Here is a 288,358-nt window from a genome sequence, read left to right as displayed (position 1 = left end):
CTCCTCATCCTCCCCAGGTGATGCAGTTGTGCCCACTACTTCTAATCAGCCAGGTGATTATGAGACATTTCAAGAACTTCAGCTCTGAATGACAGTTACTATTGAAATCCCTGTAAAGGTAGTGCAGAAAAAAATCTCACAAGCTGCTTGACACTTTGCACATGTCAATGCATGGAAGATTGGCCCTGCCATTTAATGAGGGGCTGTTAGAGCCAGAAAAACATCTTTGGCAGACCCTACCATCTGTGGTGCCGACCTCCAAAAAGGCAGACCAGCACTTTAGGGTACCTTCAGCTGGGTTTGAATACTTCCGGTGTATTCATCACAAAATCACATCAGTAACTCTGCCCCTGCCAGGCTTTCACAATATCCAAGCAAACCAGTGAAGCGGGCAATTCACTAGCAACCATGAATGGGTTGCGAAGGGCTCTATCCTACAGCATATCTTCTACAAGTAGGCATGCCAGACAATAGGTCTGTTTACCATAGATAAAAACAAAAAGTGCCAGACTCCTGTCCTGGGGTAGGGGAGAAGATAGTGATCTGAGCCCAGGGGAATCTGTTAGATAGCTAGGTTCTTGAAGGGCCTCATTCATGTATTCTCCCCAGGCTGGGATCTTAATATAGTTTGATCTGGGTTAGTGGCTCTTTCCTTTGAGGCCCTGGAAGCATTCTGTAAAGAGACTCTGAACACCCACCGTCTATGAGGTCTCTGCTTCTGAATCACCAGATGGGGAATACATATTGACAATCACTTGAAAAAGAGAAAAATGTTATGTACCGCATGGTAACTGGTTATTTGAAATGTGTTATCCACATGAATTTCATGACCCCCTTCCTTCTGACTACTACAGAGTCATATACCCCTAGATTCTGTATTGGGAGAGGAACTGAGGGACAATTGGCCTGCTTTGCCCTTTATGCCCTCAGAAGGGGGCGGGGAGGTAAGGCATGAGAGCATCTAGGGCGCTGCAAAGTGCTGTCCCAGTAGACACTGCTGGTCAAAAGAATTTGATCTTGTGCATGGAGCGCATGTGCAACAGAAGTGGAATCTGTGTGCACAACACTTCTCAAAAACAAAAACCCACAGTGACAATGGGGTTAGAAACTTTGTATGAGCAATTCTAGTATCTAAAGTGATGTCAAATTGAAGTTCGGGACTAGAGATGTAGTTGCCTCGATTATTAATGTAATTGTTTGACCAACTCAAAACTGCTTTCCAAATTTACATGGGAAGATTTTTTGTAACTGTATATTTCTATTACAAAATATATTCTGACTGCAGTTATCCAAAATAAAGACATTTGCAAGAGGCTGAGCTATCTAGTCCTAGTCCTGCAAAGCATGTAAGCATTATTCTTAACATTAAGCATGCTGAGTAGTCCCAATTTCTGGATTCTATATGATAGGAGAAAAGCACATGCTAATAATTATTAGCCTTATACTGTTTTGGTCTTTTAATATTTCTGCTAGAAATATTACAAACTACAGATATTACTAACATATTTTACTGATCTGGTAAATGTCTGATATTGCCATAAATACTGTAGAAAAGCACTTTCTTAATTTAAAGAATTAATTTAATTTCCATTGCCACCTGGAATTCCAGAAGCAACTAGCAGAGCACTCCAAAATCGTAAAACTCTTGAAGAAAAGGTGGGCAAACTATTACTCATCAAACCCTCAACGTCCTTTCTTCATCCATCATTTCCATCTTGTTTGAATTAGGTTTTAGCCAGCTGTCTCTCATCCAAAGGATGACATTCACCCTCATAAAGGATATCCATCCAGGTCAAGACTGAGGCACACACATGGAAGGAAGCTTTCTCTGTTCAGTCTGTTTTATTGACAAAAAGCTTGATCTACTGACCATTTAGGTCTACGGAAGGACTCTCATTGACTTCAACTGTTGTTGGATCAGGCTCAAATAAAAGATGTTTGTTGCTAGGGCTAACACCTGTCTCTTTAAATTAGCACTAACTTTACTTTAATAAGAAGCAGAAGAAGATCAAAGTTGAACTAAATTCCTTTGGTGACAAATCTATGCCATTAGCTGCATCTAAAATGGTGGTATGTGATGGTAATCCTTAGTAATGCTTCCTTTTTCAATTTAAAATTAAACTCTGAGAAATCAAATGCTATAAAGCCTTGCAAATACTTGCCTATACAAGATTTCTATGAGACATATTTCCACTCAGGAGAATATCTAAATAGAGTACAGTATGTGTTGAACACATTTCTGCCAGAAATGTTTGATATTCAAAGAGTAGGTGTAACAAGCTGTGGGAACCAAGAAATTAAAAAAATATTGCAATGCTGTCAAGAGTAAGTGTAGACATTTTATACCCACTAAACTAAAAAGAAAAGCCTTACATTTAGAATAATTTGCTGACGCAACACTCAAGCAAAGCAGTAATTTAGATAGATAGTGATGTTTCTTCTACTACCCAACTTCTCTTCTGCTAAAAGAAAGCTAAATCTTTTAACTATTTAATTGCTGTGATGTACAACAGGTGGTGAATAAAAGGATGGTTTGAGGGGCTGATTCTTCTGAAAAAATCTTCTGCCTGTAGATCACCAAAGCCAGGATATGGATCCTGGGCCTAATTCCAGCCTCCTTCTGCTGTTTTGTGCTGCTCCATCTTCAACAGAATAAAGGAGTCAGAGGCTGGTTTTACCAACTATCTAGGTACTCCACTTGTGGCATAGGGCCAGCATAGTAGCTTTATGACACTTGACTGCAAAGGTGGCATAAAGCCCACCTCATCCCCAGTTCAGAATATCTGCCTGTATCTCCACAGCAGGTCAACCTAGTCAGAGTTAATCAAGTCTGGCCTGCAAAAACAGAAACAACTCACTCCTTCTAAAAATGCAATGTAAAAACATCAATCCGACATTTATTTAAGAGAAAAGGAATAACACTTTTGTTGGAAACCCTCTTTTGACATGTTTTATTTTTAAACTTAAACATCTTTCAGCTCAAATGAATATAAACCCTGATTTTATAGCAAAACTAGGGCCGTTGTAAATAAACACAAATTACAACCAAAGCAAATGGAGATGAAACTGAATGAAAGACTAAATTTTGAATTAAAATGTTTCTAGTATAAAATAAAATGATGTTTGAACCAGCTGGGGAAAAAATGGACTCAAGGAGAGTAAAAAATACTCACATTCATTGGGACCCAGTCACACTGTGATTATACACACACAACTTTCATTGATTTCTTCTTGGTTCCAATTCAAGTCAATGTCTGTTAAATGTGTAAGGGCTGCAGGCATGACCCCCTTTATGCTATTAATAGAATGACATTGTGAGGCCCATTAAGATGGATTTGACAAAGTGTGCTTCACAAGCATTCTAATTAGCAATGTAAAATTCTAGAAAGGCTCCCACAGAATCCCATTGGTTGTCTTTACTACAAGGGGAAAAAAAACCTCTTTCAGAGATGTTAAAAGAGTAGTTAATGGTGACTGGCCTCACTTGTCCTTGCAATGATTGACCACAGCCACACACCCACACTGTTTTTGGCAGAACCATTGTGGTGCACTCTTGAGATTTCCATCCTGTTAAACTCTGTAGTATTTCTGGAAGCGAGTGCTCCTGGGAAACTTGAATATAGGATGATTTGTTCTGGGATGATCGATTGGAAGAATTAGCTAAGTTGTGAAACACCTGGAGCAACTATTGGGTTGCAGATGCATGGTGTTGTATCTGCATTGCAAGTACCTAGTGTGATGCCAACAGACAGGATCGAACCTGGGGCCTCTGAAGCTTAAAGCATGAGCCAACTGGTTGTTAGCTAAGGCTGTAGCGCTGACTCAATCTCTTTCTCTAATTCAGGGGTGGGCAAACTTTTTGGCCCGAGAGCCACATCGGGGTTGTGAAACTGTATGGAGGGCCGGGTAGGGAAGGCTGTGCCTCCCCAAACAGCTTGGCCCCAGCCCCCATCCGCCCCCTCCCACTTCCTGCCCCCTGACTGCCCCCCCTCAGAACCTCCGACCCATCCAACCTTCCCTGCTCCTTGTCCCCTGATCTCCCCCTCGGCTCCTGGGACCCCCGCCCCTAACTGCCCCCCGGGATTTCACCTCCTATCCAAACCCCCCTGCTCCCCGTCCTTGACTGCCCCGCCCCCTGTCCACACCCCCGTCCCCTGACAGCCCCCCTGGGACTCCCACGCCTATCCAACCCCCTCCTACTCCCCATCCCCTGACTGCCCCGTCCCCTATCCATACCCCCACCCCCTAACCACCCCCCCCAGTACTCCCATGCCTATCCAATCCCTCCCCGTTTCCCATCCCCTGACCGTTCCCCCCCAGAACCTCCACCCCATCCAACCGCCCCCTGCTCCCTGTCCCCTGACTGCCCCTCAGGATCCCTTGCCCCTTACCCAACCCCCCCTCCCCATCCCCTTACCATGCTGCTCAGAGCGGCAGGAGCTCACAGCCCTGCTGGAGCCAGCCATGCCGCCCGTGCTGCCCAGCAGGCCAGAGCGCTAGCAGCGTGTCGTCGTCACTGCGGGGGGAAGGGCCGGGGGCTAGCTTCCCCGGCCGGGAGCTCAAGGGTCAGGCACGACAGTCCTGCGGGCAGGATGTGGCCCGCAGGCCGTAGTTTGCCCACTTCTGCTCTAATTGGTCTTGGTGCCACTAGATGGGACAGAACACCACACCCAGGAGGAGGCGTGTGGGTTACATACGTCCCCTAGCTAAGGAAGCGCGTCCCGAACTTCAGAGACTTCCCAGTTGAAATCCCAGACGAGCCCCCACTTGTAATGCCAAGAGACCCTGGTCGTCGGCAGGCAGGATCAAAGCTGGGGCCTCTGTGGCTTAAAGTATGAGCCTCTACTGGCTATTAGCTACAGCTGTAGAGCAGATTCAATCTAATTGGTCTCGGTGCCACTAGATGGGACAGAACACCACACCCAGGAGGTGTGTGGGTTACACTGGCACAATGGGGTCATGGCCTCTAGGTGCTACCAAAAGACAAATAAGTAATAATTAGCATGTTCTATTCACTGGAATCATGTTACGGGTTATGCAGTATCATAACATATTCTGTCTATGTTTGGATTGGGACTAAGAACTGCTAGCCTTGTGCATCAATTTTCAAAGCAATTCTTAGAAGTCATTCATACTTATGGAAATGTCCCCCAAAATATTCTGCCAAGTCTGTGGTTTAGTATTAAAATATGTAGGGGATGTAAGTTTAGTAAATGGATCTTTTTTGCCTAGGCCAGTAGAGCCCTGACACGTTACGGTAAAGATGATTTTAAATTTTGGGAAGAGGTGGCCTCTCACATTGGATGAAATTCAGTCCAGCATAAGGCCCTCTGCACTACATAAACTCCGCAGTTGGGCTGTATAAATGGGCTGTGCTGTGGCCTAACATACGGCCTTCTGCATCCTGAGTGGGTTTCTCCAATGAATTCAAATATTCCAGCACTGAGGCTAGTTCCAAATGGTTCAGCACAAATGGGATTTTGGGGGCTCGAGCCATGCCACCTATGGCTATATAATCTAGGGTGTCAACTCCCCACCCCCAGAATGTGCAGTCACTATTCTAGTCCATACACTGGGACACTGGGATATCAGCAATGGAGGAGCTATGTTGTAGCCTGCAGCCCATTGCATGTTGGGGACTGAATACCGTACTTTCTGCTCCCACTTAGTTCCCCAAACAGTTACACAGACTTCTTGTGGGGAGGTGTGAATTCCATCCCATATGGGCTCTTCATGCCAGTTGATTCAGAGTTGTGTTACCTGCTGTGCAGAAAGCAAGCAGTGTACCTTTCTGCTTAGACTGTAAATGCCATGGGACAATTTTTACTCTCAAACGCATGTGTAACCCTGATGAAGCAATGGAGTTTTAGATTCTCTAAATCTCGTAATACTTTATATTAACATATTGTTCCATCCATTAGAGTTCTGGATTTATCCCACTCCAGCCAACAGCATTCAGTTGTGTCACAAATGCTAACTTATATTTTCTGAAGAAATGTGGTTTCATGAGAGTAAATGGGAATTATTATCTAAGGAAAGGCTTAAAGGGAAAAACCAAGGTCTAACAAATGAGAGAAAGAGGTAGTACTTAGAAGTCCAACTAAACAAGCTTTTGAGCAAGATTAGAGTTGGTAAAGGAAACCCGCCTCTGCAAAACCACAGAAGACAGAGATGGTTTCCATTCTTATTATGTTAAATGTGATGAATAATTACATGTATAATTTTTCACAATACACATAACTAGCAGAACTAACACAATTACTGAAGTATCATCACATTAATATTGCATAATTAAAAAGAAAATTGACACCCCAAAAATACGGTTAAAAATTGACGTATTACCTCAATTTGAACTCTGACTACATATGGCCCTCCTATAGTTAAAAGCTCAGGAACAGTTGTCTGTTTAAAGAATATTAATCTGAAAGAACTGGTATTGACCTATTTTAGAAAAAAATAAGATAATGAATCGTAAAGAAAATAAGTGTCAAGAAAATTAATCTCTTGAAACAGGTCATTATTCAACTTTGATTGATTTTCCTGGTTAGACATTATGAAAATAATAAATGTTTCAATAATATTATCCAAGTATTCAAAATAATGCATTTTAATGATGCATGATTATATTCTTGATGAATATACTCGCTAAAAATCTGAAAATGCAGAACTTTATTGCAAACACCACAAATATTAACTGTAGTAAGGTATAAATTTTGTTGTCATTTATACATTGTTGTAATTGATAAATGATGCAAAATATTGGCATCCTTTCAATTTCTATTACCTCCACCCCTTCACATAACTTTATTAGCATTTCATTCTAAGACTAGGTGTCCAAGGATTTGTACTTCACCTACAAAAATTCATTCTGAAGTGAAGCTTCAGATTCACTGTTGTTGTTCAGAAGAGACTGACCCCTTAACAACCACTGGATTCCGCACTCACCATTTTTCAAGAGATGCCTAGAACAGATAACTTAAAACACAAAAAAACAAGAAGAATTTGTATTATTTTAATTTTTCTGACACTCTTGTAGCAGAATCCAGGCACACATTCAGAAAGGACCTTAGGACATGTAGACCAACATTGAGAAACAAAAAGATCTTTAACTTTTTCTTGTAGCCCCAAATCATGTTCACACTGTTCCATCACAGCTTTTTATAAAACCTTGTTATTTATGAGCCATAACTATGCATGTAGCTCCTCCAAAGGAATAAAAGCCAAAGTCCTTACTTTGATGAGTTTATGCACCACGGACCCAATCCTGCTCGCACTGCAGTCACTGTTAAAACTCCCATTAACTTCAGTAAAAAGAAAAGGAGGACTTGTGGCACCTTAGAGACTAACTAATTTATTTGAGCATAAGCTTTCGTGAGCTACAGCTCACTTCATCGGATGCATGCAGCGGAAAACACAGGGGAGAGATTTTATTAACTTCAGTGGGAGCAAGAGCCAGTGTAATTTTGCAAACTGCCACCGTCACAGACTGCAGTTACGGACATCGGTGGGTGTGCTGTTGTGCTGCCTCTGCCGTTCACCAGGCTCCCGTCCAGAGGGGGAGCAAATTGTGACAGATGGGTGGGGGGGACACTTCCAAGTTTCCTTTAGCAGCGCCATACCTCAGCCCAGATGGGGAAGCGCTGCTGTGTCGCGGCACTGGGAGGCACCACGCCTCTAAGAACACAGCCCTGGGAAGCGGGAGCTGAGCGGCACCGGCCTGCCGGGAGGGTGGGGAAAGCCCCGTTGCCCCCATCCCCTATTTTTGCAGCCCCTGGAGACAGCTCACCCTGCCCTGGCCGCGTAACTGTCACCCGAGTCCCTAGCCCTCGCCAGGGCAGCGGCGTCTCTGGATATTACTGCGCATGCTCAGTTCCAGCCATGCCGCACGTTCTGACGGGTGTGATGGCAACAGACTCGGGCCTGCGGCGGGTACCACCGAACGCGGCTCGGGGGGCGGGCTAAGACGGGAAGTCGCCGTGGGGGCGGGGCCCGCTGAAGCGCTGCGCGTGGGGGCGGGGCTGGGGCCGAGTTCTCCCTTTGGGGGCGGGGCCGCGGCTGCCGTTGGGCCGGACGGGAGGCTGGGAGCGGGAGTTTTGAACACTGGTGCGGGCGGCTAGAGATGCAGCGCTGCCGGGGACCCTGGGCCACCAGCCCGGAGCAGGAGGAGCCGGTGAGCAGCTCCCCGCCACCCCCGCGCGTTGTTCCACGAGGCTGCCCGGTGCTTGGAGCCTGTCGAGCCGGGTCCCGGCCCGCTTCCCTCCGGCAAGTGTGTGAGGAGCGGGCCGGCAGCCACGGGCCAGGACCCGGCGGGGGAGTGAGGCAGGGCCGGAGCTGTAACTGACCGTGCGCTTACGAACGGAGCATGCTCAGTAACGTCCGCTGAAGCTGCCGCCCTGAAGCTGCCCTCCCTGGGGACTGCAGGCTGCTCCCTGCTGTTTACAGCGGTACAGCCTGTGCGGGGGCGGACTGGCTGCGAGGGAGGGGGCGTGAGGGGCTCAGTCAGGGCCGGGGGTAGGGGCGCTGCCAGATAGAGTCCGAGGGGAGCTCCCGCCGGGCTAGGGAGGGTCCGAGGGGGAGTTATCCAGCCGGGATGAGCCTTCTGTAGGGGCTGCAAAAAATAAGGGGTGGGGGCAGCGGGGCTTCGCCCCCCCGCAGGACGGTGCCGCTCAGCTCCCGCTTCCCAGGGCTGTGTTCTTAGAGGCGTGGTGCCTCCCAGTGCCTCGACCCAGCAGCGCTTCCCCATCTGGTATGATGCATTGAGCTGCTAAAGCAGATTTGATCCAGTGAAATATTTCACATGCACCCCCCCCCCCCGCCTTCCAAAGTTATAATTGTTTTACTTATTTTAAAGTTTTAAAATAATTCCTTATTCATTTATATGTCTGCATAAAGCCTCATAGCCGTTTACAAATTTGTCTCAGCTGCTCTTTTCACTGCCAGAATTGGACTGCCTTTTTCTTGTAATCCACTGTAAATGTAGTTTTGCTCCTTTAAATTATTTACTTTTAAAAATGCTATTTTGCTTACTCTTAGCACTTAAAATGATAGACCCCCATCTGTAACAAATTATAACCCCAGGCCGGATCAAGGTATAAACCAACTAAGCTACAGTGTAGGCCCTCGCAGTATGAGTGGCCTCTAAAAAAGGAAAAACTGACTTAGAATCATAGAATATCAGGGTTGGAAGGGACCTCAGGAGGTCATCTAGTCCAACCCCCTGCTCAAATCAAGACCAATCCCCAATTTTTGTCCCAGATCTCTAAATGGCCCCCTCAAGGATTGAACTCACAAGCCTGAGTTTAGCAGGTCAATGCTCAAACCACTGAGCTATGTTATCAAAATCGGTTGATAAATAAAGGAGATGGGGGGAAAAAGAAGATTCTCTCTAAATATAGACATTTTCATTAAAATATGACAAAAATATACACATCTGGCTACACAAATACTCTTACCCTGCCCTTACCCTTCACTAATTGTTCATTATTGACAGGCAGGAGGCCAGAGCTGAGAAAAAACGATAATTGCACTTGTAATATTAGTATTTCTTTGAGTACGTCTGCTTCAGTCTCCTAAGGCAGCATTTTTTTGGACAGCTGCTACTGGTAAAATTCTGACCATGCCTTCATAACTTATTTAAATAAATAATCTCACTGCCGATAGAATCCGGGAAGAATGTGAGGTTGGAGACGGCAGTGTCGTGAAGCAATCCTGCCAAGCTCATACTTGTATGAGACTCATCCTAGGAGTGACATTATGTATAGTGTCTCCCTTGGCTGGTAATAGCCGGAAGGCCGCCATCTTTTGTTTACGATCCAGCACGCTCAGTTGTATAGGACCTTTGTGCCTGGTTTTTCTTCGTTTTCTTAAGTGTTAGTGTGTTCTTTCTTCTTTTGATCTGTACATACGTACTATTGTGAATTTTAGTGCGCACACCGCTTTCTGCTTCGTGCTCTATCCATACTTCACATGATTGAGTTTGCAGGTGATCGTCTTATGGACTTGGGTCGAATGGCTCTTGGGGAGGATAAATTTGTGTTGGCTTCCCTCCATCAGTTTTGGGAAGCTCCACAGTAAATATCAGAGAGTGCTGACAAAAGGATACATGGAGGGTTTTGAGAGAAATGAAGGAAGATATGCATATATATATCAAAATATTCTGAGTACTTGGTGAGCAAGTTATTTCAAACTATGTGCATGTATGATTTGTAGGCTATTAAAACCTATAATATTCATTATATTTGCTTGAATATAGGCCAGTTTTTCTCACTTTCTCAATGCCATTTCTAGAGATTACCAGTCTTTTTTCTGATGATTTCTTTTTCTCTTTCGCGCATATAGCTTGTTGTTACCTCTGTGTCCGAGGTGTTTATTTGAGATTAATTAGAGGTCCTGGGAGAGACTGATGATAGAAAAGTGAACGTGAAGAGAGATGTCTGCTTAGAAATGCTGAAAAAAAAGCTATGTGCCCTAAACATTCTGTGTGGGTTGCCACTGCGGGTGGGTTTTGATAAGGGTTGAGAATGTGGAGATGGAGAGGAGTTTTAATTTTATTTTTGTAAATTATGGCAGGGTGTGTGTACAAAGTGTTGGATAGGTGTCCCTTATTTTTGAATATAAATCTAAATATAGTAAAGATCAATTTGCTGTTGGAGCTAAACACGAGTACTTTTATGAGTTGCAGACAGGCAGGAATCCCATTTTTCTAATACTATGTACTTCAAGAATTCTCTCAGATGGGGTGGCAGTCTGATCTAATGGTTAGATTACAGGAGTTGACATCAAGAGGCTTGGGTTTTATTGTCAGTTGTGCCCTTGATTTGATTTGCACTTACTCTCTCTCATTTTCCCTATCTGTAAAATGGGGCCCATACTTTTACTCACTTCTAAAGTGCCTTGTGAGATACAGATGAAAAACACTATGTAGGTGCAAGGTACGATTATTGGACCACTAAGATTCTGTGCATGGAGGAAGCAAAAGGGTAATCAGAACATGGTAATCATGTCTCTTTTTAAGAGCCATGATGTTGCATTTTGTCATGATAGAAACATTTAGAACATCAGTACAAAAGCTTCACAGCAAGAAACTAGTTGTCGGAAAGAAATTATTGTAGTGCTATCATCTAGAATAAACGTTTTATTATTTTATTGCAAAATTCTGTAGAAGAGATATGCTGAAGTGCATGAAAAGCCATTGCAATGAACTGCATGCATTTTTGAAAATTATTTGCTTCTAAATTGTGGAACATATGAATTTTTAATAAATGATTTACTGATGTAAACAGCACTTGTACTCTGGCTTAGACCAAAAGTTGAAATACCGAGAACCCATTTATTTACAGTATAGGATATATAGTAGCTATTGTGGAATAGATGCTTTTTTTGTCCGCTAAAAGCTTACTAAATTAATTTCTCCATTTTAACTGATTTCTATGGCTTTTTTTCCAGGAATGATTATAAATGTAACGTTTAAAAGTCTTTCTCACAATGAAGGAAAAAAAGCCCAACGCTTTAGCCCTGAAATGCTCCAAGAATGTTGTGATAGCAGTTCTGTAGCTAAGAGTGATTTGGACATTCTTTATAAATATAGTCAATTTATATTTTATACTCCATAGCTGCTTTTGCTTTGGTGAGACTCCCTGGCCCCATCAACACCGGGAAACTTTCTAGAATTTTGCACCAAAAGTAGGAATGCAAGAAACCACTAATGGGGATAAGACTCTGGGAACTTGTGGCATCTTAAGTGTAACCTGCAAAGGAAAACCTGCTTTGAGACGAGTTAGGTCTTGTCTACAGGGAGAAGCTATTGTGAAATAAGCAAGGGTGTGAATTTAAAGTGCAGTAGTTATGCTATAATAGCTTCCCACATGGATATTTCTGCATTAAATGCATGTGTACAGTTTAGTTTAATTCACTTGTAAAGTGGATTAAGCTAAACCTCACACAAGCACTCTTAGTGTGAAATAAGTGTCCACAGGGAAGCTATTGCAGACTACCCATTGTGGGCTATTCCCCCTATAGACAATCCTTTAGAATAGCATGCTTAAAATGGCAGTGACTGTCTGGAGCCCTGTCCATGCTATTGCTACCAGTGATATAACTGAATTGGTGAAATTAACAATTGGGGAAACCTGTTGGTATAAAAAGACTAATGTACTGGTAAACTCAGCCTTTGATAAAATGATGGTCTGCCAGTCTTCTCAATGGCATGCTATCACTTTCAGAGGGAAGCTCTGTAAGGTTTAGAAAAAATCAAGTAATCCTTTGCTGATACGAGGAACCCAAGTTAAGCCATTAAATCACTCCTCTAATCAATTAGTTGCCTCTCTTTAGTCATCCTGTCATCTACGGCTACTCTGAAAGCACGGTAAGTGCTTGCACTTTGCCTGTTCCACAGTTACACTGAAGGTGGCAATGATAGGAAGTTCTTGGCCAAAATTTTTACACAGTAGCATGGGGATAGATGTAAGTAATGTATGGCTATTCCACTCATGGGGAAGATCCCAAGTTCAACTGAACATGAGGAGCACTTCCAACCAGCACACTTGCTTTCAAAACTAGATATTGTGAGAGGGGCCAAGAGTCTTTTGTGAACATTAGAATGAAGCTGAAGAACTGCATAGCATAAGCAATTACCACAACTGTTCTGAGTCCTTAGTACCCTATCACAAAGATTTTTTTCAACAGAATTTGCCTCAAAATATCTTATCAATTTCTGTCTTTCCTTCTGCCCATCTTCACTGACTTGCCCAAGCAGACACAAGTTCAGGGCATTCTACAGCAGGGCTTGGAAAACCCATGCTCTGAGAGAAGGAGAAATTTTGCCTGAGCAAGTGGACTGACTGGTTAGGAAGCTACTGACTCTTTAGAATGGGATGGGAAAAGAGTATAGTGGTCTGTGTACCACTGCTCTGTTATCAGGATTGGAGACAGAGGAAAGGAGTAATGAGAGCTGCTCCCTTTTTTAAAGCTGGGAGGTGGGAGATAGAGACTCTGAGCTGCTGATCCCTTTAAAAATAGGGAAAGTGGGTCTTCTGGAGTGTAGAGGTATGAGAGGAGGCCAGCTGGAAGATTGAGAGCCTTCTGTACAGCAGAAGAAAAGCTGGGCCAGACGCAACAAAAGAGCTCTGCAAAAAAAAGGTGGGGCATGGTAGTGGTTGCCAAGCAAGTTTACCCTAAACTGCATGTTTGCTTCCTGAATTAGGAGATATCTGGGAGGAGGCCCTTCTTCCCCATTTCAGCTGATGTTCTTGGCTAGAAGTAAGGGTTCTGGGGCTCACCCTCCTCTCTCCTTGCCATTTTTACTCCGCCTAGCTGGAGGGCAGTAGGCTCTGGGGCTCCCTACTTCTCTTTCTCTCCCATGTGTGTGAGAGAGAGCAGAACAGGGAGATCACGAGTGGGAGGAGGCGATGATGATGAATGTGGGATATGGAATGAATCGGGGAGGGAGGATAGTGAATGATGGAGGGGATGGGAGAAACCTGCTTTTTTTTTTTCTGCATCAAAGGTGGGCTGTTGTCTAACTTACTGAAAAAGGAAATTTCTCCAAACTCCCAATCTCTGCAGGGTTGCGAGAAGCAGCTGGTGCACCCTTTAATTCTACCCTTTTTGAGGGGAATCCATTGCTTGCTGCCAGGAGCAGGCATCTGAAGGTTTTCAGTCTTTTAAACAAGACAAGTTAATTGTACCACAAAACCTCAATTATTTGCTAACATACTTTGTTTATTCCACAGGGCACCAGGCAGTTGCTTCTAGTACAAACACACCCATTCAATACAAACCTGCCCCATTGCTTCATAGTCTAGAAGTAATTATGCCCCCACCATTGATTGAGCTCAAGACACACTGCTCTAATCCAGTGATACTCTGACCTCAGTGGTTCAGGAGCCAAATTAGCAATCAACATTACCCAAAAGAGCCACAGTAATGTGCAATTGATTGTTTGTTTTATTTACTATTATATATTTATTTATTTTATTTATTTTCCTCACAGCAAAATGGCTGACCAAGTATTATTTTATCAAAGACAATTGGTTAATAACATAGTAAAAACATCCTGATTGGATAATAATTAAATCAGAGTTTCAATATCATGTGCTACAAATAGCTGCAGGAGACACATTAAAGAGCTTCTTACAGCTTGCTAGCCTCAATCTGAGTGTCACTGCTCTAACCTGAAGCATGATACAACCTCCTTCACTGCGATAGCAAATTGATAGCCAATACAACCAGTAACCGAAAGAAAAAGGAACTGTGATGGTCTGTAGCAGTTGGAGGGAAGAAAGAGACCCGATTCTGATCAGTGCTGCCTTTTACAAACAGCCATCTTCTGACCAGTGCTAATGCTTAGGAGCACTGGCATTATACCTGCCTCTGGAAATTTCCACTACATGTATCCGACAAAGTGGGTATTCACCCACGAAAGCTTATGCTCCAATACATCTGTTAGTCTATAAGGTGCCACAGGACTCTTTGCCGCTTTGGCATTATCTAGTGGTAGCCCATTTAATGAGAGGACTGGCTGATGGGGGGCGAACTGCAAATGGCAATCTGCTGTGTGTTACACACCATCCTGTTTCCTTGCTCCCCAACATGGTGCTAGCTGTGAGACCTGGCTTCCTTTAAAATAAATTCTCGTCTGTATTAATATGAATTGTTGACAGATTTTAATTTGCAAACCAAGATGATGATATCGTGCAAGTAACCTTTGCAGATTTTCAGTTTTTTGGAATGTAATATGGAAAGTTAACTAAAATTCATATTTCCCACAAGATCTTAAGTATAATGCACAGATAATATTTCCCCACCTCCCCAAGTAGCAAGGTAATATATTTCATGTTGTATTTCAGTGGTGAGATAATATTTTATAATATATATGTAGCTTCCTTCTGGAAGAAAAGTGCTTTATAAATATTAATTCCTCTGTCAGAGAGAATGCACTCTTTGTAGGTTAATCTTTAAACTATTACAAGCTCGTTGAAGTCTGATTTTTAGTTCACTTTAATAAGCATTAAATTCATATCCTATTTGAACAAAGGACAGTAGCATCCTGCAGTCTACCTTTTTACATATTCAGGTGTATCTGAATTCTTTAACTACATTTACCAAAAAGTGCACATCGCTATTGATTATATCCCCTTCAAGATGACCAAAGAAGGATATCTAAAATATATATTTTTTTTTATTTGAAATCTTTCCCTCTCTTTTAGTTGTACTGTGTTCCCCTTAATACACAGATGCTCCACTTAAATAAATGTTTTTCAGTGGAATGTTGAAAAGCTTTATACTCTGTAAGCATTGTTTAATTAGGCCTCACAACATCTATATGATGTAGAGAAATATCATTATTTTAGAAGTGGGATGACTGAAGCATGTATGTTAAGTGACTTTCAGGTCATACAGTGAGTCAATGTCAGTATCTGAATTAGAGCTCACCCTAATCTTCTGGTTGAATGCACAATCCAGTATGCACCAGTTCATTCCAGTATTCTCTTTTATGTAGGAAAAAAGGATACTCATTTCAAATACTGAAGTAGTCTTACTGACTGTGTAGTGATTAAAGACCTAGGGTACCACATGCTTTCGATGATAGGTAAATACTTAGTTCTTCTAAAAAAAAAAAAATACTTAATACGATTTCTGTACTGTTATTAATTTGGATTTTATTATATTTCTACAACGTTTGCTCTCTTGACAATCTTGTATGTATCTTGATATCTAGGAATGCAGCATTCAAGAAAAGATTGACTTTGAAATCCGCATGCGAGAGGGAATCTGTAAACTGCTTGCAGTGAGCACCCAAAAAGACCAAGTGCTGCATGCAGTTAAAAACCTGATGGTTTGCAATGCTCGCATACTTGCCTACAAGACAGAACTACAGAAACAAAAAGAGGAGCCAGTCTCATACAGAACAGGAGGATGGTCAGTAATAATCTCGAGTGTTTTGTTACAAATTGAGAATTCAATGGCAAGCTCTAGGTTGTGATTTTAAAAAAATAAAATAAAAACTGTTTAGGTAATCGTTAGTGTTGTATCAGGAGGCTTACCCAGAACATTGGATCTAGTAATGGCTTGCCGCGCCCCACCCCATCGAACTCCCCCGCCTCCCCCCCAAAACAAAAACCTACAGAGACTTGATCTTTTCATTGTACTGGAGCATTAAATCTGCATTTCATAACCTCCTTTCAAGCTACTGGGTTTGGTATTTCAGAAAATGTAAATTGAGGTAATTTGTTCTCTACTAAAACATATTATGGGCATTATCCATTCGTGTTCAAGATGTAAGTGTGGGATACCCTGATGAGCATGTTTTGTACAATAAAAATTTACATTGAACATGTGCAGAGATATCAGGTTATGTGTGTGAAGGAACAAAGCGTGGAAAACCTTATGGGTAAGGCTGTACTTGAATTGCAGGATGATTGTCAAAAAATTGCAGCTGAGTTGCAGACAAGCCATGGAAAATTGCAGAAAAGTAATAAAGTCCATTATTACTTTTTCGCAATTTTCCGCTGTTGACCACCTGGGAATAAGAGCGGCGGCTCCCGCTGTCGGCCACCTGGGGCTGAGAGTGGGGGCCCGGGGCTGACAGCGGGAATACGGGGCTAAAGACAGGGGCTTCCGCTCTCTGTCCCCGGGGTAGCTGAGGCTCCCACTGTCAGCTCCACACAGAGAAGGGCTCCTCCTGTCAAAATTGCAGTGGAAGACTAATATTGTGGAATCCTCAATATTGCAAGCTAAGTATGGCCTTATTTATGGGAATATCTCCAAACTAGCATACCTTTATTTCTAGTTTTCAATCTTTTACTCTTTCTAAATGTACTTTAATGATCGACTGTACACAGTGGTTAATTGGTACCCTCTGCTGGCCATTTTAGTTAACTACATCATAGTAATCAAAATACACAGTTCTTCACAAACATGAAGACAAATGCTTTGTTGAAAATATGCCCTAATTATAACTCCTGAGTGAGTTAAAGTATGACCAGTTTACTTGTATAATGTTGCTCTGCAGAAGGGACTAGAACTTGTATGCAATATTGAAGAGTGATATAGAGCTACCATTTCTTTCAGATTATCATTTTAATGAAGTATTATGTAGCAATTCAGTGCAGAAACTCTTCAAGCAACTATGTGCTTAGTCCCAATGAACTGTATCCATAGCAACAAACTTCTAACATTTTGCATCTAGAAATGTTGCCTTTTGGGGGTAAATCTAGCGAATTTTATTTTGTGGCCAGATTAACCCTGATGATTAAAGCTAATTTTTTAAATTATTGCGAATGCACAAAACCACAGTACATTTTATGGACTCATCAAACTTTATCAGTTATATTGCTTTTTCACAATAAGTTAAAGACTTATATGGCATTATCTTTTCTTTCTCCATCACCAAAAGGAGAAAGACCAAATATTTATGCTGATTCTTAGATCTGTAGGCTTTTGATACCATTGACCACAAAGTAGTGGTTAGGGTGGATAAATACCTATGATTTAAAAAAATTAAATAAAAAAATCTAGTTTTTTTTATTTAAATCAGATGTTTGATATTTAAATTTTTTTTTTTAAGAAACCTGTTTAAAATGAAATTTGAATTTAATACAAAATATCGTAAGGTCTAAACTTATTACAGTTTCTTAAAATATGCTGACTCCATGAGCCTCTATCAAAAACTTTGAGTTAAAGGCTGCTTTTCTATATAAAGAAAGATATTTCCCCTCCTAATTCTAGATTTTGAGGTCAAGCTTTATAAATATGGCCCAGTAGGTCAGTCTAACTTAAGAGATTGTCTGTCTTATTGTCAAGAGACTTAGGCTAGTAGGAACTTAAGCTTCGATCACTTTCATTTAGGAATATTTAAAAATGTTCCCCAACTGACCTGAAATAATCAGTTAAATTCGCTGACTACAGTTAATCCTACTTTTTAATAAATCATTTAGTTGTAAATGTGAAACCTGGTTTGATAAGAGAAGTTTATGTATCCAAAACATTTAAGATTGTGTTGTTTAATAAAAATACATTTTATATGCTGTTTTGTATGTTTAATTAAATTCAAGTTACTATCCTAACGCAGCTTGACACAAATCTTGAGCAAAACATTAATTTAGTAAATAAGCAATATCATTCACTATTTTCTGACATACTGAAATGTACAAGTAATGAGAATCTGAAAACATTAAACTATGTAATTGCTTAAATAAATGTATATAGCTATAGTGTATCCTCTTAGGTAACAAAAAGATGTACCAAATCTAGTGTAAAGGCTCTATGTACTTGTAAATCAACATGTCATAATGGCTATATCAACCAATGAGAATGCACCATTCTTTAGAAAATAACTGACGTACAAATGCCAAAGTTGATTAAAATCCATTATTTAACTTGATACTTTCCATTAGGTGATTTAAACCAATCCACTTTGGTAGCGGTGATACAGTTGCAGATCAAAGCATAGATTCTTGGAGATACATTTGTGTGTCTGCTGGTTTTTTGTTTTTTTTTTCTCAGCGATTTAGAGAACAGCACTGGATGGCTGCTTGTCCACCCAAAAAGCTCTCTTTGACAGGGACTTTACAGAGTTCTGTCTCATCCCCTTTCAGAGGGCACCTGAAACCATTAGCTTTGTGTTACAGTGCCATCAGCATTCTGACAACATTTGGGGCAGGTCTACGCTTACAAGCTGCAATAGCGCAGCTGCACCGATGCAGCTCTCGTGCTTTAGTGAAGACGCTACTGCGCCAACAGGAGAGCATCTGCCAACAGTGTAGTTAATCCACCTTTCACAAGAGTCGGTAGAAGCTCTCCCATCGACATAATGCTGTCGATACAGGGGGTTAGGTTGGCATAACTACATCACTCAAGGGAGTGGATTTTTCACACCCGAGTGATATAAGTATACCAATGTAGTATAGACCAGGCCTTGGATTTTGTCTCTGCTTTGTTGAATGGTCATAATGCAGTCGATCATCTGTACCAGTGTCTGGCATTTGGTTGAGATTCAATCCAGGTAAGACTGGTGGTGCCTGAGGGCTATGGCAGGCAATTGGTTTTAATTGTGGAAGTGACTTCCGCCCTCTCAAATGAGTGATGTGCTGACCTCTTCTTACTTAGATTTACAGTCTAGGTGTCCTAGCTGCTTCTGGATGCCCAGATATCAGTAGTGACTAGGAACTGTTAACTTAACTTGGCCAGGAGATAAGAAAGGTTGTAAATGGATGTGGTGCTCACTACTGTTCATTCCTTTGTTACCTCCAAATTGGTCCATTCCATTATGATTTACATGGGACTACCTTTGAAGACACCTTGGAAACTTTAGTTAGTACAGAATATGGCTGGCCCCATACTTAGTGGTGGTTCTCTCAGGGAACACTTCACATGCTTCAGAGATTGTATTGGCTCCTGATTTGTTTCTAGGTTCATTTCAAGGTGTATTAATTAGAGTTTTTCCCTTATCAAAACCTCAGGTAATCTGCATATTAATTATCAACCAGAAAACACAGCACTTGGAAATAAGAACGTCTGTTAGTTGAGGAGGAAATGTTTATCTCTGCAACTTTTAATATGCTCAAATGGAGAAAGTAAATTATAGTCTCTTCACGTGTGTGTGTGTAGGAAAGGGAGAAGCAATAGACATAACTAGATTCTCTTGGAGTTGGAAAATGCAGGGAAGACAGATCTGCTCACTTACCCTTTAGTGTCCAGTTTACATGGTTTAAGGATCCAATCCTCTGTGAAATTAGGGAAGTTTACAATATCTTCCTTCAAGAATACACCAAACCGAACAACTTAAGCATGGGCGCCTCTACATCCAAAGGTAGCCAAATTCTTCTTTAAAGAAAAGCATCTGGACTGAACACGTGTGAAACTTTCATCTTAAACCTATTCAATTGTGGAAGTTTTAAAAACTGCTAATGTTGTTCAAAAGCTTGCTTTTAGCGGTAAAAGTACATTATTCCAAGTCTTCTGTTTCTTTTGGCAGGTGTTCAGATGTTCGGACTAAAGAGCGTGCAGCATGTAGAGGAAAGGTTGCCATATCAGGTACGCAACTGGGTGATCGTTGCATTTTGTTGTAAATCTAGAAAAATCGAATAAAGTATATATATTAGCAGTTCTCAATCATTACACAGTATATATGATTGGACAGTGTTTTTCATTTGGCCAAATATACAAACAAGGTGGGATTTTAAAAAATGCCTAGATGGTTTAGGACAGGTGTCGACAACCTATGGCACGCGTGCCAAAGATGGCATGCGAGCTGATTTTTAATGGCACGCTGCTGCCTGCCAGGTCCCAGCCGCTGGCCCCACTCAGCCTGCTGCTGAACCCAGGCTGGCAGCGGGCTGAGTGGGGCCGGGGCCAGGACCCCGGAAGGCAGCAGCGTGCTGTTAAAAATCCTGCCCACCCCAGCCCGCTCTTCTCCGCCCCCCTGCGGGGGCAGGGTGAAGAAGCTTGGTCCGCGGCTGCTGCTGCAGGGCAGGCAAGCTCCTCCCTCCTCTGCCTCTTCCCCCAGCGTGCTGGGTTCCTGTCCCTCCTCCTCTCCCTCCCTGCTGCCGATGAGCTGATGGCCCTTGCGAGGGAGGGGGAGAAGCAGAGCCGCAGCGCACTCGCTGCTCCGGGAAGAGAAGAGGTGGGGACTGGGCCTTGGGGAAGGGGTGCATATCCCCTCCAGCCCCCTGCCATGGGCCGCTCTGGGCAGGGGGCTGGGAGCATCTCCATGACCCTAGCCCACACCCCCAGCCCTCTTCCCTGACTCCTACACCCCAGACACACTCCCAGCCCCCTGCACCCCCCCACGACCCCATTCCTGACTCCTGCACCCCCCACACATACCCAGCCCCCTCCCCCCCCCACACACACACCTCATGCCCCACATTCCTACCCCCACCCTGACCACTAAACGGGAGCTCCTGGACACACCCCCCCTCATTCCCACTTGCACCCCTTGCACCAAATGGGAGCTGCCCAGGTAAGCACTCCACACCCAAACCTCCTGCCCCAACCCTGAGCCCTCTCCCTCATTCTAGCTCTTGGCCAGGCCCTACACTCCAACCCCCAGCCTCCTCCTTCACCCCCAGCCCTGTGCTCAGTGCACTGCCACCCTCAGCTCAGTGCAGAGAGAGAGAGAGAGAGGAAGAGAATGGGCTCTAACCAGGGAGAAGGTAGGTACCTGCTCTATGTGGGCAGGGCCAGGATCCCAGACCGGCAGCGGGCTGAGTGGCAGCTGGCTGAGCCGCTCAGCCCACTGCTGGTCTGGGGTCCCAGCTGCTGGCCCCGCTCAGCCCGCTACTGGTCTGGGGTTCTGGCTGTCGGCCCCTTGCCAGCTGGGGTCCCGGCCACAGGCTCCGCTCAGCCTGCTGCTGGCCTAGGTGAACGGAGCCCCAGGCTGGTAGCGGGCTGAGGGGGCCGGCAGCATAAGATCAGCGTTTTAATTTAATTTTAAATGAAGCTTCTTAGACATTTTGAAAATCTTGTTTACTTTACATACAACAATAGTTTAGTTATATAATATATAGACTTATAGCGAGAGACCTTCTAAAAAACATTAAAATGTATTACTGGCACGCGAAATCTTAAATTAAAGTGAATAAATGAAGACTCGGCACACCAATTCTGAAAGGTTGCCGACCCCTGATTTAGGAGCATAAGCCGTTGCCTTTCAGTGGAACCCGTGCTCTTTAGTAATTTGGGGGGCTTTTGAAAACCCCACCCAAGATCTTCCTACTACTTTGAAGGACTTTCATATTATGGAATGCTTTTGTATCTGCCTAAACACTTAAACACATTTGAAAGGTAAATATATTCATTTACTTAAAAATACATGTGTTCAAGTCTGGGGATAAAAATTTCAAAAGTGCCCGAATCCCTTTGAAAGTGAATAGGATTTGTTAGGAGCTTTTAAAAATGTTTTCCGTGATCCCTCATAGCCCAACTTCTACATGATCCTATCATGAAATCTGTAGGATCTTATAATACAATACAGTAGACACTTGTTTGCAGCAACACCTTGTAAGAGCAACCACTGCTTAGGAGCAACATTTCCCCTGGGAACACTTTCCCTACTGTGAATTGTCAACAATCCCCATAACAGCAACAGCCACTTAGGAGCAACGTAACAAAAGGGCACCAATATGTTGCTACTGATGAGCATCTACTGTAATAATACTTAACTTTTATTTAACACTTCATCAGTACATCTCAAAGTGCTTCACAATCCTTTATTTATTCTCAAAACACTCCTGCGGAGTAGTGAGGTAGTATTATCCTCAATTTTCGGATGCACCACTGATTTTTGACATGATTTGACACAAGATAAGTACAGGGAAACTGAAATGTTAGATTCCAAATGTATCTTTCAAAATTTTATGATAGGAATTGAGGTTCTTCCGACTTGATGAATCAAGTGTTCAGTTACTGAACGCATTTTTAAAAAGGTTATACTGTAGGTTCTGTACCTAAATAAGCACGTGTACATGTTGGGCCAGCTTTAGCCTTAGTGTAAACATGTGCTACTCTGTTGACCTTATGCCATGACTAAGGCTATGATTTTGGCATGGGTATTGTTATTAAGTCACGGACAGGACATGGGCAATGAACAATAAATCATGGATTTATTGAAGCCAGCGCCACGTGGCTGAAGCTGGAGCCCCGAAGCTGGAGCCCCAGTGTCGCAGGGCTGAATTATTGAAATTTTCAGGAAGTCACAGAGATCTCATAAAATCACGGAATCCATGACTGACTTGTATCCTTAACCATGACTGAGGTTGGTTCATAGTGTGGTTGCTTCTGGTGCCCGCAAAAATCTGGTAGACATTGACAATGCTTTTTCTAAATCACTGTTTAAATGAGCAATAAACACCAAAAAAACACAAGTTAAAATGACTCTATTTTTTATTACAGTAGAGACAGTTTAAAAGTAAGTTAAATTTGTCTTTTCTTTTTTGGGGTGTGTGAAATATGCTGTTCTGTCACCAAGGCTTAATGGAATCTTCTAATCATTTTGTTGGATGCTAGGGCACATAGAATAGACTCAGAAGGGTAGCAGCTTTATCTCAGCATGGAGTGGGGAATACATTCGTTATCCATAATTTTTCTTGCTCTTATATTGTTTTCATGCATTTAAATCCCCCTTGCATGAATAAACTATATAATTTATCTGTTTTACCAATTACTTTGTCAGCAGACAATAAATTAAATGTTGATCAAAAAGCATAACTGTAATTTAAAGGTCTGTTTTTATAATGATCTATAAATAAAATGTCAAAAGAAATCCTTGGATTTAAAACTGATTAATTGTACTACATGAATGTATCTCATTTAAATCCATATGGATTTACAGCTAATTGTAACTGAAATTAAAATGTGTGAAAATTGATCTGAATTTTTGATAAATGGTTTACAAGTATCATTTTAAACTTGTTCAAGTAATTGAGTGTCTATATCCTGATGACTTTTTCTGATTAAGGCGTAAATTTTTCATCTTTCATGATGTCGAAGGAGGCGTACAAAAGTACTCTTAATTGTTAGCCAACGTAGCAGTCATTCATGACTTTCTATGTTAAAGTTTCAAAAACTTTTCTACTGTAACTCCATTGTCATATATTTTATAACTTTTAGACCTTTTGTCTTTTAAGGCTGAAATTTTCCATGCTCAGGTTTTTTTTAAAATTTGAGAGATTCCTGTAGCTTTTTGAATTAATAAAAGGAAAATGGACAAAAACACTTTTCTTATTTTAAAAACTTTACTTTTAGACAGCTAGAATGACTCTGAAATTGCCTTTCAGTTTCAGAATTTCAAAGTGTCTTGGCTTAGTTTGAGGTATTTGGCATTGATTTTTAAAAGTTAGGATCATCTAAAATTGTATACTCACCATCCACTGTATCAGAGGGGTAGCCGTGTTAATCTGTATCCACAACAACCATGGGGATTCCGGTGGCACCTTAAAGACTGAAAGAAAATTCATCAGGTCTCCTGTACACACTTAAAAATAGATAAGCCTGTAAAGCTCCGCCATTGTGACACTTAATATTGTGAATCACACCTTAATCTTGCCTAAATGTAAACATTTGTATTTAATGTAACTCCTGAAACTCTTTCTACAGTTATTCTGGTTCATCTTGTGTCCCTTTACCACAACCATCGATTTTTCCAGTGTTGGGCACATGATATGGCCTGATCTGTAGTCCTGGTGAGATCTTTCTGGTGCACAGTTCCTCCAGGAGCCAGAAGACCCACAGATGTTCTGTGGTTTGCAGTTCACCTCAGTCATGTGTGTCTAGGTAGTTGGAATAGCTCCCCTTCTGCATATTTTGACCTGTCAGCTCTTGATCGGAGTCATTTTAAACATCTCCAGGTTAACCAATCTTTTTCCGCACCTGCGGGAAGGTGTTTGGCAATGTAGATGGGCATTTGGCATCTTCATTGAGTATGTTGAGCCATTTGAGCCACATTTCCACTTGTTTAGCTGTCAGCGATTTTTTTAAGTGATTCTGTTGCAGTTAGGAAGCTTTTCCGAGATTTCAGGCAACTAACTGCTGTGACCATGAAGCAGATGTCTGCTCTCCTAATAGCCACAGAAGCAGTTCCAGCAAGCACAAAAAGACAGCTCACTGTTTGTTTTAGGCATCATATGATGTAGCTGTAGCTGTTAATTCAGCACATGGTCCAGGTTCTTTGTGTGAGCTGACCTTTCTCACATTGGACCTGCGTATTCAGCTGTCAAATAGCAAAGTGCAAGTGCCGTGGCTGTTAGTGTTGCTGGGTTGGTTCCCCATTTTGAATTTGCAAGCTTCCTGAGTATGTTGTTCCAGGCACTAACTTTGCCTTTTGTCTTCTTCATGTGTGCCTTGAAGGAGAGAGTGCCATATAGCGTCACTCCAAGGTAGACAGGATTTCAGTGTTGAGCAAGCGATACCCCATTCCAGATGATGTTGAGCTGTATATTGGCCTCAGATGCTGAGGATGGAAGAGACTCACTTGTGTTTTGGCTGTGTTGGCATGCAACTAGTTCCTAGTGTAATAGACTGAGCGCCCAGATGGTGCCGATATTAATGTAGCTTACATCAGGGTGAGATCCTTGGCTGGGGCAGCAACATATAGATCATCGGCATAGATAAACTTCTTGTGTTGAGCTGGAACAGTTGATCATTTGTGTAGATGTTGAAGAGTACTGGCAAGAGCATGCTTGCTTGTGGTAGGCCATTTTCTTTTGCTGCCATAACCTCTGCTTCCTGCGTAGTTCAATGTAAGAACATCAGTGCTCTAATAGAGATTGAATCAGTTATACAAAGTGGTGATCTTTCAGCATGTTGTATTTTTAGAGAGGAGCCTTCAGTAATTCATTATGTCATATCCTGCTGATAGGACAACAAACACAGTGCCTGTTACCATATCCTTTTCAAGGCCATCTTTGATGTATTGGCTGATGTTTAGCACTTTTCCCGTGCATGATTTTCCTGGGTAGACTCCACCTTACTCTGGGATTAGGTGCTTTTCAGCAACTGGTGGTAGATGATTTAAGATGTGATGCTTGTACAGTTTGCAGAGGTGATAATAGTGATATAGGCCTGAATTTCTTCAGAAATACCAGCTCCATTGCATCCTTCTGTAGCTTCAGGAGTGTCACAACACATGCTCATTGCTTTGTGTGTGACTGAGCACATGTTAAACAACTTAAGCAGCCAGGTCTTTGTTGCTGGTCCGAAGTGTTTGATTTGGTCAGTGCAAATGTCAGCTAGTCTGGTGGCTAGATTCTCTAAATCTGTAAATCATGCTGAACACCTATGATTACAATCTAACCAAAGTATTTCTATGAGTGCAGACCAACTCAGTCATCAACATAACGGACTGACTGTACCAGAACATCAAACCAGTTGTCAATGTCATTCAAAATGGTCCTCATCAAGGCCAGCACTGACAATAATATCAGCAAATGTCAAAGGGCTCTGGTGTGCAAAACACAACCTGGTAGCCAAAATGTGCACGGATGACAATTGAGAAGAACTGGTCTCTGCACTAATGGAGGAAAAACAGAAGTCATGGCAGAATCTTATTGAGAGTACGGATACGACCCATAGCAGCAAGAAAGCATGGATTACCAGCTGGAAGCTTAACAATGACCCAAGAAAGGCAGAGCAATGCTACAATGTTCTTGCAGACCAGGTTGTACACCAACTCCTAGAAAATAACAGGGCACCAAACAGACAACCCAAGATCCGGCTTGAGTAGCAAGAAGAGCAGGAAACTTACAATTTTGAGGCACAATGTAAAATGACCAAATTAACCTCCAGAATAACACCCCGAAGAATGGCAAAGCTGCTGGTCTAGATAAATTCGTACTGAACAAATCAAACACTTTATAACAACCTTACTGCTGGTCCAATTAAAACAACAAGAAACCTTGGATGAAAAGTCCTCTGGGAATAACTGACTAATGGGACTTGCTGCAGAAGTATCTGTGTATTTTTTCTGTGTACTTTCTGTACAGACCAATTCCACAGCTAATAAAGTTCCTATATAAAAAGAAGATGTTAAAGATTTTTAATGAAAGCCAGCATATTTGCACTAATGCCGTTCACTGATGCCATCCCAAGGCACCTAAATATTGCATGCTCTTTATAAAGTTGCCGTATTGTACTTCTGGAGCCAACTTTGTTTTATAGAGTTCACTTCACGTGACATGTATTTGAGGAATAAATCTATAAATAACAATAGGCACTGCTGTCTGCCAGTGTCAGATAAAATGGAACTTATCAGGGCAGATGAACTAAGAAGTTTGTTTAAAGAAATACCAGCTCCATTGTTAATTACCAAAAGCAACTGACTTAGAAGAATTAAGCTGCTCTGCCTTTAGCCCTTTAATATGGTTATAAAGTAAAAGGTAACCTTTTCTTTTAACTAAAAAGGGCTGTCAAGTGATTAAAAAAAGTAATCACGATTAATCACACTGTTAACCAATAACAGAACACCATTTATTATTTTTGGATGTTTTCTACATTTTCAAATATACTGAGTTCAATTACAGCACAGAATACAAAGTGTATAGTGCTCACTTAATATTTATTTTTCATTACAAGTATTTGTACTGTAAAAAAAGAAACAGTATTTTTCAGTTCACCTAATACAAGTACTGTAGTGCAATCTCTTTATCATGAAAGTTGAACTTACAAATGTAGAATTATGTACAAAAACCCCTGCATTCAAAAATAAAACAATGTAAAATTTTAGAGCCTGCAAGTCCACTCAGTCCTACTTCTTGTACAGCCAATTGCTCAGACAAACAAGGAGATAATGCTACCCGCTTCCTGTTTACAATGTCACCTGCAAGTGAGAACAGGTGTTCTCATGGTACTATTGTAAACTGCGTCGCAAGATATTTACGTGTCAGTTGCGCTAAAGATTCACATGTCCCTTCATGCTTCAGTCACCACTCCAGAAGACATGTGTCCATGCTGATGGCGGGTTCTGCTCGATAACAATCCAAGGCAGTGCGGACCAATGCATGTCTGGAACACATGACTTATGAGGAGAGGCTGAGGGAACTGGGATTGTTTAGTCTGCAGAAGAGAAGAATGAGGGGGGATTTGATAGCTGCTTTCAACTACCTGAGAGGTGGTTCCAGAGAGGATGGTTCTAGACTATTCTCAGTGGTAGAAGAGGACAGGACAAGGAGTAATGGTCTCAAGTTGCAGTGGGGGAGGTTTAGGTTGGATATTAGGAAAAACATTTTCACTAGGAGGGTGGTGAAACACTGGAATGCGTTACCTAGGGAGGTGGTAGAATCTCCTTCCTTGGAAGTTTTTAAGGTCAGGCTTGACAAAGCCTTGGCTGGGATGATTTGATTGGGGATTGGTCCTGCTTTGAGCAGGGGGTTGGACTAGATGACCTCCTGAGGTCCCTTCCAACCCTGATATTCTATGATTCTATGTTCTGTTTCATTATCTGAGTCAGATGCCACCAACAGAAGGTTGATTTTCCTTCTTGGTGGTTCGGGTTCTGTAGTTTCCACATCAGAGTGTTGCTCTTTTAAGACTTCTGAAAGCATGTTTCACACCTCATCCTTCTCAGATTTTGGAAGGCACTTCAGATTCTTAAACCTTGGGTCAAGTGCTGTAGCTATCTTTAGAAATGTCACATTGGTACCTTCTTTGTGTTTTGTGTAATCTGCAGTGAAGTGTTCTTAAAATGAACAACATGTGCTGAGTCATCATCCAAGACTGCTATAACAGGAAATATATGGCAGAATGCGGGTAAAACAGAGCAGGGGACCTGCAATTCTCCCCAAGGCGTTCAGTCAGAAATTTAATACATTATTATTTTTTAATGAGCGTCATTAGCATGGAAGCATGTCCCCTAGAATGGTGGCCGAAGCATGAAGGGGCATATGAATGTTTAGCATATCTGGCACATAATTACCTTGCAATGCCAGCTACAAAAGTGCCATGCAAATGCCTGTTCTCACTTTCTGGTGACACTGTAAATAAGAAGGGGGCAGCAATATCTCCCTTAAATGTAAACAAACTTATTTGTCTTAGCGATTGGCTGAACAAGAAGTAGGACTGAGTGGACCTGTAGGCTCTGAAGTTTTACATTGTTTTGGTTTTTGAGTGCAGTCATGTAACAAACAAAAAAAATCTACATTTGTAAGTTGCACTTTCACGACAAAGAGATTGCACTACAGTACTTGTATGAGGTGAACTGAAAAATACTATTGTATCATTTTTACAGTGCAAATATTTGTAAACAAAAATAATATACACTTTGATTTCAGTTACAACACAGAATACAATATATATGAAAATGTAGAAAAACATCCAAAATATTTAATAAATTTCAATTGGTATTCTATTATTTAACAGCACAATTAAAACTGCAATCAATGTTTTAAATTGCGATTAATTTTTTTGAGTTATCGAATCAGTTAACTGCGATTAATCAACAGTCCTACTAAAAAGCTTTTTTTAATTTTTGTGTCAGCTAAGGTGATCCAAACTTGGTATGTAATTGCAAGTGGTATTTGCTCAAAGACTGGCAAGGCAAGAATAAGCACTTGCCACACAAACTTCTCCCAGTTAGCTTTAAATATAGAGGGGTTGTCTTTCTTGTAGCAAAATGAGTGGTTACCAGCACAAACATAGCAAGAGTATTTCACGTAACATGTCTTCACTGTAAAATGGACTTAAATATCATGCAGAGCCACATTCCAGCAGCCACCCGGAGATGTTATTTCAGATATTCTTAAATAAGATTATGAACTATGCTGGGATAAAGACCATTTCTAAAGGAGAATGACACTTCATATTGAGCTAGTTAAGTTATGAAGTTTCTTTTGGCATTAGTGGTCGTGATTGAATTAGTTATGCTATTTGTTGGATCGAAAGAGTAGGCCATACTATGGCTAGAAATAGAACGGTAGAAAAACAGACCAGAAATATTCTGTGTTTTATTTGGACCGCAGGTCTACGCTTTTGCTTATAACTTAATTTTTCCTTTTCTTCTTTAGATATTCGCATACCATTAATGTGGAAAGGCTCTGATCACTTCAACAATAAAGAAAGTATGTTAGATTTTATTGAACTGTTATATAAACAGGTAATGTTTATCAAAGTTTAAATTGGACATGGAGTGGAGACCCTCCTTTTCACTATCTTTTTGAGAGAATTTTGTAGAACTATGTACTATCTGCACTACTGCACAGTAACTCTTACCCTGAAGGCAGTGGTGGTAGCCATTTAAAATACATTAGAATTATGCAGTTTCTATTCATTTAAATTGCTACTACTGAGAAAGTGGTGCTGTGGAGAAGCCTGGGTGTATCTGAGCTGAATGAAATTCTAATACTGTAGTTTAGGTGGATGTTGGAGATGCTTTCGAGAGAGGAAGATTGAAACTTCAGAGGAAGAAATAGAAAAGTGGCACCACTAAGTTGACTAATAGCTGAAAAAATTCTGAATAAACTTGTTGTATCTTTTTTCCTGAATTTGAAAGCGTATTTGGTGGGAGATGCCTTTACCAGAGAAGGATTTAAATGAAAGTTCTCTCTGTTGGCGTTGAGTGGATTATTTGGTAGTCTTCACAAATGCATGCACTTTGCTATGTAATGGAGATTAACCCTAAATCTGTTCCAGCTGTCACCTGGCATTGATTTCACTTTGTTTTCAATAGGGTCAGAGGGGCTTAGTATGGCAAAATACTCTAATTCATTAGTGCATTCATAATATGGTATACGCTCTGGTGTTCAGCTGTTTTAGTTTGGTTTTAATCGATCCTATTGAGCACAAATACTTTTTACTGAAGTATTTGAAATTATTAGCAAATATTATAGATACCTGTAGAAAGGAATGCTTGAGTAGAGGTTGAAATTAACTTTTCTTTCTAGAAATGTTGCTCAGCAGATGCAGCAGCTTTGATGGTTCAACTACAAAATGCATAACACTCTAGGATGTATAATTTATGATTACAAGAATTCTTTGATAACGCATCATAGATTCAAGTTAAATTTCATTTGAAACTCATTTCAATGTCTTCATTTACAGGAAAACTTTAACATTGTGTTACATAACGTCTCTGCTAAAACATTTCTTTGGTTCTTCCCCAGGATCACAGCGCTATGCAATTTTTTGCTTATTCAAAATGGGAGCTGAGGTTTTTGATACAGACATGGTTATTGTGGATAAGGCAATAACTGATATCTGTTTTGAAAATGTAACCATATTGTGAGTATCAAGTTTTGTTGAACAAAGTAAACATGTTAACTTTTGTCTTTTTCTTATGAAACAAGACATGATGTGATATGTACATACGTCTTGATCCAATAGCTACTGAAATAAATGGAAGTTCTTCTGATGACTTGGATGGGTGGTGAATCCTTCTCTTTACCCAAGGAATTTGGGCTCCTATAGTGATGCTATATTTAGCTAGATCACTTGAACTATATGCCTTTTCCATTGTGTCATATTCAGAAATGTTTTACTGTGATTTAAATGAGTGGGGCTGCTCTGTGTGTGTGTGTGTGTGTGTGTGTGTGTGTAATTAAATTAATGCATTAAAACTGAAAGTATTTTACAGAACTTCATGTAAACGAGAAACATTAATACTTAAAATGTTGGATGCAATCACCACATAAGGCTGCTATCATATTTTTTTTTAGGGATCCCATAGTTCACCTCCTTATTGCCACTAGGTATTGAAAAACAAACAAACTCTCTGCTTGATCTTCCACTGCACCTTCATGAGCCTGTGCCACAGCCACCATCCTTCTCGTTGTGAAAACTGGACAGGAAGTTATTCACCACCCATTAAAGGTGGAGGAGGAATTGGGCTTGTATTCCTTTGTGTGTTTTTAACTTATAAAGAAAGGTTGTGAGGCACTTAGGGTTTTTTTTCCCTCGTTTTTAATTAAAAATTTGAGTCATATCTACCCTGGAAGCTCTCTGGTAACTCAAGAACAAGTTAAAACAAAAGCTGATAGACTGAAAACTGAGAAGTTGAGAAGGAAAGGGATTTCTAAACAGACTTTAAGAATGTTTTTTGTTAACACCTGTTCAAATGAATATGTAAGGCAAAGATTTAACTCCACCCATTAAAGGGTAGGAGAGCTAACAACAGACCTGTAGTAAGTCTTGCAGCAAACCACAGAAGACTGTTTTGATATTCCAGATGTTTCAAAGGTTAAAGAATTTTTATAAAATCTTTATCTTTATGAAGCATAAAAAAGTAGGGCAAAAAACTACTTAAAAAATATTTGTAGATCATCATAAGTCAACTCCTTAATTGCCCAGGTTTCTGTCTAACAACTCGAGAGAACTTTCCAATTCATTCAGCTGTTGTTGATACATATAGCAAAGCCACATTAGAGAATGCAGGGCCTTTGGAGAAACTAATCCAAAGGCATAGTTTAAACCAAACAATCTGTGTGTTAAGAATAATTAATTTATTTTATTATACACTTTTTTACTATTCACGTAGTTTCATTTACAAATCTAGACTTTGGTAACCATCACTTAGAAATGCTGTATTTTTAAAAAATTGAAATTTGATAATGAATAGAAATGTCACTTTTTAGCATACAGAATATTTATCCATTTTTTGCCTTGTGAATCTAATCTAAAGCTTCAGCATTGGGAGTTTAAAATTAAATTGTATGAAAAGCCCAAGCATTTTGTAATCCTTCACAAAAAACTTAACTGTTTTAGATTGCCCAAGTGTCCTTGCTATTAATGCAATGACTAAAAATCAGGTAGGCCAGTATTAATATTCACAGCAACTTACATGCCATTGCAGCCAAACATGGTAATATCCAAACTCTTTTATGCACTGCAACAAAATCTTTATTAATTTCACACACAACTTTCTGTGATGCACATATTTAATTCCTTACAGTCATACTCTCAAACAAACTTGAACTTCAGCTTCAAGTAGATTGAGATATATTTGTTACTGAGGTGTATGTACTGGTACAGCGTATCATGTTGCTTGTTCGTTTGGATGCCTTATCTGCATTTCCATAATACATTTGGCTTTCTCACGTTTTAGTCTAAACTTTGAATTTCCTGTGTTTATCCCATAAACAAACATTATAAAATTATAACATCACTATAATTTCTATTCTTAAATTGCTGATACATACTCTTGTCCTTAATTCCATTTTAACACACAATTTGTTCTGGCAATCTAATGGAATTCTTTGCCTTGATGAACAGTATACATTATTGTACTTTCATTCTGTACTCAGTTAATTCACAAATTATCCAAAAAAATTGTTTTCAGTGATGAAGCGGGGCCAGACTTCCAAGTAAAGTTTGAAGTGTATAGTTGCTGTACAGACCAATCTTCAACTATAACAAACACTCCTAAGAAGCTAGCCAAGAAATTTAAGACATCCATTGGTAAAGCTACTGGAAAGAAAATCAACTCTTTGCAAGAAGAAGACAACCCTGAATCCCTTTCATTCACTGACCCAATCATACTGTAAGCTATTTTTTCTTAATTGTGTTTCTTGTAGGCTAAAAAATCTTGTAGAACTTCAGAAAATTGCTAAGATATGAGTTGTTCAATATATGTCCATGTGGAACATAACTTTCATTTCAAGTGAAAATCAGAATGCAGGAGTGAATTCACATCATGTACATCAGCCTTGGGTCCTGATTCTGACCTTAACTACATGAACAGGTATTACTTCATCACCACACTGCTGCAAAAATCAACTATTGTTTACAAGCTACATAATCGATTTCTTTTTTAAACAGACATGAGAAAACGTACATGGTGGTAATCAGCAGGTGGAACACCACAACTGTACACCGTGTAGTGTGGAATAGTTGACAAATATTCTGACTGAGGTTTTCAAATGCTTAAAGTTAGGCCCCATAATTTATATAAATAGATGTGGCCTAACTTTCAAAGGTACACAGTACCTTCTGTTCTCTTTGACTTCAGTGGGATTTGTGGGTGCTAAGCACACTTGATATATTTTAATACTGCTGTTGGAAATCTTAATTCTTTAATATTAAATGAAAAAAACTATTAATGTAATGATTAGAGGTTTTAAGGTGGGAAAAATCTAGTAGACCTCTAGTCCACCTTTTGTGCAGTACTCAGTACTGTCCCTACTGAATATCCGAGTGCCTTACCTAACATATTGTGAATAGTTATTTTGAATAACTTGTGCAATTAACTAAAAAAAAATTAATTGAGATTAATTGCAATTTTAATCATACTGTTAAACAATAGAATACCAATTGAAATGTATTAAATATTTTTGGATGTTTTTCTACATTTTCAAGTGTATTTATTTTGATTTCAACACAGAATACAAAGAGTACAGTGCTCACTTTATATTATTATTTTTGATTACCTATATTTGCATTGTAAAAATCATAAACAGAAGAAATAGTATTTTTCAATTCACCTCATACAAGTACTGTAGTGCAATCTCTTTATTGTGAAATGCAACTTACAAATGTAGTTCTTTTTGTTACATAACTGTATTAAAAAACAAAACAATGTAAAACTTTAGAGCCTACGAGTCCACTCAGTCCTACTTCTTGTTCAGCCAATCGCTAAGACAAATAAGTTTGTTTACATTTACGAGAGATTGTTTTTACAATGTCACGTGAAAGTGAGAACAGGCATTCGCATGGCACTTTTGTAGCTGGCGTTGCAAGGTATTTATGTGCCAGATATGCTAAACATTTGTATGCCTCTTCATGCTTTGGCCACCGTTCCAAAGGACATGCTGACGATGCTTGTTAAAAAAAAAAAAAAAGCATTAATTAAATTTATGACTGAACTCCTTGGGGGAGAATTGTATGTCTCCAGCTCTGTTTTACCCGCATTCTGCCATATATTTCATGTTCTAGCTGTCTCAGATGATGACCTAGCACATGTTCATTTTAAGAACACTTTCACTGCAGATTTGACAAAATGCAAAAAGGTACCAATGTGAGATTTCTAAAGATAGCTACAGCACTTGACCCAAGGTTTAAGAATCTGAAGTGCCTTCCAAAATCTGAAAAGGATGAGGTGTGAAACATGCTTTCAGAAGTCTTAAAAGAGCAACACTCTGATGTGGAAACTACAGAACCCGAACCACCAAGAAGGAAAATCAACCTTCTGTTGGTGGCATCTGACTCAGATGATGAAAATGAACATGCATTGGTCCGCACTGCCTTGGATTGTTATCGAGCAGAACCCGCCATCAGCATGGACACATGTCTTCTGGAATGGTGATTGAAGCATGAAGGGACATGTGAATCTTTAGCATATCTGGAATGTAAATGTCTTGCGACAGCAGCTATAACAGTGCCAGATGAACACCCATTCTCACTTTCAGATGACACTGTAAACAAGAAGTGGGCAGTATTATCTCCTGCTAATGTAAACAAACTTGTTTGTCTGAGCAATTGGCTGTACAAGAAGTAGGACTGAGTGGACTTTCTAGGCTCTAAAGTTTTACATTGTTTGGTTTTATTTTTGAATGCAGTTATTTTTTGTACATAATTCTACATTTGCAAGTTCAACTTTCATGATAATGAGATTGCATTACAGTTGTATTAGGTGAATTGAAAAATACTATTTCTTTTGTTTTTTACCATGCAAATATTTGTAATAAAAATAAATATAAAGTGAGCACTCTGCACTTCATATTCTGTGTTGTAATTGAATCAAAATATTTGAAAATAGTTTTCTATTATTAACAGCACGATTAATTGCAATTAATTTTTTAAATCACTTGACAGCCCTAATTGTGAATAGTGTGTTTAGTGATGGAGCTGCTGCATCTTACCTTGGTTCCTGTTCCATATTTGAACCACTGTTACCAATAGAAATACCTTTATACTTTTTAAAACACCTTTTTTTCTGGTACTCCTAATTATCCTTCTCTGTATCACAGTTCTTGTTCTTTCAGATGTGTAAACTCTAATTACCTAAGCTCCTTTTCCCTCAAGCCATACACTTGCAGCTCTGTTGTTTGCTTATACACAACTCCTCAAGCTTTCTATCATCTTGATAGCTGTATTCTGAACATTTCATATCTTCAATATTTTATACTGAGGCAGCCAGCACTGTACATAACTTACTATCATATATGTTCATGCTACAGTGACTTAGAAAAAGGGTATATTACCTCTCTGTTCTCCCAACATTCTGTTCTACTCTGTTGTATGTTGGAAGAAACAAAGTAAAATGTACTAGATTTTTCCATTTAAAAGATTGCTGTTTTATCCTGTTAAACAGTTGTTTTGCTGTTAAATCTAGCACAGTGATTTCCCTCCACTCTGCATTCATGAACCAGTGTGCAGAGTCTTTCATTTATTGTTGTTTCCATAGTATATGCTTATAGTAGCTTTTCTGCCCACTTGCTGTAAAGCACAGGTGTGTGCAATATCTAAGGCATTAAATGCTTACTAGCCACTTGGCAGGAGCTTACCTAATTGAATTTGGCACAGAACAGTGTTTTCTTCAAGCGATGGTCCCTATTACATTCCACTGAGGGTTATGCGCATGTGCCTGGAGCCAGAACTTTTGAAAGTAGTGTTGTTTGGCATGTGCCCTTCTATTGTCTCGTGGTTTCACCCGAGGCGATAAAGGGCGGGGCGGACCGCCAGAGTCTCCGGTTCCTCCTCACGGCTGCATGGTCCAAGTCGGAGCTTTTGTTGCTTTCTTGTCCTTAGTGAGGCATTTTCAACAAATTTTAGAAAAATTGATTTTATCCTCATTCATAGTTACTGTTTTATTGTTTGTTTGTTTTTTTAAAATAATTTCTAGTTTCATAGTAGCTGATAGGATTAAGGACTTGGAATGCTGCTTCAGCAGTTTTCCTGCCAAACAATCCCTCCTCCCCACCCGTCCGTGCCTGGATACTGGATTATGCCAAATATGCCAGGATTCAAAACATGGTTTGTGCCCTCGCTCGTTTTCCATCAGTGATGTGCACCAGTGCTGTTTGGGGGAATCCCACATCGTATCCATATGTAGTATCTGCCTCTCCTTCCTTGCCCATATGTGGGAAAGCCAAGTTCTTCAACTCAACCTCATGGAGGCTGCCATGAGGCCAAAATTGGATCCTAGCCGGGGAACCCCCCTGTATATCGGCCTGAGCACCCTAAAAACCCTCCCTGTACCGCAGAACCTCCGTTCAGCTCTGCTGGTATCAGTGCTACAGACCCCGTGCTAAGGCCTAGTCATGAGTCCCAGAAGCACATGCATAAGCATAGCAGTAAGTCTTCCTCCAAGTCCAAGAAGGACATTGCACCGTCCATGACTTCCAGCCACAGAAGAATGATGCATTTCAAGGTTCACAAGAGTAACTAAAGGCTGCACCAGTCACTGAATCCATTTGTACTGATTCCAGACTCTTTTACTCTGTCTACTTCAGCTCCGCCAGTTTCCCTTGAACCGTCGGTTCTGAGACAGATGCCCTTACCAGTTCTGATCCCATCAATAGTCCGGATACCACTGATGCCTGGTAGACTCGGAAGTGTTCCTGGCCCCCATGAGCTATTCGCCTTGGAGGGACTGAGGTCTCCCTGTGCTCTGATGCGCTTACTTGCTCAGAGGGCTCCATCATCCCCCACTACTTCTGCCACGTGCTACCCATGCTACTCTGACACACCTCGTTCTAATGGCTCTGTTGGCATTGCCATTTGTGGAGGTCTCCAATTCTGAGGATGTGAACATTAGACACAGCCCGCCGCTCCCATTCTCGAAGCACGACTACCAAAGGGTTCCGACGGCACTGTGGCGGTTCCCCACTTTGCCTTATCCCTGGCGCTGGTACCCTGTTCCATGGGCACAGGCTCAACAGCAGCAAGCTCAACCAGGTTGGCTATATTGGAGTTCATGGCCTCAGTATTCGCCTTCAGAGCTGTCCTGTTTGCCTCGAGGACTCCCCCATCTCGTCCCCACAAACTTTGTCCAGCAGAGATTCAGAAATGGGGTTAGATGACTCACTGATTTGCCTAGTTCTGACAATACCGGTGGATATGGAGAGACTACGTGTTTTGTCTCCAGATGCTGCCGTGTCATCGACAACTTCCTCCCCACCAGACGACTGCTGACAGTTTCAAGAGCTGGTACAGAGGATAGCCAGTGCTCTTGAGATCCCACGAGGAGAGCTGTAGAACAGTCAACATCAGTTACTAGACATTCTGCATGCATTGGTACCAGCAAGGGTGGCTCAACCAATCAATGAGGCCATTCTTCAACCAGCGCGAACCGTGTGGCATATTCTGGTCCCGTGCACGCCACCAAGGCAGCTGAGAAAAGATACTACATCCCCACTAATGTGTCAGAATTTCTATTTTCACATCCGCCTCCAAACTCCTTGGTGATACAAGCTGTGTGGGAGCAGACCAAACAATAACACCCACGCTCCATCCCGGCAGACAGGGAAGGTAAGACCTTATGGGTTGAAAGGTCTTCTCCTCAGATGGACTACAGCTATGGCTGCAAAGGGTCTACTCTCCTATACACCAATCCATGGACACTATACTCACCATCCCACTGGAAGTCATCTCCTTACCACTGGCCTCTAATGAGGAATGATGACTTCATTCTCTTGATGTGTGTAGAGCCCTGGCCTTTTGCATCCAAAGGACAAAGCCATTCCAGAAGTCTCCAAGGCTATTTGTCACCATAGCAGAGAGAATTAAAGGGCAGGTCATTTCCACTCAGAGAATCTCTAAATGGGTCTCCGGGTGTGTTACGCGCTGCTATCAATTGTTGGGATGCTCCCCACCAAGGCCCATTCAACGAGAGCACAAATATCAACCTCCATGTCATGCCCCTTGCAGATATATGTAAGGTAGCCACGTGGAGTTTGGTACACATCTTTTCCTTCCACTACGCTCTAGTACGTGATTCCACGACAGTCGCCTCATTCGGCACAGTGAGCCTCCATTTTACAGTTCCATCATCTTCCTCGCATCCTTCTCCTATCTAGACACTGCTTGTCAATCACCCTCAGTGGAATACCATAGAGACCATCATGCGAAGAACGAGGAGAGGTTACTTGCCTGTATGTGGAGGTTATTTGAGGTGTGTGGTCCTTGTCTGTATTCCAATCCCACCCTCCTTCCCCTCTGCTGCAAATCTAATAAATCTGCCGTGGAGAAGGAACTGGAGATGCAGGCAGTCTGTCCCAACCTTTATTGCCTTGGGTGAAACCACAAGGCAATACAGGGGCACATGTGCGGACCGCTGAACAATACTACTTTAAAAGCTCTGGGTGCATGGCACTTGCACGTAACCCTCAGTGGAATACAGATAGGGACCACACATCTCAAAGAACCTCCAGTTACGGGTAAGTAACCTCCCCTTTTTGATTCCATGTTTTTCCACATTCACATAATCTGTAAGTGCTGTTCCCATAATAAATAGTCATTTTAAAAATAATCTTTAAATTTTTGTAGTTTGCCCAGTAACATTTCCCAACACTTTTAGTTTGCTTGTGATTTAAACAAAGTACCTCAATGGTGGTAATTAGGAATTTTTAAAAAACTATTCAATGGCTGTTGTTTCTGTGGATGAAAAGGTAAGACAGAATAGTGGTACTCTTTAGTGTCATATATTCTAGGTCAGAGTGAAGCCAGAGTCATGGTTCATAAATCTGTTCTACTGTTTTTTAAACATTAAAGGGAAACATTAAAAAAACCTCCAGTTTTCTTTGTTTCAAACTAGCAAGACTGTTTATTGGCTTTAGTTTAAAAACAGGACTGTTCCAAGAAATCTTACCCAGCAGGACAAAACAAAATCTTGGAAAGCTCATTCCAGCATGCTCCAACTCAGTACAATGTATACGATTTGGTCCATGTATCAATAAGCAATAGTCTTAAAAGTATCTGAATTTTAAAGAGTGGTACTGGGCACCAGTGAGGCCTTACCTAGTCTCTAGTCTCCCACATTTTTCATATGCATTGGCTAGCCTCTTAAAGTGTTGTTAGAAGTCTGAAGAGGCATCATCGATCGCAAATACAAAAATCTGGTTGGTAACCATTTTAATAACATTAGTTCTAGCCTTTCTTCTGTTCCAGGTCCTGAACTTTTGTTCTCAGAAATGAGACACAAGTTTATTTAAATTATTACTTGAGTATCTGAAACCCCTAACACTAACCATTTGTTTTAAACACCAACACTTGTTTTAAAAAGAACATTAGTGGCTAAGACAGTGAGCGGATTTAGGCATGTTCATTTAGCTGCTTCAACTTTATTGTCGTCAGTGGTTTTGAGTAGGCCTGGGTTGGATTAATAGGTTAATTTAGAAAGAAGTATGTTGCAGAAGGTCTGGTGATTAGCTCAGCTAGATGCATTTGCCATGTATCCAAGTTAAGCAGAGACATCCCTTCACTGGCTTTGTTTTGTTTTTAGGTGTAGCAAATAAATTAGTTGCTAGCCATATTTACCTGCATATGGTTTACAGCTTTCAAAGAGAGAAGCAACAGCAAACCATCTAAAAATAGCCCTCTTCTCTCCTGAGCTCTCTGTCTTGACTCCTGGTGACTAAGAGCCTCCTGAGATAGATTCTCCTATCTTTCTTTTGAGAGGAGAGATGACCTTCAATGTGTTAATGGAAGGGGGAGGGGGCAGGAGAGGAGTAAATGGAACATTAATGTTAAAAATGTAAATATTCAAATAATGAAATGAGAAAGTTACTTAATAAGAAACACTGACATCATACATATATACTATTGATTACTGTTTCCACTATTAACTTTTTTCTTATGCTATAAATGAGGAGATGTGACCAAATAAGTGTTAGTATAGCTCAGTCAGTACTAGCAAAACTGAATTTGAAGTGTTGCATGCTATTAACAGTAACATTTGGGGACTGACAAATCACAGCCACTCATCCCAAAAAAAAAACAATTTTAATTTCAGTTGCGCACACTATCTCTCAAATATTCTTAGTAAAAAGCTTCTTTACATAATGGTAATTTATCAAATTTTGCTTCCCATCTTTCCTTGAGAGATGCCACTTCCAACCTATATCATCTAGTAGTGACTCTTGCATCTTTAACAGGGTTGATTGAAAATATCTATTGACGGCTTTTCTAGGTGATTACCTGTGACATTCTGGGGAACAACTGTGTTATAGCAGCTGGTTGTGGATAACTTTTAGAGAATCTTTGCTTGATATTTATTTATTTATTTAGAGTTTGATATTTTAGCATTTTGTGCTTGTTTGTTTCTGTTTAGGTGGTTTGAAAGGATTTTAAAATAATCCAGATGAAATCCAGTAGCTAACTCAAAATTAAACCACAACCCTCTCCTACCCAAAAGGGAAAACTTTCCTTATCAGAAACTCCTGTACACCTGAACCTCCTCAAAAGCCTACATAAGGTGGTTTCTGGATGCAAGGCATATTTATTATAGACTTCTAATTTCTATATTTAGTCAGTATGTTCTCAGACTTGTAACTCCTTTAAGATGCCTAATGACTAAATGTTTTAATAGCAAGCTTGGATTTGTTAATTTCAATTTTGGCTGCTTCAGTATCTCTTTCATTCTAGCCATTTTTGGGTTTTTACCCTGCTGTGATTGGAAATCAATTTTCTCCTCAGTGTGGCCTCTACTGAATTCAAGAGCAAATAAGGCCTCTTTTTGGAGAAGTCATTCAGGTTCCATGTTCACCAAGGGCTTTGTGGACATATTTCTTGTTCTTATATATGGACTAACATACAGTTCCTGCCCACTTGGTATCAGCTTCCACTTGTCTTCCTGTGCTTGGGAGGAGGCATAGCTACAGTGTTCTATTTTTGATTTGGAGGATCCTCCCGTTTTTTAATCCTGTCATTCTGCTCCTGAAAGGATAATCTTACTTGTTTGTGGAATTTTTGCATTAACTGTTTTTTTTTTGTTTTTTTTTTTTAAAGTCTGGTATGTCTTCATCTTCTCTCATTTTGGGTTGGATTGAAAGAATCCCCCTATGGGTTCATCTTCAGGATAAACATCTGGCATGTTAGACTTCCTTGAATTAGTTTTGACTTCCTAATACTTTACCCAGACTCAGATCAGCGCACTATATGTGAGTTTCTAATATAGGTTTTAATCTTCAGAAACAGGTGGGTGGCATCTGAAATGAACAAATGTTCATGGATAGGAAAGCTGGTCATGTGGTTAAGGAACAGGACAAAGAGTCAGAGCATCTGGGCACTAACCTCTGTGCCTCTATTCCCTTATCAGTGTGTAGGTATGTTCCTCCACCTCACAAATGTTGTGAATAATGTTTGATAAAGCACTTTGAGGTTGTTAGATGGAAGGTTGCTATAGAACTGCAAAATACTATTCCATAAGTGACATTTGACCAAGAATGGTTAGATGTGACCACAAAGAAACTGCAGTATAAGACAGTCAGCTAATTCTCTCAAATGTGTAGACAAAACACTGTCAGCAATGCTAATTAGCCCATTATCAGTACTTATTTTTTAAATTAAAACTTTGGAAATGATATTGAAGTTGGCTGAAAGGAATGCCTGTTACATTTTAGAAAATATTACTGTAAAACATATTTTAAAAATGAAGTAGTTGTTTTCTTTGGCAAAGTTGCTGCTATAATTAGTCATGCTTGAAGTAACTTGAAAATCAGTACAAAAATTTATGAGATGAAACTAAACTGTGTACAGTTTAAATAGCGTAGTCACAGATGATTGATTTATACATTATATTTGGTACCTAGTTATGGAGAATCTTTTGCTTGGAGACAGTTTATCACGGTGCATACACAAATGCTGACACTTTTGTGTTAAGGCATGTAAGGATTTCCCCCATCCCCCACCCCTTAATAGATTATACAACAATAATACTTGACACACACAATGCCAGTATCACATTTAATTCTCTCAACACTGCCATGAGGTAGTTGAGTATTCAAATGGAGGCACTACCTCCTTGCCACCTATGTTTCATTTTTTGGCTTCCTCTCCTACAGATAGGGATAGGGCAGGGCAGCTCATGCTTCCTCTTTGGAGCCTGTTTCCACAATGCCATTAGGAAAAACATTAAAAGCATATTCATATACTTCAGTAAGAGTAGAAGGTGATGGGAGAGCAAAACTTTAAGTATCTCTTAATCTAATTTTGCTTTGTGTCCTTTTCCTCTATTACCCAATAGTCTTTCTTTATACTGAAGATATTTTAAGGGTATTATGCTAAAGCTATTAGTGTGAATAGTGAGTGGTATTGAGCAGTTTTCTTGTGAACTTCACTTAGTTTAAACTCATTAGCCAAGGGGAATAAGTATTACATTGCTGGGCTATAAATCTGTTAATCTGTCTGAAGTGTATTTGAAAAAAGATTAAACATGAACAAAGTTTGTACTAGGTCATTTCAAGAGCAGCATTCCACATGCACTATGCTGAATTCTAATTATGATTTTTTTCCACACTAGATAAAAGCCAGAACAAAAACTCAAATGTTCTGAGATTTGTAAGCGCAATTTGTCAAATGATCCATCTACGCTATAAAACTTACTGTCAATGTTCTGCGTTACCACATAGCCTGGTCTTTCTGTATAGAAAGAATCAAACTGTTATACCAATATTACAAAACCATATTACAGCCCTGCTAGAACGTGTGGTTTGGTCCCCACTATAAAGGCAAACCGAAGCGTAGAACGCAGAGCTCTATACAGCTTTTTTTAAAAAAGAGAGATGCCTTTAGAATAACATAAGAAAACTGAGCAGGCTAAGCACTAAATATGTTATGAAACATAATGGCATAAGGGTCACAGAAGTGAACAAAATAGTTTTTCAAACAAGATGTTTGTTCCAAGGAATAAATGCGAAATAAAAATAAAAGAGAATACCCAAGTTAGTTTTAGTGTAAATATAATGAGGAGTCCTTGTCGCACCTTAGAGACTAACAAATTTATTTGGGCATAAGCTTTAATGGGTTAGTATTCACTTCATCAGATGCATGGAGTGAAAATACAGGAGCAGGTATAAATACATGAAAGGATGGGGGTTGCTTTTAGTGCGTGTAGTGTAAATGGAGATCAGAACATGGCAGTCACAAAACCCCTGCCTCTCCCACAAAATAATCCTTTAATGGCAACTGGTGCTACAATTAAAATCCTTCAATCAGTGATTCAGAGTGGCTATTCCCAAGCAATGTGAATACATGATAAACTGGAATATTTTCAAAAAGGTACAAACTATTTTGTGGGGACAATACCACAAAGAGTTAAAACAGGCATATGCAGACTCTTGGTGATTAGCTGAACTTTGTGGTCATTAACAGGTGCTGCCTGGCAGTTAACCATTCCACAGTATCTAAATATGTTATCTCTAGGACTGTCTAGACTCCTTTTAATAACTGTCTGAGAAAAGTCATGTAGAAATATTGAAACCTTGCCTTGTTTTTCACAATCAGTGGTGCAAAATACAGTTTGCTGGCACATACTACACTGGGGTTGGAGAGTGCTGAGGACAATTTCAGGACCCACAACCTTACCGTTACAGGAAATGGTAAGTACATAGGGTCCTGATTTAAGGAAGTAAAAAAAATAAAATTAAAAAAAGCTAGTAAAATCATGTATCTCTGTTTTTAGTAAACTAAAAGGCTTATAAAACTTTATTTTTAAACAGTTGAAAACATTTTATTTAAACATCTATGTATAACTGATTAAATTGAAAAAAGACTTGTAAAACTTCTCTTTTAAAGTTCAGATCCAAATTTAATCACATGTACGGGTAATGTTTTTACCCACATTAATATCTTCTGATCACTTATAAGGGATACTTATAATACTTGTCGGGATTTTGTGGTCTGAATACTATACTCTTTATTCTGTAGCTGTGGAAATGCTTTTAGTGTCATAAATGGTAGGTAGGAACATGTATTGCTGTGAATAAAGCAGTTGTGGAAAGGTTGCAAGAGAGAAATGGTCTGTATATACAGGCAGACTGTTGCAAGAGTGTTTCCCCTAAATAGATATAAGTAATTCCCATGTTAGGGGTATGAGGAAGCCTGGGTATATGGGAAAATGTCTGGCTATTGGATAAAATGCTTATTGCAAAACCAGTGATGTGCTTCAGAACTATATTCAAACTCAAAAGAGAAGTAATTGGGGATGGTTAAACAGTATCCAGAGAAGGGAGATGAACTACGCTAGAGATGGGCATCCCCTACCTCTCCACCTTGGCCTTCAGTGTGTATACATACATGCTACTCATGTCTACTTCATTCCAATATTTTAACATTCAATTCTTTAAAAAATTAACTTGTTATAATTCTGGTTCCTATTTCCTATCCTTCATTTCACTTTTTATCTTGTTATATTTTCTTTTTGCCTATTTTCATGTGTTGTTTTGAGCTCTTCTAAACCTGATTATTCCTTTCTTTTTAAACCCACTCTATGCTTTGTTTTCTTCGTTCTTTTTCCCTTCAATCTCACTAGCTTTAGTTTGATTTCCCTTGTCGTCCCAGGTCTCCAGAGCCTTGTCAATATCTCTATATCTCTCCACCCCAAAATCCACTTAACTGACTGTCCAGTCACTCAGCCCCAAGTTCATTTGTTCCATCCACAATACTACCTCACTGCAATGACTCCTGCATCATCTCCCCCAGTATGCAGTCTTGCAGTGTCTGGGAATAGAGTGTCCAGGAGCTGTGAAGGTATTATATCTCCCTCTCTCCTCACAAAGGTCTCCCAGAGCCCCTGAGAGTTTTCGCTGCCATTCTCATTCCAGTCTTGAGGGGAATAGCTGTATAGAAATTCTTTCCTTTCCTCACAAGAAAGGAATGGTGTCATAGGAAAGAGAGCTGTTTGTTCCTCCTGTGTTGGCAGAAGGAGAGGAAGTAAACAGCAGAGGCTCAAACTCTATTAGGTCTTTTAGGCCCTAATTCAACACAGCATTTAAGCACATGCGTAAGTGCTTTATTGTATTGGTGGTCCTAACTAAAAGTTCTTTTCAGCAGGAGTTCTTGCCCCTAGGTAGATCCCAGCATTGAGACAGCACAAGTAACTACCAGCAGCCTCAGATCTAGAGTGCTAACCTGGGGCTGCTGAAAACATGGCAGCAGGTAATATAATAAGCAGAAAGAAAATAGTTCCATTCTATCATCTACTCAAAGTGCATCAAACCCTAGACATTATTTTGTTTTAGCTCATAGTATCTTTATCTGATACAAGTTTACAGTTTTCCCTCAAAGAAAACTTCATTCTTTTAGCGTTTTTTATTGAAAAGAGGTAAGATGATATCTTGTATTTCCAGGCTTATTATATTTAATAATTCATAATTTTCTCTAGATATATATCATATCCTCTGAGAGTCTTTCCACACTTGCATCCTACTGTTGCATCCCAGCAAAGGTCAATATTTTTGACTCTTTTTTCCTTAGATTCCATTTTATGTTGGCCATAACTTAGTATCACAACCTAGCTTGGTCCTAGCTTGACATAATAGGGATTTCTTTGATTTATAATAAGCATTTCTGAAATGTTGCTGAATGGTTAGTCAATGGAACACTAGAATACCTGGGTCTAAACTAAATCAGAAAGGACCGATTATGTTGCAGAGATGAGGGGAATACTACTATACCTGAAAAAATTCCTTAGAATATCAGATGAAATTTCTGATTATAGAAGACTATATACAGTGACATGGCTGGGGCAAGGAAAGCGGAGCAGGCTGGGGCCGCGTCGCTCCGCTTCCCGCCGCTGGTGAGTGTGGGGAGTGTCCTTTCCCCAACCTCCCTGCATTCACCGGCGGTGGGAAGCAGAGCAGCCCGGCCCCAGCCCGGTACACTCCGCCAGCTCCCAGCCACGGTGCTCCATTTCCTGCCACAGGTGAGTACGGGCGGCGTCCTTTCCCCAACCTCCCCGCACTCACCGGTGGCGGGAAGCGGAGCGCCGCTGCTGGGAGGTGGCGGAGTGGAGCGGGCTGGGGCCGCGTCGCTCCACTTCCCGCCGCTGCCGGTCAGTGCCTGTCAGGGGGTGGGGATAGGGGGCGGGGCAGTCAGGGGACAGGGAGCAGGGGGGTTGGGTAGGGGGTGGGGTCCTGGGGGTGATTAGGGACAGGGGGGTCTTTGGAGGGGGTGTTCAGGGAACAAGGAACTGGGGGGGGCCAAAGCAAGTTCGATATAACGCGGTCTCACGTATAACATGGTGAGATTTTTTGTCTCCCGAGGACCGCGTTATATCGGGGTAGATGTGTACTTACTAATTCTAATGGAGTTGGATTGCTTGCTTCCTTGATCTGTGTCCGGCAAGCACACAGAACAGACAGACCAAAACCTTCCCCCCACCCCGCCCGCCCGCCCAGATTTGAAAGTATCTTGTCCCCTTATTGGTCCTTTTGGTCAGGTGCCAGCCAGATTACCTGAGCTTCTTAACCCTTTAAAGGTAAAAGGATTTTGTGCCTCTGGCCAGGAGGGATTTTATAGTACTGTGTACGGGAAGGTTGTTACCCTTCCCTTTATATTTGACAGCCCCTAAAGAATAATGACCACAATTTAATGAAGCTCAACATTCTTCTAAGAGGGGCTGTACCAATAGCTAGCCCTATTATACTATATTTTAGGAATTTGCATTTTTAAAAAAGGTTAGTTAAATGTGAGGAAATGAAGTAGTCTACATGATGAATCTAAGAGTTTTAAACATACTGTAATAGTCATAGATGGCATGTGTATTACTTAAAAAATGAATCAGAAAGGTAAGAAAAACTATTATAATTAAATTGTAATGTTCAAAAGATTAATCAAGTCATATGCATCTTCTTCAAAAAATGGAAATCCAACCCAAGTGAAGCCTATAGAAAGGAGCTTGCACATGTCAGATAAAAGGTGAGGTGAATATTAAAAAGATTAAGAGAATTTAAAGATGAAATAGCCAAAAGATACACCCTGAAGAAATTTTCAGTATATCAGAAGGAGGGAGTCTGTGTCTGGCTGCATGTGGCTACCAAGGAGTGAGAACAGGGAGATGATTTTTATATCACACTTCATCCCAGAGGCTATTGGGGAGATAGTTCTCCTGAATAGTACAGGTCAGCCATTAAGGTGTTAGGAAGAGGTGCTGGAACAAATCATTAAACAGCAACAAGTCACCAGGACCAGACAGCATTCATCCAAGAGTTCTGATAGTAATTAAGGACAAAGTGGCTAAATTGCTAGAAAAAATATGCAATCTCTTGTTAAAATCAGCTGCTATATTGAATGAGTGGAGGCTAGCAAACGTATTTATCTTCAAAGAAGGTGCTAGTGGTGATTCTGAAAATTAGAGCAGTGAGCCTAACTTAAATATTGGCTAAATTGTTTGAAAGGATAATTAAAGATACCTATAAAGTACTTACGAACATAAGAACAAACCAGCATGACTACTGTCAAGAATGGTGCCTCTCCAATCTACTGCTGTTTGTAGAACTGTCAGTCATAGCAAAGAGAGATGAAAAGTTAAGAAATAGGACAAACTCCTATTTTCAATCTTTGCTTATATGAAAAGATTTACTTCTTTAATATATTCTTAAGTTAAAATGTATGCAGATCCCTAATCTGTGAGTTTATGGGCAATAGTCATAACTTTATAACTTTTCTTTTAGAGGAATCATTCTGGCTTCCCTTATATGGAAACATGTGTTGTCGTTTAGTTGCTCAGCCATTCTGCATGGCCAAGGATGTGATGTCAGGATTTCTTAATCAGCAGGTAAAAAGAGCTTACTTGATTTATATCCTCTAATATCCAAAGTTCCCTCTAAATTTTCTGCAAACTCCACTGAGCAGTACATATTTGTCGTTGGACAAGTTTACACTTTTGCTTACAGTGAACTAATGAATCACTGTGTTGCTACAGCTATATATGTGCCATGTTTTCAGTTGCCCTTTCTTTTGGCTGATTCCAAATGCAGCTACCTCCCTCCACCCCCTGGGTCCTGCTCCCCTGACTGACAGCATACCCAGCCTGTTTATTTGGCTGACACTGGCCCAAACTCACTGGTGCTATTAATAGCTCCAACAGGATCAGGATCACCCCTCTTGGAAATCAGGAATTTTTGGCATCTCATGAGGCTGACTACAGGGAGAGGCCTAAGTGCCTGTGGGGGACACCGGGGGATGCAAAACCCGCTGGGGCAGGGGTAGGACGGGTGAGCTCACAGGTGGAAATGGCGAGTCCTTCCTGTTCAGCCCCATGGAGTGAGAGGGCTCCTGGAGGCAGCATCAATTCCACCACCAGGGCTGTAATAACTCCCTTATTTCCAGGAGTTTCTTGGTGGGGGAAGGAGGGAGTGGAACGCCTTGGGATATTTGTGAGGGGAGATCAGGGGAGAGTCAATTTGGTAAGTCGGCGGGGAGGGTGTTCCTTGGGGTTGGGGAAGGTGAGGGGATACCCAGAGGAGATGTGACCGGAGGGGTCAGAGGTAAAATTCCTGGGGCCCTCGTCCTTCTTGGAGTAGTATGATGGGAGTAGGTTACAGGAGGCAGGGTTCCCAGGGAGAATAACAGGGGATACACCCTCCCATGCTCCCAGAGGAGTGGGGGGCTCTGGGGCCTGGAGGGAGGTGACCAATTCTAGGGGTTTGTGGGGAGGGGAGGTAGGAGGAACTCATCACCTACCTGCAGGGAGGAGGAAGGAGCTAGTGACATGCTGCCTTTCACGGGTGCATCCTCCAAAACTGCAGCCACTGCAAGTGTGAGCAAAATCTTACATGAGCCTCTTACCTTGCCACAGCCCAGCAGTCACCTGGTCTGTAGCTGGTTCATCTGCCATCACATTTGCAGTGGGCAGCGTAGCCAGGTGCCTATCACCTGACCTGAAGCTGAGTGGCTCAGTTTGTATACATGTATTGCATATTCAAGATAGTTGTGCTGCCATTCCTGCGTGCAATTTACAGGGAATGCTGCTCATATTAACAATTGACTTTCAGTGGTATTAAAAAGTGAGCAGTTTCGTCTGGTAGTATCTTGAGGACTAGTATCTTTTACTCTAAATATGTGGGAAGCTGTTATCTTGTGGTGGCTGCTGATAAACACTGACCTTTTAATGGCAACCACTGTGTGGCTAAGAGTAAGATAATCAAATGTTTCCTCAGTGGGATTATCAGTAAAACAGCCTAGATTGCTGCATAAAGACCAATTAATTGTAAGTGTCTAGCTGGTATGAAAATTGGAATGTATAGCCGCATGTCTAATTTTTAAAGTCAGAATTTTTTAAATGAGAGAACGTTACTTTGCTCTCTTCCTGTAACCAGCTAAGTTAGTGTAGCCATTAAAGTAGATTCCATTAGAAATAAAATTACTCTTTTTTCCTTATCAGCCAGCCAACACATTCCATGTTCCAAGAGCACCATGAGACACTATTGGTGGCAAAAACTGTAAAACACTGAAGGATGTTCAGCTAAACAAACTTCTGGCTTGGCTGAATGTTACTAATAATTAAGTCCTTGAGTCAAATAGTAAAATATTCTGCAGGAACCATTCCTTTATGACAATGTGTTGTGCACAGCTCTGATCTTACAGTCTGATGTCTGAATAGTTCACAAGATGGACTCAATTAGATGTAACACATGGAAATTCAATAGAACGTTGAGTAATCCATAAATTAGGTGGTTAAGGTAATGTATGACTAGTAACTTATTGAATATTTCTCCCTTTTAGCAAATGGTAAGAAGCCTGACTAACTGGAGGAGGCTGTACTGTGTACTGAGAGGTGGTAAACTCTTTTGTTATTATACATCTGAAGAAATTGAAGCTAAAGTGGAGCCAGCTTTGACAGTTACCATCAACAAGGTAAATTTAACAGTTTTTCACATAGTCTAATTTGGGTCCCAAGCTCCAAACTGACAAGCTGTAAAGTACTCTGCAAGAACTATGTGTGAGGGATATGCCTTGTTTCACTATTAAGGGCACTACAAAATTAAGTCAACCTAAGTTATGTCAATGTACAGCATTGCAGTAATTAAATCATTTTTGCATGTCCACACTACGCTCCTTGTGTTGGCAGTGTGCATCCTCACTAACAGTGTTTGCATCGATGCAGAGAACAGTGCACTGTGGGTAGCTATCCCACCGTGCAACTTGCCACCATATAGCGCAGGGTGTTTTGGGCAGAGTTTCAATGCCTTATGGGGCCAAATGCGTTGTGCAGGGGTGACTGGGAACATGGTTTCAATGTCCTGTGATGGAGTTTTCTCCATTCCATAATTCTATCTGCATCCCATAATGTTTCACACCTCTTTTCAAAAGCCCCCCAAACCTGTGTGTCCGACATCTATGTGAGAAGCATGGATCCTGCACAGCTCTGCACTGTTGTGACGAATGTTAACGAGCACAACTCGCCTGATCCTGCAGTATTTGCAGAGCCTCCAGAGGGGCCGCAGGGAACATGAGAATTCCTTAGAGGTTAGCTTGCTGTGGGACATAGAAACAATTCAAAGTTATTGTTGGCATTCACAGAGTAGCTGCAGACCATGGAGAACTGGTTCTGGGCCCGAGAACCAAGCACTGACGGTGGGATCGCATCGTTATGCAGGTATGGGATGATGAGCAGTGGCTGCAGAACTTTCAGATACACAAGGCAACATTCTTGGAATTGTGTGCAGAGCTCATCCTGGCTCTCCGGCCCAGCAACACCAAAATGAGAGCTGCACTGATAGTGGAGAAGTGAATGGCAATTGCTGTGTGGAAGTTTGCAATGCCAGATTGCTACTGATCAGCTGGGAATCAGTTTGGAGTTGGGAAATCCACTGTAGGGGTTGCTGTGATGCAAGTGTGCGGGGCTGTTAATCACATCTTGTTACAAAGTACTGTGACTCTGGGCAATGTGCAGGACACAGTGGATGGTTTTGCAGCAATGGGGTGTCCTTACTGCGGTGGGGTAGGATAGATGGCATGCATATCCCTATTTTGCCACAGAGTACATCAACAAAAAGGGCTACTTTTCTATAGTATTGCAATCACTGGTGGATGACCAGGGACTTTTTACCAACATCAACACCGGATGGTCGGGAAGGTGCATGACGTGCACGTCTTTAAGAACACAAGCCTGTTCAGAATGCTGCAAGCAGGGATTTTCTTTCCAGACCAGAGGTTTACCCCTGGGGATGTTGAAATGCCAATAGTGATGTTGGGAGACCCAACCTACCCCTTACTCCTGTGGCTTATGAAGCTGTACACCGGTCACCTCGACAGCAGCAAGCAGCACTTCAACTACAGGTTCAGCAGGTGCAGAATGACAGTTGAATATGTCTTTGGCAATTTGAAAGGCCACTGGCGCTGTCTACTCACCAGATTAGACCTCAGTGGAACAAGACGTCCTAATGGTTATAGCTGCCTGCTGTGTGCTTCACAATATCTGTGAAGCAAAGGGGGAAAAGTTTCTGCTGGGATGGAGGTGAAATGGCTGTCTGTTGATTTTGAGCAGCCAGATCCCAGGGCTATAAGAAGAGCTCAACGGGGAGCCATACGACTTAGGGAGGCTTTGAAAGACATTTTTAATAGTGAGCCACAGTAATGTGTCTTGCTGTAGTGTGCTCTGCCTGGCATTGGGTTTTTGCACCCTAATATGAACCTTGTGATGAGTGCTGTGTGTGTAGTATTAGAACATTGCAAATGCACCTATTGCTATTATCTGAATGATGTCAGCCCCACCCAGCATATGTTGTGAACTAATAAAGAGGAAGTCAGTTTCTATAAATACTTTTTTTTATTCTAAACTCGTGGACATATTTATAACTGAATGAAATTTTATAAATACAGGGAAGAGAACTTTTGAAGGGGGGAAAACAGTCATTTTCATTTCACAAACAAATACACCAACCGTGTCTCTCACAGGTCAGTGCATGTGCAGCTGTTATTGTCTGTACTCTCCCCCAGGGTGGAGTGGGAGGGGTAGTGCAACAGCCCCGGATGCCATGTGAAATGTGGGGGCAGAGGGTGTAGGTAGGTCCCAGAATGCAGTTCTCTATAGGCTGCAAAGGGAGGCGAGCTTGGTTCTGTTGAACCTGAAGGTTAACAAGAGTCTCCAGCATATCTGTCTGCCACTTAAGAAGCGCTAGCATCATCTGCTGCACTTCTCTCCCTTTTTCTGTGCGTTTTCTCCTCTCTGCACTATCCCTGTCCGTTCTGTCCACGAGCACTGGGTTTGGAGGATCTCTTGGAACATGTCATCATGCATGTTCTTCCTTAGCCTTATCTGGCTGAGCTGCTCCACTAGTGTGAATGGAGAGACCCTCAAGGCCACATTTCTAGCTGCAAAAGACACTGCACAGAAGTGCTATTGTGAGTGTATTCACAAGATAAATGGAAACTTGGTATACTGAACTCACTCCCCTTGATCCATGCAAGTTACAAGCACTACATTCTCATTTTTCCTTGGGATTCATAGAGCACAGCAGTAGTCTCAGCCATGGTGAGTATGGCCTGTGAGGAAGGGGGTGAGTTGGGACAATAAGGTGGGGGGCGGGTGGCTCACGGGCATGAATATACGCAGATAGGGCAATTGAACTGAATATTGGCACAGTTTTCCACAGGTGGAAGTGATTTTAGCTAATATCTCACTCCTGAAAGTAACAGAAACTGAAAGAGAATAGCTCCTGCAGACCAGGTTTGTATGCTGCTAGTCTGTGTGCTGCAATGGTACCTGCTGAAGTAATTACTGAGTGGTGTGGGAAAGTGTCTTACTGTGGCAGAAGAAATAAGGCAGCCCTCCCCAGAAACCTTCAGAAGAGGATTGCAAACCATCCCCAGGAAAGTTTCCTCGAGATCTCTATGAAGGATTCATGGAACATCCCAGTGCACATAAACTATTCTTCAGGGCCCCTTCTGCCTAACTTCACAGGGGAATGAGAAGCAGATAGTGACTCTACGTCTATTGGTTATTTCTTCTAGCTTGATTAAAAAAGAGTAAATGAACAGATGTGTCCCTGAAATATCAAAGCAAACTGCATACTTCCCCTCCATCAGGCTCACCCATGCTGGACTGTAGGGACTGGCTGGACTGCTCTGGAGTCGAAAACACATCCTGCCTTGCACCACTAGATCCCCCGATTGCCTGTCCCCCATACTCTGCCTCCCATCCTTCTTCCTCATGCAACACCACCTCCCCACTGTTCAGGCTGGGGCCTGTGACTCCAGCTCCCTGAAGTATCGCGGTGGTAGGGTTTCCACCGAGGTTGGCATTCAGCTCTTTGTAAAAGTAGCATGTGTTCAACTGTACACCAGAGCAACTGTTAGCTTCCCTTGCCTTCTGGTACATCTGCTGCAGCTCCTTGGCTTTCATGTGGCAGAGTTGTGGGTCCCTCTTATAGCCCTTCTCCCTCACGCCTCGAGCGATCTGCTCGTACATATTGACGTTTCTCCTGCTGGATCAGAGCTGTGCCTGCGCAGCCTCTTCTCCACACAGACCCAGGAGATCCAACATCTCCTGTGTACTCCATGCAGAAGCGCCTCTAGCGTGGAGCTGGCATGATCAGCTGGGCAGTTGCTAGGTGAGCTTTCCATCCCGAGCAAACAGAAAACGGAATTTCAAAAATTTGTGGGGCTTTAAAAGGAGAAGGGCATGTATCTGGCCACTGGGCAGTGGAATTCAACATCGTGACCAGAGTGATCACGGTGGGGCATTGTGGGATAGCTCCTGGATGCCACTAAAGATGTTAATAACTCAATGTCTACACTGACACTCCATTGACCTAAGTGCTATGCTTCTTGCGGAGGTGGACATAAGTCAGCGTAGTGGTCGAGTTACATTGATGGGAGCAAAATTTTAGTGTAGACACTTAAGAGTTAAGTTGATGTACGCTGCCTTGCATCAACCTAGCTTAGTAGTGTAGTCCAGGTCTAAACAACCCCTTGTATCTGATCCAGGAGTGGCATGTAAGTTCTTAGCAATGGACATAGGCTCCTTCTGCTGGTTTGAGACGGGTCAAACCATCGCAAATCCTCAAGGAGAAAAAAAAAAAGCAAGTTATGGAAACTGTTTTCCTTTAGAAAAACTGATACTTTATGACACAGTTTTTAAGTTACACATGAGGTGCCATGCAAATCTGCAGGGTATGTAGGCAATGTTCTCTTAGACTTTGTCCCCAAATCTGTGGAATTTCTGCAATTTTATTTTAATTGTTCATTATGTTATTTGGCCTTACTCTTAATCATAATGAGGGTTATTTCAGAAATATTTTAGCTTTTTAAAATAAACTCCTGTTGCTAATAATCCAAAATTTTATATAAAACCTATCTTAACTTACAAACTATACAAAAGGACTTCAGTACTTTAAAGATGGCACTACCATTTCTACCACTAAATACCATTTCTACCATCATTTAAAGATATCATATTTAAAATTAACAAGTATCTCTATCCGAATAATCAAAGACATAGTATGTTTGTAGTGTTATTTCCACAGAAGGCCTTTCCAATGAATACTAAGTGTTGAAAGACTGTAGTTAACACCTCATGGAGATGGATAGAGCGAGTTAACATTTTTTGCTGTTGCAGATTCTGAGCATGTCTAAAATAAGCAAATTGAATGTGTTGGGAGATAGTTAGTGTTACAACGCAATTTGGTCTTGACTCTGAAGCCTTGTGCAGTCTAGCTTAAAACATGTTTTAAAAATGTTAACTTTAACCAGCAGCAACACATTACAACTTGTCCTGGCTACAGTAAGGTTTTATTTTAACTTGTTGAGGTGAAGCCTTAACAGAAAGGGCACCCTTTCTAATAGTGTTGAATCTTTAACAAAGCTGTTCCAAGCATTTGAGTTAAATAGGTGTTTTAAAAAAAACAAATATCGTACAGATTTAAACAATCTGACTAAAAGTCACTTATTCTTTCAATCAGGTATAATTGCATGGCTTCTCTAATGTCATAGTTCTACCATCCTCTAGTTGTTCATAGTGCCATTCAGGGGAAAATTATACTAATAGAATTTCTAACATTAAAAAAGCAGCAAAAAATTTTAGAATCTTTCAGGCCACCCTTATTGCTTTTCTTTATAGATCACCATTTTAGTCTATAGCCTAGTTTTGTATTTCTTGGAAGTCAGAGATTTTTTTGTCTTCTAAAACTACAGCATTCTAATAAAGTGATTGTTCTTCATGAAGTTATAAATGCATTTTACAACCTAAAATCCATTTTCATGAAGTTTTGCCAGGAATTGGTCCACATGTTTGATCCAGATTCTCTTCAAAGATAATATGTATGCGATACATAAATCCATGGCCTTTTTTATGAAAATGTCAGACACTTATGGTTGCTGTATATAAGCTGCTAGAGAGATTCCTTTTCTTCATTCTATCTTCAGTTAAATTAAAACCAAATAAATTCACAGTTCAAAACACATATGAGTGTCTTTCTACTTAAACTGTCTACTGAAAATATTCTTTTAATGCCGATAGATGTTTCCTGAGTTTTGTCTAGAAATGTCTTGGATATCAGATTCTTAAACGCGCAAAAATCAAGCTAACAATACTCATTTTTACCTCCCCTCCCTGTTGTATGGAAATAGCAATTTAAAAAATAAGATTTAGAGAAAACTTCTGAAGTTGACATTCAAGCTAAAATCTCCTCTAGTTGCTAAGATACATAGCATTTTTTATTCTTAGTGCTGGATGTGATCTCTTAAACCATCTTTGAAAGGATAAGGGTATCTTTAAAATGAATGAACTTGACATAGCCTTGCAAGAAACTAGCCATAGAAATATTCACATCAACAGAACTATTCCCTTCCCCCTCTGAATCCAAACTTGAAGTAGCCCTTAACTTGAAAGTCATCACATCAACTTCAAATGACTTCAGTGCAAACATTGTTGAGCAGGAATGTCTCAACACTTTCAAAACAGGCGTCATAGAACCTATTATGTTGCCAAATAAATGCCACTGAAGCACTTTATGTTGCATAAGCAACTAGAGTGAGAAGCAATCTTTCCTTGTAACCAAGGAAGTTTGCCTTAGTCAAATCTGAGCAAGGACTTTTGCATTTACCCTTTAAAAATATTACTTGAAAATATGATAGTGTCCCCTTTTGACTTGACATGATAATTAACATATATCCTTGGGGCCTGGCTTTTCAATTGTGCTAATTTGAAAAACTCGTCATGAGTTGCTCATGCTCAGAGGTGCCCACATTTTCATACTGTGTCCGGTACCAGGTCTGCTGGGGAGTTCTACCCAGGACTGTAGTCACAAAGGAAAATCTCTGGAAAATTAATTTTGTTGGAGCCTAATTCCCAGGAACTATAGGCATAGGAGCACCTTCCAGTAAAATAGCTCTGCAGCTTCACAGGAGCATCTCTGTCCCTCCAGCCAGTTGGCAGGCCTTTTCTCGATTAGGTCTTACTAGTAATCTGATCCATTCTCTTCTCTGTGGCTTTCCCCCCACTTTCAATTCAACATGCACATGAGGGGACCCTACCACTGGCCTGGTGAAAGCAGATTTGCCCAGTTCACTCCCTCACCAGCTCTGCTCCTTCCTTTCGCACTAATGATGGTTCAGGCTCTGCCTGCTGGATGGCCAGGCAGGCCCAGCTCAACCAAGACTTCTAAAATGTAAAAGCTGGACCGATGGCATCAACTAACCCTGTTCTTCCTGCTGGACCCTGTTCCGCAGTGCATCCTATGACTGCTCTCCTGCTGGTTCCCCCTACCTGTCTTCACATTTTTAGTGACATGCCTCCAGCCTATCGGCACAGCCTTGAACACATTCCTATTCTTCTCTTATCTAAGGGTATTTCCTATGACCTGGGGTTGTCACGTATCTCAGTGATGCTTTTAGGCCAAGGCCATCGCTTTGTACCACCTAAGTCTGTCTCCTGCATCATGGCTAGTCCTGGTGGGGACCCTTCTTTTTTGTCTACCTGTTATTCCTCCTGTCTGTTTCCCCTTCATTTACTCTGAACTAGTCCTCACAGAGAAAGCAAGAGGGGGAAATACATCGTGTGCTTCCTAAAGTTCCTATTCTGCATAGGCATTTACTGTAGTTGTCACATGGATATTATGTAATTACAAATGGGAGGGAGGTGGTTCAGGATGATGAAAGGGAGGGGAGATATCCATGAGCTAGTCTGTAAAATGTGATCTTCACTACTAACAAGTTTGAGAGCATTGTTCTAAGTCTAATCATAATTATCTGCCAACCTGAAACAAAACTAGGGGAAATTGTAGATTATTTTTGACATGACAGACAAAAACAGCGCACAAATACTCTTTTGATTTTAAAGCTATCTTTATCTGTTTCTGGATTAAAACTTGAATAAAAATGAACTGTGTGTCAGAAATGATAAATTGTGTTTAATCTTAGAGTATACAAAGTTTCTAGACTATTTAACATTTGTCTTGACTTCAGAAAGTTAATTAGTTTCTGGGTTTTGAAATGAACCTTTTTAGCTAACCTTTATTGTCCTTCAGTTTTTTCATGATTGACTTTGGAGAGGAGTGGCACTGCTCCTTTAATGGAAGGTCCTCCCTTGTATAACAACCCTTCACATATAGAAGTTTCCTGGGAGAGGGGTGCTGCTGGGCGAAGGAACGTTGGTTTTGAGGAAGTGAGAAAGGGAAGTTCTAAGCTTTATCATACAATGCCATGGAATTTCAATTTCTCTTCCTTACATTCTTGAAGGGGTGGAGAAATGTATCCTGTATACTTAGAGCACAACACTGTCCCCAACAGGAGCAATACCAGCTCCTCAGGATTGCCTACACTAGAAACACTGAACTCAACCAGTATGATGGTCCTGGCCTTTACAAGGGTGTAGCATAATTTGTTCAATAATTTTAACACTATGAAAGGTAGGAACACTATTGTATTATAACATGGTGCCTTATGGTACATTTTTGTATTTGTTTTTGGTGACGATGTGCATGTAGTGTAATGCATCACTGGTAGGTAAACTGATCAGCTCATTACTCTAATGGCATCTTGTATCACTACTTAAATGCTCAAGTGGGAGGTACAGATTGTTGCCTGAGAATTTATCTCCTTAAAATAACAACATATTTGTGGAATAAACCTTGCAGCAAACATCATTAAATAAACTTGTATATGGTATGCTTGAAGTTCTTACCTGTCAAATGTTAATTTGTTTTGTTTAATTTTTTGCCAGTATCTATGGTTACCTGAGTTAATGGGATGTTCAGCACTTATGGATGAATTACTTCACCTCCTATTTTTAGACAGAAGAATTTAAATGAGCAAATCCATCAGATATGCTACAAACAGCTGTGTTAGTATTTCAAATGGTTACCTCAGTAATGCATTTAAAAATCTGGGGAATGTTCTACAGAACAATCTTTGTTTTTCAGACTATCAGTACTGGGATTATTCCCATAGGACAAAATATATAACTTAATTTCTATAGTTCTACATTTGAAATCTGTAACGGGTGTTTAACATTCATTTGAAATGGGTTGCAGGGAGGGGAGTTCAATCAGTTTGAAGTGAAAGAAGTTTAAAGGATAAAGCAATGTCTCATTTTAGTGTAATCTAGATTTTTGCTTGTAAATGAAGTATGGTTAATGGCTATATTTTGTTTCATGGAAAGCAGCATTATTGTCAAAGTGTGTGTTAGAATATTTTACTCTGCACCTTACAAGATTTTTAGTCTCTTAAAATACTTTGGTATCTTACATTAGAAAAAATACTTATGATGACCAACCTCTATTTTTAATCGGATTGCAACAAGTGCTATTTTGCACTGTAGTAACATTATATCAGGGAACCCACATATGTTTAAAATACCATTAGGTCCAGTCTAGATTTTGAAACTGTTTTAACCATGTCCTTGAACAGTGCAAAACCTTGGGCTGAGTAGTGCTGCAGCATAGTTCAAGAACACTATTAAAACAGCAAAGTCCTTTCCATGCTGTTGGTTAGAACTTTGTTTTAGTTGATGCTATGGGACAATAGTATTTTAATTGGACCTAGCCAGAACTAACCAAATAAAGCTGTTACATACCCAAATATTTCTTTTGAAGGAACAAATGGATTTTTGGCATGAGGGCAAAGTGTAAGACTTATAATACTCTGAAGTTTGAATTTTGGAATATTGGAAATTTGTTCCATTAGATCTGTGTGGGTAGCTTTCTATGAATATCCCTTTCAGCTTGGACTGGATCATTTCCTTTTCCAAATTCCTGTTACTATAGTATTTGACAATGCCTTGATTTGCTGAAACTAAACTAAAGTAGTTCCAGTTGAGAATGCACAACTGCAGCCAAAAGAAACATCTTCCATTGTTATCCTACGAAAACTAAATACCATCTATAGAAATATGGTTGACCAGAATAAGAATTGAGAAACAGAATAACTTACTGTCTCTAATAACTTACTGTCTCTGAACTGTACTGAGGAAAGGTGAACCGCAGCAGGATGAACTGTTTAAGGAAAAAATAACTTATAATATGTATCCTTGGTGTATCTCTTAACATACACTGCATCAACTCAGCTTTATTGTCTTATCTTTTATATCTGTTACCTTTTCTTTTAATAATTATGTAATAAATTAATTTGTATTGTCAGTTATTCTGTTTACCTTTTCATAAGTCCTGTCCCTCCCCTCTCCTCCGCCCCCCCTCCCCCCAAAAAAACCCCTAAACCTACACGGGATAAATACCCTAATTTGTATCTGCCTGTGATATTAATGTTGAAATGAAGATTTATGATTGGGTGGAGCAATAACTGATTACCAGAGTCTCAATCTATTTTATTGTCATTCGTAGGAAACCAGAATCCGTGCTGTGGATAAGGGCACCAAGAAAAGAATTAATAATTTTTCTGTTATCAACCCTGTGGATGGAGAGGCTGTCACCCAACTTTTTGCAGCTGACAGCAGGGAAGAACTTCATAGGTGGATGGAAGCTTTCTGGCAGCATTTCTACGATCTTAGTAAGTATGCAGTTTTGGCAGCATGTCCTTTTAGAGGCGTAACTATGTAACATCAAAAGAAATGTTGAACAATCTGAACTGAAATTATATAATAATCTGTCACCTGTAATGAAGAGAACAAAAATGTTCTCCATGTACACAGTAGGTAGTGTGTTCTCTGCCACTGAAAAATAGAGGTATTTTACTGAACCATAGTCACCTCCTCAGGGCTCTGATTTTTAACGCATCCTATAAATTCCAATAAGTCCAGAAACATCCAGTCTGAATTTTCTCAGGAAATCAAAATAGACATAGACTTCTTGTGTTTTCTTTGTGTATGGTTTCAGAAGAGATTGGTCTGTTAAGCAGTTTAATGAGGTTATCTTTCAAAGGCCTGCTGGAGTCTCACCATTCTTCCCTCATCTGTAGTAGTAAAATATAGTTACTTATTTTGTAGAATCCTGATATCATTTGAGAAAAATGGAAACCTTTTGGGTATGCAGCATTAGAAGGAACCTGAGGATGCTGAGCTGATGGTTGGCCTTTGAAGTTTATTGAAAATTTGGTTTGGATCAAAATTGGATTAACTATTGCAGATAGAAAAGGTCACAATGACTGAGGCCCGACTATGTAGGATTATGGCACCCATGATTCAGTTTTTGCTTAGATAGCACTCTGGGTGAATGAGTTGTCAGTTTTATAGAACTAAGCAGTCAGGGATGATTTGACTCCAGTGGTACCTCCTCTATTTTGGTATCCCTTCTGACCATAAGGTTTTATACCTGGCATTTCCCGCCCCCCATCTCACACATGACTGTTGGTTAGGGCTAATAAAAATAGTAGGTGGGGCTTTACTGCTCAAGAGATACATGAGATAATTGGTGCCTTGTTCCCTAGTCTTGTTTTCCCAGTGGTGAAATGTTTCAGTGTGTTCACTTTTAGATTTCTAGAGGAAGCTCACTTACTGACATTGGCTAAACTGTGTGACTTCACTGCTCTTACTCTAGATAAAAGATATGCTCTCTAGGTGTAGGACAGTTAAATCTCACTTGCCTTTTTAGTCTCTTTAAGTAGTATATTGCGTTGCTTGTTTAAACTTAACTCCAAATATTACAGGATGAAGTGTGCAGAGGGATTGGTTAGTCTTAGGGCAGGTCTACGCTTAACTTGCTCCTCCCCGAGTGATGCAAGTTACAGCAACCTAAGCGCTTCACACAGGTGCTATGTCGGTGGGAGACAATCTCCTGCCGACATAGCTTCCACCTCTCGTGGAGGTGGAATACTTATGCTGATGGGAGAGCATTCGCCCATCAGCACTGAGCATCTTCACCAGATGTGCTACAGTGGCGCAGCTGCACCAGTGCCGTAGTGCTTCTAGTGTAGAACTGCCCATAGTCGTCCCACTACTGCACCTTTAAATGTAGTATATTAAATGCATAAGTAGATAAAGAATAGAGATACCATTTGATGGACTAAGTTTAAAAAAAAAATTAGCTGGAGTCTGAAAAATCATATTCTTCATCAGATCATGGGGAAACAGAGCCAGGTAGATAGAGAGTATCAGTATTGAATTGGGAACCACACCAATAAAATCGAAAAACTGGGGTTTTGGAAATTGGGTATTCTGTAGTTTTGTTTTTCTTCTTTTATAACTCTGTCTTTATTACAATTAATTAGAAAAACCACAATGTAAAAACTAGTATATCCTCCTTCTATTAGATGGGGAAGGGTGAACAGACTACTTTTTCCGCCCCCATTATAGATAACATTAGAATACCAGTGGATTTTGTGAGACTGTTTCTTGTGGTACGGGAAAAACTAGGTCACTTGGCATTCAAATGCCTGTTGTTCCTTGGTGGTTCTAAAATTCTCTTAAAACTAATGTGGTCAGAAAAGAAATGGGAGTGAGAGATTAGTTTGTAAAAAGCAATTTTACTGGCAGGGCCTATTTTCCTTAAAGTCAAAATCTATTAATAGAAACAGGTTTCCTTGGCTTTGGTTAACTGCTAAGAGGCTTTTCGTGCTCTGATAGCCAAGAAAATTATTAAAGTCAAAACTTCCAAGTATAACTATGGTATAATATTAGGTTTGCTGTATACTGGATTCTTATACTTCCAGATGAATAACTTGCATGAAGCTTCCTTGCTTTAAACTGTTATGTTTTATCTGATATTTGAAGACGTAAACACTTACAGGCTAGTATTTGAGGATTTTTGTGTGAATTATGGGGTTTTAGCCTTGCTGTCTGATAGTACTGCTGGGTTGATTAAATTGGAGCTCTTAGTTTAATATCTGCTTATAATCTTTGTGTTAAGGGTTAGGATGAAATTTCAGTTGAACATACAGTATCTAGTGAGGACTGTTGCAACATTATAGATACTATCCAGATTTGCTTGTTATAGGTAGTTCACAAATGCAACTTAATGACTTAAAACTCTTTAAAAGGTGGAGTGTTTACATTCTAATCATTGTTCTCTATTCCCTCTCAGGCCAGTGGAAACATTGTTGTGAAAAATTTATGAAAATTGAGATTATGTCACCACGGAAACCACCTTTGTTCTTGACAAAAGAGGCAACCTCAGTCTACCATGATATGAGTAAGTGGGATTTGTCTTTTCAAGCTGCAGGGTAACAGAAACAATGTTGTCTCTATTCAAATAGCTTCTGCTCTTGGTGTTAAAATGCTGAATTTTTCAAAGGCAAGGTCAGATAATATAATGGAGCACCATAATAAACACACCAAGGAGTTCATATTAAATATTTTTCTTAATAATAGGACAAAAATAATGAACACATTTTCATACCTTGAACAAAAAAAAATTCAATATGAGCTGTAATTAAGGATCCCTAAAAACATTTAGACAAAAGAGCTGTTGCTAGAAATAAACGTTCACCATAGAAATAGTTCAAAATCCAGAGGATTAAAATGTAATGGTTTTAAATAGTCCAGACTACAGACCAATAATGCCTTTAACTAGTTGCATTCAATTACCTGTTTTTTCCAAGCTATATAAGATCTGCTTAGAAGTTGTTTGGTTGCTGGCAACAAGCTTCAAAAATAGACTTGTAAAAAAATCTCTCTAAAATGGATTTGAGCTGTACCAATGTTTTGACATCAATTTTTGCATAGCGAAATACAATGCAGAGGGATTATTTTAATAAAATATGTTACAGAAATAGTTTTTATAGACTAGAAGTAGGTCATTCTATTTTAATGGATCTGATGTGGTATTGGCTGAAAAACATTTTATACGGATAAGTTTAAATGTCTGCCTGCCTGGTGCTTGATCTCCTGTCTGAATTGCAAAAATGCTCAAATTGACATGTGGGTCATTGAGTTATAATGCATCAGTGCATTAATTTAACAGTCTAAAAAGTTATATTTGAGCTATGAATACAAAGCAGAAAAACACTAAATCACATAAGACATGAAGGTATACATTAAGTTTTGTAGCATGTTGCTGCAGATATTTAGAGATATCACTGAGGAATTTTAAGTGTTTCCTGACCAATTATGACATTCATAAATAAATACAAATCCACAATCTAAATTTTAAGAATTTATTAAAGTTGTTTATGTAGGATCTGTGTGTGACGGGTTGTCACCCTGGAGTGCAGTCTGGGAGCCGTGAGAAACTGTTGCGCCCCTCTGACCACTCAGTTGTACTGGCCCTGCCCACACTGCTTCCTGGGTTGGGGACACAGCCAGCCTCACCCAGGCCCTGTTATCACCCAACACAACAGCAGGTGGTGCTACACTCCCAAACTGAGCTACCTGAGAGTGCTTTACCTAAGCCACCCAACTACAAACAGCCAGACCCCAGCCAGCGCGCCTCCCCCCACCCCGGGAGTATAAACCCAAAATTATATAGTCTTGCACTGCACGGGGATCTGTACAGTGTAAACTCATTAATATGTCTGCCCCTGCCTCAATGTGGAGAGGAATATGCACACTTGTGTTAACCAAGCTGAGATTTTTCCCCAGACACTTCACTTAAAGGCACACTAGTTTAGATTAAAATAGAAACGAGTTTATTAACTTCAAAAAGATTTTATGTGATTATAATAGCAAACAGATCAAAGCAGATTACCTAGTAAATAAACAAAACTGCAAACTAAGCCTAAGATACTAGAAAGAAAGGATATGAATTAGCAAATTCTCACCCTGGCTGATGATACAAGCAGGCTTGCAGATTCTTAAGGAACAAGCTGCATTTGCTTTGCAGCTTGGGATCCCTGACCCCATTCCAAGTCCTTTTCTTTCTGGGCTTCTCTCAGATGTTGAGTTGTGTGGGAGTGAAGAACAACAGATGATGTTGCTCCCTGACTTATATAGCTTTAGCTATGGCTGGAACCCTTTGGTTCAAAAACAATTCCTAGCCCAGTTTGTGGGAAAAATACAGGCCCCCAAAATGGAGTCCAGAGTCATGTGAGCTGGTCACATGCCCTTGCAGAGTCATAGCAGCCATTACTTTCATATTGGCCGAAACGTTCACAGGAAGGCTCACCGGGAGAGGGATAAGCTTCTCCTAAGGCCTATTGTTCTTCCTAATGGCCCATTACCCTCAATAGGCTCTTCACAACCAGCTATTTCGACTGGAAACATTTTGCCTAGTGAGTGTCACCCAGGCGTGACATGTGAAAATACAGATACATAATCAATATTCATTATTTCAGATACAAAAATGATACATGTATACAAATAGGATAATCATATTCAGCAAATCATAACTTTTCCAATGATGCCTTACATGCCCCATCTTGTACAAAATGCATCATAATTATGCCATAATCATGTTATAATAATATCACTATGAAGAATATGGGGTGCAGTGTCACACTGTGATATCTTTATGCTCTTATTGATGTTTTAGAGACAGGTAGCACAAGGGATGCTGACATACAAACAGGGAAATCAACAAACTATGCATATATTCTGGCTGATGCACTGTAAATTATGTTACGGGGGGGGAAGAGGAATTGGACTGGGCTATCTTCAAGAACTTACTGAAGAAAAAACCTTGAGTGTAAAAGTGTACTTTGGGGGCGAGTGGGGATGTAGCACAAGAATGTTTAATAGTTTTGACTTTTTCACACTTAACTATGTGAGATTTAGGATTTTCGCACTGATCTTTGGGCATAGATTCCGTACACCTTTGCTGAAATGAAATGTTTCAAGTAGTGTACAAGAACATTATTATAGCTAGGTCTGTTTCTAGTAGCGCATTGCATTTTTTATTTTTTCACAAAAATAAATAAAAATTAAACCATGACCACAGCCTATTAAGTGCATGAGGCCTAGAAACCGTGGAAAGCTTCTAGACCTCTGTCTGTAATCATGATAATCTTTTCCATTTCTAGACTGTTGTAGGTCTTAATGCTAGTCTAAGAATTGGGGGACATACTTTGCACAGTTTTGTATTCAGACAATTAATAACCACACTCAGGGTGAGTAAAATATTTAGGAACCATTTTAATCAGTTCATCTAATTTCTTCTAAAATTATAGGTATTGATTCTCCAGTGAAACATGAAGGTTTAATAGATATCATACAAAGGAAAATTGAGGAGACTGATGGAGAGTTCCTGATTGGCCAGCAGAAGGAGTCTGCACCTTCTGTATGGGCCCCATTATTTGATGGTTCTCACCAAATGCTTGTCCAGAAAAATATTGTGTTTCCAGATGCAAATAGTGAGATAGTAAGTCCTAATGATGGCAAAGGAAAGAAAAGAAGAGCTCCGCTTCCACCATCTGATAAGCTACCAAACAGCTCAAAAACACAGATGAGCACAGATCAGCTGGACAAGGAAAACTTGTGGAAGAAGCCTGCCATTGCACATAGGACCTCTTCTTCTTTTGATGCCAAGTTATCTTCCATGATGCATCAGTTGCAGAGGCCCATTGCTGCTCCTCGCAAACTGGTTCCTTGCAGGAAAAGCAGCTCAATTGACAGTGAAAATCCTCTCACTTCAGTTACTGAGACAGAGTCTGAAACCAAACCACTGCCAGCTCCTAGACAGAAATCCATCAAAGAAATACTAGACCCTAGATCATGGTTGCAGTCACAGGTGTAACATTAAGTTTATAAAAGTGACCAACATATAAAGTTTACCAGCATTTGACATTTATCAGTGACCTGAGTCTTTGACAAGAACTTGGCCATTAGAAATATTTTTAATCTAAGCCCATACTTCGTATTGCAATCTCAGCCCTGCTTGTCACTGTCAAGATCTAAAGAATTTCTCTAGCAAAGTATAAAGGGTACTGTGTGTGTGTGTTTTGTAGAAGGGAACATCTCCAAGATATTTAAACCTTGAAATTTCTGCGCTACCCTTAAAGCACGGTCATGCTCTAAAAAGTAATTCCAAGGTTTGTTTCAGTGACTCCATATCAGATGTGCTCAATTTATTAATTAAGGAGTTTTTGAACAACTCTGCCAGCTCAGTCTGAGATCTACGAGATTTTTTCTGGCTCATGTACTGTCAGAATTGACCAATGCAGGTTATCCATTAATTCTGATAGCACTCAAGACAGAATAGAATCATCTCCTTCTAACTGTTGGTTTTGAAAGGCTAATGGAACTTTTTTTAAATCTTATTACCTAAAAATTGATATATATGACTGATTACACACAGAAAGCACACAAGATGTCATTTTTACAGTTACTTTTCTGACCATTATAAGGAACGAGGCACTCCATATCAGAAGACTGTAATACTGCCATTCCGCCAGTTGGTGGTAGACAAACTTAAATGCAGAGTCTTATTACTAGTATAATTTGTTTTTCTTTTCCCCCTCACTTTTTTCTTTGACTTTGAGACCTCACGTGTTGGTGAAATCATTTTAGGTCAAACAACCCGTTGGGTTTGTTCACCACTTTCATGGGAGACTACAGTGAGCAGGAGACTTGCTTGGGCTACTGCACGTGATCCTCAATGTATGGAGAGGCCTCGTGTTACCATCTTTCTGGGTGTCAGAGTACAGGCCACTACATTTCCTCCATGGAAACAACTGCATCACACAAGATGCAGACTCCTTTACACTAGAGCCTTATCCACAAGCAAAGGACTGCTTGCTCGTCAGCCATCAAAAACACTGGAATTCAGATCCGTGTTCTGAAAATCTTATCAGTAATTTTACATACAATTATTTGTATAGCAGCAAAGCCTTCAAAATAAACCATTGGCTTTGAAGCTCAAAGGCAAGGGATAGTATTATTATAGTAACACAAATCTAATATTCCACTGAGCCTGATGCATTCTGAATTGCTAGTGTGTGTTTAAAAAGAAATAGTTTTAATCCTAGGAAGAATTTTGGAATAATATTAAACTCAATTATTTAGAGATTTTTTAATTTCCAGACACGTTCTTTACTGTTTCAGATGTTGCCTTCTTAGTTCATACAAAGATGAAAGTATTTTTAACTAACAAATGTTTAGTGCTAGATGCCTCATGGAGTTATAAATTAGCCTGGTTTATAACAGTTGCTAAATCTCTATGTTGGATGCCTTAGTCAGGTTTTTTTAATCAGGTTTTTTAAAATCTTGGTTTAGTTCTAAAGGGTAGTTTGTGGATCAGAAGTTTTTAAATTTCTCAGGCATGAGTTCTGTTTTTGTCCTTGTGCATGAAGTGGAAGCTCTCTGGTTGTAATCTTGTAAAAGGATTTACAAATGGAATTCTTACTAACCTATTAGTTTGTGAGAGTCCATGTATTCTGCATGAGAGTAAGGTTCCCACTTGCAAATCCTTTTGCAGGATTGGGGCGTTAAGTTTTTAAGAGTGCCCCTGCTCAATCTTCATTTCATCATGATCCTCTTTTCTGACATTGACATCTGTAATCATTCTTGCAGCAACAAATCATCATGTTACAAAGGTGGGAAAATAAGTAGCAGAAGCAGACAAACTAAAGAAAAAATACACGATTATGTGAAATTGGACACCCTCAACTAATTGGACTGCAGAACAGAAATACAGAGAATAAAACAAACAGAACTATTTTTAAATGGAATGTTTTCCGTGATGTATTTGCTGCTCTTTCAGCTTCAATCTAACAATGCTGTTGGAAGGAAGGATATGTTGTTTTTCCCTTTTTTGACCAAACTACCAAAACTAAATAAATAGTTATAGTTCAGAGATTTTTAAGGACAGAAGGGCCATAATGATTTGTTCTGATCTCCTGCATAACAAGCCATTGAATTTCATCCAGAAGTTCTTCCATTGAGTTCAGTACCTGTATTTTGAACTACAGCATATCTTTTAGGAAAACATCTAGTGTTTATTTAAAGACTTCAAGTGATGGATAATTCACCAATTGGCAAGCTATTCCAGTGGTTAATTATTACTGTTAAAATGTGCGCTTTATTTCCTGTTTGAATTTTTCTAGTTTCAACTTTCAGCCATTGGATCTTATTGTGCTTTAGTCTACTAGTTTAGAGCCCTCTACTATCAAATCTTCTCCTTCTGTGTAGCTAGTTATAGACCACTATCAAGTGAATATCTTAATCTTATTTCAAGGAATGTTTCCTGATTTCTGATCATTCTTCTCTGAGCTTCTCAAATATTTCAACATTCCTTTTGAAGTGTGGACTCAATATTTCGGTAGCGATTCTACAAATACTATGTACAGAATGTAGCAGGGTGGTTACCCGCTCCAGCCCTGACAGGGCTAAGACCAGCCCTGGGAGAGGGCTGCGACTGTGGGGAAAAGCCCAGGCTGATTAAGGGAGCAGCTGCAGTTGTGGCCAGCTCTATCTATAAGAGGCGGTGAGCCAGGAGCCCTGTCAGTCTCCCTCTGCCTGTAGAGGGAGAAGAGCCTGGCTGCAAGGTGCTGAGCAGGACACCTAGATTGGAGCAGGGCTGGGGAAGGGCCAGAGGAGCTGGGAGCTCCGGCCTGGAAAGCCTCAGTCTGCAGGCCTGACTATAGGCCAAATAGGTGCAGGGTTGCAGAGGGACAGCCCATGGGTAGGTGGAGGCAGCAGGTCCAAAACCCTCTTGCCTGTGATGAGTGGCGTACACTGCAGTCTGCCCCCAATACAAGGGGCTAAGTGGGGACTGTCAGTAGCCCAGACTGAGGAGAGGTGGGGTTAGAAGGTGGGGCCTCCCCTGGGTGGGGAGACCCAGAACCTGAGTGTGTGGGGGTACTGCCAGGGGGGCAGCACCCCCAGAGAAAGGGGCACCGGCTCCTGGGGGGGACATGGGAGCTGGCGGTAAGGTGGATCACCGGCCTGCAGAGGGCGCTCCGGGGGCTGGACAAGCTAATTCCTGATGATTACCGGCAGGAGGCGCCGCAGGGGTGAGTCTGAACCTTTACGCAGAGTAATATTACCTCCCTACTTCTACTTGATATTCCCAAAGGATCACGTTACCTTTTGGCCACAGCATTTCACTGAGAGCTGACAATGACCAAAGTTGTCTTCAGAGTCACTCTTTCAAGAATACAATCCATCATCCTCCAATTATGACCTACATTATTTGTTCGTAGACCTTGCATTTGGCTATACCAAAACACTCTTAAGTCCAATTGAAAAAACAGTCTAGTTTACTCTGTAAAAGTGACCTGGCCTCATTCTTTACTACTTCACCAATCTTTGTGTCCTCTGCAAACTTTATCATTAGTGATTTTACATTTTCTGCCACATCATAAATTAAAAATATTGAATAGTGTTGTGCCAAGAACTGATCCTCTTGAGATCTTACTAAAAACATCCACTCGCATTGATTCCCTATTAGTATTACATTTTGAGATCTTTCCGCTTGTTTTTAATCTATTTTAGAGGCCATATTGATTTTATATAGCACTAGTATTTTAATCAGAATTGTGCACAACTAATTCATCTACCTTACAAAATTCTTAAGTATGTTATATCAGTGCATTAATCTTTATCAGCTAAACTTTACATATCAAAGTAGGTATAAAGCTCATTTGACAATAACTGTTTTCCATGTAACCATGTTGACTGGCATTAATTACATTTCCATCTTTAAATGAATCTCGTATCAGCTGTTCCTTTATTTTGCCTGGGATTGGTACAGCATTGTTTTTTTTCCAGACCTCTGGAACTTCCCTACTGTTCCAAGATGTATTAAATATTAAATTAATTGGTCCAGAGAGCTCCTCAGACACTTCTTGTAAAATTCATGGGTACAAGTTATCTGGATTACCCGTTTCAAAAGTATTCAACTTTTGCAGATGATTAACGTCGTCTTTAGCTACTGTTGGAATAGAAAGGGTTTCAACATTGATTATGAATTGATATCACATAATATCCTTTCCAAACACAGTACAAAAATAATGTTTTTGCATCATTGGTAATTTTATCATCTCTATTAATGGATTTTTGTCATTGTTAGAATCTTTTTCTGATTTCTTTAAAAAAAAATTATTTTCATTGCCCTTAAGTCTGTTGCCATAGATTTTTTTTATTCATACTTTTAGCTTGTCTTGTCAATTGCCGACAGTTTAACTTGTATTTATAGCCATCAACTTCTATTTCCTTCCTATTATATATTGACTTTTTTATTGCTGCTTTCACATCCCCTTTAAATCACGGTTTTTTAATTAAGTAAACTGTGTATGTGTGAGAGACAGACAGACAGGAATTGTAGCAATTTGGGCATCTAATAAAGCAGTGGTTCCCAAACTTGTTCCGCCACTTGTGCAGGGAAAGCCCCTGGTGGGCCACACTGGTTTGTTTACCTGCCGCATCCGCAGGTTCGGCCAATCACGGTTCTCAGTGGCCGCAGTTCGATGCTCCAGGCCAATGGAAGCGGTGACCAGTACGTCCCTTGGCCTGCGCTGCTTCCAGCACCCCCTATTGGCCTGGAGCAGCGAACCGCGGCCACTGGGAGCCTTGATCGGCCGAACCTGCAGACGCGGCAGGTAAACAAACCGGCATGGCCCGCCAGGGGCTTTCCCCGCACAAGCGGCTGAACAAGTTTGGAAACCACTGTAGTAAAGTGTTCAGTATTTTTTCAGACTACTTTTGACCTTCTTCTCAATCAATTTTGTTCACTTGCACTTACGCAAACACTGCTTTTTATTTCAGTGATCAATTCATCTTTATCTGTCAGAATAAGGTCCAATATTTTTTAAAGAAATTAGCATATAATTGGTAAACTCCAAGGTCACTTTAGTACTGGCAGCATGAGTCCTCCAGCATTTATTCCCCCAGGTTGTAATCCCCCATGGTAAGGTCATTTTTTTTTCTTCAGGTTGTAAATGCTTACATCCTGTTTTCTAGTCTGATTTGATGGCCTATAGCTTCCCTCATGAGTAATCTTGTGCTTTATGAATGAAAACATTGATGTATAAGCATTCAAGAGCCTTTGCTTCCATGTTGGCAATTCCAAAACAGGAAATGTTATCTTTGGTGTAGAGCACCAACCCTCACCATCTTTCCAATATAGATTTAGCCAATAACTAAGGGTATGTCTACGCTTACAGTGGATCGACGCTGCGGTGATCGATCCACCAGGGGTCGATTTTAGCGGGTCTAGTGTAGACAGTGCAATAAGTCGACCTAAGCTACATCGACTGTAGCTACATTATTCACGTAGCTGGAGTCGTGAAACTTAGGGCAGGTCGACATTACAGGGTTAAGTTGAGCTAGCATTCCAATCTGTGAATCCTCCCATCAGGTTGCAGTAATAACAACTATGCAATCTCATTACTCCTATTCAGACTATTTTTACCAAACCGATTTTTCTTCATTCTTACGGAGGCAGACTCTTCTTGTTATCAATGACTCACTGGTGGGTCAGAATGACCTGCTTATCACAAAAGTGGTGTGGAAAAAGGAAGAAAGATGGAGAAGTTCTTAAAAAAATGCATAGGTATTTATTTCACCAGCAGCTAACTTTAGTCACATTTTCCTCATAAGTTTTCAGTGCTCTGACTGTACACCACGCATGCCCAAAGTTGTTTCTCCCTCTCCCCCATATGAGGAATCCATAGTCTCTTTAAGGAGTCAAGTCCTGCCATGTGTGCCCAATGTCCCAAATCCAGTCTCTTCTTTGCAGGTGCTTTTTTCTTCATTTTGATGGTACACTTTGACCTTAGAAATAAAGCCATTGCTAGGGAATAAAGTGTAAACAAAACTTTTGGTGCAGAGAACAGCGATGAGGGGAGGGAAAATAACTTTAAACAATGTTTTGGGGAGCTTAGTTATTAAGTTTTGTCCATAAAAGAGAACAAACATTTCAGTAATACACCTGAAACAAAGTTTTTGCAACTTTCCTATAGTTAAAAATCTAGATATGTAGAGGAAATGTTTGTTTATTCTTCTACATTATGGATGGTTACATACTTGGTTACCAATACCGAAAAAGCTGCAAATTTCTCTTTATCATACACTTGCTAGAAATCTGACCTTCCTCTTTCTTCCCCCTTGCTTTTTCTGAGTTTCACTTTAAATGTCTTGATTGGTTAGAATTGTAACATGAATGTTTGTTTACTTTTATTGCTTTTTGTTTTTAATATGTTGTCCACCTCAAATGCTCCAATGGTCCTTTAAAAATGCAATTATATTGTATGTTTAATTTCAGCATTTTACTGAAGTTTGGTAAGGTACTGTTTCAGATTTCTCATCAGTTTATTTCCCAAGCTGTGAATATATGATACAAAATACATGCTGAAGTTTTTATAACAGTAGTATTCTGGGCTGGAACAATTGTAATCTGCTTTCTTGTTTACCTCTATCTTCCAAGTTGTTTGTTGAGGAGTAAAGCATGTAGCAGAGGGATAGTGTTACTTAAGTTGTCTGATATCTGAATGAATATAGTGGAATTCTCTTAATTGGCATTTCCTGGTACTCTGAGGACTATGCCAGTTAATTTATCTTGTCAGTTATGAGACTCCTGATATTTGCTTTTATTTCATTCCTTGAACTAAAGGTAAGCAGTGTAGGAAGCATTAAAAAAATGCAAGTCTTATTTGATTAGCATCCATAACTGAACAGTAAAGCAACATGAAATAAATAAAGCCCCACAAAAGGGGTGACTAGGTTTACTAGACAGCACCAGGCATGCAGCTTATCCACAGTCGTTGAAATTCATTACCTTTATTTATTTTGGGGCTGTTGAGCGGGGTGCCATCTATCAGGTTACCTATTAAGTGGATTCTACTACCTAGAAAACAATACAACTCATTTGAAAATACTTGAACCTTTGTGTTTTAATATATTGCTAAAACATTTTGAACGTAGCACAATGAAAAGAGCAATGGGTGAGTTTATGCATCTCATTTGTCACTTAATCATATTTGTATTGTCTCAGCTCTAAGTATTTTTTTTTTTCAGGAACTTTAACTTCATGCTTAGGCTATGTCTACGCGATGAGTGCTACAGTGGCACAGCTGCAGTACGATAGCACAGACACTTCCTATATCAACAGAAGGGGTTTTTCCATCATTGTAGGTAATCCACTTCTCCTGGAGGCAGTACCCTAGGTCAACAGAAGAATTCATCCATCCATCTAGCCATGTCTACACCAGGGGGTTAGGTCAACCTAATTATGGTGCTCAGGACTTAAGATTTTTCATAGCCCTGAGTGACATAGCAAGGTGTAGACCAGGCCTTAAAAATTAATCAATTCATCCCAATCTAGGGTTAAAGAACAACCTGATACAATTTTATGTTAATGCAATTTTTAAAAATTGTGTGATTGAGACCTTGAGGACACGGGTGCTAGAAATAGTACACAAGTCCTATATACTGTGAACTACAATTTAGATGTCAATGATGGCACAACCTTTCATTTTGTAGAAATTTAGTAAAAGTGTTTCTTTACTGTGATGCTTGAACCACTGGCTATGAGAAGATTAATATGGTAGTAATCTCTTGTACTGTACAGAATGTCCTAACTATTCTATGTGGTTTTTGTATGTAGGTGGAGCTAATTTTTGCAATTGTATCTTAGATGTTAGCTTAACATGTTTACTTGTATTGTGATTTAATTTCATCTACGCTAATTGTTTTAATACTGAATAGGTATTTTATTTTGATTGAACATATTTGGAATTACTGCTTTAGTATTCATTTGATTTATAATCTAATGTAAGATGCTTTTATAGAAAAATACAGATTTGAAAATTAATGTATTGTGAAATGTTGGAGAAGGATCTGAATTGTTTGCTGCTAAAATGTGGATTGTTTGCAACTAGAACGGTACATCCAAGATAAAAACATGTCTGCAATAAAAGGATTCTGTGTTCTAATTTTCTTTAAACTGGACTATATTATTTAGTTTTAGGATTATAAAGAATGTGGCTCATGGCTTTTGTAAAATCGAAGAACTAACTTATGTTTAACTACCTCTTAGCAGACAGAACAGAATGTGTAGTCTGAGTGCATCTGTCTAGGCTAGCACTAACAATAGTAAGCATCTTGACCTCAATCTAGTAATCAGAAGAGATGATAAAAATATCCACTTGACTAGCTAATATTAATTGCTAATACCCTGGTATATACATTATGTAGATATTTATAAACTGTATTTGGACATTATAACCTGACATTCATCTTGTTTGTACAGGCATGTGCTAGTGCTATATTTCCCATTATGTCGTACTGCTTTCTTTATTCTGAGGGTATCCTGTAAATAACACTGAGCAAACAAAGATTTAGAATAAGTATGCTTCTGAACCTGGCCTCCGAGACTTGTTTGGTGGCTTTATTAGTGAATCACTGTCTTTATTAAAACTGTTAAATTGTTTTCTTGGATGGAAAGTAAAAAATTAGAGTTCTGTTCACTAAATGAAACCCTGCTTGGAGCTCTGCTAATTTAAAGCAAAGGGCACTATGCAAATAGGGTGTACTTTTTGTCCAATTATAAAAGAAATGTAAAACTGTTACAAGGAGGTAAATATTTTAAAATTAAAATGTCTGAGTGATTTGAATTAATGGAGAAAAAAGCCCATCATTCTCATTCTCTCTCTCTCTCTCTCTCTCATATATGAAGAACCGGTGTTTTCCAGAAATTGCCATATTTTTTTCCAAAATGACTTCATTTCCAGAATCGCCGATCAGAGGGTGGGTGGGGCATACAGGGTCATACCCCCAAGATTTCCTTCTGGAGACACCTGACTCCTCCCCAGGGCAAAGGGCAGAGGTGGTGCGTGGGTGGGACCAACCCCCAGATTTCTGCCTGGAGACACCTGACTCCTCCCTAGGGTGCAGGGCAGAGGCTGCAGGCTGGCTGCTGTTGAGACTCGCCACCAAATTCTCCCCTCCTCACACAGATCTGGGCTCAGAAAAACCACCACCAAGCTTCCTGAGGGCAGATAGGGCACTTGGCAGCGGGGCACCAGGCTCCCTCGCCATGCTGCAGAGCAGACAACACTCACGCCTGTTCTCGGCAGCATCCATAGCACCTCTCCACCGCTCACCTCCCCTACACACAGCTGCCTCCTGCCCCCTCCCTCCAGCACACAGCTGGCTCTAGGCTCTCAGTGCCCAGCATCTGTCCCCCACCTGCCCTGCACAGCTGGCTCCTTCCCGCTCCCCTCAGCACACAGCTGTCCCAGCTCTAGCCCTCAGGGCCTAGCATCTGTCTTCTATCCCCTGCACACAGCTGGCTCTAAAACTGACAATTCCATTGTAAAAAGAAAATTTTAAGTGTCTGTAAACATTGTAATGTAGGCTACTGCATTTTCGTGCTGTAAAGGATTCGTATTGCTCATGTTTGTCAATACATTATTTTTTGTATTAATGTAATACATATCTGAAATTTCGAAAATATACAGCTTTGAAAATCCAAAATTACTCTTTCTGTTGCTGGAAAATACTGGCCCTTATTCATATGGCATCTGCAGAGCAATAGTCTATGGATGCGGCTGTAGGGCCATAAGCCATTTCAAGGCCTCCTCTGTGACGTGGATATCATCCAGGTCAGTTGGGGCACTGCATTTTGATGGTTTGGATGTTCTTATCACAGTTGCACAAAGGGGAGTCTTTGATTTTCCATTAATGCAGCAAGTAGCCGCATCTTCCATGGCTTGTTCAGATTTAGTTCAATGTGGTCCAAAGTCTGAGTGGCAGGTTAAAATTGGATGAATGGCTTGTTGGGTCAGTAACAATGTGCTTATTTGGAATGGTAGACGAGGTCCAGGCACTTTTCCGTTCCCTGGCCTGATCTAGACACATGACGAGGTCACACATGGTCCATGGTGGTTTTTGTGATTTCACATGGTATTGGGGTATGTTATCCATAACCTGCTGAGAAGCTCTGGGTAGTCTTCAGCACGTTTAAGTTCATGCTGTGGCTATATCTCGAAGGGTAGCTGGAGGTTTGATATTTGCCAATCCAGAAAGCCACGGCAAAGGTATTGATTTTAAAGTTCCCATGATGCTTTATATGGTCCGATGCAGCTGCCTATCCACAGTTGGGTACGGCAGCTTCTTGTCCACACTGGTGCACAGTACCGAATACATCAGGGCCAAGGCTGATGTTCATAGCACTAAAGCAGTTGATCCCTAGCTTGTTCCTGCTCACTTTTGAATAATGTTGTTCTCCTGGGGGAATTCTGCACCAAAAAATTAAAAATTCTGCATACAATATTTTCAAATTCTGCAAAATTCTGCATATTTTATTTGTCAAAATAACACAATATAATCACACCAGTTTCAATTATTATTGGTCATTTATTTCACAATACCTGTCAGCAAATATGTCTGTAACAATACAGACAACAAAAGATTCAGGAATTTTTTTTTGACAAATAGATCCCTTACTAGGCATATTAGTACAGAACTCTGAGTAATAATTCATTTAAACTACACTAAAGAGCTGTATTTCCCACACCCCTCAGAAGTAGTGCAAAGGCTTGGAAGAGTCAGGGGTAATGAGGAGCTGAGGGAGAGGGAAGTAATTGCTGGGAAGAAGCCTGGGTGTGAACAGTATGGAACATGTTTTTGGGGGCACAGGGAGGGATTGTTAGGGAGCTTCCCCCATGCAGACCCCTAGCCTCTCTCATTCAGTCAGGCACATCTGCCCCCACACCATGCGTCCTTGCACCCCCTGTCCACCTGTGTCCCTCTACCCCCACTCAGATAACCACTCCCCCATCCCCATATGGCCCTGCATCCCCTCCCACTGTCCCCATGGGTCTCTGTGCCCCCACTCTTGCCCATCCTGTTCCTGTGTAGCCCTGCATCCCCTACCCCATCCCCAGGTGGCCCTGCTCCTCCCTCCCCCCTGTGACCCTGTGCTTCCACTCCCATTCAGACCATGGTCCAGTCTGTCCTCCTGCACTAGCCCTTATGAGCCCCTGTCTGTGACCCCCCCCCCCCCCCAGCAGTCCCATGCTGTCTGTCTCCACATAACCCCTGTCTCCTGACCTGGCCCAACAGGTACTCTGAAGAAGGCACTGCAGGCTCTTTCTCTTCCCTAGCTGGCCAGGAGCTGGTGCTCTGTTCTATTGCCACAATGCCTTCTGGTGGGCAAAAGGTGGAACTGCAGCAACTTTTCTGGCAGAAGCTTTTTCTGTGCAAAAAATTTAAAATATGCATGGTTCATTAATTATGTGTGCACGCAGTGGCCTAGAATTCCCCCAGGAGTAATACTGACTTGAGTCTTCGCTTTAGAGCAGTGTTGGGCAACTTGCGGGCTGCATGCGGCCTATCAGGGTAACCTGATTGCGGCCACGAGACATTTTGCTGACATTGACTGTCCACAGGCACTGCCCCCCACAGCTCCCAGTGGCCGCAGTTTGCAGTACCAGGCCAATGGGAGATGCGGGAAGAAGCAGCCAGCACATCCCTGCGGCCCATCGCTTCCTGCAGCTCCCATTGGCTGGGAACAGTGAACCGCGGCCACTGGGAGCTGCGGGGGGGAGGGGTGTGCCTGCGGACGGTCAATGTCAGCAAAATATCTTGCGGCCCGCAATCAGATTACTCTGATGGGCCACATGCTGCCCATGGGCCACAGGTTGCCCACCACTGCTTTAGAGGTGGTCATGAAAGATTACTGTGCCTTCAAGAATGACACCGAGATATGTTGTCTTTGAGTCATTATGCACAGGCAGAAAGTAAAGACTACCGATTTGCTCAGATTTGGTCTCAGCTACCACTTTTGGAAGTATTCCATGATCTTAAGATCAGATGCAAGGGTCACTTCAAGTTCTTTAAAGCTATGGGCCTGAGTTGCGAGTGCCAAATCATCCACACATGCAAACTTCTGCTCTAGAATATCATTAATAATTGCAAAGTAAGCCAATACAGTTGAGTGATTTAATGAATCATGTTGTAACTAAAGTTGCTGCAGTTTGCTTTAAGGGAACATATCAAAATAAGATGATCTCTTAATATAACCATTACCAAAATGGTTATATTGAGTTTTTCCATCTGTGTATAATATATTCACATAATCTGTCTGCAAGACATCAAAATAAATTGCTTCTCAAGGGGAAAACCTCTTTCAACATTTTTATATATAGATAGTTTTCTACATGTTCTTTATGTACATCCCCAAGACAAAACCATAGTGACTTGTGAAACGTCTTTTATACTGTAAATGCAATGTAGTTGTAGCTATGTTGATATTAGAGAGACCAGGTGGGTGAGAAAATATCTTTTATTGGACCAACTTCTGTTGGTGAGAGAGAGAAGCTTTCGAGCCAAGAAGAGCTCTGTGCGACTCAAAAGCTTCTTTCTCTCACCAACAGAAGTTGGTCCAATAAAATATACTATCTCACCCACCTTGTTTCTCTTTTATACTGTAAAGGCTGTTTTCTTACAGGTCTCCATAAACTTCCAAAGTAACAAATCAACACAAGAATTGCCATTATGCGTCAGAATAGAATTCTCTTTCTGACAGTGGCCAGTGCCAGCTGCCTTAGAGGAAAGTGCAAAGAAATTCCTGCAGAAGGAAGTTATAGAATACCTTTATCAACAGATAGCTTATTCCTCATCCCCATTAGTTAGAGGTTGGTTTATACACAAAAGCATGAGTCTTAATATTCTTCCAAAATGCTTGGTTATTTTTCAGTTCTTACTATTGTAACTTTAAATATTTGTATAAGTTTCCAGTCCTCTGAAACAAGTTCTTGGCTGCAATGGTATCTTGGGACAATGGATTTCACAATCTAGTGTGCACTGAGTTTTAAATTCCTTTATCATTTTTGAATTTGCCACTATCTCACTGAATGTTTTCTTGGTTTTGTATTGAGGGGGTGAATAACTTCCCTGTCTACATTTTTTTGTGTACCATTCATTATTTTGTGCCTCTTTATTGTGTCCTCTCTTGTCTCATCAAAGACAAACAATCTTTTCACACTCTTCAAATGTTTATTCTTGCCGCCATATCACTTTTTGTCCATTTCTGAAATCTCTCTCTTGAGTTGAGGTGATCAGAACTGAACACGCAATTTCAGCTGGGAGGGTGCTATTGATTAAGAACATATTTTCAGTAGTAGTCTCCCTCATTTCTTATGTAGCATAACATTTTCTTTGCTCAATGAGCAATTTAGTCAAAAAAGGAGAGGTCTTCATTGAGCTATTTGTAAAGATGGTGTGCTCTCTCTCAAGATAAACTCACTTTAGAAAATAAAGTCTGGGTGTAATTATGGATAGTTCAACATCTGACTTATGAATATTCCACCAGAGGCAAACATGCTGAGGTATGCTGAGCATAAGAGACTTGTGTCTACATTACCATTTGGAAAACAAATTTTAGTAGTTGCTGCTCTTCCTGTGTTCTGAGTGATCACTTCTCCTGTTCACTGCTGCAATTGATGCAGCAGGTGCCGATTTAGCGGGTCTAGTGAAGACCTGCTAAATCGATGGAAGAGCGCTCTCCGATTGACTCCGGTACTCCAGCTTCCCATCGACGCAGCACAGTGAAGATGACATCATAAGTTGTAAGAATGGCCATGAGCAAGCACTGGAAGAAGAAAAAACAGTTACTAACCTTTTGTAACTTGTTCTTTGACATGCGTTGCTCATATCCATTCCATGACTCACCCTCCTTCCCCTCTGTAGGAGTTAGCTGGCAAGAAGGAACTGACAGGGTGTGGAGCTAGCAGTGCCCCTTATACTGGCACATAAGCACACAGCACCAGAGGGCGCTAGAGCAGCCGTACAGATACCAGTGAGGGAAAAGTCTTGGGCAATGGATCATGCAGCACGTGCACACCTAATGCAGAATGGACATGAGCAATACATCCTGAAAAACAATAGTTATGGAAAGATTAGTAACCATTTGTTTTTTCCCCTTATTTGTGGAGGTCTGGTATCTTCTTTTCCTTTGCTTGTTCATTCTGTTTATTTGGAGATGCTAAACACTGCCTTTGTAGGAATTACCTTGCAATTTAAAAAGGAATTGGTTCTATGCAAACTTTTTTGTGTGTGTGCTGCTTCAGAGGGTTAAATTGTTGCTGACTGCTAGCTTGAAGATATTGCTACAAGGAATTATGTCCCTGGTGAGCATGGGAAATTGTTTTCCTGGCCTTACTTGAGGTTTCCATTAAGTATGATTCATTGGCATGGAATGTCTTGGAGCTGTGGAGAAGAACCAGTAAGATGAGGAAATCAGTACTCTTAGCTTTGAACTAGCCTTAGTAGGCTCTGTATACAACTGGTTGCTTTATGACTATCAAAACACAGTAGCCAGCTGGAGTTATAGGTCATCTGTTCCTCTGTGCAGTTCATCTGGGGCATGAGTGAGGAGCCAGCTTCTCATGATCAAGCAAAAGCAATACAGTAGAACCTCAGAGTTACAAACACCAGAGTTACGAACTGACCGGTCAACTACACACCTGATTTGGAACTGGAAGTATGCAATCTGGCAGCAGAGACCAAAAACAAACAAACAAATGCAGTGCAGTACAGTACTGCATTAAATGTAAACTACTAAAAAATATACAGGGAAAGTTTTAAAAAAAAAAAAAATTGACAAGGTAAGGAAACTGTTTCTGTACTTGTTTTATTTAGCTGAAGATGTTTAAAAGCAGCATTTTTCTTCTGCATAATAAAAGTTTCAAAGCTGTATTAAGTCAATGTTCAGTTGTAAACTTCTGAAAGAACACCTATAACTTTTTGTTCAGAGTTCCGAATAACCTCCATTCCCGAGGTGTTTGTAACTCTGAGGTTCTACTGTACACAATATTCATAAAGGACTTCTGGACTCTTGTAACAGGACCAGACTCTTTGTTTAGGGGGAAAAATAAAGTATTAACCTGTAGCTCATCAAGGATTATTTTTATAGGGGGGACCATCATTATGGTACATACTGTACAAATGCATAGCAAAAGACAGTCCCTGTCTTGAAGAACTTACCATATTGAATCTGCTTTCAGTCTTGAAACTAGCTCATTGCCCATCTTGCTATATTGGACTCATTGTTGTGGCACTTTACCTTTGCATTGCTTCATGCAATTGAAGACCCCCGGTTCTGGACCCTGACAACAGGAGTCAGGCCTCAAATTAATTTAAGGTAGGACTGGAGTACAGGCTTAAAACAGGAGTTCCTGCTGGCTGCAAAATTTGCCTGTGCACCAGTAACAACAGTTCTGTGCATCCACCACAAGTAGGTCCTAAACACTATTCAAATCTAGTTTGTGGCATAAGGATTAATTAGAATGGGAATAAAGAGGTGTGAAAATACTAGCAGCTGCGTACTTTGATCAATCTGCTATAATGAACTACATTAGGAAGGGATTTAAAATACAGCAACTCCTCACTTAAAGTTGTCCTGGTTAACGTTGTTATGTTGCTGATCAATTAGGGAACATGCTCGTTTAAAATTGTGCGATGCTCCCTTATAACGTTGTTTGGCAGCCACCTACTTTGTCCACTGCTTGCAGGAAGAGCAGCCCGTTGCAGCGAGCTGGTGGGGGCTTGGAACCAGGATGGACCAGCAGCTCCCCGCTCCCCTAAGTTCCTCAAGCAAGCTTCACAATCATCACTGCTGTGTACGGTATTAAATTGTTTGTCTAAAACTCACACTGTGTGTATATAATATAGTCTTTTGTCTGGTGAAGAAAATTTCCCTGGAACCTAACCCTCCCCCCCCCTTCCCCCCCTTTACAATAATTCTTATGGGGAAATTGGATTCGCTTAACATCGTTTCACTTAAAGTCACATTTTTCAGGAACATAACTACAATGTTAAGCTGTAAGATTCTAACTCCATAACAGAAGATGTACAGAAAGCATAGAGTTAACAACAATAGATAACACTGTCTGTATTTTAAAACACAGTATTAATTGTCTATAGTTACTGTATATGCACACTATTCCCTTATCTCTCATAAAACGTAAAGTGGCTTAGCCATTAGATCAGGTATTGCTCCTTCATCAGCATAATGAAGGCAATATCAATGTCCCATAACAAGAGGTTTCCAAACTCTGATCCTTGGTGTTGTGATGTCTGCAGAGAGCTAGTTAGTCATAGGGTATTTGCTCCTTACTTCCAGCTGCTAAAGTGCTTTAAAAGACAACTAAAAATGCTGTAAATATATTGGTATTACTTTTCCATGCTAACTGGTTTAGTTGCCACAGGGATGTTAGGTGATGGTGAGCAGGAAAGAAGATGGTCCACAGAATCACAATTGAGAGGGGAGGAAGCCTAAGAAAAGCTCTGCAGTAAAAGTGGTGCAAATTATGATTATTAAAGAACACCTAACAAACATAAGGTCAGTGGTTCTCAAACTTTCACATAGCAAGCCTCTGAGTGCGACCCCCCCACAATCCCATAAATTAAAAACACTTTTTAATATATTTAACACCATTATAAATGCTGGAGGCAAAGCGGGGTTTGGGGTGGAGGCTGACAGTTCTCAACCTCTCATGTAATAACCTCCCGACTTCCAGTCTGAGAACCCTTGCATAAAGGTCTTCCAAAATCTAAGCACCAAGAACTGAGTGACAGCATGTCTGATCTGGTTATGGACAGCTGAAAAAGTTGCCAAATTAACTCTAAGGTGGTAGTCTAAAGTAGACAGATATTTAGAAAATTATCAAGTACATTTTGTACAGATCATGTGAAAAGTTTAATGCAGCTGGTGTCATTGTTCTATTTTCTTTTTTATATTATCCCTCTTTGCTAGACTCCATTCTAGTAGGTGGGAGGCCTTGAAATAACTTATTTCAAGCTGCTTTTCCTGTAGGACACAGTAAGTGGAGGTAAAAGTCTGGAGACATCTGTCAATCAACCTCACCACCCTCTTCTGTGATAAGCACATAGATCCTTGATCCATTCCCTTTACGCTTTGACCATTATTATTAAGTCTAACTTGGCCCACTGTGGCTGACAGTGCTAGTCATCTGTCTCTGAAAGGCCATGCAATTTGTCTGACACAAACATTTACCTTTAAGAGAAACATGACTAAGTGCACGTCATGCTGGAGCAGGAGTGAGCAAACAAAGGCCCATGGGCCACATCCGGCCTGCCAGCTGTTTTAATCCAGCCCTCGAGCTCCCGCTGGGGAGCGGGGCCTGGGGCTTGCCCCACTCCGGTGCTCCAACTAGGGAGCAGGGTCAGGGGATGCTCCACGCTGCTCCCAGAAGCAGCAGCATGGCCCCCCTCCAGCTCCTACACATAGGGGCAGCCAGGGGGCTCTGCTCTGCATGCTGCCCTCACCCCAAGTGCCGCCCCCGGAGTTCCCATTGGCTGGTAACTGCAGCCAATGGGAGCTGCAGGGGCAGTGCCTGTGGACAGGGTAGCATGCAGAGTCGCCTAGCCTCACCTCCATGTAGGAGCCGGAGCAGGCACATGCCACTGCTTCCAGGAGCCGTTTGAGCTAAACGCCACCTGGAGCCTGCAACCCTGAGCCTCTCCCTGCGCCCCTGCCCCAGCCCTGATCCCCCTCCTGCCCTCCGAACCCCTCATCTCCAGCCCCATGCCAGAGCCCGCACCCCCAGCCGGAGCCCTCGCCCCCTCCTGCACCCTGAACTCCTCAGTTCTGGCCCTGCCCTCGAGACTGCACCCCAGCCAGAGCTCTCACCCTCTCCCAAACCCCAACCCCAATTTTGTGAGCATTCATGGCCCGCCATACAATTTCTATACCCAGATGTGGCCCTCCGGCCAAAAAAAGTTTGCCCACCCCTGTGCTGGAGGCTAATGGATAATAGTGGTATGGACCCTGATTCTCAGAACGGCCTCATTGTCCCCTTTTTACAGGTCTAATTTTGCTCTCACAATTAATTGTGGTCACAAGTGATACCACAGACCCCTAGCATTTCGATTTTTAAGCACTGGCAGTTGCATGTACTATTAACGGTGGGTGCAAAATTGTATCTTTGGAAGTAGAGACTGCTTTTAAAAATCAGGGCCCAGTTAAGTCCTATTGTTTGGGTTTGCTCAAACTGGGAGTGATTAGACAATGCTATCTATCTGAATACTTATTTTCAGCTGAAGTATCCCAAATGTATTGCATTTAAGGTTTTCTAAATAGGTCAATATGTTTAAAAGATGCATCCAGTTGTGAAAATATGTTTTGGTTGTAGCTTGTTCCTCTTACAAAAGAATGAAGTTAGATTTTGATAGAGCCTTTCATCCTGAAGAAATTCAAAGTGCTATGTGGTCATTCACCCACCACTAAAATGTACTCTTCTGTAGGGGAAACATAGCACACCACCTAGGACACAAAACTCCTCCAAAAATTCTGGACAAAATGTTCAAATATCATCCAGTTAAAGCTGCAAGTGGAATTTAATTAGGCAAAATCATCCACAGAGGAATGTGACAGATCCAGGAGATAAAACAACTCATATAAAATACCTATGAAAAGTGACCACAGCTTTGGGGTTTTGCCACTTGTGGTCAGGGCCCCCTATTTTACATGCGTCACAATGTTGACAACTTGATCAGGACAGTGGTTTCTGGCACCATGCTAGACTACTGGCTCAATGTTGACTTCAAAGACAGCATTCCTGTTGAATCACCAACCTTGCAACTAGGTTTTTCTTGTGTGGCTCCGGTCCACATAGTGGCTTGAGCAGGTGCTGGTGAGATTGTGATATGAGACTGGACCACAGCACAAAGGCTCATATTACAAGCATGCGGCCACACATGCACACTCACTGTATTATTGGAGCTGGCCGGGAGTGAAGAAATTATGGGCCTATGGCTGGTCTGCTGATGTAGCCTTTATATGATATGGTTCTACTTTCTCTACTTCAGTTTGACTTTTTGACCAACACATGATTTAAATAAATTATGGCATTAATTCATTAATCATGTTGCTGTCCAGTTCATGAGATGCACCACCTCTTGGTGATGCAGATAAATTGTCTTGAAGTTTATCCTGCACAAACACAAGTGTAGTGCCTACATTACAGTATTACTGCTGTAGCTCCTTTCAACAGAGGATCTTAAAAGTGCCTCCACAATACTTTTGTGGGTTAATTATTAGTACAGATGGAAAGGCTAAGTTAGAGAGGTTATACAGATGCAACTTCCTTATTTCATCCCATAGCCTTGCAGGGTTTTAATAGGTGTATGCCACTCCCCTTGTGGTTATAAAAGTTTTTGTCTTCATAGCAATGGAATAGTCCTATAATGAAATTGTGTTTTCTGTTTTAATAAATTAAAACTTTCAAAAACGCTTGTACACTTCTGACAATCCACCATTTTGGTCATTTTGGGGAGAGATAGCTCAGTGGTTTGCGCATTGGCCTGCTAAAGCCAGGGTTGTGAGTTCAATCCTTGAGGGGACCATTTAGGGATCTGGGGCAAAACTTGTGGATTGGTCCCCCTTTGAGCAGGGGGTTGGACTAGATGACCTCCTGAGGTCCCTTCCAACCCTGATATTCTATGATTCTATGATTCAATAGTACTCTCCAATTACTGATACTCATTTATGTCTTTTTGGAACAAGCTGTCTTACAGAACTGGATTCCCCTTTTGGCATTTTCATTCATGCATTCTGTCAAATCAATTTTTTTTTATATTTCATCAAGACTTTCTTGACTGAGATCTTCAAAGCAGTTAATTCAATGTTCCGTGATTGCTGCAGTGGAGTAATTGAAATATCAACTTAGAATGTCATCAGTTTGTTACAATATTTTTTGTCCATGCAAGAGATGTAAAATAGTAGTTCTACTCAATAAACAAGTTGTCAAATGTGATTAGTTAATGGACCTGTAATCATGTAATCGTATAAAGGTAAGGTATTGGTAAATACTAAGTGAAAATACATATTTAAATTAAGGCCATAGGGAAGGGAGGAATTGAAATGTCACTTTAAAAATTCCCATGGCAGGAGAGAGCTCGCTATTGATGCTGAAATGGGCTATTTACAATTCATATGATTAGCTGTAGGTCATAAATTTAAAGAAAACAAGATTAATAATCATGCTTTTTAAATTAAAGATGCATTGATTATTAATATGGTACACTTAGATCCGTCTAGGGATCAGGTTAACACACGGTTCCTTAACCATAAGTAGGGCTTCCCATGTAAACTGATATTTAGTGGTAAAAGCCTGTCAAAATTAAGGTCAAGATTTACTGGCAAGTATTAAGCTCCAAAAGCCTGAAATTTTATCTCCATATTTCTAGCCATCAGCTTTGTAATTCTCCCTATCATTCTTAGTCAATTTCATATTAAGAAACAGGACAGGGCTGATAGACAGAAATAGGGCTCTTCAGTTAAATATTTATTTGCCAAAAGCCTAATTTTTTTGGCCAGTAAATACTAACAAGGCTTAAATGTAATTAGTGTGAATGTTTATTGTAGTTCAAAGAGTTAATTAGCTTGTTTCTTTCATCAAATAATAAACATATCTTCCTCATAGTACAATCAGGCCTTGGGGTTTCTGAGAAACCTCAAGCAATCCTGCAGTGGCATCTGCTGAAAGTTGAAATCCCTGCAGAGAGAAGTCTTATAAGATGTTGCAGGGAAACTTACATCAGAATGTATCGTTTCTGGCAAGGAATAATTTCTCAAGAAATCCCACACTTTTTAGCTGCCCCAGCTATAGAAGTTTAATTCTCCAATGGGGAGTTACAGGGGAAGAAAAACTTTAAAAAGGGTTATTGGCTGCTACACAGTCATAAAGAATTACCATGCCTTAAACACATTTTCGTTTATGTAAATCCAGGACATTACTGTGCTGCATCTGGAAGTAGTCTAAGCTGCTTCATTCTTCTTTCTGCATAGCCTCGTTTAGTTAGCATTAGGCTCCAAAGTAAGATGAGATTAAAAAGTAAAGTTTAACAGGAAATAGGGCCTAAATTTTTAAAGATATTTAGGTATCATTCTGCTGGGTGTTGCAAGGCCTAGGTGATGCAGGCGCTTAAGTCACTTTTGAAAATAAAACTTAGGCTTTGCAACACTGAGCAGAGCAACACCTAAATACCTGAAAAATGTCAGCCCAAGATACTATGGTGACTGGCATCATGGAACGCCTTACACACATAAAGCATAGAGATTTAGGTTCAGAATCTATTCAGCCACTTCCACTCATAGAATCAAACCTTGCAGTCTCTAGGCAAAACTCTTATAGATATCTTTGAAGATCATCTCCCCAAGACCCTATGGAGGAGTCCTCTTCACTTTCCCCAAGGTGCATGCATGCAGTGCTTCAGAGCATGTGATAGAATATGGACTCAAAATTATTTGACCTCCTTACATCTCGACTAACCCAGTTGTAAAAGAAACTAAAAGCCGGCTCTAAACGAAAAACAGATGCCGTTTTGGAGTAGAACTGTCAATAAATAGAAAACAAAACAAAACCTCAAGCTGAAGCCACTAGAAAGTAGGACCAATAGTTCAGTTTTATCTGAATAACTTCTGTCTCCTACAGTGAACAGAAGCTGAAATTTCAGAGGAAAATGCAAGAATTGCCAGTCCAGTGACTTCGAGACTCGTTTTATGGTGGTGCACATGGGGGCCATAGGGTGCAGGTAAATGCTAGGAACGCTATATAGAACTTGAACTGCTTTTGCATGTGTGGGTGCAGCAAAATGAAAGTGATCATCACTCCATCTCACTCCATCATTTTTAGTTCCAAAAACAAAGCCCACTGCTGAGAAACATTTAATGTCCTTTTACTGAGTAGGTCTGTACAGCACCCTCATCCCACATGCCTACCTTAGAGGCCCATTCCTTTACCACTGAAATGGATGGGACTTTGGACTTTTAGACAGCCACACGTGGAGGGGGGGTGGTGGTGGCAGTTTTAGACTAGCTTTGCAGATCAGATCTGATCTGATTTTGTCCACAAGTTAAATGGATTTGGCTGATCTCAGTGTGTTTGCTAAAGAAAAAACTTCTCACAATTTATAATTGGTAAAACTTATTTTGGGGAAACCCAGCTGTGAGATAGCAGTTGACTGAATCGCTATGCCAGACTGTACGGGAAAACGTAATCCTTTCTATCCATTGCTCTATCTAATATTGTTGATTTCTTGCTTTCATAAAAAGTAAATTGAAGCAAATTGGCTGATCTGCTTTCACTAATTCTTTCCTCCCCACTTATTATTCAACTGAGAGCATATTTTTGTAGTCAAGTTATAAAATCCTTCAATGAAGGATTTATAATGGAAAACCAGACAGACCCTTAGCTATAGTAGAACTCAACAGTGCCTGCTCTTTAAGTTTGGCTATTGTGTGATGCTTTCTTGAAAGAATTAAAATATGAAGTGTTTTAGAAAACACTTCATGAAATATTTTTCCAAAGGCTTTTTGTTTGTTCAAGGAAGGACGATGTACACAATGCCATCTTGTGGTCAAATGGTTCAATGTGTCTGCTGTTCAGAAAGGGAACAAAAACATTTCAGGCTGTTCCCATGGAAGTGGACTATGTATAAATACTTTAACACTGCACAGTGTGAGTGCATGCCAGATAAGATTAGAAACAAATGTTTATAGTCCTTATATTTGAAGCGCTGTACACGAGATGACATATTTCATGTTCATCATTATGCAAAAATTAGACCTATCCAGAACCTTTTATCAAAGGCCTCACCATCAGCATGCCTCATCTTTGGCTATTTGGAACTGTAGATCCCAGGCACAAACCTCCCCAGCTATTGACTTTAAACCCAAAACCAGAATGAGTCCTTCCCCCCTCTCTGAAAATCAAAAGCCCTGCCATTTCTGTAGCTTTATCTATCCTCCAGATTAACTTCCCAGAGTTTAAACTCATGTGAGTTTAGTGCTAGGTTAAGGGGGAAATACAAAAGCAAACGATGATCACTTGCCTCATTTTTGTGATGTCCAATGTTAAGGTATCTTAAAGCAGCCTGATTTTCAGAAGTTGCTGAGTACCCACCCTTGCAAAAACAGAACCCTCTCAGCTGTCTGAGATTGGCCTCCCAAAAACAGAGGCATCCAAAATCATGAACCACTTTTGAAAATGTATACCTCCAATCTACAAATGAGACCTCAAAAGGCCCATGGAGATCAGCTAGAACAAAACCCCTAAATCCAGTTCAGGTCTTGATACCAACTTAATTCTAAGCAATCATCTTTGTAGTGCTCTAAACAAAAATCCTGCATCTGGCTATTCCTGGATTTTGGAGAAGTTGAGATGCACACCTGAAACTTTTGGCTATGTTCATTTTACTGTGCAGATAATGAACAGAACTGTTCGTGTCCACCATCAGCTGAGCTGAGACATATGGTCATAGCTCTTCACTTGAATTTTGGGGATGTTAATATGCCTTTTTTAAAAAATAATTGCTGAAAGAGTGACATGCTTTACATTGGAGAACAACCAGATGCTTGGCAAGTCATATAAACATTTGAGAAGGGTTAGAAAACACATCACTCCATTTCTACTTCCATCTCTAGTGGCTAAACACTTCGGTACAGATGAACATGCACTAATGACATCTCAGTCTGTGAAAAGTAACACTGCTGTGGAACAGATGCTTATAGAAGAGAAAAAAAATACAGTTTTAGATCTGGAATCTTGGGGAAATACTATTCTGCATTTAAAACCAAAATACACTTTGCTTCCCAAGAAATCTGTGCAGCACATTTAAAAAACCTGTTGATGTCTTTCACACTCAGGACCTTCTGTGCAGGGTGATGAGCACCAGCACAAGGTGCTGACCTCCTCTAGCACCCATTGAAGTCAGTGGCATTGGATTCACAGAAGCTTCACAGAAGAACAGGAGATTCTTGCATATTACAGTACGGCTTTTAAAATGTTGTGTTTTTTAAATGTGTGTGTTAAGTCATACAGGCCTGCTGCAGATCTACAGCATGAGTGTCACTGACTGACAAAGGTGTGATCCCCAGTCTTCAACTTTCAACTCTGGCAGATCTTTTTGGATTACTTTCACTTGTTCCATCCCATGCTAAGATGGGTGTGTGCTATGTCGTCTTCTTCAAATTACTCTGCAACTATGGGTGGAGAGCACTAACTACCTCATCGCAGGCCTGATCCAAAGTCTATCACAGTCAGTGGAGAGACTCCCATTGTTTTCAACGGGCTCTGGATCGGAGTCTGTTACCTTCCTGGCTATTGCTGGGGATGAAAACTAAGCAGGAGATAGTAGAGTGCAGCCAGCTAAGGATTCATGGCTGACTCGCCAAAGCTTTTCCAATGCATTTGCTGCTGGAAGCTGAAATGGTTGAAGCTCTCTATATGGCGATCTCCACTGATCTGAGGGAGGGAGCAGGAATGGGCATAGAGGTCGCCCTCTTGCTGGGCAGAAGAAGGACTAGAACATGGGGACATATATAGTTGTTCTCACTGCTCTAAGGATTAAAATGACTCACAATCTGCCATGTTGTATAGTATTGTTCTCACTTCCTTGCTTGTAATGTATCCCTAAAGGTAGTTGTGCAACTACTGGCTATATATAGTCTTGGAAACGTACCATAGGCACCATTTAAAAATATCAACATTTGCCACTCAGTAGTGATTGTTTTTTACATTAGAAATTCAAATCTTGTCTAGGCTGCTTTTCCTCCAAGACTGTAGATGTCTGGAAAATAAGTAAGATGATGACATCAACAAGGGAATAAAACCTGAGCAATTGAGAAGAGAAACAATATTTATGCAGGATAATTGCAAATCTTGTTTTGTTTTTGTTTACTGGTTTACCTCAAACACCTAACAAACTGTTGAGAGAAAAACATTTCTAGTGAAAGATTCAACTCACCACCCTCTTAGCTGAGGACTGACAACTTCCGCTCCGCTCTTCTAAGGAAAGACCTTCTAAAGTCTGCAGCAAAAACAGAGAAGACATGACTTGATACTTGCAATTAAAGTAAAAATCAAGCAGCATCTCCAGTTGTTCTCCATATATATATTTTTGGGGGGTGGGGAGAAGGGATGAAAGGAAGAGAAGATTTAACTATATACATCAGATGGAATGAAAAAATGGCACACAGAATTTTTCCCACTTTGCAGGTAATCTTTAACAAAAAATGTTAATAGCTGTTTTTATCTATGTATCTGAACTCTTCTACTGTAGCTCTATAATTTGGTGTCTATCAGCCTTCTTTAATGTATAATTTAATGCTTATATAACTATTCTGTTTTGGTACAACACTCAAAATTACAACTAGAAAAATTTGTATGCTAGTTTAACTACTTTTTATGGAAAGTATTACTTTCATCTTACTTTAAAGTCTTGGAGCCTGGGGAAGAATGTTATGGACCACAGAATCTTGCAGGGTAGTTAATTTCTGTCTGAGATGGTTTCTCTGCTATTTTAAAAAGTGCCATCAAGAGCATTACTATTTCCTTTGGTTAGCTGCCAGCTGAATAGTATGTGATTGAAACACATTCTTGTGCTTTCATTAACGCAACCAAAATAGCAAACATTGGAGCTAAAAGTTGAACTAACTCTACAATACATGTAAATGAGGTCACGTAATAACCCTATCTTCTTATGCATTAAGTTAGTATAATGATTTGAATGAGTGATTCAGCAATCAGTGTAAGGAAAATTTGATCTATATTTTAAAAAATGCATTGGGCTGATTTTACATCCCTATACTACTGAGCAACTCACGGCAGGGTAAAAGAAATACCGACAGCTCTCATGAACACATTCTATCACATTAACCAGCTTTGGCAAGCTTGTTGATACATCTGCCTATATCCCATCTTTTGTCTCCTAAGGTTCCTCCTTTGCTCTGCTAGTTTCACAGGCCTTCATTCTCCCTTTGTTGCCTCCCATTCATGATTGTCCCTTTTTCACTCCGCCTCCGAGGCCTAGAACAGCCCAACCTCTCATAGGGCACTTAGCCACTCATTTACCTCCTTCATGTTCCCTCTGAAAATTCACTGCATTTGGCTTAGTTTTCCACCACCCAGTTCCATTGTGGCATTCCCAGTGGCTGACCAAAACCAAGCAAAGATCCAAGAATTAAATTAAAACCTTGGCAATTTCCCCCTCACTGGGCTGCTTTTGAAAGGCCCTTGGCGACATGCGACTATTGGGGCTACAAATTGTTTCTTGTGGCCAAATCTGGGCAATTCAGACAATCCATGTCCCTTTGTTGCCACCTCGTGGCCTTTCAAATGAGCAGACACAGGCACATGCCCACCTGGACCAAATCCTCCTTTGCTGGCCAGTCGAAGTCACACAGCATACACACCCTTGGAACCAGAGCCCTCCGGCCAGGGCAAAGCGGGGCTTCCCTTGGCTATGATACGTATCCAGTAGGTCAGGGAGAAAGACAGCGGACATCTTGGTGTTGGATATAAACCCAGAAGTGACCCACGTGTGAGTGAGCAGCTGCTGCCACCATGATGCCTCCCTGGGGTGTACAGGAACAGCAGCTCCCAGTGCCTGCTGTATCCCGCCTGTACCTTTTCTCCCCTCCCCCTGGAGCTACTGCTGCCACCGCCACCAATCTGTGCCCTCCCTACCCCCACTGCATGTCTGGCTGGCAGAACCTCGCCCCGTACCCCTGGCTGCCCCATGTGATGATGACCATGGATAATTTTGGCAAGATCCAGATTGGGTTTGGTGTAGAAACCAAGCACAGCTATGGTGAGTGAGGGGGAAAGGCTGCAGCCCTAGCCCTGGCGGTGCCTTCTCCTCTGTGATCTGGGGGAGGCGGGCGGTGCAGAGGGCCTGGAGGGGGCTGGGCTTGGTATTTGCTGCAGTGAAGTGATGGCAGCCTAAAATCAGCATGTGCGCGCATACGCTTTCTCTCTCTCTCTCTCTCTCTGACAAACAGCTTTCCAATAATTCTTCCCTACACACATTATTTTGTCACCTCATTAATTCCCCCTTCCCCCAGACACACACATTGCCCTTATTCATTGTAATATCTCTATCAATTAAATTGTGACTTCTTCAGCGCTAGGGACCTTACCATTACATGTATTACATCAGTGGTTTTCAACCAGAGGTCCAAGGCACCCAGTGGGGCCGGGGTGGGGGGCAGCAAGCAGGTTTCAGGTGATCCTCCAGACATGGCTGGCATTAGACTCGCTACAGCCCAGGAAAGAAAGCCGAAGCGCCCCCATACAGGACTGCAGCCTGGGGCCCTGAACCCTACCACCCGGGGCTGAAGTTGAAGCCTGAGCAACTTAGCTTTGTAGGGTCCCCTGTGGTGTGGGGCCCCAGGCAATTGCCCTGCTTGCTACGCCTTAACGCCAGCCCTTGCTTTTATATGCAGAAAAACAGTTTTGGCCCAGCTGGGCCGTGGAATTTTTATAGCACGTTGTGGGGCCTCGGAAAGCAAAAGGCTGAGAACCACTGTATTACATCATAGACAGTGCATGGTTCAGGCGAGGTGAGTGCTCATAAATGCCTCTTGATGCCTTGAAAAGCACTGACTGGCTTCCTTGCTAGAAAAGGAATCTTTATACAGTGACTGTAATAACCAATCTTGCTGCACTTATATCAGCCCCAAAGGGTGGCACAGAAGTGAATAGAGTACTCGCTGGCGAGATGCCCTGGGGAAATCCACCTAGTGCAGAAAGCTGGCAGAAGGCCTAAGCGTCACTTAAATTCTCAAAATGAAGCATATCTGGGCCACAAATGGTACATAGATCTTGTGCTGGTCCACAGCACAGGGGTGAATCTCAGCCTCAAGTTGTTCCTGCTCTGAATGTCATCTTTTTATCATGGCACTGTTTATTTTAAATGATCTGTGCAGAAAAATATTTCCCTGCATTCAGGAGAAGTAAGCAGTGTGCAAATCAGCACAAATTTCTTTCACTTCTGCTCTGTAGCAACCTGCATTGAACTGGGAAGCAGGAACACAGGTGGCAAGAGGGAAGAGTTTGGAGGAGGCACAGGTGCCAGGAGGAAGTCTGTTTGCACGTGGCTTGAAAGCTAGCTGCAGTTCCAGCACCTCTGTAAATACGTCTCTTACTAAAGAACCAGTTTAGTTTTAGAAGCATGGTGTCCTCTTGGTGTTACCCAGCAAGTGGTACAAGAAACATGGTGGCACTGGTCAATCTAGTGAAAGCCACAGCAAGGAGAGGATGGTCATCAGGAAAACAAAGCATCACCTAGAAAGAGAGCAAACAGGCAGCATGGAAGGAATCACACCACTAGTAATGCCAATAGTGGATTTCCAGACACAAACAAACCTTGCACAAGCATGGTGGAGGTGGAAGCAAGCATTGATTCTGTATACAGAGCTGATCATGGGGATCAAGATGAAAAAAATGAAGGTAAAGCTTTTTTACTATCACGCTGGGGGAAAAGGATGAGTGAGAGAGACACTGTTGTCAGGAATAATGCCTGAAGCACTGGAACAGCTGACAAAGGTGTTGGAGTATGGTGACCCCCAGACAGAAAGAGACTGCAGAGAGCTGCTGTTAGTTTTCCCCAAAATGAAGAAAAAGAAGAGGGAATAGATAAATTAGAGCTGAGAATTCTGGTAACTTTGGAGACATCAAAGATTTCTAATTAGAGACCGTATAATTTGTGGGACATGTGGTTACAGGAGAGATCAAGAGCAATAGGTCTAGCCTGAGAGAAATGCCTCTAAATAGCAAGGGCAGCTGAACTGTCATGGGAAAGCTTCAGAACACTGATACCCAATGCACTTCAGTTTACCTGTGAAATTATCCTGCCTGCCTGCATAGAATTAAATCAAAAGGAGGCTGTGGGGAGGGGGGACAAACAGGAAGTGAAACTGGCAAGGATAAAGTGTAGTCCATAGGGGTCCTTGAAGAAACAACGGGGAAGCTATTGATTGGGGAATAATTCCTACTTGGCTTCAACTAGTAGAGCAAGGTTTACTCTTCCTGTCCCTGAGCCCAGGATCAAAGGAGATATTAAAACCTAAAGTGATGTTGGTCTCGGGAAGAAGTGGGTGATGGTTGAGTGAGTTGCTGGGGGCTACCCAGGGAGTGTAAATGTGCACTGGCAGGGATGGAAGGAGACCCAGAGAGCATGCTGCAGTAAAGCAGGTGCTCTCTCGCAATGCAGAGGTGGAGGTAACTCGGCTGACTAGAACTCACCAGAGCTTGCAAGGAAAGATTAAGATTTAGGTCAGGGGAAATATGCATATCGGCCTGTTGTTTTGTTCTGAGTACTATGTGCCATCAGGTGAGGAAATTAATAATACTTTGTTTTAAAGGAGCTGGTTTTGGGTCACTAATCAGCTGCCGTCACAGGCTCGTAGAGGAAAAGGGCTTATGGGTACCAAACCCTGTTGGGGCTGCCAGGTTAACCTCTTGACTTTGCAAAAAATAGCTTTGATATGATTAGCCTCATCTTTGGGCTGACCTTGTGGCTGGGCAAAGTCAGTGTTAGACTTGCACAATTCCACTGAATTAAGGGCCTGATCTACATCCTGTATATATCAGCCTAACCGCATTGACTGCAGTGCAGCTACCCCAGTGTACGCCAACTAAAGATCGGACTCTGCCTGAAATCCTGATTTTCCATATGCCTGAGTGAAAGGAAAATATCTTTAGCCACCCGTCACAAGATCCAAAGCAAGTCTGCCACATTCACCTGTGCAGGGGGCAGGCCAAGATCCCCTGTGCTGCTGAAGACCAAAAGCTGCATTGCGGGGACTGCAGGCAGAGCAGCCAAAAAGAGGTGTCTGTGGACTCATTCTGTGCAGCGGGGAGGGCCCCCATACAAGCCCCGGATAGGCCTGCTCAGAAGGCCATTATGAGGGTAAACAAGGTCTAGCCAATGCTGCCGCTAGGGTGGAGAGAACAGAGGCTGTTCTTCCATCATAGCTGCAGGGCATGCTGCACAGCAGCCCATTCAATGGCATTCATTTGGGGGAGCTGCATTTTACTTGTCCAACAGCTCTGCATTCCCTCTACTGCTGTACATAGTCCAATTACTCAGGCCTAACGCAGATGGAGTATCTATCCGCTAGGGCAGTTGATTAATCACAGTTAACTTGCGATTAATTCAAAAAAATGAATCGCACTGTTAATCAATGCAATGCCATTTGAAATGTATTAAATATTTTTGGATGTTTTCTACATTTTCAAATGTATTGGTTTCAATTACAACACAGAATACAAAGTCTACTCTGCCCACTTTATATTATTATTTTTGATTACAAATATTTGCACTGTAAAAATGACAAACAAAAGAAATAGTATTTTTCAATTCACCTCATACAAGTACTGTAGTGCAATCTCTGTATTGTGAAAGTGCAAATGTAGATTTTTTTTTGTTACATAACTGCACTCAAAAACAAAACAATGTAAAACTTTAGAGCCTGTAAGTCCACTCAGTCCTACTTCTTTTTCAGACAATCGCTCAGACAAACTAGTTTGTTTGCATTTACGGGAGATAATGCTGCCCACTTCTTATTTACAATGCCACCAGAAAGTGAGAACAGATGTTCGCATCGGACTTTTGTAGCCGGCATTGCAAGGTATTCACATGCCAGATATGCTAAACATTCATATGCCCCTTTGTGCTTTGGCCACCATTCCAGAGGACGTGCTTCCATGCTGATGATGCGCATTAAAAAAAGAATGCGTTAATTAAATTTCTGACTGAACACCTTGGAGGAGAATTGTATGTCTCTGGCTCTATTTTACCTGCATTATGCCATATATTTCATGTTGTAGCAGTCTTGGATGATGACTCAGCACATGTTGTTCATTTTAAGAACACTTTCGCTGCAGATTTGACAAAACACAAAGAAGGTACTAATGTGAAATTTCTAAAGATAGCTACAGCACTCAATCCAAGATTTAAGAATCTGAAGTGCCTTCCAAAATCTGAGATGGATGAGGTGTGGAGAAGTCTTAAAAGAAGCAACCCTCTGATGCGGAAACTACAGAACCCGAACCACCAACAAAGAAAATCAACCTTCTGCTGATGGCATCTGACTCAGATGATGAAAATGAACATGCATCGGTCTGCACTGCTTTGGACTGTTATCGAGCAGAACAGGTCATCAGCATGGATGCATGTTTTCTGGAATGGTGGTTGAAGCATGAATGGCCATATTAATCTTTAGCGCATCTGGCATGTAAATATCTTGTGACGCCAGCTACAACAGTGCCATGAGAACACCTGTTCTCACTTGCAGGTGACATTGTGAACAAGAAGCGGGCAGCATTATCTCCTGCAAATGTAAACAACCTTGTTTGTCTGAGCGATTGGCTGAACAAGAAATAGGACTGAGTGGACTTGTAGTGTCTAAAGTTTTTTATTGTTTTATTTTTGAATGCGTTTTTTTATACATAATTCTACATTTGTAGGTTCAACTTTCATGATAAAGAGATTGCACTATAATACTTGTATTAGGTGAATTGAAAAATACTATTTCTTTTGTGTTTTACAGTGCAAATATTTGTAATAAAAATAAACATAAAGTGAGAGCTGTACACTTTGTATTCCGTATTGTAGTTGAAATAATATATTTGAAAATGTAGAAAACATCCAAAAATATTTAAAGAAATGGTATTCTATTATTGTCTAACAGGGCGATTAATCACGATTAATTTTTTTAATTCTGTGATTAATCACGATTTAGTTTTTTAATCGCTTGACAGCCCTGCTATCTATCTATCTATCTATCTATCTACATTTAACTAGAACAAAGTGTTCTTCATAATGAAAAACATTTTCCTCTAAATTCAGAACTACCAGTGGAAATGGATGATTTGCACCAACAGTGTTTCTTTAGGCTACTTTCTTTGGTGGTAGGAGACTTGTTTATTTGTTTAATTTAAAACTGATCTGAAATTTGGCATATTGTCAATTGGCTTAACTAGCTTTAATTTAAGGAGTACTTGTGGCACCTTAGAGAAGTGTGCTGTAGCTCACGAAAGCTTATGCTCAAATAAATTTGTTAGTCTCTAAGGTGCCACAAGTACTCCTTTTCTTTTTGCGAATACAGACTAACACGGCTGCTACTCTGAAACCTAGCTTTAATTTGGGACCAGACCCTCAGCAGGTACAAATTGACAAAGGATCATTGATCACAAAGACCTCTGTGTATCCAGTATCATTGACCTCAAAGAGGCCATGCCAATTTAGACCATCTGAGTATCTGGGCCCTGGTGTTTGTAGAATTTTTTGTTAAATGCATTAAGCAAGAAAAGTATTGATTTTGATGATACCTGTCCCCTGTGAACTGAATTGAACATCCAACTCATTTCACATAGGCTAGGAGGTGGTAAGGACTTCCAGTCACTACTGGAAGGTACTTTGGTTTTCTAGGTAATGACTGGGTCTCAGTCACATGTGCCATTGTGAATTCAGTAGACCGTATGGGTCTTTTGTTTTGTTTGTATTAGACCGGAATACATACAGTACTATACATTTTAAAACAAGGCGTTGGCCTTGTTTGACCAGCCCTAGGCAAGCCTAAGTCATCCACTAAATATTCTGTCTCTTGTTTTGTAACCAACCATTTTGTAAATCTAAGCAGAAGATTTACAAAATCTTTTTGTGCTGTTTGTTCCTTGTCCACTTGGAATGGGAGGAAGGGGTGTATTGAAACCCTTGCCTCTTGCTTACGAGGTCAAGTGTTTTATCACAAGCAAAATATCGCCTGCTGTAGTCCTCAGCTGTGTGCGTGTGAGTGCCTGCCAACTATAATTAGAAACAAATGGCTTTATTTCTCATTTTACAGCTCTGTGGACATTTGAAAAAGCAGCTTTTTTGCAAGCCAAAGAAGCCCCCAAAACTGTAATCAGTGTGTACTGTCTGTCACCCCATACGGTTATAGGGGCCAGGCTGCTGATTTCATGTTATTACAGTGGCGCTAGTGCTGAGCACCCCCTTCCCCATGCTAGAGCTGCTGCAGGCACAGAGCAAGGAGCAGCTGAATCTTGCCCCTAGCGAAGTCAACGGCAGGACTCCTGCTTACGCCAGTGGTGTAGGGTCAGCCCTCAGAGCTGCGCTAGTCCTGCTATTAGAGTTGCAAGCAACAAATTAATTCACTTATTTATTTTCTGTCCCTGTGACCAGAAATAGCTGGGGGCAAAAAGTGTTCTTCTAACCCCTTGCCAGAGATCTCTACTGGTGGAGGGTGTTCCCTCCTACCCTCTGAGAAGAGATAGATGTGGAAGGGTGCTCGCTCCAGCCCTAGGACAGGGGGAGGAGGAAGAATCCATGTTCAGGCATGAAAGGCTGTGTAGAGCACAGTTGGGCTGGTGTACAGAGGTGAAGAACACTGTGCTCTCCTCTACGTGCAGGGAGCAGCAGCTGGGGAGGTTTATGATGGCCAAAATTCTCCATGCCCAGGGATAACTTCTTATAGTTAAATATTGCGAGAGCACCTAGAGGCCGTAATCGGGTCAGGTCCCCATTTTGCTAGGCTCTGTACAGATAAATAGCAAGTGGAAGTCCCTGCCCTGGAGCATTTAGAACTGGTGAGACAAACTAGTTGGCCAGACGGGAAGGAGTGGGATTTGGTGGGGGTTAACACAAGGTAACAAAACTGCAAGTCTGAGCTGATGGAGCACTGCGCTGCAGACAAAAGACATCTTCCCACACAATTCAGCTACTGCAGGTGGTAAGAGCCTTCCTGCCTTTAGGAGGAACAACAATCTAAGCACTAATCTGGTGTGTAACACACTGTTACCGACTCTGGCGCATCCTTGTTAATGGTGCAAAGCCTCTTGCTTTAATGAACTGCTCATTCATTGTTGGGTTGTACTCCAAAATGGCACTGTCAAGTACTTGATTGTTTTCCTTACACCACTGTGTTTGTAATAAATAATGCTTCACTCTACAAACAATGTCCATTCCCAGTTTACTCACATTGATTTCCCCCCTTCCTCATGCTTGTATTTCTAAGAATGCTTGAGGCGGTATCGTCCAGTGGAATAAGATCTATGACAAGAGACAGGAACTCCATTGTTCTCATCTCATTTCCATGTACGAGACACTGTTTGACTTTAGGAAAGTCACCTTATGCACCCGTGCCTCAGTTTCCCCATCTACAGCACAGGAACACTGCTGTAATGCTGGCTGCTGTGCCTCACAGTGTCTCATTAATGTTTCTAGAGTGCTAAACGTCACTGAAATTCATTGTGTTTGCGTGTTTACAAGAGTTCTAATCAGCTGCCAAGTTATTTCAGCTGCCAGGCCCTTTCATGCACTAACCATAACAAAGTTGACTAGTTTTCTTACCCCGATGAGGAACGATCAAAGAGGAGAAAGGTTTTGTAAGTGTTTTTCCACCAAGTATTGGGTATGGAAAGCAGAGTGGAAGGACGGTCCGGGCACGAGGCTGGGGCTCAGAAGTAATAGGTTCCATTCCAAACTCCACCACGGAGTTCCAAGTTACTTCATCCCAGACTTCTAAAGGTATTTGGGTACCTGCAAATCTGGTTGTTAGCTGCCTGAATACCTGTGATATTCTTACTCCTTGTGCCTCAGTTCTCCATTCCCAAATGGGGATAATGGTACTTATGGAGTGGAGAGACTGACCACATTCGAGACGGAGTGGTGCTCAGATGCTATGGTAAAAGGCAGCAGCAAGAGAGACCAGGTGAGGAAAAGGCACAGGAATGGGGACGGCGACAGCACTGGAAAGGTGTGACTTGGTGGGACTCGGGAGGCTTACACAGAGAAGTGGGAAGGGAAAGTGCTCGTGGTAGAGAGAGCTGGAAGGAGACACAAGGAACTCAAAGAGGAGAAGAATCTGTCTGTTGTCCACAGAAGGAGAGTGAAGATATAAAGAGGCCTAGTAAGAAGAAAGTTGATTAAGTAGGTGGCAGTGCCTGTGCCTAATATCAGTCCTGTGAAGGGTTAATGTAGCTTTGTGGTTTTCTTTCTGAGTGGTGTATCAGTATGGGCTCCAAACAGGCCTTCTCTCTTTGCATCAGAGTCTGAAATACACAATTGATATGCGTTCTCAGCCAAAAGAAATGTTTAAGCTAAATTGTTCCTTCAACAAAGCTTACTTTCCTTACACAGCCAAGAAGGTTTGGTATAGTTTTAGGGCAAGATCCTCAGATGATGTAAAGGCGATGCAGCTCTGTTGGAGCTATGCTGACTTTGATTTCTTTTAATTCTCCTTTTTTCATATTCATGTAGGAAAATAAAAACAAGATTTCACTTCCTTCCACCTGTGGCCTCTTCTCCCAGTTGCAAACTTTAATGGTTTCCCTTCTTGTGTTATTTACGGAGCTCAACTCATCCTCACTCGGTTCAATTTACATTCTTACTGATGCACTAGCAACATTAGTGTCCATGCTTCTCTGGGAATAGTTTGTTAATCGCTCTTCGTTATTGCTGTGGCAGCAGAGCACTAAACACTGGAGGCCCTAAATAAATAGGTGGTATTGTTTGCTTTTCCATCTCACGGGGATAGAGTAATAAAAAATATTTCGAATTCCCAACCTCGCTATTTTAAGACAGAGTAAATTTGGCACTGAAATTACCGAACATCATCCCTTTTATTGACTTGATACCAGACATCAGGTTTCACTGTATAAATATCAGTACAAAAAGCATTTGATGGGTGGGATTAGTTTCAGACCATCACTGCCAAGTGACTTAGTTTAGTCACAGAAGCCTCGCTGCCTTCTGTGGTATTTGAGGAATTTCAAAGAAAAGTGGGAACAATTTCCAAAAATTCTCCCAGAGGGGTGCTCCATGAGTCAGAGGACTGGAGGCAGTGGAGAAATGAACATCAGCTCACAAGTCAGAAGGTCCTGAGTTCTCATCCCAGGTTTGCCAGTGATTTGCTGGGTGAACGGGGGCCAGTCAGTGCACCTCTTAGCCTCAGTTTCCCTATCTGTAAATAGAGATAGTGATCTCCCTCTACCTTATAGGGAGGATTAATTCATTAGTATTTATAAGGCCCTATATAAATTCCAACATAAAATGCTGTTAATTTTGCAGGGTCATATAAGTGGTCTGAGGGGATATTACTTTAAGAACATTAGTTTTATGTAAACCTTAGAAAAGCAGAATAACATCTGCACTTTTCCGAAAAGGCACCCAAGTAGCTGAGCCGCACAGAGAGCCTAGCATCTTCCCTTTCCACACATTCTCAGATGTGCACCACAGAATATCATCATTTGTTTCATACATCAACGTCTCTGATGCCACGTGTGATTTGTCACCGCATGGACTTTTGCTTTTTTCAAGCTAGTGCTCAGACTTCAGGCTGTGGGTGGATGAGATATGCCTGGGGACCCATGCTAAGGCAGCATGTAAGGGCACTCAGGTAGCTGGTTGGCATGTGCAATCAGACCCTGAGCACTGCACACGGGTGCAAGGATCGGAGAGCTGGCAGTACATTGCAGGATGGGACCCTTTGTAAAGACAGAGGAATGATTGCCTTGAGTCTGCTAATTGTCTAATCAAGGATTTGTAAAATTCTTGTGTATATGGCCATAAAGGCAGCTGGAAAGCAGCCCAGCCACTGTGTGATTAAGAGGAAGGTATTCTAGTTTTGCAGTCATTGATAAAATGAAACAGTGATGGATGGATAATAAATGTTATATTTTTCTTATTTTCTCTTGTGAGAAAAACAAAGGTGGTTTGGCGGTTGCTTATTAATTTTTTAGCTCTAGTATTGTTATTATTTGTTGTATCGTCACCTATCGCTTATGTACTTTTCACCCATAGATCTGAGAGTCTACACTGGAGATTAAGTATCATCACCATTCCATAGATGGGGAAACAGAAGCACAGAGGTGAGGTGACTTGGCCAAAGTCATATAGCAACGTCATCAGCAGAGACAGGTCTCTTGACTCCCAGTCTAGTGCCCTATTATCTGGACCACACTGCCAGCCCAATGTGAAGTCTTCAAGCTGAACTTCCTGGCCTTCTCAAGACCCTTTGGAGGGGATCCCATCACCACCAGGTGCACATGGTAAGGGAAGGTGCATCTATCTACCAAGGAGTCTCATGAGGCTTGTCAGGGGCATCCCTCCCATAGGCCCTATGTTTGTGAGACCGTAGGTGATTGGGCATTATGTGGAAGAACACATCTCATGGGTGTTGCTGCAGCCAAGTGCCTGAAGAGAACCTGCAGCATGGGCTAGCTGGGAGAGCTGATGGGAAGTGCACTACTGCTGAGATGTCACAGGGCTGGAGTACTAGCCCTTCTCTGGCTTCTGCAGCTAACAAACAGCCCATGGTTTGCTACAGTGGGACTCCCCTTTGATAATCTCCAGGAGATGCATCAGGTGGAGACGGCAGACAGAGGACTTCAGCCTTCACAGTGGCCAGGCAGCTTGTTTAAAAGGCACTTCAGCTCAGCCGGATGGAATGCTTTTGATAGCTAAGTGGCAAATGCACAGCCTGTTACTGCAGCTCTGTTTTAGTGTAGTTTGACTACATTGTAAGCTATTTGCGACAGGGACCATCTTTTGATGTGTCCGTACAGCACTTAGCACAATAGGCCTGATCCTGAGCGCAGTCTGGGATTGTTCTTGTTCTTTTGAACCAGTTTTAAAAAACTTTACTGCAGGGAGGAGTGTTTTAGTTAATTTCCAATTAACTTCTGAAGTGGCTAATTCTTTTCCAAGATGTCTATAAAAAGATAATCAGCCAAAGCAGTTACAGGCCCTGTACTTTTATATGCAAGAAAGAAGGGTCAAATTATTCAGCCAAAAAAAAAAAAATATCCAAGGGACACTGCTTAAAATGGCATTAAAGTCCCCATACAGGGGCTTGCCCATCACATTTCAAAGTCTCATTCTGCAGGTAAAACACTAGATGGAGTATGTAACATTTTTTAAATGAAAAACACGTCCATGAATGCAGGATAAACAGAGCTAGGAGAAAACAAGCACTAGGGGATGCATATGAAAGTTAGGTATTATGATATAATAGACCTAATTTTCACTGGGATTCATTTTGAGCCAGCTCTAAGGTGTGTGGGAAGGTATCTTTGCCTCTCAGCTACAGAATGGGAGCAAAGCTACTCTCCAGCTAGGGTGACCAGATGTCCCAATTTTATAGGGACAGTCCCGATTTTGGGGACTTTTTCTTATATAGACTCCTATTACCCCTCACCCCCTGTCCCGATTTTTCACACTTGCTGTCTGGTCACCCTATCCGCAGCAGATTCTTCAGCCTCAGTGGATCTACATAATCACAGACTCAAGAATATATTAGAAAATAGTAGGGAGAGTTTGTTCTCATCTATTGGGTAGCATCCTCATTATTCTTAAAAATTCAACACCTAAGGTGCTCTTCAGAGCAGAGGGACAATATCAAGGCTACACATAGTGACACTGGCTGGCTCATACTACAAGTGCTGTTAGTGTCTCTTACCCCCCAACATCCCCTTCTTTGACACATCTGATTGAGTTTCCCAAAAGCTGTCTAAGAACTCTCCCCGAACACTGTAAAGGTTCTCAGTCCCTCCCCACTATGCAAAGTTAAAAGTGGAGCATGGAAAGGGGCAGAAAAGGGCCTTCAGCCAGGGATGGCCTGGAATTTGCAGTGGGCATAATATGGGTATATGTAGTTATAATACTGAAGATCAGAATGTCTACATACATTTTGGTGCATTATTTTCTCAAGGAAGTTATACAAGTCATGACTCATATTTCAGTGTTCAATATTATATAAACAAAAGTTGAAAACATTTGATTATAGGAAAATGACAATAATGCAAAGCTGTAGGCTTGAAGCATTAAGCAATAGAAGCATGCGGCATTGGACGACCAGTCCAGGTCCATCTGGCCATGCAGCATTCTGTAGCAGAAGACCAACTCTGATGTAGTGGATAGATCAAGGCTGTTCCTCAGTTTTGAATGGATATATCCAAAGTTTGAAAAGATTTATTCTATGCTTGCTGTAATTGCTGGGCACTGATGATTACTTTTCCCAGTTTAAACCAGGTTTAAGCTGGTATTTACCAATGCCCTGTGTCCTAAACTAGTTTTTCCTGGGAAATTGCCAGTCCTGCCTTCAACAAAGGAAATTTTTAAGAACTCACCTTTTCATTTACTCTTTTCCTTTCTTTGCATTTTGCTTGCCTGAGGCTTCCCTGAAAGAGGCTTGTGGCTCCTCACACTCTAAGAAACACTGGGAATTAGCCAGTAGTTTCTTAAACTAACTAAAGGGACAACAAAGATTGCATGTGATTAAATGATTGGGCATAGCATGCTCTTGCCAGTAGCATTCTCAAACATTTTTTGGATACTATTGCAATGATGATAGGCACAAACTACCAGACGCTGTGTTAAAAAGGAAGCTTTGAGAGCTCTCAGAAATAGACTCTGATACTATTCCAGGCAGTACTTAGGCCTATGCTGGAAACTGCAACTAGTGGTATAAGACCCTCCTATGCCAGGATCTCATCCCATACCTGGCATGGGGGTGATGCTGGTTCCTGGCGTAGAACGCTGCAGGACCAGTGCGTGGCAGAGCATGCATGCTGCTGGAAACTTCCCCAGTGCCAGGCTGTGGGGGATATCAGTGTGTGCTGGTCATTGATGCACTGAATAGACAATAATAAAGGTTTCTAACACAATTATTCTTTATGTAAGCTATTAAGCAGAGAGCCCAGATCATTTAGAAAACAACCACCTCCCTGAATGAAATGCTCCTCACTCTAGCTCAACCCTTCTCTGTGTGTGTTATCTGTGATTAGGTAGACAGCATCCTTCCCTGCCCCCCGCCCCTAGCTTCTCTCTGATGAACATGGCTAAACATGCAGAGCCTTGTTATAACCTTCCAGTCTCCTCTGCCATGTGACCTCCTGATCAGCCTCAACAGCTGAGCACAGATTCCGATCAGATGACTTCAGTGCCAGGTGACCTCTCCCCTGATAAACCAGTTCTTCGGAGTAGGTGCCCGCTTTCTGGCTTGGGTGTTTGTGTTTGAATAGATGCCCACCACCAATATTTAACACCACTTGCTAGCAATTGTGCCAATCTATGGAGGCAAAAGTACAAGAGAAAAGGAAAACACACCCACATTCATAATGGCGTTTGCAGTCTGATAAAGCCACATACAGAGTGTTTAGTAGATGAAATGGAGTTATTTAGAGTATATAGACAAAGTTCCTAGCTAGTCACACTGTGCTGTCATGTCTGCATTAACTGGAAAATCCTGTTGCAACATGGATGTCCCTAACTGGGTCAGGCAACCACGGGCCAGGGCAGTTAGACTTGTAGGCCAAGATTTTCAAAAATGAGAGTCTAACCTTAGGCTCCAAGCTCCAGCAGTAAGCTCCAGTTCTAAATATGGGCGACCTCATTTGCTAACGTGCTGAGTATCCGTAACTCCCACTAATGCTGTGCAAGCAGCACATTTGAAAAGCAACCCAACGTACTTAGCAGTCTAAAGATGTATTCAGGAGCCTGACTTTGGGCCCACACTTCTGAAAAGCTGTGGTAACATTTTCAAAAGCACCTAAAAGTAATTTAAGTGCTACACACCTTTGCGGCTTTGGGCCTACGTCGCTTTCGAAAATGGGTCTTAAGAACCTATGTCCGATTGATTTCAGTGTGAAAAATCCCTTAGTTTTTAAAGGCATTTAGGTGCCTAAGGATGCAGATAGGTGCGTAAGGGCATTTTCAAAAGCAGCTAGGTAACTAACGCCATTGAAATTCAATGGGAATTGAGCTCCAATGGCTCAGATGCTGAAAGGTTTATGTGCTTAAGGCTTACTGAGAGGTACGTGCCCCAGTACCTTTAAGGAGCTGGGCCTAAGTGCCTCATTTAGATTTAAAAATGGGACTTATGAGCCTAGATCATGTTGATATTTTTGAAAATGCTACCCCGTGACCATATGTCCTGAGGGAAATGTGCTTGAGTTAGACAATCCTCTGTAGGCACAGGGGGAGCTAATGCTGAGCAACCACCTGAAAACTTGGCTCTGAGTAAAGGTGCGAAAAAGGTGCTGTGCCCTTGCAGTTTGAAACAGCTTTTAAAAACTTTTTCATGCTGAATAACCGGCCTTAGCAGTAGCGCCTCCTGTCGGCCACTGAAGGCGAAGGGGTGGCACCACAAGGGCCCATTCAGGCTGCCAACAGTCCCAAAGTGACAGTTACAGTGTAGACACGCTCAGTTTTAACTTCAGGTGAGTTGGGTTATTCTGTCAGCAGAATGCAGCAACTTAATCCAAGTGGAAAAGGGAGCAAACCAGAACGTGTGCCTGCTTTTGTCATCGTTCACTGGTAACGGCCGTATTGAAACATTGTGCAGGAATCGTGAATAGTTCCTCTTGCTCTTTTTTTTCTACTCTCCCACTAAATTTTAACCCTGTCAGTACAGCAATCCAGATCAACATTAAGCACATTCTACAAAAAGTACTGACCCTGAAAAGAAGAAGTAAAGCACCCTAATAATAATCCTTTGGCGTTCTATAGCACCTTCCATTTTTAGATTCACAAAGCAATTACCCATTAGTTACAGCTGGGGAAACTGAGCCACAGCATGGTGAAGGGGCTGGCCTGCGATAATGCAACAAGTGAGTGGCGGCGTCCAGCTTCGTGCTGAAAGCTCCTGTGACCCAGTCTGCTGAAAGGACTAGACATACTGCCTTCAGTCTGAACAGAAATACCAATAAGTTTTGCGTAATTTACGAAGAAAAGATTTTTGTTTTTCGAACTAAACGACAACATTTAATTTGTAAGCCCTGTATAAACGCATGCCTTGGCGGCACACAAGCTTGTGCCCGGTTACTTTAAGCAGCGTCTATCCCTGCATGGCTGCTCTGATGGCATTTGAAGGGTGGTTTATTAATGTTCAGCTTAGACCTGTTTCTTAAATTACGTAAACTGACCCCACAGCCTTCTGCACTGGTTTGACTACATTGATATAAAAGTGCAACGCTGTATGTAGACGTTCCTTTAGTAATGCGCAGATACTAACCCCTGGGTCCCGTTGGCTCCCTCAGCCTTCTGAAGCAAGCCTGCATATTTGACTGATTAAAAAGGGGTTGTAATAGGCTCAGCACTGCAGCGGCACCATAGTGGCAGAAAGTCAAACTGCAGTGTATTATGCCGCAGGTACCACCAACAGCAGTGCCAGACACACCTGCACAGGGTGTGTGCCTGTCCTGGCCAGTAGCAACAACGTATTATACTATATTGCCATAGCAGGTGTTCGTATCCCAGCCATATAGAGTACATGACACGTTCTGACTTTGGGCCAGATGGGCTACCCCAGTGATCTAGTTTCAGTACATTTGAAACCCTTTCTATAAGGGCCCAGCCCTGCACAGAAATGGGTCCATAGACTCACTGGGGCGGCCGGGGTGGGGTGGGGTGGAAGGACCCCCCCACATTAATTGCACTGATGCATAACTTACCATATGTAACTGACTAAAAAGGGTTAAAAAAGATGACAAAGGGACCTAAGGTCCATTGGGCAGCCTGCCACACTATAGCTGTGGTGTGCAAACTGTTCCAGTCCCCCTCCCAAACCCACAGACTCTCTTCCCACCTCCCCCACCCCCGCCCCATTACTCCAGTGCCAAGGATTTCTGAGCAGCCGAGCCGGGGCTGAAGGTGGAGCTGGGGCACAGCACTGGGGCTGGGGGAATTGCTGAGGGCTAGAGGCTGAGTTGGGCTGGGTATGTGTGTAGAGTGTTTGTGTGTGTGTGTGTGTGTGTGTGGCGGGGTGACAGACAGGTGGAGCTGGACTGAGGAGGGCCAGAGAAGGATGGCCGGGGGGGGGCATTGAATGGGATTGGGGTGGAGCTGATCCCGGGGGGGGGGGGGGGGGCGTGAGCGTGGGTAGCCCAGGCCCCGCTGCACCCGCCACCTCCCCCACAAATATTCCTCTGTGCTCCACAGTTGGGGCGGAGGGGCACTGCACTCCAGTAGCCACATACATACCATTTAAACATTTGACGTGTAGCTGGTCAAATTACCCCGTGCTCTCATTCTGCTCTGCCACCCCAAGAGAAGTAGATGGGCATCGACCTAAAGCATGATGGGGAGGCCTGCATTGTGGTCCCAGCTCTACAGCAGATTTACGATATGCTGTGGGGCCAATCACCTAGACTGACATTCTTCAATGGCACTTAAGGAAGTTAATGGGATTTGGATGCCTCATGTGTTTAGGCGGCTTTGACGATCCCAGGCATTATTCCCACTGTGCCTCAGTTTCTCCAACTACATAGCTAATCCTGTGTGTGTGTGTGTGTGTGTGTGTCATTCCTTAATATTTAAGCACTTTGGCAGGTGCTGTAGAATAGTGATATTCACCCCTTCTGTGCAGGAGGCCTGAATTGGGGAGGACTGGAATGCCTTAAATCTGCAGGCAGGCCATAGGGCTGAACTGCAGCATTTACATGAGCCCAGGAAATGCAGATGCCCCTGTGCGGCTTATGGCATGTGGAGCACTTTGACAAAGCCTTTGCAGCTCAGTCCAGCTCCCCCCATATGTAAAATACAAATGCTGCCTATCTAAAACATTTCTCCGCATTGATGTCAGCTGTTAACGCAGTCCCTCATTTAGTAGCTACCAGGATAGCTCCTTTGAGTTCAGTGCAACTGCACTGATTTACACCCACCCATCATCTAGACCCTCAGCCTTTCTGGTATTGTCTCTCATTTCCCTAATGTTTTTGGTTGTTTTCCTTAAACCACGAGCTACGTCTGGCAGCCTCATCTGGTGCTATCAACGTAATCAGTATTTGTTCTGTTGTACTGATGATTGATGAGGTCCCATTCTCTCACTCTCTGTGCTGTGCACGGAACTAGTTCCTTTGGGTGGGAGCTTATTTTGTTCAGACTGTCAATCCACTAACTCGGTGTTTGCAGCGTGCTTTGCGCTCCTCAGCTGGAAGATGGCACGTGAGTGCAATGCGTCATCATCATAATTGCCAGTAGCTTTACCCTATCGTCCTGTAGGGTACAGCCGATGAGAGGGAAGCCCTAACATAACGTGGCGTCAGCTCTTGGGAATTTTGATGAGGTCACGCTCACTTTTGCTTGGTGCTGGGAATTTATGGGTGTGGGGGAGGTTTCAGTGTAGTCTATGCATAGGATGATATGCATTCTAGTTCTGAGGGCCCATGGAATCACTTAAGCCATTAATTGGGACCATGCACTGGCCCTAAGCATTGTGGTGAATTTGCCCTTAAAGCTGAGGAGGTCTGGTATATGGCTGCAATGTAAATACATGCTGAAAATACACAGAAGTAAATGATGTTTTCCAGCTAGACAGGCTGGGAATGTAACAGTGTACTGGCATATTTTATTGAAAGGCAGTTTTTTTTAAAGGGCCACCATGATTTTTGGAACCAGCTGGGAATATAACTAATGTGAGTTTTAGTTAGAGGTTGTTTACTGTCATCAACTAAATTCCTAGCTAACATCTGACTCCAGAGTCTTTATTGTTGGTTGAGCCAGAAAGAAGAGAGATTGATTTTCAGATGCCACCCTGAATCTGCAGTGCTAGCAGTTAGAAAAATCCCATTCTGAAATGCAAATGGAATAAATGTATTGTGGAAGTCATTGACTGAGCCTGAATGTTATCCAGTGAAGGACTATTTTTACAGTCCCTTCTGACCATAGCCCCATTTTAACAAGAGAGAAGTGCAGCCATGGAGGAACCTTGAAGATGCCTGTCTCTTCCTCCTTAGGAAACTGTGAACTTCCAGTTCTTTAATCTAATCATTAGTGGGAGGGGATATTTTCTCAAGAGAAGCCAATATAAAAGGGTTGAAAGGTCGTCCGGGATAATATGTAATCCCTTGTGATAAGAGCTATTTACAGAATTATTAATCAAACACAAACGGGAACAGATAGTAGCCTTTTTTATTAAATATTACAGTGGATCAAAAAGTACAAAATATCTTTTGCCTGCTATGTGATTGGGAAACTATTGGCACATAATACAGTATCAAAAGCATTAATAAGTACAATTTGGAAAACATACAAAAATGGAGTGTTTATAGTTGGCTCAGCTTTATTTCTGGTAGTGTTTAAACTAATGCAAAGGTTACTCAATAACCTTTTAAATGGGATACTATATCATATTACTGGGCCGTTTTGCTATATACAGATAATCACCTTACAGAGCATATAGGCTACATAACTTGAATCACAAAAAGTGTACAATATTTACAACAAATGAAAGGTAAAAAAGTATAAACAGCTAGTAGATTATGCTGCCATTATTAGAACATATTTGAAACTGGGGGAGAGGGGAACAAGTGAAATATCAAACACATTTACAGCAAACACTTAGTAAGTGCTTATGATAATAGTTTCAATGTTGTCGGCCTCACATAAGTGAAATAATTCCCATTTCTCATTAAAATCATGACAATTGTAAAAGAAGACCAGCTGTGACCTGACTGACCACCACCACCACCACCACACACACATACAAAAAAAAAAAAAAAAAAAAGTGACTATGTTGAACAATGAATTAAAGAAATTAACCCTTCTCTTTGAAGGCACACTACACAAAATGTTTTAGTGACCTCATAGACGCATCAACATAGTAAGATACAGTACTTAAGGACTCATGCACCAATTCAATAAGTTGTAAAGTAAATACTTAGTTGCAACAAACTACTTTGTATGCCCTGATACAAATGGGAACTTATCTTGTCCAGTAACTAAATAAATACGACAGATCTATTGCGAAATGCAATCATTACAAATTTTGACCCTTACTAGAAATATATTTTGTTGCGAAAGTCAGTTAGGTTCTGTTTTCTAAAGTTAAACTCAATCTGTAACCAGAAGTTACACGAATATTGTTTTTGCTGGGCTTTTATATTTAATTGAATCTCACAACCTTCAGAATCTGTAATGAATCTTGAACATAGTGCATTTGAATTGCAACATTTCTTGGCACTGGTTCTTGGTAAATATATTTATGACTCTATTGCCAATTAGATTCCACAGTTTCCTTTACAACCCTACCAATAACAATGGTTTTGATTGCACAAAGAAAGGCTTGTGCAATTTCATTCAATAATAAGGCCCCTTGAACTCAAACAATGCAAACAAAGCCCCATTTAAGACAGTTTAAAAAAAAAAAGTAGTTCTCAGCCAATGGACAATTCAATGGTCTTTCTGAAAGATTTCCCAGATTTCTGGTAAGAGTTTTAAAACAAATAATGTACGACTTCTGCTGGGGAGTTATGCCACCATTTCTTTTTATTTGTCCTCATGTTTTGCCCAGTATATTATGAGCTTCCTCAGACTGAAACAGCAAGTCTCCTCATGGAATAAATGAAGGAAAAAATCCTGCCCCCCCCACCCCCCCGCCAACTCTGCACTGTGTTAACATTGTTTTAAAATGCTGTGATCAAATTCCAACATGTCATCAAAAGTGAAATAAGAGACTTGTTGTAAACAAATGCATGAATCCAGGATATACAGAATATTATAAACAAATAAGAGAAATGTTCCATTTTCTGATTAAATGGCAGGCACATACATATTTGTGTTTGCTATAGGTTTATACATTTCCCCCCAACCCTCGATTTTTACATGATTTAGGTCTCATGCAACTTCACTAGAGATGCCTTCTATGCTATGGCCTGTGACCAAATGAGCTTGTGATTTTGTTTTCTGTACAGTATGTGGAATAGCAGAATAATTTGCATTGGCACATTTATATTCTAGATTCTACTAGTCTGTTTACTGATCAATTAAATCTTGTTTTTCCATAGAAATATGAAGTATTTAATTGAAGAAAGTGGATCTTTAACAGTAGATAACTTCATAATTCTGGTTTCCACCTATGGATATTAAATATGTTCCATCATATATTGTAATTGGCATTATATCCTGGGAAGTTCTAATAAGATGCGTGGCATGCAAGGTGTTTCCATTTTTATTTTTAACAGTTTTGATCATGCAGCATTTGAATAATAACTGAGATGGTTTAAATCATAACCCATTTTCACATTGTAAAATACCTCCAAATTTAACCTCTGTCTCAATTTCTGTATTTAGCTCTCAAGTGACCATATGCATAGGAAGGTTCTTTCATTATGGAAACTGAAAACCTGCACTCATGGGCTTTTTATACTTACAAATTATTCCCAATGACTGGGGTTAGTTGTTCAGCATGAGTGCAGAGGGCTATCACAAAAGGTGCGCAGGCTTTAAGTCCCAGCTATGCAAATCATCACAGCTCCTTTGACTTCAGCGGAGCCATGCGGATTTTTGCCAGCTGAGAACCTAGCTCTCTGAATAGGGTTTACCTGATGCTTAGGCTTTGTGCTAGCTGGGGTGAGTTTCACTTGATCTGAACTAGGAAGAAGGGGCTGGGTAAGTGAGCATCACTGCTTAACCCACTATTCAGACTACTGAACCTTGGGCGACTATTTAGTGGTATTCTTCCTTGTGGGGGGAGGCACCTGCCCCCATCCCATCCCTGTTTCGAGGCACCAGACTCTTAAAACCTTTTGATTAAAAAATAAAGGTTGGCTCCTGTTCTATTTTTTGACATTCTTAACGTATTCTTACAACCCACAAATCTGTCTTCTGGACTCCATTGTTACTCAGCAGCTTGTTGCCAGTAAGATTTTGTTCTTTATTTCTCTGGTATGCAGGAGGGTTTCACAGCCTAGATAAGGTAAATACAGTTGTTAACAAATTCACAGACCAAAAGCTTCTGTGGCCAGTAAAGCAGCGTATGAGCCATTGTGACAACACCAGTGGGAGCGACAGGTGCTCAGCACCTATCAGGAACAGACCATAGGAAAAAAAAGAACTTTGTTTGCATCAGTTGCATTGTTGTATAATCTACAGTATGTTTATAGCCTGAACCAATTGCTTCGGTTTGTAAACAATAATGTCACCACCAAAAAAGCTGCTCAAAAGTATAAGAACTGGAAAAACTACAAACACAAACACACACACACACACAAATTAGGACAGCCACAGCCTTTAAAATAAGTTGCAGATAAAATGATACTGTTTAATTTAAAAAAAAAAAAAAAAAGAGCACATGATATACTGGACAAATGAAACTATATAAATTATGTGACCAAATGTGACACTGATAGTTTTCAAAGCGGATATATACAGTCAAATTAAACAGTGTTTACCTTTCTGTTCTAATAGTGTTAAAATGAAGAATCTATTGCAGTTTTACTATACATTGCATTGATTGAACCTTTGAAAGTCAGGAAAGTTACCCCCCAAAAGCATATCTATTGATTGTGTGTATTCCCTGCCTCCTTCTCTTTTTCAGATTCATCTAGAGTCCTTGACTGAATGGAACTATCTAAGGACCCTCATCCTCCACTCCCTGAAAAAAAAAGCAAGTTTTTCCATTGGCTTCAAAGAGATCACGATCTGTCCCTAAACTTCCATTGGTTTGCTCCGATCTTTGCTCTCGACGTACGTAAGACCTTTCAAAAAACTAATATGCAAAATGAAATGATTTGGGGAGTAGGTGTGGGAGCTGGAATTACAAATTGAAAAGTCGTTTTGTCTCAATCAGATTTGAAGCATTCAGCTACATGGGATGAGACTTACTGGTTAACAAAAATATTGATTTCTAATTCTGCAAGACATTATCACAGGGAAAGGAATGTAGCTAACAACATTTTTTCCTCCGATACTTTTCTTTTGAAAAAGGGATTTACAGTTTTGTGCTCGGATGTACAGAAGACAGCTGGGAAGGTGGAAAGGCAGCTTGAGGATTTATAGCAGCTAAAGGATAAATGCTGTTGTGCAAAAGGTCACCGTATGAACTTCCTACAGGTGTTGCTGCAGCTAAGTGTCTATAGAGCTGCTGAGAATTTGCAGGGGATGTAAGAAATTGTCTTTGCACCATGAAGGAATGAAGAGCCAAAGGCTGCATTAGTGGAGAAAGCACAGTCTGATTTTTCAAGTACTGCAAAGGATGAGAATATCCAGCTGGGATGCGACTGTTCAACCCCGCACACAGAGTTCCTGGGTACAAGCCTGTGAAGATAGGGGTTGAAAGGGGAAATTTGTGGCTTTCCAACATGTTGCCAGAATGTAGACCATGAACTGATTTGCTGCCTTCGCCCTCTCGGTCGGGAACCTTTTCCTTTGCAGGTGCCTCCTTTGGTAAGTGCAGAGGGGAGACAGCTCGGATTTTTTTTTCAGAAATGACTTTGTCCAAATCCTCTAGGTTCCGTTTTAAAGGCCGAGCTGCCCCAATGTTTTGGGGGCTACTTTTGCGGCTTATTATTGGATGGACCATTCCTTCCATCTTTCTTAAATTCTCAAGTCTCTGATTCTGCTGTTTTCCGGACCTGTGAAGGGATTCACCATGTTTTTTAGGTGCTGACATGGTCATCGGAGAAACACGGCAAGCTTTGGGATTACAGTCTATGCTCACCCCCTGGCTGCCTGATGCGTGGAACTGGGAAATACTTTTGCTTTCTTGCGGCACCATTGATGAATGCGCGAGACTGGACCCTGGAGTCTTTGCAGTCTGTTTGTGTACGCTCTTTGGAAGACTCAAATCCGTAGGCTGATCATCTGAAGAGGCTTCCACTGCAGTCTTTTTTTCTTGCTGATGCAAAGATGGGTGATAATTTAAATTAAGTTTTTCTTGGTGTTTGTGTTGAGCAAAAGTAGAAATATTTTCTGAATCTCTGAACATGTCTCGAGGGAGGTACTTTGATGTCTGTTCATTATTAAGGTGGTGTTCTGTGTGCCTATAAAGGCTGTGCAGATGAGGAGATGAGTAAAAGTCTGCCAAGAAACTGGGCACATGGGAATGCTGCAGTGCCCTTTTCTCATTCATTTTATCTTTGCAGTCCTGGATATCTGGCTTCAGTACATAAGATTCAGCAAGAGAGTTAAGGTGATGTTTTGAAAAATCACAACGCTTGGGATCTGGTTTACTTAACATGTCAGGCTTAAAAGCTTCATTAATAGATTTCCTTTCCTCTGAATTCTTGGTTTTAAAACTCTGCACATGTTGTATTACAGATGGTCTATTAACTGCCACAGAATCAGAATTGGGGGCATGGGGAGCCTGAGATATGCTTGCAGACAGTTCATCTCTGCTGTTTAATTTCTTTTTGCTAATCAAAGGTGGAGGTGACCCATAAGGATAACTACATGACAGGGTTGCCCCACTGACCTGCGATAGAAGTTTTTTCTTTGCCAGTGGTGACATGATGCCTGGATTACCCTTTGAATAGATTAGTGGTGTGTAACTAAAACTGGGATCATCGTTAATGGAACCCGGCAGTTCCTTTTCTTTGAACATGTCAAAATTCTGTACCACAAGAACTTTGGGCGTTTGCTTTAGTGCATTGTGTATGTCGTCGTTTCCTAACTGATCCAGTTTCACTGTGCAGTTTGCAATATAATCAGCCATCTCTGGCAATTTATCGTCTTCCATGTCGTTTTGACCTGGTAACTGTACTTGGATTGCAGGGAAATTATTAAAAGTAAGTTCTTGGGGTTCACTTTCTAAACTGTCTGCAAAACTGTGTCCTCTTTGTTCTTGCTTTCTGTCATCAGGGGCATCTGCTGGGGTGTGCAAGTGTTTGCTGACTGTTGGCTCCAATATGGTATCCTCTTCAGGAGGCACTGAAGCACTTGAAAAAGAGACTGAGTGCTGAACTTCCTCCTTGGGCTTTTCACGGTTGGAGCTGCTTTCCACCAAGTCTGTCTTTTCCAGCGATACTGGCCCTGTTGCCTCTGGCAGAAGAGGCTGGGGCCCTTCAATGGGTTTCTTGGTCTCCTCCACTGCAGGATGCTCAGGTAAACTTTTCTGGTCTGAAGAGTCTTGATCCTTCTCTTGTTCTGACGAAACCTAATAAAATGTGTCAATAGACAGTAATAAGAATGCAGTGTGTGTTGACAGATTGCCTATAAAATCAAATACAGTACACAGAAGCTTCTTTTGGAAATACGTTTGTCAATCATCTTGTTGAAATCTGAAAGCTTTAATATCATGTATCAGATTTTAAACAAAGCAATCTAACTCCCCAAAATACTGGAAAATATACCCACACCCACATTAATGACACAATAAGACCTATTAAAATAGCAAAGCTTGTAACCGGACTATAAATAATTGGATCATCTGATGATTTGACCAGATAGTTTAATGCTAAGGTTGTCTTCTTTCTGAATCAATTTCCTAAACAAATAATTGCACTTTTCACAACACAATTGATAAGAATGTAAAATATTCTCAGTATTCAATCCCACCTATGAAAAATATAGACCAGTCCAAGCTGGCTTTTCTTATCGTGTCTATATTGTAGATACAATCCCTTCAGTTTGGCTATTTTGAAATTCAGTGACTGCAGAACGGATGAGCCACATTTCTTTAAAATGTTAAAAATTCTAGAAATGGAATACTAGAAGTCGGTGCTGTAGACTGAGAAATCACTGGTATAGCTTAACTGGGGCATGCTTTTTTTATTAATGGATTAAAATGAAGTTGTCAACATTCAGAGAGTATGTGCGCGCTATTACAAATATAGCTTTTATAAGTTATCGTCAATGAGACTGCAGCTCTTTATGCTTCTCCATTAATAAAGCTTGTGTGCACAGTTCACACTATTCATTCCATTATGTAGACGAATGAACTGTGACCCTGGAGGTCATTAAAACGTTCCATCTGTGATACAGCTGACTGACAACCCTTTTCAAAATTGCTGTCATTCTCCTCTGACATGCCTTGGTAGAAGACAGTCAGAAAACAGCGGCATTGTGTGAGCCTTTTATTATTATTATTTTTTTCTTTCTTTCTTAGTTGTAAAGATAAGCGGCATCAAGAAAGTTATTATCCAAATGCTGCATTATGGTCTATCATGTCAAAGAGGGATATAAAAGTATGTAATGAATCACAACCATCTTAAAGATTTATTTCTTCACAGCTGCTTTTAAATATTCCTCTGTGTTGGGTTTTCCTATTAGTTACAGTGTCTGTTAGTTTTCATAAGCACTATTTTTTTAAAAAAACCTAATAGCTGCCTTTTTCAGTTCAAATACCATCATTAGTCCTTCACAAAGTACTATCACTGGTCTCCTGAGATTATACAATTACAGAAAAATACCAGACAGATGAGCAAAGCAGGGAGGAAAGGCAAATGAAATGTAATAATTGTACGTTCTTGCTCTTTGTTTTTGTTAAGCAACAGTTTGAATGAAGTTTTAGCTATTTTAAAGACATGCACAATGTAAGGCTAATAACATTTTTTTCTTCTATTTAGTTACATTGAGCAATGTCATTATGACTCCTATAGAATAAAGGAGTACAAAACTGAGTAATCAGCTAAAGCCTCTAGTCTCCCAGTGACATCCCTGTTCATGTTTATATCCAGGTAAGTGGTGAAAGTGCATTAGGAAGGACTGTACTCTTACATCTCTTTTTTACTTTTATAACTACTCCTGGCACAGATCATCCCCTTCCATGGAAAGCCAGCTTGCTTGGTGGTGAGGTTTGACCCCAACCCTAGATGTGGTGGATCCTTGAGGATTTTCAGATGGCCAGAGCCATCTAGCCAGAGGCCATGTGCTTCTGCACCTGATCAATCCCCAATGACCTCTGATTGCCTAGCAGTGAGGCTCCTTTGCAGACATGCTACCAGGGCCTTTCCTGGCTGGGACTGCCCCCCACAGGTGAGTTCACTGGAACCAGTATAGCCGTCAGCTGTACTATATTTTCTGATTAATTTTCCTGGGGACCGAGAGAGAGATGGTGTGGATATTCTCACCCCAGTTCTTGCCCAATCCTCCCACCCCAGCCTGGACTCTAATCCCACCGCACTCAAATGTAGCTCCTCAGGAGCTGAACATACAGCTGAGCCCCTCTTTCTCATGGACACTGTAGGGGCATGATCTGGGAGCCCATGGCGTGAGGCCCTCATTAGAGGCAAAGCACAGAGGAGTGCTGCAGCTGTGGATATTTCTATGCTAGAAAGCCCCCCAATTTAGGTGGTTACATAGTGCTTGTGCAGCTGTCCTGACCCTGCACCAACCCCAGGGATGCAGTCCATTATGTCACCAACCCAGAAGGCCATTTATAGTGGCTGGTCCCTGCGTAGTGATTTCAGGGGAGGCAGAGTTACCCCTGCATCGCTCAAGATGGATGGATGGTTTATTGACAACTAGGGAGGCTAAGTGGGCTGTACAGGCTTGGCGTTCCTGATGTGAATAGAGCTTCTTTAGGGAAGTTCAATTCCATGAGCTATTGCCGTCACTGAACACCCACCCATAGAACAGGTGCATATACCCTCCACTCCAAGTTACACACTGAGTCCAGCTATCCTGTGGATAACTTGGCCCAGTAACATAGCCATTCCCCTTATTGCCTCATAAACAGGGACAGCATTTGGCCCTCAGTATTAAAAATATCTAAGCTACAATCAGACAGCAAAGAATAATTCTGATACAGGAGGTAAAATTTTACAGTAGGAAACCACTATAATTGTGCATTACAGTGTCTATGGCTCTATTTCTTACACATTTCCGATAAACACTGCTAAGAACTCTTCCTGAAACTCGCATACAAAAATAACTGCAGTTTAAGCAGCAGGAAGTTTGAGATATAAAACAACAAAAGCAAGGAAATTCAAAGTTAAGAACGACACTCCATCCCTGGCTCGTTATGTTGTGCTTAGCTGCTGCAGTACATATGGTATGTAACATAACTCACTGATCTGAGACCACGGCAATAAATAACCAGGCACAAAGGGATGACTGAGGAAAGGAATGCTAGCTTTAACTTTGCATTTCCTTGCTTTTGGCAATTTGTGTTGCAACCTTCCAGTTACTTAAGCATGTTTTTTGTGTGCTCTTTTCTTTATATATTTGTAATTAGTAGTGGAGATTTTTACAGTGTTTCTTGCTTTAAAATTGAAATTCAAGGAAAAGTCTTTCTCTGTGAAGTATCAACTTTAAAGGCTCTGTTGATTACGTCAGTATAAAACACACATTCTGAATCAGGCAGTCTCTTATGGGTCCATTGTAAACCTGACTTTTGGGGTTTTTTGACATGATTATAAAAATTCACTATACTTGAAACTTAGCAGACAAGGCCTCAGCCATGTACATATTTAGCTGCTTTGCTATTTTTAAGCCATAGAAAGAAGGATTTTTGGTAGTCATGTCAAACTAGATTTTCAGACTGGTCTAAATCCAGTACATCTGTACATGCCAGACAGCAATTGCATCGAAGGGACTGCTAAGCTCTGTTGGCTACACAAAGCATGTCTTAAAAATTCTTTAAATACTTATTTCCAAGAAGGGTTGTAATGGCTATTGTGATTTCCCAGTCAAGGGGGACACAGTATATTTTGTATGCCATAGACAACAACAGCTTGATTAGGTCAATGGCAAAGGGTGTACAATACTGTATATAAGAGAGGGAGTAGGATTTTCAAAAGTGTCTAAATGATGTCATAGCATAAGTCCCAGTGACACTCAATGGGACTTGTGCTCCTATGTCACTTGCATACTTTTGAAAATCCCACCCACCGTGTGCAATACTAAAAACTCTTATGTACATGACTTAAAACAGATAAAAGTGTGTTCTGCTGACTCCTGGGGGCTAGCCTGTTGCAGGCTCTGGTCCTGTAAGCTACTCTATGAGGTCTGATCTCTGGGTCTGCATGGAGCCCTACTTAAGTGAATGGGGCTCTGCATAGGTGTAGGGGTCAGTCCATTTGAGAGAGCTTGAAGGACAGGGGACTATGGCAAAACTCCCATTGACTTAACTGGGAAATCTGTCAAGAGTAAGGACTACAAGGCTGTGACCCTTGAATTTTAGATTTCAACCCAAAGGGGATATTTAGTCTTGTTAATAATCCAGGAAAAATGAGTTTTTGATGGAAATATGAACACATCCATAAGTGTGGAAGTGCCATTACAGAGATTGCCATTAAAAAGTCTGCATTTGCCAACATTTACCACAATGTTATCAGAGGCATTTCAGTTCCCCCTACCCTATATTTAGAGTAGGAAATCACTGTGGAAACTGCGTGGTTTCCTGTTGGCTAGTGTTGACTTTTTAATGGTGACCACTGGATAATACAATGAGCAGAAACTGTATTTCCTAAATCCAGTCTTGGTATTTTGCCATCATTTCTATGCAACATGGAACTTGCTGGTTGCTGTTTATAGCCCAGCACAATCATAACACTCAGAATGCCAACACAATTGGATTTCAGCTACTGAGCAAAGGAAGGCCAACTCATTTCGGAATTGTCAGGTTTAAATGATTTATTTTATCATTGGGTTTTATGTTATTAAAGCAGTACATTGTTAATTGAAAAGTTAAAAAGAAGGAAATTAACTAACCTCAGATGCATCTTGGGGTTTCTGTGCATTATCTTTTTCTTTCTTGCTCTTTTGGTTTTCATTTTTGATGCGTTTTGTTCCAGACACTTTTGTTTTAGTTTCACTCTCCTGGGAACTGTTATCCTGTTTTCGAGGTTTCACTGGAGGCAATGGCTTATCTTCCTCTCCTTTAATAAATCTTTCATATGGCAGGATTAATCTAAAGGATTAAGGAACAAATAATTGATCAGTTTTTGCAGTTCTCGTAAAGAAAAAAAATGTAGCACCTCTGAGCAGTTTATTTAATAAACCTAATTTTTCTACAGCATAAACACAATTCTGTAACCTTGACCTTAATATTTATCCCACATATGATAAAGCAACATATTTGGCAAGATTCTCAGCTGGTGCCAATCAGTGTCATTCCACAGATGCCCACAGAGCATGTTGGTTATGGAGCTAAGGATATGTCCCACAGTGTTTTCAACTCGTTTAAAAGTCAATCATATCTTTCTTTTGGCTGCCTACTCCTAAACTTGTAGAGTGAATGCCAGTAAAATGGTACAAAGCTAAGGCAACCTAATAGCACACCCATATATTTCCAGCCTGGCGGTGAACATAAAAGCTGTAAATTTGCATGTAGACTGAAAACTTGGGAGAGAGATTATTTCACCCAACCTCCAATGGAGGGTGTAGAACAATTTGACTAGCACAGAGCTGCCTTTTCTGGCAAATCCATGAAGTGAAAGCTAGGTTGGTTCTCATTCTGGAGGATGTTCCTTTGCTCTTCTGTCAAAGGGCAAGGGGGTGGGGGTTGCTGCTCGGAGGACAGTGGCAGGGGGAGCATGACAAAGAAAATCACAAGGATTTAAAAAATAAAGAACTTTAATTGCAGAACTTTCTTCAACAAAGGGTGTGAAATCACTTTTTAAAAAAGAAAAACCTCAAAAAGTTTGCGTTTTAATCTATCTGTTTTCCCTTTGCAATGTAGCTCTTGATCTAAAAGGAAAAATAACTGATGTAATTAAAAGGGATGGATTGCATTACAATCTCAGTTTCAACTTCAGTGATTAAAGTTTTTATAATGCATTTGGTATGATTAATGACTCACTGTGGGATTAATACAAGACTCAGACTTTAAAAATATGAACTTTAATACAACAAACATAATTTGTTTAAAAAAAAAGACAAGCTGACTCCATGAAGAAAATGTACTTTGCTTATAAACAACATAAATCTGTACAAATGCTGGGAATCCTTAATTATCTTTAATCTAAGACTCCAAGGCAGAAAACTCTTTGGTTCAGATATATGTTTGTTATCCTACAATCAGTTTCCAACCATGCAATTTTGATTTAAATACTTAGATGCTGAAACACAGTTTGGGCTTAAGAGAGCAGAAATTAGATTGTTTGTGATCTTAATGTTTCACATTTTAATAAAATACAACATAATTTATGTTAAAATATAAACCTAATTTATGCCATATTAGAAACAAAATTTAGTAACTGAGCATGCTCTGACATGGTATGTGCAAAGAGGCGTGAATAATATTTTCTAGCCCTGAATTTGGCAGTGCTCCAGTAATGAAGCTAAGCAGAGCCCACAGGGAATATTCATCTTCAGATCCCATTACAAACTGAGTTTAAACATGTTACAGCTGCTAAAACTGGAAACTGCTCCCTCTATGCAGCCTTAGCAAAATAATATATAGTTGCCAAATACCTGCTTCCCACTGTAATATTACAGTTAATGTTTATATAATAAAAAGCATAACTAAGCAGAATAAGAAAAAATAATCTTGTTCATACTTGAGGCTGGTAAATTTCATTTGTAAAGCACAAATATTCATGAAACACTTAATATCTCCCTCTGCTGCATGCAGCATTTGGGACTTTACTAGAGAGACAAGTTTTGGTTTCATACTGGGCAATATTTATATCTTACTGCCATGTGTTAAATATTTAAAGTCACTTTTAATAAAAACACATTTTATTGCTATAATTGTTCGCACTGCGATAGGATTGTTTGACTTTGTTTTGTTTCCATGGGAACATGTCCTCCATTTGCAATCTACATATACCATCAGTAAATGTTTCAATAGCTGTTCATAGCTCTAGATGAGATGAAGATGATATTGTACCACTAGTGGTCCTTTTAATGAAAGATACTATGTGATTAACCTTCTGGTTAAGGCAGAAATCGGAATAAGGATGGGCCTGACAAGATAAATCACTTTTAGCATTCTTTCCATGGATTCTTTTATGGCACTTTCTGACAAAGGTTCCTCCTCTTTGTTGCCATATCGAGCACCAGGACTCCTTAGGTTTGGTGCTAATTAGGAACCACAGCTTAAATTTCCTTTTCTAATCTTAAGAGTTCATGTGGGAGTACAACATTTTCATTTCAGTTCTTTTTCACTGAGTTCAGCAGTTGGCACCAAGACAGCAGTAAAAAATACATTTCACATAGCTGGTCAAAGGCCTAGAGCCAGCAGCAGGAAATCTGGAATTAAATGTTTCTTGTATCGGGAAAGAGGCATGACTAAGGTAAAACTGAATCAAAACACACGGATGGCTTGTTCTAGAGGTTTCCCCTCCTTTTGAAACTAAGGCCCAATGTGCTGCTGTTTCTCTACAGCACAGAGATAATTTGTAAGCACGCGCATACATACATACACAGACACAAAGCAAAAAGGAAGCATACATGAATATGCACTGTGAGGCTCTAGAGAAGCCGAACACCATGAACAATTGCTGCTTCATATAGAGATTTCCGTTTGTTACAATTTGCACTGAATGTTTTTTCAGTTATCCTGTCATGGTACAACATGATTACCCACAGGATATGATCTTATCATTTGATTATTAGAAGTTTTTATAGTACAAGAGTAATAAAGCTAATACAGCTTTCAGAACATTTAAACAACCAGCTAATACACCATTAAAACACACTGTTCTTATCCAATTTAAGGTCAACGTTGCCCAACACAGGAAAAATGTGGTTATCTATAATACAAATAGGTTAGCAGAATGCAACATGCCTGGAACTAGCTCAAGATTTTTGTCAAATATTTGCAGCACAACTAAGATTTAATCAGTCTTCAAGCATGTAAAGGTAAAGACATATTAAAAATATGGCTACCTGGAATACATTAAACTTTAAAATAACAGCTAAATTTTCAGCTGGTTTGAACTGTAGCTGTGTTTCTCATGGCAGGGCTGGGGTAAGTACCAATGTATTCATAAGAAAAATTAAAAGAATATTTTGTGGTCTAAAGAATATTTACTCCTAAAGACTGCAAGCAGCCCAAATAAAAGGGCCTTTATCATGATCAAGATTCCAATATTAAGATTAACAAAATGTATTATTTATAAGGCAATTAACATAAATAGAATATGTAAGCAGTAGTGTATTAAAAAAATCTTTCCAAAGGCAGCAGATTTTTAGCAGCATGAGGTTTTTTTCCCTTGGAATGAAACAAGAATAACATTTTCCAGCCAAGAGCAGAAACAGTAGGGGAGTCTTTGCTATCACAGAGCTTCTTATTAAATTCAGTCACTGTGAAAACTGAGACTTTAAAAAATAAATAAATAAAGACAACTTAAAATCAATACAAGTTAGATTAACAAATCAGTGTTATACTAATCCTGATTTATTACAATCAGCAATATTAAGTTTAATCACATATAAATGGCTAGTCTAAAAATATTCTGCTTTACTGAGTCTTGAATTAAATAATGGTGCAGAGTGTACCAAGTTTTTAGATCTGCATCATCTGATATTATGAAAAATTCAATGTACTGCTCTGCAGCAGATGTCAGAGGTCAGCAAATCTATTACAGTAATGTAAGTAATCTGGCTTTCTGCCAATTTAAAAAGAAAAAAAGAAAGAAAGAAACACAGAGGCAGATAATTTTATATTTATAAATTCTAAAATCCTCCAGGGACTGCATCTTTTTCCCAACAAAAAGCAGAATTCACATCAGAGAAATGTATTTCACCGTATAACAAACATATCTTCGTCACTGGCATTTCATAAAAAGAAAAAGAAAGAAAAAGCCCTTAATCTTTATAAATCAACATTTTTTCCAGCTACAGGAAAAAACAACGCAAAATTTAATCTGAACCAGTAACCACTAACGTTTCATATATTGATTAATGCACACACAGAATGAATGAGCTTTTTAGCTAAACTCTGCTTCATAGGACATGAGAGAGTGTCTATTTATAGGAATAGTAATAATAATTAATAAAATGGTTAGAATAATGTAAAGGGTCTGACAAACTCAGGAGAGGAGGAAAATTAAAAGTTAAGGCTGCCAATTCTTTCTTTAACTCTCCCCACTGTGCTGGGGTACTACAGGGCTCTCTGATCAGGAAGTGACCATATGTACAGTACACGATGCTCTATCCACAGGCTCCATAAGGTGAGTTATGGGCGCAAAGGCAGCTTGGATGCTGAAGTCTAAACCCTTTCACTACTTTAACATAGCTCATGCCTGGGTTTAATTCTTTCATTTCTTTCTTTGTGAATGGCAGAACAGAAATTCCCCAATGTGTCTCCCTTTCATATCCTATTCTCTTCTCTAGTACTCCAGACTTAACACAATGCAAAATGGAAACTTTGGATTTTTTTAGGGATGGTTTAAAGGTCTGGTGACCAGGTTTTTTCCATTCTCAGCTAAGGGTTCAGAAGCCTGACTGAAATTGAAAGGCAGAATATTTCAATCTGATAAATGAAATAAGTTTGTTTTACACAATGCATAATTAACCTGTGGAACTCATTGCCACTGGATATCACGGAGGACAAGAGCTTAGTATGATTCAAAAAGGATTAGCCATTTATATGGATAGTGGCAATGTCCACAGTTACAGCAGATAAGATTTAAAAATACAGAGAAGGGATATAAACCTTTGTATTTCATTCAAGGAATAAAAAAACTCACACTGACAGGGGTTTGGAAGAAACTTCTATTTCCATCATTGTCCACTATGCAGTTTCTTGCACCTCCTTCTGAAGCACCTGATCCTAGCCATGCTTAGAGACCAGATAAACTGGACCACCTGTCTGATTCAATGTAGCAATTGCTATGCTCCTAAAATAACAGCCCCATCACATAAACAATAGCAGCTGGGTAGGGCTGCCTGATATGTCTCAGACAAGAACCTGAGATTGGAGTTCAGAAGTTAGATTAAAAATGGGAGGAGTTAGTCTTACCCACTCGTGGTTCTCTACAATAAATTCAGTACATTTATGCTATGGTGATAGGCATAATAGAAATGCCAAAATTCATATTACAGGCTCTGAATCACCCTGGCCTGATTTTGTTTCCTAAGTTCATGGCAAAACTTCCATTTACTTGAAGGGGAGCAGGAATGAGCCACTGTGATCTCAATGGGACGTGTTTCTTGCTTTTTTAACATGCTACTGTTGAAATGAAAACCCATAATTTCTCAAAGCCATATGGCCTGATATTAGAAGCAGCACTATCACGAAAGGCATAAGATCATGCCATCACTTTAGCTAGAGGCTTTGTCATGGGATACAGTGCTCAGCTGTTTGAAAGCATAGGAAAACTGGACCAAGAACACAGCTCCTAATGACCAAGGCAAATATGCAGTAGAGGAAGGGGCAGAAGAGAAGTTCAAAACCAGAGGCCTGATCCCTGAATCCAGAAGAAGAAAATGAAGTGTGCTGGGGGAACCAGTAATGTATTCCAAAAGGCTGATTTCATTTGTACTGTGCAGGGGTTCCGAAAGCAAGCGTTGCACTCTTTTGTGTAGAATACAATAACAATCGCATCATTTGCATTTGTCTGAAGTACGAAAGGGGCATGTATTTTATCAGTACAGACAAAATTTGTTTGAGTTCAGTTTTGTTCCCAGAGAACTTTCCTGCCTTACAGAAATGGATCTTTCATCTTTTCATCAACAACTTGCCTTACAGCAGGCTGGGAGTGCTGCTGGGTATGGAGAGCGCTCACACCATTGAGAGGTGGGAACTGCCTGTGTGTAAGAGAGTTCAAACACACTTTGATTTAAATAAACTGGAAATTAGTGATGTTACAAACACCGCCGTTGATTTACCTGAGCAGTCTGAGGATGAAAGCTTAGGAACTCTCCATCCTATAAAGCAATAGGAAAAGATAAAGGACCAAATCCTATCCCCAGTGACCAGCCCAACTAGATGGGCTGGATGCAGGGGATGGGCACTGGGCCGGGAGTGCTGTGGGGAGAGAATCCTCCAGGCCACTCCAGAGAAGCTTCTTTAGCCTATGTCTCTGTTGCAAACACCATCTTTTCCACCCAATGCAGTAGTAGTAGTAGCGGATCCACACAATTGCTCACCCACCAGCCCTTCCTGAGCAACGCCTACCCACTAAGGTGCAGGGAGCTTTGCAGAGGACAGCTTTGCAACGTTCAGCCTTTCCCCCGTGACGTGCTGAGTCCACAGCAAAGTTCGGTGCAGAAGAGGGGTGGCACTCAGAGGGAGTTGTTTCTGTATAGGGACTGAAGTTGGCCCTCACCCTTGTTTGGGGTGCTCAAGGGACTGGGAGCACAGCTCCTTGTGATCCCTCCTCCACATGCAAGTGACAAAGACAATCTGTCCTTAAGCATTGGAAGAGAATGTCCTACTATCAAAATACATTTACATGTAAATTTATTTCTATTGACTTCAGTGCTGGCCAGTAAGTCTCTAAAACTGCAAAACAAGTCTTGAGTAAGTCCTGCAAAAACACAATGTTCTGAGATATTTTGAACGGGAAGCTAAGAATCTGTTTTAATTGTAAACAATTCCATTCTTCTGTCATCTGATACTTTATTTTTTAAAAAATTTTGTGAGGGAGGGGAACCATGCTTTCTGAATTTTCAATAGTTCCTTTGTTAAAGCATCTGTTACTCACATAATTGAAAAGATGTTTGTTCAGTGGCATGCTTGAGAGTACAGTTATTTAATCTTAATGATAAAGCCCCGAGGACAGAAAATCATAAGTAGAAACTTCTTGTTATTTATCAAAAAAGAAAAAGGGCTAACACACCTAATCTATCCTCAAATTTAAATTCATGCTTGATAGAAAACTACTGATACAATTCGCAACTTCCAAAGTTTTCTTAGAAGCTATGAAGAGTTCGGGATAAAAAGCAGGGTGAAAAGCAAAATAAAACAACAAAGCTAGTATGACAAAGAAAAACTGCTGTTTGGCAAGTTTTTTGGGTCAAACAAAGAACTAGCTGTAGTTTACAGAATGACATAACACTTAATTAATTTTTCCCTGAGGATGTTTTCACACTCAGTGTAAACCAAAACCTTCTATTAATTACAACTTGTATTAAAGACAACCATAAGCATTTTTATATAGATGTTATAATAGGCTCCTATTTTTCTATCTAGGAGACTGGTGGCTGTTTCTTACAGAACACTGTTGAAATGCCCACACTTTATGAAGTTATCTAAATACTTTAAGAAAACCAAACAGTATTTGTGTGGAATGCTAGACTCTCTTGCATATTGAATTACTTTACATATCCTTAGGGTAGAAAGTCTTTATAGCTGTTAAAGAGAAAACTTTTAAGGGCCTTATTTTGACCTGGCTTGTTTCCATAACACAATGATGAGTTGTTGTTTTTTAATTTTTATTTTACATAAGAGCTGCCATACTGGGTCAGACCATAGTCCATCTTGCCCAGTATCCTCTCTCTGGCAGTGGCCCATAGACTTTTTGACCACTGGTGCACACTGAGAGGGAGTTTTTGGAAAACTTTCCATGGGGACTCCAAGATCTCTTTCTTCGGTTGGTAATAGTTAATTTAGAACCCACCATTATATATGCATACTGGGGCAGTGGTGGGAGAGCAATCAGTAGAATGGAGCTCTCCTATTTAGCTTTTGCAATCTTCTGTTGTCACCTAGATTTTTTCTTGTGCGCAAGGATATATATTTGTATGTGCTGCAGATCTCAGATATTACAGTGCAAGTACAGTTTAAAAAAACAGATAAACTAACAGACTGTTTCTCAAAGTATGGGACACACCTTCCCTGGCGGGTCAAGAAGAACTACCCAAAGGGGTACAAACAGACCTCTCAGTTGTTCTCCAGTGTTTCAGCTTTCATTTCTTCAAAAAAGTTAACTTACTAACTGTTATGGTTGGGCAGAAAACTTTCCAAATATGAAGCAACTGTAGCTGATACCTGAGTCTGCAGAAAGTCTGAAACAATGACTCTGAGGTATGAATTGCCCCATTCATTTCAATGGGTGCTAATTCAGATGCTAATGAAATACTTGCAGTGTCAACATTGTTAACTATTTCACTGCTCATCAAAGCATGTAAGACAGAAGTATCATATTACAAATATCAACTGCAGCATTTCCCAAGTTGTATGTGTGAACTCTCTGTGTTGAGCAGGGGCAGGCAAACTTTTTGGCCTGAGGGCCACATTGGGTTTCCAAAATTTTATGGAGGGCCGGTTAGGAAAGGCTGTGCCTCCCCAGACAGCTAGGCATGGCCCAGTCCCCACCCCCTATCCGACCCCCCCTGCATCTCGCCCCCGACAGCCCCCCCCCGGGACTCCTGCCCCATCCAACCCTGCCGTCCCCTGTCCCCTGATGGCCCTCCGACCTCTGCCCCATCCAACCACCCCTTCTCCCTGACCTCCCCCGGAACTCCTGCCTCTGACTGCTCTCCGCTGCCCCATCCAACCCCCTCTCTGCTTCCTGACTGCCACCCCCCAGGACCCCTGACCGCCCCGACCCCTATTCACACCCCCACCCCCTGACCACCACCCCGAACTCCCCTGCCCTCTATCCAGCCCCCACTGCTCCCTGCCCCCTTACTGCGCTGCCTGGAGCACCAGTGGCTGGCAGCGCTACAGCCGCGCCACCCAGAGCACCAGGACAGGCAGCTGTGCCGCCGGCTGGAGCCAGCCACGCTACCGCGCAGCACAGAGCACCCGGTCAGGCTGGGCTCCGCAGCTGTGCTGCCCGGCAAGAGCTCGCCGCCCCACCACCCAAAGCATTGCACCGGTGGTGCAGTGAGCTGAGGCTGCGTAGGAGTGGGGACAGCAGAGGAGGGGCTGAAGGCTAGCCTCCCGGGCCTGGAGCTCCGGGGCCGGGCAGGAGGGTCCCGTGGGCCGTAGTTTGCCCACCTTTGGAGTAGAGACTGCTATGGGGAAAACGTAAGGGCTGGCGGTCAGAACAAGGCCCTTACATTTTATTGCTCATATTTTACTTTTTTATTACCTTTTGTTTTGAGCTTTCAAATATGTCACAAATTGTTTTTCTTGTAACCCTTATGAAAAATCCCTCATGCAACGTCATGAACATTACAGAAACGGAGCCTCTTGTTTACCCAGGACAATGGACGCTGTCAATCATGCATTTTGTGCGAAAGCAAAAGAAACCCCAAACCCTTTGTGTGAAAACCGCATCTGCGTTATTACTAATATCCTAGAACACACTGTGAAAAAGAATATTGCTTTGCAGAAAAGTAGCCATTTCCGATTGTTTCGTGTACCAATGATAAAAGATCCAGATCCTGAAGTGAGGTGTGAGAAGTGTCAAGTTGTGTAGGTTGGGGAGGAAAGGCTCAGTCTGAACCAGATACTGTTCATAACACACTCAGACTGAGCTTCTTTCTGTTATCACCCAAAGTAACTGCGTTAAAGAAAAAAAGTAATGACCAAAATAACAACCATTCGTAAGCTTTGTACAGTTCGAGTCATCTACATAGTAACAGCCTCACAATGGGAAAACATTAATGCTTTTTATATTGGTAATCATCATCTGTAACATGAGCAATTAAGAACAGTCCTAATGGACTATGGCCAAGAGCCTGGTACTAATATTAAAAACTGACAGAGATGAATAGGTTTGGAAGCAAAACTAGGCTGACAAAGGCATTTTTATGAAGTGCTTGGGCCTATTTGATTTAAACCAATCAGAGGCAGGTTCAGACCAGTCAGGCCTACAGTGACAATAATGCATTCATTGGCATTATATGATTCCTGCAAGGCTTTAAATAAAAACATCCATTGATTCTATTCAGCAACCTGCACTTTCATTCTGACACTCATTAATAAACCAAAGGTAGCCTAACTAATACACAAATAACACGTACGGAAACACTGGCAATCTTGCCTTGTTTTAAAATGAAAACATTTACTGGAAACATGAAGCATGTTACATGAAAAATGAATCACTTGATAATGCATACTAAATCGTTCTTCCTCTTCCAGAAAAACAAAGCAGACAGACTCAGTGTTAAAAGCAAGCTATCTTAGTCACAGTGATTACTATGTGCAATGCTGAGGTAACAGCATTAGAGGTCTGTTCATTCCAAGCTGTTGGCTACACACACACTCTCAAAGTTCTGTGAGCTGGCACCCAGGCACCCTAATCCAGACTAAATTCTGCAGCTGTCACCCCTCATAATGCTGACTTTAGATGAGGTGATATCGTCCCGAATGCCATTGGGTTTCAGGTGATGTCTTGGCCCCCTGCCTATGCATTGTTAGTTTTAAGCACCTACTGAAAGACCGCTCTCTTCGTTACAGTGATCAGAAGATTCAGCTCATCTCTCTGGAACAGTGGTGGGCAACCTGTGGCTCGCGGGCTGCATGCGGCCCATCAGGGTAATGTGATTGCGGGCCTTGAGACATTTTGCTGACATTGAGCGTCCGCAGGCACGGCCCCCCGCGCCGCCCAGTGGCCGCGGTTCACCGTTCCTGGCCAATGGGATCTGTGGGAAGCGGCGCCCAGCGTGTTCCGGCAGCCCGCAACTCCCATTGGTCAGGAACAGCGAACCATGGCTACTGGGAGCTGTGGGGGGCCGTGCCTGCGGATGCTCAACGTCAGCAAAATGTCTCGCAGCCCGCAATCAGATTGCCCTGATGGGCCGCATGCAGCCCACGGGCTGCTGGTTGCTCACCACTGCTCTAGAACCAGTTCAGAACTTTCTGAAACTCCACCCAGCAGGAGGGAAGACTTCCTGAGAACACCTAGGAGCAGGCCTCCGGCCTGGATAGACAAACTCATGTTAGCTCTGCTGTTGCTAGAGTGCTCAAAATAACAGGGTGATGTCATACACAGCTTGGATTAGCCACCTGAGTCCAAGCCCATCCCACCCCGTTCCCAAGCTTAGGTTGTTAGCCAGCTCTGCCGCCCAAGTCACAGCATCCACACTGCTGTATTTAGTGCAATAGCTTGACAAGAGCTAGGGCAAGTCTGTCCCCCCAGGCTGGGAGACATGCTCCCAGCTGCAGTGCAGAAATAACCCTCCTCAGCATCAAGAAAGCAGCGTAATACCAGACCAATGGGGGGCAAGTACTATTTCACTCCGAGGCTTACTAATGCTGTCACTCAAAGGTCATTCAAACCCAAGCATTTTTAGTATTTTAAAGCCAGTGTGTAAACTACTACTAACTTTTTCATCTTAGGAAAAACTAGCTAAGGCAACATGACTGTCAGTGATTTCCAGTTTTAAAGAAGAACTGCAAGGCTAAGCCAAACAACAGTAGTATCAGAGAAGTCAGGGAATCATGCAGTCTGTCTCCAGTAAACAGGGAAAGGCCAGCGGACTTCAGAAAGGAAAAGTAAATTGTAAAGCAGTTCATTTTTCTGCTGAATGTCCCACACAGCCTGAATAGTGGGGTCATTCAGTGCCTACTTCCAGGCTTAACTCAATTTCCAGTTATCTTTGCAGCTCACCTTTAATTTAAAAAGCGTACATGTGTCCTGAATCAGAAATTCTGATCTATTTCTGTAGTGCAGCACTAGTTTTAGATTAAATGTCATCAGAGCATTTTGGCTATAAATGAGCATTACATTTTCAGCTGCTGTAGTCAGAATTACCAATTGAAACAAACCAAGGCAACTTTATTTGTCTTTTGCAGCATGAATACTCTTTTCCTGTGGTGGAAAAAGTAGCTAATACTCTAAATCCAGAGATTAGTCCGGGCCTTCTCTTTTCGGATCAAGATTTGGTAAAGGATAGAATATGAGTTTCATGCCTGAGGCTAAATGAAGATTAGGCTTCAGATTTAATGGTGCCAAATCTGACAAGATTTCAACACCAAATGCCATCTTTTGATGGCATGCACATGAATTAGAGAATAGGCCTTTTCTGGTTTCAGATCTAACCCAGAACCACAACTATAAGAAAGAATTTGAATTCGGGCATTCAGATCCAAGCCACCTGAAATATGAAGGAGTTTGGAACGCAGGAGTTCCACCTAAGGCCTATCTCAATGATAAACCAAAAAAAAGTCTTTTCTTCAAATAACTCATTGAGATGTCTGCGGGGGAAGTGTATTTGTCCTTTGGTAGCCTAGTGAATGCTTGCGAATCCAAGGAGTGTCACGAATCTAGTTCACGTTGCTATTAGTGCACTGGGTTGGAGGTACATAAGGACAGATTCAGACTGACATATTTTGCAGCATAGCCTCATTGAAGTGCTCAAGATGGCACATGAAAAGCATTTCGATATATCAAGAGCAGAATGTATGGTTTCATATGCAAAATAATAAACCACTAACATGATAGGGGAAGGAAAGAAAGGGATATTCCTGGCCCCACATTTGTGTCTGGCTCATTCATCTCTCCACAACGACAATGAAGTCTCTCTTAGCAAGCCTCTCCTTTCCACTTTTACAATTTCATTCTAAAGCCCAGTAGAGGCCTCTATGTCTTCTGGGCCCAGCCCAACTGTAATGTTTAAATCTCATGTGCTTCTCGGGATTCCCTGTCAAATAAACAATATGCTATAAAATACATCTGGTGAGGGGAGTCCCGGCCTGCTGGATTTGAACAGATCAGCTGGCCCAGGCACAACAGAAAGACAAGGGGCCTGTTGAGGGTGCAGTGATGGAGAGGCAGAGTCTAATGTCAGTTCTGATTAGCACACAATCTGATCAGTCAACTATGCATACAAAACATTTGTTCATTCCCCTTTCATGTTAGTGGTTTATTATTTTACACATGCAACCCCAGAGTATATTCTTCTCTTGATGCATAGAGATTTACTCATGTGACTTCTTGGGCACTCAGATGAGGTTACACTACAAAGTGTGTCAACTGGAATTTGCCCCTGTGCACTGATAGCCAAGCAAAACATCTTACCCTGTTGATCCTGTCTGTTTGGATTGGACTCCAGAAAGTTTCTAAATTTTGTGATGGCTGTGAAGTAGCTTCTTCATAATGGACCAAAGGGCCTTATGTTGGGGGTACTGATGTTCAAATTTAAGATTAGCAATTCCCCCCATCAGTTATGTTATTGTATCCAGCACTATGTCCAATATCTAATGCTCTACAGTAAGGTGCAGAACTCATGCTGCATATAGCTTAATTGTGCAATGCTTTGCATGGGCAAAAACAAATGCTTTCCACTTGACCTCCACAGGCAGCCACTTCATAACCTGGAACATGAGGTCAGATTTCCCTTATTTGAACTTGAATACACACACACACACTTGATTAATAGTAACTGTATAAAAAAGAATGCCTTTCAAAAAATTCCAACAGTATTTTATTTAATGTGTGTTGGCTTCCTAAGAGCTGGAAGTTATCATCTACATTGGAAGAACAAGAAATCTGCAATTCTAACCAGCAACACTGGCTGCAAAGAAAAACAGAGTGTTGGCAGCAGCTTCTATGCAAGGAAGAGAGAAGAAAGTACCGAGGAATAGAAATGCAATGCTTTGCATGACCTGCAATATTAACAGCATCCAACAGCGGGCCACCCCATTATTCTGGATCTTGACAACTCGCCTAATTTGTATTCCTGAAAATTTCTGAATACAAATGGTAGACTCAATTAGTTGTCATTTAGTATTTTCTCTCTAATGTGTTTTGTTCAATTTTGCAGCTTCTCTACTAGAAATGCTATGGTAAAATGTAGGTATGAAGCAAAAAGCAATCAGATGTGTGTGTTGTTTGTTTTGCCATTGGAGGCACACACGCTCTGGTTTAAATTACAGTGGATTATAGGACTACATTGTTGGAAGAATATTTACTATGCCTTTAAGAGAGCTCTCTCTCTCTCTCTCTCTCTCTCTCTCTCTCTCTCTAATTCTTTACAGAATGCTTTGAAGGCTCTCCAGATTAATTTTTTCTTTATTAAACAAGCATTTCGTATTAGTTATCTTACCTTTCATAATGTCTGCGAGTACATGTAGCAGCACTTGTGCTTCCAGGGTTACCACCTAATTCATCATAAATATGTTTCCATTGTCGACGGGCTGTTATCTGTAAAAATGGCAATGGAAAATTTAATCTTGCATCTTTACAGATTCTACAGCATTTGAGTTCACAGCAACAAATGCATGTGTGGTACTTTCAGAACAGCATGAAATACAAATACCATAAAAGCCCTCGCAGAATGTATAGTGTTCCTATGCTTTTTTGGTAAGATTACATTATATTAATCTGTTTTCTTTTTTCTAAAATGGAGTTTTACCACTAGTTCATTGTCAAATCACTAGCAATTCCGTCTTGCAATAAAGAATCTCAATCAATATAGGGTCATTACCATCAGAAGTTATGCAGACAAATCCCGTGGTACATTATGAAAATGAACCTAGAACTAACCACAAATAATGATTATGTAGTTATTTTAACTGAATTAGAGAAAATAAATCTGTTGCAAAATCCAAATCCACCACAGACTCCCTAAATCCACAAAAGCATAGGCTGTAACTCTATATGTTACAAGCTGTTTATTTTTATCCATTTATGTCAGTAAAATATATAGATCAAATGGTAATGAAATCTTAACTTACTCCAGTATTAATATTTGAGCTATGTATTTTATTGGACTAAGTCGAAGAAAATAAACATCTTGTAACATATTGAGTTGCATTCCATGGTTTTGTTTTTTGTACAAAAATTAGGATTCTGCAGAATAACAGATGGAAGACCTGGCAAAAGAATTGTTTCTGAATACCACCTCGTTATTTTATATATTCTGCTATATTTAAACCAGGAAGAAAAACAGGAATAGGACAAACATAACAGATCACTCTCTTCTCCATGCAGCTCATAAAGAGGGCCAGTGGGAAATTGTGGGGAAAAGATTGAGACAATTGTGGGGGAATTTTGTCATTTGCTTTGGAATGCTGTGGAGCTTAATATATTCAGACCCAGAGGCTTCTTCAAAGTTACCCACAGAGCTGTCAATAGAGTTCACTTAGGAGCTAAAGACGGCAATCAGAAGAAAACAAATATCATAACTTGCAATCTGGGGCCTATAATTTTAATCTAAAGAAGAAGAGATTAGTATGGTGGTTAAATATTACAGGCGAAATGGTGCCTTCTTCTGCTTTGCATAAAAGGAGATCCTTCCTTTGCAGAAAATATGCTCTGAAAACAAAAGGATAGCCGGAGATATGTTATTTGGTAATGTAATAATTTCTGTGAAGGTTTCTGACGTTTATCATTTGTCTCGTTCTCATTAGAAATAACCGTCACCTACTTCTAGCTGCAGGTAAAATTAAAATGCTACGATACTTTATTCATCAGTAGCTTGAGCTTGTCACAGAAACTTCTGTGAAAGTATTTAATGCATATATTGGGGAAAATTCAATATTTAGCTGCACTCTTCATCCAACCTTTTTGTTTTACATAAAGAAATGACTGCATTCACTCTTTTCATTTCCTTCTTCCTTAACCCCCACAAAGCCTGCAAGCAAGAGGGGAATAAGATGTGATATATCGCAATTAAGGGACAAATTTTGGTTAAATGGATGATATAAATAGGAGTCATACCCTCCACTGAGGTCACAGTTTGGTCCCAAGTGTATTTCGTTCAGTTTCTTACATCACCTCACCACCGTAGTATCTATTTATCACTACTGTCTATCATCACCATGGGGCTAACCTCACAGCTCAAAAAAGCTGAAGTCACGAGTTTAACCCCGTAGTGATGCAAGCATGTGAGCATGAATGGATTCTTCTTCCGCAATTAACTGTTTGTTAAGGGCTTGCTCTTACTTCCGGTGAACTCAACAGGAGTTTTGCCACTGGCTTCAATAAGAGCAGGATCTGACTCGATGGGGCAAATGCTTGGCTCTGATAAAGCTGTTTTGCACCACTTGAAGAGCACAAAACCACCTTAAACCCAGCCAAGCTGCTAGCTCTGGATTTTCCTGCTATAGAAGCATCTCTGGATAGTGTTGCTGGCCATTTCTAGTTCCCGAAGCATAGGAGTGTGCTGTGGATGAGTTGGAGGAAGGTGATCCCTGTGTACTACAGTGGCATGATGGGGGTTGTTGCAGGGGGCTGTAAATTAGAGCAGCCCATAGGCCTCCAGCAGCCCCAGGGATTAGTGGAATGCAAAGGTGTATAAAACCACCATTGACCCCATCTTGTGTCCTGAGCCAAGCACAGCTCAGCTGAATCAAAGGATTGGGGTGTGTCTGTGGGGGGGGGGGGCAATGCTTGTTTGGCTGAGAATATTTATACTATTTATAAGTTATAAGTTAAAGCAGAAGGTAAGAGTGAGCAACAAAAAGATTACAGCTTCCATTTTCAAAAGTGCCTAAGTGACTTAGAAGCCTAAGTTCCATTTTCAAAAGTGATTTGAGCACTTAGGAGCATAAGTCTCATCTGAAGGCAATGGTAATTAAGCCCCTAAATCACTTTATCACCTTTGAAAATTTAACCCTAAAACTGAAATGTAACACTTTCTTTAAAGTAGTAGAATATGCTTTATAGATTTCTGTCTCATCTATACTAATACAAATATTATTATTTACAAAACATGGTCATTAAATTATTTATTTCTACTACAAATTCAACCTGCTGTAAAGGTCAGTACGCCACTGAAATCAATGGGGTTGTGCCTTCTTATGTCAGGGCTAAATTTAACGTGCTGATGTAGTGAACACAGCATGGCACCGAGTACCTCTTGTGCTTGAAAAGTCCAGTTGTTATGATTAATACATTTCAAAAAGGCCCAAAAATGTGATTATAATTTCCTTACCCAACCTGAACAAAATACTAGATTGTGAAAACTTTACCAAACAAAAGCTATAGCTACTGTCATTCAGGGTATGATCATTCAAATTTAACATTAATCTTGTCCAGGTCAACATCAAAGCTTCCTTTGGTCCTTCTTTAATTGAAGTCACTAGCATCTGCCTTCAGTGATGGACATCCTAGTGTAACATGGGAAAGGCGCTGTTTGGTAATGGTTTTTCCACTGTCGTTATCCAGCTGCAGTATATACTACACAATGATTAGTCAAGCTAGGTCAATACAAATAGTGTCCTGACTTGGAAAAAATGTTAAATGTATTCTTGACGAAGGGCATATCTACATTAGGGCATTAGTTAAAGCATATTAAACCCATGTGGATGCTCTCATTCTGAAGGGAAGTGGCAACAGTGTTTGAAGGGGATTCGCTAAAGCTAACTCAGGCTACTAGATGAGAGTGTCCACATGGGGTTTGATGGGCTTTAACTCGAGCATTAAATTCACACCTTTCGTTAATTTGGTTTTACTTTCCTGAGTAAAAGCCATTTGTACAGACCTGCTTTAATATTGAATGCTTCAAAGGCTGAAACTACCCTGCTGGGTGAAATTTCTTGTTTGTCCATTGTCTATGCTTCTGTCAGTGCTCCTGATAAACTTTGCTCCTAAAGCCAGAATGCTTGGAATACCCAAATCCCCACTACATTTCAAGGAAGTTGCATCACATGTCACCCTCACCTTCACCTGCAGTGGCTTTTCTCACCAGTGCTGTATTTAGTTCCAAAGTGCTTTTCAGAACTCTCCAGACATTTGCTCCATTCTACCATTCCAAGCTCATTTACAACCATGTGGCTCCATTCATTATAATGTGCCTTTACGTAGTTAAGTTAAAAAACTAATTTTCAAAACACATTCTGTGTCCTCTTTTTGGATGCTTGAGTTTCTTACATGAATGGCCTGATATATGCATGCAAGGTTGTGCATGTGCAAAGATGTAAGCGTGTCCTGAAAGGTGCTGAGCACTGTTGTGTGTGGCTGTATACCTTCCATGCTGAGCACCTTACAGGACTGAACACACAGAGGGCTACTTTTCAGGCACTTCAGACCTAATCTCTGTGGTAATCATAGAAAATATTTTAGGGTTTAAATCCTAGGGCGGTAAAGAAAATGAACTCTCTGCAGTTTCCTACCTGCAATACCTACTGTTAGCTACCTAACACAAAGGCAGTATGTTTGGCATACACTGACTATGAAACATACTAAAATAATAGGAGTACTTGTGGCACCTTAGAGACTAACAAATTTATTTGAGCATAAGCTTTCATGGGCTAATAATAATAATGTTAGTTCCTGTGCTCCATTCCAGGACCTCTAGCTTTTCAAAACTCCATGACATAATTCTTGGCCAACAGAATTTAAAATTAAGCAAGAGATGGGTCTATGCAGATGTGTGAAGTCAGATTCAGATATCATAAAAACAAAGGCAAGCAATGATCAGTTACACATTGCTATGTCAGCCATAGGCTGACAAAATTAAAAGAAATAACATTATAAATAAAAGGAGAGGACTGCTTATAGAAAAGCTTTTAACGGATGCTTTGGCTTTAAAACATTTTAAAAGTCTTTTGCACAATAATCCCCATCACCAGCTCTCGCTCTCTCACCAAGTTTAGCATTTGTTTATTTCATGCTGCATACCTAACAATGATTTAACAGCCATGATGCTGACCCCATGTTTGTATGGCACTTTTCCTCCAAGCAGTATCTCAAAGCCCTTTAGACACTGATTTTGCACAAAACATGTACATATATGTATGGCTTTGCATCCCACTGCTCTATAGGCATCTTTGGGATGAAAGGTGGCAATGGTTTAATAGCACGTAGCAATACTACGCGACAGTTAGGGCACAGAGTAAAGAAGAGTATCACAACTAATTCAGGACAGATTAATTAATGGGAGGGATAGCTCAGTTGTTTGAGCATTGGCCTGCTAAACCCAGGGTTGTGAGCTCAATCCTTGAGGGGGCCATTTAGGGATCTGGGGCAAAAATTGGGGATTGGTCCTGCTTTGAGCAGGGGGTTAGACTAGATGACCTCCTGAGGTCCTTTCCAACCCTGATATTTTCTATGATTCTGTGAAATTATGTACACTGGATTTTAGCCAGAATACTGGTGATTGATGCCTTAGGATCTTGGGTAACATTGCAGAAGCTCCTAGGCTACTTAGGCTAAGTCCCATTTGAAAAAGCAATTTAGGTGCCTACATCCCATCTGTATGTTAGTACATCCAGCCCCATGGTGTCTCCTTTAAATATGCTGATGTATTGCTCTAATGCTGACTCAGAGGGAAAGGTGTCACTTCCTGATTCACCAAAAATAGCTCCTTCAGCACTTCAATTTCCCTGGAAGTCTCCCATCTATGAAGTGCTCCAGCCTGACCCTGCTTAGCTTAGGAAGAGTGACAAAATCACAGTCCAAGGCAGTACAGCTACAGTGGCATTTAATTCAATAGAAACTGAATCATTTTATCTTTCTCTCAGGGGTGTTGTGAGGCTTTAGTTCATTTATGTTTGTAAAGTGCTTTAAGGTCCTAAGGTGGGAAGCACTATGCAAAGTACTTTGTTACAGTAAAAGCTTTGTTATTCGGCATGTTGCGGGAATGTGGGGTGCCAGTTAGTCAAAAATTCTGATTAACTAAGAGTTATACTTACCAATCAAGGGAGGGAGTTTGGGTGCGAGAAGGGGCTCAGGGCTGGGGTGCAGGAGGGGGTGTGCGGCACGTGCTCTGGGAGGGAGTTTGGGTAGGGGAGGGGGCTTGGGGCAGGGGGTTGGGGTGCAGGAGGGGTTTTGGGGTGCTAGATCCAGGTGGCACTCACCTCAGGCAGCTCCTTGCAAGCAGCGACATGTCCCTCAGCTCCTAGGTGGAGTCACAGCTAGGCAGCTGTGCGCACTGCCTCTGCCCGCAGGCTCCACCCCCACAGCTCCCATTGGCTGGACGGAGCCAGCGCTCGGGGCGGGGGCAGTGCATGGAACCACCTTGGCCATTCCCCCGCCTAGCAACAGCAGGGACATGTCGCCACTTCCGGGGAGCCAGGTAGGAATTCTGCCGGCCCCGCTCCAACCGGACTTTTAATGAGATATCAGAAATGCCAGTTTCTAGAGCTTTCTGTTTGGTAAAGTGCCAGATAAAACAGCTTTTACTGTATTACTATGGTAGATGTCAATTTCAGCAGCTAACCTAAATGCTTACTTGAAGGGAAGTGGATCCCCCATGGGTTTCAAAAGAGATGGCTCCATTTTGTGAGGAACTAGCCGAGCCTTTGTTTTTTTATTTAGCCTGTACTATGAGCCAGTGAGAGTTATATGTCACTGGTAATTCTGTGACTGATATTACAGAAATGTTCCGACCCTTCACTACAAATAAACTGAGAATCTTTAGCAGAAGCACAAACATAAACGACACATTGGGACTGATAATGACCTGATACTAGCAAAATACATGGCGTTATGCTGGTTTTACACCAGCACGAGATCAGAATCAGGCTCAGTGGGCTTACACTGATGTTAAGTGAATGTGAGACCCGAACCACATCAGTTAACTCCAGCCAACTGTACTATCTCTGCTTTACCAATAAATGTGTGTAACCACTTTTAGGACTCTTTAAAAGAGTTTGCATGCCAGGATAGGCAGGATGGGGTGGGGAACATAAAATCTGTCAGCTTTAATTATTCCACCGAATGTGAGAATGTAAACTTTACAGCTATTTCAATTAAAAAGTATCTGCACATACTAGTCAATAGCAGTCAGGCAACTTGCCATTGTAACTGCAAATGGGTAATTTTAATCACACCTATATTTGCTTTCTGTTTGCAAAATGCATGCTACCCTAAACCACGCCCATATCTATATATGTCTAAGTGTTCTTTTTCTTTATGACAAGAAAACCCCTATTTCCAGGCAAAAGAAAGTTTCCAGTAGGAATGTAGCTAGCTCTTATTGCCCCCCAAGAGAAAGGTGAACAGAAGCTACTCGCAGCACAGAAAGCCATGGAGAATAATTATTTCATCCAACCTCTACTATCATTTACTCTGAAGGCTCCATTTGGCCTGATTTTCAGAATTTTTGATTTTTGAACACTCAGAGCTCCCATTGACTACAGTGGAGGGGACACATGCTCAACACCATTTGGGTCATAGATTTCTTCCTATGTGTGTGATAGTGGGATTATTTCAGGCTAGCCATTCACATCTCCAGTTTTGCCACAATCTCAAACTCACACCAGAAGTTTGGGAACATTTAAAGGTGACAAACAAAAATAAATAAATTCAAGTGGACTACATAATAATCAGAATATAGGATAGATTTAATTTAGATCTATTTATACTTTATTTAAGGACAAATTCTGCCACTCTTTAAATTGAATAGGTCCCTGCCATGCAGATAGTCCTATCAGTGCCCATGGGGTTATTTGCATACTAGAATACTCTGTGTGCACATCGGTGGCAGAATCTGGTCCTTAATAGATTACACTATCACTAATTTGCTTGAAATTATACACTTGGGAATGAATAGGTCTATCCATGATTCTGGAATAAATATTGCCAAACATCCCATTCTAGCCCCATGGGGCCTTTTTTATCTCTCATTAATGCACACAATAGCACAAACAGTTAATTACACTTTGTTAAATTCCATGGTGGTGAGTAGGGTGTGAATGGGTCAGAAAATGAGTGAAAGTGGGTGAAAGGGACAAAACACTCTAACAGTCTCCAATTTAGTATTCAGGATTATGACTGTACTGTAGTCGCTGAGGGTTTGGACAGAGGAAGAAGTGTAGTAAGAGGAAGAGGTGCAGCTAAAGCAGTATCCCCCACTACATACAAAATTTAATTTATGCCCAAACCATCCTCATCTGTCCCAGAGTAAGACAGTTCTTCAGTTCTGCTGTAAGAAAGTATAAGTCTCACTGACTTCAAAAAGAGTGGATCAGGCCCACTAGCTTCAATTGGAGTTATTCCAGATTATGCCAGAGCTAAATCAAATATCAGAATATCAAACTGGTGTAAAAATTATATTCATTTTGCACACCCAGTTGCAAACTACCCTACTTATGTGCTTACACATCTTTTGTGATCAGCACATACTACCATTTACGTTTCAGTTGAATAATCCCAATGAGCCTGTTCTCCTAGAAATGAGGAATGCCCTCATCATTTGAAGACATCTATTAATGAAAAAGGACAAGAGGTTTGAGAGAGGGATGTACTGCCACTAATTTCTATTGAACAGTGATACGCCTCATATTTCCCCTCAGACCCTCATTCCCCTTGCACCTTTCCATTACTGATGACAATCTCACTATTTTACCTGTCACCCAGGCTCACACTCTTGGGGTCCTAGTCAACTCCTTCCCTCCGCTCCACACGTTCAGAATTTCCCCAAATCCTGCCAGTCCACCTTGTTAAACATGCCTAAATCCATCCTTTCCTCTCTCATTCTGGCACTAAAACCCAGATTTATGTCTTGCTTATCCTACTGCAAACTCCTCCACGCTGGCCTTCCCTGCTTCTATCCTCATTTCCTGCAAGTATATTCAAAACATTGCTGTGAAAATTATCTGCCTCTCTGACCATTCTGAACATGTCACTCTCATATTCAAATCTCTTCACTGCCTTCTCTTGAGTTCTGGATCAGGTTCAAGTTTTCAGTCCTTACCTTCAGCACATTTTACAACTTGGTGCAATTACTCATAGCTCATAATTACTGTAGAGGTATATCTATGGTAGCTATTTGTACACATATACACTGGAACATACACACATCTGGGTGCATTTAATAAAGATGTTACATGTAGATTAATGAAAGGAAGCTAAATTGTAAAAACCAAATCAAATATCTCTGTTATGAACAGTAGATACTTGGTTTCATAAAATCTCCACCACACTCGCCCCAGTATAGTGATGATATTAATTAATAGAACAATATGCTTTATTGCGTGGAAAGAAACAGTGTTTATTACATTTTGGCTCAAATCAGTTTGAGTTTCTTGATTTTGTGTCATTTCTCAACAGTACAGATACATCCCAGATTACTTCGTAAACAAAGCAAAAATAATTTCCCCCAACCAACTGCAGCAGGAACTGCACAACTTAATCAGATCATTGTGTGTAAAGAAAATATTTCCAATGACGACATCCTCCTATGTCAATTGGTTTTTATTACAGATGTCATCTCTACATGCGTATTAATGCAGCTCTTTCTTCTCATTTCAAGATTTTAATCTAAGTTTTTTGCTCTAATATTTTATTAGTTCAAAATACATGCTCTAAAATCCATGGCCATCAAATTTTCCTGTGAGCTAAAAATAAACTGCTCTTGTCAGATATGGTTAGTTGATAAAAAGTGTCAGAGACTTTTCTGAATTACTTTGATAACTTCCTGTTTATGTGGTACTGACCCTTGTCTAATAAAGGCCTTTTACACTAGCAAAAAGGAGAAGATACTGCAACATACTATCCCTTAATGGCAATACTGATTACTTTTGAAAGCCTTTAATACATTTCCCATATTAGACATGAACAGATGTCAGGGATGTTGCCAAGCGAAATTTCTTTTATGCAATCTTGGCTTGTTGTACAATAATAGCCCTTTCTCAACATGGGAAAAAATTACAGACCCAACTAATTTCCTTGACAGGGAAGAGTTACATATGTTTTCCACTTGTAGTTTTTACGACAAGTTTACAATTTTGCCAAACCTGGAACTAATTGGGACCATTTCCAAAAATGGCCCAATAAACCCACAATGTGTACAGCTATTCTAAAATGCAGTAAATGATTGTTTGCTTTTACATTTTTTTCTAACAGGGGAAAGTTAGATTGCACAATTATTCCATTTAAGTTACTTAAACACTTACTGTTTCATATCCTCCCAGTTTTTGAGCAGCTTGAAACATAGTCCAAAGGTTAACTGTTAGAGGGACAATAAGTATTTAGATAAGCATTCCATTAACCAACTTGTTTCAAAGAAATGTAAATTAAACAATTATTTTAAAGCAAAATAGAAAAAAATGTTCACAAACCCTGAAAAAGCTCTTGAGAAACAATTTATAAAAGGTATGTACATAATTTGAAGAGTGACGGTTACTCCTTATTATATCTTTTAAAAAATAACATATGAAGGAACACATTTAGATAAGTCTACAGGAGTGAAAATTACATTTAGACAGAGTTACGGAGTTTATTCTACTTTTCTAATAAGAAACACAGTATAATAGCTGCATTTTACATGTTCCCATAACTCTGCCGGTAAAAACTAGCACAAAGGCTATTATTTTTTAAAAACAGTTTTAGTTATCAGCAAGAGCTTCAGCCCACGTGATATAGAGCAGCCATTCACTAAACAACAGTATCTTATATGTACTGCAGCTCAGATAAGTACCTCCATAATCAATACACTGTAGGGCCATTTGAGAATGCACTAATGGAGGGAGAATACACAGGCATGGTATTTGTCCTAGCACATCAGCACACATGTACAATAGACAGCCATAATTTGGTTGCGAGTGCTGGCAAGCTCAAAGGTGGAGACAAGATAGAATTACCACTATATTTCTTACTTCAGAGTTGTGGTGGTCCTGCCTTGCCTTTTGTGCACTATCAAGCCTTGGCAGGGCTACATGGTGGTGGTGGTAGTGGTGAGAGGGGACAGAGGAAACACCTTCAATATGGCCTAGCAAGAGCCACTCTTCTTTGCACTCCCTCCTGCATAGTGCCTCTTTCCACATGACTGCCTCCCACCTGTCCCGTACTCCACAGCCGAACAGGGCCATAATATGATGTGCTAGTTCTTTCATTTATTTATGGATTTTTAATTGATAGAAGGGTAACTGATGGTCATCCTGTATTAAAGACCTATACAGGATTTCAGCAAAACATGGTGACTCCCAGTGGCATTCATTCAAATATATCAAGCCAGAGTCAGCAATAATGCAGAAGATCAAAGAGGACAGAATTTGTTCACCCACAGGGGAATTCTCTGTTGTAGTGTACATACTGGTTTCTCCCCTCTAACCTATTTATATTAGCAATATTTACACATATCATGTCAGACAAATATAGAACCCAGTCCTGCAAACACTTACACACATGAGTAAATTTTCTCACAGGAGTACATTTGCTCGCTTAAGTGCTTGCAGGACTAGGCCCATCCACTGTAATGTATGTCAAGCAACCCTATACAGTTCAGCTAAATATTATTGTATGATTCTACCACAGACCTGAGTATTTTGGAAATAATGGCCTTTCTTATCATTTGAACCTACAGTATCTCCTGGTTTGGGGTGTGTGGGGTAAAATGAAAATAAAAAAGCACTCCTCCACATAAAACGTTCAGAAAGTCTCATTGTGCAATTTCAAAGCTAACAAGAGCTTAGTTTAGGCCTTGATTTAATCTGAATCAATGCATAATGCAACAAAGCTGTTCATAGTACATTAATTTTACTTCTATTTCAAGCAGCCAAAACATTGTAATCACTCAGAGTTATATACGTTTATAATGGCTGCTAGAGGTCTGTTGCAATCAGTGCCAATTGCTATTAGGTATGTAAATTGTTATGTAAAACATACAGGTTTGACATTCTTCATCAAAATAACACATGGTTTTAATCTTTGGAGATAAGTTCGAGTAAATAATATTTCAATCCATGGATTTCTCCCTTTAAAGTAATTTAAGTACCATTCAATCTATAGACAATATATACATACATACTGTATATATAATGTGTGTGTACACACACACACTTATATTTACACACACACACATATATATATCTCCCAGGTACAGCTTTGTTGTAAACTCTGAAACAGCCCTACTTACTATGCAATATTTATGCTGAATTTAGTTACAACTGCATCTTCTCCACCTACAATTGCTTTACAAATTGTGCCACTAAAAACTGTACATGCCAAAGCAATTCTAAACATTGTATTCTGTGTTAAACAGATACAGTCTATTTTTATAGTCTCTGAAGTCAGTAATTTATTGCCTATAAACAAATTTTTAGGCTTAAAAATATGATCCCTTTTCTGCCTTTCTTGACCCCCTTTAAATGTCTCCCTTTAATATCTGTCTTTTCATAAAGAACATCTGGGCACAATAAATGTACGTCACATTATTAACTCAGAAGAAAGGCATTACAGACACTGCAGATTTACAAAACAGAAAACTAGAGAGTTTTCAGCATGCCTATTTCTAGTCATAATCGGTGGATTTAAACCTATAAATATCCTGCAGCAACTGCCCCAGAAGGAAGAGATGCAAATCTAGAAGTAAGAGACAGTAAAATGTCTGGACTGGAAAATGTGTAAATATAAACACAGTCACAAAACCAAAAAGGTTTTAAAATAGTCTCAGTGTTTGCATGTTTTCTACAAAGAAGCCAAACAGTTCTAAAACATCAACAAAATTTGATAAAAATTATACTTACTCTGCTTAAAACCTAAATAGGGTATTCGTTCAATGGGTGTTTTCCTTTCTTTCATGTATTTATAAAGTGCCACAAGGAAAGCCTGCTCATCAGCTCTGCACTCTTCACCTACAGCAACCTTCGATTTATCTTCACTTGAGCCTTTTTTACAGTTGTTGTTGTTACTTTTGGATTTGGGCAAAGCTGACTTAGCCTCACATTTTACCTGGAAAACAAAAAGATGTCATATCAGATCTGGGTAATTGGCTGACCTTTAATTTGCATTTAAAAGATGAACAAAAAACTGCCCCCACACCCTCGCCTAACAAGTGTGTTTTCTAATATGAAGGCCAAACCACACAACTGAGTTGAGGGTGGTAGGGGGAAGCTATTTATAGAACTATTACCTTGCTCTGAATCTTATTCACAACATTTTAAAATGGCCACACATTTAAAAAACTGTTGTAACCCAACAGCAACGTTCTCTCCAGATCTGTATTTTTATTACCCACCATCACTATTCCACGGAGAGCTCCCAGCCCTCACATACACTCAAACAGCAGCAAGATGAATAACCACCCTCCTTTAGGGCTTGATGCTGTGCGCTCCTGGGAGATAGCGAGCACCCTTAACTCTTACGGATTTCAATGGGAGGTGCGGGTCTCAGGACTGCCCAGGCATGCTTAGCACCTGACAGCATCATGCTCATAAAGGCCACAACTTTTTTTCTGGCTCATCAAAATATAGGTCAAATCCGACGGGCCTTATCCAGTCAAAAGTCCCATTCCCAGCAATGGCAGCTCTGTATGATTTTGGACCTAAGGCAACAAGGCTTAAGCATGTGCTCAGAATTGAATACTTTGTTGAATCAGGGGACCATTTAATGTGAGCCATTTTTTCCCTTTTCCCATGTATACCATCAGTAGCCTCCAGATACACAATTCCCCAAACTGCTCATTTGCCTGCTGACCCAGCCAACGATATTAGTGTGCCAATAAGGGAGTAAACAATATGGAACCATGTTAATTCTCCAGTATTGGAAACAAGGAAAACAAGAGAAGAAGTAGACTAATCCTGCAGTCCTTATGCAGATACAATACTGCCGCCGATAAATTAAATTTCAATCCTCTAATAGTTTATGTATCTCGATAATGAAGAGTACAAGGAACATTAAAAACTATTTTTGGAAGTTAGCCAACCTGGTTATTTTATAATGTGTGATCAATACTTTTACAGTGAATACTAGTAATAAAAAAATACTCTGCTAGAGGGGATGATGATGGTTACATGATTTATTTTGGAAACAAACTGTTCCTTCTACGTAGGTACACATTACAAGAGACTTTCCGATGTTTCCATAACCCGGGTGGAAATCTTCCTTGTGTCTTCAGAAAGGGAAAAGGGATACTGTAAACAAATTATTTCATTTCAGTGCCTGGAGGGAACAGCATGGACTAGTACAGGGATCGGCAACCTTTGGCACTCAGCCCTCCAGGGAAAGCCGCTGGCGGGCTGGGCCGGTTTGTTTACCTGCAGCAGCCGCAGGTTCAGCCGATTGCAGCTCCCACTTGCCGCGGTTCACCGTCCCAGGTGAATGGGGGCTGCGGGAAGGGCGGCCAGCACATCCCTCGGCCCACGTCCCTTGCCACAGCCCCCATTGGCCTGGGACGGCAAACCACAGCCAGTGGGAGCTGCGATTGGCTGAACCAGTGGATGCTGCAGGTAAACAAACTGGCCCGGCCCGCTAGCAGCTTTCCCTGGCGGGCTGCAGGCCAGAGGTTGCCAATATCTGGACTAGTAGCACAAACACTGGACTGAGAGTCAGGAACCCTTGGATTTTAATGATCGACTGGCACTGATTCACTCTGTTGCTGTGAGTTGCCAGGGCTAGGTTATTTAATCTTATTGTGACTCAGTTTCCCCACCTGTAAAATGGGAAATTTACACACATGTCTATGTTCTGGGAATAAGTGCTTTGAAGCTGAAGAGTGTTAGGCAAGTACCATGTAGAAATAGAAAATAAACCAGAGAAGGGTCAAATTATCAAATGTTTTACTTATGTCAAAAGAAGTTATCCTACCAACACTTCTGCATTTTTCTACCATTTTTTAAAAAGCACAGGCAGGTCTCTTTTCCAAAGCATTAAAACAATGATTGAGGGCAGAATGCTTCCTTCTTCTTATATGGGCTGAGGAAGGAATTGGTGGCAGGTTCCTTACATGGTCCCTGTCTTCTTGAAGAAACATCTCTGTGGGATGTTTTCAACGGAATAGCCTTTTGGAGCCTTACGTCTCCACAACAAAGAATCACTGGGATTAGAAAATGGGGTTTCCCTTAGAAGATTTATTTATTTATTTTATCCATCCATCCATCCATCTAGGTGCTTTCCCAGTATTCCTCAATATTCTCTGGTCTGATGTTAGGAAGAAATATTCTTCCTATGATGCAATATATTGTGTTTTGCCTTTTAGTCATATTTACTTGATGAGACTTCTGTAAAGATCAAAGCCCCACTGAGAGCACAGTGAAACTAATGGAAGTCTTTTCAATAACTTCAATGGGCTTTAGATCAGGCCCTTATTTTTTTTTTGTTTGGAACGCAAATCCCTTGGGTTTTTTTTACTCTGGTTACCTGGAAAATTATTTAAAGGCATCCCCATACAAATTTTATATTATATTATCATTATCATTATCAGTGCTATGCAGAGGGCTAAGTTAGACCTTCCAGTATAATAATTTCAATAATTTCCACATTTTTTAAATTGAGCCATAATTCCATCAAAAGTCCATCGGCCCTTTTTCAATATGTTTTATTTTAAAATAGGGTGATACAAGCAAGCAATGATGGCTTACACATAAATTATAAGTCAGAAGAAGACTTATTCACACAAAAGCAAATTAATGGTAAGGGAAGTTATTCTCTAGTAGACATGAGGGAATAAAGAAAATAGGATGAAAAAAAGAAATTGGAAGTGGGGAATCTTTATGTAATACACAGCTTCCTCCACCTCACTACACAGAGCCAGGAGGTCAAAGTGTCTGCAGAACTCAAAGGAGCCAAAAATGCCAAGGAAGGGCACATAAGCAGTCTCAGATTTGATGATCCCTTGAGAAAAGCTGCAGTGTTTCATACTCTCAGTGTTCCAGGCATAAGCCTAGTTTCTGGAACGTCACCTCTATGTGACAGGCAATATGAATTAATGATCATTGAATAATTAGGACCTACAGAGCCAAATTCTGTTCTTGATTAAACTGGTATAAATCCAGCATAACTCCACTAACGTCAGTGGAGTTACTCCATGTTTACACTGTCATAACCAAGATCAGAAACTGACCCAAAATTCTTATCCCTCTAAAGTTCTAAAATTCTTATCCCTCTAAACCAGTGGTTTTCAACCTGTGGCCCACCGACCCATGGGGCTCTGTCTAAGATTTCCAAAGTGGTCCGTATAGCGCCATCCAAAATTTTTCGGGGTCCGCAAATGAAAAAAGGTTGAAAACCAGTGCTCTAAACACAATCTTGGGTTCAGTTTAATAGGAGTTTGCAAAGTGTTGGCTACTTTTTTTTTTTTTTTTAACTTCCCAGAGGCATAAAGAGATGGACAAAGACAACAAATGGGGGGAGCCCTACTTGGCCACATTCTCTGCAGCATTCTGCTCAGTGGGCCTTACTGATTCTGTTATAAAACCAAAGTTCTAAATTTCTTCTGTAGGAATTTAACTTCTTTTCATTATAGCCACCCTGGATAGTCGCCCCATATCTCTTTCTGAAAAATCTGAGACATTTCCTCATACCACATTTATACCAGGTGAGTTGAGGTGCAATCCCCCCCACACTTACTTTGATGTATCCCCTTCACTATATTTGAGACCAGACTCCATCTGGATCCAGTAAACTGTCAGTTACTTTCCAGATCCCTGGGAAAGTTATCCCAACCCAATTGAACCAGCTAACAGTAATTCATTTGCATGATTGATAATGGTTGGCCCTGGGAAAATCATTTAGTTTTTGAGTGTGTTCAGAGAACTCTAAACTCCTTCCCTGATTATTCAATTTTATAGTGAAGACTGGGATTTTCAAAGAGACTTTCAATTGGAATTGGGTGCCTAATTCCCATAGGCCTCTTTGAAAAATCCCAACCCAAAATAAAGCTTGATTCCCCTGTGGCAAAAATGACAGTCCACTGCCAACAGGACGAGGCTGAGGATAGAGGAAGTGGGTATAAGGAGTGGGGAGATTTTTCTATGACGACTCTGGAAACGTCTATCCATGTCTTTATTATATGCTCTAGCACTGGATGTGTCACTCATGGCAAGTGACAGGAGATCTTCCAATTACTGACAATGGGGACAACGCTCATGGATAAAACCTTACACTCATTTTGTTCTGCCAGAGGCCACATACGCACCTCACAGTTCCCTAAAGAACCAGATTAAATTATTTTAATTAGATAACGTTGGAGATCTAAGAATAACTCTTCAGGTCTGATAGTGTGCCAGACCACTTGTGACTTTTGGAAGAGCATATGCTGGTAACATAAACTTATTTCTCAGCCCTTGCCACCCACAAGAAGTGAGAAATTGATTTCAGTATTTGCACTAGGGGATGTTGTAATGAGTACATTAATTTAGGGAACAATTTCCATGTTTAACAAATTAATCCTTCCACCTCTTGGAACTGGCAGATCAGACCATTTTAACTAATCTTATAACCCATTTTTACAGATGTTGAATGGGAACTTCTATGGCAGCACAACACCAAGAAAACGGGATGGTTTAGTTTCAGATGTGGTTAGGTTCCACTAAAAATTGTGGAAGTCTATCCAGTAAGGATGACATATGAAATATTAAAGTCTCAGGATTCTTGGGAGAGTTTAGGCCACTGTTCATAAAAGAGAGAGTTTGAGATATTTCTTCCCACCTGGGATGAAATCCTGGCTGCATTGAAGTTATACTGGAAAACTTCAGAGAGGCCAGGATTTTACCCCTTGTATCTTTCAATCCAAGGATACTCCTAGTTGGTGTAAGGTGGACAAAAAGGGCCGCACAAAGATCAAATGCAAGAGCAGGCACATTGCCTGGTGGAGGTATGGGTTTCCCAGTACAGAACTCTCAATCCCCGGACTGTTGATATAGTGCTGTAATTCAGTTTTTAAAAGGCTGCCTGAACTGGAATTTATTCAGAACTGAAACCAAATCAAGTGCCTTTGTGTGTCAAGTAATAGAAAAAGTCCACACTCTTGTTTGCTCATAGTTAAGATAAACAAGCTTAATGAAAACTAGAGCCGTAATGGTTTTAAAAGCTTTTTAATCACTCAGTGACAGCTAAGAACATGAAGTTTAGCAAGTGGTTATTACTATGTGGTCTGAGCTGGTCTTGTACATAATCCTGACAGGATCAAAACCTCAATGTTCAAAATCCCAGCACTTTTCCCATGTACCTCACCTATGGGGCTCCAGCTACGAGAGAACTGACAGGCCACACTGCTTCCCTCAGAAAAAGCCGTCTTCCCTAGGAAACTGTTTGCTAATAACAGCAGTCAACAATGGGATGCCCTGCATCAGTGTAACTACTAGTTACATGTAAGTGTAGATGAGACAAAACCATTTCCAACACCGTTACCAAAAACAATATTGTGACTGACACTGAAAGTGGTTTTGTCCCATCCACACTAGGAGTTAAACCATTTTCAACACTGGTTTAGGTGAACCCATTGACAGCTATTGTTAGATATAGGCCAATTTCCTAGGACAGAAAAGGGAAAATCTTCAGGGGAACCCAACTTGGATCCAAATATGACATCTGTGTTACCCAAGCATCCAGCAGTAAGGGTGAGAAACTGGGTTGGTTTCAACCCTCTCCACAAAGGACACACAAAGTGCTAGATAAAGACTCAAACAGCTTGAAGTTCAATAAGCCTGTGTTTGAGCCATTCTGACTTGCTGGGAACTCATCCAGTGTAAAATATACACTCAGTCCTGCAACACATATCCCAGTGAAGTCAGTGGGACTACAGGCACATGTAAGATTTTCAGCATCAGGGGCTATATCATTAACACTTTTATTATTTACAATGAAATACAATTGGACAGGATAATGAATGTTACTAATGTCTGCACAGTAATGAGCACAGTATGGCTAGATAAACAGGTAGATATTTCTTCTTATATGAAATATTCTTATGTTTGACGAGTAAAAGTGTCCACATTGATAGAACAGAGATAATCAGATAAGGTGGGTTTTAGAAAATTGCCTACATACACATTGTATACAGTATAGACTATAATTACTTGAATGGTGCTTCGAAAATGCAGTCCATCATGTGCTTTGCAATACAATGATGTAACCCACAAAGAATGGGGAATTTAGCCAAATTGGAATATTTTCATTGCAGGCTTTGCAAATTTGTATATATCTAAAGTTCTGACAAAGTCCTAGCATATTTTTCAGGGTCCTGAAAGTCAAAACATCAGGATCCAGTTCCTTTTAATTGATGTCTGGGCATAACATGGCACACAAAGGAGGGTAATGCTGACTTAAGGACACAGTTTCATCATTAACTTTGGATTTCTTTGCTGTCCTCAATTTATGCCATGATTTTAACATAACTGAAAGCTGGGGAGTGGGAGATGGTATTTAATTTACCCTCCTATGGGTAATAGAGAATATAACACTTTCACTTGACCTCTTTAACCCCGTAATCGCCCCAGGACATGAAGCATGTAAAACAAAAAAGAACTTGGATGGCTCTGTAGAGGTTCACTGTATTTCCCAAAGAAATATTCACAACAATGGGAATTCCTTTCAGATGCACATCCATAGAATTTGCTCAAATGTAAAATTCAAGGAGTTGGCATGGAAATTAAATCTATGCACACCTACTTGGTCAATATTTAGAGTATCATGGTGACAGAATTCGTGCTGAAATAGTTAGGAGTCTATTGGTATGTCCCTCTCTAACTTTCTCTCTTTGCATCTTACAGCTTGGCCCTGACAATTTGCTCTCAAATTTAACTTGCCATAAATGTCTTGAAGGAGCCTTTAGTGGAATTTTTTTTTAAAAGAGAAAACCAAACTCATATTTAAAACACACACACACACACACAAAATACAAAGTAAATTAATCTACAGAAAATTAGTTTTAAAATAATGTTAGCAGATGGACTGAAACCCACAAAAGCCTAAGAGTTAAACGTAAAATTACAGACTGACAGTGCAACCTTCACTAACAATGTGTAGCTATGTACCCCAGCCCATTGTATAAGAACATACACTATCCCAAGACCTCTGGAATGTCTAGGCACAACAGCATGTGTTAAAGATCCAGTCCAGACTTTTAGCTTTCATTCTGAATTTCCTTCCTTGCCTTCCTTTTAAATCAGAACCTTAACATTCCTCCTCTAACATACTTTTTTTGCTTCTTGGAAATCATTATTTAGAGGCAGCTCTCATTTCAGACTCTGTTTATCTTCAAATGTATATTTAGAATTACACTGTAATGGTGAGACTAGTTCTACTGGTTTATTTTTAATATGAAGATACTGTCACAAACTATTTTGTGTGTCACAGAATGTGAAAACTAGCACTAGATGCCATAAAAGCTTAATCACTGCCCTTTCCCCAGCAAGCCCATAGCCTTAGATTTTGAGTGATTAGGTTCTGGGTGATTATTGCTGTTAGTAACTTCTAAAGTGGAGGCAGTCTAAAGTAAAAAATACAACTTCTTGAAAAGAATCTGCACTTACTTACATGAAAAAATTATACTCTAAATTTGAGACGGTCTATTGGGAAACAAAGAGGACTACATTGTTAAAAAAAAAGGTGTAGTTAAGAGAATACTGCTAAATGATTTACCTTGGCAACAGCTTTGCTTTCAGAATTATTGTTGGAATCTTTAACACCATTTAATGAATCTCTTCTCTGTGGGCATGGCTTCTTTTTGCGTGGTCTGCCTTTAAGATTTGGCGCTGAAAATTAATTGAGAACAATTTGAGCACATTCTCTTATACAAGATTTTTAACAGCTGAAAGCATAATAAATCATTCCAATGAAATCTGTCACAGATATGTACACATCTATCTATAGGAAAGGCTCATTATGACATTCTCATCCTCTATGGGTTACATCTTGATATACTATACATTTCTACATCATATCTCTCAAGGTGTATCTATGAAATTTCAACATATCTAATTAATATAAAGTCAAGCATTTGGCTCCAAAGAACACTTCCAGAAAGTCAAGTATTTCTGCATGGTATCAAAAGACCAAAATAGAACACTGATACAGAACTTTGCATTAATCAGCATAATGCATCTATTTTATCCAAAGTGTAAGTACTAAGTGGTGTTTTAAATATTTGAAAATATTGGTCCTTCAGAAGAGTTTTGAAATCTTAAACTTCCCAACAAATCTAATGAGTTTTAATACAATATGTCATTCCTATCAAAGTTCTTTCATTAAGAAAAAACCCAAAGTATTTCTAGAAGTACAAAAGTATTAACATAATTGATCGATGGTTTCATAAAAACATAATAGTTAGATACGATACATCTTAATTAAAATGAATGACTTCCAGTTTTATCCAATACTTAAGATGTTTTGGTAAGATAGCTGTGAAATACCATACTGAATAAAGCCTGGCCATTCTGAGCTATATTTAGAAAACTAGTATATAGGTCATATAAGAGAAAAAAAAATATCAGACTTCTCTTTCAATTGTTATAGCACAAGACCACTTATAACCCATATACAGAAATAAAAGGCAAAGCAGATGCTTTGTTCAATATTAAAAATGTCCTGCATATGCTTTCAAATTTAAATCAGCCCAAGTCACTAGACTACTCCAGCAACATTAAAAATGATAAACAATCATTAACTAATGTCTATACTGGAGAAGATAATTTGCTTTAAACCTTTAATTTCTAGGTAACCATTGTTTTCATTACTTCAAGGGATGATTATAACAATGTCAGAAATCTAAACACCACAAACCTCTTGAGTGTCTTCTAATTGTTTCTAATCTTACATTTGTTACATAGTAAGCCAGTGATTTCAGGACATTTTACATTTTAATCAGTTTGCAAACACAGTAAAGGGTGCTACTTTGATTTTATACTTTGAACAACAGTGTCATTTTTGGTCTGTTTAGAAGGAAAAAAAAGATAGCAGTCCTAGGTTTAAAACAAAAAGTCCAAAAAAATTCCGTTTTTGTTTCAGCACTGACTCACTGTAAAACATCCTCTGAAGCACATTCTGCTTATTGAAAAGTACCAGAGAAAGCAATGCTGAAATTTTCCTCTGAGGCTAACATGCAAAATCAAACAAAAAGATAAAGAAATTATTACCCATTCCAGTCGACAAACATCTGTCTGATTTATATCTGTACTCATGAATGCTACAGCATGTGACTGCACACTACATCCCTGGAAGTCTCGACTTGGTGTGGATGTCAGTCTTACACAAAATGAGCACTAAGAGTATTTGCTCTGTGCTTACAAATCCCCTCCCCCAGCTGCTCCATTACTCATATAAACATAGATGAGTGACTAGCACAGAGTGTGGGATGAACTCGCTGGACTTCAGCTTTTGCTGCCAGGCTGCCAGCTAGTGCTTTACTATCCCACCTTAATTTATAACTGTAGTTTGTGTTTTCATCTTAACCGTTTTGCTGATCCTGACTTCTTGTACACTGTTGGGACGTCATTTTGAGTTCCACAAATCCTAAGCTACACGGAGCCTTGAGGCAAGGTGTTAATATCTTGTTTAAAAAACACTGTGTTAAAAAAAAAGTTTCCTCAATTTATAACAACTTGGCACAAGTACTAAAATGTTAATGACCACCATAGAATTAATGGACCAAATTCATCCCTGGCACAATTCAACTAAAGTAATTAGAATTACAGGGATGAATTTTAGCCCAATATACTTTTATTTGAACTACTTTATTTTTATTTATTTATGTATTTATTTGTCTTTTTAGAAAGAAACAAGCAGGACTAGTTCAAGGCTTGATGTCTTTCAAAGACATTTTTTATCCTGAGTTTTGGCATTGTACTTTGCTTCATACTAAAAGCACTCCTAATGTTTTGTTAAAAGCTTTAAAAGCAAAAAAAAAAAAGCATTTGTTACTAAAATTCCAGGTATATTGAGCTTGCATACAAATATAGTTTGAATTGGAACACTACATGGCAGGAGTGAAACAAAACTGTTATAAAATCAGGTTTTTTGCATCATTTCAGTTGCTAAGGAGTTGCAGCAGAAAAATGGCTCTTTCTAGAATGCTATAGAACTACCTCACATATGACATACTAGCATTTTACAATCTAATTCAAATCATATACACAAGTAACGGAAAAGCATCAATATAAATTAATACTGACAAGAGCCTTTCACTCTGATGGCTTAGGAGAAGGCATTTGCCTCTAAGATCCACTCCATAAAAGAAAATATTTGAAATATTTCCATTCACACTTGAAACATATACATCAACATTTGCTCCCAAACCCATTACAGATATTGTTCTAAGACTGTTTAAATTTCAACTATATCCATTTGTGCTCTTGAGTTGTGATAACTGACTAAAGCTGAGTGAATAATTCAAAACAAATCATGTATTTGACTAATTTAGCCTCCTTTTCAGCTTGTGGCATGTTCATGAACAAACTGCTATTTCCTTGAATTTGTTTATTCATAGTTATTCCTACTGCAGTTTTTAAAAATACTCTGCAGTTTGATTATGAACAGTTTTCTGAGAGAACTGGATATTCAAGATGTGTTGGCTGGTTGTGACTGATCAGATAATTCACACAATTTTTTTTCCTGTTCCCTGACTGGATGAGAAATTTTGGCATGAATACTCATGTATATATGTGAATGGAAAATTTGGTTTCTGGGAATACTCGTGCATATGGTTTTGAAATTCACTTTCTGCAAACATTTATGCCAATAAGATCTGATAACTTCAGTGGTCACAGAAAGTCAACACGAGCAAAACAAATGAAAGTGAAACTTTGAACAAATAGTTATAGAAAACTGATGTCACTTATTTGTCACCATTCTAGTCAATATGACCTACCCTATGTCCAAAAATGAATCTGGGAGGTTTGAAATACTATCAGTTTAAATAAAAGCCATTTTTGCTGTAAACTTGACAACATATTCCTCTTTATCTACCTGGCTGTGTGTTATTTTCTCCTCCTATGGCTAAGGGAAGAGAGCAAACCCAGCCACTGAAATGCCACTGGAACCCTTGGCGGAGTGCAGCACACACTCATCAGCATGGTGCAGTATATCTTAAGGGCTGAAAGGTGCTTGGAACCTCTCCAGCAAGTGCACACCACAATGAATCCTGAAAACACAGCCCAAATCCAAGGGCTTCAGTTTCAGCTCTGAACGTCACTGTACTAAGTTGTGAGATTTTCAAATTGGGATCTAGGCAGATTCTTTCTTAAAGCCCTTAGCTTCTGCACACTTGGAATCTAATTCAATCTTCAGTTAGAAATAAAATGTATTCCGTCAGGTCATTCTCGTCCCCATCAATAAGTTACCACATAGTCTGGAACAATTCCATAGCACTGGAGATCTCTGCTCCAGAGGGTCAGGCATTCAGATAATAGGTGTGCTGAAGTTCAAGATGCATGTGCATTGACAGTGCTGTGTGGTAAAACTTGCATAGCACCTGCTCACAATATGAAAGGTTCAAACCTACTTGTCTAGGCCATGATTCAGCAAGGTACTTAAGCATATACCTTTCTTTTATGCATGTGAGTACCCCCACTGAAATCAATGAAATTACTCATGTGCTTAAAAGTGGACCCTGGTCTTCAAGATTAAAGTTTATTTCAAGTTTAGTAGTTCTTCAAGAGGACTAAATTCACTCACAAAATTTGTACATATAAAAAGAAGTTATCGTCACAGTTAAAATTGTGACTCAGACAACAATCTAAAACGGAGCAGGGAAAGACTGCACTGGAGAATGCTACTTCAACTGCTGAGGTCTGCCAGACATTTCAGGTATGTCCAGGTAAAACACACCCAACTGTGCTGCAAAATGTAGCAGGCATGAGCTAACATTCCATAGATTTCTCTGGTGTGCTAGTCTATTACTTTCACGTGCATTTAATAATTTTGCTGGCCACTTTTGCTAAATTAACAGACAGAAAGGGGGCCTTATTCATCTCTCTGTTCTGCCATTTTGCAGCAGTGTGATTTCATTAATTGAGTGGAGAATCAGACCCTTGTTTCTTAAAATCTGATTTTCTCCCTCACAACCCATCTGCTCTTCCTACTTGGTCATGCAATGAAGTCATAACACTGGCCAGAAGTCTGATGCCATGGACACAAGATTATGACTACACTGCAGCATCAAGCAAAAGGTGCAGATGAAGAAAGGTTTATTTCAAACACAAACATTTGTAATAGTAAAACAATAAAAGAGAAGTATAACAAATTACTGACAAAGTAAATGATATATGTATAGTATGAATGATCTTGTTTTTCAGTTTACTACTTCCTGGTAGTAAAGTCCTGTATTCCTGATTAGATGAAAGAGCATGAAATGGAAATAGCATGAATGTCAACAGTTACAAAAGCCATGATGACAACCATCCCTTGACAACTCTTCCCATACAGGAAAACAGCTTATTGCCACCTTAGCTGTAAATTCTCAGGAGAAATTATTTATAGGGATCTGCTCAGAGATGGGAACACTTTTTTTCCTGTGTGTGAGATGGGATGAGATTTGGCAGCCCAGTAAAAATCATACACACAGACTGTGAGAGGGTATTTCACACAGTTTGATTTCAGAGGTCAGTGTCTATGGGAAGATCATGGACACTTAACCAGCGTGATCAAAAATTTTGCCACACGGCAGAAAACAAAAAGACAGCAAGTCATTCACTGACTCTGGGGTGGGGGAGCAGAGAAATGTAGACTACTTATCTCCTTGCCATTGAGGGGAGAGGGAATACACTCCAGGGACATTCACCTCCATGGAGGCTAGGTGGAGTTATCGCTGTCTCCTTCCCTTGGAGTTAATGTTAGGAAGGGAGATGGCTTTCATTCCCACCAAAGTCTCTACTGGGGTCCTGCCAGCAGAGGCTCCTGAGGAGAAGCTCTCTATAGTCACATCCCCCACCTTCCTGAGCCATACCCATCCATTTTTTATGCTGCACTGGCCCACTACATGCAAGGGTGGCAGTGGTAGCCACTGTGATACACAGCAAAGCAAAGGGTGTAATTTATTTCCCTACTAGCTGGGGGGTGTGTGTGTGTGTGTGTGTGTGTGCGTGTGCGTGTGTGTCCTTAGAATATTCTAGCCAACTGGTGAAAGAAATCAAGTTTAACTATCATTAGCTGTGTTCAACTTTTTCTGAATGTTCCCTTTGTGGTTATCCACAAGCTCCTTCCATAATGACAATCAAACAAAAGAAACATTGCACAATTCAGCTCTTGGTAAGTTTATGAGTGTGAAAGGAAACATTATGGTCATAAATTTCTGACACTTTTTTCCTCTGTCCAAAATGCACACAAAAAACATGTTTTAAAAAGAAAATTAGGAGTTGGTCCTTATCATGACTAAGTAGCTCTTGGTATCTTGAAAATAAGATTTAACCATTCTGTGCTTCAAGCTAGCCCACCTCCTTCCAGACTTTGGCTGAACATAATATAGCTTTAGAAAATAAATCACAACAAATGCTACAAGAGTTTTTTTTACATAGACAGACTACAATTGCCCCATATTATATGTAGCACAACAAAAGAGGGCCAAATTATCTGTAGGTGTAAACTGGTATAGCTTCATTGACTTCCGTGAACCCCTGTAAAAATTTGGTCCAGGGTCTGTTAGGCCCAAAGCTGACTTTTAATAGAACTGCCACAGACATCAAAGATAAACATCAAAGCTCCAAAGTTCCTGTTACCGTGAGTGAAATATATGTGGCCCTATGCTCTGCCTCCTTCCACATCCTATGAGGGTGCAGCACATACGGGAGCAAAATGGAAGACAGTTCTACAGGCTGCTCCCTCCACACGGTCACCTCTCTCCTTCCCGCTATTCAGAAAAAGGAGACCTGGTAAGGGTGTAAGAGAAGCCACATTTAGCAGCATGTTCTCGGGAGAACCATAGAAAAAGGGGGCATCAAGCTAAGGCTGATCAAAGCAGCATGATCATTCCTGCGTGCCCTGAGATCTTTACTCCCCCTGCCCAGAAGGCCACAGAGTGGGCCGATGACTGATGACAACACACTTGCTGGCCCTGCTGTACTTTAATAGCTGATGGGGACTGCAGAGGGAAAGTCCCTTTGCATGTCTGACCAGGAATCTGCAGGGTCAGAGGAGGAGCCACAGATCCCCTGCCTCCATTGGCCAACCCTCTGTAACACTGCAAGTTCATCAGACCAAGGGAAAAAAGCATCGAGTTCATACCACACAGAGCCATGGGCTTCACTGTCTTAGTTTGTTCCTCCCCATGCGTGTTTGCACGTAAGGGAAAGTACCGAACATGGATTTCAAGAATTATTAAATAGCATATTTGAACTTTGGAACTATTATAGTATATTCAGAAAATTCTATGCACTGAAGGACTGTTTCTCGCTATATATTGAGGCAACAGAGCTACGATACAATTATGTAGTACGTTTATGTACTGTTAAAATTCTGAGCCGTACACAAACCAGACTAGTACACACCTAAGCTCTCAATCTTTCCTTTCCTGAGAGCACATGCCCAGGATACTGGAGAGATCTCATAGCACCATGTGGGTACAGCCACACTGGAGTGTCGGTACAGACAAAGGGATGGCAGCATGCCAGCCTTGGTGTTGGCCTGACTGGGTTTTGTAGGATGGCGTTACAGTTTAAAATATTTTTGGACATTCTTATAATCACAAGTCCAACTAGTTGAATCCTCATGATAATACTGTTCTCTGGATTCGTGTATTTTGACTGACATAAAAGACATGTTGTTATAGGGAGGGTGAGAAAAAGCGGCTTTTGCCCAGTTGAGATCCAGCAACAGTGGCATTGTGTCAAAATTGGTGCTGCAGCCAAGAGTCTTTAATGAGAGTGGAATGTATTACCTCATTTGTCATACCTGGATCACTTACGCATGCTAAGTCCAAAATAACCTTGGACTTTGCTGGCTGCTCAACAAACCATGTAAGTAAACAGTCCTGTAGTAATGCCTAAAACATGTACCCTTTCTTGATCACTCTACATTACTTATTCTAGCGAATGTCTAAGCAATTGTAATGCCCCTGATCAAAGTCCCAGACTTTTTCAAGGCTCTCTGAAGTGCATAACTATTTCCTGATATGACTTCTCATCCTGGCCTCTAGGTTTTAACGTTTCTCAGAAACACTTAAAAAGAACAAAAAAGCCTATCACCACTTCCTTAAAAGAGGAATGTCCTGGGGTAGCTGTTCGGCATTTCTGCTTCTAACTTGTAGTGCCATACTGCTTCTTGCAGCTTGTAGAATTTATTTCTTTGTTATTGTTTTGTGGAAGGATTGGGGTGGAGGAGAAGCAACGGTACTTTTGCCTACAGCAAAGATGATTAGCCATACCAATACAGAAACCAAGTGACTTTGTAATAATATTGAGGGCCACAGTCAAATAAGGAGAGGAGGAAGATTTGGACATCTGGCATGGGACTGAAAGGATGATTTAAAACTGAACCTTGCGATGGGTGGTGCAGATGCACTCGGGCCTTGAATTAAGGTAAAGAGATGGATGCCACGCCCTGGATCCCAGAAACCCCCAGAGTTGATCAAGTGTGACGGAAGGCGGCAGACAGTCACTCACAGAGAATGGCACACACAAAGATTATTATTACATGTTGCACCTTTAAAAACATAATTACTAGAAAGCCAACCACCTTACTAAAGAAGGGTCCCTTACCATTCACCCCCCATACAAGGGAGCTTCTAGCATCCCACAGTATCTGGAAGATAAGAATGAACGTAACACTGTATTTAGGTGAAGTCTCAAAAGATAGCCTAGGATTAGATTATCTCCAATGTGATTTTGGACTCATAGCTGCCACCTTGACTTCCTCCTGTTCTTGGCCTTCTTTTTTTAATATCTCTAACCTTATCCCCAGTCCCTGTTCCACATCCCAAGTTACAGGTTTTGCATTTAATTTTTGAAAAGTCCATGTATTGGCTCCTGCCTCCTGGAAGCAGCACCCACTGCACACAGACTAAGAGAAGCACAGCTTCTGAGCTCATGCCATGAGGAGAGGGCGGGCAGTCAGCACACAGCATGGGATTGTGCAGATTGGGGTGAAATGAAAGTGGCCCACAATGCAAGGCAAAAGCTCAAATGTCAGGCAAGGGTGGAAAGTCAGACCCTAGTTTAGAAAAATCTCAGTCATTTTAATTTGGGGAAACTTTTCTATAAACCAAGATACAGGGCCCCATCCTGCCGTACCCTTCCCACCCCACCCCCCAATGGAAATCAGTGGCAAACTCCTACTGATTTCAGTGGCAGCCAGACTAGGCTCCTACCTTTTTCAATATAGAGATTAATATTAATCCTTCTAACACAACCTTCAGAACAATATTTTCCTTTATAGCAGGATTTTACTACTATTGCTATAAATACTAATTAATATTTGTGTATGTATCTGTACACACACACACACACACACACACACACACAGACTCAAGATAGATAGATATTCTGAGTGTCCAAAAAGTTTTAATACTAAAGTATTTTTTTCATGTTTTTCTAATCCAAGGACTTGCTCGTTCTTTTCTGTAATTTATATACACTGTGGACTTATAATGGAACATGTCAGAATAAATCTGAAAACTATTGTGGACTCGATATCCTTGAGAGAGGCACTAAACATCTGAACAATTTTCTAACTCATAAGTATACAGAGTGTACTTGTGTAACCATTTCTAAAGGTTTTGTTTTGGAAATGAGATATTCTATTCTCAATGTGGGGAAAATCAATTTGCTTCCTCTCTAAAGAAAACATTCCTCATTTGGAAATAAGTGGAACAGACACTTTTTTGTGGGGATTAATATGGAGACATTTGACTTGTTGCAGATTGATTTTGGGTTTGCCTTTCCCGCTCCCCAGACTACTGCTTAAAAAAAAAGCAAAGACCACCACTGTGGGGATGACTATTTTAATTATTTTGTTAAAAATAGAAACACTGGATGTATTGCACATATCACACTAGATAATTAAGGGCCTGATTTTGCAGAAGACTGAATGTTTTCAAATTCCACTGAACACAATACAAATTGAAGGCACTGAACCGTGCAGGATCAGGCACTTGGACTAATTTTCTTCACTGCTAAATGGTTGAGTTCAAAACTTTTGCTATAAAGGCTTGTTGCTTCCTTTTCGCTCTGTTAGCATTGATGAAAAGAGTGAGTTTTTCGATGAAAAGAGTGAGTTTTTGGAATATTCACAACAGGAAGATGGACATTAAAGGTTAAGGCCCTGATTCAACAAAGCACTGAAGCACGCACCTAACTAGCATGTAGGTAGTTCTGTTGGACTTCAGTGAAACTAGTCTCCATGATTAAAGTTAAGCACATGTTTAAGAGCCTTGCTGAATTTAACCCTACATCCAGTCCAATAGGGGAGCAGGATTTAGCCCACAAAGAAGAAGCTATCAGACTTAATTATAAAGTAGGACATGTCTGGACTGTGGTAGAGTATCTGACCCTTGTTCATTAAAGTTTTTCTTTCCCCCAGTGTGAAACTGACTTTTAGCCTCCACACCCACAAACTTCAATGGACACTTGTGTATGTTGCCTCCAATTACAGTGGACTTTGAACTTGGTATCAGACAAAACTGTATGCCGATCACAGCACTTGCAAAAGAAAATCTGACTCTTTAGAATATTCTGTGTTTTTTTTTTAAACAGGGCAAAAGGGTGAACAGGAACAACTGATTATGTAATAGCCAAGACAAAAGGACTGCAAACACAGCAGCGACAAATGACAGTGCACTGCTAACCCATGTAAATCAAGTAATCGCATCCAAACCGGGCAAAACACACAATGCGCCAATAGCAACTAACTTCTCATTAGGAACCTTTACAAAGTAAAAGACAAACAAGAACATACAGCACATGTTAAGGAGGTTTTCCTGGCAACATTTCCTTCTATTTCTGACAAAAACTAGCATTCATTAAACTGCTCTCTAGCAGAGTCAGCACTACTCAATGAAGACATGACCTACATACCTTGATAATAAGATAGCTACATACCCAATCATTCCCACACAGATAGAAAGATTAGACAGATCAGATGAGCTGACAGACAGGTAAGAAATGGGCATTGTAATAAGAACCTAAATAGATACATAGAGATTCACCCAAGAGGAGTAAAAAGGCATATTTCCAGTAACCTTGCTTTTGAGATTGATAGTGGGAGCTATGAAGCCATGAACACCTTACTGCTCGCATGTGGAAATGACAAATAAGTTATTTAAGCCCCTTATTGCATTACTCATTTGTATCACATCATTGTGGCAAGTAAAACTGCTTTGCTTTAAACATAAGAATGCTATGGGTTCACTTTCTCCCTTTCCTTTTCTCAGAACTCTACCACTGCACTGGGATGTCATTATAATTTGCTAGAGACACTCACACTGGATGAGGATGCAAGAAGTGAGATTAGCAGGAACTATGGCGTGTACTCCGTTCTTGAGATCTACCTGTAACTTCCATTAGAATGAATAGCGTGAAAGGGAATCAGGTGGAAAATGCACCCAGACAGCAAGGGTGGGATTTTCCAAAGCACTCAGCCTTGGCCTAACCCTGCCCCTATTGAAGTTATTGGGTTACTGGTGAACATTCCACTCTAGGTGCACAGTATCTCCACTGTGCAGCATTGGGATCAACTGAAAAATTATTACTGGGGCCACAATGATCACAATTTTTCTCTAATTGCTTTATGAGCCAAGTTCTAAAAAATGTGTCCATTTATATGAGTACATGTGGGTGGTACCAACATTCTGCCTTCTCTCCAGCAATTTTCCAGACCCACATTTCTTTCCAGTAATCTTTCTATATCTAGGTATGTATGTGATCCTCTTCCGTGGTTCTCAACCACGGGTATGTGTAAGCCTGGGGGTACATCAACTCATCTAGCTATTTGCCTAGTTTTACAACAGGCTGCATAAAAAGCACTAGCTAAGTTAGTACAAACTAAAATTTCATACAGACAATGACTTGTTTACACTGCTCTAGATACTATACACTGAAATGTAAGTACAATATTTATATTCCAACTGATTTATTTTATAATTATATGGTACAAATGAGAAAGTAAGCAATTTTTCAGTAATAGTGTGCTGTGACCCTTTTGTATTTTTATGTCTGATTTTGTAAACAAGTAGTTTTTAAGGGAGGTGAAACTTGGCATATACAAGACAAATCAGACTCCTGAAAGGGGTACAGGTATCTGGAAAGGTTGAGAACCACTGCCCTATAGTATCCCTACACCTAACAAGCATTCTGAGTTAGAAATAACAATCCCTCACCCTCTCTTTGTATTGTCCCATCCAGTAGGAGATGGATCTTAATTAGTTTATAGGAGTTTTGTTTGTCTGTATGTGGGTAAGTGAATGAATGTGTCTGCGCATTGTGTATGCGCATAGATGATATATTTATTGAGGGAGAGCCACATCAGAGAAATTAAGAGAAGCCACATCAGAGAAGTTTTGTATTTTTGGTTCAGAAAGCGGAGAGGACCACAGTCATTCTTATCTTTTGCAGGAATGATTTCAATAGTCCAGGTCCAGCTCCTGTTACAGTTTGTGTCCCACACTTATAAGCCTCCCTTGGCAGTTTCATCGAGCCCCTGTAGCATAGCTGTCATGAGAGGCGATGGTCACAGAATGAGAAACTATCTTTCAGGTAGCTAGAGCTTTGAATAGCAACACAGAGACCTTGAACTGGGTCTGCATTCCTTGGGATTCAGACTTGGAGCAGGGCAGAGCACTGGGGTGATGTGTCCACAGTGACCTGAGTTACTCAGCAAATAGGAAACTGTATTTTTCACCAGCCGGAGCTTTTTCAGGGAGTGCAAGAATGGAAATAGTAACCATAGTCCTCATCATAACACCTGAGAGGTTTGTGGTTTTAAATAGAATAGCCCTGATGTAAACCCACTGAGTTCAGTTTAATTACTCCCAATTTACACAGGTGTAAATAAGATCAGAATCAGGCCCATCTTTGTGTGATTAGTAAGCACTTAAACAAAAATCTATATACAGTGAAAGTATATTATTATTCTTTACATTTTAGTAACATAGAGCAAGGTTTAACATTAACTGTGAAGATGGTTGTGTAAAATTCTTTTGCAGTCAGTGTTGGTTCTTAGGAAATTATCTGGGTGGATTAAACAGAAACACGATTAAACAGTTTACACATTTCCTTGTGTTTCTCATGTCTAACTATAGCCGTGTTTGTCCCCATCTACAGAACTGTTTTATACCACATGGTATGCATATTTCAGCATCCAGCATTATTAACTCATGACCAACTGTCAGTTGATCATTATCTAACACATGGGGTCTCCAAAAAATCCTTATTTGGGCAAAAGCAGCCTTCTCAACCACTCTGTCTATATTTTCCCTCAGAAGAACTTTATTTGGATTATTATTTGCTGTCAATGGAAACTCAGAGGTTACATATGTAGAAATTTGCAGACAGGGAAATAAATCCTCAATGAGTTTAAACACTTAGTTGATATTAAAACCATCTCCAGCTTTGTTTAAAGAAAACTCTCAGTTGCCCTCTAGTGTTACATGAATGTCATGCAGAATAGCAGCAAGAGAGAGGGAAATACACACAAATTGTACAATCATGTTTAAAATATTCAGGGATGAACATTTTCAAGAATAAAGATCACAGAACTTATCCTAATTTAATATTACGTGATCTACTGTACAGATAATATTTCTTATAAACAATGAGGGGGAAGTTCTAACCTTGTGGAATTACAATTCTTGGTTTGAAACATGATGCTGGGATTATGTTTACCACTATAATTGCAGTGTATGGCACAATGATTTTATGAGTTAGAACCTCTGAAAAGAAATCACAGTACCTACTGCATTCTATATCGTTCATTCATAACTAAAAATAGACTGGTGTATAAGTTGGTTCAGCTAGGGAACACAGGGTCTGTAGAATTCCCTAACATAGAAGAGAGTTTGCAAAAGGATCAGTATGTTTCTGAAAATGGACAACATATATAAAGATTTACTATACAAAACCAGGTATATATATACACTGTATATCTTCATGTATATCCATTTTCATTCGATACAAAGCAAAAATATCAAATACAGCCTGAAACTATAAATTTAATAATAGATTACCAAATTAAGTCTGCACAATCACTTCATTAAAAAAAACACATTTCAATGTAAAATACAGCTGTAGGGGTTTGGACAATTTCCTGCATAATAGGTCCATCCCTGAAATGTAAATAACACCGGTATTAAAACAAGCCAATAAGGGTACATCAGGAAAAAAAGAGTACATGAAAACATAAATGCACTTTCCAGCCTATCCTGCCAAATCTTTATTTAATTTGAGTGCTGCTTTGATAAATCACTATTGCTTCAGTCAGGGTTTTTTTTTTAAATGTTCTGTTATTCTTAACACAACTCCAGGGCAGATTAAATCTTAACATTTGAAATATAACAAACCAACAGAGTTTTGCAATTAGAATTATTCACTTATTTCCTGTGTATCATCAGCATTCCTGAAAGAATGTTGCTATAACATTAAACAACAGTGTGATCTTTAGAAATACATGATTTGCTTGTTCTGGTTTTTTCCAATGCAATTGTGCAACTTTAAAATCCTCTTCTTTCCCAATTCCTTACTCCCAAGCATATGCCCTTGATAGTGACTTATAATGTTTATAAAAAACAAGTTTGAGGAATTTTTTTTAAAAAGGACTTAAAAACCACCTACAGTATTACTCAATGGTTACACATTCAAAAAAGATAAATATAGCTCTATCTGGAAATGGAAATCCATAAAAAGTTAATTATAAGGATTTCTCTTTTTAGTTTGACAAGACAGAAATGCCACAAGAAGTACATATGGCAATTCAAAAAACATAATCAGGGAAAAGGGAAAATGAACATTTAAAAGATGAATAGTTTAGATTTGCATAATCTGATATTTATATAGCACATTCTTTCCAAATGGATCACAGCGTTTTTCAATTTTTAATCTCTCTCAGCATACAGATTATAGCTATAAGAATCACTTTTTCCATCACCGAAGTGCAGCCTCCTCTGGGGTAAATTGGGGCATTTGTTTAACAGCACACAGTAACACTACACAACCACATTAGGACAGGCAAAATTACGTGCCTGAAACTAGAGTGGGAATTCAGGTATGTATCCAGGCCCTGATCATATAATGAATTCTGTGTGGGTGGAGCTCTGCACACTTTGCAGCGCCTCAGTGGAGTTCAGTAAAGGATCCAGACTCCTCAGGGTAAAGCCTGTCTCTTACCATGTATTTACACAATGGTGGGTAGTTCCTAGGGGCCTCAATTTCCATCAAGGCCCCAAAGTATTACTGCAATAATAAGTAGAATATATTACCTTATTCTTAATTGCAGTTTGGCCAGATACAAGGATTAATACCCCACGCCTTGTGGAAGATGCCATGGGATTTTGAATGACCACAGTGGGTAAGGACTTCACGTTTACATATCATCTGGAAGGACCTCAGCACAGTGTTTTAACACCACCCTGGGGCAATGATTCTGTTCTGGCAGAAGGAAACACCATAAAGCCACAGATTCACCAACACTGTATCTGGGTTTTCCCAAAAAGTCTCCCATCCAAGTGCTTATACAACCTGATGCTGCTTAGCTTAGGAAACCTGACAAAAATCACAGCTTAGAGAGAATAAACACCAGAAGTGTCTATATAGCTACTTTTCACTAGCTTCAAACACCTCGAGCCAATCCATAAGAAATGAGCACCTCTAACAGATTTCCATGTTTCGTATTAAGAAGATACGGACTTCTGCTGAGATAAATATCAAGATTCATCAACTCAAGAGGTAAATATTGACTGAGGCAAAGCAAAAATCAATACTGGTCAATATTTACTCAAGACACCTTAAATCTAGACATAATGTTACATACATTCTGAAAGCCTATCAAAAATCTCTGGAAGTCTTCATTATGGCAAAGGATTTCAAAAGTGTAACCCTGTTTCCTTTTAAATCAACATTCTAAATGGAGAAGAAGTTAGAGAGAACCTATTATTCATCTAGTGCAAAGTGAATTATAGCTTTCACTGACCACAGCTGTAGCCAGAGCAGAGGCACATACAGTATTTACATATGCTATCTGTCTGGTTTGCATTCCAAACGTCAGTATTTCTGACCTCTGAGGATATGAACAATAAAAATGTACTGATTCATCACACAACATTGTTTCAGACAACCAGGATTTTCTTCTTGGGTAGGAATGTACCCTGTTCCCCTCCCAAATATACATAAATTCAGGCTGAAACTTTATCTCAGGGTTCTGCTTCCCATGAGCAAACTACTTTGAGGATGCTGTCAATCAAATCTTTGGGGGAAGTTAGTTACAGCCTTATTATTTACTGTGGCAAGTATATTAGTCCTAATATTTATCTCAGGTTCCAGACTTACTCTCTCATTTCTGAATAGGTCTTCCACCTGGGCATTTTTGTTTGAGGCCACAGTGTACTCAAATAGCCTACCACAGAGTAGGAATGTTTAAAATAGAAATTCCAAATAATTTATAATGATTAGATTAGATTTTCAGAGGCACTTGAGGAAACTCTTCACCCAAATCCCATAGAATTTCAATCGGATTTGGGATCCTATCTCCCTTAGACACTTTTGAAAATGCCAGCCAAAGTGAACAATAAATGCGTAGTTCCTCCTTCTCTTTTATTAATCCAGATTCAAGTACCAAAACATGGTAATGAACACCCATTTTCAACTCTGTGCCTATTCAAATGTAGTATACGGTAGATCCTATGACCATTGGTGTCAATGGGCTTTGGATCAAACACTAATTATTTTATTCCATTCATATTCTTATTTTGTTCTGTATTCATCCCGCTCTTCTCTCTCTAGTACCTTCCCTCTCTACTGGTGAATGGGATGATTTTACTTTGCTGTGAAGTCAAAATGAAATCAGCCATACCCCACACCTTTCTTCAGGGCTGATCTACACTACAAAGTTAGGCTGGCTTAACTAGATCACTCAGAGCTGTGAAAAATGTGACCTAGGCACTGCCTCTCAAAGAGGTAGATTTACTACAGCGACAGACGAACCACTTCCATCGCTGTGGTAAGTGTCTACACTACAATGTTACGGGCTGCACCGCTGCAGTGTTTCTAGTGTAGACATAGCCACAGTGAGTAACAACAGTGTTCTGTCATTCTAAAACTTCTCCTTCAGGCTTGGTGAGACAAAAAAAATTCAGGAAAGGTGAAACTCCAAATGTGCACAGTTCTAAACTTCAGTGATGGTGTAAGCTCAGATGTATAAGATTCACTGTTTCTTATAAAGCAACTAAGTCTTCGCAAAGAACTAAAATGTATCTGCTTCTGAAATAATATGGAAGCCATAATGTGAAACTGAAGTTTAAGTTCAAATATACATTTTTAAAAAATCAATAAAATGCTTTTCTAAACCAGGAGATAGATCTGCAACTTAAAACTTAAAGTAATATAATATTTTAGAACTTTAATAAATAATGCTTTTACCTTGGTTATGAAATAATAACCTTCCATGAAAACCCAGAGATTAGAGGTAGGAAATTGTTTGACAAAAATTAAAATGTCACACTTTTCATAGAACTAAGTGTTATAATTATTGGTGAAATACCCCTTTCAAACTTGTTAACCCAAAATTAACAATTATATACATCACTTAATTTTATAAGTGCATCTCTCTTGAAGAACCCATTAGCTAACCATGCCTAGTTCAGTTTAAATATATACATGCAGTACTTGTAGCACGGAGGGGATAGAACTACGTCAATGCTGGCACTGTATACCCTGAAATGGCAAGTGGTATTAAACTGAGATGTAATCATGTTGAAAGGGAAACATTAACAAACAGCAGACAATTGAGAAGAAAACACAGTGTGCTTGTGTTCTACTACATGTGCTTCAAAACCTTATATAACTATTCATTGTCTATTTCATCTGGCTATGGTCCCGGTTTGTTCTATTCTATGGTATACTAATTTTACAATAATAAACTATTACACAAGCTTTATGCAGTCATGCATATGAAACGGTTGTGGAAGACATTACATTTGATTATCTTTCTACCAAAGACACCATCTTGAAATTAAACAATAGCCTGGTAGAAATATATATGAGTTAAAAGAGGGAAAAAATAGATCTTTACTAAAAAATGGAAATAATGTTCAATCTCAGAAGTGCAGCCTTTAAAAACAGAGATCTCCCCCCTCCAAAATTCACACTCCAAACCCTCCATGAGTATACTACAGATAAATACCACTAAACTGACAATATTACATGAGGGTCAGCATGGTACTACACCATATTGAGTTGATGACAATTAGTGATGTTGGAAATGCAAATATTTGTTATACACCACCTTTAGGTAAAAATGAAGCAAGGCATTTTACAAAGACAAAAGGAATGTGTGAAATAGTTTAGGTTTAAAAAAATGATGTATTTATTTATGCTTCAACATGAATTGATGAGATGCCTAGGTTAACAGTTGTCTGTACTTTGGACAGTTGCTAGATGGTTACTGCAAATAGAAAAAATGTAACAAAGGAAGTTACAGCGTATGAAAGATAAGGTCCAAAACAGCGACTTCAGGTACTGTATTTGCCTATGGAATTATCTTGGAATCTTCTACTAAACCTGGAAATGAACTTTAATCACACTGGTTCAGGATTGGTTATATTTAGTCATGGAGCAGTGCCAAAAGACACTATTGGTCTATAGTATCACTGACATATTTACATCTAATATCTCATCAACCATTAAGGGCAGAAATAAATGTCTTTTACCATTGGAAAGTGTGCGATTCTCAGATCTCCAAGATATAAACGATTTATTTCTGGCCCTGCCAAGTCACAAAACACCAAAATTTAAAAATCATAGTATTTTGATTACCATCTTGCTTTTCCCACAAACTTCGATTACAACATTTTAGCAGCTAATCTCTCATACCACTAAATCTAGTAAACCAATGTTTTATATGGGCCCCAGGGGCACTACCACAATGCAAACAAATCTTACCAAAAGCCGAGACTCAGCTTTCAGATGACATAGGGTCTGATTCTGCCCCACTGAAATCAATGGCACTTTTGCATTGACATCAGTGGGAGAAGGATCAGATCCAGGTAGCTTTAACGCCACATTTTGATCTCAGTTACGTTGGTGTAAATCCAGAATTACTTCATAGATTCCTGTGGAGTTCCTTTTGATTTACATGAGAGAATGTGATATCAGAAGCTCATCATTAACCTTCACTTTTGAAGAAGAGCTTGTCAAAACTCAGAATTTCTGTCCAATAGAAAATTCCAGCATTTTGAAATTTGTTTTCGTCCCACATCAGGACAAAAAGTCAAAATATCAATTTGTTTTTATGGAACAGACAGTTCCGATAAATGTTGGTTTGGAATACTCAAAATGTTTTCTTTTGACATTTCCAAACAAAACGAAATGTTTCCGCATTCCCAAATCAAAATGTTTCATTCATTTCGATTTGATTCAGCCATAGTCTGTGTTCCCCTGAGCTGCCACTGTGCCTTGTGGGAGTTGTAATTTGAGTGCCTCATGCCCTCTCTGAGTTCTCCTCTATGGGTGAGGCTCCTTTGCCAAATTAACTCTCCCGTGATGTACCATGTCAGTTCACTGAGACGTGAGACTGTGGAATATCATGGAAGATGTAGTCTAGCCGGGCAAACCAGCCCACAGCGGCATGAGGCCACCTGAACTACAGCTCCCATGATGCCCCACAGCAGCCAGATTATTGTTGAAATGACTGAACATGAAAAGTTTTAATTCAGTTGGACAAACTAAAATATTTTTATTTGGGCCAACCCAATCCCAAATGAAATGTTTCTTTTCAGTTTTACTGATGGAAAATAGAAGCATTTCAGCAAAACTGAAAAGCCCCGTGGAAAAATTTGTTTTTGGGGAAATAGCATTTTCCATAAAAGCATTTTGGTGGGAAATTCCCAAGCAGCTCAGCTTTTAAGGCTCATGAAATACGAGTAGCTAAAATCATGTCAGAATTAAAATGGGGGGAAAATACCTAAGTGGAGAATCAGAAAATGGAAGGAGAACGGTAGGGAAGGTCAAAGTCCCATAGAGTGGGTTTATTTGTGTTTAGAGTTGGGTCTAAAGAGCCCCCCGAAACCACCAGAATTTTGAAGTGTTGAAGGCTGTCCAGCTGCAGGTGGGATGTGGCTCATGGTGTGCTACAAAGCCTCCCCCCCGACAACTGACGAAGTCTTTTGTTTTGTTTAGTCTGGGTTTTGGCCTGTGAGACCAACAAAGCCTATCAGACTCAGACCTCATTTCACGGGGTGTAGATGAAATCCTACATCTCGTTTAGACTGTCTTTTTATTTGGATGTAAAGACAAGTTGGATATTTGTTATCTCAAGACCTCCCCATTTCCATGAATATTAACTTTTGGACCCAAATATGCAGCACAGCCCTAATGCCTTTCCTTAACTCACCTGAAATGAGAGCTCACATTTCTAGTCATTCATCTCAGCCCCTCTTGCTCTCCAGAATATTTTTTTGCTGGTTGCTAGGCAGCTATTGTTGAAAATATGCATGAGGTATTAATTGTCTGAGCAATTAAAAATTCTTTAAAATTGAGAACATCACCATACCTAAAATAGGATGTTTCCCTTACATCAGGCAACTCCAGATACAATTTTGGGAATGTTGATGGCTGCAATGTGTCAGGGGCTGGATGAGTCTTGAGAATTATTCACACACAGTACACATCGCAGAAACAAACAAACCAAAAAAATTAATAACCTCATTCTATAACAGAGCCTTATTCAACAGATAAATTACTTCATGTCTTGTTAATCTTTTTGCTTGTTACTTTGTTTACAATTTTCCATACTTTTCCTCTGACATGTACATTTCATATTTTCATTTTTTAAGCCACTGATGACTTTGGGCTCCTCTGTTATTACAGTTAATTTTAGAACTTGCTGAACATATCAGCCAATTATCTTCTAAACCCAAAATGGAACCAGCAAGTTTATTCTTACTTGCTTCACTTCAAAGAGATACTGTAGCCTCATTGCTGATGCCAAGTGCTCTGTGCTTCATACCAGTAAATGCAGATTTCATTTTATAGAGGTTTTTTTTTCTTCTTCAAAAAAACATTCCAATGTCATGATCAAGCTCGAAAGACAGTAAACACAGACTTCCATAAATTGACTCTAACTTCTAAACTAAGCAGCTGAAAGGATTTACAGCTAGGTAGGGTTGGGGTTTTTTTGTGTGTGTGTGTGTGTGTTTTTTTAATAACAAACCCCTCTCTGTCATAACTAAACATATACAACACACATCCAACATAATGACAGAAAGTGTTTCATAATTACCACCACCAAAAAACCTTAAAGAGCTATAATTTTTGGTAAATCAGTCATATGATTGTAGTGCATTCTGATACGATCTAATAAGGATAACTACATTGCTGATACTTGAATGTATTATTCTGCTACAAAAAAGGTTGAGGGAATAGCTTAAGTATTTTATTAAAGATATTTTTCCTGCTTTTCAAACATTGATTTTTCACCCATAGCCATTATAGAATAGGCCATGGGACTGTCTTGGTACATTTCAAGAGAACCAGTAGTTAGGGCTGCAAGATCAGGGTGTACATTCCATGTCATGCTTAATTTCACCATTGAAATGAGAAGCAAAACCATCAATGCCTATTTAAAGTACACATTCCATACTATTGTAAGGAATAGTTTTCACTGTTATATGAACTTTTATTTTATTCCCACCTTCCCTGCTTCTTTCACTGTAGCCTATTGTAATAGCAAGTCTGAAATGAAACCCACTTTGGGCTCCAACAATGCTGAAAGCTTCCTTATAGCAGCACCCCTGTCATTGTGACACCAGCTGTTGTTTGTGTATGTTGTCCTCATTGACAAGGTTATTACAATTGCCCCTTTCAGTTTCCTTCTTACCCTTTCTGTGGGTTGAAGCCACCTGTTTAAAATCAAATTCCTCCTCTTCTTGCACTCAGGTGGTGCTAACAGACTTTTCAATTAACACAGTCTTTCAAACTATTATGCAAAAAGTTCAGGTAACTAGAGATACTCCTGAAGAATCTATAAAGAGTTACATTAAGTCTGTATGTGATTTTGGAGCATGTTATTAGTTAACATATTTAATGAGATGCTATCAAGTTAGATTTTCAAATCCTGCCACAACTAAAACACAATAGGGCAGTTACAACACTTCCTATGTAGGGCTAATGTATTAGGCGCGATCTGTGAAATTAAAAGCCAACAACTATGCTTCAAATGTACAGCTCGCTAGTACAAATTGAAAGGTATGCGTATATGTCTGAAGAAGGACAGAGCTCAGTAAGTTCTCCAAACTCCACCAAACATTGGACCACGGCTGAATTTGTCTAGCTTCAGCCACTAGATCTTGTTATGCCTTTGCCTGTTAAACTAAAAAGCCTCCTACTATCAGAAATCTTCTCCTTATGTAGTTACTTATAGACAGTGAGTGCAAGTCATCTCTTAACATTCTCTTGGATAAACTAATACACTGAGCTTCTTTAGTGTCTCACTTTAAGGCAAGTTTTCCAGACCTCAAATCACTCATGTAGGTCTTGTCTTAACCCTTCCAAATTTTTCAACATCACTTTTAGTGTGGAACCAGAACTGCACACAGTGTTCCAGTAGTGATTTCTCTAACACTATATACAGTGCTAATACCACCGCTCTGCTTCATACATCTAAGGATCACGTTTGCTGTCTTAGCTACTGCATCACACGATTGGTTATCCATCATTATCCCTAAGTCCCATTCACAGTAATAAGGACCAATATAGCTGTCCTGACTCACATGGAGGATGTTTGACTCATTTGAATTAGGTAAAGGACTAAGGTAAAGCTACACGTATTGAAGGCCAAAAAATCATACTTCCATTGAAGTCAATGTCAAAACTTCCATGGTTTCATTGGCGTTTGGTCCTCCTCAGTGTACAGACAGTCAAAGTTTCATTGTACAAGTTCTAATGGCTATTATAAAGCTCAGAGAAGCCAAACCTCTTATTTTTTCTGCCAAAGGTAATTACTTTTTGATTTTTGTCTAGTTAGGAAAATATATTCACTACTCACCCATAGAATCAAAATATGGGAAGGCACGGTGTATCCATTTACTATTACTGGGAAGAGGTGGTGTTTAGAAACGCTCAGGTGTAGTTCAGGTAATGGCAGGGGAATAAAAAAAAAATAGATTATTGAGGGGTTCTTTTGCTTTTTAGCTTGAGTTATGAACCAGTCAGAATGCTGACATTCACCACGCTCCTCTCTGATCAGGTTTATGATGAGTGAGTTTGGAGACTAAGGGCCTGATCCAAAGCCCACTGATGACAGTGTAAAGACTCCCGTTGAACTCAGTAGGCGAAGGCTCATGTCCTTATATCCTAGTGCCTAATATCAGGGAGTAGATCATATCACAGTTTTTTCAAGTGGTACATGGGTATTTTGCTAATGCTTTAAAAACTACAATCATGTCAACATGACATTTAAAAGTCTGCAGGAATCACAGTCTCTCTCCAGATCATATTACTAGGATATTTTAAAATATAAAAACTACTCAAATTTGCTATTAATTTTTTCCTCTATTAATATTGCTGGCATATTTAAAATATAAACTACTGACATTTGCTATTCATTTTTTTCCTTTGACTTGTCTCTACATTGCATCATCTCCCAATTACTGTGATTTTGCTGAGTATGCCAGTTTCTTAAAGGCCCAGCTATAAAATGTATGGACTAATTGTTGAGCAGAACTGAAGAGCTATTAAAACTGCAATAGTACAGCACTTCCAGTGGTAGTCTATTATTTCTACATGATTGGTTTTGTACAGCTCTAACTCATGCATTGAAACTCTTAGATAAATTAACTCCTTCATTTTGACATAAGCGTCACAGAGAGAATTAAACATGAATGAACATTTTTCTTCAGATATTTTATATGTAGTATAGATAATTTTAAATGCGTGTGACTGAAGATTACATATTATTTGAATGGAGAGCAGTTTGCTGTTTTATAAAGACTATAATAAATTGATTTTGATTTCAAAATTATCCCCATGTTCCTATTTCATATTTCTCTGTCATATACTTGTTGGACTATGTTTACAGAACTTTATGAACTATAATATACAACTCAGGCATTTCTAAACAGCTATATAAGAGTGGGTCTGAAATGTACACATTTTAAAGATTACTTTGTGAACACCAAGCTCTTTTCCCAGCTGTTTTACATTTTGAATTTCCCAATAAATGAATAACATACTAAAAAAGCAAACAAGATCTGACATTATTTAGTCTAAGTTTCTAAAATGGCGTAACATCTGTAGCTAAAAACAATTTTGAATAACTATATTTAACTATCATCAGTATTCAATTATTCAAAACTAGTTTTCTTTACAGTCCAGCTATGTGACTTAACAATGTGGTATTCAAATGTTTCTTTTAATTGTTTCGTCCTTCCAACAGCCACAATACAGCAAAATGAAAAAAAAATATTTTCTCATCTCTTTTTTATATATATTCATGTGACAAACCCATGATCTCAGTTAAGTGCCACAACTGTTCATTAACACGCATCACAGTCACACAGTCAGTTCCACAAGCTTTGATACCATGCCAAAATGAGGGGCTCAGCAAATGGCACTTTGACCTTTTCACTACTAACTTCAGTCTTTATTAAAATCTCTGAAACTTCAGGTCTGTCTCCTGCTTTACCATCTTTTATCTGCTTTATAAATACCAAATATTCACTCATTAAACAGAACAATTTGCTACTTTCTTATGTAATGCTAGATTCCCCTTTCCACTCACAACTGGCTTGTGAAATGCCTTTGATTAAAAAAACTAAAGAATTCTAAATCTGCCTTGCAGGCTCATTTCCAGAGCACTCAAGCATGTTGTCCAATTTTGAAAATCTATCAGGATACATGTAAATTTATCCAAGTTTCAGAAGAGTCAATTTTCCCTGTTGAATTTTAAGTAACAATACATGAAATGCTCTCTCTCTCTCTCTTTTTCAAAAGATGCTCGCGTGGCTTCAGCTTGACCATTTGGGTTGGGACAGAGACTGATCTTTTCCCCAGCAGGGCATCCACTGCCAACAATAGAGTCACTAAAACCACAAGCACCAAGGAGTTAAATGTTACCCCATGAGAGACAAATAGAGGCTTTGATCATTTTTATGGTTCTCAAACAAAGATAGTGGGGAAAATCATGCAAATTATTTTGGCTAACAGTAACTAACTAATTACAGGTAAGAAAAATCAGAAAATGTTCACGAGTCATTCATGTGTTTTCATTCTTTGGCTGGCACACCCTCGCTGCTTCATTTCTTGCTTTAAATAAGTAAGCCCTGGAAAATATGTATAGTATTTGGAACTACAGGGAAGGACATATTAATTCAAAGGTGGCTTTGTATAAGTTTGCATTTTCCATATTTGAAATGTAGCTTTAAGGAAACTCAGGACCTGCCTACAGCGTTTAATTTATACCACCCTTCACCCAAGGATTAGCTAGACTGTATAAACTACTTTTTCCAAGTTATACAATGACAAGGCTTAAAAAACGGAGGTATCATCATTAAGCAACTCGGTAGCCTTGGCTGGTCCTATTAGCAGTACCATTCGGGAGCCGAGAAAGCCCTCTGCTAAAAAAGACTTAAACAAGGTAATGGGTATCAATTCCAACTCCTTGAAATGTGTACACTCACCTGGGTATTAGGGAAACTATTTGCTCTTAGATGCATTACTGTAGTCTGATTAAAATAAGGACAAATATTTTGGAATTTCCATCTGAAGCCAAAACAAAATTATTCAAGTGCACTCCAGAAGGAACAAAGCTTTTTTAGTACCTTCAAATTAACTTAGGTAAGTTTACAAATGGCCTATACGTAAAACAGCATTAACTAAAATTACATTTGTTTTTATTGAAAAAGAGCCTCAAGTGCTGACATGTAATGTATGACATGTGATACATAATAATTCTTTTAAACCAGTTCTGGCATAATATCTCCCAAGGCATAATAACCACAAATGACTGCTTTAGTTAAGAAACTAGCCAGAAGCAAAATAGATCCATGTAAAAGTAGCTTTAACCGTAAGTACCTCAACAATATTTTATGTCACTTTGTAAAAAGTTAAAGGAGTCCCATAATAATTAACAACAAAAACTTCATGTTCTTTACTATTGTATGGTGATTGTGAAAGGTTATTTCATAGCCCCACAGCTGCCAATGCTGTAAATTATGCAGGCACCATGAAGCATTAAGAAGAAATAATAGCAATTTAAACTAAGGCTGACGTAATTCATGATAAACAGTCATTGGAAAATATTACAATGTTGTCTTTTTTTGAGTGGGTTTAATCAGAAGAATGTGACCATATTCTGACATAAACCATTTCTCGTTTCCATTGTACTGGCTTTTGGAATGTTGGCACTGAGACTGGCTGCAAAGTTCTCTTCTATTCACAATAATTACTGATTCTAAGGCTTGAACACCTGAGGGAATGTAACAATGTACATTTGGAATTCTGATTGATTGAAAACTCTTCCAAGACAAAGCTCAAGAGCTCTGGCATGCATGGTGGTCCAAGAGAGAGACTGAAATTGGAGAAACATTACACAAGGATGCTCTAAAGAATACATATCAAAAAGATGACTCCAAAACTGTCAACATATCCAAATGACTTTGTTTTCACATTCACCGTGAGCTTACACAGACTCTGTTTTACTGCCCTGAAAACGTGGCTCTTAATATGGTTTTGTTAGCTGAATCACAAAAGCAGCAACACACTGAAAATCAAATATGGGAATCAGTAATTTTAAAAATTGTATCTAAACCCACTTAATTAACAAAAATCAATACATGGGTACACACATTATACTTACGTGATAAATTACATATATCACACACATTTGTCCACCTCACCAGTACTCTGCCCACTAATCTTTTTTGCTGGAACTATTTCTGACATCATCGTTATCCTAAACCTAAGCAGATAACACTTTTAAACCATATCACACTACCATGTATTCCCTAAAAAAAGAGAGAAGAATGATGGTTTTCTGGTTGAGGCATTGGACTGGAACTCCAGAGACCCAAATTTCTATGCTGCTGAGCCACAGACTCTCTCAGTAAAACCTTTGCAAAATAAAACATATCATGTTATGTTACAGCACGTGATTGTGTTATAGGTCTGTATTGTAATGCACACACACGGAGGGCAGAGTTAAGGTTGCATGTGAAACTTTAACTTGGGAGTTTCTTGATTTTTAAGTGCTTAACACAGCAACCTTAATGCTTCTTCACTATAGTATTTTTAAATGGAATTTCTAAGCGCGTACATGGGTGGGTTTTTTGTTTGTTTTTTTGTTATTCACAAGAAAGAAAGATGGGGGTGGGAGTAGGAAGCTCAGATGCTACCTCCTTAAAAGATCCATAGGAGGGAGCCCTTCTTCTCCACATCTCAGAAGCCGCACAGTTTTACCTTTCAAACTGACAAGAGATTGAGGGAATGGTTCCTGTAAAGCACTGAATGAGGAGCTCTGCCTGCTTGACAACGCACTGTGTGCTATCAGTGAGGCCCGGTGAGCGCTGAACAGGCCAAGGCTCTTACAGAGCGCTGTCTCATTCAATGTACAGTTTACAAGTGTGCTCTGGACTATGCTAGCTTTCATGCCAGGTATGAAATATATATGCACACATATTATAAAGTGTGCATACCTCAATGCACATTTACAAGATACTGGATGCCCAGGGAATGAGGCAGAGGTTGAGGATGTATAGTGCTGCCTACTGTACTCTGAATACTGGTTGAAGATCTTAAAAAAAAGCCAATGAGATTTCACATAGGATTCACCCCTCCAGTAGGCTTTACTGGGGGGAGGGGGTGAGCATATAAACCTAAAAAAATTAATTTTCCTGTAAAAAGTGACTACAGTAGATATTCTCTAACAAGGAAATTTTAGATTCTGGTTTTGTTTAGTAAAAGTGAATTTATGGAGTATGTGTAGAGCTCAAAAATATGGTTGCTATTGAAAAATGCACTTAGCAAAAAAAGGAAAGAAAGAAACATATTTTGCTTCTTTTAAGTTTATATGGATCACAAAATAATAGAAATGTAGAGCTGGAAAGGACCTTGAGAAGTCATCTAGTCCAAGTTTATCTCACTTTACAACATGTTAAATTCTTTCACTTAACAACTCACTGCTAACGATTCTGCTAGATTCTGCTTTCAGTTAATCTGGTGTAAATCTTGTGTAACATCCACTGAAGTGGATGGCGTTATTCCAGATTTACACCACTGTGAGACAGAAAAGGACCCATTATCAGTGTTTATTGCTGCAAGTATACAAATATTTTATCCTTTACAATGAGTGACATGATGCAAAACTTGCAAATATTTATTTTTAGATGTGGGGGAAAAAGCAATTAGAGCTAAAACTGTTAAGAATGAAGAAATCACTTAACAGAAGCAATTAGGCTGGGCATATAAACAGCTCTGCCTTCCGATATTTTATTCAAATGCTGCAGAGCAAACTAGGAAATATCACTTGTTTAAAAAAACTGGAAGTATTATTTCACAACTGCAAAATCAATCATTATAAACAACGTCTGGGGATCATTAATAACTTACTCTACAGTTGGATTAACAAAATTAAAAAAAAAAAAGATCTGACCAAGAATTCAAAACATTTCCAGATTTTCTCTTTAAAACTAAAGGCTTATGTTTGTAGAGATGAGGGGAAAATATATATATATACACATACACATTAGATATAACTCTGTTATGCATTAATCATTACTACCCCTCTAGCTACGTCCTGCTTTTTGTTTTGGGAAAGTTAAAAATTATAATATTTAGCTAAACCACTCTACCCAGAGCCATGGAAAATATTTGCATATTTTTCAGACTGCTGAAGATGCCACTGTAAAGCTGCATCTGAGGAGGTCCCAGCATCCATGCTAATACAAAGGCTTTCATATACCCGTATAATATTTTTAAGAACACATATAAATGCTAACATGTTCTAGCCTTACAACTGGGATACTAGCAACTTTCCCGCCGTAGTACCATACTTGTATTAAAATACAGTACTGGACAGCATGCCCTGGGCACATTAAAAATGGTGGTGGAAAAAGCTAAATAGATTCTAAATAACATTAAAGAATATATTTTTCAAAATCCATGGAGTAAGTTTTTCTCGCTACATGCCTTGAAAACAAAATGAATTTTGTTCTTAGGGGGTTGCAGCCTTAATCTGGCATGTTGCTGAGCACTCTGGTCCTACTCCAACAAAGCATTTGCACATATGCATATCTTTAAGCACATGAGCTGTTGGGTTTACACTAGAACCCTAATTCCTGTTATACAAGTCACAGGACAGACCAGAAGCCTCAATCCCAGCAGGCCAGGTTACACCCACTATTACAGGGCATGAGCAGGAGACAGGCAGAAATGGCTTACTGCTCCCCACAATATACACTTTTTAGACCAGTGGGTTCAAGCCCACTAGCCATATAATCAGCTGCCCTTTTCTGACCGGGAGCTGTGTGGTGCATAGGATGGGTAGACTCCTGGGTGTGGGCTTTCCACAGCCTAGATCCCCTGTGACTACACAGCAAAGATATTGGGCCTGATTCTGATCTCACTGAATGTCTAAAGTCAATGGAAAGACTACTTCTACCTTCAGGGGGGTGTATATCAAGCCTTGGCACTGTGGTAAATCAGGAATAGCTCCACTCAAGTAAGTAAAAGTTACACTAGCCTAAAAGCAGTGTAAGATCAGAATCAAGACCATTATATTTTCCCCTTCCCTGGATTCAGGTTTCTCCATGCAAGGTTTTACCTCACCCACCTTGTCTTCCTACACCAGGCACTCGCCCTGCTATGTTACCAGAGGGGTATCCATGGGGGTGGGCAAGTACATTTTTTAAAAGAGAGGAATAGAACACTGAAACGCTTTTTTTAAAAGAGTAAAATAATGCAACATAGAAGAGTCCAGGGAGCACTTAAGCACGAAAGAAGATGCCATCTGTTGAACTTGTCAAATCTACCAACACATTCTGGTGCTGGATACAATCCCCAGAAGGCACAGAATTTGGGGCATGTTGAGAAAACTCTTGCTTTCGATCACATTTAATGCCAGCTAATTAAGCTTCCGTAGAACTCTTCTGATGGAGTCCAAATGTTGGTGTGGTAAAACATCCTTCCCTAGACAAATATTCTGGATAATGAATGCTGACCATGCAGGAGAGCTGCTACTCACTGATACAGACTATATCAGACTGAGCCAAGAATAACATGCATCAAGATCTATTCATGATCCATAGAAAGCAATGACTGATTAATATTGAGAACAACAAAATTAATTTAGATGTAAGAGATAAATACAGAGTGATGGGGACCACTAAAAGAAGGGAGAAGACCCCCAGATACCTTTTCTGAGGAGGGAATAGCATTTTTTATGATCGGAGGAAGGATAGTCCTGAGATTAAAATACCGTCCTGGGCATCAGGAGATCTTAGCTCTAGTCCTTCCATTGAAATAAGTTATAGTGCATGTAAAGTAGCCAAATGCCAATAACTTCAGTATTTTGCTTTATAAAAAAAATGTTTTAGTCCAAACTGAGACCTACATACTAAGGTTGGGTTAAAAAGGAAGCTGCTTTTGAGTTACAGGAATAAAGAAGTGTCACCAACAGGAAAGTTCTCTGTATTTTATTGCACTGGAACTGTGCATATTTTTAAAGTAAATTTATATGCCAGTTTTTTCTAAACAGTTGATTTTATCTATGAGTCACAAAACTCTGGACGTGGAGACATATATAGAAAGCAATGACAAAATTTCAGTTATACTAGTACTAATGGCACCACTGCAATTTCTACAGTAGTCTGCTTTCATCCTGCTTATTCTTTATGGAACATTAGCTAGCCCCCACAGTCCTCTCTGCTTTACAGCCCAATCATGGAGCCCTCTCATCTCAGCCACAAATTACCTGGCCAAAGAAGACCAGCTAGATAACATTATTTTTTAGACCAGAGGGCATCCTTTTATTACCACATAAACCCAGGAGGGTGACCATAATGCCTTATATAGTGATCCTAACTTTGCTAAACTAGGAAGTGAGAGGTTTCAGAGTAGCAGCCATGTTAGTCTGTATTCGCAAAAAGAAAAGGAGGACTTGTGGCACCTTAGAGACTAAGCAATTTATTTGAGCATAAGCTTTCGTGAGCTACAGCTCACTTCATCGGATGCATTCAGTGGAATTTTCCACTGTAGCTCACGAAAGCTTATGCTCAAATAAATTGGTTAGTCTCTAAGGTGCCACAAGTCCTCCTTTTCTTTTAGGAAGTGAGAGACTCCGCTTTCTACATTGTTTTAGGGAAAGATGGGGATTTTTTTAAGGAGATGATTTTTCCTAATGTAAGTGATATACTGTTGGTTTTTAAGGAGGAGGGAGGGAAATGGGTACTGTAATGACTTTACACGTCATTTTCCAATTAGCTGTTTTTTTCTGTGCATTGATCTTTTTATGTAAAAGGAATCAGTTTCATTTTTCAGGGGGAAAATTGATATTAATAGTATAACTAGATACAGCTCTTTCACTTTTTGGTATGAACTGTTTACTAAAAGAATGTCCTTTACAGACATTAATAAAACTTTTAACTTTCTTTGGGGAGTGAACAGGTGTTTATTGTAACCCAGGGATGAAACAGTTTTTTTAATGGTATATTGGGCCCAACGTGCTATAAAAGTAATCCAGAATGATTTAAAATTTACCAAGCATATTTGAAAAATAAGGAAGAAATGTTATCCAGCTTTCCCTCACACTCTGCTTATATTTAGAGCAAGCACACGCACAAAACCAAGAAAAAAGTCTCCCTGTTAACATCTAATAGCCATGATATGTTATTATCCACCATACTGTTGTGATGAAACATTCTGCACCAGCTTCTCAGCTGGTGAGGTCCATGGAGCTGTACTGATCTACATCATCTAAGCATCTGATCCTCTGACTTTTAAGGCCTGTGCCCAAACATTCTTATTTTCTTGCTTGCTGTTTGCTGCTTGTTCCTGAAGCCAACTTGACATCTCGTTCATTACAAGCAACAGAAGAGACATTTGAAGACAAAGTTTCCAGAAGCTAGAGACCTCCTTTTACATGCAAATGTGCACATTATGGGCACATCTACTGCAACCACCCATACAAATATGACAGTAGCACGCATAAATGGGTAATTAGACATCTACCCATCTGCACAGACAAGGCCTGATCCTCCTCTCACTGTCATCACTGTGCATCGGCAGTAGCTCCAGGTGTGAACCTGGCATATTAGCAGAATGAAGCCTATCCTTACCTAGTGTGCACAGACAATTGTAATAAGTGCATGTGCAACTCCAGGTGCACATTTGCACTACACATTTCGGCACACTGACCCGCAACTCCCATTTTCAAAAAAGCGGCTGTTGATGTCTGTACAGACAGTTTTACCTATGGCTAGTCCACTGGAATTTATAATGAAAATTAATAGGGGCCCTTACTTTTTTGTTCATTTCTCTTCTTTGGCAGCATATATGTCTGCCTAGCAATAAAAGTAAATGACAGGCCTTTACAAAAGTTACTCAATAATAGCAACCAAAAAAATGAATCATATGCAGTGTGTACTTTACTGATAGTTTTCTGTTTAAGAGAAATTAGTCAATGGCCCATAAGTAATCTTTTCAGGGAGTTTTTTTACATACCAATTGATGTGGGCATTTAGAGGGAAGTGAATATGTGTATGGAATCTAATCATGCATACATGAAAATACAGTGGGATCAAGATGGAGAACCAACCCCCCTTGATCCTTTTTCTCTGGCCTATTTGCCCCTTATGGAAGGATGGGGAAGAGGGAGGATGTAGCAGGGATTCTGACACTGGCCTGCCTTCTGATTGGCTGCGTGAATGCCTGTTTTCAGAACAACCTTTCTATTGGCCATCTAGAATCCTAGTGGACCTAAAAGTAGTCACAGATAGGGATCATGCCCCTTGTTTCTGCCCCACAGTGGACAATGGTGCTCCTGCCTTTTTGCCCAAGTTCAAATTTTCTCAATTCTTTTGCTTGTAACCACTATTGCAGCTCGTTTTCTGTATGGGTGATGCTTGTCTGCAAGGGTATCTAACTGATCTTCCTCGGGGTGGAGGAGACATGCTGTTTAACCACGGCTGTTTCCATTCACTTTGGGTATCAAGAGATGTGAACTCAGTTTGATACCTCCTATTTCCTGTGCACATGCAAGCTCACAATTTTTAAGTATGTTTGCCTTTGAGAGGGGGATCCTTCAAGCCAGTTAGATAAGTTAGTAAGTATTTACCACCAGTAAGGGTGAAACTTCCAGGCTTCCTTATCACAGCAATCTTTTCCTGGTAAATTTAAGAGAAATTAAGGGCTAGATATGAGTGGGTCCATTCTCTCCACTGCAGAGCTGCGCCCCTTATACTTGCATCAGCAATCAGACTGTGAAGCCAGTTTGCTAAGCAGGGCCTTGGTAGGGTATATCTACATTGCAATTAAACACCAGAGTCAGCTGACCCAGGCTCATGGGGCTCGGGCTGCAAAGCTGCCATGTAGATGTTTGGGCTCAGGCTGGAGCTTTGGCTCTGGGACCCCATGATGGGAGAGGGCTCCCAGGGCTCAGGCTGTAGACCAGACTTTGGGACCTGGCAATGGGGAAAGGTCCCATAGCCCAAGTTCCAGCCCAACCCTAACATGTACCCCACAATTTTACAGCCCCGCAGCCTGATCCCAGTTTGCAGCCACAGGTGTTTAATAACAGTGTAGATTTACCCATAGTGTCTTTGGGAAAAGATATGGAGAAGAAGAACGGGATGTGCTTATGCCCAGATTCAGCTTGCAATGCCTGCGGGCATTCATTGCAGTAATTTATCTAAATTAACCTGAGGCCATACCCTGGTGGCAATCCTGCAGGAAGCTCTATGTGAATGTAGGGGTCCACCCATGTAGAATTCCTCACAGGATCCGGGTCTAAAATGGTGTGTAGGTAATCTTCTTCCACCCATGTCTGTGATGATTGACAGACACAGTCTAGCTGCCCTTGCCACTTACAGAACAATTTCCCACCTTTCTTTTTTTCTTGAAGAACACTGAGGCAAGATTTTTTTCTCCTGTGTTGCTGTTTTTTCCCCCCTTCACTGAACAGAAAAAAGGTCATACCTAGCAGAACAAAATGTTCTTGCTAAAAATGCATAATAAAAACTGGGAGAAAGCTTGATGGAAGAACATTTCTCTCTATTAAAATGGTCTAACATGTACAGCAGCTCCTATGCTATGGTGAATGGAGTTCTTTGTCTAGGTGTTTTTGGTATCTCATTTGTTACACACTGTATTTATCACAAGGTGCTGCAGTTCCTAGAATAAGTGTAAGATTTTACTGAGTAGCACAATAAGTAAAGTAGATCTCACACCCACATCAGAAATCAGAATGGGTAAGAGTGTTCTCAAAAGGAGCTGTGAGTGTAAGATACCCTCTTAAAGATTTTCACTTCCTTTGTAATTAATGTAGATATTTTAGGAACGGGAGAAATATACATCTGTACCTTTCCCTTGGCCTTCTGCACCCTTTTCCTCACATTATCTTTCCCAGTGTAAGAAACATCCAAGACCATCAAATTAAATGTGTCTGGATTTTTTTAACAAACACCTTTTAAGAATGTTATTCACATTTATATAATCTAGTCTCCTCCTCAGATTTGACTGATAAATACCAGTGCCTTACCTTAGAGTAATCCATTTATCTACAGTACCACCCTGCCTGTTTAGATTTAGCAGTCATTACTTTACACATGTGACATCAATCTACATGTTATCAGTGTAAACAGTTTGTATAACAACGTGTTGCACATTTTATTGTCCTGCCTGCAAAAAAAAAGGCACTTTGTGTACTGCATTTAACCAAGGTAATCGAACTGACACTATACATTTTACAACACAGCCACAGAATTATATGTATCCCAGTCTGCAACATCCTAACACAGCAGGCCTTGCAAATTTTACCACATCATTAGTTTTGTAAATATATTTACAAAGACTGCCAGTTTTTCTTTTAGTTATTTAAAAAAACCTGCTGGTTAAATTAAACTGAATTTCAAATACACCTAATTAACTTGGGGGAAAAGATTTCTTTGGCTCTGGTTTGATCATCAGATAATTGTCTTGCAAAGGTCAAGAGAATGGCACAGCTTTCAGAGCCTGAACAAAGGCACTAGCTGTAGTTTGCCAAATGTGGTTCCTGTATTGCTCCAGTTCTCTTTGACTCACCTATTACTAATATCCCGTGCTCTACTTACAGTATAGGTCCAACTATTTCAACCAAGCTGCAATCAAGGAATGACCCGGAATAAAATATAGTGCAGAAAAAAGATGGCATGCTCATCAAACTCCTAAAATAACCTTCCTAATGTAAGAAGGATCATCAATTAAACCCGAACTTTATATGCTGTTCTGGATATCTCAATGTAAATAAAAATGAAGATGACACTATCGTGCCATTGGACCAGATTTTCAAGATATTTAATTCATTTTTTCCCCAATACCAACTAATATCTCAGGTCAATAGTTTAATAAAACTCTATGACATTTTACTGAAAGTAAATGACATGTAGGGGCCAATCCCTTACTCATGTAATCACGAACTTCAGTGCTGCCATTCATGGAAGAAAGAATTTCTCCCATGAGTTAATGACTGCAGGATCAGATCCTACAAGTGGGCATCCTTAGTCTTATAATAAAGCAGGTCTGCACTGCATATATGAAACACCCAATTCCAGTCACAGAGGTGGGTTTACAGCTTCAGAGTAACAATGTCAACTTTAAAGGAAGAAGGCTTGACCAGTAGCAGCTAGCAGGTAGTTGCTGGGAAACAAAACAGAGGGAAATTTTCTCCCTACTGAGATTTCCTGAAAAACATGATTATTACCTAAATGGATAAACATAAATTGTCTTTCTAAAAGAAACAGAAGCTATCTTGCAGAGATTTATGAATTTCATGTGGTCAAAGGTATAGATGCTTAATGCTATAAACAATACTTTTTGCCATCAGCTGCAGTATTCATCCATCTGGTGATATGGCTAATAAAATTTGATTCTCACATCACAGGTAAACTGTTCTGGAAATAACCCTGGACCAGTTACTGAAGTTACCCAGTGTGTACACAGAGCATGTACTCTGCCACAAATTCAGCTGTGTATCCTCTGGCACTTTGGTTAATCTGACAAAAGTGTTAGTCATCTGGCAGTCTTAATGGGCCAGATCTTACAGACCTTCCTTATGGCTTAAACTTGCAAAGTTCTGAGTGCTGCCTCGGAACTGCTGAGCATCTTCTGCTCCTGCTGAATCCAGGGCACAACTCACAGGAAGGATTTAGCACTTTTAGACTCAAACTCTTCGCTTTGGCAACACTCCCATTGAAGTTACCATGACTGCCAGTCTAGGTTTGCACCAACACCAAGTGTATGGTTGCTCTTTCTTCTATGCCCTGTTAGACACAAACAGTGTGCGCCAGGGGTTTGAGCACCTAGTTAGAAACCAGGTGCTCCTGAGTTCTAATACTAACTCTGTTTCTTTCATATGGCAATAGTGGAACAGTGAAAGCAACTGTGTGACTACAAACCTTGGCCAAGTTACTGGTCTCCCCCTGTAAAACAGAGATGATAATAATACAGTTGACTACCTCCAGAGCTGGTGTGAGGATTAATTAATGTCTATAAAGCACTCTGTAAACTTAAAGAGCTGTAGCAAGGGTAGGCATTATTATTATTGTGAGCACTGTGATAAGAGATATTCGATAGCTTGTTTACAATGGGACACCCAGAGAGTCTTCTCTATTTTGCACTACTTAGCATGTTGCAGCAATGATTCCTTTAAAAAAAAAATTCATAAAACTAGAGTCCTGAAGGGAAAGCTACAGTATAGGTTAACTGTCAAGGTAGGTCATTTCAAATCCTAACAAAGTGTCCCTTTAATTTACACTGAATAATTGTGCTACATACTCCACCCTAATAACATCAACCTTGGGTGTGATAAATAGAAGTTGTAACATGGAGACTGCAAGTAGAGGAAAGCCCATTACCATAGCCCTCCAGCTCAGAAATAGTAAAGGGGGCAGCACATTTGGTACTTAGCACTTCAAATGTAAATAGCATTGCTCTTCTTTAAAGGATTCACTCTATTATCATTTTTCACTTGGAAACATGTAAACTCTTAAATGGGGAAAAATGCTTTTTCTTGTCATACAAAGAAGGTAGTTGCAAAATGACTTACCAAACTCATCACATACACTTTCATTTTCTATAAGAGTTGGGTGATCAAACGTATCCCGACAGTAAAGGATTTGGGGGTTCTTGCTGATTACTGCAATGCCACCAAGGGCTAAAACGAACTGGTCTGTTAGTATTGAAGATGGCTTGTCTTGAACACGCTTTAGCATGGAACGATATCGACAGTACTGTGGATAACTGAGGATTAGCAAATTTGAATCTTCGTCATCCTCACCTGGAAGAAAAATATATAAATTACATTTAATATTACACGAGGAGTAATGCAAAAAAACAAAAAAAAAAAAAAAAAAATCCCAAAAAGCAAATAAGGGAATGTATCCGTCACTTCTGGGGCACAATCCAGCTCCCATTGAAGTCAATTGCAAAAGTCTCATTGATTTAAATAGGAGCAGGATTAGGCCTCTGCTCTTCAAAGTTCTATCTTCTATAGGAAAGTATTTTTCAAACACAGAGAGGGCCAACCAATAATACAGACAATGATACATTCACACCCTTTTTTCTTACAGATTTAGGCCCAGACTCTAACACTGTTACTCACAATGAGTCTGACCTTACACCACTGGAGTAAGATACTACTTGACTTAAGTGAGGGTGGCAAAATCTGCCCTTAGCTATTCTGAAAGTGATCTCACACTTCATGAAGTTTGTTGTAAATGCTTTAATAGAGATATTTTATGACCATTTGTACTAAATTTCTAATATAGTCTTATAAAACTAGTCTTTATACCGTTTAAAGTCTTTTTAAAGACAATTAATTGATCACTATGGATCTTCTTGCACCCTCCTTTGAAATATCTAGTATTGGCCACTGTCATTGACAAGATACTGGACTAGACAGGCCATTAGTCTGATCCAGTCTGGCAATGCCTGTTATCCTAAGCAATCCCACCAGATGGAAATAACTTTCCTCACATGAACTGTAAAGGTAGTACCTCAACAAAACACATGTATAGTACAATGCAGTCAAATGAACTTCTCCATAGCTTCTTAATTGCAGATCCAAAATGGAAAACATCCAAAATTGAGAGTTTTCCATTCTGTTATGTTTTAAACAACATTAAGCATCAAGGTAGCTGATTTAGAAAGATCACAATAACGTCTGATCTGGTAACCAGTGGGAAATGTAATAGCAAATGATAGAACATGTGAAGCCACAGAAGGCATTGGTATGACCTTTGCAGGCCACTATCCTGCTGTATTTCTATTCATGTTCACTTAAGTCCTCACACTGATTAGCGGGATCTATCTTTCTATGCATATCTATTGAGATGAGCTATAGTCTGTAGTTTACACTTTCTAGTCTACTGCTTCATTACTGAGTAACCTAGCCACTATTTCTGACACCCAACCAGATAATTAAATATTTAATCACACTACCAATACCCACATAACCTTTCTTCTTCTTAAGTGAATAGTATACTTCAAATGTTGGAAAGAACAGTAGGAGAAATCCTGGTCCCACTGAAATCAAAGGCAAAACTCCCATTGAGACGATTTTATTCTTCATGTCTACAGGTAATGCTCGTTTTGATTAAGATTCTAAAGCCGAAATACAGAACTTTTTTAAAAGTATGAAATGTGTGTTTTGAGTGGTAATATGGAAAAAATAAATACTAACGTACTTTAGACTTTCTCCAAAACTCTACTGTTATAGATGAAAGCATTATTTGAAAAATCAACATTAAATGTTAAGCTGAAAGTATTAGTTTTACAACAGTTCTTGAAAACAATCACTTTCCTAAGTACTGAGCCTTTTCACCTCCTCTGGCGTCAACAGAGGAAACCAAAACCATTCCTTTTGTCTACATGCATGGGTAATACCTTTTGGCACACACCATCTGAATGACTGTTCTAAGAAAGGTAGACTTATACCTTTTGGTCAGTTAGGGTGTGGCATGATCTTTTTATTTATCCCATGAGCGAATGCAACAACATGATTGTGAAAATAGCACCTTGCTGTATGTGTCGTCTCTCCTCATTCATAAGAACCCCTAAATCAGGATCAGGGGACAGAGTCTTCAAGAGACAGCAAGCACGTGATCCATCCTTGAGATACAATGAAAGTTTAATGTAGGCCTGCTACTTCTGCTCTATCTCTTCACAGAAGTATTGGTGAATTAAATCTGTTGATCAGACAGCACTTTTCTTATGCCAGGATGTGGTCAGCCTTTGTAACAAGGTGTATATAAATATGCCTCCCATAAGTCTTTGTAGCAAACCATTTGTTTCCACTAAAATGTATAATAAGTCACTACACAGAATTCTGTATGCTGTTCTGGGCTTGATGAATGACATTTTAACTCAAGCTGATTCCATCAATTAAAGCCAAATCACCATTTACAGAGCTGTTATTCTACATATTTGTTGCTTTAGCTATTTTTTTGCTTCTTATGCAATTCGTAAGTGCATAAACAAACTTGGATGGAAAGCTAAGCAGGCAATAACTGTCGCCAATACATGCTTTGTAATGCATTTTCCCTTCCCTATTCACAACAGGTTCAACAGAGAAATCTAAGAATGGATAAACTGCACTTTTTTTTTAGCGAAAGACAAAGAGTGTTCCTAGAACAAAGATTTTCTTTCACCCACACCCACAGGAGCAAAGAAAATCAAAGTAGATCTAACCCCAAGAAAATAGACCCCGCCCCCCCAAAAGGAGTTTTCTTCTAACAGAATCTAGTGTAGATGTCATCCGATTCCATTAGTGTATTGGGCCGTACTTGTCTGTATAAAAGAATCAGAACGAGTCTGCGGCCGCTATAAACTGATATTTAAACGGTGATAATCACTTATCCTTAAAATAAGGAAAAATAATTTTATTTTAAAAATATTTCATTAAGCTCTTATTGAACAGAAGACGTTAAATTACTGAAGCTAATATTAGTTTCAATAATGAGAACTGTACATAGTAAAAGATTATACCTACAGTACATTGCTTGTAAGGCTTAGCTGAAATTACTCTAATCCTATACTTATATCATAATTACATATTTAATAACCTCTTTCAATGTCAATTTTTCATTTATTTATATATTTCAAGTTCAAAACAGATTTCTGTAGAGAAATGGTAATTACAATGTGTGGTTCCACCCGTGCTTTGCAAATACTAATACTAACTATATATGTATAGATTTAATCCATATAGTTTCTTTGAAGCGGTGGGGCAGCTTTGGCATGGTCTGGCATTCATGGTGAATTGCATGTTGTTCAAGTTGTCTTTGTATGAGCTTCAGGGAACACCAAACACAATGAATCTATGCAGCATTGACTTTCCAAATGAGTACAGCCATTTTTGATCTTTCAGATCAAAAATGACTTACAGAAAGAAAAGAGATATACAGAAACTTGCTTTTTGTTTGCTTGTTTCTGAAACATCAGACTATAATGGTTATTGCTAACCACCATAATCTACTTCTAACATCAGTAAGCTTTTTTCTTTCTTTAGAAAGACCTTCACACCAGGATTTTATAGAGCTTGATGGAAAAAGTATGCATGTTCCTTCCTGCACCTAATTGCCTCTACTGCAAAATCTGCCAAGTATTTTGCCCTTTAGTTCTTTTAATCGTATTAGTGTGAATGCATTTTGATGCCAACAGAAACAAACATTTAAAGATTTTTGCTTAAAAGAGTCCAAATAGGCCTATGTTAGAAACACAAATTCTCCACTTCCTCCCCGAGTAGATGTAGTTATTTTTCAAAAGAAATATGAATTTGCTCTTCTCATAGGACTAAATGTCTAGTTTCAACCCAATTTAAGCAAAATAATGTCAATATTCACTGCTCTCACAATGATTTATGCTACCTTCTGTTACTTTATTATATTAGACATTCCTTTCTCTAAGCTTTATACTTTCACTGTGCTCCTAGCAACCAAGCAAAGGCTGAGCACCAACTTTATGTACGTGGCACAACTCCAGATTTCACTGTTATTGATAATTATATTGAAGTTTCAATTTAATTGCTACTCTGTTGTGACACAGAATATTTTTCATAATAAGACATTTCTCATTTGCTGTCCATTCATTTCTGATATTACTGAAAATGAATTTTTATTCCAGAAAACAGAAGTAGAACAATGATACAGATAAGAGTACATACATCTGTTACTACCATTACCAACACTGTAATGTGAAGCAAAAAAAATTGTGAATATAATTTCTCGGAAGGTAATTTTCCTTTCAGTCTAAGTGCTCTTAGTCATCTTACAGTTGCTCAATGATTTCCTGTTCTAATTACAAGACATTATACAGAAAGGCGTTTGTAAAAAGGAAATGTGCTAGTGCATAAGACTCAATAGCTTGAATTGGCTGGTAGTATTTAAAATTCCAAACTTGTGCATCAACTTTATCAATTCTCTGTTCCAGCTTTGTGCAATGTGTCCTACCACAAATCTAAATATCTCCCCCAAGGCAGTTAAGTTAGCACAAATGTATACATCAAAGAGGAAAATACACTCGCAGCTAAACTGCTGAAAAAAAAGATCAGTTATTTTTTTCTCACTGAAGCTGTTAAATTGGAGGCAAGCCAAGGCAAGGAGTGGAAAATATTAAAAAGTAAAGAGCTTGATTAAAAAGAGACAGAGAGATTCAGTCCTAAATCTAAATGAATGTGCCACAAAGTATTTCATAAAAACATACTGTGACGTAAATTACACATCAGTATTGTACTGTTGTGGTTATTTTGAGAAATAGTTTGTACTGTAAGTCAGCTGGTAAAGCCCCACCCTTAATGATTTTGTAATTCTCTATACAGCAATCAACTGAAGCAGTCATGAAATTGCCAAGAAGGAAAACAGACAGAGCTGTAGAGTATGTAATAAAAAGATAATGTACTTTTAACATAACAGAACTAGAAGATTGTTTTTATTAACTAAAAAACTACTAAAAGGTCCCAGGCTTGCCATTTGTTTTGATAAATGTTAACACAGGTCTTCATAAGATAAGCAATGAAAGTACTAGGGGAACTAAATAAAGTGGGACGATGCATTGGTGTATGGGCTGCAAATTGAACAAGGCAGTTATTTTGAATGCACAGTGAAAATAAAGAAAGATGCAAGGCTTTGACCATCAAACTTTTTTCCTGAATAATCTGCAAAGGAAACTATGAAGAGCATTAACACAGCTGCTTTCTTTCGTTGCAGATTGTTACGAAGAAGGCCTCATGGATGACATGCCTATCTTAATTTATTTACCATTTTCTACATACGTTTATTTGGCTACATTGCCAACAAGAAGCAGAGAATCAGTAATGGATAAAAAAGTGGGAGACTTTTAATGATAAAGAATGGAAAGGGCTAGCCATGTCAACTGACTGGGACTAGAGCTTTCAATGGGAGTTGAGTGCCTGACTCCCTTAGGCGCCTTTCAAAATCCCAACCTGCATCTCCACAGCCCTGCAGCAAGACTGGAGTCTTAGCTCAAAGTCACCAGCTATCACCAAGGCAGGTTAAAATGACAGGTCTCCACCTGCGGCACCTGGACCTGCAAAGCAGATGCATCCATCTGGCACTGTCAGTAGGTGACACAGTAGCCAGCCTGGCCCCCTATGCAGAGGCCCATATTTGAGCAGGAAGTGGCTATCTTACCTGCACCTGCCATCTGAGAAGATAATAAAGCTTTACCCCATGAGTGCTAATGAACCACAGAGCTGCCACCCTTGAGAGAAGGTCACTATCCTCCTATCTTTACCTCTCTGTAAAATCAGTATACATGTGTATGAAAAATGGAGACACATGTGGCTGTTTCAACAAAAACCAATGACTGGACCATAAAGGAAGTAAAAACAAATCTACACCATGAACGTGTCCATTACAATAAAGTCCAAGAGCTGTAACACAGCTGTCCAACTGGGATAAACAAACTATACACATAATTATGAAAAACAGTAGAACTATGAGAAGGGAGGGAGAAGAAAGAGCTGGTACCTGGTGTGCAAAGTTTTAAATTGACTCACCAAGTGAATAAGGACCACCATTCCTCACCAGCTCCTTCTACCACCACCCAGTCACAACTGCCTTGTCCACTGTCAGGTGTGTGCAATTGATGCAGTTTCAATGTCAATAACATGCTAAATCTCTGAGTAGTCCTGTGGGGCATGGGACATTTCTCCTAGCCAAAGAGCCCTTGCAGGCAAGTTATTGTTGGCTGGGTGGGGAGAATTAATCAGCACACACTGCTGTCCTTTCTGGTAGTCATGAAGTGAATGGATGCAATATGGACCATTTCCCTTTGTCCGAAGAAATAGCTGTGACTTCAACTTCAACACCATGGGCTTCAATCAGCTATTCTACAAGGGCGAAGCATCTTCTGCGTTCTACGGCATACCGGTGATCTCCCCCCAGCCCCAATAAAGAGGGAGCACACTGAAGAGAACTCTTAATTTCCAGCCTAACATTTCATTTCTGCTGTCTTCATTTGTTCTTGTAAAACTACGCAGTATGCCTTGGCTAGGTAATTAATTACAACACTTTTAAAATATTAATGTTTGAATTATTGCATTTAGTTCATGAAGAAATGCAAATAAAATAATTAGTTAACCCTGCTAGATGAACCTGCAAATCTTTGTTTTCAGAATTAAATAAATTTGGGTAAATTATCCACACAACAGGGATACTGCTTTGTTGACAGGACTTTTAGGAAGTAAAGCCATCCATGTTTACATGTCCCTGTTTTATGCAACTCCCCTCTGTTTGAATGCTAATGCAATCAAGAACAAAGGCAATGTATTATAGTAAAGGGAATAACGTGATTTTTAATGTGTTTACTGGATAATGGCGACATTAGCAAGTTGTCCATCACAATCATTTTCCATGGATATTTAGTTGTCCTATTTTATTTTTAAATTGATAACTTCAAATAGAAAAGATATATGGCCAATATACAGAATGAAATGCAGACAAAATCTTTCTGGATGTGTCAGATGTTTTTCCCCCCATAAGGAGAACAGGGGACTAATTCACAGAGTCTTATGTCATTTCCACAACCCCTCTGTTTTCTGTAAGAACATCACCAGTTCAGAGAGTTCCTAAAATTAGTTTAACATCTGAAAGAAAGAAAACACTTACAAATCTACTGGAGACTGAAACTACTGTTCAATCCCACGGCAATGCAGTCATATAAAACCCCCAGAACTATCTAATATGTACTTAAAGCCTGGGGCTGAAGAACATTATTTTACAGCTAGTGATTTGGATCTGATCTGTTCCAGTCCTACTTAACAAAGTCAAAATTGAGTATGTTGATCAATGACTGGCAGTGGATCCACATAATCAAATCTTCCATAATATTTATCTTGTTAAATCATTTTAAATTCAAATAATAAATTCAATTTTTGTAGAAGATGAAAGAGATTTAATACTGAAAAAGAGAATTATGTATACAAGTATCCAGCCAGACATTCTCATCCTTTTTTATACCATGAACAAATATTAAGCTAATCAAAACCTCAGCTCCTGAGCTCCCTCCCCCACCGAATCTTTTGTATATCTTGGGAAGCAGGTTCTGAGGTGCTTCTAGCATTTGAAGAGGACTGGCTGACAAGCATAATAATATTCAGCTCTTATATACACTTTTCATTCATAGCCCTCAAAGTGCTTTACAAAGATGAGTAAATACCATTATCCCCATTATACAGATAGAGAAACTGAGAGAGGGCTTAAAGAAAACCTATCCAAGATCACAAATTCTAGTAAATGACAGAGCTAGTAAGAGAATTCAGGGACGAAAACCAAGTCAATGGACGTTTTGCGATTGACTTCAATGCGGCCAAGATTTTCACCCCAGTTTTTCCCAATTCCCAGTCCAATGCACTATCCACCATTCAGCTAACATGCTTCCAAGAAAGACCAAAGAAACTGGCAAAATTCACATTGGACATAACCAAACAACTCTATGAGGTTGTTCTTGCCTATTCCACAGGTGAAATAGGCTGAGAAAATGAGAGCTGGCTCAAGACACTCCACACTTTCCATGTTAGACAATTGCCAGCAGCTCCCTCGAAGCTCACAAATCACACACTGAGGACCACAGTTTTCTTTCTTAAGGGAAAAAAAGTCTGTTTGAAAATTATTTTCTGTGTCCTATCTCACCTTTACTTTACAGATTACATTGTGTGCCTTCTTGGTGTTCTCCTCTCTGGCCTGGGAGACACTATCTTCCTTCTCTCGTCTGGTATTTTTCATCTCCCAGTTAGTGGTTGGTAATTGCCACACAGCAGAAGCCAAGGGTGCAGAAAATTTAGCTCTTGCAAAGGGTACAGCCAAGTTCAGAAATGGGCTCTGATGTGCTCTCCTATCACCCCCCAAGAGATTGGAGTTGTATGACCCAACCCAAACAAAAGTGAAACTAAAGATTTGTTCTCTCTCTATTTTTAAAGCTATAGGACTAGTTTTGGGAATGAGTCAACCCAAATCCTCAAGGTGATGGATCATTTCAGGAAATCACACACGGTGATACAAAAGGTTTTGTCATCTGCCTTATTAGACGTCTAAAGAGAATGTAGATGGGGGAAAGGGAGAATGAAAATAGACCCACGCAAAGGCTCGCTGTTCTCTTTAGCACACTGAATGTTCTGTGTAATATGGAACATTCGAGTTATATGTACATCAGCTTTGAAAGAAATGTTTATCCTGGTTGTCTTGGTTACTGATAAGACACTTCAATTCCGCTGATAATGAAAAGAATGAATAAAAAAGGAATAAAATATAATTTGGGAATATGACGAGGCCAAGAAGAGGAATCAAGTGACATCAAACAAGCTGATTATAATTTAAATGTCTTTATTTTTCTGTATTTGCTTTTAAACAATCTAATGCCCTAATATGGCAGCTGCTTCAGTTTTAGCAAACAAACAGTAAAAATCCCTTTTAATAATGAAGGAAAAATAATATATTTTGCTTTAACTGAATTCAAACACCATTTCATTTTTTTTCTGCCGTGGGATTGGCACAGTGAACAGCCAGATAATAAGTGTTATCATTCACACAGACATAACTGAACCAGCACTTTGTAGTTAAATGCAATTCACAAAGTGCAATTTAACTGCACCATTTTCAACAGTCACTGAACACCATCCAAAGCACCAATGAAGCGTAGTTAAATCAGGCCCTGATTCTGCAAACACTTAAGCAGGTGAGTAACTTTACTCATGTTAATAGTTCCATTGACTTCAATGGGACTACTCATGTGCTTAAAGTTGTGCTTATGCTTAAGTGTTTTCAAGACTTGGGCCATACATTGTACTTAAAAAAGAAAAAAATCTATGTTTTGGTCTCCTTCCATCCAGGATGCAACATAGCATCTTCATTGCCCTGCCCTGATAAAGCAACTTTAATTTTGAGGCTGTAACTCAGTGTCATGTGGCTTAGTAGTAGGGCTTTGGGAGATAAATGGAAAACCTAATGTTTTCAAACCACCTTTTTGTCTTTCAGTGTCTAGGCATTCTGAGCATGCCCAGTGCTGTGGTATGCCCTTCACACTATTTCGTTAGTTGCTACATTTTTAGCTACCTACCTCAAGCTGAGGAGAGAGCACACGTATACCTTTCTCTGATGCCAAAATCAAAATGTTTCTACAGAACCTCCAGAGCCAGTTATTTGATCAGTAACAACAAATTTCTGCCACATCTGGGTGTCCCCAGATACCCTGCCTTTGATGGCTGACCTGAGGAAACTGAGAAGATGAAGACCCACCACCAGTCTCACCAAATTCCATTTAAAGGTCCTAACCCTTGATTAAATAGGTTATGTTGCCCTTATTCTGCCAGCTTGAAACAGTCTGTGTCTCCCACACACAAAGAGAGAGACATTTATGCACCATTAGTTAAAAGGGACTGTTATCACGACCTTTTCCTATAAGGCATAATGAAGTGCCTTCACTTTCCACTACCCCCAAAAGTATGAGTCAAAAGCCTTATCTTTGTTTTTCATGCAAGAGCCCTTTCACCATCATTCTGAAAATTCAGAGGAACTTTGGCCCCCTTGAAATAGCAAGTACAGTAGCCACCACTCTCACAAGCCATGTAATGAGGGGTGGAGGGTGGAAACTGTCCAGTGATTTAAACAGTTAAGCTTTGCTCTTGACATTTATGCCCTCTTTGAAACCCTTAATGAAATTACAACCCTGTTAATTCTTGCAGGGTATAATTTATTTAGTATACATAAAAACTGCCTTTTACACGATTTACAGTTTACAACACACAGGCAATATCTGGCTCTGTATAAAAATAACGAGCTCACTAGAGCGATTTCTCTGACACATGGAGAAGTGAGAATAATTACATTTTACTGAGTGTGTCTCATTACATTGATTTACGTAAGATTTTCAAAGCTGCAAAAATATTATTTTCAATTTCATTTGTTTCTAGCAATTCTCTGTGAAGGTGGTTAGTAAAACCTTCAGCAATCTTCATCAATATGGACCAATATTGTACCCTTCTCATGTGGACATGTGACAGAGGGATAATAGGGTCTAGTAACACCACAGTCAGGCGTTTCTTTTCTATTTAATGTTTCCGTGTGTGCCAAACATAATGTAACAGACAAGTGTTAGAGAGACATGCAGGGAGGAGGAGGAATAGAGAGCTTTAAAAGAGATCCTTACTAGAGACGCAGTATGCTTAATCTTCAACAACATTCAGTAGCAATTTATTTGCAGCCATTTTCTCTGTTAACCTTTCACACTAGAACAGGTAAGATAGAGCACAAGACAATTTGTCAACTGCCAGATAGGAACAAAAGAACCAATTTTAAGAAGCTCCAGTATTCTTTTATATTTGTTTTGCAACATTTTAATAACTTTTTGTGGAAGGCAATCAAAGAAAAGAAAAAAAAATCAAGCTAGGAAGCAAAAACTCTGTTAAAAATATTTTACAGATAAACTCATGGTATCTTTTTCAGCGTAATTACACATTTCTGCTCTTAGAGCCCATAGTGAAAAATGCATTTAATGCTGGGAAAATGTGATTGTTTTTAAAATAAGAATAATCACACATTTCCACTTGTTAATTATTTTCTTTAGTCTTTTCTGTCCATCAACCAATCTCTATGCAACAAGTGTCTGTTATCCACTACCACCTGGGAGCGTCTCTCCTCCTTCTCCATGACTGAGTGAAAATAAAGATGAGATGGAAGCGGAACATAAATTCATAGATCATAGGGCCAGAAGGAACCATTGTGATCATCTAGTCTGACCTCATGTCCCAAGGAATACCTTATCTTGAAGGAAAACAATAAAAAGGAGAAACAGAGGAAAAAGATAGCTAACATTTGCCCTCTCTTAGATAACACTGAATAGCATTTTGACAGGAAACTAAGGGATATCCAGGAAAAAGATGAGGGAGGGGGAAAAGGTACTGGATTGGGATTCAGGATACCTGGGTTTGATTCTCAGCTGGGCTGAAGACGCCCTGTGTGATCTGTGGTAAGTCACTCTGGGACACATTCTCATTTCTTTGGGGAAAGGAACTCTCCAGGCATCCACCCATGGGGTTAGGAAGGGGCAGCTCCTACATTTGGATCCCTTCCTCTGCCAAGAAAGGGGGTGTATTGGGAGGAGCAGGGGGCGTGCTGGGAGTGGGTGGGTATGAGGTAGAGCAGATTTGTGCTATTTGGCCAATTCTTGACTATTAAAGCTTATCTTTGGTAAAAGAAGAGCCCTCAACTTCATTTTTAAAGGAATGTTTCTGCTGAATAAGCACATCTAGAGTGTCTGATGAGCAGGCAATGAAATACCAACAACTTGGCTGGAAATCTGATAAAGTGTTCCGAAAATTTATTAATTTTATTAAAAGTCAGAAAGCTTCCTTCTAAATTCCCTTGGAAAATTTTGTGCAGGTTTCCCCATGTTACTGAACATTAGTTATGCCCTGAGAGAAGTGTGATGCACAAATGGAGAGAAATAAGCACCTGACAAGTCCGCTTGGATCAAATCCTGGTCTCACTGAAAAACTAGCTTATCTATCAGACTTCAATGAGACCAGGACTTGGCCCCTTCTGATTTGTTTGTTAATGGCATCTTTAAGAGAGATGCAAGAATTCATGGTGAGAGAAGATGTGCAAGTGAAGAAAGAAATTGTTAGGTCAGCCTGAGAGGTAAAGTCTGCTGGTTAAGGGATATATGTCCTTACCGAAAGCCCATTGAAATCAATGCAAAGACTCCCATTGACTTCAGTAGACTCTGAATCAGGCACATTACTATACAATTTGCTGTTCTATACAAAATCAGTTTTTTTGGGGTGGGGGTCTTATCAGAAAGCGTCCTTTTTCTAGACTGGATGATGAACAGGGAGAGCTGGGATAGACTTCTTCCCCTGCTCTTTAAGAAAGGAGAGATGTGCCCTTTCAAATGAGAAAGGATTCAAGATGACAGGTATTGGCCATTCACTTCAGAAGAGATGGAAAGCCTTTCAGAGATCTTTCAGGCCTCATAGCCTAACTGAGGACTGTTACAGTGTTACCCAGTGGCGCTGGAACACTTTTTGAAGTGGGGGTGCTGAGCTGTACCCCCCGTCCACGCCCCTCACTGCCCCCTAGAGCTGGGGCTGGGAGCAGGCCCATGGCTCTGGGAGGGGGGGATGTGCACAGGGGTAAGGCAGCCAGGATTCCACATGCGGGGCCAGCGGTCGGGACGCCGCGGCTCAGCATGGACCTTGGGTCAGCAGCGAGCCACTGGCATGGGGCTGGTGGCCGAGTGGGACTGGCGGCCAAGCAGGACCCAGGGCCAGCAGCGGAGCCCCTAGGCAGTAGCAGAGCTGATGGCTGGGACCCCACATGGGGCACAGCCTGGGCGCAAAACCTTGGGGTGCTACAGCACCCCCTCCCCCCGCACCCTACTTCCTGCGCCTATGGTTTTACCGCTCCTCTGCAGAGTGCCAGGAAACAATTTCCCAGGCTGGAGGAGAGGTTGTGGTGTATAAACAGTCTGGAATGGCACCACAAACAGGTTTCCATGCATTTTACATTCTCAGGCACAGAGAGAAAAGGATTTTAGGACTGGTTATGCCTGGAGGATAAAGGCAGCAATTGTTAGTCAGAACCCACATTAGGGTGAGGTTCCTCCCACTTCTTTCTCTAGGCAAATAGTCCCTCCAAGTCTTCCGCCAGGGAGGAAGCCTCTAGTGAAATATGCCCAGGAGGGCCTGGTGGGCAAGTCTATTGGTAAAGTGAGCATGAAGTCATACCATATGTGTGTTGAACTCATGCAACAGTGCAGTCTGGTCTCTGGCAGAGAGGAAGGCCAAGGAATAGACAATCCTTCCAAAATACCATCTATTAACCTGAAGTGTGTTAATACATAGTGCTGTCTGTTTTCAAACCACTTAATGGACACTAACTAATCCTCAGAGCATCTCTGTGAAGTAGGTACAAAGAAAAATATTTTCTTAATTTTACACGAGATAACTGAGTCAGGGTAATATGTCCTAGGCCACAAAAGGAGTCAGTGACAGAGATGTGATTAGCTCTCAACAGTTCCTGGCTCCCACTCTTGGACTCGGACCTCTAAACTATAGCTCTTTTACAAATGTAACTGCAAACTCTTGAGATAAAAGGGGGAAAAACCCCACGGAAAAATACTTTTTGTGAGGGAAGCTGCCACTAATGTGCTAGGACCAATTAGAGGCTGGGAAACAACTGAGGAGAACAAATAGGCAGCTCTCAAGGGATTGGCTATCATTTGGGTGACAGAGCCGAAGAACTGAACCTTGCACTCTACTGGATCCCAAAAATCAAGCCTCACACAACTAAAGTGATACAAGATAAGCATATTCAGACTCTGCGACTATAACTTCTCCTTTACATGTTTGCTTTAAGTAGTAGTAGGCACTTATTGTGATAGGTATTCGTTATTGCTTTAAATGGGGCATTATAGAATTCTTGGTCTTTTTTATGTAACCATAAATGTTTATGAATTTATAAGATAAGCAGCTATTTTCCACAGTTTTACTGCATTCTATTTCATTTGCAGCAGATATAACATGAAACATTGTTTCAGAAGAAACAAATGGACAATAATCCACATCGACTGTGCCTGCTTCCCAGCTGCCACATAGACTATTGGAAACGTTGCACCAAAATTATACTCCGGGTAAGACAAATAGCAAGGAAATTTTGAGACAAAGCTGCCCTGCTATCCTTATTTCAACATTCAATGTTGCCAGCTCCTGAGATTTTACTGCGAGTCTCTAGGTAGTCAGTGGGAGGGGGTTTAAAGCCCCAGCCTACTGGCATCATATGATTACATGACAATCTCACCACTCCCTCTCTCACACTTTTCTTTTTTTTAAAGTAAGTTTCTAGCCCTGGTGGTTGTGGAGAACTGATTGAAAATGTGACCTCATGGCACCGACACCTGAAGAACCTCGTCCTCCGCCCCCCCCTCCAAAACACCCCAACGTTTCTTATTATTTCTAAATCTCCTGGTTTTTAAGCCACTCTTATGATTTTGGGAGGCCTGACTCATGGTATTTGAATGGTGGGGGCTGACAACACTGCGTCACTGTCCCTCAGGCACTACAGCACACATTGCTATCAAAGGGTCCCACAACTGCAAACAATGGTACTTAATCCTGGAACAACTATGTACCCAGAAACATGCAGTGTGTGTGGACATAACTCACACTAGAGATGCGCACTGTAGCTGAGATCTCAGAGGGCTGCACAGAAGTCAGGTTCCCAATGTCCACTGAACCTCACCACCCTACTGGGAACAACCAGGACCAGCCTGAAAAAGCCTCAGCTCTGCAGGACCTCATGCCTCTTAGTCTAGGCTCCAGGGAACTGCCTCCAAACTTTCTGATATTGTTGCTATTCTGGGACTCATCTATGTTGCCATATTAGTTTACTGCTTTGGGGAGCGCTCGTGTGAATAAGAAACACACTGCCTCACCATTGTGAATGAAGGTTCCACCATCAGGCCCAAACATTGCAAGTGCATTTAAATTACACACACACACACACACACACTCTCTCTCTAAAGGTTAAATGGAGGCCTTTCTCCACTCCAGAAGATCTTGAGGTGCAGGATGCTGAGCTGAGATAGGTGAGTGGTGGTGGCCTGAGAGGTAGGTGGAAGCATGCTGTACAGTGCTCTTTGGAAAGCAATATCAAGTGCTTCAGCCAGCATCTAACAGACATTAGCAGATTGACTTGGGGGCCAGGGCCCTGACTACACCCTGAACTTGTCTTTGAAACCATGGAGTGCAGATGCACCAGCTGGTCACCTAGCTTAGTGGACAAGGCATCAGTGAGTCTACATGGTGTCTGGCTCCTGCTCAGCAGTGAGGGAAATGAGGAGACTCTTCCATCATCCTCTTCCCTTCCTACTCAGTGCACCAATGCATGGGCACAGAGAATTTTCCCAATAATCTTTGGAACCTGAGTTAAACATTTTCTTTGAATTTTTTTTTAATCTGCCTTTTTAACATCATGCTTTTCCTATTCATTCCAGTTTGCCCTCTGGTGCAGGTTCAGCTCAGCCTACAGTCATCAATTTGTTCATGAACATTACCACAGGTTACAACACCTCAGAATGCTGCAATGCTAATTCTTCTCTTGGGCTAGATCATGAATGCAAGGTGGTTCCAATACTCACCCCACCTCCCACCACAATGCTTGCCTCCTAGAAGCCCTATTTTTCTGAAACATCCTACACATTTCAGGCTTTAATGTAATTCAGACAAGAGAGCTGATTTATGTGACTTTCATTTACATCATGGAAAACTGGCAATCTGGCTTCAGCAAAACTGGGTCCATTATTATTATTGTAAGTAGTAGTAGCAAATATTTATTTTATGATAGTGACAAATCAGGATTAGGACCCCATTGTGCTGGGTGCTGTACAAACACACAATCTCTGTTACGTTCCTTTTCTTATGAAAGGAGCTACATGAATATTGACACCCAAAAGATCCCTGTAGAACTAAAAAGGATGTATATACAAGAGCGGTAACAGCAATGGTCCTGTGTTTCTTTATCCAGAAACTCTCCAGTCAGCGTATTTCTGACTCTTACTATGCAATTAAGTGAACCAGGGCCCTTGAAAGAAGCGGGTGTGATGTGCCAGTCCCCATAATGTTAACTAATCACTTGTGCTAAAGTAATCATAATTTTTGCTACTATAATATTCAAGGACTAATTTTCTGTAACTGTAGCCTACATAAAACATTACTAATTTATCACAGAAAAACTATTTATGCTGTGCATTATCAATTTCAAATGGTGATGTTTAAGTATAGGTTTGATAAACTGTACACTGTGTAATGCAGCTGCTTTGCATTTTGAATCCTTTATTTATAGAACAAGTCAAATTAATAACTCAGAAATGTTGTTTCAGGGAAAGTAATGGACATACAATAAAACTATTCATTTCCTAAAAGGTCACTCTAGGAGAAGCATACATTGTTTAGAAGCATACCAACAATGCTATTATTCCACAGAATAGTGAAAATGTATAATAAGCAGTTAGTGCATATATTTGCGTTGGAGACCCTGGGCTAATTTAAAGTACAATTTCAAGGCAATCAATCATACTCTAAAATTACTTCATTTTCCAAACTGTTTACACTTTTAAAGTTACAAATCCACTTTCTGCTATTTCAACTCACGATTTACAGCTACAGATTTAGACTGCCTTGGCTTGCTGCCAAACTCTAGTCATGAGGGAACTAATGATATGAACAGATCAGTGTTTTATAATGGAGAAAAGCGCATGTAAATTTCCAGTATGTCTGCAAGTAATCAAGGCATGCTGACTATAAATGAGGCAGTCTGAAATTTATTTTAGGAGAAATATCTTAAAGCTTCACTTTTTATCTTGGCCCCCCCCAAAAAAAATCTTTTAAAAGGAACTTCAAGATTACTCAAAATTATTCTAAGTAAACTGTTATACAAACAATATGTTAAAGAATAGTACAATAGCTAATTTCCTTTCGTGGGTCTATCTTAAACAGATCATATCCTTATCATGGCAAGCTGGAACATTAAATTCTCTAGTTCATGGAATCAAAACAGAAGAGTGCTTCATATTACATTTTACAAAAATGAACCATTCCCTACAAACAAGGTCAGATTTCTGGAATGCCAGAGGTCTACATGTAAGTGGGCAGGGGAGGAGGGAAGGATCCATTTATTCCTCTCTCTAAAAATAGTGGGAAACTCTACTAGGAATTTAAATGTGTTTTAGTAGCCAAAACACTTGAAAGAAAACAAGAAGTCCCTCAGGCAATGATACCTAAATTAAATATGATCTTTATTGTTTCATTACAGCGGTGTAGCCAAATAATGACTTTGTGTTATTGTACAAATAATGCAGGATCCTCATTTTCTAGTGGAAATAATTACTCTATTCTATCATATTCTGCTTGCCGTCAAAATGTCCTCCTTTGTTGTCACTGGGCTGTGGCTCCATATTAGGCTTAGAGCTGGATTTAGCAAAGGTCCTTTCTTCAAAAGCCAAACCAAGCAGGCATATTCTAACCAAACAGTGGCTTTAAGAGTGAAGCTAGAAATATTCTGACATCGTACTTCATGAAATTCAATCCACTACGATGGATATTTCTGTTAGAGCTTTATTACATGCCTAACCTCAATTGTATAATTGTATGGGGCCAGAAACAATAAGCTGGCATTGCTTTGTTATAGCATCCAATAGATTTAAGATACCTATAATCATAAATCAACATACTTATTTGACATACCGTCATGAACTAGAAAAGACGAGAAAAAATAAAATAAACTAGCTACATGAGAATCTCATTTTGCTTTCTGGGGACTAAAGCTTTTTACTGGCATTGATTCCCAGCAACATTATGGTTGGCAAAGCCTTTCTCCTTAGGTAAAATATCAAGCACAAATATAAAATATCTAGGAAAAATATCAAGCACAAATATAAACTATTTCAGTGCCAAAGATTAAAAGGCAATTTCTCCATTAAGAGTAAACTTGTAGACTTTCAATACAATGGTCTGTGCTATATAAAAGAATCCTACAACTCTATATTATAATGCATACGTTTGCATTACAATTGCTCAGGAATTTTCAACATGACTAGGATAACTCAGTTTTGGAAGGTGGGCTTGGAATTAGAGAGTGCCTGATCCAAGCCCACTGAAGTCAACGGGAAGACTCCTTCAGTGGTCTTTGGATCAGACTCAGAATATCTAGCACCACTAGTGACATTCAAAGTAATGTTTGTGGTGTTGGAGGGAGATGTGTCAAGCCCCTCCTTGCCTCAGAAGTAGGGCAATCTGAGCATTTTTGCCAGGCTTGTGAAATATTTTGCAACCAACCTGCCACTTACCCCACAAAAAAAATAATATAGCACCTCCTGGCCGACCTTTCTCTGACTCTTGTCCACTCTACTTATGCCCCACAATGCATTAATGCGAAGGAGCAACACAGTCTTATAACCAAAGAGGTAAGAGAATTGGGCATGTCCCTCTTTTCATACACTGTCCTCGCTGGTTTTACAGAAGACTCTACTGGCTCCTCATTTTTATCAACTCCAGCGGATTGGCTAGCTCAGTGTGCCACTGGCCAGCTGAGCTGGGTGAAACTGACATGGTTGAGCATATATGCACCTCAGCTAGCTCAGGTACGAACCGTACTAAAGCCACAGCAGCATGGGTTGCACCATGGGCCAGCCACTCGAGTATAATCCTGCCGGCAAACACATGAAGGCAGCTAGTTCATGCGGCAATCCATGCTCCTGTGGCTTCGGTGGTCCCCAAACTAGTTAAATTAAAGATAGCTCAGGTATGTCTATATGAGCTGCAGTCACACCCACAGCTGCAGCGTAGACAAGTACTAAATCTCTTTATGTGCAGCAACTACCACCGTCATGGTAAGTTTCTTTTATTTGTGGCCAACGCTCATATCAGACACTACACTTATGATGGAAAAGAGCAACAGTTCATTTTGTTTCCTCTTCTCTTTGCCCCAACTCCCCACTCCCCTTCAATAAAACTAAAAAAGCAACCCCAAAAATCCTTTGTAGGAAAGTGCTTGAAACAACATGAATGCGAAGTTCAGTGTGAGACACGTAACACCCAGCATTCGGATGCTGACCATTAGCTGCAGCTCAGCCTTGCTTGAATCATGTGTGTTTAATGTCTCAAATGTGAAGGGACAGAGTCAACTTGAAATTGTTTTTTGAAAGCCATTAATGATTTTTAAAAGTGTTTGAAAAGTTTCTGGGAGAGGCCCCTTTAATCAACATGCGCCGACTTTTTTAAAGAACAAAATCCCCTTTTTTTCAAAAGGTGTCACAAAACATTACTAATTTATCACAGACAGACTATATATACTGTGCAGTATCAATCTCAAACGGTGATGTTAGGTGATATAAAACCTCCTCCTGCTCCCACTGATCCCCAGCACCATACAGGGGTCTAAGGAGGGATGAAGGTGGCTCTCCTGGCCTCCACTGCCTCCCAGGCCTCCAATGCTCCTTAGTCCAGAGAAAGAGAAGAACAAGGCCCTTCTTGACCCCAGGTTTCAGTTATTCTATGGCTCTCTGTAGGGGTTCAGTTAGTGAAGGGGGGCTCCCTGGGCCTTGCAAACTGAAGGGGGTTTCCTCAGCCAATTCCGGCCTCCTGTTCTTCCATAGCTCCTTGCAGAGGCCCCGAGTAAAGACAGCACCAATCACTATCCTAACCTCAGAAGCAGCAGCAGCTCTACTGCGGCGGTTCTCATAAAACACCTTCCTGCAGAGCCCAGGGAAGAGCACATATGTGAGCTCCCCACAGCAGCAGAGCATGGAAGTGATGGAACAGACCATCGCAGAAGCAGTGAGACTGCCACACACAAAGGGACATGAAATGCACCATATAAACTAACTGGAAAAAGATTCCCCTTCTGCTGACATCCGTCATTTATAATGATCTTGGGTGTTACTTGTACCAATAATGGGTAAAATACAGCTCAGACAGAAAAGTGATTGATTCTCAGGTTGACAAAATCACTTTAACTTTTCATCATAAACCCCCTCACCTCTGAGATTTAAAAAAAAAAAATTGGGACAGGGATAAAAGATGTTGGGTGGAGACTAGCAAGGGAGGCATTAAGGAAGACATTCAAACATGGAAAACTACGGCAACGGAGGGTGAAACGTAGCAGCGGCAGCAGCACAGAAGGACACAGGTAGAGTGCCAGGAGCAGAAGAGGAGATGAAGTGAAACTGGAATGATGGAAAAGGGTGGGGCGATGACCCAAGTGAGGCAACTAAGGGCATGTCTACACTTACCTCCAGAGCGATTGATCCAGCGGGGGTCGATTTATCGTGTCTAGTGAAGACGTGATAAATCGAGCGCCAAGTGCTCTCCCGTCGACTCCGGTACTCCACTGGAGCGAGAAGCACAGGCGGAGTCGACGGGGGAGTGTCAGCAGTTGACCTACCACAGTGAAGACACTGCGGTAAGTAGATCTAAGTACGTTGACTTCAGCTACGTAATTCATGTAGCTGAAGTTGCGTAATTTAGATCTATATTCCCCCCTGCAAAGTGTAGACCAGGCCTAAGGAACAATAGGATCTCTTTTCAGAGTAACAGCCGTGTTAGTCTGTATTCGCAAAAAGAAGAGGAGAACTTGTGGCACCTTAGAGACTAACCAATTTATTTGAGCATAAGCTTTCATGAGCTACAGCTCACTTCATCTCTGAAACACTTATTTTACAGTCACTTATTTTCATTGGCTGCGCTCAATCTTGAAACCAATGAAAGTTTTGCAGTTGACTTCAAAGGGAACAGAATCAGGCTCTCTGTTTGCTACAAAGCCTTTCTTTGTATAGCCACCAATTTTTCGTGTCTGGGTTAAAGGGTTCAAGTAGTTTTTTTCCACAGAATATTCATTTATATTTGGCTTAGTTTCCAGCAGCAGTTTAACATGAAGTAATTGGGATCTTCAAGTTGCAGTTGGGGAGATACTATCCTCAAAAAAGGAAGACAATATCAAAAACATGATTTGCAGCAAAATGGTGAAATCAATCAAATTATAATGGTTGTCAGCAAAGAGGGAGGCAACTTAGTTGAACCCATTTCACGAGTGGGCAGAGACCAGGGAAATCTAAGAAACATTCCTGGGGTTCTTAAGAACATAAATAAAAATGAATATGACATCAGGAATATGGAAAAGGAAATATTTTGTAGCCAGTTTGATACTGAGATCTGTGTACCAGGAAAGTAGAAGAAGCTGTTCAAGAAGAATCTTCCTTTGGTGGCTCCGGATTTGTTAAAATGGAACTGTTCAGGATGCTAGAAGTGTAAAACCAATAGATATAACTACTTCCAGACGAAGCTGGAACAGACAATTGGCACATGGTGATTCAAAACTATACAACATTCACAGTTACTGAATGATTGATGTTATCTTGCAATAGGCAGTATGCAATAAAATGTAATACTCTTGTTCCTTGGGTTATTTAGTTCAGCACCACAGTCAGAGACAGGATATAGCACTTGATGAACCACTGACCCAGTATGTGGCAATTTTCTATATTCTTCAACAACTTTGTGCTCAGTGACTGGTGATTGTTGTAAGTCATTTGACCAGGGTCTAGTCATTTAGTCAAATACCAGAATAGAAGGGTCATTTGATCCAACAATTCATTTGATGAAATGACTGAAACATATCTGCACAAACATGTTCATAGTCTCTAAAGAGTTAAGGACAGAAAATAAGCCTAGCCCTTTAACCAGGAGATTTTTCAGAGTGGGATTTTCAAAAATACTTTGCATTGGCTGAAGTCTGCTCCCCTTTTATTTTGCTTCTCTGTATTGTATGAAGAAGGGCTGAAAGTTTGTTATTGTTGCTGTGTTTTTTAAAAAAATCTTTTTCTACTTGCTTTTTTCACCCTTGCAGGTCTCAAATAATGCATATTGGTAGTTCTGACACCTTACCCGAAGGGTATTGAATCTTTCACAAATACATTCTTTTGCCCGAGTGCTCATTAGGCATCAGAATTCAACAGGCATTAACAAAAAACATCTTTAATGATCTCACTAAAAACCCCTTCTCAAATGCTCAGTTTTTACTATCTTATAATGTCATTATTTCTCCAGTTGCCATAGAGAAGGTAGACAAGCTCATAACTTCCAAAATAAAGAAAAAAAGGGGCGGAGAAGTGGAAGGGATGAAAAACACCTTTTGGGGGGGGTCAAAAAACCTTATAGGCCTTTTTTATACATCTTAAAGAAGCAATAAAGGGCACTAGCCCATTTTCCCCCATTGCAGATCACCTTTTCTGTTCACAAGTTTTACTTACAATTTCCAAAATATGTAGCTACAAGGCAGTTATATAAAACAATTTTAGAGGTGGAAAAAACATTTGGTGTAATCTCAGTCTGTGTCAAAGTGTAGCTATTAAAAGGCATAAACATTCATTTTCAGTCACTTTTCTGAGTCATATGGAACAACTAGCTCTCAAATAATTCAGCTGGAAGAAGGAGTCCAAAGCCCTGCTCCACTATTCTTCACTCCAATTGAGAATTACTGTACAATTACGACACAGAATGTCATAATACAATAAACAGAACTGAAAAGGGGAAAAGAAAACAATTTTTTCTAGGAGTGAAGTTTGGTGCTTTTGCCTATTAAAGTAACCAAATATGCTTCTCTCAAAAACCAAAGCCAAAAGGCAGCATGCCAAACGCAGTTAACAGATAAATCACTGTTCTTGAAGGTTTTTTTGTTTTTTTGTTTTTTGCCTGACAACAAACTTGCAACAAGCAAACAGAACACCCACTACACATCTTGTCAATCTAGTCACATAAAATAGAAAGGGGAAAGTGCCTACTTTTGAAGATCAATGTACTGTCTGGAAAAAAAACATTAAAGTTCTAATCTCTCTGTCAAAGGCCAAAGTTTTCATAACTATGAAGTCTTCAGCTATTGTAAAGCTCTCTATCTATAACTTGTAATTGAAGTTAATTTATCACCAAAGGCCATTGTAAACTAGCTGGGAGTTTGTAAACAAGAATGCATATCAGGTTTCATTTTTGTGTCCCTTTCAAACTGGAAGACAGTTTCCTGTTTCAACATCAAAATAGTATTGCTTCTATAAACCTCCTCCGGTCTCCTTGCCAGCAGTTTCCATTTAATTAAACTGACAGCAAAACAGGGCCCTCACTAATGTGATCCAGACCAGTTTTCCTTCAATGTAAATTCTCAGGCATGAAATTACATCTGAAACAGACACAATAATCCTTCTATATCTTAGACGCAAGTTTAATCTACACTAAAGTAACATTTCCTTTGTCTATATTGAAATCTATTTTAGAATTCAATGATCTTGAAGGTCAGAGAATTATTCAACCTGAATACACTTTACAGTCAATTTAGATTTTTCTTCTTGCCCATAATTTATTCATTCATTGTTGGCTTGTGGGACCAGGGTAGCAGTGCACAATGATCCAGTATGTCAGAATCCAGATTCAGGACCTACTTCAAACTTTCATTGCCCAGAAATGGAATACGCTGATAGATAAAGCTGACTGTTGCTTGGGTAACCTATCCTTCCTAAGACACTGCTTTCAGGAAGCTAAAGCACCTTTGGAACAGACCCTTAGCTCATATAGTTTTAAAGGAAGACCTTGGATCAGATTTCTGCTTGTCTTCTCCAAGAAAATGTTTTTAAATGATCCTACGAAATAATAGCATTTTGTGACAGTCCAGTGACTCTGGTCACTAGTAATGCAATATGCAATCCCCCAGTCTCCGGAAAGGCTAGCACAGGCAAAGGAACGATTGCTTACCCTACAGTAATGGTGGTTCTTCGAGATGATGTCTGCATGCATCTCACTGGAGGTGAGCATGCACTTTGTGCATACGAGTCTGGATTCTTCTGAACAGCAGTGTCCAAAGGAGCTGCGCATGCCCCCTGTGCCTCCTCAGGCTTTCCCCCAGCTCCCTTACAACTTGAAGCTCAGGAGTCTGAACTACAAGGATGGGGGGCAGGTCATGGGATCTACACTTGACTGCAACATATGGAATAACCACTGCTACTGTAGGGTAAGTAACCATTCTGTCTTTGAATATTGGTCATTGTGGATCTCACTCTAGGTGACTGGCAAGCAGCATCCCCTCAGAATGGTGGGAATGAGGAGTATCTGCTGCACTAGTCATACAGTGATTGTAGTACTGTTCTCCAGAACTTGGCATCTGACGTAGAAACTAAGTCCAAGGCATAGTGTTTTACAAAGGTCAGTGGGTTACTCCACATCCCTGCCAGTCTGACTGACATTGACAAGGTCAAGCCAAAGTTCTGGACATATCTAATGTGCATAATTTCCTTTTCCTAACGCTGCATGATTTGGGAAGACGATACGTAGGTAGGTTGACTGCTTTAAATGAAGTTCTGAGACCACCTTGGGGATGAATTTCAGGTGAGGTCTTAGTACCACCTTGTCTCTATGTAATGTTGAATAGCAGGGCTCAGACATAAGTGTCTGAAGGTCACTCACTCTTCTGGTTGAAGTGATAGCTGCGAGGAAGACCTTTTTCAGAGTGAGGTGGTGTAAGGAGAGTTCTGTGAGAGGTTCAAAGGGAGACTCCATGAGTCTTAGCAGGAGTAGGTTGAAGTGCCACACAAGAGAAAGTTTTCTGATTCAGGGTCCTCTGGGAAAGTAGGTAATAGCCCTTTGAGGAACTTAGATACTACCGAGTGAAAAAAGACTCAGCACAACTGTACCAGAGGATGGCAAGGTGAGATTGCTGCAAGGTGGACCTTACTAGAACTGAATGAAAAGCTAGATTGCTTCGAGAGCAACAGAGAGATGAGGATCTTCAGTACTGAGGCCTGAACTGGGTCCAGACCATGTTAGGCTGCCTATATTGAAAATCTCTTCAGTTTAGATAAATACATCTGGTTGAGGTTTTCCTGCTCTGTAACAGAATTTCCAGGATCTGCAGGAAGCAATTCTTGTCTGTGATACTCAACCAGGCAATAGCAACACATCAGTGGCAGTGACTTTGGGTCTGGATGGAGTATCAACCCTGGTGCTATGAGAACAGGTCTGGGAAGTCTGGAAACTGGATTGGTGGCTGAATGGACCTCTGTAACAGGTCTGTCAGGCAGAACTACCTCAGCCAGGAGGGAGCTATGAGAATGACTGTGTCTTTGTCTCTTCTGATTTGGAAAACACACTTGGGATCACGGGAATTAGTGGAAAGAGGTACATCGGAGGCCTTGGGACCACTGCAGAAGGAAGATATCTGGTAGTGAGAATGGGCTCATGCCCTCTCCAGAACAGATGTTCTGTCCCCTGGTGTTGACACTGGTGGCAAAAAAACCTATCCCAGAACTCCCCCAATGCAGAAATATTGGCTCTATGAAGGACATCCACAGTGACCACTTGTGAGGGGGCCACAGACTGCCTGCTCAGGAAGTCTGCCAAGTTGTTGGTGACCGCTGGGAGGCGAGGAGGTTATCCTGTGTCAATGGTACCAATACTAGAACTGGTTAGCTTCCAGACAGATGGGAGATGAGTATGCATCTTCTTGCTCTTTCATATAGTTGTGCCTCATGCCCGTGTTGTCTATCAGGCTCTGCACTGTGGAGTTCTGAAGAACAGATAGGAAGCCCATGCAGGCTAGCTGGTGGCTCTGAGCACTGCGATGTTGATGTGGAGCTTTGGGTCTTCTGGGGACCAGATCCCTGGCATGTGTGGGTGGTCCAGGTGAGCTTCACAATCTTTCCCTGGCACATCCATGATTAAGAGTCCTTCTCTTGGAGGGGCACAAAATGGTACCCTTCCACACACATTTGTGGGCTGCTCTCACCATCCCAGTTCTGCAATGATGTAAGGTGGAACTATGACCTTCTGACACATTTAGTGTTTCGTTGGGGGAACGGACTGATCTGGTCAGCATTGAAGTCATCAGTGTCAGTTCTGCCAACATCCTCGTTGTCTTCTTTCCACTACCCAAACCCAAGGTATGATATGTGTTTGAGGCAGTGCTGGCCAACACTGATTTTTCTAGCTTTGCTCTGGTAATGACCGTCACTTCTGGGTTCAAAGTTACCCACTTGGGCTGCTCTAGCAGATCATAGAATCATAGAATCATAGAATATCAGGGTTGGAAGGGACCCCAGAAGGTCATCTAGTCCAACCCCCTGCTCAAAGCAGGACCAAGTCCCAGTTAAATCATCCCAGCCAGGGCTTTGTCAAGCCTGACCTTAAAAACCTCTAAGGAAGGAGATTCTACCACCTCCCTAGGTAACGCATTCCAGTGTTTCACCACCCTCTTAGTGAAAAAGTTTTTCCTAATATCCAATCTAAACCTCCCCCATTGCAACTTGAGACCATTACTCCTCGTTCTGTCATCTGCTACCATTGAGAACAGTCTAGAGCCATCCTCTTTGGAACCCCCTTTCAGGTAGTTGAAAGCAGCTATCAAATCCCCCCTCATTCTTCTCTTCTGCAGACTAAACAATCCCAGCTCCCTCAGCCTCTCCTCATAAGTCATGTGCTCTAGACCCCTAATCATTTTTGTTGCCCTTCGCTGGACTCTTTCCAATTTATCCACATCCTTCTTGTAGTGTGGGGCCCAAAACTGGACACAGTACTCCAGATGAGGCCTCACCAGTGTCGAATAGAGGGGAACGATCACGTCCCTCGATCTGCTCGCTATGCCCCTACTTATACATCCCAAAATGCCATTGGCCTTCTTGGCAACAAGGGCACATTGCTGACTCATATCCAGCTTCTCGTCCACTGTCACCCCTAGGTCCTTTTCCGCAGAACTGCTGCCTAGCCATTCGGTCCCTAGTCTGTAGCGGTGCATTGGATTCTTCCATCCTAAGTGCAGGACCCTGCACTTATCCTTATTGAACCTCATTAGATTTCTTTTGGCCCAATCCTCCAATTTGTCTAGGTCCTTCTGTATCCTATCCCTCCCCTCCAGCGTATCTACCACTCCTCCCAGTTTAGTATCATCCGCAAATTTGCTGAGAGTGCAATCCACACCATCCTCCAGATCATTTATGAAGATATTGAACAAAACGGGCCCCAGGACCGACCCCTGGGGCACTCCACTTGACACCGGCTGCCAACTAGACATGGAGCCATTGATCACTACCCGTTGAGCCCGACAATCTAGCCAGCTTTCTACCCACCTTATAGTGCATTCATCCAGCCCATACTTCCTTAACTTGCTGACAAGAATGCTGTGGGAGACCGTGTCAAAAGCTTTGCTAAAGTCAAGAAACAATACATCCACTGCTTTCCCTTCATCCACAGAACCAGTAATCTCATCATAAAAGGCGATTAGATTAGTCAGGCATGACCTTCCCTTGGTGAATCCATGCTGACTGTTCCTGATCACTTTCCTCTCCTCTAAGTGCTTCAGGATTGATTCTTGGAGGACCTGCTCCATGATTTTTCCAGGGACTGAGGTGAGGCTGACTGGCCTGTAGTTCCCAGGATCCTCCTTCTTCCCTTTTTTAAAGATGGGCACTACATTAGCCTTTTTCCAGTCATCCGGGACTTCCCCCGTTCGCCACGAGTTTTCAAAGATAATGGCCAAGGGCTCTGCAATCACAGCCGCCAATTCCTTCAGCACTCTCGGATGCAATTCGTCCGGCCCCATGGACTTGTGCACGTCCAGCTTTTCTAAATAGTCCCTAACCACCTCTATCTCTACAGAGGGCTGGCCATCTCTTCCCCATTTTGTGATGCCCAGCACAGCAGTCTGGGAGCTGACCTTGTTTGTGAAAACAGAGGCAAAAAAAGCATTGAGTACATTAGCTTTTTCCACATCCTCTGTCACTAGGTTGCCTCCCTCATTCAGTAAGGGGCCCACACTTTCCTTGGCTTTCTTCTTGTTGCCAACATACCTGAAGAAACCCTTCTTGTTACTCTTGACATCTCTTGCTAGCTGCAGCTCCAGGTGCGATTTGGCCCTCCTGATATCTTTCCTACATGCCCGAGCAATATTTTTATACTCTTCCCTGGTCATATGTCCAACCTTCCACTTCTTGTAAGCTTCTTTTTTATGTTTAAGATCCGCTAGGATTTCACCAGATGTAGTTTGAGCTGAGTCTCCATGCATTTGTGGGACCTGTTGGAAAAGGACTCACACATAGAACATTTGTGGCTCTCCCCTGGGCAGAAGGGACATCAGCTGTGTCTGTCCTTGGTGAGGGTCAGTGAGTGTTTCCTTTTATTTTCTTTTTTTGGAATGTCCTTCGATGTTTTAGGAGTGTGAAGATAAGATTTCTTCACAAATTTGGTTGAAGAAAACAGTTTTTAGACTCTCGTAAGAGAGTAGCAGGTTGGACACTTGCTGGGTTCCATTTCACTGCCATGCAGTAAGAGGAAACTGAGGGAAGGTCGTGGCTGCCCTGCCCCTTATGCTCTCCCATGGGAGCAGGAGCGATCAGAAGGCATGGCCCTGACAGACACTGCTATTCAAAAGAGTTCCACCTCCCACGCACAAGGCACACGCACACCTACAGTGGGATTCCTGCTGACACATACTCAACAAAGAAAGAAATGTTGTGATTGCAGCCTAATTTTTTTATAATCACAAAAGGCCCAATCCCACATGAGGCTGAGCCCCTCCTGTGAAGTGCTCTCAATTCCCATTAACTTCGTAGCATCCTGCGCCTCACGTGAGGAATTCGGCACCTTGCAGCATTGGACCCAAAAGTAAGTATTGCTTATAAGTGTGCATGCATAGTTTGTACGCAAGTTATCTCATAAGCAATCTGTGTGACAGAAACACCTCAGAAAAGGAAGAAAATAGAACCACAGAATCAAAAATTTCCTCAAAATGTAACCTGCCTAGTCATGAATTTTGCAAAACCTTGGTATGTGCCAAACCAAAACATCACTATTGCCCATGAACTTTTCAATGCTCTACATGTTCAGAATTATTACATGCCTGATCAGGTATGTGATACCACCTTTGACATGCTCACTCAAAATGTTTACATGGCCAGGCCATGTCAGGCAATGTAATTTCCAAGCACTGTTATTGTAGTACTTATCTCTCTTCAAATAAGATAATTAATTGTATTCTTTTCCTAGAAAATAGAAAGTGAAGTGCTTATTTAAGAAAAACAACCATACACCAAACAGTCTGACAGTCTTGGTGAGAATGGAACATTTCATTTATACAGCAGAAGACGACAGTGATGGCAGGATTAGAAATCATTTCAGACCTCTCAGGCAATCAGACTACAGTTTCATTGTGCACGCAAATGTGTCTTGTTTTACAGAGAATGCTAAACAAATGTGCTATGGGTAAAAAAATGAAAACCATCTATTATTGATCCACATAGTGTGGTTATAAAATGTAAGGGGGAAGAACATGCAATATGTAACAGCAGTGTAATCTGTCTCTGCTCTTTAAAGAGAAGCTCCTCTTGCATCCTGAAAGGGGAAGCAAAGGAATGGTGCTGTTCATATACATACCCGATTTTGATACTTAAGAAGGATATGACTGGCTAGAAATGAGGTAATGATTTATAATATTAATTTATATGTAGATCTGTGGATGACTTATTAGATAAGTATCATCTCCCAAGAAAGCAAAAGAGCTACAAATGAAACGCCTGCTGTACGGGAGAAAATACCTCCACTGCATTTGTGCAAGTATGTTGGACACCTGGTATCATACATATGTATTCCTGACCACACGTGCTCCATCTCTCTCTGTCTCTCTCACACACCCTTCTATTGACATATCTGTGACACACAGAAAGTTGGCTTCATTTCCTGCATATTTCATATAAATCTAAATATACATAGCCATTGACAGTATGCTCTATATTTGAAAGCTATCATGCTCACCTCTGCTCTCCTATCATATACTCCTGAGATATTAAATAAGCCTAACCCAATAAGTTACAAGTGTGATGGGTTGCCCCCCTTTGGGATGCCACCTGATGTGCTGAGATACCACTGAGCCCACCTGTTCTGCCAGCCTGGGCACCCTTCTTACCTGTCTTGCTGAGCCAGGCTATGAAGCCTCCTCCAGCACACACACACACAGGCAGGGCCACATCCAACTGGAGAACAACACAGTCACTGAGATCAGCTCTGGGAAGACTCAGCTTAAGGGACTTGCCCCAGGACTCAGGTGTCCACCTCCCTTGGAGTGCAGACCCAAAGGTATGTTATGAAATCTGCCTCTTCCCTCAGTGTTGAGGGAGGTTTGCACAGCCTCTTCCCTCTGCCGCCCCTCCCCCCCCAATTATGAATTGCACAAATTGGGTTATATTATAAACAAGAAATAAGTTTATAAACTACCAAAGGTGGCTTTTAAGTGAATATAAGAGATAGAACAAAGCAGATTACTAAGCAAATAAAATGAAACACGCAAGCTAAGCTCAATATACTTAAGAAACAGGTTACAAAATGTACTTTCTTACCCTAAATGTTATTTTAGGCAGGTTGCAAGGTCTCTGTGGTTTAGAGTTCCAGTTATATTTTTTTTCACACTGGACCCCAGCTCAGTCTGACTCCCCACTTTCCATAGCCTGTCTACCCAAGAAGAAAGACTGAAGGGAAGGGAAGTGGGGAGTCAGACTGAGCTGGGGTCCAGTGTGAAAAAAAATATAACTGGAACTCTAAACCACAGAGACCTTGCAACCTGCCTAAAATAACATTTAGGGTAAGAAAGTACATTTTGTAACCTGTTTCTTAAGTATATTGAGCTTAGCTTGCGTGTTTCATTTTATTTGCTTAGTAATCTGCTTTGTTCTATCTCTTATATTCACTTAAAAGCCACCTTTGGTAGTTTATAAACTTATTTCTTGTTTATAATATAACCCAATTTGTGCAATTCATAATTGGGGGGGGAGGGGCGGCAGAGGGAAGAGGCTGTGCAAACCTCCCTCAACACTGAGGGAAGAGGCAGATTTCATAACATACCTTTGGGTCTGCACTCCAAGGGAGGTGGACACCTGAGTCCTGGGGCAAGTCCCTTAAGCTGAGTCTTCCCAGAGCTGATCTCAGTGACTGTGTCGTTCTCCAATTGGGTGTGGCCCTGCCTGTGTGTGTGCTGGAGGAGGCTTAATAGCCTGGCTCAGCAAGACAGGTGGAAAGGGTGCCCAGGCTGGCAGAACAGGTGGGCTCAGTAGTATCTCAGCACATCAGGTGGCATCCTAAGGGGGGGCAGCCTGTCACAACAAGTACACATTAATTCCATGTTATCTCAAACAGAACCAAATTCTGGACCATTCACATCCATTCTACATGAGTCAGAGAGCCAAATCCTAAAAAAATGGAGTAAAAATTGAGCAACAGAAGTTTTTCGTTACTCCAAGAAAAATACAGTGAAGCAGAGACTGTGGAGTAAGCAATCCTCAGCCCCATTACACGCCCCCAGAGCCTTCTCACCAACGTAGCTGGGTCCAATTACTGCAGGATCAGAGATGGTAGACATGGTCCAATGTAGGGTTTGACCTTGGAAGTTTTGCACTGGGCATAATCCCAACAACCATGCCCTTTGAATGACCATTTTGCTGCCTCTGAGCTGCAGTGCATGGAGCCATCACAGAGGCTTCTTCTATAGCATGGAGGGGAAAACAAAGAGCCCCTGTTACAGCAAAAATAGATTTGTTCCACCGTGTTTGGTCCTGACATGGCTATGGAAAGACAGTGGCCATGTAGCGCATTGCTACGTGCACAGGATTGTGTCCTACAATACACTTGAAGTGCTTCCTCCAGTCTAGTTTTAAATGTTAAAGAATAACAATAGGGAAGAGGGCACTGACCTCTTGAAAAAATGGAAGGACGGAATAGGTTGGAAATTAAATGATGATTCATACGATTAAATTAGAATTGTGCTTCCTTTTGTGTTAAAGTGTGTTGTAGCAGGGCAGGAGAAAGAATTGCTCCAATTTTCCTTTGTTTCTTGGATTACTCATCCTTTAGTACATACAGGGTCTGATCCTGCTCCCATTATAAAGTTACTGGAAGTTTTGCTATTGAATTCAAAGGGAGCAAACCTAGGCCCAAGGACATAGGTTGGCGGCTCCATATAACTGTATTAAGAATAACTATTTAAAAAAGCACCTCCAAGTTTTATTGAAATGAAAGTTGGTATGTCTCCTTCCTCTGTCACAGGAAACAGTCAAGAGATTTCCTATGGGTAGAAAATTACAAGGATCAGAGTATTTAGCCAACTGTGTGACCCAATTGGCTGAACATTTCTAAGCATCCAATCCTAAAGCCCCAACTCAAGTCAGCAAATCCACTGAAATAATGGGACTTATGCATGAATAAGAACTATAGGATCTGACCCCTGATGCTTTACAATAGCACAAGGACAATATACACATAAATCAGGAAGAAACATGACAAATGCTTAAAAATTTTAATAGAACATTCCCTTTGGAAGAGAAGCCTTTTCTTAGCCAAACCACTGAGTGATTTTACTTTAGTGACTCACACAAATGGATTCTGGATTACAGTTTTAAAACTGGATATTTTCTCCTCTACTTTAGGTTCACCTCACAACGTTTTAATGAAAAAAATATAGCAATAAGAATAGGAGTCTGGGTTTACATTCACCAACAGCCTTTAAATAGGGATATTCTAAATCTGTAAAGCTTAGCAATTCTAAGTAGTTGGACATTCAAAATATATAATTCTGAACATACAACTCCCCCTCAAGAGAGGCTGGACAAGGCTCATAAAACTATAAAAAGATACACTGTCCCTTAGAACTGAGAACAGCTAATCATTAGCCAGCCGTTTATAGTGTCTACCTGTTTAGTACATTATTTTAACATTTTTCTTCAGATGCACTAGCCATTATTTCTCCCATATGGATAATGAAACATATCCTCTGCCCACTGGCAAAATTATTTTAGAGCCAAAGACATTTGTTGGTAGAAAAAAGCCAAAGCTTGTAGTCCATTATTGTTGGGCATCTGGAATTGCACACATTTTTTTGAAAGAATTTCCTTCTAGTCTGATACATGTGACAGTAAAATATGTATTCAAAAGCTACACAAGAGGAATAAATTAAAGAAAGAATTTCCAAAATATCATTTGCATTATATTATAGTATGCTTGGAAAAAAAAAATTCGGGGGGAGGTGTACTGGTCTTTTGAAATCCTCTACATTCTTTTGCCTTTTAACATGGATACGTAAACAAGGTGTATGACGGTCTGGTAATTTTTCTAGTAAAAAAATATTCAAGAGCTACAGTGAAGCTATTTAAAGAATAGCTATTCCACAAGTAAAGGCCAGATACCAGTATAAATATGAAACTACATTCACACTGGCAGATTATTTTTAGTTTTTGCTCTGAACTACCAAAATTATTTGGTTGATGCTTGATACTATCCCAACTACATCGTTATGGAACAGGAACACAGGTTCAATGGGACTTTTGCACCACTTTTTTTAATTCTATGAAAAGTCAGCTTGCTGCATATAGGAAGTTAAGTGTCACTAATGGAGTAAGGAAATTCAAAATACAGACCTGATTCTGCATTGACCAGAGTTGTGGGAAATCACCACCTCAAAAGAGGCATTTAGCACTTTAGGGGATCAGCCCCTGTATTTGCATAAAAATTGGATGGCAATGGTAATTGTTTGGTACTTCCAAAAGGCTTATCTGGGGTCATTTTGGTAGCATTTTTTCCCCCAACATGCACTTCTGGATATCTGTTATGTGGAATGTCCAGATCCGTAACTAGGAGCTTATAAAGCTGATGTGCAGAAGCTTGGAGAGCAGGGTGGTGGGAAAACATTTTAGATTCTTTGGGGTTTAAACAGATCTTTATAGAACACAAGAATTTAATTGTGGAAAGCTTTTACTAGAAAATAATGGATATGAAAGAAAACAGGAGGCCATGGTTACAAGATAATGTCATGGAAAATACCTACTGTAATTCTGCACACATGCTTACATGGGTTTCAAACAGGAGCTCACCTACAGCTTGTTTGAAATATCAAGTTACAGTCATCAGTAATCAATGAAAAACAAAGAGCCAGTGATCTCATGACCTCGCAATAGCACCAACATTTTCCATTGTGTTTGCTCCGTTAAACAGGGAAACCATAGCATATAATGCCTAATTTGGAGCCATCCAAATAGAGCTTTATTTAATTGATGAAATCAGACAACTAGCCATCTCCATTAAGTATCCTGACCTCTCTGGAGGTCACTGGCAATGGGCCTCCTTCCATTATTTATATATGGGTGGCTATTCAGTAGCATTTTCCTTCCTCTGCCCTGTTTAAAGCAGCTGTTATAGACAATAGGCCCAGCACACATATTAAGGGACTGATCCAGCTCCCATTGAGGGCAGTGGGAGCTGGATCAAGCCTTAAATGAGTACAACAGGGAAAAACATGAAGAAAGAGCGTGCATGTGTGTGGGAGGACTAAGCACAACCCCCTTCCCATCGTAACTATTGCACACACAACTGACGGCAGAATGGAGATAAAGCCTGAGCGTTCACGTTGGCCAACTGGGGTCAAGCTGGTATGCAAGGGAACAAAAGAGATGCCATGAATCAATGTGCCAGTAGGGGTGAGCAGAAGGAATGCCTGTTTGAGCAAGGAGCTGGGACTGCGTGTCTTCACAGCATCAGGTGGCACTAAAGAATGTGGAGAAGAGCGAGGTCTTGCGGTGCCAATGGACCTGGTACAGGCACTGATTTGTGCTGCCATATAACTTCTGAATTGTCAAAACTTTTGCAGTCAGTGGTTTGCATATAATCTGAAATCTGCCTTAAGCCCACACACAAGGGACCAGCAAAAACTGGTTGTTCAACAAAGGTGGCCTTCTAGTGAAGGTGGAGCACAAACTGAACTCAGTACATTTGGGGATATTTTGGTGTAGAGGTTTCTTTAGATAGTATGTTGTTTAATAAAGATATTAAGGATACCAGTATAGGATTCACTGGACCTACTGTTGTTATTATTTCAATCAGGATTGGGGCCTCCTAGTGGGTGCTATACAAACATATAAGATGACAAGAATCCTACAAATCAGCTTGGGGTGGAAATTGTACATACTTTGGAAGGGACGTCATACAGCTGTAAATAATTTGGGATGGATTTCTACCCGCACATCAGGAGCAATCAATTGCATTAAAAATACTACAGTCACATGATTACTTGTTATCATTATGGTACAAAAAATACCTAGCTCAGCCCCAGTTCAGCAAGGTATTTCAGAATGTGCCTAAACTATATATATGTGAATCCTCACTGAGCCTACTCACGTGCTTAAAGCTAGGCATGCACTTAAGTATCTTGTTGACTTAGGCCCCCAATATCTCTAATTTTCAATCTATCAATTACTAGTTTTTATCATGTACAAATCTGACACCTAAACTGTGAAGCCTCCCTTTTGCCAGAATTGCTGGCTATTCTTACATTCCCTAGTATTTAAAACCCACGTATAAAATGCATCACTCTCTACTTTAGATAAAACTTGGACCAGAACATTTGGGTTTTGATTGTTTTGTTTTGCAATAACAAACAGTGAAAAAGTGGGTAGAGTGCTAAGGAAAGCAGCAGCCACACTTTCACATTCTACCTATTTCCCTTTACCAGAAGAACAGGACATGAGGGAGCTCAAAGGAGAACTGGAGGTCACATTTTCTATTTTAATTATATTTTGGATTTGTTATAACATCCTTGTGTTATAAAACACACATGGATCTATTCTACTCTAGACACACATGCATAACGTCCCTTGGCACAAATGGAATTCATGAGCGTGTGTTGAGAGAATTGCTCCCCTAAAACTGTAGGACTGTGAACAAGGTTATAAGTATATCCCAAGGTCCTGGTAACTTTTAGAAACCACTCTAACCTCTTTCTCTTGGTTTACTGTGACATCAGCAAATCCCCCTCTCTATATGTGTAGCCTTGTAATTCACAATTATTCTGGGCCCATCAATGTTTCTGGCATCTGAGCATAGAACTGATGTTATTAGTTCATGTATTATGGTACTGTCCATGAATCCTAAACATATTCCAACACAGATTCCTGGAGTTCATTCATCAAATATTTTATGCTACTGTTCTTTTAATGATTCATTTATCCTTAGTAATATTTGTATTCTGGAGTGTGGCGTCTCTAGCTGACAGCACAATGCTCTGCTGAATTATCCTTTTCTTTCACAGCATAACAAAATAGAGCACAGTCAAACTGAAGATGGCCTTTAGTTCATTGTCAGAATAATACTGCTTACCAAGCATATCCAGACACATTTCTCAAACCACATGCAATGCTCTGACTACAAACGTGATCATAAAGTCATTAACCAGCATCTTAAAATGACGGTGTGATATACATATTTAAATGTTTAGGGAAGCCAAATGTATGCTTTTATAAAAACATATTCCATTTCAGCTTCAGCTTATATCAATTATGCAACATTGCACAGATGTGAGAATTCACCTTTATTTTTCATGAGCTACTAAAATACACTCCTTTAAAATAATATATATTATCTATCACTAACAGAAGCTTTTTTATGGTATTAAGTATTTGTCCCTCACAAAATAAGAGTTAGCTAGACAGAGATACAGGCTGAACATTCACAATATTGAGGATTTATTTTTACTAGCAAATTATCATTAGCAATAAAATTAAGGAGGAACTCATTTTACATGGTACAGCTTTCATTAAAGGAAGTAAATAAAGGTTATGCAACAATGAACCCAGCCAGTAAATTAGAATCCATGGCATTTTATATATTTTTAAACACACACACAATTCAGATTTACCATCTACTAGGTTAAACAAAACTATCAATTACTTCCACCTCCTGCAAACATCATCAAGCAAGTGATGACAAGTATAATCCAAATTAACTTAAAGAGATTATGAAGTCACAATACTAATAAAGGAAGTCTTAAGACTTCATCTAACAGGGCTAAATGCTCAGAGTCCACTGTGCTCTTGAGGGGTGTATGTATATAATTCCCATTAACATTAATAAGAGCTATGCACACACTAAGGCAGATCTCTGCTCCTCACATCCAAGGGGGAAGCAGGTTTGCCAGCTGGCTACCACATAATCTATCATTGAGGAGTTGCTATCGGCAGAGTGAGGTGTCCCCCACGCATTTCTGCCCAAAGGCTAACACCAGTTATCTACTTCCTACACCAGTTGGACAAGTCAGAGGTCATGGGAAATGATTCAATTGTCACATGCTTATCCAACCACAGAAAGATTCTCAGTTCTTTTTCTGCTTTTCTCACCTGCCAGTCACTCACCTTTTCCTGCCTGCCTAAGTGAAGATGTGCTTAGCAAAAATGGTGCTGAGCCCTTACGCACTACTACCTCTCTGTCCCGGCGTTTGCTGCTGACATTCGCACGTGTACGACGGGTGTCACGATCAGTGGCTTGTGTACCTCAGATTTTTGTCCCTGTCTCTCTCTCTCTCTCTAGGAGCAGACTGGCCCATAAAGGGGAGGCAGGGAGGAGAAACTAAAGAAAAAGCAAGTACTGGCAAGTGACCTCCTCAGGCGTCACATGAACAAGGGAGGTTTATGTTGCCAAATATCCATGAAATAAGATTATACCCTCTACAAGAGATTGAAGACTGAACTCATTTTACACAAGGAGCTTGGTTGATCCTTTCCTGAAATAGGAAATGGTGGTGCCCAGAGGAGGCAGGAGAAGAGAGGGGTCTTTTGACTGGTTGTTCAAGCTCCTATATGGCGCACCAGTTTTTCAGGAGGAGTGATAGTATCTTGTGTGGAGGCTATGGCGAGCACGTTGGGTTTAACTTTGAAGATCTAATTAGATCACCTTGCCAAGGGCTAACAACCTGATACTGTTTATGTTTTCCACATTCAATGCGTCTCGATCACACGCTGCGGCAAGGCACCAGTGACAGACCCCCTCAGTACTTAATCTGTGATGAGCCACAGGTTAGAAGAAAAGCAAGGAAATGATTTCAATCCAAACCGTATTTTAGGAAACAATTAACAGTCCTTCAGCAGCAGAGCAGACAGAGGATAGACACAGACGTTTTGGGAGAAATGAAGATGATAGGCCACCCTGGCAGAATTGTACATATGTAAGCAAAAGACATTTAAAACCAATCTACTTTTCCTCCCCAAAGGGCAGTGAAGTTCTCTGGGCACAGGAGTAATTCACTTATAGTTCTTGATTCTGAAGTGCAACATGGATGTGAGGTTCTGAATAAGTTGTGTCTGGCTCTACTCCTTACCCCCACAAAAGGGATTACACGATCTGGTCGCAAAGTCATCATAGCGCACATAAGAGCCTCAGCATTTTAACAAGGTAGCATAGGTCACAATCTGGACCAGTGCATGAGCTGCACTGAGACAGTTTCATAACTTGATTAACAGAGGTTTGGAGTCAAAGATGTCAGCAAGACTCCAAGTTCTGGACTCTGGCAGAGCAGAATTACTACAGAGGAAAACAGCCAAGCGGAAAGAAAAAGATGTTAGCAGGGCCCAATCAACAACAATGCAACTTTTATAGGTCTTCATTTTAGGGACATTAGCAGTCAGCCATGTTTGTCTATGTGACTGGAAGTGATACAATGCAGGAAAAGGTCCCCTGGATCCATAAGGGCCAGCAGTTCTAAATGACAGTTAGAGAATCACAGAACCACAAGACTGGAAGGGACCTCGAGAGGTCATCTAGTCCAGTCCCCTGCACTCATGGCAGGACTAAATATTATCTAGACCATCCCTGACAGGTGTTTGTCTAACCTGCTCTTTAAAATCTCCAATGATGGAGATTCCACAACCTCCCTAGGCAATTTATTCCAGTGCTTAACCACCCTGACAGGAAGTTTTTCCTAATGTCCAACCTAAACCTCCCTTGCTGCAATTTAAGCCCATTGCTTCTTGTCCTATCCTCAGAGGTTAAGAAGAACATTTTTTCTCCCTCCTCCTTGTAACAACCTTTCATGTACTTGACAGCTGTTATCATGTCCCCTCTCAGTCTTCTCTTCTCCAGACTAAACAAACCCAATTTTTTCAATCTTCCCTCATAGGTCATGTTTTCTAGACCTTTAATCATTTTTGTTGCTCTTCTCTGGACTTTCTCCAATTTGTCCACATCTTTCCTGAAAATGTGGTGCCCAGAACTGGAAATAATACTCCAGAATTAGAGGAGAGAATGCTGATTACATCCCTGAATAGTACTAAGCAAAGGAAAGAAAGAGACACAAAACAATAGAAGACCCAGTTTCTTCCTTGAGGGATCCAGAAACAATATGGGCAGTGGTGACAGCTGTGGTACTAGGCCCTGAGACAGAGAGTCTAAGTGAGGCACTGTAATGCTCTAGTTGTTATGCATAGCCATTTGGACCCATCAGACACAGAGCGAAGCAAATCTCTTGCAAGCTCCTTAAGCACAGCATGATCACTGAACATCAGAAACTGGCTAGCTGGAAAGAAAGCACCCTAAAAACCCAAGAGAAACTTATGCATTAAAATAGGTAAGATTCAAACCATACAAGTGCTGCATCAGAAGGCAGAACACAAGTTTTCAGTTACTAGAACAAAATCTCCTGGTTAGTAAGATTTAAATGTAAGATTCAGCAAAGACCATATGGGAAAAAAAATCCTGAATAGCAAACATATTCAGGCCCAGGGAAGATCAATCTTGGTGCTAAGAAATAAACAAAAACCAGACTAAGCTTGTCTAACACTTTTAAAGGGACATGGTCACATAATAGCTGGCACCTTTTTACTGTTTTATTGTAGTACTTTCTTAAGATTTTGAGAATTCTTATAATGACTTTAATCCCTGCTCCTATTAAAGTCAATGGGGGAAAACTCCTATTACTGGAGCAAACCGGCATTGTTTCAAGTTTACACTAGTGCATCTTGGCCCCACTGACTTCACTGGGACCAGAATTTGTCTTTTTGTCCTTTCCCACTTAGCAACATTGATTTTCCCTAATGTTTGGAATGGAACTGAAATGAAAATGGCTGTACTCTACACTAACAAAGTGCCCTGTCATACTGATATGTAACTGAAAATGCTGACACAATGGTAACTGATATCAGTACATTCTGAGAATAATTTTAGTTTACTGTTGCTGTAGAATCATCACAGGAAAAACACACATCGTTCCTGTAGGGTCTACAAAAAGAGTAGTTATTTGGGGTTTGGTTAAATTTCTTGGTGAAGAAATGGCAATTAAATTACAAACCAAGCTAGTTAGTATCCAGAGGATTTTATTCCCCAGTTTATAACAACGTTAAACTAGGTCAAAATGTGAGATTAGATCCAGTCAATGCCTCTTTAATAAGGTAAGTTGTGTCATGTTAAAACTCTCTTCTCAATAACTTGTGACCACAAATAGAAAAGAGGCTCCAGACAAAACAATGATAACAGAAGGGCTTCCACAGCCAGGCCACGGCATCACCATAAGCTTCAAATGTAACAGAATGTGTCATCCCAGGAGAAAAGAAGAAATTAACAGCACTTAAATCACACAAATGCTCCTTGGGCAACCAAGTTACCCAGGGAATTGAAAGATCAGGTGGCCAAACATAACCTCCAGAAAACCCCATCATGTCCTCAGACTGTTGCTGAAGAAAGTTCAGAGGGGAAAACCAGTGGCTGAGCAGACTGGGGAAAGGCAAAATGAGGGGGAGAAAAGGACCACTAATGGAGAGCTAGGTGCAGACACTACTAATGTCAGAGAAAGGCAATAGTCACAGAGCTACGAAGATATGCCAACCCCAAGAACAGCACTGCCACTCGGCATTTAAGGGGCACCAGGGATTCTAAATAAATCAACAAGTCTACAGATCCTGGTTAATCATAATTTAAGAGTACAAAAATGCATTTAAAAAAATTGGTCCAATGCACACAGAAAAGATATAAGAACCCAGGAGGTTGCAAGGTCAAATCCATGTACAGGTCTTAAATGCTGTGTGAACTCAGCAGCCATTAGCTTCAGTGGGAATTTCCTCAGTATCTTGCAGGATTGGGCCCTTGCTGTGTGACTTTGGTCAAGTTAACGGTCCATTTTGTGCCTTTAGCATCCCAATTCTAAAAAGGAGTAAATGACTAAGCATTAGAAAGTGTACGTCAATTGAGCTACCCTAGATATGACCAAAAAAAGGCCTAACCTTCAAAGTAGCTCCATATAACAATCACTAGAGTCCTGTACACCAGCCTGCATCTATTGTTAGTTATAATGCAGTGGTGCTCAAAATGTGCTAGAAGCTGTATGAACACATATCAGGAGACAGTCCTCTTCCCAAAGAGCCATCTTTCTTTTCTCAAACTCCTCAGAGCACCACAGACAAGCGAGGGTAATCACCCTTATCCACTGAAGAGTAGCTGAATTGATAAGACCGGCTAAAACAGTGTAATAAGAGAGCACCTTGATCCCCAAGAGAGGACAAAATAAGGAGTGCTGGGACAGAGGTGGCAGCGAGTATCAAAGGGAAAATGAAGTGATGTGGATGGGATGCTCACACAAGGTTAACCAAGATCAAGATGGTGATTGATAAGAACGAGAAAGACAGGAAGCCATGGGGAAGACAGAAAAAAAAAATAACTATACTGAATGGGAGACATTTAGCTGACCAGAAAATTAGCACGTTGAGTTAAGCCAGAAGATTCAGAAGTCAAAAGAATGTGATAAAGGACGAACAAGAGAACTGATGTCAGTTCTAAAATCATCAAGAACTGTAAAGTCCAGATGTCCCGATAACCAAAATCATAATATTCACTGAGAGAAATCATAGCTGTTCTCCAGTTATTGGTAAGTGCAAGCATACACACCGGGCCATCGCCCTGCTCTCACCAGGACACAGAGGCCAGGTGGTGCTGGGCACCACAGCAGTGCTCCATGCCACCCTGGCACTACTCAGATTCTGAGAAGTCTGCATCCTCACCAGGGTAGCTGCTCCATTCTTCCTTCCAAACCCATTGTGATGTGCTGAGGAGCAGCAAGGACATTGCAGAGCCACCACAAGTGGCAGTAAGAGAGCTCACATGGAACCATGGCCACTCTTTGGCCCATGCAAATTAAAAGATGGGACAGGAAAAGGCAAGGCAAGTGATTCGCCACCATGCTACTCCAGCTTTATGCCTGTGTAACTCCATGGTAATCAGACCCAAAGTGTTCACAAGAAAAGATTTTCAGAGAATTGACAGAAAAGCAGACAGCGGGGGAAAAGGGAAAAATCTGACTTGCCCCATACCCTCCATCAACAAAGGGAAGGGCTGCTGAAAGCTGAGCCTCACTTAAAGTAGTGCTCAATGCTCCTAGATTATTCAAGGAACAGTAAGGATATTAATATCTTCCACATAAATATATATTAACCTCAGGAATGTATTATCTACAGGCAGTGAAGGTTTATTATCTAAACTCAATTCAGTTTCCGCATCACTATTTTGGAGTTCAAAGCTAAAGAGCCAAAATAATGGGCACTGGTTGCAGTAGAAACAGAACCTGATGACTCCTCCAAACGACATCACCGGATGCAGACTTCAAGGAGCTCACAGTACGACAACCTGAGCCGCAATTTTTGGCATGATAAAAGGCCAAACACCGTGCATGCAACCCTAATAACAGATCCCACAGCTTTCGTCCTGAAACGCTCAAGAGAACCAATCTATCTATCCTAACTGATCTATTAGCCCAAGAAGGACAAGAGTCAAAAAAAGTTATCCCTGAGTCAGGAGTCAAACCGTCCCACCCCCACTCCCCAAAAATCTAAAAACCCTGCAGGCTCCGATCAGCAACAGCAGAGGAGGTGGGAAAGCAGGTCATTTCTCAACTAACCACAGGCACTGCCATAGTACAGTAGAACCCCAACCAACGGTGCCCCCGAGCACTAAATTCAGTCATTTCCCCGTCAGTCTCGTTTCTCAATTTCAGCTCTGACTCCTTTATCTTTTATTTCTTTTTCCAAAGACACACTTAGAGATGAACCCATTCATAACTGCCTATCCACAGACAGTTTGTGGCAGCATAATTGACAATGAGTCTGCTGCAAAAATGAAAATGCTGTTTTAATAACCTGAGCCTAAAATACGTTCTGTTGTATGCCTCAAAGGGTTTCAATAAAAAGTCAACCTGTAGAGACATATTTTCTTGGCTTAAACAACAATCCAAAGCATATAAATGTAGTCCAACTATAATGACATATTTATAGGCCAATAAAGCTTACATTGCAGCTTTCATACTTCACTTAAAGGAACTCTGTAAGAAGCAGTGTTATATAAAATAATTTGAATTTTTTTTAACTATAGCCCAAGGAATACAAATTTGTAACTTACCCATGTTTAACTGATAGTGTTTACACTGCTTAATTGCTAAAAAAAAATTTAAAATGAAATGACTCCTCATCTGGCTATTTCCAATTGATTTACCAAATATGGGTATTGAAGTCTATTTATTACAAATAACCCCAAGCTCCTAAATAATTCTAAAGACAAAAATAAATAACTAGAAGCCCTGGTTGTGAATGATTTTGCCAGGCCAATTCTTCTGGAAAAATAGGTTCTCATGTTTATTATGAATAATATATTACGCAACTATTCTATTTTTATATACTGCATTGTTGTTACTCCTTATTTGTACCAATATTTGAAATAAATAGTTAGAAAAATATAAATAGACTTAAGACATTAATTACTCACATGACATATTTGTAAAAAGAGAGAGAGAGAGAGAGAATGTATAAAATACACACCCTGAAAGGCAGGGATATAATTTTTGGAATCATGTTTCAGGCTGAAAACTTAACCTCAGAAATATGAGATTTTTATATATTTAATGCACTTCCTAAGGAAAAGACCTACATAATTTAATAGGGATGAAAACAATAAGTTTCTATAGAAATGTAATCTATTTCTACAGAAATTACCTTTAAAACCTATTGAATTTAATGGAAAATGATATGGGGTTTTTTGAGCCATCCTTTAGAATTCCTTAGCAGGGATATAATTTTCTGTTAAATTTTAGAGGAAGGTCAAATATATCCTATAGGAAAGTAATCATTTTTATTCAACTACATAGGATTTTTTCATAAAGGAAATGTGCATTTCCACAAGGAAAATGTTTTCAGGCAATCATATTGTTTATCTAGGTCTTGTCAACAAAAGAATCAGAAATTTACTAGCCTACAACCAGCATTAAACATCGGTATTGCTAGCAGAGTTCACGAATCGTTTTCCTGACTACTTCAGGCAGGGATCTGTTTGTAAGAACTAGACTACAGACTACCTCCCCTAAAGGCCAGTCTAACACTATAAAACTGACCATCAATTTGCTGTATGTCATCTACAGAACAGAGAAGAAAAACCTTGCCCAAGAGACCATGCTTGGAACCCTACTAGCCATGATTACAGCTAGCAAATTTCTAACCACAGCGTGCACTGTTTCGTTGGCATGATGCGGAGTGTTGGAAGAGTTCTCCGGGTGTGTACTTTACGCTCACTAAAGGTGCCATTTTGACAAGAGAGAAGTTTCAGCACAGGCAGGTCAACCGCTCAAGCTTCCCTACTCTAACTGGACTCATCCGCATTACAAATTTTATTGTGTTGACCAAGAAAACTATAGTTCCTCCCCATTATTTACTGAACAGGAAAACTACAGTAGAACCTCAGAGTTATGACACTAGAGTTACGAACTGACTGGACAACCACACACCTCATTTAGAACTGGAAGTAGGCAATCAGGCAGCAGCAGAGACCCTTCCCCCCCCCCCCAAAAAAAAAGAAAGAAAGAAAAAAGCAAATACAGTACAGTACTGTGTTAAACAAACTACTAAAAAATAAAGGAAACGTTCTTTTTTTTTTTGGTCAAGCTAAGGAAACTGTTTCTGTACTTTTTCATTTAAATTAAGAGGTTAAAAGCAGAATTTTTCTTTTGCCTAGTAAAGTTTCAAAGCTGTATCAAGCCAATGTTCAGTTGTAAACTTTAGAAAGAACACCCAGGATGTTTTGTTCAGAGTTACAAACAACCTTCATTCCCGAGGTGTTTGTAACTCTGAGGTTCTACTGTACATTTATTTAATCCCTTTAATATTAATATTACATTTAAATAAACCAAGCAGCAAGAGAGTTCTTGTCTATCTTTCAGCAGTTGCACCCATTCTCAAAAGCAACATGCCCAATGGCTAAATGTCTTCTTGTGCCTGTGGGTTTCAAACCAATGATAACCAGTCACAGAGAGAAACTTTAAAAAAAAAATGGAGTCAACTTTTTTTCTGTATAGGCACTGACAAAGCAGCCTGATTCATGAACTAAAAGAAAGCCACATACAATGCTCTCAGTGTTGGGTTTTCACAATTACGTTGTTATAGTTCAGATACCATATGCATTTTTAGTGTAACCCCTCTTTTCAAAGGCTTAACATGCAGCTATGAACTGTGTGTGCTACGTTTGAAGATAATTTTCTTTGGCTCTTGAGTCAATAATACTGGTTTTATAAACTTACCACAAAGGATTTGTTTGTTTGTTTGTCAAAAACAAAACAAGAGAATGTTAAAACTCAAAAGCTCTGTCTGAGAAGCATTCAGATTCTTTTGATACACCAAACAGATGCAAGGAAATGTACAAGGAATGTACATCTAGTTACAAAGAAGAAGAAACCTCTAACAAAAGTTTTGCAAGTGTTTTACTGTAGATATTGATTTAAAATATCAACTTTCAACCATAATGAAACATCATCCTGACTAGCTGATGAAGTTTATAAAGTAAGACTGACAAATTCACCTCACCATTTGCTTAGATGGGAAACGAGAGACTCAGCACTGTTGTAAGGTAAGTTCTATAAGGCAAATCCTCAGCTAGTGTAGGTAGACATAGCTCCATTGTAGTCCATGGAGTTATGCTGCTTACACAACTGAGAACTTGGCCCACTATCTTCAATTCATGTAGATGAGAAAAAAATTCTGCACATGGAGTTGGCAGAGTATCTACCTTAACTTTTGATTTCTTACCTTTCATCCATTTATATGCTAAGCTTGAAGCTATCTAAGCTTAGCTTTCTAAAAAAAAAAAAAATGTACTACAGGAAATAAATTTTACTGAAACACACGTTGAAATATATTTACCTGTCAGCCAATGTGCATGTCAATCTCCCAATAAAGCTAATGGCAATTAGGCATATTTACCAACAGAAGACCAGCTGCCTCAGACGTCATCCTACGGCCCTTGCATAAGAATGTGTCCCATTAAAGGAAATGGGAGTTGTGTGCACAACTTCTACAAAGTTGGCATTTTTAGACCCAGATTCTGTGCCACTTAGGCCCCAATTCTGCAAGCTGATACATGTGGGCAGATCCTGCCTCCACATCCCACTGACATACTGAAGTCAAAGGAGAGCCAGGCAGTGCAGGAGACCATCCATGTGAAGCAACTTGTAGGACTTACATGCATATGGGGAGCAAGAAGCATCCCAAAAACTGTAAGCCTGCTTGCAGAGATCCAAAGCATTAGAGAGCCCATGCAGCAGAAAAGCTGTCCATCTGAGTTCCCATGCCTCTCCATTTTTGCAGAGAGGGAAAAGTGAGAAAGAAAAGATCCACTTCATCATGAAACCAAAGTGACAGTACAAATGGGTGTAAGTATGATTAATTAAATGGATTTTTTTAAAAAAACGTAGGCTGAATATTACAAGAAACTTTAAAGTAAAACGCATTGGACTGTGGAACAGTGTCCCAAAGGGAGTTGTGGAAACCTCATTACTTAAGACAATTAACACTGTATTGGACAAAGACTAGAGAAGCACTAGTGATAGGCAACAACCCTTCGTTGGCAAGAATATAGGCAATATGATCTAATAGGTCTTTGACCTCTGTGTTTCTTCTGTGATTCTAATTGCATAGAGAGAAGGCATCAGATTCAATCCCATATGATGTATAGCACATACTTGAGGCCAATGCCTACATAGTTTCTGTGGGAAGCCCTTGTAAATTACCTTTGCTTGCAACTTCAGGATTTGAGCCTTAGTGCTTACAGTCTTAGAGTCAATGACAGTTTTGTCTGAATAAGCACTGCATGATTGGGCTTGTTACCCTTAGAAATACATTCACAGGTAGGCAAACAGCAATTTTAGAAAAGGAAACTATATTTACCAAGATCAGCCTTTTCCTTTAGAATGTCTTTGAAGTTCAGGCCACTGTTGAGTGTGGACTGCCTGTATCTCATCAAGGCTTCCTTCTGCCCATTCTTGCCCAGTTCCATGGGTATGACTGGGTCAGCCCGGAGACCACACTTCCACTTGGAGAAATCTGAATGTGCCCATTTTGCCAAATCTTCGAGCTTCACAGTCACCTTCTCTGAAACGGCAATAACTTCATCCTGCAAGATGTAGTCAAACGAGAACAGAGCATGTCATGTGTGGCTTATGATGAAAGATAAGTTTGTAGCACTGCCTCTTTGACATGTTATTGGAAAAGTTTATCTTGCTCTTGGCAGATTACTTTTTCTGTGATACAGAATATCCAATAACTCATGCAATTTGCATGCCATTTTAGTGTCACTGTTGGTTGTTTATTTGAAGCAAATATTTACGTGATAAAAAATGTCCAAGAACATCAGGGCAGCAGTCCTAAAATGTATTTTAAATGTGGATTGCCAAAGTGCATTTTGTATATCCCAAAGGCTTGGATGAAAGCTTGCTTTTTAGGTGCAATTAGCTGCAAATGTAAAAACTCATGGCTGGATGACTAATGGTTATAGCTAGTCCTCAAATAAATGGTCTAAGTAAATCTTAGATTCTTGGAACTCTGACTCACCAGAAAATTCCTGTGTTTATGGTACATTTTCCCTTGGCTTATACACAAATATTGAATTTAACTTTTGTCCTAAAAATTAAATAAAACTGTGATGTAATCCCAAAAGAAATACTGCATAAATGTTATGCGTTTCCCACCAAAAGAAACTTGCATATTCTCATGTTTCTTAAAACTTTTTCAAGAACAGAACTGTATTTTTCCCTCTTCTTAAGCATACATTCTATGAAAAAGCAATTTAACTTCAGTTTAGCCTGCTGAATATATACTTGAATTAAACATCTCTAATTGCTACATTTTTATCCTTCCAGGAAACAATCAACTCTTCTCAGTCATGATGAATAAGCAGAATGTTTTATAGCTGCCTACTGTAGGCAGGACTTAAGAAGGCTTCAGAAAAAGAAAAACCTAACCCCAACTCCCACCAAGATAAACTTGAGATCTTTAAGTTAAATATTTGAAACAGTTGATGTTTTAACTTGAACTGATTTATAACACACCTTTCACACCACACATTTCTAGGTAAAACATGGGTAGTATAGTCACTTTAAAAATATTAACCATAATTCTTTCTTTCTCTAAAATAAACACAACTATTTAGGAATGGGGAAAAAAGAAAAAAGAAAGAAATTCTTGCATGGTTGGTTCTGTATTTTTTGCTTAACACATTCCTCAGGAAATAAAATACTGCTCAAAAGCACCAAAAAAAAAAAAAAAAAAAAAAGAGGGGGGGTACGGGGGGGTGCGGTGGGAAGTGTGGGTAAGTTTTGTGATAAGTTACACACAACATGAAACCTACACAGTAGCTTTGGTAAAACGTAGATCTGATATTTCACTCTTCCTTGTATAACACAAAGTTGTTTCATAAGCAGTCATCTTCTATTACTTTTAGTGCAATAGCAAATATTTACTCAAAAATGAGCCTCATACTTGTACGCTAAGTAAATTTTAGTAATGGAATCTTTTCCTTTATCACTGTGCTGAATATGAACTTCCATTGAACAACAAACAATCAAGACAATGTTTTAACTTTCTGCTTATGACAAATGTTATTACTTTGTAAACAATGCTGCATACTACACAGTACATTTTCAATGGATGGTTTCACCCAATTTCATTACACCATCCACTTGAAATAAAAGATCTGTAGTTGCTATGCATTTTATAGCTATTACATGGTGATTATTAAATGTCAGAGTGAAAAAATTGAGTCTGCATGAAGACAGACTTAACAGCTTCTGGATGGGGTCTGCTGTATAGGATGTTGAATGGAATCATTAAGTATCACAATTTCTAATATAGAGTACTTAGAAACATTCTATTTAGCAGCATCTTTCATAGAAATCTGACTTCCAGATTAGATATGTTTTTGGTTAAAGTGTTATTTTCAAAATAACTTTTATGGCCAAATGATTATGATTTCAATTACCAGTTTCTTCATATCCTTTCCAAGAATTGGTATGACTAACTTTGGCTGGCATACAAAGTTAGCCAAGCAAACAACCTATTAACTAAAAGAAAAGTACAATCACTGTTACATCTTCAAAGAATTAACCAGTTTCAGACTACAACCTTCACAGACACGGTACATACAGAAACCATAAATCCAAGAATATTGGTTGATAAACAACCCGTGTGTTTTACTAACAATTCAGCAGCAAACCCACTTTACAATACAGTCATATGCCAGAATTTAGTTGGAAATTTGATAAGGAAGCAGAAAAATATGGAAGATATAAGTATCAGGAAACACTAAAGAGCATAAATCACATGTTCACACTTAAAAGTTTTGTGTGACAGCAAAATGACCACACACCAGCAACCATGACCAAAGTATTTTATACTTAGTTTTGCCTTCATCAGTGTGAACGGCTAGAAAAAGAATCTTTGCAAAAATTGTCATGTGATCATATTAGCAATTTGCAAAATAAGTATTATGACCATAAATACTGTTGTGGCAGCTAAAGTAATACAAAAGGTATGCACAGAAAGGCATTTTGAATCAGATTAGCACATAAACCAAGAGTATGAATACAAACCGTAACAAAAATTTAGCCGGTTACTGTGGTAACGGATGCAGTTAAGGATGTCTCATTTTCTAAACATTTTATAGATGGGGGAGGAGGAGAAATAGATCAAAATGCAATAAGTACACTGGGTGGAATTTTCAAAAGTACCTAAGTGACTTAAGAACAAAAATATCTTTGAAAATCAGTGGGACTTGTGCTCCTAAATCATTTAGCTTCTTTTGCCTATAAAATAATTGTTTGCATCATTACCTATAAAGAAATTATTTAGTGTGAGATTTTCAGAAATGTTCTATGTTGGCCTAACTCTGCTCCCACCAAAGTCAATAGTAAACTGATTATTGTGGGAGCAGATTTAGGCCAATGATGAATGCTTTTGGCATGAATTCAGGAAAGTACCTATATGCACATGTAATTTTAAACACTTAGGATGGGATTTTCAAAAATACCAAAGGGAGAAAGGCACAAAAGTCCCACTGAACTGCCTAAGTGAAGACAGGAATCTCCCTTAGATTTTTGAGAATTGCACCCATAAGCAACCCCATTAACCTCCATGAAACTACCCACATACTTAAAGTTAAGCATGTACATAAGTATCTTCTTGAATCAGGACCTACACTGTGAATGTCATAGGCCAATAGCCAAGGCCATATCATCTCACGGTAGAATCAGTAGAAAGGGGACAAAGGGACTCGGAAAGTCCTCCGGGTTCACCTTGCTGAGTTTCCTCCTAATGCTTCCTTAGGGGAGTCGTATCAAAGGGATTGCATCACGCCCCTGAGTTTGTTGTGAACAAGATGAAAATGATTCAGAATTGCAGCCAATTGTATCTCAAGGCCCTGATTCTACAGTCTCTATGAAGCAGAAACTCCCATTGCCTTCAAAAGCTCCTCTGACTTCAATAGGAGTTATGTCTCAGGTTAAGGATACTGGAGTCAGAATTTGCTGGGGGCCTAGAGGAAAGCATGGCAGAGGTAGGCAGAATGGATAGAATGTTTCTGGTGCCCAGAGGAGTCAGAACACTAGCAGCCATTGGTAACCCCGTCTAACAGATGTGATGTGATTACTCCAGGAAAGGTTTCCTGCCACTTGCCATTGTGCATAGGGTGCTGGCCTTGCCATGACCCCAGCCTGCCCAAACACACCTCCTCTGACAATGCTAATGACCTCACAACTACACTTGGGGACGTATGGATATAGCATTCTGAGTACCTCTGGTGAAGGAGGGCTGGAGGTGGAGGGGCTACCCAGTGCTTAGGCACTGGAGCCGCTATAATCTGTCCCGTTGTGTTATTAATATATAAACACTATAACCTAAATTCTGCAGTCTTTACTCATGCAACAGTCTCACTGAACTCATCTGGGAGTTTTGAACTATTCTCGGGGGCAGAATTTGTCCCTGCACTGATCCAAACCAATGCAGATCTCCATGTTGCTACATTATCCAACATCACATTAAACTGGAACACAACCCTTCAAGTGGGCTCATGAACCAACCATTTATGTTCAGGCACTCCCTGTCTTAGTGCATTCTTATTTGCCAGGCAGTTAATCTTAAAGTAAACCAGGGGAAAGAATATTTATATTGGTTCCTACAGCATTTCACTGACTTTATTGCAAATATTTTTATATAGAAAAGGACAGTTTGTGGACCAATAATTATTTTGTTCAGTGTCCTGTTAGAATAAAGATATCCTGACGAGTTTTTAGCAGGGGAAATCCAGATCCGTGTATGGAAAATTTGGGCTTCTGATACTCTCGGTGTTTGAAGCCCTTCTCTGTTTGTCAAGAAACAAACAAGCAAAGAAGATATGTAATTCTCCAATGGGGCAGCAATGGGGTTACGAAGCACGGTGGTTAAAAACAGCTAAGCCTTGTCTACACTACAGCTATTCCCAATTCAACTGGAAGAGCTGTGCTGGCAGTGAGTTACAGGTCTCACTTTTACCACTGTAGAGAAATCCTGTTTTGTGATGGCGTCCTTCATGAGCATTGCAGGGTTTTCGAGTCTGCGGCCCTAAATGTTGACTCAACAGCACCACCAGAGGTGTGAACTTTCCACATTTATCTTACTGGGGGTATTAACTTCAAAGCCTACTTGTGGCCATTAAATAAAACACAAACACCCATCTTGACCATTAAAATATAAGGCTAAGGAGACAGCTGGGTCCAGCTTTGGTTTTGAATCCAATACTCTTGCAAGTTAAAAACAAGATTCCTGGATTTTTTTTCTAAGTATTTAAAATAGCTTCTAAGGTTCTGTTGTGAATTTAACCAACAATTTGCCTTCTCTTGATGTATCATTTGCCGGGCCACCTTAGACAAATGATGCCCTGGGCAAACTTGTATTTTGGCACCCCTGGCCCCCGCTTCCTCCCTGGGCTCCCTCCCCCATCATCTCCAGGCCCCACTGCCTCCCCCGACTCCACCCAGTGCCCCTGGCCCCTGCTGCCTCCCCAGCCATCTCCCCATCACCCCCGGGCACCCTCATTGCTCCAAATTCCATTCTGCGGCCTTGCACCTGAGGCCCACCCCGCTCCTTGCCTCTTGACCATGGTGCCCTCTGAACCACAGTGTCTTGGGCAGTTGCCCACATCACCCACCCATAAAGCCAGCCCATACCATTTGTCATGAGTACATTCTACGAGGCAAATAAATTTGAATTAATTTTAAACTGAAAAATACAACCCCCCCCTGTCTGTATATTTCAATGATTCCTTCCCAGTTTGGGATAATCTGACAAGCCACAAAGTGGGTGTTTAGTGAGCAACACAGTAATATTTGCACAGCTAATTAATGGCAAAAGATACCAGGCTATTTCATGCTTTAAAGCACAAACCAAGTACATCTTTCTGTTTTGTGTAACCTCCTCTTAAATAAAAACATCATTTAAACATGCTCTCTCTTGCTGTACTTTTTTTTTTTTTCCCCATTCTGTTCACTGTGATTCAAAGCCATTGAAAGTCACGGGAGTCTTTTTCATCAAGTTCAGTAGGCTCTGGATTAGTCCCTTTGCAGACCCATGCGGTTAGCCCTGACATGTGCAATGCCAGCTACGGGCCAGACTTTGTAACTCTTACTCATGATGGTCAGCACTTACTCACTCCTACAAGTAGCCTCACTGACTTCAATCAAATGAATAAGTGCACACCAGGGTGAGTAAGAGCTACGCGATTGAATGATTGGAACCACAGCTTCAGATAGAGTGCTTAGAAATATTTATCCTGGATGAGATGGTTGAAAAAGTGCTTAAATCTGAGTTTCTCCACAGTGGTGTTATCAATATGTTCCACTGTGGTAAATAATTCAGGTTACAGTCTGATATAAAAAGAAAAGGAGGACTTGTGGCACCTTAAAGACGAACAAATTTATTTGAGCATAAGCTTTCGTGAGCTACAGCTCACTTCATCGGATGCATGCAGTAGCTCACGAAAGCTTATGCTCAAATAAATTTGTTAGTCTCTAAGGTGCCACAAGTCCTCCTGTTCTTTTTGCGAATACAGACTAACACGGCTGCTACTCTGAAACCAGTCTGATATAACTAACTGCAGAAACTTAAGTCCTGATTCCTGCAGTTGACTCCATGAATAGATAGATTCCTTTACCCATGCGGAGTGACTTCAATGGGAACCAACCATACAGAGTCAATTAGTTTGAAAAATATTCAGTCTCTCTCTCCCCTCAGGCAGATTAAACTAATATTAAGGGAAAAGCAAATTTACAACCCAGATTGATGACTTGGGTATGCATATGTTTTAAAGTTTCCAAAAAGCACATTTGGTTCAAAAGTCAGCTTGTGTGTTTGTCCCGTCAACATTTTTAAAGCTAAACCTTGTGTTTTGTATCCATTACCAATGTGGAATTTCTTCCCGAAAAGGCAGTTTGGGCCACTGGATAGGATACTAGAGTAGCAGACATGGGTTCTAGTCCCAGCTCTCTCCTTGACAGTGCAATTGCCCAAGTTCACACTATCTCAGTCTCTTTCATCTATTACATGGGGATACTAATTATGCTTATCCGTCTTTGTAAAGCACTTTGAGTTTTATGAATGAAAAGCCATATTGGTGAGAAGGGCCAGTGCTTATGCTGTGCCCTGGGTATGCCCAGTGCTGTGTGGGCCAAAGCTTCACTGTATCTAACACCCACACTCTTTAGGGGGATTTCAAATAGCAAAAAACAGATAATCAGTGTAACAAGTTCTAAATACTAAAGAATCAACATTTATCCTTAAAAACAAAATAGATTTTGATTAACATTTCCAAGAATTGACTTGTGATTTTGGAGCCTCACCTGTTCGGTGCTCACTGTTAGACAGCTTAAAGGGGTCTGATTTTCAAAGGATAAGTGCTCATTACTTTCTTAAAACAAGAAAACCAAACCAACCAACCGAACAAAAACCAGGCTGCTTTAAAGTTTTCCAAATTGGGCATCTAAAAATGGAAGCTCCCCTAATCACTAGTCACTTTTTAAAATCTTGGCCTTTGGTTTTACATGGCACCTTTCAACATTTCAGTACCCAAACCAACTACACATATTTCTGTTCTCTGGTGTTACGTTAAAATCCAAACTAGAAGGAACATCTTTTGTGCAAGAAAATGAAAATAAACAGGACTATTTCTTCAAAAGGAGTTGATTTCTCCATGATGCAAGTAATGATAGTAGAGTGCCCCTTGAGCACCTCCATGGCTTTTCAAGGTACCAGGCACAACCAAATTATTAATCTCCTGAGGGCATGGATTCCCTCAGAAAACCAACAAATCCTGGAATCACTAACACAGTGAAGCCTTCTTAACTATTTGACATACATTGTTGTATATCTCTTTCTAGACTCCCTGGTTATGAAGAAACCCTTGAAACAAGATGACAAATGAATAGAGATGTTAAATAAATAAAAACCAGCTATGCAGTGACTTACGACTACCAAACCTTTAGAAGATTAAAGAAATCTGCTGTATACCATTTATGTCATCCATAATTATATCTCCATAGAAACACGAAAAACCACCCAAGTTGATTACAGCATAAAAATATTCAACTCATATGAGATTAACTATGCTCTGAAGAGATATATTTATGAGATCCCCATTGCATGGCAAGACTTTAATGAAGGCAACATTTACAAATTTTTCCTGCAACAATGAAATTAGGTTTGTGATAGAAAGAGGTGAATTTCAACTCTGCTTGGGAATTAGATTTATCTCTGCTGCCCCCTTAAGAATATTGACCAGCCAATGGGAATGTTTCCCCTGTCCATGCAGTTATCTAAATCTTGAAATAACTGCCTATAAAAGGAGCCACTTTTTTCTTCTATTCCAATAAAACGTGGTATCTAGTCAGCTTATAATTGCAATACATCTTACAAGACTCCAGAGTGAAGTAAAATATTTGCCACTATCAAGCCGAGGTGTGGGGAGAGGGCTAGAAAAGACACTATTACAAATTATCCTTCTTACATTCTCTTTTTAACCCAACTGAAGGTGTCCGATTATTATTTTCAGAGGAGAAGTTCAGTAAAAAGGGATGGTACCTCTTTGAGAGCCATTATGCTAAAATATGTCATTGTTGTCTAAGCAACCGTCAGAGCCTCCTGAAAGCACAAAACCCTATATTGCCCGACTCAGCAGATGGTTGGAATGCTTACATCGAAGGAAAGAGAGCAGGTAGTTAGAACAGTTTAAAGCAGATTATTATTATTATTTTTTAAAGAAAAATTAACTCTTGGAAGGCAGATCACCACAGGGAGGCTTGGTGCGACTGTACAACTTTATTCTAAGCGGGCACACGGTACATCACTACTTCTCACTCGCTGCCCATAAGTAGGAGTTGGGTTTTTTTAAAGAAACGAAGGCAGTTTTTAAATAATTATGGCAACTAAGATATCTCAAAACTTTGACACGCTGAGAATGTTTTCACTCCAGTGCTTCCAGGGGTCATTTAAAGAATTCTGGAGGTCAGGAGTGATTTGAACACCTGCTCGGCTGTCTACTGAATTACTGATCTTGTAACATCAAATATATGGCCTAGGGAAACAGGAGACATACTGTAAAAACTGTTGTTGATAATTATAGGAGACACTGTGTGCCATTTATCTGATCAGTATAATTTGCATGAGAAAAACATCTTCAGCCTTTTTACTGAAACCTTTACCACAGTAGATAGCTGGGGATGCATATTTTACAACCCAGTGCATTGTTGCTGAAAACACATTCACCCACAGGAGCACAAAACACAATTAGACTATTATGGACTACATTCGCTAAGGATAATAGAACTGTATGTTTCATTTTGATATAAAGGGCTCTATTATCCTCTTTATTTACACCTCATGTAGTTTTGATTTTTCTGTAATTTAGATGGAAATTGACACTGCACGACCCTCATGTAAATTATACAAAATTGTTGTTCTTGCCTCTGGAATTGGGTGCACATCTTAGATCGCTTGGTAGATGTTAGGACCACAGTGCGTGTCCAAAGGGGGGGAGGGGAAGAAAGGGGAGAAATTATCTTAAATGATCGATTTATAAACAAATGGAAATCTCGAAGAAATTTGTGCATGCAGCTTTAACGTCAGCTACCAATGCTCTGCAGATTACTATAGATCCCTGCACACTTACTTACGTGGGCCCAATAACCATAGTGTCTGAGCACCTCACATATATTAATCATGAACTTATCCTTGCAACATCCCTGTGAGCTAGGGAAGTATCATCCCCATTTTACAGAGAGGGAACTGAGGCACGGAGAAATTAAATGATTTACCTAAGGTCACACCTGAAGTCTGTGACAGAGCTGAACCCAGGTCTTCTGAGTCCCAGCCAATAGCTTTACCCACAAAACCATCCTTCCTCCAGTGACCTCACGAGTATTAAAGGGGCAAGGAACATTTTTATAGGAGAAAATCATTCTTAAACAACCTCTCCAATGTAGGGAGCACCTATCTTTTTCCCCCTTCAAGCTTATTTACTGTGGCCATTGTAGGCAAATACTATTTAAGACAACAAGGCGATAAATCAGCTAGTGGAGTTTATGGCTCTATTCCTGAAGGGTTTTGCTTTTTGGAGGGACCAAAATTAACAATCCTCATCTCAGAAGCTGAAGCTCCAAAGTGTGTCCTCATCCTATCTACCATTAATGTGCAGGGTCAACAGCAGCAGAGAGCACTGGGCGTTAGGAAGGTCACAGAAGAGGTAGCAACATACAGTTTACTTTAATGTAGCAGGGCAAAGCTGCCTTACAGTGGCAAAATAGATACTACATTACATCTCTAGAGCACATAAAGGCTTGGGCTGTCATTTAATCAGTAAAATACTTTGCATTTCCACAGCATCAAGCCACAAGCCTGACAGCAACTAAATGAGGTAGGTACCATTCCTCCCATTTTGTAGATGTGTTTAGTGAGGCACAGAGAAATTATGTGATTTGCCCAAGGTCACGTGGTAAGTCAGTGGCAGAGCCAGAGGTGAACTGACTGACCAGTAGTGTGCTTTAACAAGAGGATAATGCTTTCACTTTCACTTTCCACTTAAATTCCTCATTCAGCACATCATACCCAAACAACCTTCCCACTGCCTCTGGCACACAGTGATTCCAGCACATACTCATGCATTTTGAAGGGCATCTGGGCAGACTGCTTTCTTGACTAAGCAACTAACTTGTTAGTCACCCAGAAGAGGCAAGTGTGCTGGGAGTGAAGCATATGCACCTCAAAATTACATTTATATGGCCACCATTTTTCATTCAAGCACTTGAGGGCACTGTATAAAGTCTAACTGTAAATACATATAGCACAGAAAATTAAGTGACACAGGAGAATTTTAAAAAGCTAGGCTAAAACCTTTGATCTGTAATCCTTAGCCAATTTTAAAGGGCAACAAAGATCTTATTTAATACAGGTGACTGGTGTTGCTCCCATTTCTCTGATCTGCCTACTGGCATGTGTTTAGTTTACATATTTGTTTGCAACTTAATTATATTCAAAAATGCAAAACCTGGGAGCATTAGGACCTATAATATAGCTCTAAGCCTACTGGGGTCCATAAACAAGGCAAAGACACAACATGAGGGATCTGCGTAGAGTAACATAATTAAAACGATGTGGGATTCTATTCCCTTGGCATTAATACATCTTTTGTACAAACTCCTCTTCATGATTCAGCATTTGCAAAAGGAATCACATAAAATGATAAGGAATGGAGCGTTACCGGCTCTTTGTGGAATATGAGTAAAGCTGGTCTGTGAAGGGAGGGGGGGCTTTTAGAGGGATGAGTGCACTTAGATTTCTGATTTCTATAGCAACTCCTGGGGGGGGGTTTCTGAACAGAAGTTCAAATTGAATTTATATCTGCCAGTGCAGATAGAAGTTATGACCAAGGAGAAAATAGGTTTCACTCAAAATATTTTCTCATCAGATGGCCTACAGATCTCAGGTAGTTGTTTTGGTTTAGGCAAGTTGACAAGCATTTCATTGCTAATTTTGCCTAGTACTGTTACAGTTTGAAAAGCTTTCCTTGTGGATTACATAATTATATTTTTCTAAACAAAGAGTACATTGCATTAGCAGATTTAAATTATGCAAGCCTATTCTTTTGTCTTTTGTTGTATTGTATTCTATTGTGCTGGTAAAACAATACATGCTTTAATTAGCAAATATCTGTAAATAATTTACTTGCTTTTCATACAACGGAACAATGGAGCCAATTTTCACATACATCTACTGAGCATTTACAGTGGGTTTCTTGCCAGAATCTTCCATTGTTCAATATCTGTATCAATTTGCCCATCATTCAGAACCAACACTGTGCAGTGCAGAAAGAAACGAAAGTTCTTAGCTCGCCAGTGACAGCTCCATCACAATATGCCCTAAAAGAGGCTAGTTTGTTCAGACAGGATAAAATACCTTGAAAATGAAAGCAAACTCTATTATGTATAACCCTGGCACCTTCACATAGAAACATGGATGGCTGCCAAATATTAATGTCACTGGATAAATGCCATAAAATGCCAATGTCCTTCTGACCTTCTGACTACATTTTAGCTACAAAATAAAAAGCTCAACTTGATATGACACTATCAATCATACCTTCGTCTAGTCTCTACAGGGTTAAAACAGGGTGTGAACCCACACACATAAACACAAAGAAAAATCTCTTAAATCAAATACGTATGATTGTTTTAAGATGTGAGGCATTGTTATTTTGAATATGAATGAAAGGGCCAGAATAGGCATTTCAAGAATATTTCAGTTATGCATTTCCCAGAACTATATCTCTGGGCAACTAATGCAAATACTGCTCCCATCATAGTAGAACTTCTTCATGAATAAAAGCACATAAGAACTTGAACAAGAACATACTTTCTATATCATATGCATATTGTTTGAATATTATTAAAAATGCAAAACCTATGTATGGTTTACTCTCCTGAGCAATACAGTAATTATGATTAAGGGACAAGCAGCACAAAAAGAGCCAATTTATCTTACTTGTGCTTAGGAATACTATTGTGTAACTAAGCAACTAAAGACAAAATATAGTCTAATTAATTCACTCCTATGCTTATTTAAAAGACACAATTAGAACATTTTTATTTTCCAGCCTGCACAGTATCTCAACATGCTTGAGGGTGTAGCATGTAAAGCCTATTATTCTCAAAAGACAAGAGTTTAATGTTTAGTGCCACTGATCAGGCTGGGAAAAGCGACTATGGAGCGCAGTGGGTGCATTTTACAGTCTGAATACACTGAGAAATGAAAGGTAAGGGGAAAAAAATCTGCTTAAGTGGCCATAGACACCAGATTGCTGGCTAATGGCTAGCAACATGTGGCTTCACTGAGTAATGTCATTTCCCTCTTCTTCCTTTGCCAATGTATGTTACTGGTAGTGAGAGAGACAAAAATATAAAGAGTGGATATGCAATTACCAAAACCATGATCTTTTATGAGGAATATCATATCTCTAACATTGCTATTACAGTGTACCTGATTTCCAATGCTGCATTAATCTGAGCAACAATACATTGGCAATTGATGCTATGAGCTTGATTTTTAAAGCACCCTTTAATAATTGTACTCTGCATATTTGTTGACTTTATTGGTGTGGATAGACCTGGTGCAAGATATCCCTTCTGAAGTCTAAGGAAGGACTCAGTTCTAATTTCAACTAAGAGAATACCAATCCTTACAGATCTTGAGAAAATCCATTCATATGCAAGCGACATAGGAGGTTTTCCAGGAAAGGTGGCAATACGTGACCATGCGTATAAGACTGCAATTAGTTGCTTAAGGCCCAGATTCTGCCACCCTTACTCACTTACTCATCTAAGTAATCCCATTGAAATCAGGGAGACTCTTTGAGGAGCATGTTACTGCTCAGCATCTGTAAAGGTGAAAGAATCTGACCCTCAATGAAAAAATGATAAATTTAAGAATGTAAGAACATAAGAACGGCCATACTGGGTCAGACCAAAGGTCCATCTAGCCCAGTATCCTGTCTTCCAACAGTGGCCAATGCCAAGTCCCCCAGAGGGAATGAACAGAACAGGTAATCATCAAGTGAGCCATCCCCTGTCACCCATTCCCACCTTCTGGCAAACAGAGGCTAGGGACACCATCTCTGCCCATCCTGGCTAATAGCCATTGATGGACCTATCCTCCATGAACTTATCTGGTTCTTTTTTGAACCCTCTAATAGCCTTGGCCTCCACAACATCTTCTGGCAAGGAGTTCCACAGGTTGACTGTAAAAATTATGTGAAAAAATACTTCCTTTGTTTGTTTTAAATCTGCTGCCCATTAAGATTTGGAAACTTGTTGCTTTCCAAAACTTTCTGAAAAAAATCAGTCTTGTTATTATAAATTACACCTTTTTTAACAGAGTAAAATTTAAAAAAAATAGTCTGAAAATACAAAATTCTGTCTGATGTGTAATAAAACAGGGGTGGTGGCCTTGCTCCCCTTACTCATCTGAGCAACTCTTACTCATGCAGACTACTTGTGTTAGTAAGGGTTACTTGCATGAGTAAAGGTAGAAGATCAGATCATCATTTGGTAAGAGAGACTGAGTCAATGTTTGATCTCTACTAAAACTAGATTTAGATAAATTCACTTAAAGTAAAGTAGAAGTAAAATTAACAACAATGTATTCAAAAGAGTGACATTTCAGACTAAGAAAATTAATATTTTTAGCATGTACACTTCCTATCAAATACCATGCCTACTTTTAATGAACTCTGCTTTTCATATTTTTTAAAGAATAGGCTAATTTATGCTGACAGCTTTAAAAACATGAAAATGCAAGTTGTTAACAAGCATTCTTCTCTCGAATATCTTCTCAAAAAAGGTCAATCGTGTTATAGGGCCAAATTATCCCTGCTGCGACTTGTGTTGGAGAGGGTTAAATGAGCAGAAAATCGGCAGAAACCTTTAACTACAATTCTGTTGGGTTTGTGAGGTGTGGTTAAGCCAATGTGGCATCATCCCCAGTTTCATCTGACCCATGTGAGTGCCACCCGTTTGGAGCTACATGCTGCTGGGGTGTGTGTAGACTGAGCTTGGGAGAGCTTGAGCCAGGACTGTAGATTTGGTGGCAGGAAGGGTTTGGAGGAGGCAGAGTCAAGGATGCTTTCATGGCATCAGTTCCCTGCAAATCCGTTAGGAACCTTCCCTCCCCTGCCCCATGCCACATCAAATTATATTGATCCAGTCTGCCCTTATACAAACTCCCACTTGACACTTTCAGCTGTACTTGAGGCCTCAATCCAGCAAAGCACTTAAGTACATGTTGAACTATCATCACGTGATTAGTCCAACTGACTTCAAAAGGAGTAGTCCTGTGCTCAGTTAAGTACTGTATGTACTTAAGTGCTTTGCGGGATGGGGCCTAGAGGAGTTGGCTGTGGGGCATTTCCGGAACTCCTGGCAACCTGATTCCCTATGGGGTCTCAAAGAGTAGTGTTGTGAATGCCCCAGGACCTGAAAGCTTTCCCCATGGATCTCGGGGCACCTACAGAGCTGGAGGACAGAGCTGGAGGACACCACCACCTTATACTATGCCAGAAGGCAAACCTCAGCCGTCCTGCCCAGGTGATTAGAGAGAAAATAGCGGTGTGGTACTTTCACGCAATGTCAGCCATCCCACTGCTCTCACTGACATACACCAAGAGCGCACTGAGAGAACATCAACATAAGCCTGACATACAGGGCTCTGTTCTGCTCTCATTTCCATGCCTCTAACTCGGGTTTCATGGGTGTAGCCAGAGAGGTCAATTCTGTGACATTAGTACCGACACTTTCAGCTAAGGAAGAGACTGATCCTGCATTTGTTACACATTCAAAATTCAATTTGAAGTCAGCTAAATTTTGTTTGCTTGATTGTATGATGGCGCTCTACTGCCTCATCCAGCATGCTTAACTATAAGCAGATGAGTAGTTCTACTGGCATCAAGGGAACTGCAAACATGCTTAAAATAGAGCCTGTGTATTAGCAAAATCCAGTTTTACCAGTACAGATGGTTAAATATAGATATGGCTGATGGATAAACGGGCCTTTTGTAAAAAGCCTTTTGTATACACCCATCTCTGATTAGCTCAAACATTTGGCAATCAGATAAAATATGCCATCAGTAATTTCTGAGTAACAGAACCATGACACACACACTTCGCTATTTCCTCTATGAGTAGCCGCTGACTGAATATTACAAGGGTAAGAAATTGGGGGAGGGATAGCTCAGTTGGGAGGAGGGATATCTCAGTGGTTTGAGCATTGGCCTGCTAAATCCAGGGTTGTGAGTTCAATCCTTGAGGGGGCCATTTAGGGATCTGGGGAAAAAATTGGGGATTGATCCTGCTTCAAGCAGGGGGTTAGACTAGATGACCTCCTGAGGTCCCTTCCAACCCTAACCTTCTATGATTCTACGTTCATTAGTACTGCAGACACCACATTTAGAAAAGGCTGGCACTCCTAATCCTCAAACTAGTGAGGATGTCTGCTCCTGACAATAATTATACCTCTGACTGGCTTGATCAACAGTTTACGATCAAACCAGTTGCTCTGCTAAATCAACAATTTTACTCACAGCAAGTGCCTCTCTTGACCTCTGACATCACAGAAAACCTTTGATACAGCAGATTTACAATACACATAAAAGTGCAACCTCACTTTATACCAGTTTTCTGAATGCAAGATAGGGAGTTTAAATCCATATATTTTCTTAAACCAAGAAGGATGTCTTCTCTATTGTTATAAATTACCTGTATTTCAAGAATAGCATTTCCATACACAGAAGACATACAAAGGGTTACAAAACATCTCTATTCTAAACACAGCTCTGCCTGTGCTTTAGGACTAGATGTGGCTGTCATTTACATAAAAGAATTATTACTCTGGTTTAGTGACTTAAAATAACTGTGCTACATACTAATACAATATGTAAAATGTTTCCTTAAGTAACACATTGCCAATCAGTATGCAGCCTTTTGTCTTTTAGCTGCATATTTATGAACAGGTTTTATCATTCAAAACTATTTAAAATCAATGATAAAAAATCATGTCAATGTATATAAACAAGTTAATGGAGTAAGTGAAAACAAAGTACATTTCTTAATGGGAGTGTTATGTTGCCCTCTCTAGGCCCTGGCTCTAAATGCTAGTTTCTGTAGGCTCTCTGCCAAAGAAGTATCTCTGTGAGCTGTTGCTATTTCTTGCTGCGGCTGCTACTCTGCTAATGAATGACTAACTTAGGCCAGAGGGGAAATGACATCATTGGGGTGTAAAATAGTCCTGCATTAGGAAACTTTCTACCTGCTTTACATTTGTCATAATTATTCTATACAATTCAATAATCATTTGCATAATTCCAAGGCATGCCATTATCTCAAATGAAAATTGTTTTCATATGGTTGAATAATTCAGAATGACATCAGTTAAAGCCCTAATGAAATATACAAGTATAATCATACAGCTAATTACTATCAGTGTTTGCATTTTTAAAAAATCAAATCATGCATAATATTATGAATGTACATGCAGCTGAGAATTACTGCATAGAAGGAACATTCTTACATGTAATGGTAGGATTAATTTTCTCTGATGTTCATACCACAGTAACATGAGCTGATCATTAAAGCATATTAAAATGATTTGTGTCCCATTTCCCACCCCTCTCATCCAAAACTCTTTCATTTAAAACACTCACACACACACAGGAGTATGGCTTCTAAATATTCACCACCAGCAATTTTAGAACCTCCATCCTTCACTGTCATCTTTTTTTATCCTTAAGAAGAGAGTCCTCAATTTAAATTGCGAACACAGAAATTAAAATAGGTAAGTGGTAAATTGAGATGAGGATTAAAAGAAATGTTTCAAATACATTTTCAAAAGAAGTTACCACAAAATATCTAATAAAATTCAGAATGATTTCCTGTCTGGTTTAGCAGAATGTCTATTACACTTGTAGTCTTTTCTGGATATTTAATCCTCCCCTTTTCCAGATCACAGCCCATGTTGAAGTAATAAATTTGAAAAGCAAATAATAAGTAGTAGTGAGGGGGAGGGGAAGAGAGACAGCTGCACAGGAAAGTTGGACAGGGGGAGGGGACAGAGGCACTTTCAGTGGAAGAGAGGTCAACCTGTTAATGTTTTTCAATACCCTCTCCATGCTCCAAAATGTCTTAATTATTGACATCAGAAAAGATGGGCAATTTAAAAAAAAAGTAAGACAGCTGAACTACATATTTATTTCAGAAGAAGCAATTTATAAGGGAATGTTTGAAAGGTTACAGTAATTAAGTAGCATGTAATAGGAATGGGTAACTCGATACTTCGGGGAGGGGGGGAGCTTGAGAAAAACTACAATTAACTCCATCAGCCTATGGACTGTTGAAGGAATTGGCAGCTCGGATTGTATGGGGGCTTATTGCGGAGATAAGGAAGGCTTCCAGTCATTTCCCCCCATGCTTGCACTTTAGGCAGCTGAAATATTATTGCAGCCACATCTGGCTATTTCTGAGCGCTTTTGAACTGGCCATCTCTCCGCATAAACATAGCGCCGTTTGTACACCACACTGAAATAGTTCCTCAATAACAGTGCAGTCAGCTGACTAGAGTAGCCAGCAAAATTGCGGTCATACATGAAATTACAGAGCTAGAAGAATACACTGTAAACGCAATCTGGGCTCCAGACCTTAGCTTTGCAGTTATGGGGTACTTCTAATCAAACTTTCCAGGATGAAATTGACAATGGGTTCTCCCTATTAGAAGTAACTCAGGGGGACTGTAAAACGAAACAGCTTGACTTCAGCATTAGCCTTTAACTCATTCCCTTCCACCCACCCACCGGTCTTTCTGGAAAACGTCCACTTTTTTTCATAGTAATTTTAAACTAACACATCTAGTGAAATGCACCAGAAAAGAGAGATCGTTGTTAATGCTTAACGTGTTTGTGCTGGTTACATGACTGCTTTGAAATACGCCCAGGCATCTCTGCAAGTTATTTGAATGTATTATTCCAGTACCTGTCATTTATCACTTTATTCAACACGTCTTTGCCAGCTCAATAGCTTTTGATCTCACTCAGCCTCCATTTCGTAATTTCCGCCCTCTTAAACATATCAAATACTAAAAAAATGTTAACAATATCTAAATCCACCAAATCCCCCACTCCTCAACCAGACACTGAAAACGGGGGGGGGGGGGGGACACACAAAACACCAAAGCATGTGACGTTCACACAGCAGCAGCAAGAAGTGGAAAAAATCATTAAAAAAAAATCCTTAAATCCCCCCTCCCCCCAAGTTATTTGATTGTGGCTTTTTAAAGAGCATCCCCCCCTCCCCGCCGGTAGAGCTGCCATCGAAACTCTTACAATGGCAAACAGCTCAAGCCCCTGTTTGTGGCACTACCCCTTTAAAAGAGTCTTACGTTGCCTGCAGAAGGGAACATTTCAATCCTGTCCTTTAATAAACATTACGGGGGGAGGAAAAATCCGCACAGATACACACAGACGCACACACAGAGAGAGACAGAGTGAGATATGTTTACCACCTCGCCATGGTCACTATTTCTGCCCTGGGGAGTATCTTCTGGGAGGAAATAAAGTTTGGAGCTGGATAAAAGTTGCCGGGTAGTCCTCTCTTCCCACAACAGCTGGAGCTCCGCTATGCAAATCGGATCCTCTGGCTTACATCTTACAAAGAAAAAGTCGCCAAGGGACAAAATTCTTGGTTTGCCTTCAAGGTGGAACTGAAAAGCCTTGTAGAAAATGTAAGGACCGTGCAAACCACACGGAGAGCCGACCCACTGCAGGGAATTAAAAAAAAATCAAGTCAATAAAATAAATATAATCATCATAATAAATAAGACAGGCAATCGTATATAGATCACAAACACACACAGGCTTAAGGTGGGAATATCATCATCTAAAATAAGGAGTCTGGCAGTACCCAGCAAAGAACCCCCCCCCCCCACGGGAAAAATAATCATCATCACCGTGATAATAATAATCCGTGCCTATGTATGATCAGTGAAGGAATCTATAAAGGGGGGAAATGCCATTTGGGGGTGCAGAGGGGGAAAGTTTGGTGGAAAGTTTGTGGGCGGGGGCCGGAGGGTGGGGGGCTGGGGCTGGGGGGGGGGGGTCGGAGCAGAGAAGCGGAGGAGAGACGAATACCTGGACTGAGTTGGGCTCCATCTCGACGTTCTGAATTGATTGAACTCAACATTCTCTCCAAACTTGTTGGCTTGAATGGATTGCATCAGGTCCTGGCAGGGTAAAGCTCTCTCCTCCAGCAGCCAGCCCGAACCCTCAATATAAAACCTGAACCTCGCCTTCCCAGCTCACCCAAAATGACCAGAAAAGCAGCCCAATATTTCTCCTGGCCCCCAATTTCCCAGAGGTGTGGAAACGACGAGTTTTTTCCCCCAATTGCTGCCTGATCAAATTGGCAACATGGGACGGGGGCTGAGTCAAAGCATAGGACAAGGGCGGATGGATCAAGGCAAAATTGAGATCTAAAACCTAAAAAAAATATTGCAAAGCTGGAGCCTGTGTGGGGACATGAGTTAATTCCTGCAAAGTCCCAATGATGATGGATAGCATCACCGTTTCATTTTTGATAGGCAGAAAAGCTGCCCTGTTCAGCTGCGGATCTGACAGGACCTGCTTGTATATGTCTAATATAAAGAACATTTCCTGCAGAGATTCTGGGGCGCAGCTCGTCTTTCTAATTCTCTTTAGCAGATTTGCCTTTATTAGACATGTAGATTTGTTTGATAGTTAAATGACGTTCCCTCACTGTCATATTTTCAAGGAACTTAATCTGTTACATTAGCTGCTTGATGCCTGTTTTCTGTGGGAAAGGAAGAAAGTGGGTTATCGATTATATAAACATATAAATATTAATGCAGTTGTTCGCTTTGGAAAAAAAGACGAGACTAATGAACACACACACACACACACACACACAATCACTGGATTTTGCAAATAATATTGAACGGACAGCTACTGCATATAGGGAATGGAACAATAAACGATGCATGCTAAATCAATAAATGGGAGCAGTGGGTCTTCTCGGAATATGAATTCAGGCTGCTCCCAGATCTGCGTGTGCATACTTTAATTTTGATGTATATACATTAGTACGTGTTTACAATGCTGATCTCTGCCAAGGGCGATCTCAAATCATAATGTGTTTATATAACCAAGTGCTGCAGAAATACTGACTTTAACACACACACAGGAGAGAGCTAGAGCGCTACCTCAGTAATAGTTTGGAACCGGGAGGAGGGGGAGGAGAGGGAAAAAATCCATTTGGAAACTAGTTAAATACAACTAGAAATTAAGCTGTTTAAAACCGGGGGCATGAACCGTGAGACAATAAAGGCTTTAAATGTGTATATTTATTGTCCTGGAGCCCTGAAGCATTACGAGATTTGCATGCAGGGTTATTATGCAAACATTGAGAAACTTAAGAGCGACAGAACAAGGAAAGGGCACAGTGAGCAATGAAATCAAATGGCAAAGCCCAGCACCAATCCAGCCCCTATGTTTTCACCAGCAGTCTTTAGATGCATTTTCGCAGTGTTGATGTAAAATGGTGCACCCTCGCTTTCTCTCTTCTAATGTTATTATATTGGCACCGATCCTACCAAAGTAGGTCTGGCATGTTAAAAAGTAAACATGTAATATATGGGAAATAAGGTCTGTACAGTATGACAGTTGAAACCTGATCTGTGATAAAATTACAGGATGTTGAAATTACTAGTAAGCTATTTTTAACGCTTTCGCAACATTTCACCTCTAGTCACAGCGTCTAGCTGAAACAGGATTACTCTAATGAAAATTATATTCACATGGTTGAAGTTAATAGTTTGGGGGGGGGGAACTAGGGGTGATAAATGTGGATTCTCAGTGACTTGAGGCTTAGAGCATAGATTTTTTTTTACATTTTCTTAATGCAGGCGCTCATTTCAGTAAGATTAGAGTATTTAACATTATCTAAACCTCATTTAAAAAAAACATGGTGAAGTAATAAAAGCAAGATCTAGCTTGTTTCTATACACACAGCGAGAAACGAAAGAAAATGGCAGATACTCAAATTACAATAAGAAATAAAAGCCCATGCCAAAGAACTGAAAGCTGTCGAAAACTATTTTAATAATTTAAAGTAATATTACAACTCTGCCAGATGTAGGAGGCTATATAACAATTTATACTGTTCTCTTCCATTCTTCAGCATAGCCACGTTAGGTGATCTGTGGGCATCACTCTTTAATGAGCTTTTCTCGAAATTTCATCTGATCATTATAGTATGTAGTGTAGAATATGGGGTTACTGAATTAGAATATGGGGTTACTGAATTAAATGACACTTCAGTGTTGCTTTCTTTTATCATGCAGTAAGTATAGTATACATTTAATTAAATTAACCTACTTTATCCATCTTTAAATAGTATGCCTATTGGTGGCCAGAGGGCATTTAAAGATTGCTTTAATATTAGAGGTGACTGATACGTGTATTAGGCAGTGCACTGTTCTGGTAAGCATCTAGTGTAGTTGAAGTAAGCTTGTTTTAAAGAACTTGGGTTGCAGTATTTTGACAAGATCATATTTAAGATTGACTGAGTCAGTTTCCTGTATAAGCAATGCAGCAGCATTTATGCAGGAAACCTCAATAGAAAGCCTCCGGGCATTCCTCTATTGTATATTAACCCCCCCCCCCCCCCCCCATGCACAACCTTTTACAACAGCTGAGCAACTTCTGTTTTGTTTGAAGCTGTGGTCTCCAAGTGTCTATAAGGTACTTTATCTAATTGGAAACACTGTATCACTGTCTGTTAAAGGTAGGAGCTCCATAGTACTGCATGCTGCGTAATCCTTGCAGGGAGAAAAAAAAATCTGTGATAAGGTTTTTCTGATGTTAACAATTGCGGTGCAATGCCTTGGATAGTTCTGAAAACCTGCAGTCCTGTAACCAGATTCGTGCTGCAGAGACCCAACCCCAAGGCATAATGATAGCCGACCCCCAAGAAACTACCTCAAATAAAATTTTGCGTCCAGTTCCGTGAATGGCTTTTAAATGTGTATCTTAAAAATCATGGTATAAATCCACCTCTACTTTACCTTCCCTTAATGTGATGCTTGCTACACACCTGTAAATTATCTCCTCTGCAAATATCCATACAAAGAAAGTTTCAATTAAGATAAGTAGATTGTATTGAAACTGTTCTTTGAAGTAATGTAGTTAATAGCCTGTTTGATTTCTGCTTGTGAAAGAGTAATAACGTGTATTCAAGGCTCCATCAATCACAGAGCAGATGTAAGGCTTCAGACACTGACACCCAGGGGAAAAGCAGCAAACTCCTGCAGTGCAGGGTCTCTCTACTAATGTAAAGTAAATACTCATAGCAGATTGAATGGTGTAGGAAGACAATCCATTCAGGACAGTTATAATCATGAAAGCAATTGCTTTATTTATCTATCAAAGCCTGTAGCCAGGCTTTTCTGAATATAAAAGAGGAGTGAAATAAGCAGTTTTGGGTGTTTATATTCCCAGCCATTTCTAATGTGTTTCCTGGTCTGAGATTGAGTCACCTGCAGCCACACGTCTCTAGTACTGCTTTTCCTGCCATATGTGTATATATAACACACACAGATATACATTTTTTAAAAAGTCCTGTGTCATCTTTTTAGCTGGTTTCTTGGAGGCGGGGCGGGGGGGAGCGATAGTTGGAAGGGGGGGAATGTTATTCAATGTGTCTGTGAACCGTTTCATAAAGGAACTGGCGGATTAAGTTAGTTGCAAAACCAGCAGTGAGACAATTAGGGGACCTTCATCTGTAATCAACACGGTCATAAAAAGTACAGTGTGCAGAAATTGGACCTTCCTTGGAAAGTGCAAGTGTCCCGCCCTCCTTTCTTTCTCCCCACTTTTATTATTATTATTATTATTATTATTATTATTATTATTTTGCAAGAGAACTGAAGCATTTTTGACCTTGACTTCAATAATACTTCATGTTTTAGTACTTTAGTCAGCGGTTTATCTACTAATTGCTACACACTACCGCATGTGGCTTGAATCTGCAATTGCAGCCTTCTTTTATTGGTGAGCGAATGCCTTGAGAAAGCCTGGAGACTCAAGCCGGCTGTGCACACACACACCTCCCCCCCCCCCCCGCCCCTTTCTTTCGCTGCTAGGAGCTGCTTATTTTTCCAGCGACACAAGAGACCAGAACAGAAAGAAAGCAAATTGTCCCGTAATCTCCATCCACACGTCAGACACGTCAGTGGGTCCGATCGGGGGGAGTATAAAGAGAAAAGAAGAGATGTTGGGGGTAGCCAGGGCCTTTGGCAGACTTAATGCAGTGATTGTAATCCTGCTGGCATGGCTCCTTTCGCGTGTGCGGGGCTGTGTTTACAAGGAGGCGCTAAACCATTGTTCAGACCCGGAGAATCGGTTCCTCAGCAGCGATACTTCTCTGTAATGATCTTCGATCTGAAGCGCTTCTCCCTCCCTATCTCCCCCCCCAAAAGACCATCTGGGCAGATGCGCGGACTGGGGAATTTGTAAGCTGGATCACAGCTGATAATAGGATGTGTTTTACAAGCCAATCCCTCTCCGCAGCAGTTACATTCCAGCCCTGGAAAAAAAGACTCAAACCGCCGTCCTTATTAATGACTATTATTACGGCAGGAGTATTTACATCATGAGCCAACATAACCCAGGGTTATGCTAATGAGAGGCAGCAACAAGTCTATTGGTTAAGGGGAAGAAATCAGACAGGTTACTCTGGTCATTGCTTTTCTTGCGACTCCTAGCGCTCAGAGTTTGGGTAGCAGCGGGGCTGTGTTTTGTGTTTTTGATCTTGTTTTATTATAGAGTTTATTTGTCGTAGCCAGCCTAGTTCTCCAGTAAACTGCTATTTTAAGACACTTACAGCTTCATGGAAACATAGCCTTTAGTGGCTGTTAATTGATCCAAAAGGAGTCTTTAAGATTTTTTTAAAACTCTCTTTCACTGCAAGCTTTAAGGGGGGCAGAGGATATCTTTTACTATGTCTTCATACAGCCCCTGGAACAATGGGGCTCTGATCCGAACTGGGGATTGTGCGTGTCATTGCCATACAAATAATAGAAAATAATACACTTCTCCGATGCAAGCTTTGGAGGGCAGGAATGTCTTTATCTTTGTGTTTTGTAGGGGAGCCAAGCTCACTGTTGATGTTTACTAATAATAAACTTTTCTATAATTCCAGTTGGCTGGTTTTGAATTAACCAGTATGGGGAAGAGGTCTTTCTGCTTTATACTCTGTGTGTGGCTTTTGTTTCCTGGCCAGGGATGCCTTTTTAAAGCTTAAATATAACGTTTTTTAAGAGGCGAATTCTGCTCTCTAAAGTGCACGATGCTCCCCTTGAAGTCCATGAGTACCTTTGTGTGCATATCCATAGGCAAAACTTGCCCCAGTGGTTCTGACGTGGCAAGCACTTATGCACATGCTAAACTTCAGTGTCACAATGCCATTGGCTTCAATGAAACTATTCACATGCATTAAGTTAAGCACATGCCTAAGTGCTTGCAGGATCAGAGCCTGGGTGAGGGCAAATGTATGATGCTTTTGATTATATTTGGTTTAGAAATAAGTGTTCCATGTTTAAAATCATATGTTGTGCACATGAAGTACATTACTTTGATAAAATGTAGTGTAATGTTTTATTTGTGCCAACAACTAGAACTCTGAGCATCTCAGTCTTGGATTGTAGGGTACTGCAGGAATCGATGGGGGTGATGTTTGTTTATGGCTCTCATTCATCTAACTCTGGCCTGAATTAGTACCTTAGCACAGTGCTAGAGGCTGCTGGTCTGTTGGAGGTCCCATCCTTTGAAAACTGAGGTTCTGCCCACTTGTGGTCAGTAAACTATAGACGCTAGTCACGGAGGGAGGCACCGAGAATGGGCTAAGGACCCAGGATGTTCTGAGGTTGCTTTCTAGGTGTAACTGTAAGGCACGGACGTTGCTGATCACCTGTAGGTTGTTGTTATTGGTGGTGAACAATAAGGAGCCATTTCTCCAAATCAAAGAAGTTAGAATTAAAAATAGGAGTGTGTACCTGGGCTTTCAACAAGAAGGGATGATACTGATGTGAAAGGTAGGTGCAGCCCTTGGGTTCCAAGTATGCTCACAACAATTATGCACCTATTAGATCATCCAGTTCATATTCCCCCAATTTAGCATATACTGCCTAAGTAAATTCCCTCTGTGGCATTAAATCAAGACACTGAACATTCCCAAAGCTCTACTTGTAAAAGGAGGTGGTTGGCTCAGGTGTCTTGGACTGATTCCAAGTTGGGCAAGTTGGTATTATGCCTACCTAAATTCCCCTGTAGTTTTGGTTGGATACAATATTATTCATTCCCTGCCCAGCTTTTTGTAGTGTTGCCATGCCCTCATTCCAGCTTCTGATCAGTTAGGAAGGTTTGGTTTCCAGGAATAGGTCTGGGAGAGAAATGAACTGACACCGATACACGATACTATAGTCTCATCAATTTATTGAAAGGAGGCACATCTTTAAGCAGAGCTATTTGATGACAAAACCAAAGCGCACCTTATAACTCATTGATCTAACATACCGGAACTCTGGTAAAAAGTTCTGTGTTCAAATGGCCATCCCGAAGGTTTCTCTACCCCACTACTTCAACAGATGGGTAACTCCATGTTCTAACTCCTCTGCATGACTGTCACTCACAGTCATCACCCTCCAGTTCCCAGACCCAGGCATCAGGAAATGCCACAAGAGCTGTGGGCCAAAATGACAGGCTTTGTCCTCTGCAGGTTTATCTCCAGCTGTTTGACAAAACAAAAGGAAGCCCCCTGGAATGTAGTGATTCTCTCTTTTAAAGATAATCACAACCCTTGTTTGGAAATAGGCCTTTCCAAAGCAAGGAGTCTGACCTTTGCTCTACCCGCTGGTAAGGAGGATCTCCTGTGATGACTGAGGGCCCTTTGCCAAACTTGCTTTCTCCACAGCCCCCACAAGATTCAGGGAAGGAAGGAAGGTCTTGGAGTAAATGCACTGGATTGGGATTCAGGAGACCTGAGTTTTGTTCTCAGACCTGCCACACACTTCCAATGTGACTGGGACAAATCACTTAATTTCTCTCTGCCATTGGTAAAATGGGGATACTATTCCCCTTCCTCACAGGGAGGGCTGAGAGGATGCATTAATGAATGATTGTGATGCACTCAGATACTAAGGTATTGGAGGCCAAATAAGTATCTACACAGATAGCAGCAGTGGCCATATTAACTTGACCAGAACTTTGCAACCTTTTCTCTTATATATGGACTTTGCCAATGTGATTCCTGTCATTGTCATGGCTAGGCTAGATTGTTGTAATGAGTTCTGCATGGGGCTGCGCCCTGAAACCACTTGAAAACTTCATGTAGTGCAAAATGACACTGGTCACTTCAGTGGTGCTTCTCCCAGGGAGCATGCTGTACTTGTTTCATGAGATGCACTGGCTTCCGATTCATTCACCAGGGAAATTCAAAGCATTGGTTTTAACCTACAAAGCTCTAAATTGTTTGGTTCCTGCACACTTCTATGACCCCCTCTTTCCTTATATCATGCATCTGGTGCTCAGTCTAACAGCCTTTTGGCTTAAATAGGAGGGGGCTGGAGGCTGGGCACTTTCAGTGAGGGGTCCTTGAACATGGTTCTTGCTTCCCCTGTTGTTTTTCTAGAGACCAAGACTTGCAGGTCACACTGGAGAGCTTTTCCACTTTCCCAGGTTGTTAGGTTATTTGGGGGAAGAGTTGAGTCGATAGGGAAAGTGATAGGAAAGCTTAGAGGTGGGGATTTAGTGGGGGGCTTTAGTGTTGGACATTTGGATAGGCACGTTTCAAGGAAGTCGAACATATATAAACATCATGCTTTCATTTTTATTCCATATAGCTCTCTCTTATGTGGATCTTACATGGACAAAGTGGGAGAACACCTCTCACTCTCATTTGAATTGCATATAGCTGCCACTTTTTCTGCTAGAATCTGGTGCTTGTTACTAGTAAGTGTTGCCATCTTAAAGGGGCGAGAACATTTCTTAAAGGGGAAGGAGATAATGCAAGTGAGGGAGATGTGGTTTTTAAATCCCTTTGAAGAACTGGGTGTGTGTGTTAATTTTGCCCACAGCAAACTTCTAGCCAGTGTAACTTGCATTTCTGTGGCATTTCACCCTAGATCTCACTGACCTTGGAAGATTTATTGGGGGTATAGTCTCACAAGAGATAAATTAGGCTTGGACAATTGTTAGAAGGTATTTGGCACAAATAGGTTTTTATTTGGTTATTTGTTTTACTTCAGGCAGGTTGATCTTCTTGTTCCTATCAATATTTCTTCAAACAAATCCAAAGTAATTTGTGAGCACTGCAAGAAAACCCCAACTCTCCATTCATGTTTGAGTTCTTCTGAATCCTTTGCATTATCTAAGTGTAGTAATGCAGTAAGCCTAGAAACTTGTTCTACATTCTGATCTGTTGGAATGAGTCTCCTTCAAGCCTCTCTTGCTGTGGAGCATCTGCCAAAGATCAAAGCCAAGGACCAGCCTCGATAACATCTCCAGATTTTGGGAAAGTTCAGCTCCAAAATTCACAGCTGATCCCATTTCTATAAAAGGTTAATCCAAAATAACATCTCCAAACACCTTCAAATGTGGGGTTGGCCCAAATGTTATCGGAGTTTTATCTTTCAGGATGCAGACACTTAATGGCAGATTTAACGCCAAAAGTGTAATGTACTGTATTGTATTCTAATTTAACATACACAAATAGCCATACCTTACATGAATGCATGCACTCATGGATGAAAAATGTGAATACCCAGTATCAGATTATTTTGCTATAGCATTTTCCCGCATAGATCCCTCTAGCATTTTCTTTTCATTGTGTCAGACTAAAAGGCTGTCTTTTTAGAAATCAAAAATGTTCAGAGCATTGCCAAATTGAGTTTTTGGAAGGCCCTCTTAAAGGGATACCATCAACCTGAAAAATTACACACTTCTCTGAAAATGCAATACTTACCAGCAGGCCAGATAGTGATACTCATGTGCGATACTCCTCAAGTAGACTCATTGATTTAAATAATAGTTATTAGTAACACCTAAATAATTGTAACTGAAAGAAGGAGGTGAAAACGTATGTCTGTCTGTCTGTCTTCCAGTTTGTTTAGGGCCAAATTGTGGCTCAGCTGGCACTGGGGCTACACCTTTCCATCCCATCAGTACCTGCATTACCGGTAGCAATGTGAGCAGGGTGGAGGATCTTCGTAGGTGGGAAGGAATGGGTGGACTGAAGTGAAACTGGAGAGGGTTTTGGCTCTGCCATTCCAAAATGCAACTAGCATAGCTGTGCCAGTATACTGGGGAACATATGCTGAGCTGAGTTGAGACCCGGGGCAGTTGATTCCCACCCTGGAGCAGCAGGGGAACTGGGAGGGAGGTTGTGATTTTCTGAGCTGATAGTGACAGTGTCTTTTTAACCAACTCTATTTGTTCTTATGACTGTAGACATCCTGTTTAAGTTTAAAATGTATTTAACATTTCAAATGTGGTATCAATAGCATCTGTCATGATGCTGTAGAACATTTATTCCCAGTAACAAGAGAATATATATTCATCATTGCTCTGCTGGCATACGTTATATAGACTTTTTTTCCAAACTCCATACACTTAAAATAGTTTGTTTATAGCTGGAATTTAAATTCCATGTATAACCAGAAGTTGGATTTTGTCCTGCAGGCACTGGCTACATTTCTTTGTATGAATATTTTGTAACTTTCTCTGGACAGAAGAAATTTGCAAACTGTTGTAATGTTTCTGCACTTTCCTTTGGACATTCCAGGCTTTTACTTAAGCTTCTCATAAAAGGCTATTTTCAAGGGGGGGGGAGGGAGAGAAACTACAGTGCAATGAGTCAATAAAGTAATGCAAAACCATAAAACATAGCAATGATAACGGAAGATCTGTAGATTACATGAGGGAAATAAGATAGGGTACAGACAGCGTAGTAGCTGGAACTGAATACATAAAAGCCAAAATAAGACTGTTTATTAAAAACAGTCAAAGTCGAACCAAAAAGCATTTAAAGTGTAAATTTATTTTCATGGCTTACAATTAAAAATATTTGTGGTTAGGAATGGTAGGAGACAGGAAACAATTTTAAATGGAAGTCTTCTAAGCCCATTTTTATACTTAGAATGAAGCCCAGCCGAGATACAATCCTAAGCCTTGTATGTTTGCATGTGTGGAGAGAGCAGGCTTGTTGCTTTATTTCATTTATTTATTTTCTGGTTAGAGCATTGCTCTCCCAGGGATTTAAATTGTGGAGGAGCTTTGGGAAAAGTGCTCAGTTTGTTAGATCAAGGAACAATCAAGCTCCTGAGCACACCAGGCCAGAGAGAAGGGCATGATCCAAACCACACATTTACTTGATTGGGCTTTGGGCCACGTGCTGTGTCATGGAATTCTTCAGATCACAGTATCAAGCACTGAAAATTCATGAGTCAGGCTCCCCCAAAATATGATTGTTTGTTTTCCCATGTTATGATTTTTAAGCCAGACAAGTACATTTAGCACTCCTTTTATTTACCCTCTCATTTTTGAGCCTTTAGGCATCATGTTTTCCAGCTTTTCTCTGCAACCAGGAGAACTAAAAATTTACTTTTCTAAAAACCATGAATGCTGAGATTCTCATATATAGTTACATGACTCCCAGAGCTGGGACTTTAAGAAAACCACTGAACATTGTGACACTCAAGCTTAAATAACGAGAAGCTGGCAATTTTGCAGCGTACATGGAAGTTTCTAAACTGGCAGAGTTGTCGGATGTTCAAAGCCCATAACAACAGATATATGTCACCATTCTGAGTATGTGAACCCCTTAATCTGGGCTGGACCCTCAACAGTTTAACAAACTGTTTACTTAGCCCTATGCAAAAATTAAGCTGGAGTAATCTCCCCATGCTAAATGAAGACCAGTTTCCTACAATAGCACAGGAAGATCACTCAGCTAAAATAAAATTCATGAGGTTTCCACCTGACCAGCTATTAACCAAGGTACACATTTGAGATGTTATTATTGTGGGTTGATGAGTGTTGCTCCAGAGAGACCCATTATGGGCAAAAACACTAGTGACATCAGAGCCATACCTCATAAAAATCAAGTCCCTAAATTACTTGCGAGAGAGATGCGAAAATACAAGTGGGGTTTCAAATGGTGTCAAATATCTTTCTGTCGTACCTTCTTAATACCACAACAGCTCATAGAAGCAGCAATATTATCTAAAATATCATTAATAGTTATATAATTATGGTCATGTAATTATATTAACATTATTTTGTTCATACAGCCTGAAAAAATGTGATTAGACAGCAGTTCTGAAACGGTGTTATTCAATCAGGTATGACTTGTATACCGGCTCAGAGCACAGACTGCTAGTTATGTAAAATTATGCCTTGTTATGTGTGGCGTTAGTGTGGACGACTGTGAAAAAGAGACAGAGCGAAGGCCACTGAGTTCATTTTATCTTGAGCTGCATGAGCTGAATTGTCACTTCAAAGCCATCACTTTATCCAATAAGCTATCCGAGGCTTTTTCTGTTTCTATAACTACAGAAAACATGCTAATTTCCCTACTGAAAATAGTTGCTCTTTCACAAAACCCAGAATAAAACCTCTTCAATGGAAACAATAATAAGTGCAACCAAAAGTTTTTTATTCATAGCTCACAGAAAGGAAGCACGGCTGTTATGGCTTTAAATATCGTTGCGTTTTCTAAATGATGCACAGGAAATATGCACACCAACCATTTCACATCCATCTCCTGTCAAATAATTTACCTCAAACTGTTGTAGTGGACTATATATATATATATTCTCCTCTGCCATAGCGACAGCTTGGAGTTGTAAATATCCTCATAAGAATCCCATGCCACATTTACTTAAGTCAGAGGTCAAAACAAGTTGCTATTCTCACTATGCCAGGTTACAATCAGTTAAAGTAAACAAATTGTCTTCTTTCCACTTCATTTTAGCCATAGAGTTTTTATTCCAAGCAAAAGAAATACTCAGTTTTTATGAATTAGGTTGACCAGAGCCGGAAGCATCAGTTACAGTGATCAGATGTCTCCAAGTAGAAAGGCATAGTTCTAGAAATGGGAACAATTCTGCGAGGGAAATATGGGATTCTTTTCTGGTGGAGTTATGATCCAAGTATAGGTTTTCTCTTTCTCACCTGCCCCCAACATGGAGAGCCCAGGAAGGCAGTTCTCATTTCCTTATTAATTTGGAATGTTTTTGCCACAATTTTGTGTGCTGTTGGTGACATTTTCATTTACCCCTTCATTTTGGACTGTATTTTCCCTCCAGTTTCCCATTTTTTGTTTACATCATGACATCTGACCTTGTGGTCATTACGGGTGATTCACTCCTGCTTTTGAATCTGCGTGTAGATCCCTGATTACACTAGGAAATGGACCTGTTGCTGAAAAAGGTTGTCAGCAGTGGGTTCCCCTTGAACTAGTTCTGGAAAGAAATTAAATACCAATGTAGAGAGGACAGAGATGTTTTCAGGCACCAGTGTAGACTGTATGAATGAGACTTGCTTCCACCAATATGCCAAAGGCTTGCAAGAAACCACTGCTTGCAATGTCTTCATATGCAGTACATGGACAACATCTTGCATTTACACATAAAAGGGATTTTACGAACAGTGTCTGTAATAGGTGGCTGTCACACCTATGAGCTTAGATCTGGCGGATTGGGTACAATCTACAGTGCTTTATCCCCAGTGAGGACAGGGAGACACAAATGTTGCAAGCTGCAGAATGTAAGTTGGTCCTCAATATCATTCCACAAGGCAATGCCTCACATATGGAAACTATTCAAAAATCTCCTATTCCCAGCAATGGTGTTAGATGCTAGAGCTGATGACATTTTGTGTGTTAATACCATTATTTTTGCAAAAAAATTCAGATTTGGGACAACTGAAACAATTTGTAAGCTTGTGTTGATTTTGACAAACTGTTCTGGTTGGCAAAAGTAAGAAAAATCAGAAGTGTTAAAGGGTTCATTTCAGCATTTCCAAAATGAAATATTTTGACTTCTCATTTTGGAAAGACTTTTTTTTTTAATTTCCCTAAATTTTAATAAAAAATTTGAAACTCAGAATTGAACAAAACGTTTCTTTTTGGAATGTCAGTGGAGCCATGTTGGTCCCACGATATTAGAGAGTCAGTGTGTGGGAGGTAATATCTTTTATTGGACCAGCTTCTGTTGGTGAGAAAGACAAGCTTTTGAGCAACGCAGAGCATGTCTCTCTCACCACCAGAAGCTGGTCCAATAAAAGATATTACCTCACCCACCTTGTTTCTTTTTGAGTCAGCTGAAATTTGTCAACCTTTTTTCTTAACCATAAATTTCAAAACATTTGAGTTTCATGTTGACCCAAAGCATTTTTTTCTTTTAGATTTTTCATTTTGGTACATAAACTGAAAAAGTGGTGGTTTGCACAGCTTTACTGGGCACGATGAGTTACGTGCTTCTGAGTCACAGATTATACTATACAGCAAGCACAATGGCTCGTAGAATTGATCCCACTGTGGCCACCAGTTGGGTTTGAACTTGACCAGCAGTACTAAAGCCTGATCCAAAGTCCATTGAAATCAATGGCAATCCTCCTATTGACTTCAAAGCGCTTTAGATCAGGCCCTAAAAGCATGAGCCTTTACTACTTGAGCTGAAGGACTGAGTTCTCGAGCTGGCCACTGTAGAAAACTTTTTTGGAGAACAGTCAGTGGGGGACAAAGAACCACCAGTCCTGTTGCGAGTATCAGCTATAAGGCATTCCTTGTATGGAAGCACGAGAACTAATCAGCTTTGATTTATGACAAATATCCACCTGCTTTGAGAGTTGACCAGTGCACTCTGTATATTTTCTTTAAGTCACTACTGTGGCCTTTTATTTGTTCATATGTGCACCCAAGTACTTGGGCCCACTGTGTCTGAGGCTTTAATAGTCAACATAAGTGCTATCTAAGGGAACAGCTCAGCTTATGCCCACTGAATAGCACTTATTCACTCAAGTAGTCCATTTGACTTTAGTGAGACTACTCACATGAATATGCATAATAGTTGTAAAATTAGGTTAACAAACAGATTGTTCCAGTTCTCAAAGGGAGGTAGATGCAAGGGTTTGGATCTCTGTAGGCTCTTATATAAGCTATGGCATGTAAGGTATTATCCTATTCAACGCACATGTTTCTCCCTTTTTCCAAAGTTAATCTGTATCTATACTTTGAAAGCCACTGGTTTTCAAACATGGCTTTCCTCTTTGCCATGGTGAGAATGGATATTCCCCTGGCATGGGCGGAGCCAAACACCCACTGTAATACAGTATGATAGACAGTAGATCCAACAAGAGTCTGATGCCTCTTTCTTACAAACAGGTGACCTTGGTTGAACCAGTCAACATCAGCAGGATGATAGTGTTCCGCCATGGTTAAGGGGGGTGAGGAGCTGTGTTTGACAACCAATGTCAAATCTGGTTCTGTTTGTAATAAGAGACAAGGCTTAAATGTCTTTCAGTCCTCATGGGCTGTTGTGGTGAAGATTTATTTTCCATAAGAAAGGACACTCCGTTGGAATCAAATACCACTTAAATATTAAACACATGACTAACCTTACTGCTTGGAGTAAATTAATTAAATCAAAAATAGGAACATATGGGACCCCCCCTCATCTGCCCTTTTAAACTACACAGTGTCAGTGCTGAGAGACGAAACAAAAAAGTCAAACATGTACTCCTAATAGGAATCACAATTTTCATAGGGAAATCCCAAGGAAAGATATGGGGAAGGTGGAGGAGTTCAGGACTCTCCATATGAGAACAATATTGTGCTGCCCTCAGTTTATACTTGTCTTGTACTCAAAACCATCTCAAGGAGATCATGTTTAATACAAAGGTATAGTGAATTCTATGTTATTGCTGGATGAATAGCCTGTGGTTGGTTGCAACTGATCTGGTTGTGTCTTCCTTTTATTCTTAGCCAAAGCTTTAGAGTCCGTTTCTGTCTATGGCACGTCTATGACCCCCATTTGTCCGGCAAGCGAGTACCTCACAGTGTTTCACATATCTATCCTCAAAGCACCCCGTGAGGTAAGGCAGTGCTATTATTCCCCTTTTACAGATGAGGAATGGAAGCAAAATGACTTGCCCAAGGTTTTTAGAAGCAGGGAAATGAACCCAGGCCTCTTCAGTCCCAGGATAGTGCTCTAACCACTGAACTTCACGGGAGTTTTGCTTGAAAAAGGACTTCAGGATCTGGCCCAGAATGAAGGGGTAACTAAACCAAAGGCAAATATTGGTTTGGCACCTGCCCCCCACTCCAAAATCACCAGGTTATATTCTGCATGTGCTGGGGAAGGGACTCAATAATCTACTAGCTCTTTTTTATTCCTGAGTACTATGATCCCAATGGCAGGATGATTGATTGACATTGCTGTGCCTTTCACTAAACCTTAGTTAGAACCAGGTTGACATGCCTGGCTATTTTAAATAGATTTTTAAACACATCATTTACCTAATAAATACCAGAGACTGTGCAGAAATAATTTTCCATTCTACTGGTTCATGTAAGCTTGTCAAATTAAACCACTGGAAGTGAAATGAAATTGATTTGTAAATCCAGCTCTGCTAAACATACTATGCTCTCCAACTACTGTTTGTATGGGACAGGTAAACCTCTTATACCAAGGAAAGAATCTTCTGTTTCCTCTTTTGTAACTTATTTCTGTTCTTACTGAAGAGAACTTTAGGCACTTTCCTAGGGACAGAAGGGTCTTTGAACTCTAACCACTATGAGTCCAAGCCTTTGGGGAATGGTGGACTCTTTGTAATCTTCTGGAGAGACAGATGCTCTGGGTCGTCTTGATTATACCTAACCTGATTTAAACTGCCCTGGGTATCCTGCAATGATACAGTTGCCTATGTGCCCACATTTAAAAGGAAAGGCTAGAGGAGGTAGTCAAAGGGCAATGTTCAATAAGGAGACCCCATCAGAAGAAACCTTGTTTATTTTGGGAACCCAGTGGAAAGGCATCTTTGAGTCAGTAACTTCTACACAAGAAAAGTCATAAGAATGATTTAGGGGACAATTTTTAAAAATGACTAGTGATTTTTGAGTGATTCACCTGAGATATCTTAAAGGGGTTGGACTTTCATAAAGTGTTGAGTACTCACAGTCTGAAAATTAACCCCTCTTAAAATATCTCAAGTTCACCACCTAACAGTTGAGGCACCCAACTCACTAGACACTTAGGAAAATCTTAGTCTAGACGTACTTGAAATGTTATGATGAAGGTGGGTGGCTCTGTGCAAGCATCTATGGGCAGTCACAGACCTCACTGAAGCTGATGAGCTTGTTAGCCCCTGCCATTCAGGCTCAATGCAGGAAAAATTAAATGCCCCTTTGTTTAAGTGATTGGCTTCCATTGTTTCATCTCTGTCCAAAGACTAGACTGTATATAAAGGCAGGGGCTGATGTATAGTTGGTGGAGCTGTGTGTCTGTGTCAGAAGCAGTAAGAAAGCCAGGAGACAGGAAGAGAACCACATGTAGTGTGCCCTTGAAAGAAAGCCCCGAGAGAGAGGTTTTTAGGTAGAGTGCTAGCTAGAAAGGCAGGATTGGAATTTTGAGCAAGGAAACTGCCTCTTGTTGCTTCATCCCCTACTGTGTTCAGAGAAACAGGACATGGTGTATTTTCCCTCTAAATAAATTGGATTGCATTAAAGAAATGCCTGACTCCATCATCAGTTTCTCCTCCTAGCAGGAGCAACCTGCAAGACCCTGAATACTGGCTAATCTCTTGGGCCAAAAAGGGTAGCAAACTTTCTTCCAGTGAAGATAAAATGAACTTTAATGGCAAATCAGCAAGTTCTCTGTTAAGGTGTTTTGTCTCTGAGTATGTTCCAGTCCTGGAGAAAGATGATCTTGTTTTGGACTTCATAAATATATATTATAATTAATTAGTATGTTGTCTTTCTAGTATGGCATCTGTATCTTACCTTTTACACTGCATTACTCAATCTAGTGGACCAGAATCATCCCCAGTATAACTACACTCTCCTAATCTCTGAAGCCAGTGGAATTACACTAGGGAGGAGCTTAGCCAAATATTTTTAAAATTGCCCTCACTTTCTGGAATACTGATATGCTTCCCTGTCTCATGGAGGAAAGAAATTCCATAGACAACCTCCATCAATTTCAACGCATTCATTGTTTTAAAAAAAAACATCAAAATGAATCCAACTTTTCAGGGTGAAATATATTTGTCTAAGATTAATTTTCATAATTCTTTTCCTTGTTAAATTTAAGGCAGATCAAATTTGTCCTTGCAAACTATACATCTTGACATGTGGTGTCACAAACATTATGGAAGACTTATCCCAACAGATGGCCTGATCTCATACTCAAAGTAAATGGTAAAATTCCCCTTGATTTTATCGTGTGCTGGGCCAGGTTCATAGTCAGCAAGGTTCTTCTGAGACGTATCAACTCTTTTTCTAATGGGAACGGTACAGTACATTTAATTTGATTTCACTTTGTATCATTTATCTGAGTGGGACTGGATTCAGTTAGGTTTTGATTATTTTATTTGAAACTAAAATACTCCAGAACTGCCATCAGCACTTAGAAACCAAGATGTTGAAAAATGTTGCACTTACAGTCACTGTTCCCTCTAAACTGTGCGCATGCGCACACAGATCCTAAACCCAGCGCACACGGCAAAACACCACACGCACAAAGATTTGCACAGAAGTACAATTTGCACAGAAGAAATTTTTTGCACACGCGGCCTGTCAAAAATTTGCACAGAAGAAATTTTTTGAACACATGGACTGTCAAAAATTAGGGGGAACATTGCTTACAGCTCTTCTATGGCTTAGGATGCAAAAACGCTAGTGTAGAGGCAGTTGCATCAGCAAAAAAGGTCCTTTGGCGGTATAGCTTACTCTCTTTAAGAACTGGTAAAAGCTATTGGCAAAATAACTCTCTGCAGAGGGGGCTTGCTGGTATATTTCTACCAGTATATCTCTACTGGCAAACCTCTTCAAATGTAGATAAGGGCCTTTGGTTGGGCATAATTTAACTACCACCGTTTAGTGTACTTTGGAAGTGGGGCATGTCTTGAGGAGCTTTTGGGTATTATATTTAATTAAGGTTCTGATTAAAAGTTCTACTTAAAGATAACAAACCTTGTTGTTTAGAAAAGCATAGGGGATTCCCCTGGAGCCCTGACCAACATTCCTTCACCTATTGTAGAACATTATTGATTAATCAAAGGGAATGCTCACAGCCGTTGCTTGATAGATAGCGGCTTTGGCATTTGCCTGCGTCTAAGTATCTACTACTTTATTGATATGTTATTTATTTCTTTGTTAAGTAGTGTTGGATGTTTAGTTATGTGAAACAAAAGTGCAAATACAGTGGCTAAAAGCTACGGGAAGGTCTGCACAGAGCTAAAATCCAAGAATGAACTTTAAAAAAAAGTTGTATTTTAACAAAACATGGTGTTATATTGTTATCTAGATGATACTGATGCCTCTGTGCCACATTCACACTGATTTGAAATCTGTCTGCAAAGTAAAGGACTGTTTACTTATTTGAGATTTTTAATAAAGTTTACAAGAAAGGCATCTCTGTATTACCCTGGGCAGCTGAGCAGTTAAAATAAGTCAAACAGAAACATTAGCAAACTTATTGTTTGCTCACAGCAACAGATCCCCAAACATTAGCTCCCAACAAACCTCATCTTTCCCCAAACCCAGATTTTGGTATCCCCCACTCATACTGTGTAGGACCTTACTCCAGGAGAGAGGTGGTCGAAAAGTTTCAGTTGAAACTGTTTTTCAGTAGAAAATTGGGTTTTTGAATAAACACTTCATTTTGCAAACAGTGTCTGCTTTCCACAGAAAATGTCTAGATTTAATTGAAAACCATTTTGGTCAAAACTGGCATTGGATCAAACATTGTTGGTTTTGCGGCTAAAAAAAAAAAAATCAACATTTTCTGATGAATTGTAAGCCCTTAGGGGCATGTCCTATCTACTGTTTGTACAGTGTCTAGCACAATGGGGCCCCATTCTTTGCTGGCCCTTAGGATTTGCCATAAACATGGTTATTAAATGGAAAAAAATATGAAGTAGGTTCAGATGAAGGCAGGTTCTATAGCTGAGGGCCCTTCGTGAATTAAACTGAGCAGAGTCTGGCGTGAATGCCTCAGCTGATCCGAATTATGGCAGACGGGCAGGGTGAGAAAGCAATCTCTCAATCAGGTAGCTCCTAACCCATTGAGGTTTTGTCTGGACTAGAAAAACCAGTTGAGTTTAGGTGAGATTTAACTAATATGTGCTAGCAAAGCAAGCCTACATCTAAACAGAGGGAAACATTTTGTAGCTTGATTTTAGCTGGTTGAGGTGCAGCCTTGGACCAGTTAATTACAGCTACAAGGTATTTCCCTGCATCTAGGAAAGGAGAAAGGTCATGCTTAGCTAGCACATGCTCCATGAGCAGGCCTAAACTCAGTCACTTTTCTTACTCAAGACAAAACCTCAAAGATCATAGATTAAAAATCAACATATTAAATTCCACCCAGAAATCAATAGGCAGCCAGTGCAGATAAGGTTTAAGATTTATTGTGCCTTTTAATAATCCCTTGTTGTTTACAACATTTTTAGAAAGCCCCATACATTACACCAAATGTACCATAAAACAATCTACCTAGCCTTAAAACAAAACAGTCACCTCATGACCCCAGCTGCCCCTTACAGATCATGAACACAACTATAACATATCCGAAATATCCCTCCAGTTCTCCCCAGCCATCAAATAACTTTCACCTCCAACAACTGCCCTAGACAACCCCCACCAAACCACTTCCCCAGGAAAAGCATTGGAGACGAGAACACTTGCAGCATTTGCTTGGTATTCAATTTATTTATTGTTTGGTTGCTACTAATTTAGGATATTCCTTTAATCAGTGGTTCTCAAACTTTCATCCTGGTGACCCCTTTCACATAGCAAGCCTCTGAGTGCGACCCCGCCTTATAAGTTAAAATAAATTTTTATGTATTTAACACCATTATAAATGCTGGAGGCAAAGCGGGGTTTGGGTTGGAGGCTGACAACTCATTATCCCCATGTAATAACCTTATGACCCCCTGAGGGATCCTGACCCCTAGTTTGAGAACCCCCTGCTTTACATAGATTTCTATAGCTCTCCTCCATACACAATAGACATGTTGTGAGCATAAATACATCAGAGACTGAAGTTCTCAGATACTACAGTATAGAAGCACCTAAGACAGGCAGACACAGCCTGCCAAATACCCAACCTGTCTGTAGACACACTGAACTAGTAGGTGTCTCCAATTTGATGGCAATACTATCTCTCAGTGTTGAAGCATCATAACCAAAACACCATTTTAAGGAATGTTAGGAATATCAGCAGCAATGTACAACAGCATGGCATGTCCACCGGGTTCTGAGGTGGAGCAATGTTACCAATGAAATTACCAAAACACCTGCTGACTGAACTGAATCTCTGAGTGCCTCTTCTAACAGTTGTGTGACAGACATTTTATACTCTGGTCCTAACACAATTGCATCTGCCCTCTTTTTAGCTGAATTAAAATTTATATTATAGTAATGCCTACTAGGATTGGGGCCCCATTGTGCTATACAAACAAGGCTGGTTCTAGGGGTGGCAGGCAGGCAAGCAGGGTGGGCCTCTGGATATCAATTCTTTCAGGGGCCACTGAACTGCTGCCCCACTTTTTTTTTGTTGCTCTGCTGTTTGAGGGTGAATGTGAGCCAAAAATATTTTCTGTCCTGGCTGGCAAAATGCCTAGGGCCTTTGCTCTGTACCAACATTAGTAAAGAGACAACCCCTACCTTAACTAGCTTGTAAGCTACAACCAGGGCAAAGAGGATGGAGCTAGGCTGTTCTCAGTGGTGGCAGATAACAGAACAAGGAGCAATGGTCTCAAGTTGCAGCGGGGGAAGTCTAGGTTGGATATTAAGAAAATCTATTTCACTAGGAGGGTGGTGAAGCACTGGAATGGGTTACCTAGGGAGGTGGTGGAATCTCCATCCTGAGAGGTTTTTAAGGCTCAGCTTGACAAAGCCCTGGCTGGGATGATTTAGTTGGGGTTGGTCCTGCTTTGAGCAGGGAGTTGGACTAGATGACCTCCTGATGTCTCGTCCAACCTCAGTCTTCTATGATTCTATGATTCACATACAGAAAGCACCGTATTCTGGTGTCTGACCAGTGGGCTAGAGGTAACAGTGGCAACTGCATATTTAACTCTTAAAGAGGTCAGTGAACTTAGGACAGGAGATTGGAGGAAATGGGAAGGCCAACATGAGGGATCCGAAGGAATAGCGAGTGGAGAAAAGAATGGCGATAGAGGGATTTCTTCTTTTTGGTCTCTTTCCCCTTCCACCAACCCCAATTTTTTACCTATTTTCTCTACCCTTCATTCTCTGTCCCTTCCCCATCTTTTGCTAATAAAAAGACCCCCTTTTTGCTAATAAAAAGAGCCCTTCTTTGATCCCGAGATACCAAGCAGACAATAGAAGGAGCATGATCTGCCCTACCCAGCGGGCTCCGAACACCCTTCCAATCGAGAGAGGCTCAGTGCTTTGATGACTACGGTGGGATTTTCTAGGGTCCCTATGGGAGTCTTAATGGGGGACTCAATGGGAGTCAGGCACCTAATTCCCTTAGGCTCCTTTGAAAATCCCAGCCTATGTTCCAACTCAGAAAGCACCTCAGCTATTTAAATGGGGTATATAGTGAATGGAAGTTTACTGGGACTTGGGGCCCTTTGAAGAAAGGGAGAATAAAAGGTCTGATTCTGCTACTCTTGCGCTGAGCAATACCATGCTCACAAGGAATCCCATAGAAGTCAATAGGCCTATTCAGGGCACAGCTGACTGCTCAGCTGCGAAGCTGGCAGAATCTGGCCCCTGAATGGGGGATTCCGGGTTTGAGAGGACACTGCTAGGTGGGGAAAATTCAATTCAAGCAAACAATTTGGTTACAGTGAATGTTATAAATAACTCAAAAAGACTCAGTAGCTGGGATTTTCAAAAGGTCCTTTTCAAATATCAAAGCTGGATGGCAACACCTTAAACTCTTCTTCACAATCAACCTAGCTTCACCTACTAGTTTGGGATCTTTGTCCTTTTCTGTTTTTAAGATCATAAGACAGGTCTTTAAATCTACAATAAGTTAATGTCGAATGGACCACTGTGAGCAGCGTTTGGTGTTTACACTTCCTTCAACTACCCAAATTTGTACAGCAAGTTAAAAGTCTATAAGGCCACGACACATGAATTATGGACATTTGCTGCTCAGAAACTGCTCAGTCCCCAATGCCCCAAAATAAACGGTTTCAATTATGTTTCACCTCCACCCGCAATATTAACAGCCCTCCCAGTTGCTTGCTGGAGCTATTACTCCTTAGGCTGCGACTGTCACAGCTTTGTGCACGTATGCTTCCTGTGAATGTGCAAATCTACACAATACCACAAGCTCTGTGATGTGACAGCACTTGCAACGGGTAACCTCTCAAACCAGAAATATTGGGTCTCGTGGAGGGGAAGGAGAGGAAATAGTTGGTGCTTTTTAAAGCTAATAAAGTATGTGGGTGTGGCTTGAATTGTTTCACAGACATAAATGTAAATAGCTGAAGAGCTATTTCCACTCTCCTCTGTACTGATTTTTGATAGTTTGTAAACTACAGCTGAGTGAAATGGTCCCAACAGAATCTGGAACGATAGGAAAGTTGCTTGGTTTCAGCTTTTGTTACGCACTTAAGACTGTCCAGATTTGTTAGAAAGTTTGCTAAGTTTCATGGATCTTTCCTATAGATCTGGACCCAGTTTCATCCCTGGACTTAGAACAACATCCATCTCCTAATTGACATCTTGTAAAATTTATGATTGCCTAAGGTTTCCCTGTGAAGTCAGGGGAAATTTGTCCATTTTGACTGAGTTTTGAGTTCAAAACCTAAAATTCAAAGCCAAACTGGGGGACACAAATCCCCTCAGGGACCAAACCCAAGAGAAACAGTCCCAGGAACTCTGGGGAAGCAAAGTTGTGGAATATCTTCCAAGTCTCACTTATATAAAATGAGACCACTGGGACCCTGAGACTCCTTTCTAATGGGAATATCATCCCCTTCACATGTTTTTACATGATGAAGATTTAGTTTCTCTCAGGTGATCAGGGACTTTAGGCTACTTCCTTTGTAGCTGAGGGTGCACTCTCACAAGATCTCAAACATAAGGCAACCCTTCCCGGAGCAGAATCAGTACACCTGCCTCAGTTTTCCCTTTCAGAGTTGCCAGTAACTCCACAACAGCTCACTTGCCTTAATAATGCCCCCCCTTGGAGCTAATTTATTATCAAAATGTAGACTACATAATCCTCAACACAAGAAGTCTTAAACATAGTCAATTTCACACACCTAGTGGATATAGTCCTTAAAACCCTGCTCTTCCCAGCAGGGCCCCCCCCCCCCAGCAACCTCTCTGCTGGGAGCCCTTCCACATCATACTCTGGTGTCCTCTGCCTTGCCAGTCCTCTTTTGTCCCTCTGCCAAGACAGCCACCACAGCCCCTCTAACTAGAGTGGAACCCCAGTCTTCCTAGTGGAAACCCCCAAAGGCTCCCTGCTGGGAGAGCCTCCTCACCAGGAGAGCCTCCCCCACGCCCAGAGTTCTCTCACTATTCTCCTGCAGCCAGCTCTCTGGCATGGAGGTATCATCAGGTAAGCTCCCCCAGTGCAACTCTCTCTGGTCCTTGGCTATGGCTCTCCAGCTTAAGCATCACTACTCACTGCCCTCTGCCTTCAGCCCTGGCCCTGTGGCTTTGGGAAGTAAGCCAGCAAAACCCCTCTTGCTGCTCTTGTGCCTTCCCCCCAGGAGCTACCTACAGCTTCCTTTCAGGATCTTCCACAGTTCCCCCGGTCTCTAACAGCTCTCACCTGCTCTTGTCCTGACTAACTCAGTCTGTGCTACAACCCTCACTCACTAGCTCTCACCCCCATTTTGGTCCCAGGTGCTCTCTTTTAAGCCCATCTGGGGGTCAGATGACCAGTCACAGGTACACTAGCCTCTTCGCTCTTAAACGGCCAGTGCCACCCTGTGATAGTATCTGTATCAGAACTGACCTCTATAGGAGTGCCCCAGTTGGAAGGCTTGGAGAGTTGGACCCTGAATATTGCATCAGCGCATGCAAAAGCATACAACTGTATTTCCATGACACCTCTCAGCTGGCACCTCAGTGAAACCTGTGCATCTGTAACCTGAGAAAACATAACAAAACAAAACCTGTGCTAACCACAATATGACCTAAGAAAACATTATGACATTTGTAGGCTTTAAGCAACAAAATAAACAAACCAAAAATTAGGGGACATGGGCCTGTTCCTGCTACCTTTGAAATCAATGGCAAAATTCCCATTGGTTTCAGGGGAAGCAAGATCTGGCCCTACTGTTGTTTAACTTTGCTTCCCAGGCTGTATCCCTGTTTTTCCAAGACTCACAAGAATTTTAAATTTGGGGTTTGAATGATAGTTTATTTCTGGCTGACCTGCTCTGTTTGAACTGTAATGTGTTTTCAACTGTTGGATTTATTTTTAATCTACTGTATTAGTGCACAAACTTAATCAAGAACAAAATGTTACCGATGTTGCTTTGTTCCTACACGCACATATCAGTTCAAAGTTCCCTAATTTCATAAAGATCTCCTTCTGACATCTGACTCATTTCTGAACATTAGTACATTCTTGTCACTGTAAATATACCGGGGGTGGGGGGAGTGGGGTGGAGAAGAGACAAACATGAACTCACATTAAATACAACTCTTTTGCTTAGAAGAAATACTACAGTGCAGATTTTAACAATTAACATTCCTGCCATGTATGCAGCTATGGATGAAGCGAATATATTTTTTTCAGAACTCCTCACTCAAATACACATTTGGTTTATTTTCTATTATTTGATGTCAGTGGTGGGTTGTGACATTCCTGTTTCCTTCCCTCCTCCCCCTTGTCAAAGAACAAGATCTTATCTCTTCCTCCCCAATCCCCTTCCTTTACCCCATGCCTGTTTTTCTGAAACCTGACTTTCAGGTCAGCATGCTGGTAACAGATTAATTTTACACTGCAAGAAACACCAAGCAAAGTATTTCTGCTTTGACATATGAGAACTCTGTTATAACAGTACAGTTTTTCTAAATTAAATATTAGGATAAATTAAATCCAATTGTGGTTCATACTCCTATGGAAAATATTTCTGTTCAAAACAGCCCTCCATGATATACGCCTAAGTAAGTGAAAACACAATAAATATACAGCAAGTTGAAAACCCAGATTATTCAGATTTTAAGGTTTATAACTAAAAGTGGTTTAATGTTTCATGCCTAATAATAGATTACTCCTATCACATTTCTAAATTTTATTTCTACCAGCTTTGAAGTTTGGCCATATAAAGGCTGTTTGTAGAACCACACGAAAGTTAAAGCAAATATTACTCAGAGTGATTCATATGAGCAAGAATTTGCAATGAAGGAAGAGGGTTTTTTGTGTCTGTATCAAAGGAAATGAAATGTTTGCAATATTTTCCAGCTGATAAATTTATTAAAACATTTTAGAGTTAGGTACTATGAACATTGCTGACATAAACAGACTTTGACGTGAAACAGATTATGTTAGACTCTGTGGGGGAGGCAGAATTAAAAAAATTCCTAGATTTCACAAATTGCCACAAGGTCGCTGCAATCCTTAATTAACTGAATATATTAACAGAAGCGATAACAGAGATGTAAAAAAGAGAGAGAGTACATTTAATCCTCTGTTCTTCATTTACAGACTACCCTTTCAGAATGAGTAACCTTATTTTCTTTTTAAGTATCTATTTACCTTTTTGAGCTTTGCCTAGCAAAACGTTTTTGCATTGTTGCAAAAGAAATTAATTTGTTGCTAGCTGCCACACATTGGCAGGATTTCTGCATAAAGAATGTAAGCAATCTATCTTTGTGTTCAAGATATAGTTAATCTGGCAGTTAAAATACTTTGGAAACATTTTGATGACTTATCTGGAAAAGTAGCTTTGCATTTTCAAAGAAAACTCAGAACTGTATGCAGGGGAAGATAAAAGATATATGAAGTGTTTGTTCTAAGCGATACTATTCATTTAAAGATCATAATGTAACCCCACCCAAGAAATTATTGTGGAAAAACAAGACAAATTTCCTTATATAGCTTTCTGACACAGTTTTGATTTGGAAACAAAATAAGTACATTACTGTTATAGTCTAATGGATTGCAAGCTGTTTTATTAGAGTCAGCTGAATCCTGTTTTGCATAAAAAAGAACTCTGTTTGCTATCAAGAACACATTTACATTAATAAGACTTTGACAAAGTAAAATAAAATCGCATTAAGATGATGTAAGTAGATAAGACAATGAAATCTCTTTGAGATAGTTTTGGCACACCAATTACAGTCAAGTCCCTACAGGAAAGAAACGTATTTTTTACACCAAGTATCCATGTGTTTTAAAGTTGTAGAGTGGCCAAAATTAAACCTTTGTTTAAAATATTTCCAGGAAGAGGAAAAAATGAATTCTGATTATTTCCCCTTGAAAAGATAGGATGTCTGATAAATTACAATTTTATTTTGCAATAATACAAACAAGTTTTGTTCTTCTCCTAGCCTGTAATCATCCTGATTATTGCAAGGGACTTTCCAATATAGAGCAGCTGAAAACAAGGTTTTAGATTACATGGTAATTTAGGAATGCATGAAAAGCCAACCAGTTACCATAATAGAGCTCTGCATAAACTTCATGGCTTTTAGAGCAAAACATAACAACATATGTTTTGTGATTCATTCAAATGATTTTTCGGGTTAGGGTTCTATCAAAGTATTTTGGAATCTAGTGTTTGTCCAGCATTTATAGAAACTTACTTCTTTTTTTAAAACTCTGCTGTCTCTCTCTTTAGTTTAGTCATTAAAAGCAGGCAGTGATGGATGATGATAATGCTGTGGATTTTATGACTAATCAGGCCTTGGCAGCCCTAGTATTTCTTCTATAGTGAAACTTTTATATTCTTTTGGCCTTGTATAAACTTTCCCTCCCTTGGAACTGTGTTACACAAGCTACTTATTAAGTATTACAAAACAGTTATTACACAAAAGTTAGCACTTTGACTTAATACCTGACAGAAGGAGGCATTTCCCCCCTTAAATACATGCAGTATTGGTGGGTGTCAATTCAAAGCACTTATCTATTCACATTGCCTTTTTAATTACACAAAGAATGCAAGAACAAACGTTAGGCTTGTGGAAGACCCTTGCAGGGGTAGATTATTTTCCCAGATACATTGGGAGGTGCTCTTTCCATAGTTGCCCAGTTGACAGCATTACACTTCTGCTTTCTGACCTTTGATGTATTAGTGGAATTGCAACAACAAACACCAGGTGTCTCCACTTAGCTGAGCTAAAGCTTTAAATAAGGGCACTTAAGAAAAAGCTTAGACTGTCCTTAACTTTACTGTTGCAGGATTGTATGTATTTTCAGATACTCTTATACTAGGATCATATTTTATTTTGCTACTTGATATACACCAGTCAGACAAGGCAGAACCTTTAAGGGTTTGGTATAATTTTAATTCAACCATTTGCTTTAAAGTTGCTACATTTTGCAGATCCTGGCAGCAGTTTTAAATTAAGGCAACATCAGGATGTGTCCTGATACTTCCAATTTCCTTGGGCAAGTGAAATTCTGATATCACATTAGGTGTGGTGAGGTGTTAACGATCAGCAAAAAAACATATCACCATTTTTCTGCTAATGTACAAAAAATGTATGTGGCATAATTTTTTTCTTATTCTGGATTAATTTTTTGCAATATAAAAATATAATATGTGGATTTTTACATTGTTTTAATGCTTTAAAATAATAGGCTCTGTACAAATTGATACATATGAATGGACATAAGCAGAACTTGAATAAACCCCAAAATTGCTTTTACTGGGTGCGCTATAAATACAGTTAAAGATCTGTATTTATTATCTTTATGTGTTTGCTTTGTTATCAGTGAAGAATTAGAATGTCAGCAGAAAATATGAACAGTGAAAGCACAATCAGAGCATGTGGAGGGGATTTAGCTTAGAACTAGAGAGAATCTCAGTAGCAAAATCCCAACCCATACAAACATCACCTGGTTTGGGGTCTTATTTTCAAACTGGAAACATTTTCTAGGTTTATCAAAAGGTTTGCTGACTTGAGAAACATTTGCTCAAGGCTTAACTTTGTTTTGAGGAATCCTGGGCTGGATTTATGGTTTTAGATGAAATTTTGTGATTTTTTGTTTTTGAAATATCAATGAACCCAAAAAATTTAAATCACAGTTCAGGGGGCCCTGAACCCGTGTGAACGGAAACATCAAAAACTCTTTGCACCAGCCTGTGTGGTGTGAAATAGTGATGTTTTGCTGAACTGCAGAGTTTGTTACCTAGAGTCTCTGGATCATACTTACAGCTTCACGAAGGCCCACTTTCCTGAAACAAAAATATGACACTCATCAACGCTGAGTTAAAAACACGTGTTTCTCTAACTTTGATTTTTCTGTTATTTGTTTTATATTATTTGAGCGTGTCTTTCTCCTGTGATAAATGCAGCCAACACCGAGTGTGCTGTGACCTATTTAAAAAATGCAGTGTTTTTGAGGGTTTAAAATCCTTTTATATAAATGAAAATAAAATCACAGTTCAGATGCTAACTGGGATTTTTAACTCTGATCTCGTAAATCCAATGTAGGATAAAAGAGTTTCCTAGTGCCTCCACCTTTCTACACTTACCATTTCTTAACATTTATGTTGTGATAGCATCTAGAGGCTTTAGCAAGGTCAGGGTCCCATTGTACTAGGTGCTGTACAAACATCTAACAAACAGCAGTTCCTGCTGCAAAAGCTTACAGTCTAATCAAGGATTGTTACTTATCATAGCCTTGCTATTCTTCTTAGTCATAAATTACGCTTCAGGCAAACACTGTTTGGGGCTAGTTTACAAAATAAATAAAAGATGCCTCCAGGTTTGCAAGGGCAAAATTATGCCAGTAACATAGGCTGGGTTAATGCATCTTTAAAAATCTGGCCACCGTTTTCTGTTATGCGATAAGGCAATAAATTCTAACGTAACTTAAATATCGTATTCACAATCCTA

The 288,358-nt window shown here is 40.3% G+C and overlaps 2 protein-coding genes across 10 annotated transcripts; one reads left to right on the top strand and one right to left on the bottom strand.

The window, feature by feature from the left end:
- The first annotated feature begins 8,037 nt into the window (after positions 1 to 8,037).
- RTKN2 (rhotekin 2) lies at positions 8,038 to 75,177 on the top strand. Of its 5 annotated transcripts, XM_037905407.2 has the most exons (13): positions 8,053 to 8,170; positions 15,500 to 15,589; positions 15,719 to 15,918; positions 19,976 to 20,034; positions 29,496 to 29,549; positions 30,591 to 30,708; positions 32,762 to 32,962; positions 43,864 to 43,958; positions 48,033 to 48,136; positions 50,086 to 50,217; positions 60,141 to 60,306; positions 62,775 to 62,882; positions 65,794 to 66,413. In XM_037905407.2, exons 3-13 carry the CDS (start codon positions 15,758 to 15,760, stop codon positions 66,357 to 66,359), a joined length of 1,764 nt encoding a protein of 587 aa, XP_037761335.1. In that variant the 5' UTR covers positions 8,053 to 8,170; positions 15,500 to 15,589; positions 15,719 to 15,757; the 3' UTR covers positions 66,360 to 66,413. The 5 variants fall into 5 exon arrangements, with proteins under 5 accessions (XP_043407746.1, XP_037761333.1, XP_037761334.1 ...); XM_043551811.1 differs by lacking the exons at positions 15,500 to 15,589; positions 65,794 to 66,413 and adding an exon at positions 73,580 to 75,177 and having other exon boundaries at positions 8,038 to 8,170; XM_037905405.2 differs by lacking the exon at positions 15,500 to 15,589 and having other exon boundaries at positions 8,038 to 8,170.
- Positions 75,178 to 111,271: 36,094 nt separating this feature from the next.
- ARID5B (AT-rich interaction domain 5B) lies at positions 111,272 to 259,330 on the bottom strand. 5 transcript variants are annotated; one of them, XM_007054838.4, is made up of 10 exons: positions 259,183 to 259,330; positions 258,558 to 258,812; positions 239,832 to 240,057; positions 192,796 to 193,026; positions 156,019 to 156,131; positions 148,185 to 148,389; positions 145,614 to 145,666; positions 135,875 to 135,972; positions 121,751 to 121,949; positions 111,272 to 117,251 (listed from the first exon to the last, which is right to left on the bottom strand). In XM_007054838.4, exons 1-10 carry the CDS (start codon positions 259,201 to 259,203, stop codon positions 115,089 to 115,091), a joined length of 3,564 nt encoding a protein of 1,187 aa, XP_007054900.2. In that variant the 5' UTR covers positions 259,204 to 259,330; the 3' UTR covers positions 111,272 to 115,088. The 5 variants fall into 5 exon arrangements, with proteins under 5 accessions (XP_007054900.2, XP_043406863.1, XP_037760537.1 ...); XM_043550928.1 differs by lacking the exons at positions 258,558 to 258,812; positions 259,183 to 259,330 and adding an exon at positions 256,710 to 256,951; XM_037904609.2 differs by lacking the exons at positions 239,832 to 240,057; positions 258,558 to 258,812; positions 259,183 to 259,330 and adding an exon at positions 200,900 to 201,028.
- Positions 259,331 to 288,358: the final 29,028 nt, after the last annotated feature.

The sequence above is a fragment of the Chelonia mydas genome, chromosome 7, assembly GCF_015237465.2.
Source record: "Chelonia mydas isolate rCheMyd1 chromosome 7, rCheMyd1.pri.v2, whole genome shotgun sequence".
NCBI classification, from domain to species: domain Eukaryota; kingdom Metazoa; phylum Chordata; order Testudines; family Cheloniidae; genus Chelonia; species Chelonia mydas.
This window is presented reverse-complemented; position numbering and strand designations above follow the sequence as displayed.

Bases quoted from the DNA above. Each gene is read 5' to 3' on its own strand.
- ARID5B (XM_007054838.4), bottom strand. From the start codon at position 259,203: ATGGAGCCCAACTCAGTCCAG. The intron at 258,813-259,182 runs GTATTCGTCTCT...AATTCCCTGCAG, and splicing joins TGGAGCCCAACTCAGTCCAG to TGGGTCGGCTCTCCGTGTGG. The intron at 135,973-145,613 runs GTAAGTGTTTAA...CCATTTTTACAG, and splicing joins AACTGGGAGGATATGAAACA to ATAACAGCCCGTCGACAATG.
- RTKN2 (XM_037905405.2), top strand. From the start codon at position 8,120: ATGCAGCGCTGCCGGGGACCCTGGGCCACCAGCCCGGAGCAGGAGGAG. The intron at 15,919-19,975 runs GTCAGTAATAAT...TTCTTTTGGCAG, and splicing joins TCATACAGAACAGGAGGATG to GTGTTCAGATGTTCGGACTA. The intron at 30,709-32,761 runs GTGAGTATCAAG...AATTGTTTTCAG, and splicing joins TTTGAAAATGTAACCATATT to TGATGAAGCGGGGCCAGACT.